At 43.2% G+C, this 263,137-nt stretch overlaps 1 protein-coding gene across 1 annotated transcript; it reads right to left on the bottom strand.

Moving 5' to 3' along the window:
* Window positions 1-21,606: 21,606 nt before the first annotated feature.
* Window positions 21,607-243,254, bottom strand: LOC144492887 (disks large homolog 3-like). Its single transcript, XM_078211466.1, is given in 26 exon segments — window positions 21,607-27,430; window positions 31,648-31,739; window positions 37,023-37,132; window positions 38,399-38,571; window positions 44,662-44,763; window positions 46,539-46,589; window positions 47,322-47,363; window positions 49,416-49,518; window positions 56,155-56,230; window positions 68,220-68,396; window positions 70,447-70,561; window positions 113,612-113,714; window positions 117,259-117,415; window positions 125,076-125,096; window positions 137,626-137,660; window positions 144,783-144,823; window positions 151,460-151,510; window positions 152,244-152,320; window positions 170,959-170,961; window positions 178,864-179,014; window positions 180,069-180,213; window positions 181,543-181,679; window positions 204,136-204,305; window positions 208,384-208,508; window positions 221,223-221,273; window positions 243,238-243,254. Coding segments are annotated over 25 exon segments (2,397 nt in total). The 5' UTR covers window positions 221,256-221,273; window positions 243,238-243,254; the 3' UTR covers window positions 21,607-27,323.
* Between the last annotated feature and the right edge of the window lie 19,883 nt (window positions 243,255-263,137).

Genomic DNA, 263,137 nt, shown 5'->3' with positions numbered 1-263,137 from the left:
TCGTCTCCATCCTAAGTGGCCTATCCTGTATCCTGAGACTATGACTCCTTGTCCCCTCCAACCAGAGGAAAGAACATCCCTGCATCCAGTCTGTCCAGCTCCATCAGAACTTTATACAATTCAATTAGATCCTCTCTTGTTTTTCTAAATTCCAGTCAATACAGGCCCAATCGACCCAATCTTTCTTCATACAACAAGCCATCTCAGGAGTCAGCCTGGTAAGCCTTCACTGCACTCCCCCTCTGGCAGATATATCCTTTCCTAGGTAAGGAGACCAAACTGCACAGAACACTCCAGATGTGATCTCAGCTGGATCTCCGCAGTAAGACATCATTGCTCGTACTCAAGTCCTCTTGCAGTGAATCATGGAATCCCTACAGTGCAGAAGGAAGCCATTCGGTCCATCGTGTCTGCACCGACCACAATCCCACCCACGTCCTATTCCCATAACCCTTCATATTTACCATGCTAATCCCCCTAATACTCGGGTCAATTTAGCATAGCCAATCAACCTAGCCCGCACATCTTTGGAGTGTGGGAGGAAACCAGAGCACCCAGAGGAAACCCACGCAGACACAGGGAGAATGTGCAAACGCCACACAGTCAGTGACCCGAGGCCGGAATTGAACCTGGATCCCTGGCGCTGTGAGGCAGCAGTGCTAACCACTGTGCCACCGTGCCGCCAACCCCATTTGCTTTCCTAACTGCTTGCTGTACCTGCTTGTTTGTGTTCAGTGACTGGTGTACCAGGACACCAGGTCCCTTTGTATGTCAATATTTCCCAATCTATCACAATTTAAATAATAATCTGCCATTCCATTTCTCTGTCCAAAGTGGATAACATCACTTTTATCCACATTATACTGCATCTGCCATGTATTTGCCCACTCACTCAACTTGTCTCAATCACCTTGAAACCTCTTAACATCCTCCTCGCCACTCATTTCCACCAAGTTTTGTGTTGTCAGCAAACTTGGAAATGTTACGTTTGATTCCCTCATCCAAATTATTGATGTCTACCAAGATGGCCACAGGAGGACACATGACAGATTGATGAGGAATCAGTGCAAGCAAGGATCAGCTGTGCAGTCTTATCAGACTATATAAGCAGAGTGCTGAGTTCTGCTAAGAAAGGAAGCCTTACGGTGAAAGCCAGGAAGACTCCTGTGTGAGTTACCTACTGCGTGCAAATTCACATTGTGATTTATGGCAATGAACCCAATTGACTAAGGACTGGATGCGGACCACCTCGGGAACTAGAACCTTTTCTCCTTTCACAACTTGGCTATATGCCCTCATGGTTAATTAATAAATTGGTTATTAATTGGACTCAGACGTCTGGGCATTTATAAGAACATAAGAAATAGGAGCAGGAGTAGGCCATCTAGCCCCTCGAGCCTGCCCCGCCATTCAATAAGATCATGGCTGATCTGACGTGGATCAGTACCACTTACCCGCCTGATACCCATAACCCTTAATTCCCTTACCGATCAGGAATCCATCCATCCGCGCTTTAAACATATTCAGCGAGGTAGCCTCCACCACCTCAGTGGGCAGAGAATTCCAGAGATTCACCACCCTCTGGGAGAAGAAGTTCCTCCTCAACTCTGTCTTAAACCGACCCCCCTTTATTTTGAGGCTGTGTCCTCTAGTTTTAACTTCCTTACTAAGTGGAAAGAATCTCTCCGCCTCCACCCTATCCAGCCCCCGCATTATCTTATAAGTCTCCATAAGATCCCCCCTCATCCTTCTAAACTCCAACGAGTACAAACCCAATCTCCTCAGCCTCTCCTCATAATCCAAACCCCTCATCTCCGGTATCAACCTGGTGAACCTTCTCTGCACTCCCTCCAATGCCAATATATCCTTCCTCATATAAGGGGACCAATACTGCACACAGTATTCCAGCTGCGGCCTCACCAATGCCCTGTACAGGTGCATCAAGACATCCCTGCTTTTATATTCTATCCCCTTCGCAATATAGGCCAACATCCCATTTGCCTTCTTGATCACCTGTTGTACCTGCAGACTGGGCTTTTGCGTCTCATGCACAAGGACCCCCAGGTCCCTTTGCACGGTAGCATGTTTTAATTTGTTTCCATTGAGATAGTAATCCCATTTGTTATTATTTCCTCCAAAGTGTATAACCTCGCATTTCTCAACGTTATACTCCATTTGCCATATCCTCGCCCACTCACTCAGCCTGTCCAAATCTCTCTGCAGATCTTCTCCGTCCTCCACACGATTCACTTTTCCACTTATCTTTGTGTCGTCTGCAAACTTCGTTACCCTACACTCCGTCCCCTCCTCCAGATCATCTATATAAATGGTAAATAGTTGCGGCCCGAGTACCGATCCCTGCGGCACGCCACTAGTTACCTTCCTCCAACCGGAAAAACACCCATTTATTCCGACTCTTTGCTTCCTGTCGGATAGCCAGTCCCCAATCCACTTTAACACACTACCCCCAACTCCGTGTGCCCTAATCTTCTTCAGTAGCCTTTTATGGGGCACCTTATCAAACGCCTTTTGGAAATCCAAAAACACCGCATCCACCGGTTCTCCTCCATCAACCGCCCTAGTCACATCTTCATAAAAATCCAACATGTTCGTCAAGCACGACTTTCCCCTCATGAATCCATTCTGCGTCTGATTGATCGAACCATTTCTATCCAGATGCCCTGCTATCTCCTCTTTAATAATGGATTCCAGCATTTTCCCTACTACAGACGTTAAGCTGACCGGCCTATAGTTACCCGCCTTTTGTCTCCTTCCTTTTTTAAACAGCGGCGTAACATTAGCCGTTTTCCAATCAACCGGCACTACCCCAGAATGCAACGAGTTTTGATAAATAATCACTAACGCATCCACTATTACCTCTGACATTTCTTTCAATACCCTGGGATGCATTCCATCCGGACCCGGGGACTTATCCACCTTCAGTCCCATTAGTCTACCCAGCACTGCCTCTCTGGTAACATTAATTGTATTAAGTATTTCTCCTGCTGCCAACCCTCTATCGTTAATATTTGGCAAACTATTTGTGTCCTCCACCGTGAAGACCGACACAAAAAACTTATTTAAAGACTCAGCCATATCCTCATTTCCCACTATTAACTCCCCCCTCTCGTCCTCCAAGGGTCCAACATTCACTCTAGCCACTCTATTCCTTTTTATATATTTATAAAAACTTTTACTATCATTTTTTATATTAATTGCTAGCCTAGCTTCATAGTCTATCCTTCCTTTCTTTATCGCTTTCTTAGTCTCTCTTTGTTGTTTCTTAAATTTTTCCCAATCACTTGTTTCTCCACTATTTTTGGCCACTCTGTACGCAGCTGTTTTTATTTTAATACTCTCCTTTATTTCCTTCGTTATCCACGGCTGGTTCTCCCTTTTCTTACAATCCTTGTTTTTTGCTGGAATATATTTTTGCTGAGAACTGAAAAGGATCTCCTTAAAAATCCTCCACTGTTCCTCAGCTATCCTACCTGCCAGCCTGCTCTCCCAGTCTACCTTAGCCAATTCATCCCTCATCCTATCATATTTCCCTCTGTTCAAACAGAGGACACTGGTTTGGGACCAAACTTTCTCCTCTTCCATCTGAATCAGAAATTCGACCATATTGTGGTCACTAGACCCAAGAGGGTCCTTCACAATAAGATCCTTAATTCTACCTACCTCGTTACACAATACCAGATCCAAAATAGCTCGTTCCCTCGTCGGTTCCGTAACATGCTGTTCAAGGAAACTATCCCGACAGCATTCTAAGAACTCTTCCTCCATTCCACCCTTACCGACTTGAGTCTGCCAGTCAATGTGCATGTTGAAGTCCCCCATGATTATTGCCGTTCCGTTTTTACACGCATCCCTTATCTGCTTGTTTATAGCCCTCCCTACCTCAACATTATTATTTGGGGGCCTATATACCACACCTACTAGTGTCTTTCTCCCTCTACTATTCCTCATCTCTACCCATAATGATTCCACGTTTTGTTCCTCAGAGCCTATGTCATCCCTCAGTACTACCCTGATATTATCTCTTATTAATAGCGCGACCCCACCACCTTTTCCTTCCTGTCTATTCTTCCTAAACGCCTGATACCCCTGGATATTCATCTCCCAGTCCTGGTCACCTTTCAGCCACGTTTCTGTAATGGCCACTAGATCGTACCCACTCGTGCTGATTTGCACCATCAACTCATTTACCTTGTTCCAAATGCTTCGTGCATTCAGGCAAAGTGTCCTTATTCCAGCTTTTATCTGGACCCGCTTTGATGAGTCGCGAACACCCTCTCCCTCTACTCCCTTATCTAAATTACCACCTTCATTCACTTGCACCCTCTCCTCTACCATTAATTTTGTAATTCCCCTTACCCCTGCATCCTCCACCCCATCAATTAGTTCCTTGATCCTAGTCAACTCTTCTAGCTCCCCTCCCCCCAACCTATCTAGTTTAAATTCTCCCCAGTAACCTTAGCCAACCTACCGGCCAGGATATTGGTCCCCGTGTGATTCAAGTTCCACCCGTTTTTTGTATACAGATCACCCCTGCCCCTAAAGAGGTCCCAATGGTCCAGGAACCTGAATCCCTGCCCCCTGCACCAGTCCCTCAGCCACACATTCATCTTCCACCTCACTCCATTCCTGCCCTCACCTTCCCGTGGCACAGGCAGTAATCCTGAGATTACTACCTTTGCTTTCCTCTTTCTCAGCTGTCTCCCTAATTCCCTGTACTCCCTTTTCATGACCCCTTCTCCCTTCCTACCCACATCAGTGGTACCAATATGTACCGCTACCTCAGGCTCCTCTCCCTCCCACCTCAGGATTTCCGGGACGCGACTAGCGACATCCTGGATCCCGGCCCCAGGGAGGCAGACCACCATGCGAGAATCCCGCCTACCTCCGCAGAAACGCCTGTCTGTCCCCTTCACCATCGAGTCCCCGATTAATACCGCCTTCCTCCTCTTTTCCTTAGCCCTCTGAGTTACAGGGCTGGACTCCACTGCGGAGACACGGCCACTGCTGCTTCCCCCAGGCGGGCTGTCCCCCCCAGCAGTACTCAAGCAGGAGTACTTGTTGTGCAGGGGCAAATCCACTGGGGTGCTCTCAACCACCCTAGCCTTACCCTTCCTGGCCATCACCCACTTGGCCTCCTCCCGTTGCCCTGGTGTGACCACCTGATGATAGCTCTTGTCTATCACCTCCTCATTCTCCCTCATCAGCCTAAGATCCTCGAGCTGCAGTTCCAGCTCCCTAACACGGTCCCTCAGGAACCGCAGCTCGACACACCCCTCACAGATGTGGATGTCCGGGAGGCCAGATGCCTCCAGGACCTCCCACATCCTACACTGGGAACAACACACTGGTTTCACACTCATACTGGACACTTTATGTCAAGTAAGACAGTGAAAAGTTAATAAGAGTGTAAGGAAACAAAAACTCACCCCTGCTCGTCCAAGCCCTGTGAGCCAAAGCCCTGACAGCTCACTCAACTTCCCACTCACTCTGCTGCCCGCTACGATGCTGTCCGCTGTATACTTTGGTGCGCTTTTAAACCCTCCAAAAACTTCCCCAGGCCTCTCCTGGCCCGACTTCCGGTTTTGAAAAAAACCTCCGATTTTAAACCCAAAATTAACTGAAAAAATAAATAATTAATTAAAGTCAGAAAACCCACTCTCTTACCCTCAGCCTGCTCCTGGGAACAAATCCCTGATATTAACAACTGATATTAAACCCAGAACAACTGATATTAAACCCAAAACAACTGAGATTAAACCTAAACAACTGATATTAAACCCAAACAACTGAGATTAAACCCAGAACAACTGATATTAAACCCAAACAACTGATATTAAACCCAAACAACTGATATTAAATCCAAACAACTGATATTAAACCCAAACAACTGAGATTAAACCCAAACAACTGAGATTAAACCCAAACAACTGAGATTAAACCCAAACAACTGAGATTAAACCCAAACAACTGAGATTAAACCCAAACAACTGAGATTAAACCCAAACAACTGAGATTCAACCCAAACAACTGAGATTAAATCCAAACAACTGAGATTAAATCCACAACAACTGGGATTAAACCCGAACAACTGAGATTAAACCCAAACAACTGAGATTAAACCCAAACAACTGAGATTAAACCCAAACAACTGAGATTAAATCCAAACAACTGAGATTAAATCCAAACAACTGAGATTAAATCCAAACAACTGAGATTAAACCCAAACCACTGAGATTAAACCCAAATAACGGAGAGTAAACCCAAACAACTGAGATTAAATCCAAACAACTGAGATTAAATCCAAACAACTGAGATTAAACCCACAACAACTGGGTTTAAACCCAAACAACTGAGATTAAATCCAAACAACTGAGATTAAACCCACAACAACTGGGATTAAACCCAAACAACTGAGATTCAATCCAAACAACTCAGATTGGGACACCCTTTAAAAAGGGCCCCCCAATCTCTGTGTAGCCGGCTCTATCAACCTAACGTTGTAGCTAAATTCATCCCTGGAACAATTCTGGTAAATCATCTCTACACACTTTTTTATGTTATGTCTCGGAACCCCGCCTATATTGTTGTCCAAACTCTTGCAATATCACAATTCCTACTCTGTTTCCTGTCTGTTACAGTAAGAAGTTTAACAACACCAGGTTAAAGTCCAACAGGTTTATTTGGTAGCAAAAGCCACACAAGCTTTCGGAGCTGCAAGCCCCTTCTTCAGGTGAGTGGGAATTCTGTTCACAAACAGAGCATATAAAGACACAAACTCAATTTACATGAACAATGGTTGGAATGCGAATACTTACAACTAATCAAGTCTTTAAGAAACAAAACAACATGAGTGGAGAGAGCATCAAGACAGGCTAAAAAGATGTGTCTTGTCTCCAGACAAGACAGCCAGTGAAACTCTGTGGGGGTTACAAATAGTGGGACATGAACCCAGTATCCCGGTTGAGGCCGTCCTCGTGTGTGCGGAACTTGGCTATCAGTTTCTGCTCAGCGACTCTGCGCTATCGTGTGTCGCGAAGGCCGCCTTGGAAAACGCTTACCCGAATATCAGAGGCCGAATGCCCGTGACCGCTGAAGTGCTCCCCAACAGGAAGAGAACAGTCTTGCCTGGTGATTGTCGAGCGGTGTTCATTCATCCGTTGTCGCAGCGTCTGCATAGTTTCCCCAATGTACCATACCTCGGGACATCCTTTCTTGCAGCGTATCAGGTAGACAACGTTGGCCGAGTTGCAAGAGTATGTACCGTGTACCTGGTGGATGGTGTTCTCACGTGAGATGATGGCATCTGTGTCTTGCCGTGCCGGATCATCGACACAGATGCCATCATCTCACGTGAGAACACCATCCACCAGGTACACGGTACATACTCTTGCAACTCGGCCAACGTTGTCTACCTGATACGCTGCAAGAAAGGATGTCCCGAGGCATGGTACATTGGGGAAACTATGCAGACGCTGCGACAACGGATGAATGAACACCGCTCGACAATCACCAGGCAAGACTGTTCTCTTCCTGTTGGGGAGCACTTCAGCGGTCACGGGCATTCGGCCTCTGATATTCGGGTAAGTGTTCTCCAAGGCGGCCTTCGCGACACACGACGGCGCAGAGTCGCTGAGCAGAAACTGATAGCCAAGTTCCGCACACACGAGGACGGCCTCAACCGGGATATTGGGTTCATGTCCCACTATTTGTAACCCCCACAGAGTTTCACTGGCTGTCTTGTCTGGAGACAAGACACATCTTTTTAGCCTGTCTTGATGCTCTCTCCACTCATGTTGTTTTGTTTCTTAAAGACTTGATTAGTTGTAAGTATTCGCATTCCAACCATTATTCATGTAAATTGAGTTTGTGTCTTTATATGCTCTGTTTGTGAACAGAATTCCCACTCACCTGAAGAAGGGGCTTGCAGCTCCGAAAGCTTGTGTGGCTTTTGCTACCAAATAAACCTGTTGGACTTTAACCTGGTGTTGTTAAACTTCTTACTGTGTTTACCCCAGTCCAACACCGGCATCTCCACATCCTGTCTGTTAACCAGCTTTCACTCCATGCCAATCTCATGTGTTTTACTTTTGCACACTAATCTCTTATTTGGGTCTTTATCAAAAGCTTTCTGAAAATCTAATACACAACATCCACTGGTTCACCCTTATCTGTTCTACTTGTCTTCAAAAAACTTAAGTAGGTTTATCAAACACGATTTCCCTTTCATAAATCCATGTTGACTTTGTCTAATCCCATTGATGTTTTCTAAGTGTCCTGCTATTGTATCCTTTATAAATATACCCTAGCATTTTCCCTACTATTGATGATAGGTCAGTGGTCTGTAATTCCCATGTTTTCTTCCTCTTTTTAAATAGTGGGGCTACATTTTGTCACTCTCCAATTTGCCATGACTGTTCCAGAATCTACAGAATTTTGTAAGATGACAACCAGTGCATCCAATATTTCCATGGCTACCTTATTTAGTACCCTGGGATGTAGATTATCAGGCCTTGGGGAGTAATCAGCTTTCAGTCCCATTAATTTCTCTTCACACTATTTTTCTAGTAGTAATTTCCTTCAATTCCTCCTCAGTAGACCCTTGATTTCTTAGCATTTCTGGGAAGTTATTGTGAACCGTCTGTGAGGACAGAACTAAAGTAGTTGTTTAATTGCTCTGCCATTCCCTTGTTCTCTGTTAAAAATTCTCCTGTTTCAGACAGCAAGGGACAGACATTTGTCTTCACTAATCACTTGCAAGTTTACTCTCATACTATTACCCCCCTCAATCAATTTCTATGTCCTTTGCTGAATTTTGAACTGCTCCCAAACCTCAGGTTTGCTTCTTTTTCTTTTATATGACTCCTCTTTGGATCTCATACTATCCTTAATTTCTTTTGTAAGCCATAATTGAACTACTTTCCTTCTATTTTTGCGCCAGAAAGGAATGTAGAACTATTTCAATGCATACGTTAGTTCCTTAATTATTAGCCATTCCCTAACAAGCCATCTCTATAGCCATGTATTCATCTGGTCTATTCTCCTATTCCTGCTCTCTCTAGCATGTGGCACTGGGAATAATCCTGAGATTGCAACTGTTTTGTGATTCATTTCCTGGCTCCCTACATTCAGCTTTCAGGACGTCATCTGTCGTCTTACCTATACCGTAGGTATCAGTATGGATCGTAACCTCTGACTTTTCACCCCTCAGAATGTCTTGCAGCCACTCAGTGACATAAGAACAAAGAGCAAAGAAAAGTATAGCACAGGAACAGGCCCTTCGGCCCACCAAGCCTGCGCCAATCATGATGCCTGCTTAAACTAAAACCGTATGCACTTATGGAGTCCATATCTTTCCATTCCCATCCTATTCATGTACTCGTCTAGTTGCCCCTTAAATGCCGCTATCGTACCTTCTCCCACCACCTCCCCAGGCAGCACGTTCCAGACTTTCACCACCCTCTGTGTAAAAAAAAACTTGCCTCGCACATCTTCTCTAAACAATTCCCCATGCACCTTAAACTTATGTTCCCTAGTACTTGACTTTTCTACCCTAGGAAAGAGCACCTGACTATCCACTCTGTCCATGCCACTCATAATCTTGTAAACCTCTATCACGCCACCCTTCAACCTCCGTTGTTCCAGTGAGAACAAACTGAGTTTATCCAACTTCTTATAGCTAAAACCCTCCAGACCAGAAAACATCCTGGTAAACCTCTTCCATGCCCTCTCCAAAGCATCCACATAATTCTTGTTGTATGGCGATCAGAATTGTACACAATATTCTAAATGAGGCCCAACTAAGGTTCTGTACAGCTGCAGCATGACCTGCCAATTTTTATACTCAATGCCCTGACCGATGAAGGCAAACATGCTGTATGCTTTCTTGACTACCTTATCCACCTGCGTTGTCACTTTCAGTGATTGGTGGATATGTACGCCCAGATCTCTCTGCCTATCAATACTCCTAAGGGATCTACCATTTATTGTATAATTCCTACATGCATTGGACCTTCCAAAATGCATTATCTCACACTTGTCTGGATTAAACTCCATCTGCCATTTCTCTGTCCAAGTCTCTATATCTTGCTGCATCCTCTGAAAATCCTCTTCACTATCCGCAACTTCACCAATTTTTGTGTCGTCTGCGAACTTACTAATCAGACCAGCTACATTTCCCTCCAAATCATTTATATATGCTATGAACAACAAAGGTCCCAGAACTGATCCCTGTGGAACACCGCTAGTCACAGCCTTTCATTCAGAAAAGTACCCCTCTAGTCTTCTATGGCCAAGCCAGTTCTGTATCCATCTTGCCAGCTCTCCTCTGATCCCGTGTGACTTCACCTTTCGTACCAGTCTACCATGAGGTACTTTATCAAAGGCTTTACTGAAGTCCATGTATACAACATCCACTGCCTTTCCCTCATCTATCATCATTGTCACTTCCTCAAAAATCTTGATCAAGTTAGTGAGGCATGACCTCCCCTTCACAAAACCATGCAGTCTATCAGTCTACCACTAATAAGTCCATTTGTTTCCAAATGAGTAAATCCTGTCCCTAATAATCTTTTCCAATAATTTCCTACCACTGACGTAAAGCTCACCAGCCTATAATTTCCTGGATTATCCTTGCTACCCTTCTTAAACAATGGAACAACATTGGCTATCCTCCAGTCATCTGGAACTTCACCTGTAGCCAATGAGGATACAAAGATTTCTGTCAAGGCCCCAGCAATTTCCGCCCTTGCCTCCCTCAGTATTCTGGGATAGATCCCATCGGGCCCTGGGAACTTATCTACTTTAATGCTTTTTAAGACGCCCAATACCACTTCCTTTTTGATATTGACATGACCCAGAATATCTACACACCCTACCCTAGGCCCCTCATCCGTCAAGTCCCTCTCTTTGGCGCATACTGAGGCAAAAGATTCATTTAGTATCTCTGGTTCCATGCATAGATTCCGCCCATTATCCTTGAGTGGACCAACCCTTTCCCATGCTCTTTACATACGTATAAAATGCTTTAGGATTTTCCTTAATCCTGTTTGACAAGGAGTTTTCATAACATACTTGACCCTAGCACCAGGAAGCCAACATAGCACCACCGTGTCACGTCTGTGGCTGCAGAAATATCTACCTGTTCTCTTTACAATAGAATCCCCTATCACTATTGCTCTCTCGCTCTATTTTCTCCTTCACCCACCCCACCCCATGGAGATGAACCACTCATGGTGCCATGAAACACACTCTTGCTGTATTCTCCAAGAAATCATCTCTCCCAACAGTATCCAAAATGGAAAACCTGTTAGAGAAGGAGATGGACCCAGGGGCCTCCTGCACTACCTGCCTAGTGCATTTGCTCTGTCTGCTGGTCAGCCTTTCCCTTTCTCCCTGTGCACTCTTTACTTCCAGTGTGACCACCTCACTATGCGTTCCACGGAAATCTCATCCCTGTGGATGCTCCACAGTGACAGCAAATGCAGCTCCAGCTCCCAAACATGGATTTCAAGTAGCTGCACCTGGAGACACTCCCTGGACACTGGATGTGTCCCTGACTTCCCACATTGCACAAACAAAGCATTCCACATGGCCGAACTGCCCTGACATGACTTAGCCTTAAATTACTCTTTACCTTTACTTCCTGTAGTTTAGTTTGTTAAGGATAGTAGAAATACTCACCAAGTCCTATTTATCAAAGCAGCCGCTCTATTTCTGAGGGAAGATAGAAAAGGGAAGGATCGCCTGGCTCTCCCCCTCACCGACCTTTGGGCATCCAATTCCAACTGTCACACTGTATTGCATTCCAGTGCAGACAAAGAATGAAAGCTCTTCCAATTCTGGCATTGAAGTCTCTGAGAAGAATAAACCTCTTCTTTGGACCACCATAGAAAACTTGATCAACTTCAGCGTAGAAACATTCTTTGGTTTTATCATCAGCACCCAGAATTGCAGCATATGCACTGACCGCAATAGCAGATTGACTCCTTGCCAATTTGAGGCGAAGAATCATGAAGTGCTTATTTCTTCCAAGAGTGAACTCGTGAAGCTGGTTTATAATTCATTCTCAATGGAAAATCAAACTGTGTGAAATCTTCTGACTTCCCTTTTCTGAAGAAAGTTTAAACACCTTGGGCTGTCTGTCTCAGAGCGGTGATGTTGATGTCATATTACAGGAATTCTCGAGCAACAAATGCAGTGCAACACTCTGAGCATTCACTCCCGAGTCCATGAATGTCCTGATGCTCCAAGACCCAAACTTTACTACTCGTGTCTTTTGTGTGTTTCTTTCGCAGAAAGTGATCTGTCTGGACGCAACAGTCCAGTCAAGAGAGATGAGAGAGACTATGTTTGGGGCACTTTATCTAGCCCCCTAAATAAAGGATGAGCAGAATGGATGCTAAAAAGGGATGCTCAGTCACAGTTTTAGCTGCTAAAAGGCAACCCTGCCTCGTCCAAGTGCTGGATAACCATTTTGTAACTTGTGTCTCCGTACCAGATTATTAAAAAAATTATTCTTTCATGGGATATATGTGTCGTTGGCAAGGCCAGCCTTTGTTGCCAATGTCTAATTGTCCTTCAACTGAGTGGCTTGGTAAGCTATTTGAGAGAGTCACCTACATTACTGTGGGTCTGGAGTTGCATGTAGACCAGACCCAGGTAAGGATAGCAGATTTCCTTTCCTAAAAGGTATCAGTGAACCAGATGGGTTTTTATGACAATTGTCACTAATGTCATGAGCACCAGAAATGAGACTAGCTTTCAGTTCCAGATTTTATAGTTAAATTTAAATTCCACCAGGTGCCATTGGTTAATTTGAAGCTCGGTCTCCAGATCATTAAGATAAAGGCAAAATACTGTGGATATTGGAAACAAAAACAGAAAATGCTGGAAAATCTCATCAGGCCTGACATTATCTGCTGTGGCGAGAGAATAGAACCAATATTTCGAATCAGGATGACCTTTCTTTAGAGCTGAAGACAAGGCTCCCAATGCGGTCTACTCTATATCGGAGAGACCAAACACAGACTGGGTGTCCGCTTTGCAGAACACCTTCGGTCCGTCCGCAAGCAGGACCCAGACCTTCCTGTCGCTTGCCATTTCAGCACACTACCCTGCTCTCCTGCGCATATGTCCGTCCTTGGCCTTTTGCAAGCCCAACGTAAACTAGAGGAACTTCACCTCATCTTCTGATTGGGCACTTTACAGCCTTCCTGACTGAACATTGAGTTCAACAACTTCAGAGCACGTACTCTCTACTCCACCTTCACCCCATTTCCATTTATTTTATTTCGTTTCATTTCTTTTCATCTTATTCATCCATTTTTATTATTTCATATTTTTATTTTTCCACTTCTAAAATCTCGCTTTTCATCTTGTTTCTCAACCCACCCCACTAGGGCCAACTGCCACATTCCTCTGATTATCCTTTGACACTCTGCATCTTTGTTCTGCCATTTACACATTCCGATCTCTTAATGACAGCTCTTAGCACCATTCTCAGCCTTTATCATCACCATTTACATTCCCTTTCTCTTTTTGTCTGTGCAATCCCTATCAATTACAACCACCACCCCCAGCCTCCGGCGGCATGGTAGCTTAGTGGTTAGCATTGCTGCTTCACTGCGCCAGGGAATTGGGTTCAATTCTGGCCTTGGGTCACTGTCTGTGGAGTTTGCACCTTCTCCCCATGTCTGCATGGGTTTTCTCCGGGTGCTCTGGTTTTCTCCCACAATCCCAAGATTTCCGGGTTAGGTTGATTAGCCATGCTAAATTGACCCTAGTGTCAGGGGATTAGGGTAAACATGAGGGGTTACGGGAATAGGGCCTGGGTGGGATTGTGGACGGTGCAGACTCAATGGGCCGAATGGCCTCCTTCTGCACTGTAGGGATTCTATGATTGAACCTCACACTATAAATCTTGTCTGATTTTCCTTGTCTTCAGCTCTGACGAAGGATCATCCTAATTCGAAACATTGATTCTGTTCTCTCTCCACAGATGCTGAGAGTTTGCAGCATTTTCTGTTTTTGTCTCCAGACCATTAACCTGGGTCTGTGGATTACTCGTCCAGTCTCCCGTCGGTCATGGTTAGAACGTGCCAGACAACAGAATCTTGCTCCTGTTGCCATTTGCTGATTGCTGAAGGGCTTAGGAGATATACTCAGAAATAAAGACACCGGCATGACATTTTTCGCGTGGATAAACCATTGCACACCAGCTTCCATAGGATCTTGACAATGGCTGTTTTGTCGTTACAGTCTTGTTTGCCAGAGCCTCGTCTGCTGACTATTTCTAGGATTCCTAACAGGCCTTCATAGTAACCAAAGTGGCCCAGGACATAAGGAGTCCCACCATTCTTCAACAGAAACAGAAAATGCTGGAAAATCTCAGCAGGTCTAACAGCATCTGTGGAGAGCGAATAGAGCTAATGTTTCGAGTCTGGGTGCCCTTCATCAGAGCTTCAACGTTCTTCACCCTGTAGTGATAGACCTTTTCTTACTTTGCCCAGGGTTCCACTGTGAAAACAAGAGGGTAAACTTTGGAATCCAGCAACTTTGGAGTTGGCAGTCCGTTTCTGACAAGATGTGGAGATACCGGAGTTGGACTGGGATGGGCACAGTAAGAAGTCTCACAACGCCAGGTTAAAGTCCAACAGGTGTGTTTGGTATAACAAACTTTTGGAGCATTGTTCCTTCATCAGGTGAGTGACTCACCTGATAAAGGAGCAGCGCTCCGAAAGCTCATGATACCAAACACACCTGTTGGACTTTAACCTGGTGTTGTGAGACTACTTATGGTATCTGACAAACATATGGGAGGGTAGTAATGACCACAGCTTTGTAAACAGATTTGTTGTAAGTTTGGTACCTTGCTTCCTGCACAGTCTCTTGTGTAAATTGGCAGATGTGCTAAGCTTGCTCTGGCAAATCTATTTGCCACTTGACTGTCAATACGGACATTCCTAGTGATTGTACTTCTGAGTTAGGTGAAGTTAGCTACAGCTTTCAGCATAGTGTCATTGATAGTTATAGTAGTTGGGGTACAGTCAGAATTTGATGGTACAAAATCAGAAAATGCTGGAATATCTCAGCAGGTCTGGCAACAACTGTGGAGAGAGAGCAGAGCTAACGGTTCAAGTCTGGATGACCCTTCATCAGAGCTGAAGACAATGATAGATTTGGCACTGCATGGTGGAGATCTGTCTTTCTTAAGCTGATGATTAGCCCATTGTCTTCAGCTGCTTTTAAATAAAAGCATCCATGATCCTTTGAAGGTCATGCTTGCAAAGTTGCACAAGAGCACACTCCTCATCAGCAAAGAACAATTCCTGTGAAATTATCTTAGTTGGATTTCGACTCATGTTGAAAAGGTTGCCATCTGTTCTGAATCGGATGTATGTTCCATTGGCATTTCCAGAAATCATGGCCGCAAAGAATACACTAAAGAGCACAGGGAGGGACCATTTAATCCTTTGGCTTCACACCACTCGTTTGTCAAAGGGTCACCACAGTCAGCAACTTTGGTCGTAGTTCCGTTGCAAAACTGCTGTATCCGATTTACAACTGTATCCAAAGATTCCAGTTTGGCTAAGGGTTTCCACAAGGCCTATTTACTGTGTCAAAAACCTTCATCAGGTCAACAAAGGTATAGTAGAGTCCCAACTGTGGTTCATGGTATTTCTCTTGCATTACTGAAAAGTGAAGATCATGTCGCAAGTATCTTTCCCTCCCTTTCCTGAACTTACTTTGACTCTCTGGCAGTACACACTCTTCTCTGTGGTTTACCAGTCTCTTGAGTAAAACAGACACTAGAATCTTTTACATATCGCAAGCAGCATGATTACTCTGGTTGTCAAAGATTTTTGTCCTTTCCCTTTTTTTCGATGAACAATCGTGACATCTTTGAGGAATGATTTGTTCATCCCATGTTGTGTGTTATGATTGTGTGAGTTTAGTGGCTACTGGGGTCCCTGAGATTTGTAAATTTCTCCCAGAATCTCATCTGTGCCTGGAACTTTCATTCTAATAGCTTTGCCAGTGTCCAACAGGGAGGGTTTGAGGTCCAAGCTTTCATATTTGTGGCCAGTCTGGAAGCTTAAGATTGTAATTTTTAGATGTAGGATAAATGAAAGAACACCTGACCTGAGGGCTGGCAGACAGCCTGAAGTAACTACATATCAAAAGGGGGCTAGTGAAGCCATGATGTGAGCTGTTAGAAGTTTAACAATGGGAATCTCGTTAATGATCTCTTGAGGTCTGTCTTTGAGAAATCTACAGAGGGTTAAGTTATTCATGTAATTTCCCAGATCAGGTAAGGTTTGAAGGCCATTTGTAAATATGGGAAGGTTTTAAAGTATCCATATATTTTTCAAGTCAAAGTAAATGTTTTAAAGATAATTAATTTGTATTTTTAGCTGAAGACCAGCCATGTGTGTGACATTGCCATGGAGATGGGTTGAGGAGCAAGGTTTCTTTTTTTAATATATATCTGCTGTTTTCACGATTTGTGATTCAGACAGCCTGAGAGCAGTCAATAAGAAGTAGTCTGGGTCTGTCAAGAGCTTGGAGAATGCAGAGTCTGCCAGGAGCTGTAGGTAAGAGTAACAGCAACAAGGAGTGTTTCTGGGGAACGGTATGCGCGGAATGCAGTTGAGGCTCATGTTCAGAGTGAAAAGTCCAAAGCTATGAGAACGATTACCTAGTAAAGCTAGTGGAAGAGATCAGTGGAATTCTCTGAGAGAATGAATTCTGGGCATCTAAAGCCAAACTGAGAAATTAAGGAAAATCCGGCTTAGCTAAGACACAAACTTAATTCCAGGAGAATTAAATGGCTAGTCAAGAAACTGCAATGTAGAGTGGAGTTTGAGTAAAATTAAAAAGTAGAACAGAGAGAGTTCGGTTTGGAATTTTGGTTTAAAGTATAAGCATTTATGTGTACAGTGTTAGACTAATAATGTCTTTCACGTTTGTCAGTGAAGGTTTTTACATTTAAAATGTGAAATTTTGTTGCATGGTCTTATCAATTAAAAACAGAATCCAAATTTCTTTTTTAAAGTTACAGGCCTCTGAAGAGATCATAATAGCTGCCTCATTTATGGTAGATGGATGGTTAAACACATCCTTAAAGTACTCAGTGCAGCACTCTTTCATGAGAGAGATTCCCTGTCAGCGCTGAGAACAGATGAATAGCAGTGCGAGGGATGACCTTGCACAGTCTTAAGACTATTAGATTTGAAGCTCTCCGACTTGTCTGTCCAATCAGGTACCTGCATCCTATGCAGATTCTGTTGGTGGTTCCTTTAGCTTTTCTGAAGTTGTTTGTTAGCAATGGATGTATCCTTGTTTCCCAACCATGCTCTATATGCAACGTTTTCCTCTTGTAGCAGGTCCTTAATTTGATCATCATTTTCATCAAACAAATCTCGGTTATTTCTTTTCTGATATTCCAAGATATTATTGGCAGCTTCCAGAACTGTTTTTTGAAGGATGCCCATGCCACCTCACTATAATCACTTGCGTTTTCTTCAGAGGACAATCGTTCCTCAAGTCTGAGCCTGAATTATTAGCAGCACATTGTGGGTGCCAGTTTCTGCACATCTAACTTCCTTGGGGAATTGAGCATTTTGTCTTCTTTCTGGTAAGATAGTAAATATCATTTTGGAGTGTAGTACCCTCTGGCTGATAGAGCACTCTGCCCTTCTAACCCTGGTGACCATATTTTATGTTGCTCTATCAGCTGATGGTAAAGTCAATCTGATGTCTGTGATCTTGGGTACATCCAAGAGTTTTTGTATTTTGCCTTCTGTCAAAAGATGGTGTTGGTGATTCATACACCTAAGAAAAACCATGCCTTAATGTCTATTGGTCGGTGGCTCTGACATTCATCATTGTGAAGTGCTCTGAATGGCTAGTCATGGCACGAATCAATTCCAGCCTCCAGACTACCTGGATCCACTACAGTTTGCGTACCGCCGCAATAGATCCACAGCAGACGCCATCTCCCTGGCCCTGCACTCAGCCTTGGAACACCTAGATAACAAAGACACCTATGTCAGACTATTTATTGACTACAGCTCAGCTTTCAACACCATTATTTCCATGAAACTCATCTCCAAACTCCATGGCTGGGCCTCGGTTCCTCCCTCTGCAACTGGATCCTGAACTTCCTAACTCACAGACCACAATCAGTAAGGATAGGCAACAACACCTCCTCCACGATCATCCTCAACACTGCCCCACAGACTGTGTTCTCAGCCCCCTACTATACTCCTTATACACCTATGACTGTGTGGCCAAATTCCCCATCAACTCGATTTTCAAGTTTGCTGACAACCCCACCGTAGTGGGTCGGATCTCAAACAATGATGAGACAGAGTACAGGATTGAGATAGAGAATCTTGTGAACTGGTGCGGCCAATGTTCCTCAATGTTAACAAAATGAAGGAGATTGTCATCGACTTCAGGAAAATAAAGGAGAACATGCCCCTGTCTACATCAACGGGGACGAAGTAGAAAGGGTTGAAAGCTTCAAGTTTTTAAGTGTCCAGATCACCAACAACCTGTCCTGGTTCCCCGATGCCAACACTATAGTTAAGAAAGCTCACCAATGCCTCTACTTTCTCAGAAGACTAAGGAAATTTGGCATGTCAGCTACGACTCTCTCCAACTTTTACAGATGCACTATAGAAAGCATTCCTTCTGGTTGTATCATAGCTCCTGCTCTGCCCAAGACCGCAAGGAACTACAAAAGGTCGTGAATGTAGCCCAATCCATCACGCAAACCAGCCTTCCATCCATTGACTCTGTCTACACTTTCCGCTGCCTCGGCAAAGCAGCCAGCATAATTAAGGACCCTACGCACCCGGACATTCTCTCTTCCACCTTCTTTCATCGGGAAAAAGATACAAAAGTCTGAGGTCACGTACCAACCGACTCAAGAAAAGTTTCTTTCCTGCTGCTGTCAGACTTTTGAATGGACCTACCTCGCACTAAGTTGATCTTTCTCTGCACCCTAGCTATGACTGTAACACTACATTCTGCACTCTCTCGTTTCCTCCTTTATGAATGGTATGCTTTGTATAGTGCGCAAGAAACAATATTTTTCACTGTATACTAAAAAAATGTGGCAATAATAAATCAAATCCAAAATCCCAGCAGGTACAAAGAGAAACATGCTATTGATGCTGAATTTCCCCCACCTTGATTCCCAAGATACTATTCCAAGCCTGATAGTCAGATCCTTCCCTTGCATGAGCAATAATTAGTCAGATTGGATTTGTCCTGCTTTTTGTGGTAGGACATACCTCATAAGTTTTCTATTGAGTTCATGAGTGTTGTAGCTTGGCTGTGGTTGCGACTACTTCTGAAGGGCACATCCTCAGTAGCACAAGACTCAGACTTGGTGATAACAATTGGCTTCAGCCATTTTCATATACCACATGGAATGGATCAAATTGGTTGAAGACTCATTTCTGTGCTGCTGGGAATCATGGGAGAAGGCCAAGCCTGATCATCACTCGGCACTTCTGGCAGAAGATGGTTGCAAATGTATCAGTCTTTCTTTTGCACTTATGTTCTGGGAACCCCCCCCCAAACATTGAGGATGGGGCTGATAGTGAAACCTTTCCCTCCAATTAATTCTTTAATTGTCCAACCACCATCCATTACTTGATGCACAGGATTGTAGCGCTTTAATCTGATCTGTTGGTTATAGGATTGCATGCTAGAAGTGCTGTGGACGTGCACTTTTTTAACCTTCAAGTTAATGCCTCATTTTTAAATATTGGCATGTTTTCTTGAACTATTCATCGAATGTTGACATTTATCCCAAGATTTTTCTCCAACACATTCAGTAAATACTGTTTCATAAAGCACATGAAAAGCAGCCACACCACATTGATCATTGTATTATTAGTGGCCTATCGACTAGAAAATATTTTGAGCTTTAAAAATATTTCCAGTTGAGATATGAACAAGCTATTGGGCAGGTAGGACACATTACATCTCAATGTGTGGTGATTTTCCCTTTAAGGACAACTCAGCAGAAAACTGGTCAGCTAGCCTGAGTGACCAATTGGGATCAGAGTGGGGAAGTACCCCAGGGGGAGGACTTCTCTTAGAGGCATTCCAGAACTAGCTGCAGATGTGCTGCTGCTCTTGTAGATCCTTGTAAATAAATCGATTGTTGTTCACGAATGAAGTCTTTGAAAGTGCATTATTACACAATGGATAACCCAGTTTGTTCTTGTTACATAATAGCAATTTGTATTTTAGCAATATCAACTCAACTCAAAAGCACAATGTATCTTGCCCTGGAGGCCAGGATGATGGTTCACTCTCTTTGCAGTTTTCTCCTGCTTTACTGACTCTGTTAAAGAGCCAATCCCAGGCTCCCAGAGATCAAACTTCTGAATGGAGACAAACTGGCTTTGTGTTTACCTGTCCGCAATTCAAAATGGGGTATCTTGATAAGTTAACTTTTTTTAGGCAAATATTTGCTGAAAGACACTGCTTCGTAGTTCATGTCTAAGTTCTTAAACAGGAAAAAGAAAGTCTTGTGTTTAAACTACACCATCGATGACCATGAGACCCAAAGCCCTTTATAGCCAATTAAGTACTTTAAAAAAAAATTATTGTAATATAGAAAAGGCAGGATCCAACTTGCTGCCATAAATATGATAAAGACTAGATGATGTTTATGTGAGGCTGATTGAGGGATAAATACAGAGATAAAATCCCCCTGTTCCTCATTGAAATAGTGCCATTGGACTTTTGTGTCCATCTGAGAGGGCAAATGATTTTGATGTCTAATTCAAGTGGTGGTTCCTCTGACAGCACTGCCTCAGTACTGTGCTGGAGTGTCAACTTTTATTTTTATGCTGAACTTCTGACGTCGGACTTGAACTTACAACCTTCTGACGCACAAGTCAAGAATTTTCTGAACCACAGCTAGCGATAAGAGTGTTGTTGAACTTTAGAAAGTTCAGACTTATCTACTGCTAGAGTTTGGACAATTGATCAGCACAGTGATAATTGTAGATTCAGTGGTAGCAGAGGTAAAATTGGATATTGTAGCTGATATATGAAAGCTAAACGTAAAACTGGGTGTTACTGAAGGGCTGCTAGTAAATAGGGAGTTATGGCCACGAAAGATGGAACCCTGGAATACACTGGAGGTGACTGTGTTGGTATGGAAGGAGAAGCTCTTGGCATTTTGGTTGGCCACATAACGGCAATGGAGGAAAGTAGTGATCAGCTTCATTGAAGTTGATGGCAATGTCAGCAAATTACATTTTTATAGAATCTTAATAGGATATTAAATGAATAGTCTATGAGACAACCAAATCCCCATACCTACTCTATAAAACTCATGAATAGCATGCAAGTGATTGAGAATTTAGTGACAACATATGTGATCTGTGGCCTTCAATACATAATACAAAGTGCAATAGACCTTTCATTTTTATTCTGTAAATCAAGGAAACCTTCATCTTGCAACTTATAGTAATTACTTGTCAACTGATTTTTAAAATAATTGTGCAATCTATTTATGCTTTTATTTTAATTGTCTGCAACAATGTTATGAATAATGATTATTTGTTTTATTTATACCATCGTCACAATTTGGCACCTACAGCCAAAATGATTTTTCAATAATTCAATTATCCATTTATTATCTATCTATCTTTATAAAACATCCCAAGCTATATTACATAGGCAAGTAGTAATAGAACAGAGACACTGAGAACCTTGCAGAAGATGAGGTACATTGACCTCAGGTTGCTGATACTAACAGCACTTGAGACTTGCAGGATTTATCCACCAATTAGACAACAGCACTAAGATGGCATTTCATAAAATTCAAAGGTTCACAAAATTCAAATAGGATTAGCCAGTGAACAAGAAATAAAAGCCCATACAACATTGAATCGTCAGGGCACTGAGAGTTGGGTTGCCTATAGCCCACAGACAGGTTGTACACTCCATACGATTGATTGTTTCTTTTTATTCAGCAAGGGACTTGTGACTTGGGTGGAGGAGATGAGGAAAGATTGCTTTTATATTTTAAAACAACCCATAAGTAAACGCTGCATTCAGTTAATTTTGGGAGGTTTTGAAAGTAGAGACAGCAACAATTTAAATTGATTTTAATTAAATTAAACAGATTTTATTCTTGTATCCAGAGCCAATATTTTTTTAAATAAACAGGAATAAAACTTATTCCTTTGTTTTGCCATTTTCCAACATTTGGAACCCCCAAGGAAATGTTATGCATTAAAGGTGTATAGCAAACTCTTTCACATCTGTAACCAGAAGGCTTCGCACTTCCTGGATTGCAAAAGACCAATCCCAAAATGTAAAGTTTTTTTAAAAAAAGAAAAAAAAATCAATTATTTTACATATAACTGCTGAACTGCAGGAAAGGATGGCTACATCAGGACAACTAATCTACCACAGGAAATTCCCAACCACAGCGATATTTCCTTAAACAGAATATTCAATGCTGGCCCAAGATTGTAGTCTACTTTTTTTTTGGCAGCCTTTACTCTGCTAGGCACAAAAATGAACACGACAGTAATGTGATCCCACAGCAACTCACAGGTATGATATTTTAATGTAGCTATCTTCCATAGTTCTGATCTGAACATAGCAAACAAATGTATATGGAACTCATCTGAATGTGTTGTAAACCAATCCATTATTGGCCTATTCGTATACCAATAAAAAAGCTAATCATGTATTTGCACCTGAATGGTAAGTGGATTTTCCTTACAACAGTAACAAAAGATAAGTAAAATATCACAGTTACTGAGAAAAGAAGTGTTACTAATATAGGTACTATGTTTTTTACATTGTACTTTCAGGCCCTTGGTGATCCCTGCACACTTGATCTTGGTCTGCACACAATAATGAAAATGCATTGAATAAAGCTTGCAACGGTGTGTTTTTCCTCTTCTATTATTCCCAGTAGCGTGAGAGCCTACATTCAATGAATTTTCATGCTCACTGTTTGCCAATTTCAGTTGGACCTGAATTACCCTGGTACAGAATTCAACAGTTTATATAACAATTCCAGAACAATATTCCACACAATTTACAACCTGAACAACAACATTGCTGCACACAGATCAGAGCAACAAAAATGTGTCATTTAGGGGTGTTCTGTGTAGGTTATATTTCCAAATGATCAAAAATCAGGCTTTCATATTCTTAAGCATTTCATCATTAATAATTCAATTATTACATTTATTTCAAAATCTCCATCTTTTATATTTGAAAATCCAGCCTCATAGATGCTGTGACTGCAGAATTTAGCCCTTTGAATCACTTGTATTTAATATTAGCTGGCTAGAACTACTGAGCAAATATGATGGAAATTAGATGAATGTCCAGCCATTTTTTTAAAAAAGCTACAGACTATGAAAATAGTTTTTAATGGAAGTTTTCCAAATATACTCTGGTCCCAATGTATTCATGGTCTAATGATAATTAAATGTTAAAATTTCCTCAATTTAAAAGAGAAACACAGTGCTTAAGCAAGACAGTTAAAACATTTTAAAATATCGCTTTGAATACTTACAACTGCCTCAAACCTAAAATAGATTCTCTACAGATTGTATTTTTAGTGTGTGAGTCACATAAAAATGTCAGATGATGTCAGTTAGAAAACATTTTCTTTACCCTTTAATTTTTTTTAATACATAGTGCTCTGTAATAAGAATGCTCTAGTATAGAAATTCTAGCCTAAAAATGATTTGCTCTTTTAAAGACTGAATTTCCTTCCCGTCTGTCACTATGTACTGTAGATATTGCTCAAAGTAAAATAAACTGAAAAGGCCTCCCATTATCCTAATGCTTCATTTAGTTTAAATTTTGCGGCTCTACTAATTATTTAATTTCCTTGTGTTTTTTAAGACTGCTCTATCCTACATGTTCAAATGCATTCCTGGCCTGATAGGTGAAGTTCATGATGTTCTTCCTTTATGCATTTATATCTTTGCTTGTACAAGAAAATAATCCTCATCATGTGGAGGAGGTCATCAGTTATACAGCATGTTTTACCTTAGAAGTAATGTTGCAGTGTAAAATGGGACAAAGTAAGTTCAAACGAACACTTAAGCACAGTATATTTTCTAGGCCTTGGTGAACCATTAGCAGACTAGGTTACACATTGCAGATGTGGATGGGAGGGTTGTAGGAGAAGCAAATGCCACTGAAATTACTAACTGGAATTGTAGACAATTCATTGAAATCAAGTCAACAGTGTAACTTCCACCTGACCTGTAATAAATATGCAGATAAACATGATGTGTTTGGAACACTTAATGATAGGTGTAAATAGCATTTAATAGGACTAAAAAATAAACAAATGGGTAAGCCTCGGTTCTTTAAAAAATAACATTATGGCTTCAATGGCACACGGAAAATAGAGAAACTAAAAAAAAAACAAATTTGTCAAAATCACTGGGAGGAATCAATGGAAATCCAACAGGTCATCATGGAGGGAAATATAGAGGGATGATGAATGGAGCTCATTTTTACTAACTATTGGATGGAATTACCTTTTGTTTAGAGAGCACAAATTGAGGATCCTTTCTGACTTATTTTCAAAACCTTATGTTGTGCCATCAAACACTGTCAATTTACTTTTCTCTGTGCAAAATGGAAAATACTTCACTGCAGTGCTGCAATCATCTTAAGTATGCGTCAACATTTCACTATGTTAGGACTTCATTGATGGGCAGAAATGATCAGTTAGTAATACTAAGCAAGTATGAAGGCAACCATTATGGATCAAAATGTTGGTCCATTTCAGTGTTGCTGCGTGGTTGCTAGTTTACTTTGGAGAAAGTTGTAAAAAAAAGACTAGTTTTTGTGATGGATGAAAATTAAATATTTACTTTACAAAAATATTGCAGGGAAATGATTAGGAGTATAGACCATCGGCAGTATGTTGCCAAGCATAATCCTTCCACTCATGAAATGGAAATCAATTTTCTAATTTGACCTCCCTGCTATTTACCAAATGTACAGTGACTTGGCTGAGTTAAGAACAGGCAGACGGGCCCCACCCTACCAGTGGAATTATTTACTGTGCTTGGGCCAATTATCACAGTTACTCCATTGGAAACCCTGAGTTTAAAAAAAAGCTTAATTGAAAAATCACAGCGTGAAATATAAAGTCCATCTCCTCTAATTTGCATATCTGAGAGGAAGTAAAACCCAATCACAAAGTGGAGCATTGAAAAGGTACTGCTGTGCCACAGTACAAAGGGAAAATGAACCAATGCAAGAATGACCTTCAGTGTTACAACATAGGCACTTGATCTCCCTTTCTGCCCAAAATGATAGATGCATGAATCACTTACTACGCATTAGTCTCTGAATCAATATCTTTAAGACTGTCATTAAATGAGAGTTTGACTAAATAAATAGGAAGATGGGAAAGGCTTCCTGTCTAACCCTTGATCCATTCAGCAATGTTTCCTATCTATCTTCATTTTGTTGTTATTCTATACTCTCCCAATTAGCATTAGAAAATAACATTTTGCAATGTAGTGTAATAGGTAACAGCTTTATATAATACAGTAGTCCATATAAAAAGGCCAGGGATAACTGCACTTATGTGTTGACACAGTCATCTTGTGGGGAATACCTACTCGATAACTTCCTTGTTGATCAAAGTTGCAGCTTGACTATTTACACTAAAAATATGTATAAATTGATTTTACATGCAACGGTCTTTAGGATTGCAGCAATGATCACTGATTTAAATTAATAAACCAGGGTCAATGACAGATAGGAGCAGGTAATGAAAATTATGCCCCAAAGATGAACAAAGGGGAACTGTAGTAGCTATAGAGCTCTCTCTTTTCATATTTATGCATCTATTTAAAAGCAGTGATCACTTGTGTCTAAAAATGCACCATATCCATGTGGTTTGGATACATTTCAAAATTTACATCCTGCATCTCAAACATCCATGGCATATCTTTACCACTAACAAATAAACCCCTATTTTCTGTCCTGCTACCTGTTTCCCCACATAAAAGACCCAGACCTCTTTGTAAAAGAGTAAAAAATTGTCACATCACTACATAGGTTTGCACTCATTCAGTTCAATTTAGATATCAATTCAAGAAAACATGAATACTGCCTTTTAAGGAAGTCAAACCATTCCAGTGCCTCATGCTTTGTAGGTAAAACAACTGGCTCAGTTGGTAATAGTTTCAAGGATACAACATACATCTTCCTCATTCTATTAGGTTGCTTTACTTCCATTGAGGGAACTTAAACAGAAAATGCAGCTACTATCTTGGCTCCTTAATTAAGGGGGAGATATTGCGCAACAATGATTTATTTAAATACATGAAAGGAGCTAATTGTGTATCAACAAGCTAGATAGAGCTGATTTGTGATTTTCTACACAAAAGCATTTTTGTTGTGTAGTGATATAAAGCAGGTTTCCTGACCACTACAAATTCAAATTAAATCCAATTGTTCAAAAGAGAATGGTTGATTTCACTAAAAGAAATGGGCCATTTAGGCAAAGACATAAAATACATTTCTAACATTTCATTCATACAAAGCCTCATGTGAACAGCATCAATCTGAGCAATTTACACATCCTTTACCATTCACCTGCTCGGTTCTTACTGGAATCACTTTTGTTTTAAAAACAGCAAAAAAAACGTAAAATGTCCATGCAGACAACCATGTTTTCAATGTGTAAAACAATGTGCAATTTAATACATTGAAAATTGTTTTTATATTTTCATCTACAGTACCATAATCATGATTTTTTTTCTGATGTTCATTCTCTTCATCCTCCTCCTGAGACGAGGAATTGTGTACATGTCTTTAAAAGCACTGCTATGTGTAATCACAGAAGAATAGTGGTTTTCTCTTCTCCTTTCAAACCCACCTGCATTAGGAAATTTCAGAAAGATCCTTTTAAGGAATGGTACCGACAGAATCCCCCTGTGAATACTGGTTCTTTAAAACCACCGTTAAGTCGATATGAAACTCTCCAAGCTGATCTTCAGGTAATACAAATGTACAAAGTCATTACCAATCCTGGTCCTGTTTCCTGAAGATGTTCTGTAAAATACTGGGGTGTGCATTTCCATGTCTTTGATGGAATTCCATAAAAACCATGCAGAATGGAAACAGCCACAGCGACGGTGAGGATTCATAACATAATGAGAAAGATAAAACTTGATATGCAACATATCTTAAAAGGAGGATTCCCCGCCCCCCCCCCAACCCCCAGGAATATCTTCTTTCTAAACATCGGGCTATGTTTAGAGTTTTTCAGATGAAGGGATCCAGATGTAGGGGCCAGATTGTTCTTCAATGACCTGTTTAATTTTATTATAGATCTCCTCTAATGAATCTCCCTGTACAATGGCTGTGGAAAAGAAAAAAAACATTACTACTTAATAAAAAGCAAATGTAGAAATTGCATAACACCGCAAGTCAATTCAGCAGTGGAGAGAACAGTTGACCTTTGACATTAAGTAAGCAAAGAAATGGATAAGCATATTAATAGGAAGTGGGCGTGAACAAAGAATCGAGCAACAGATCAAATAGAATTAAAGAAATAAACAAAAGGGAGGCAGACAAGAATTGCATTAGCAATGCTAAAACAGGTATTTAAGTCTGACTAGTCTATTTTAGTGTCTATCCTTTACAGGTGGATAGTGGCACAAAAAGTATGAGAGCAGAGTGTGTTAATAGGAGAACAATGCCACCATCAACATCTTCTTTAGTCCTTAATGCAACCATTAACACTCCCTTTGAAATGTTAAAGAAACAGATGTCATTGTACACATTGGTGCAAATGACATAGATAGGAAGAGCAGGGGGATCCTACGAGAGCAATTCAGGGAGTTGGGAAATAGGCTAAAAAGTAGGGCCTCCAGGGTGGCAATCTCTGGGTTGCTCCCAATGCCTAGGGCCAGTGAGGCTAGGAATAGGGAGATAGTACAGTTGAACGCTTGGCTAAAGATCTGGTCCAGGAGGGAGGGCTTCATATTCCTGGATCACTGGGAAGTTTTCAAGAGAGGAGGGCACCTGTACAAGAGGGACGGGTCACAACTAAATTGGAAGGGCACGAATATCCTGGCTGGGAGTTTTGCTAGTGCAGTTCGGGTGGGTTTAAACTAATATGGCAGAGGGGTGGGAATCAAAAAATTATGTCTACAAGTGTAGAGGCTGGGGACGAGCTTGGGGCCAGGACAAGGCTGGCAAAGAAGAAGAGCACTCTGGGGGAGGATGACCTCACTGGGCCTGGAGGTCTGGAGTGCATCTACTTCAATGCAAGGAGCGTAGCAGGTAAGACAGACAAACTTAGGGCCTTAATGCTTACGAGGAATTTGGATGTGGTTGCGGTGACAGAGACTTGGTTGAAAGAGGGACAGGACTGGCAACTGAATATTCCGGGGTACAAGTGTTTTAGGCGAGACAGAGGAGGGGCCAAAAGAGGTGGGGGAGTAGCAGTATTAGTTAGGGAGCATATTACAGCGGTGCAGAGGGAGGACAATTCAGAGGGGTCGTGTAACGAGTCACTGTGGGTGGAGCTCAGAAACAGGAAGGGCGCAGTCACTATGTTGGGGGTATACTACAGGCCCCCCAACAGCCCAAGGGAAGTGGAAGAACGGATATGTCAGGAGATAATGGATAGGTGCAGGAAAAATAGGGTTGTTGTAGTGGAAGACTTCAATTTCCCTGGTATAGACTGGAAATCGCGTAGGGCTGGGAGTCTGAATGGGGAGAAATTTGTAAAATGCGTACAGGAAGGTTCTTTGGAACAATATGTAGATAGCCCGACTAGAGAGGGGGCTATACTGGACCTACTACTGGGGAATGAGCCCGGTCAGGTCTTCAAAGTTTCGGTAGGGGAACATGTGGCAAATAGTGACCACAATTCTGTTAGCTTTAGGATAGTAATGGAAAAGGATGAGTGGTGTCCCAAGGGTAAGGTGTTGGATTGGGGGAAGGCTAACTTTAGTGGGATTAGGCAGAAATTGGCAGCTGTTGATTGGGAGAGGCTGTTTGAGGGTAAATCCACATCTGGCATGTGGGAGTCTTTTAAGGGACAGTTGTTAGGGCTGCAGGATAGGCATGTGCCTGTAAAAAAAAGGATAGGAAGGGTAGGATTCGAGAACCGTGGATAACCAGGGAAATTGAAGTATTGGTCAAAAAGAAAAGAGAGGCATACGTTAGGTCCAGGCAGCTAAAAATGGAGGGAGCTCTGGAGGAATACAAAGGAAGTAGGAAAGAACTCAAACAAGGAATGAGAAGGGCAAAAAGGGGTCACGAAATGTCCTTTGCAGACAGGATTAAGGAGAATCCCAAGGCATTTTATTCATACGTTAGGAACAAAAGGGTTGTCAGGGAAAAAATCGGACATCTCGGGGACAAAAGTGGGGAATTATGCTTAGAGCCCAAAGAAGTAGGGGAGATCCTAAATGAATACTTTGCGTCGGTATTCACAAAGGAGAGGGATGTGTTGACTGGGAGTGTCTCGGAGGGGAGTGTTGACCCGTTAGCGAAAATCTCCATTACAAGGGAGGAAGTGTTAGGTTTTTTAGGGAATATAAAGACTGACAAATCCCCAGGGCCTGATGGATTCTATCCAAGGTTGCTCAGGGAGACGAGAGATGAAATCGCTGGGCCTCTGACGCAAATCTTTGTCTCGTCACTGGACACAGGTGAGGTCCCAGAGGATTGGAGGATAGCTAATGTGGTCCCATTATTTAAGAAGGGTAGGAAGGATAATCCCCCCTCTGAATAGCCTCGCCCACTTGGCAGTGCCCGGTGTGCACTACCAGTGTGCTAGGCTGTTAGCGCCAGGGTGACTGTGTGCACTACCTACCCAAGGGGCAGGATAGATAAAAGGAACCAGTCAATGCAGTGTATTTGAATCTCCAAAAGACATTCAATAAGGTGCTGCATTTAAGGTTACTTTTGGGTGTATTTTAGAATGGATAGAGGATTGGCTAACAGGAAACAGATCCAAGATAAATGAATCATTTTCACGTTGGCAAATTAGTAGGTGGAGTGCCATAGGGATCAGGGCTGGGCTTCAACTATTCACAATCTATATTAGTGACTTAAGATTAATAGAATAAACAACCCAATTTGCTGACAGCCCATTGAGAAAGAAAGCAAGTTGTGAGGAGGGTACAAAGGAATATAGATTGGTTAAATGAGTAGGCAAAAATTTAGCAGATGTGCAGTAGACCATGCAAAGGTCCATTGACCTTGGGTGGGATTTTCCAGTTTTGGGGTGAGTGCAGCCGCAAAATCCACCCATTATCTCTCCCACTCCCTAATTCCAAATCATTGAGCTCAAGGGAGAGATGTCCAAATTTGCAGACAATACCAAAATAAGAGCTATAATAAAAAGAATATTGATGAGATGGTAAAATAAGAATGATGGCCAAACAGCTGTCTTGCAATTCTGATAAATATATTTCCTCTAATTTTCACAGCTAAGTAATGGCAGGCTCTCTCTTTGCAACAGAAATTCTACTGAAAGCCTGCCTTGAATGGATATGGCTGAGCCTCAATGATTCACAATCTATATTAATGACTTAAGATGAATAGAATAAATAGCAAAATTTGCTGACAGCACATTAAGTAAGAAAGCAAGTTGTGAGGAGGGTACAAAGTGAAAATGAGTGGGCAAAAATTTAGCAGATGGAAGTATGATCTAGAAAAGTGTGAGGTTGTCCACTCTGGCAGAAGAATAGAAAAGCAGAAATATCTAAATGGAGAAAGACTGCAGAATGCTGCAATACAGAGGGATATGGCATCCTTGAACATGAATTACAAAATGGATACATTTCCCATGGTGGGCAGGATGGGAAAACTCCGCCCCCCCCCCAACATTTTCAAACCCGAACCCCAAATTAAGTTAAATAAGAAATTTAAATTTAAAATATAGGCAAAATAAATCAGGTCCATGAATTACAATAGGTAAAAAAGGTTGATGTACCACTTGCATTTTATTCTGACTTAAATCTAAACCATTTAATTTCAAACTCACCCATGTTTTAAATTTCTCATATAGATTTTCCCTTCCCTCACCCTTTTTCTGAACCTAGTAATATACTTGGCTGTATAATCTTCCTGTTACTTGTTTTCTTTATTACTGCTGTACTTCAAACATGAACTTCAGTTACGACTAGACTTACTGGCACATGCAATTAATTGAGCAAATATAAAAGCCTTTAAAAGAATGTTACAATTCTCCTAAAATGTCTTCAGACTCCAAGTTGCCTCTTGCATCTAACCTACATCTATTTGTTAGGATCCTTATGATTATAACATTTTTGATGGTCAAACAGCTGTCTTGCATTTCTGATAAATACATTTCCTCTGATTTCACAGCTAAGTAATGGCGTGCTCTCTCTGCAACAGCCTGCCTTGAATGGATTAAAGGCTCAATTCTGAAACTGCTGGGAGGATATTCCAGCTGTACTTTCTTATTAGTATTCCAAAATCATCCAGATTAATAAATTAAAAGTATTCCTCCAGTCATTCAGTTAAACCTTCTAAAATGCAGGAATGTGATCTCCAATGATCTTAGGTAGCAAATTACAATGTGAATACACCTACCTGTGAAAAATTCTCCAAATTCCTGCTCTAGCTTCAATGCTTTATCAAAGGTTTTAGCTGCTTGTTCTTCAGTTTGTCTTTTATTCATCTCCCTGTTTGAGAAAAATCCAAAGCTTGTATCACTCTTTTAGATGTGTTATGCTTGATTAAAACAAGGAATAGTTACTTGAATGGTTTTATAATGTGAGACTCCAAACAGTTTGCTGTTTTTATTGCTTTTAATAAGACATCACCTGGGAAATTTGATTGCCCTTAAACAGACATAAGGATGGAACCCTGTCTATCTATGAGGGTCATGACGTGGAGATGCCGGCGTTGGACTGGGGTAAGCACAGTAAGAAGTCTCACAACACCAGGTTAAAGTCCAACAGGTTTATTTGGTAGCAAATACCATAAGTTATGGTATTTGCTACCAAATAAACCTGTTGGACTTTAACCTGGTGTTGTGAGACTTCTTACTATCTATGAGGGCCCAGGAACAATGTGAAATTGATGCTTGAAGTTCATTATATTTTGCATGCATAGCTAATGCTACACACAGTATTTGTTGACTACAATCAGTTTTGGGGGGGGGGGGGAATGCAGTGGTGAAACAGCAAAGTGGGCTGCATCAAAGTCAGCCTGTACCTCTTTGAAGAGGAGATGGGTTCTCGCTGCAGTCAACACAAACACATCTGGACACAGAAATAGTTGGATGTTACGATCTCCGTCGAGACAAATAATTAAAAAGAAATCCGAACTTCTGGTTAATAGCTAAAAGAGATATCAAGATTTTTCCCATCTAGGGACTAAGTCCCATGGCAGGGGTGACAAATTAAAGTGTTCCCTGCTGCAGTGGTGGGTGGGAAAACATGCTGCATCTTCTGGGCCCAACCTTATTAATTATACAACTGGGTGTTTGCACCGTATGCAGTGGTGGGGCAAGCCAATGGCACATAATCTGCCATCCCATCTCAACACCACTCGACACCTATCACATACACATTCCCCTCGCAGACGGTCATACAAAACCTGTGGCAGGATGATAAAACTAACATCTCACTGGCAGTCTCTTGAGAAAAAAAACAAGACACCACCCCCCTCACCCCTACCCCGGACACATCTGAAAAGTTGGGGGTGATTCTCCCAGCCCGCTGCACTGCTTTTGCAGCACAGGGGGCCAGGAGTCTCAAGCAAAGGCCGTTTCGCGGGCTTCCTGCAGAGTGCCACAGCCTCTGCGAATCTCCCGAGTGCCAGATTTCCGACATCATCGACTCCATGCCAGAAATCAGCGCAGAGCTGAATAAAATATTTTAATTCTAATTTACATTGAATTAGCGGGCCCGGGACTGAAACCTCTGGGCCTGCTAACCTATTCCTGCCGCCTCCCACGCCCCCCCACCCCCACCCCTCCTGGCCAGGAGTGTTTCACTCCAGTGGGGTGTACAAAAACTCCACACTTGCGGGGGAGCTGGCGGCTCGACCCCACAGGAGTGAAGGGGGAGGGCCATCAAGGCCCCCAAGATAGTCGTGGATAAGGGGCAGTGCCCCCTGGGCATTGCCAGCCTGGGCCCCTGGCACTGCCCAAGGGGCAAAGTGGCCATGTCCATTGGGCATCGGGGCAGGGCCTAATGGAGGTCCTGGTACCACTCTGCAGTGGGATAGGTGACAGAGGGAGGGAGGCCAGGGATCGGCACCGGGGGGGCGGGAATGTTGGGACCGGGACTGCTGGGGGAGGGGAGGAGAGGGGGCTGTGAAGCTGGCCTGCACATGAACTGGGGGGGGGGGGGAGGGGCATGGGGGGGGTTCGCTGTGCTGGCCAGTGATCGGGAGGCCGACAGTGCGGGGCTACTGCGCATGCGCCAATCTTGGCTCTGACAGATTGGCCACATGTGCAGTGGTCCGCTCAGCCTATGCCGCCGGCTTCTCCAGCAGGAATAGGCTCCGCCCACTGATTTTTATCGTGATTCACGCCAGTGCACAGTCTGGGAAATTCATTTTGAAATTCCTGCTGAAAAAGCCAGCGGGATTTACTGCAGTTTTTAGGTGAATTCGACACTTTGAAGTTTTTTGGGGGAGAATTGCGCCCCCCCCCTTAACTCTGTTTAGTTGTCCACAGATGTTGCCTGTACAACCAAGTATTTCATGCATTGATTTTATTTAATAAACAGGTTGGACTGAAGGTTGATAGTTAAATGTTGATTGTAAGGATGTGGCAAAAAGAGTTAGTGCATTATGAATTGGAGGGATGGTTCATGTAAAACCTCTTGGAAGAACTGCTCACAGAGCACTCTAGCACCTAGGAGTACTAATGGTATGCGCTCCTTTTGTTCATGCTGTTACTGATCTACCTGCTGCTCATGGTCTTTGTTCTGCTACACTCCAGATGGCAAGAGCTACCTCGTAACAGAAAAGCTGCACAATATGCAGTAGATGACCAAACATTTGCACACCGCCTCAAGGCTGCATTGTAAAACTCATCCCTAATAGTTTAGGCAGCATTTTGTAGCCAGAGTCCCAAGCCAAGTTTTAAAAGTAGTAGGCACTTCTAGCTCCTTCCACTACATGAGTAAGGAAACAGAAACTGGCTTCCAGCAGAGCTGTGTGCTTCTTTTGGGTAACCAAATAAACTAAATCAACAAATTGAGGGATAAATTATAAGGCAGCCCCTGAAAGAAATACTGCATCAAAGTGCAAGGAATCTCAAAGGAAACTTAAAACATCAAAACAAAATGTGATTGAAGTAATTTTTGTTTCAATCCACTGACTGTTTGCTCGTTTACACCAGTTGTCTGATTGATGATGTTCTGATGACAGCATGGGACTCGTAAGCTAGCTCTGCCTAGATTCGTGACAGGAGTCATAAAAAATTAAATTTAGCACCTGGCCGCTGTGTAAGCCAGACACAGAAACGCATAATATATTGCCATTGCAAAAACATTGGACACTGAAAGTTTGGAATCCATTTCTGTCCAGAAGGATGCCAAGCTAGTGATGAGAACATGCATTGGATGTGCAACCTATGGTAACTTCCACTCTGGGGAAGACTGACAATGTGAACACAACCTAGTTTTTGCTTGTCCTTGAGGTACAGGTCTCCGGACATACGTCATCTTGCTGTCCTGCTGATATATTGGTGAACTGAATTTGGAGAGTTGCTGCCTCAACCAAGGAGTACTGAATAAAAGTTAAGGGCATCAGTAGCTTTGACAGTGATAGGCAGTGCTGTCCATGGTCTGATTTGAGGCTCAAGTGCTTGCAGCAAGCAACGTAGTTCAGGACACCCTCCTTTATGAAGCAAAGGTGCCTGAGGCGTTGCTCTTCTGAGGTTTTCTTGTAGAATAATTGCTCCCTGAAGACCTGTATGTGTGACCTGCTGCAGAGTGCTCTTCTCCACAAGTTTTTTATTCTTTACTGTTCCTCTTCATCCTCCAGCATCAAAGGCTAGCTATCCTTAACTACAGTCAAACTATTTCGAAACCAGCAAATAGTCCACACAACCCCCAAAAATGTCTCTGTGGAAGTCATAATTAAGTTTTATGTCACAAAGGAGACCAAAATATACCAGAAAATAACACAGCTGTAAAAGATAAAACAATTAACCTCAGTGAGTCCTTCAATTAGCATAGCTGAAGGATCTTTCTTAGTGGCAAGAGTTGCTCAGTGGGTCAGACCAATGTCCAATGCATTGGAGCCTTATTTAAATATTTTAAAAATAATTGAACTACTTCCAGCACATACTCTGGAACAATTCAATATAACAGGTGGTGAACGTACGGCACAGATTGAGCATGCACTTACAATCAGACATATTTGACTGTTGTATGTCTATTTTGCAACTGAAAAACTAGTTTGACGACATTGAATTTCTAGGCCATTTATTTGTTTTGAATTTAAGGAGAACTATTCTTGCAGGAGAACATATAGGAATTTTTCCTTCACAGCAAGTTGATGGAAGCATCACATGAGATGTTTGGAGAGGTAGTCAGTGACATCCAAAGTTCTGGTTATTGTTCACAGTTTTAAAGTAATTGAAAATATTGAGCAGTGCAGACTCAATGTATTCTGTCAGTGGCAGTTCCCAGTGGACACCACAATGTCTTTTGGCAAATAACTAAATTTTCCACTGGGGAAAAAAAATGGAGAATGCTGATATAATATTTCTTTTAAATACAAAGGAGCGAGTGAGGAATATTTCACACCAAGGTTTAAAAAATCACAGGAAATCTTTTAAGAACCGAAAAGCATAACTCATTCCCACCCCAACAGCATCCAAGTGGAAACACAGAATCCCTACAGTGCAGAAGGAGGCCATTCAGCCCATCAAGTCTCACCGACCCTCTGACAGAATATCATACCCAGGTCTTCCTCCCCAGCCATACCCCCGTAACCCCACACATTTGCCATGGCTAATCCATTAACCTACACATCTTGGGACATTAAGGGGCAATTTAGCATGGCCAATCCACTTAACCAGTGCATCTTTGTACTGTGGGGAATAAACTGGCGCACCAGGAGGAAACATATGCAGACACAGAGAGAATGTGCAAACTCCACACAGTCACAAGAACGGAATTGAACCAAGGTCATTGGCTCTGACGCAATAGTGCTAACTACTGTGCTCCCTGTTGATGATGATAATACAGTAAGAGTTTTAACAACAGGTTAAAGTCTACCAGGTTTATTTGGTAGCAAATGCCATTAGCTTTCAGAGCGCTGCTCCTTTGTCAGATGGAGTGGATATCTGCTCTCAAACAGGGCATACAGAGACACAAAATCAAGTTACAGAATACTGATTAGAATGCGAATCTTTATAGCTGATCAAGTCTTAAAAATACAGACAATGTGAGTGGAGGGAGCATTAGGCACAGGTTAAAGAAATGTGTATTGTTTCCAAACAGGACAGCCAGTGAGATTCTGCAAGTCCAGGAGGCAAGCTGTGGGGGTTACTGATAGTGTGACATGAACCCAAGATCCCGGTTTAGGCTGTCCTCATGGGTGCGGAACTTGGCTATCAGTTTCTGCTCAGTGACTCTGCGCTGTCGTGTGTCATGAAGGCTGCCTTGTGTCTCTGTGTGCCTTGTTTGTGAGCAGATATCCACTCCATCTTACGAAGGAGCAGGGCTCCGAAAGCTAATGGCATTTGCTGCCAAATAAACCTGTTGGACTTTAACCTGGTGTTGTTAAAACTCTTACTGTGTTTACCCCAGTCCAACGCCGGCATCTCCACATGATGATGATAATAAGCAGTCGATCACTCAATAGAACAATATTCAGTCAACCTACCTATTTTCTGATAAGTTTAAATCCAAGCAGCTAGATTAATTTTACATTAGAAAACAAGATAAATAGATTTACAATCACTTGCACCCAGACAGAGAGAATCTCATACTTACATGAGGGATTGCACAGATCTGGGTTTGATGAAAATGGCAATGGAATATAGTAGCGCAAGTTGTAACCTCTTGATAGCATTCCCAGACACATCAAGTATGCAGTGTTTTCCCTATAAGGATGGAAGCAACAACCTCAATAACATAAATCCGTTAAAATGAATTGCAGTTCTAAAATTAAGAGCACCATATATTGCAAAAAAGGAAAGATCAGGATCTGAAGAAATATATTGTTCTATCTTCCCCTATAACCATGCTGGGTTAAGGGCCCATGTACATCCTGACGATAGGCATTGAAAGGTTATTTGATTATGTAGGCCAACAAGGTGAGTGGTGCCCCCACACGTAAGACACACACCAGTGATCACTGGCTAGCATTTAAAAACTGACTTCCAAACTGACAATCTTCACCCTTCCCCACTCCAATCAAAGATTTGAAGCACCCTCAATACTGTGTCTCAGCTAAGATCAACTAATTGCAGTTATTGGATAAAACCTAGGTCTTTATTGGGTCTGCATACATGTCAACCTACAAAACTAACAAGATGTCAAACAGGCAAATAGCCTCAATATCATTGTATGGAGTGTATTAACCCTTGGCGTGATGAGACGCCATATTTTCAGAGAGTAGAGTAAACTCAAATTTTCCATCCATTCAGCCTCACGTACCATAAAATACTGCCCATTATTCATAGCACCATAGAATCCCTACAGTGCAGAATGAGGCCACGTGGCTCATGGAGTTTGCACCAACTCTCCAAAAGAGCATCCCACCCAGGCCCTCCCCTCTGCCCTATTCCCTTAACCCTGTGCATTTACCATGGCTAATCCACCCACACGACTTTAGACTGTGGGAGGAAACCGAAGCACCCAGAGGAAACCCATGCAGACTCAGGGAGAACATGCAAATTTCACCCAGAGTTACTGAAGGCCGGAAATGAACCCTGGTCCCTAGTGTTTGCCACCATGCCGCCCAGACCAGGAAAATTCCCTTGGGGTAATTCATTTCAGTAAGTATATATTTTACAGTTCAATTATAAATTAAAACTTGCAATTCCTCCATTGTTATCAGAAAATACTCAACTCGATTTGCTTGGTAGAAAATATTTGGCTGTATCTTGAATGCAATTTGTTTTTCTCATCACCCAGTGTTACAGTGAATCTGTATTTCTGCACTGAAGAGTTTAAAAGGGGACCTTATGGGGACTATTGCATGGTGATGGGCAATATCCTACAGTGTGCCCATGAACTGTCGAAAACTGTCCATCACCTTAAGAATAAGGCATAGTGCATATACCTACTGAAGGCACAAGAGTAGCAGTTAGTCTTCCTTTTAACCTGATATAAACTTTATTTTTGTAACACTTAACTGTACTCACCCTCTCAGCTACAGCTCTAACAGATTGAATGCTGGTCCCGTAAAGGTTGTCATTATATTGGCCAGCTTCAATGAATTTATTGTCCTGAATGTCTTTCTCCATTTGCTCCCGGGAAGTTACAAAATGATAATCCTGCCCATCAATTTCATTCTCGCGTCTTGACCGGGTGGTGTCTGCAAGGCAAAGGAACAGCAGCGGATTAAATTATATTGTATTGGTGCTTTGCGAATTACAGAGAATATGCAGCATTGAAACAGGCTATTTCACTACACACTAGCATTAATGCACTATTCAAGCCTTCTCCAATCCTTATTCATCTATCATCATAACTCTCTATTTCCTTCTCCCTCATTTGGGATCTGAATATTCAAAGATATTTGAAATGCCAAAAGGTCAGGAAGCTAATAAAATATGACGAGGTAGCTCTGTTAATCAAGGGTGACATTAGCACAGTAGCGAGAGATGACCTTAGTTCAAAAGGTCAAGATATAGAATCAGTTTGGACAGCGGTAAGAAATAGTAAAAGAAAGAAGTCACTTGTGGAAGTGTAGGCTGCCTAATAGATGCAACACATTGTAGGACAAAATATACAGGAAGAAATAATAAAAAAATAGTAAGAAAGGTACTGCAGTAACCATGGACAATTTTAATCTACAGATAGATTGGATAAATGAGATTGGCAAAGGTAGTCTGAAAGATCCACTCAAAAGTGTATTTGGGACACTATATTCCAGTACCAACCAGGGGAGCAATCTGATAATATTCAATGAGACAGGGTTAATCAATGACGTCAAAATAAAGATGCCTCCGTGCAACAGCGATCTTAAAACATAAGAGTTTCACTCAGTTTTCACACCCACATGAAATCATGATTCTTTTTCTCTGATCTTTTTTCTAAATCCTTTTTACTATCCATTTGCCTGTATCAGTCCACAGGAGGCAACATGGCAACTGTCCCGTGATTTGAGACTATACAAATAAACCAGCTCTTTGAGTTCATAATTTTTAAAATTTTCTGTGGGGTTATTGATAGGAAATTGGATCACACCAAAACTGAGGGATTGGGAAGTACATCCCCACTTATAAAGGGGAAGTCAATCAAAATACCTTTTTGTTTATGAACCGGTGGCAAGAGGAGAAATCAAGACTGTTAACATAAGGGAGCAAAGTATGGGAACAAACAGGAAACAAGAAATAGGCTGCATTCAGATCGGAATAAGAGTTTTAACAACACCAGGTTAAAGTCCAACAGGTTTATTTGGTAGCAAATACCATTAGCTTTCGGAGCGCTGCTCCTTCGTCAGATGGAGTGGAAATCTGCTGAAATAAACCTGATTAAATAAATAAACCGGAAATAAATAAACAAATAAACCTGTTGGACTTTAACCTGGTGTTGTTAAAACTCTTACTGTGTTCACCCCAGTTCAATGCCGGCATCTCCACATCATGACTTCAGATCAGAATAGCAGAGCAGGTTCGAGGGGCCACCAGCACACATGTATTAAGTTTGAATACTCCAATCACAAGAAAGAATCTTAAAACCAATTATACAGCTACGAGGGGAGCTCACTAATGTTAATTGGGTAAATAGACTAAATATAGCGATAAATAAACAAATGAGAAACATTTAAAAAAACAACACAAAATGTTTAACAAAAATACATTCCATTGAAGAAGAAAAACTCAACAGGAAAGATCCACTAGATCTTTCAGATTAAGAGGGGCTTATAATATGCAAACTAACTGTGGTGTTTTAGAAACCATCAGATGCCACCAAAAATTGATTAAAAAGGAAAAAATTGAGAGTAAACGAGACAAGAATATAAAAACATCGCAAGAGCTTTTATAAGTACATAAAAAGGAAGAGACTAACTTTTAAGTAAACATTGGTCCCTTAAAAGCAGAGATAGTAGAAATCACTGAGAAATAAGGAAATAACAAGAGACGTTGAACAAATATTTTGTGTCATAGAAGATCCAAATTACATTCCAGAAACGGAGAGTATCCAGGGGGCTAATAAGAGTAAGGAAATTAAATTAATTAATATCAGAGAAAAAATACTGGAGAAATTTAAGTGACTAAAGTTCAAACATCTCCAAGACTTGATGGCCTATGTCCTAGGGTTCTAAAGGAGATTGCTGCCAATGCAAAGCTTGATGTGAATACAAGTTGTGAGGACACAGAAAGAAATATCAGCAGGGCAAGTGAGTGAGCAACAAGGTGCAAGAGTATAAGCAGAATACTTTTTAGAAGGCATGAAACATAAATGTTGATATTCAGAGAATCTTGGAGGTAATCATTCAAGGAATACAATAGTTAGCATGTAGGTACAGCATGCAATTAGGAAGGTAAATGGTATGTTGGCCTTTATTGCAAGAGGATTGGAGTACAGAAATTTGCTGCAATTATACTGGGCTTCGGTGAGACCATACCTGGAGTACTGTGTGAAATTTTGGTCTCCATATTTAAGGAAAGATATACCTGCATTGGAGGCAGTACAGCGAAAGTATACTAGATTGATCCTTGAAAGAGAGGGTTCTCTTTATGAGAAACTAAGTAAATTGGGTCTACATTATCTGGAGTTTAGAAATATTCACGATTTGGAGTGGCATGGTGGCACATTGGTTTGCCCTGCTGCTTCACAGTGCCAGGGACCTGGGTTCAATTCCAGCCTCGGGTGACTGTCTGTGTGGAGTTTGCACATTCTCCCAGTGTCTGCGTGCATTTCCCCCGAGTGCTCCAGTTTCCTCCCACAGTCCAAAGATGTGCGGGGTAGGTTGATTGGCCATGTCAAATTGCTCCCTAGTGTCAGGGGGTTAGCAGGGAAAATACTTGGGGTTAAGAGGTTAGGGCCTGGGTGGGATTGTTGTCAGTGCAGACTCGATGGGCCAAGTGGTCTCCTCTTGCACTGTAGGGATTCTTTGATTCTATGATGAAGTGGCTTTACAGAGTAGAAACAGACATTGTTTCCCTGGTCTGGAACAAGAAGTGGAGATGCCGGCGTTGGACTGGGGTAAACACAGTAAGAAGTCTAACAACACCAGGTTAAAGTCCAACAGGTTTATTTGGTAGCAAAAGCCACACAAGCTTTCGAGGCTCTAAGCCCCTTCTTCAGGTGAGTGGGAATTCTGTTCACAAACAGAACTTATAAAGACACAGACTCAATTTACATGAATAATGGTTGGAATGCGAATACTTACAACTAATCCAGTCTTTAAGAAACAAAACAATGGGAGTGGAGAGAGCATCAAGACAGGCTAAAAAGATGTGTATTGTCTCCAGACAAGACAGCCAGTGAAACTCTGCAGGTCCACGCAACTGTGGGAGTTACAAATAGTGTGACATAAACCCAATATCCCGGTTGAGGCCGTCCTTGTGTGTGCGGAACTTGGCTATCAGTTTCTGCTCAGCTGTTTCTTAAAGACTGGATTAGTTGTAAGTATTCGCATTCCAACCATTATTCATGTAAATTGAGTCTGTGTCTTTATAAGTTCTGTTTGTGAACAGAATTCCCACTCACCTGAAGAAGGGGCTTAGAGCCTCGAAAGCTTGTGTGGCTTTTGCTACCAAATAAACCTGTTGGACTTTAACCTGGTGTTGTTAAACTTCTTACTGGAACAAGAATACAGTTTCAGAATAAAAGGACTTAATTTGGGACTGAGATGAGGATAGCTTTCTTCACTCAAAGGGTTGTGTATTTTTGGAATTCTGTATCCCAGAAGGTTATGAAGATGTTGCCATTGAGTCTATTTATTGCTGAGATGGACAGATTTTGGAATCTCAGGGAATCAAGAAATATAGGGAGTGGATGGGAAAGTAAAGTTGAAGCCCAAGATAATCTAGGATCATATTGAATAGCAGAGGCAGGTTCAATGGCTCATATGGTCCTCTATTTCTTATGAACCCTACTAGAAAGTGGATATCAAACGAAGACAAGGTAACCTTGTGATAGATACACTTAAGCTCACACTTAAACGAATGGCAATTTGAGAAAAATGCCAGAGGGTTGATCATGCCCATAAAACTAAATATTCAACACACTGTGGGATGGATTCTCCAGTTTAGAGATAAGGATTAAACACACATTAAGACCAGTGAGTGGGCCACATGCAGTTACTTAACTATCAGTGCTTCATACAAGAAACACAAGTTCCAAATAAAAAAGGTACAGACCTCATATACAGAAAAGCAATTCCATTCCCCTACACAAGAACCAGGATCCTTTGATTCCAGATGAAGTCAAAGCCTCAATCCTGGTCTGGACACAAAAATGCAAGGAGGTGGTGGCATAGTGGTTTTGTCACTGGACTAGTAATCCAGAGACCTAGTGTTATGCTCTGGGGACTCAGGTTCAAATCCCACCACAGCAGATAGTGGAATTTAAGTTCAATGAAAAAAAACCTGGAATTAAAAATCTAAAAACGTATCTGGTTCGCTAATGTCCCTTTAGGGAAGGAAATCTGCCATCCTAACTTGGTCTGGCCTACATGTGACTCCAGACCCTCAGCAAAGTGTTAACTCTTAAATGCCCTCCAAAATGACCTAGCGAGCTGCTCAGTTGAAGGGCAATTTAGGGATAGGCCCTAAATGCCGGCCCAACCAGTGATGCCAACATGCCATGAAAGAATTTTAAAAAGCTGTCCTTCTCATCAGGCAACATACACTTGAACATCCTTCCACCAAAATAATGACCACAGAGGTGAGGAAAATGTCTTTTCAGTATAGGTTCATTAAGATATTAAATTCCCTATTTTTAAAACAGGTATGGAGACAGTCTGGGGAGCTGCAGCAGGTACAAAGTCTTTATGCTGTCAAGCTCTATAAAGGCTCTGTAAATGAGATTTTGGCCACTAGATGTCCTCTGTTAGACAGCATTCAGTTTCTGGGACAATTCTCATTGTCTTTCGCCAGGAATTCTCTGACAGCTAGAACGGCAACATAACTTAATCATAAATATGATGGAATCTCTACTGAGAGCTTTTCTCTGCACTTGAGTAGAGAAATTATGCTTCTGTCTCAGATCTAGGTTTTCCTACTCATCCATAATGATAGATAGAAAATTAACAGTCCTGTTTAGCACTGTCAGGTTTTTGCTGAGAATTACATAGCTTTCAAATTGGGCGGGTGCCCCAGCTGGTATCTGATGTCATTGTATTTCCATGTATATGTATTTACCGGCACAATATTCAATTAACAGATGCTAATAATACATATTCATTTTTAAAAAATCATCTAATGCAATGATACTTTGTGTAGCTGACACTTTTACATAGTAAGACTCCTGGGAGAGTACCAATATTTGTAGGGATCTCTGTGATTATCTACAATGTTTTGAAGAGGACTTGTAACAGAATGTCTATTATATGAGGGCAACCCTATGTACCTATGTATTCTAGAAGAGTGTCATTCCTGAATATTTTTTTGGGGGGGTGGAGAGGAGGGAAAACATTGCTCCCCCTACCCCCGCACCAGAAAAAAGTAGTTTACAAACCAACTTTTAAATGAAGGTCACCCACAGCAAGAATAGCCAGAGGGTTGGACTTCTATCTCAGTAAAAGAAGGTCCACAAGAGCTGTCGGACAATCTGATTAGCCAGCAATTATTGCAGACACAGCAGTGTCAGAAGAGTGCACTTAGGTGATGCTGGGCCTGCAAAAGAAGTGTCACGGACACTGAACCCAGGACAGTTCCAGATTTTTTGGATGAGAAAGGGTCAATCACCCTAAGAAGGGAGGTGGGTTTTGGGGCAAGGCAGAGTGACAGAAAGGGGATACCCTCAAAGTGCACAGGGCACCCCCCCCCCCCCCCCCCAAAGCAGGTATCTACTGTCCCACCTTACCACCAACAGCACTGACTAACATATTATGGCACTGGCAGAGGAGGTCCTAAATGGCCATTAATTTAAGGGTCTCAATAGGCCTTAGGGAGTGGGTTTTATCCAACCCCTCAACTATCCCCCGCCCCACCTTATAGCTTGAGGATAGGTGGAAAGTTTTACATGTGCCTCATCCCAATATTTTCATATGTTTCACATTCAGTAAAGCTTGAAAATAACACTTTTTTGTGGCCGATGACCCAACCTCCCGTAGATTTTAGGGCATTTCTTATGTTTCTGAAAAATCGGTTTGGGGACCCAAATAAAGGAAGAACAATGTATTTTGGATGAGTTTAAGGTTAAGTATCCAAAAGTTAATGTTTCTAGGATATCGGACTTCAAAAAACTATTAGCTAAATGTACAAAATGATATTTCAGAACTACTTACGTGGTACACATGAACCAAACTTATTTGGAAACTCCGAGATCAAATCATCATTGATTCTGTCCTTCATTGGCCCCAGAATTATAATTGGCCGAGCATAGTGAACTGAAATTTACACAGACAGCCTCGAATGAAACATCATAGAGAACTATTCATACTAAATAACTTAAATATCCACCTCTCAACTACTTCAGCAGCACCCCACAAACATGCAGCCTCCACCACAGGATGGGCAACAGGTGCATGGGAGTATCATCACCGCCAAGTCTTTCTCCCATGTTACTCATCCTGGATTGAATACAATCATCACACCTTCATTACCGCTGGATCAAAATTCTGGAAACCACTACCTAAAAAGTGTTAGCCTTCATCATATGGACAGCAGTGGTGCAAGGAAAAGCCTCCACCAGCTTTCTCAGGACAACCAATGATGAGCAACAAATGCTGACTTTGCCAGTAATGCTCACATCATGAGAATGTTCTTTTTTGAAACGAGTGCTTCCTTGGCAGGAAGCCATCAATTGAAATCCCATGAACAGCACTGTGCAATCTTCAGCAGGACTTGATGAATTTTACATTTTAAGTCAACTGTATAACATACACCAAAGAACCAATTTTTTCAATGGGTATCTCTCAAAACAAGAAATTCTTTTTTTAATAAAGTTGCTTTCCTTTCCCCCTTTTATGAGAACATTAGGATATTTTGGGGAAAAACCCCTTACACTCAACAAAGTGGTCCCTTTTGAAAAATGAACTCACCCACTTGATAGCCTAGAAATTTCTACTTTTAAATTGAGTCTGGGGAATTGCTCCTTTTCTTGCTCTGTACTTGCACTAATTTCCATGTCTGTAGCAGCATGGCCTCTCACTCAGATTACCTGAGAATCTTATTTTGTATTCAAGTATGATCCAATCAGACATTAATTAAAAATACCCGTGAAATTGTTCATTTTTTTGTTTGCACCTAATGTGGTAAGTTCATCAAATTGCTATTTAACAATGTGCATTAAATAAGTCAGTTGTTCATATGTGGGGAAGGGATTGCTTCAAGCTGCACTATTTGTTTACTTTTGCTACCATCAATTGTTAGTCATGTGGTTGATTTTCAGTGCTTTTGGCCAGAATTTTCCAGCCCCACCCATCATCGGAATCTGCAGATCCCACTGAAAACCAATAGATGTTTGGCTAGGCCAGCACATTCCCCACAGTGGGGAAGGAAAATTCTGGCCCCATATCTCAGAAGAGGATAAAGAACAAGAAAGAATTGATGTGAGAGATAGCAAATCTACATTATTCTATCAACCAATACATAACTATCTGTCAATGGCAGAACTGTACCCACAGGTTATAGACAGTGCTATCTGCTTCAAGTATTCTTGGAGTTATAGGGATAGGATTACAAACGGATACAGAGCTCGATGCTTATGCATCCAGGCTAATATAGAGGATTTCTAAAGGAAACCTATAATGATGTGTGTTGCCAGCAAGATCAGCCTTAATCACCCATACGTAGTTTCCTTCAAGAAGATAGAGATGAATCATTGCCTTAAACTGCTGTAGTCTATATGATGAAGATACTCACAATGCTGTTAGGGAGTTCCAGAATTTTGAAACTAGCCATGAAGAAACAGTCAGGATGGTGGGTGGAGAGAAACTTGAACTGGTGGTTTCCCATGCACCTCCACACAATAACTTTCAAATTACTATAAAATATCAGATCTAAATCTGGATTTAATAAAATGACACAGCAGAGAAAGAAGCCAATTAGCCCATCTTGCCATTACTGGCTCTTTTGTAGAGCTACCCAATTAATCCCATTCCACTTTCAAATGTAATACAACTTTCTATAAAGGGAGATCGATCTGAAAAATTCTACTTACTCTCCAAGCGTGTCACTGCTTCATAAGATAGAACAGTATCATCCTGACCCTCTATGAAGGAAGAAAATAGAAAAACATCACCAGTTGAAATCATCCTCATCAATTAGACATCATCTTCCCTTCCCCATCTTGCTGCTTCTGTACTTCCAAATGCTCTTCATCTATTTCTGGACAGTCTGCCAGAACTTGCTAAATCCTCCAGGTATTCATCTCGAGAAGCAATTGGAATACAAAAGGGAATTATATGTCAAGTCAGTCAGTGTTAGTGAAAATTCATCATATGAATGAAGGTATTAGTTTTACAGGTGAGTATCTGGTGAGTGTCCCATGTTATGGCAGACTGAGGCTGGAGCAAATAAAAAGCAACAATGAGCTGCGTATTTGTGAAGTTAGGCACCAGAATGTCAATCCGAGCACAAAATATGTGGGGATGAGCAGTCCAGACTGTCCTGCTCACTGCTAGGTAAATGCAACAAAGCAAATGGTCCAAGTCAACTGTTCCACCCACCCTGAGGAGACTGAAGCTGAGGCTCTGACTCTGACCTGCTCTGGTGACAGCAAGTAGAGCTTGGGTTCCAATTTTTTCTTTAGCCCTAAATACAGCTGGGATCCTGATTGTCTATCCAACCAAAAAACTGTTAAATAGGGTGATGGCCTAATTAAGGCTATGCAGGTGGTCAGTGTTCCCAACTGTTTGTCCCACCTGAGGACAGGACCTGTGGAGACAAATGACCTGCAAAGGGAGAAGAAAAATGAATGAAGGAACCCAAAGGGGTTACTTACTGGAGCTGCTTTCACTGTCACTGGTGTTGGACGTCATACACTCTGCAAAAAAGCAAGGTGCCAGAGTTTCAGGTTATAAAAGGAGTATACAACAGATGGGCTGACTGTCCTTTGTAACGTGTTTCTGATTACAATGTACTGGCACAGTAACTTCCTCCACATTGCTAACACTGAATATTTTCAACTAGGTTTGGAGAAACATGCTGATCATTAATCTTACACTGATTCTTGTCATATCTATTGCCCCCTGTGGGATGTGATGCTGCTGTCAGTAACAGGTCTGTATATAAAAAGCTCTTGGGCATTCCCAACCACAATCTTTTATTGTGAAGGTGAGCACACTCACATAGGTTGGTAATCTAATGCAGAATGCTGAACTTGTTCTGCAGTGCCCTCCACTCTGATTAACTTTCCTCCTGCACATATTTCCTACAGCAACATGTAAGGTGTTGGCAAGTGCAGTAATGACTGTTCTTTATATGAAACTAAAGTTCACTTTCAGCCACCTGTACATTGCCTGACTCATCCAGCACCTTCACCAGCTTGGTCCATCTGTTCTGCCAGAGAAAACCTGGCAGAAGTGAATCAAGAAACTAAGGGAAAGGATCTAAAATGATGGTTTATTACATGTTAATAGATTAGGAGTGAGTAATCGGTTAGTTATACGCAGTGTGTGAGTGATGCAACAACCTACAGCAGCACAGCACAGGTGGTTAAAATCTGCCAAAACAAGAGATTTAAGCAGTTATTTTTATGGGCAAGCTGATATCAAATGGTATGACTGTAAATATCCCTAACATTCATTGATCCAAGAACATTCCCTCCTTGGAATATTGGAACAAAGAGCAGTGATTTGATAAAGATCAGATGGATAATTATAAACCCAACTATTTGTTATCTGGTTTGTAGCTCTGATCCCCTGAACTGCAGCATCCAATGGGCCACTCTGCCATGTAACTTATGATAGCCAGGAACCTGTCAACAAGGATATCTGTAAAACTAAAAACATATACTAAAACTGATCTCTTTCCAATTCTTATTTTATAAACCACACACATTATAAACTTGCAGCAAACCTCTTAACTTAGAAACAAATCTTTCACACATTTAAAGTCAATAAAACCAAGGACCTTATAATTTAGTCATAACTGCAGGTTATCAATTGTCATTTAGATTGTATTAAGCCACTATAAGTGTTAATTCTGAATTTATTGTACAACTGCAAAACAAAAACATTAACTTGTAAACTGGTTTAATTTGCGTCACTAGGTCGACATACTGGAAATATGTGAGAGGAAGCCCTTAATAACTGGTCTAAAGATGGTGTGTGAAACTGGAAGAGTTAATAAGGTTTCCTGAGATGACAGTGAAAGTGAAGAAAAGAAAGGGTTGTATTAGAACAGATGTTCAAATGCAGATGTTTGTGATTTTTACATTCACAAATGTTGGTCTCTCACTTACTCAGGTTCTTCATCCCGTAATAGTCATCACTCAATCCAGGGAACTCCTGGATCCAATCACCGGACAGCAAAAAATTAGAAATAACACAGAAACAAAAGGAGATATAGAAACAGAGGAAAGCAGTGAGTTAGCAGCTGGACTCCTGCACAGTGATGGAGCAGAATAGAAGCAGCTATTGAGGCCACTGCAGCTGGTAATGAAGATTCCAGTGGTTTTAGCTGCTCCACAACATTGAGACCATGGTATACTGAACCAGAATTGTAATGCTAAAATTGAAATCACTTTAAATATATTTGATGCCAATTCAGATTGAGCAGGCATAATGTTGCACACATATTGATAAATTCCGGCAACATTATTTAAAGAATTACAGTCTAAAACTGTTAATTCTGCGAACATTGACACCATTATCAGGTCTCACTCTGCTCGCTGTCATATGCAGCAAAATTTATGTTATTTTGCTGCATATGACAGTCTGGAACTGCTGAGGCCCCATTTGGTACAGTTCATTGAAAGGTGTCTGGAATATTGGAACCATAGTGCAAGCATGTTAGTGTTGGCACCACACTGAGTTAGTTTATATAGAATGCTGTTCCTTCTGACCAAACTTCATGTAAGCCTACAGTTACTTACGGTCATGATCACCTGTGTGCTCCTGTACAATATTCTCTTTGCTCTTGTAGAAGGTAAATTTTCGAGACAAGAGGATGCTCTTTTTACGCTTGGCCCTGGATGACTGTGAAGGAAAAGAGGATGGATGGAGGGTATAGGAGGATGAATGGATGTTTAATTCATGCAAAACACATTGTAAATGTGGATCAGCAGTAACATGGTGAGCAAAACCAGATAAACAAGGTATTTTGACTTTTGTATTTTGTGTGGCATCATTTTTAAATTGCCAATCTTTTCAGCCAGCCAAGTTTTACCCATATTCACCGTTACTTGTTGGCATTTTAGGTTCTCCAACAGCACTGAGGCAGTGAGTAACTCTTAAATTTCATGTTGAAAGCTTGGACTACAGCAAAACTATTGTTTTGCATGTACTTCTTAGGGCATTTGTACTTAACAACAATCCAGGGACTGTGTAGTGAATATCTACATCCTGACTGTGATTTAGATGCTTGTATGTCTATGAGGAGCAGGATTTATGGGAATTGGGATTAATAGATCATTTTACAAATTCACGCTGGTAATAGATAGCTTTGCCAACTGGTAGCACGTACCAGAAATTACAGTACATACCTACCAGGGTTTTTCAACTAGTCAGAAAATTAGCATTGTACACACTCAAATTGTTATGTATGCCTAAATGTACTTAAGGTAGGTAGCATTACTGCCACCAGTGCTGAATAGTAGCCTTCATAGTAACAAGATTTAATACTAGTATGGATCTGGTGTAATGTCAAATAAATCACAATACCAGGAAGTAGATAGTCACCTGAATGTTGTCTCAAAGCTGTTAACACTCACTTCCCAAAGTAGAGTGGGCAGAGGTCAGGTTCTTTACGAACATGCTGAAATTGATTGCATTGAGCTTATCCCTCATTGTGTCTGTTTGTGCAAAGATCCCCGATTAGGACACCACTAACTGAATCTAGAGGCTCCCCCTCCCATGCAATGTTAGATAATTGAAGCAGATATTTGAAGGTGACGTTAATTGATGGATGTGTTTTCACCTTTCAGTCATTGCATCACCATGTTTACAAAATTTAAAAGAAAATGTTTGAAATGATAATATTGCAGGAAAAAAGTAACACATGAAACAAACTCAGACCAACCACACATTTCACCCATTGAGGTGACATTTATTGGACATGCTGATATCTCTAAAAATGTTTAACTGGAGCACATGAAGGCCAATTTCAATCTTTCCCTTTCTGTTTAGTCTGAATCACACTTTCTAGTTCCCACTAAAACTGCAATAGAAACTTCAGCAGGGGGAATGACAGAGGGGATCATTCAGTCTTTTTCTCTCTCCCCCCCCACTCCCTTTGTTAAATACTGCAGTAACAACAGCATACCTGGGTTTGGAATGCTGGAACCTAGCAAGCAGGAACATCAGGAAATCCAGTGCACATCCCAAGTAACTATGAATTACCATGCCTTGAAGGGCATGAGATGTCTCAGTCATTTCTCCCAACCCCAGTGGTGACACCTACTGGAAATACAGCTGCCCAGATAATACTAATGCAACCGAAGGAGCCCACTCCCTTTACTTGGAAAGTTAATTCCCTAGATAGCACAAATGTGATCTGAGAACTACAATCCTAACTCAACCCCCAACACCACCCAAAAACTATCAACACTCATGAGGAATACAGCCATACCAACATCTAAGGAATGCATCACCCCTCTGCCCCCATTGATAGTAACATTCCCTGGATCAATCCACTCTAATACCCAACCAACAACCCCATAATGGTATATTCCCCTATTAAAACTAAACTCCACTAAGCAGCATATGTCACAGAGAGTACTGGCAGTCCATGATATACCAAACCACTTCTAACCCTTCCTTTTATGGTCTTGACATAATTCATCTATGTAACCTCCTCTAACCCTAGAATTTCTCCATCCCACCCCCCCAGTCTGGGATAAACAAGAAATCCACTCTGGCAGGGTCTACTTTCCTTTACTCATTTAGTGAAAACGTTATGTTGAGCTGGTCTGGAGTGAAACAAAATCTTTGCATTTTAAAATCAGAACATTCAGATATACCAAATGATAAATAAAATTGAATATAAGAATATTGAAATGACATGATCTGGTAGCAGATGGATGGGAATGCAAAGGCAGCAATTGTAGTTCTGTGATTTCGCTCTTTTAAAGGAACTCCCTTATTAGCAATAAATATTGTAAAACATTAGCATTACCCCACTACTGTTGTCAACAACTTGCATTTATATACCATCTCTAATTGTGGAAAAACACTCAAAGACATTTCATAGGCTTCATCAGACAAAAATAAGTGCTAAAATAAGGAAAAAGGTTATTTACAAGGTTGATCAAAAAAAAACTTGGTCAAAGAGATATGCCCAAGATGAGGAGAGGGACAGGCATTTAGAGAGGGATTACTGAGAATGGAGCTGTGGAGAGTAGACCCTCAGCCACCAATGGTGGGGGAGGGGTTGCAGACGAAACCAGAATTAAGGAAACAGAGATTCCTGGAAAGATTGTGGCGGGGAGGGAGAGTAGAATTCTAGGGCACAAAAAAGTTACAGGACAGATTGGCCAAATCATAAAGGCCATCAATATATGATGAGGATATAAAATTTTAAATACGAGGTTTTGACAAGGGGAACCAGTACAACTTTCAGTGAATGCAACGACAATCTTTACACCACTTCCTGGGTGTAAACCTAACCTATTTTCGTTGACAAAGGTCACAATAACCTATGTTTGCTAAACCACACGTACAAGCTTAGAATTAGTGCATTAGTGCAGTCACTACCACCCTATTAGCGGCCAGCTCTGCACAAACACACAGCTCTATCCTTGCTAATTATTCATACGGACCTGAGAAATGAATACTGAAGCATTACGCAGGACTAATTTTGCAATCCATGCATGCCAGGAACTGAGTTTCACTATTTTAACCACAGCACATGAATACTTCAAATGTTGGTACCTTGCAGACAGTTAACCAGCAAACATGCAAGTGGGGGGCTGTAAAATTCTTCCCATGGCAATTAAAATATGTCTAAATTTCTTATAAGCTCAAAATACTTTAATCAAGTCAATAGCCTTTGCAAAGACTACATAAGGATGAAAAAGCCCAAGAACAAAAGTACTAAAAAGCCAATATGGAGAAACTGTACCAGATGGCAGAGGAATAGTGCTATCTGACCCCTGTTTGATGGCTGGTGAAGTTGTTGTGCTGTTATACGAGGTGTGTGAGAGGAAGAATGCCCTTTTGGAACTCTGGGGCACCCTCAACTGATAACAGGCGGCTATATTTGGCAGGAGGTGGAGTACACGCTGAATACTGACTATATAGTACTGTATTGCATGGGAACAGATACAATAGTAAAAGTTTTTAAAGTATATTTATTAGTCACAAGTAAGGCTTACATTAACACTGCAATGAAGTTACTGTGAAATTCCCCTGGTCGCCACATTCCGGCTCCTGTTCGAGTCAATGCACCTAACCAGCACGTCTTTCAGACTGTGGGAGGAAACTGGAGCACCCGGAGGAACCCACGCAGACACAGGGAGAACATGCAGACTCCTCACAGACAGTGACCCAAGCCAGGAATCGAACCCAGGTCCCTGGCGCTGGGAGGCAGCAGTACTCATCACTGTGCCATCGTGCTGCCCAATAAGGAGTCGAACAAGATATACAATACCTTGCAAGGTCCAAGACTCCAGGGTACAAGCTGTTGCCTGTCTGCTGTCCACATCAACTGCCCATCCACACCAAACACTGAAGCTCAACACATTCATACCTCAGCCAGATATATAGTCAACTTGCAATGTACAACTAAAATCCTTATCACAACCAATCTTCAAAAGGTCTCTGTATATTACAGCATTGTAACATTGTAGAACAATCTAGCTACATTTTCACTTACTGACACGCAGGTTTAGTATTTCTGTCACAAAGCACGTGTACCTTCAATTTACAAGATATGTAAACAAATCTTGTGCCTGCATCACAAGATGGCACAAAATCCAAACAATAGGTCCCAATTTGAGAAACCACAGCATTCTTACCCCAACAACCTCAAACTTCAGCTCATCCAGAACTGCTGCCATTTTGCAATAAATAGAAATCATAGAAACCCTACAGTGCAGAAGGAGGCCATTCGGCCCACTGAGTCTGCCCTGACAATCCCACCCAGGCCCAATTCCCATCACCCCTCTATACTAACCCTGCTAATCCCCCTGACACTAGGGTCAATTTAGCATGGCCAATCAACCTAACCCGCAAATCTTTGGACTGTGGGAGGAAGCCGGAGCACCTGGAGGAAACCTGCGCAAACACGGGGAGAATGTGCAAACTCCACACAGACGGTGAGCTGAACTGGAATCGAACCTGGGTCTCTGGAGCTGTGAGGCAGCAGTGCTAACCACTGTGCCACCCTAATAAACCACATGAAGGTCCACACCTGGATCTATAACAGCTGCTGGGTCATCCTCTGGAAGGGTTGCCCTGATGCCGGCGTTGGACTGGGGTAAACACATTAAGAAGTCTAACAACACCAGATTAACGTCCAACAGGTTTATTTGGTAGCAAAAGCTACTAGCTTTCGGAACAGGCTGTTCCTCCGTCAGGTGGGTGGGAGTTCTGATCACAAACAGGGCACAAAGACACAAACTTAATTTACATGAATAATGATTGGAATGTGAGTCTTTACAGCTGATCAAGTCTTAAAGGTACAGACAATGTGAGTGGAGGGAGCATTAAGCACAGGTTAAAGAGATGTGTATTGTCTCCAGACAGGAGAACTAGTGAGATTTTGCACATCCAGGCAAGTTGTGGGGGTTACAGATAGTGTGACATGAACCCAATATCCCGGTTGAGGCCGTCCTCATGTATGTGGAACCTGGCTATCAGTCTCTGCTCAGCGACTCTGCGCTGTCGTGTGTCGTGAAGGTCACCTTGGAGAACGCTTACCTGGAGATCAGAGGCTGAATACCCGTGATCTCTGGGTAAACGTTCTCCAAGGCGGCCTCCACGACACACGACAGCGCAGAGTCGCTGAGCAGAGACTGATAGCCAGGTTCCGCACACATGAGGATGGCCTCAACCGGGATATTGGGTTCATGTCACACTATCTGTAACCCCCACAACTTGCCTGGATGTGCAAAATCTCACGAGCTGTCCTGTCTGGGGACAATACACATCTCTTTAACCTGTGCTTAATGCTCCCTCCACTCATATTGTCTGTACCTTTAAGACTTGATCAGCTGTAAAGACTCACATTCCAATCATTATTCATGTAAATTAAGTTTGTGTCTTTGTGCCCTGTTTGTGATCAGAACTCCCACCCATCTGACGGAGGAACAGCCTGTTCCGAAAGCTAGTGGCTTTTGCTACCAAATAAACCTGTTGGACTTTAACCTGGTATTGTTAGACTTCTTACAGGATTGCCCTGCCAGAGAACTGTAGTATGGGAATCCGCCCACCACTCTAATTGAACAGCAGGCCTGCTCTCTGCCCTTTATTTGGCTAGAGTATTGAAGATTGTAGTGGGTGTGCCTAAAGCATGCCTTGCCTGATCGGGACCCAGAACTAGCCCTCCATTTCCCAATCCCTGATTAAAAATCCAACCCTTAAAAATCTACATACGAGTGTGAAATTTAAGTGGGTGAATATAAGAATATGAGTGAATAAGTCATAGTGTCAGAAAAGAAATATATTTGGAGTTCATTTGCATGAGAGAGTGACTTTGAGAATGTGAATAAATGTGAGCACCAGCTGTTAGAGTCACCCATTTCACTGATGTAGTATTATTGATTTCTTGTATCACTGGCCTGAAATTCCAAAACATTGAAAAAGCACATTGTTTTTTGTCTGATTTGTTATCTGAGTCCAGAGAGGTTTCGGGTCTCAGGCTCATTAATAAATGCCCAAACAGTTCAAACACGTGTTGGAGGTAAATTGTCCTATTTTTGTTGTGGAAATGTTACAGAATGATGCAGCAGCCCGTATACTGAATCCAATCTGGGCAATTGTCAGTAGCATCGGAATAACTCAATGGAAGATACACAGATGCACAGTTACTCTGCTAAAATGGAAAATTACGGCTTTTATATTTCTATTGTGATAGGAGAGCACTGTCGGACCTTAAACCGTACAGGACTAGTTGATGTCATGCTCACCGCCCCACAGAATCATTAGCCAGATAGGATTAGACACAAGGTCACCTAACAGAGACAAACCCTTTTAATTGTATTTGTGATGACTTTAACTTCTGCTCATTGCATCCTATAATGTTCAATGTGTCACACTGAGATCCCTTCTTACATACATAAAATGCAAGATAAACGCTGGAAATCTCTGACCTCGCCCATGGCTGGGATTCTCTGGTGCCACTGCAGTGAATTGAGTTATGGCTGAGTGCCAAATTCTCCATTCTCACTAGCAGTGGGAATTAAATCAGGGAATCCCACCCAAAATAAATAGAGCTTTCAAGATCATGCAGGATTTCTCTCATGACACCCTCATCAAAATCAATTGCCTCCTGTCACTGGTTGATGCCACTACGCCAAACAGAACAAGAACAGGAGAAAAGTGGATGATGAGGTTCATAATTCTGCAGACCACAACTAGGGGGAACAGGACCATAGAGAAAGAGGTGAGGGTCAATAATCTTGTTATAGTTCTTAAATATTAGATTTTCCCCAGCAGTTTGATTTCCATACTTACCCCTTTCATTTCAATTACTCCAGGCCTGGCATGGAATTTTACGGTTTTTAATCTTGCCCGCTCTTTCTTCTCAACTCTGAGAAATAAAAACAGAAAATAAAATGTCATATACCAGTAACTGGAAACTGACTGTACATGAGTTTATTTATTAGTGTCACAAGTAGGCTTACATTAAGACTGCAATGAAGTTACTGTGAAAATCCCCTAGTGGCCACACTCCGGCGCCTGTTCGGGTACACTGAGGGAGAATTTAGCATGGTCAATGCACCTAACCAGCACATCTTTCGGACTGTGGGAGGAAACCGGAGCACCCGGAGGAAATCCATGTAGACAAGAGGAGAACGTGCAGACTCCGCACAGATAGTGATCCAAGCCGGGAATCGAACACGGGTCCCTGGCACTGTGGGCAGACCACTATGTCACTGTGCCACCCTTAAGCCAAGGGCCACTCCATATGCACTATCAGAAGATTACACAGAAAGATATGCAATGCAGTGGGTGATCTTTGTATCATGCATTATTTGCCCATTTAATATTCTTGACAGTGAAGGCCAGTCTATCCTAAGAGATCAACCTACCAAACAGGAAAACAGTATCTCGCCTTGCAATATAATTAGCTACAATGGCAGCCCTTTTAAGCAGTCCAAAAGAGGAGCGGGTTAGGTTCATTGGCTATGCTAAATTGTCCCTTAGTGTCAGAGGACTTGCAGGGTAAATATGTGGGCTTACAGGCATAGACCCTGGGTGGGATTGTGGTCGGTGCAGACCCGATGGGCCGAATGGCCTCCTTTTGCACTGTAAGGATTCTATGAAAATCACATCTAAGAATTTGACATTAACCCCACAGGGTTAATGTAGCTTATACCACATGCCTCAAGAATAAACATAGCACAGTTATAGCATTATTACATTTGGATTCAAACCTCATGCAGGAAATAAGCATGTAAGAATACATTATCTAGGCTGATTAAACATTGCAGTATTAAGTTCAAATACAGAAAATGCTGGAAAATCTCAGCATGTCTGACAGCATCTGTGAAGAGAGAATAGATGTGGAGATGCCGGCGTTGGACTGGGGTAAACACAGTAAGAAGTTTAACAACACCAGGTTAAAGTCCAACAGGTTTATTTGGTAGCAAAAGCTACACAAGCTTTCGAGGCTCTGAGCCCCTTCTTCAGGTGAGTGGGAATTCTGTTCACAAACAGAACTTATAAGACACAGACTCAATTTACATGAATAATGGTTGGAATGCGAATACTTACAACTAATCCAGTCTTTAAGAAACAAAACAATGGGAGTGGAGAGAGCATCAAGACAGGCTAAAAAGATGTGTATTGTCTCCAGACAAGACAGCCAGTGAAACTCTGCAGGTCCACGCAACTGTGGGAGTTACAAATAGTGTGACATAAATTCTGATTCTAGGATCGCATGATAAAGACTCAGGAGGAAAAAAGCAGAAATATTTATGTGAAATAGTGTGACATAAACCCAATATCCCGGTTGAGGCCGTCCTTGTGTGTGCGGAACCTGGCTATCAGTTTCTGCTCCGCGACTCTGCGCTGTCGTGTGTCGCGAAGGCCGCCTTGGAGAACGCTTACCCGAATATCAGAGGCCGAATGCCCGTGACCGCTGAAGTGCTCCCCAACAGGAAGAGAACAGTCTTGCCTGGTGATTGTCGAGCGGTGTTCATTCATCCGTTGTCGCAGCGTCTGCATAGTTTCCCCAATGTACCATGCCTCGGGACATCCTTTCTTGCAGCGTATCAGGTAGACAACGTTGGCCGAGTTGCAAGAGTATGTACCGTGTACCTGGTGGATGGTGTTCTCACGTGAGATGATGGCATCTGTGTCGATGATCCGGCACGTCTTGCAGAGGTTGCTGTGGCAGGGTTGTGTGGTGTCTTGGTCACTGTTCTCCTGAAGGCTGGGTAGTTTGCTGCGGACAATGGTCTGTTTGAGGTTGTGCGGTTGTTTGAAGGCAAGAAGTGGGGGTGTGGGGATGGCCTTGGTGAGATGTTCGTCTTCATCAATGACATGTTGAAGGCTCCGGAGGAGATGCCGTAGCTTCTCCGCTCCGGGGAAGTACTGGACAACGAAGGGTACTCTGTCCACTGTGTCCCGTGTTTGTCTTCTGAGGAGGTCGGTGCGGTTTTTCGCTGTGGCGCGTTGGAACTGTTGATCAATGAGTCTAGCGCCATATCCTGTTCTTATGAGGGCATCTTTCAGCGTCTGGAGGTGTCTGTTGCGATCCTCCTCATCCGAGCAGATCCTGTGTATACGGAGGGCTTGTCCGTAGGGGATGGCTTCTTTAACGTGTTTAGGGTGGAAGCTGGAGAAGTGGAGCATCGTGAGGTTATCCGTGGGCTTGCGGTACAGTGAGGTGCTGAGGTGACCGTCCTTAATGGAGATGCGCGTGTCCAAGAATGCAACCGATTCCAGAGAGTAGTCTATGGTGAGCCTGATGGTGGGATGGAACTTGTTGATGTCATCATAGAGTTGTTTCAGTGATTGTTCACCATGAGTCCAAAGGAAGAAAATGTCATCGATGTATCTAGTGTATAGCTAGTGTATGTATCTAGTGTATACGCTGCAAGAAAGGATGTCCCGAGGCATGGTACATTGGGGAAACTATGCAGACGCTGCGACAACGGATGAATGAACACCGCTCGACAATCACCAGGCAAGACTGTTCTCTTCCTGTTGGGGAGCACTTCAGCGGTCACGGGCATTCGGCCTCTGATATTCGGGTAAGCGTTCTCCAAGGCGGCCTTCGCGACACACGACAGCGCAGAGTCGCGGAGCAGAAACTGATAGCCAGGTTCCGCACACACAAGGACGGCCTCAACCGGGATATTGGGTTTATGTCACACTATTTCACATAAATATTTCTGCTTTTTTCCTCCTGAGTCTTTATCATGCGATCCTAGAATCAGAATTTATGTCACACTATTTGTAACTCCCACAGTTGCGTGGACCTGCAGAGTTTCACTGGCTGTCTTGTCTGGAGACAATACACATCTTTTTAGCCTGTCTTGATGCTCTCTCCACTCCCATTGTTTTGTTTCTTAAAGACTGGATTAGTTGTAAGTATTCGCATTCCAACCATTATTCATGTAAATTGAGTCTGTGTCTTATAAGTTCTGTTTGTGAACAGAATTCCCACTCACCTGAAGAAGGGGCTCAGAGCCTCGAAAGCTTGTGTGGCTTTTGCTACCAAATAAACCTGTTGGACTTTAACCTGGTGTTGTTAAACTTCTTACAGAGAGAATAGAGCCAATGTTTTGAGTCAGGATAACCCTTCATCACAGTATTAAGTACATTGTTGGAGATTAAATATTAAATTATGATGCTGAGTGCCTGTTCAGGTGGATGTTGGAGATCTCATACCACCATTAAATGTAGACCATGGAGTTCATTTTCTGCAACAAATACCAGCTATACCTAATGAACTAGACATACATCACATTCCTGGGACCTAGCCTTTGACAAAATAGTGATCATATTTGTCTACATGACAGTAGTTGGAGTACCAGTGTCACTGCACTGACTGTTGTCATGTAGACAATTGTGCTAACCATTTTATCAATAGCTGGTCCCAGGAATGGAGTATAGGGTCAGTGTGACCGAGCACAGAAGGAAACTAATTGATAGCCTTCCCACTTAGTAGGTTATACTATTAACTTGCTTTAATAAATGTAAACCACTCCCATTACTTTGTCCGTCTTAAAATTTACACAAAATATTATAAAATGGCAACAAATAATTAGGACCAGTAAAGTGCAAGTTGAAATAAACAAGGAAGATAGAGACAAGGAAAACGAAAAACACAGCGACTTAAATGATTAGTCTACAACAATTTAACTAGAAAAGTGTTATTAGAAAAAAACATTTCATCACACATTGCAGAAATATCTTCAAACTCCTCACATACTATTCGCGCTGGCAGGATTTTCCCATTCTGCTGCAGTGAACGGAGATTTGGCTGGCCACCAAATTCTCCGATCTCACCGCAGCGGGAGTGTGGCATCAATGACAGGTAAGATCGCACCCAATGGATTTACAAGGAAGTGACTGAATGTCGATAAATATTAGAACCCTTTCGGCAATAGCTAGGCCCCAAGAACAGCAATGAAAGGTGTGTCTCATTCCTTAGTTTTAGGTGGCATATGAGTGCAAAAAATAAATTCAATGCTCTTCATTCAACAGTGGCATAAAGATCTCTAAGATCCACCACAACAGGCAGATAGTATTTTAGTTTCACATTTCACCTCCAACAATGTAGCACTACCTTAAAGCAGCCTTGACAATATCTTCTCATCTTAGATTATGTGCTTAATTTCTGGCATGAAGCTTGAATCTACAATGTAGTGATGTATTATTAACTGAACTAAGCTGACCCTGGAGGCCTAATTTTCAAGGTAAAATTTTTTGATAGGGTGCTTTCTTGGGTTGATTGAATGCAGATTAATCTTTTTATGTTAATACCAGTACTTTACCACAAAATATCAAACCATTATCCTCCATGGCCATTCCACCACCAGTATTCAAAGGAAAGGCTAAGTTTAACAATTTTATCACTAGCAATAATATTTGAACTATGATAAGCAATAACCTAAAGTTTGGTGAACATCTTCAAATCAAGGTCTGTAGCTTTGCTACTGACAGGTTGGCACATTGTGATGCCAGTACCTCATCAATCCAAGATCCCATTATTTTAATCCTAATGTGATTTGTGTCATGTAGTAATAGCACTGGAGGCATGAATTCCAGGTAGAAATAATAAAGTGGAACTTATTGAAGCAGCGTGATCATCACACAGAAGATATATTAAATTGAGTTCTCACATCAGTTTTCACAAAAGAGTTTTCACAAGCTCCAATTATATAATAAATGGGTAAATAATCTCGAACACCTAAAAGTTAGCAAATGCTACTACTGTGCAGAAACTGAGGTTTAAATATCAAAGTTATAAGGGATACATTTTAAAGTTCTCAGGGAATTAAAAAGAGAAAATAAGTGAAGCTTGTTTGATAATTTTCAGAACTGCTTTAATTATGGTGTGATAAAAAATGGAAGAAAGCAAATATAGTTGTAATATTCAAAGGAGTAAGATACTGATGCACAGACAAAGGAGTTAGCAGTTGCATGAGTCAACTTGACCATAACTATTGCTCTGTATGTTCATCTTATTGTTGAGTAAAGCTGCTTGATGATTTGAAGCATGCCTTGCCCTTGAAGATTGAAGAAATGCACTTGCGAAAGATAGGTTCTCTTATTCAGACTACATTTTTACATTTGCAGATTTAGCTATAATACCCGTAGATAGGGATAGTGTAAGCCAGCTCTTAGTAAAACCAAAGGTTCATGCTGGTTACCGGAGCAACTGGCACTACTAAATCCAACTTGGTTTTTACTGCAGACCAGAATTTATAACACAGCCTCAAGTCTGAGGTCAACCCAGTGCTGAACTGTTGTACGTAGAGTCAGGGAATGCATTAAGAAGCATAGAAGGATACAGGTCAGTTATAACTGGACTGTGTTATGATCATGGACCTGACCCCCAAATTCTTGGTAGAATCCAGTTAGGAACCAGTAACCTTTTGTTTAAAGTAGACAAAGCTTGAAATTCAAGATTTTTTAAAGTTCTTTCACGTGATATGGGCAGTGGTGGCTAGACCTAATAGCTCTAGACAAGGTGGTGGTGAGCCACCTTCATGAACTGCTACAGTCAATGTGGTGCAAGAACACACACCTTGCTAAGAGAATAAAGCCGCAAGAATCCACTGGTTTTGAACAAACAAAAATAAACTATGATACAAGGTCAGAAAGATAATATCTATCTTGTACTCTGATCTGAGGTACATGTGAATTAATAGGCAAACTGGTCAAACACATCACACTGCACGATAAATGGCAGATGCGACCAAGATATATTTCACGGATTTCTCAACAACCCACTCAGACATCTGTACACATTGAGTCAACCAATCAGACTAAAGCTCTGTCTCTTTCATGAGGGATTCCAGTCTTTACCTTCAACGATCTAACCTTGGAATTCTCTCCAAAACTTACTCCAACTTGGATTGCCTCAACAACGGCCAACCTCACGAGGTTTCAATCTTGTCTTCCAAGACTCCATTCCCTTGGTTTCCCAATTCTGCATTCTAGCACCAATGCACAACAAGCTTTTTGGCTGTGCCAAGCAGAATTCTACTGCTCCAAAGGATTCCTTCACCCAAACAGCTCACAGCACTGAGTCACTAATCTTTGGCTGCCTCCTCGGTCTCTAGGGCTTTTCCAAAATGCCCACTACTTAAAGTCTGCCAACCACAGCCCTTTTGCTGCTTGGAGCCTTTTTCTCTCCCTCACTCTCTTTTCTGTTAACTTGGACCTCTTCCTGCCCAGGACATTTTTCAACTGTGGTGCTCTTTCAAGTAATCAAGGTTTTCATTCCATTTTCTTTTTGCACAAGTCCTCAATCCAAAAAACTACAAAAATGCCAAATTGTGTCTGCGCCTTCTGCTCCAGTAAGGAGTCTAACAACAGCAGGTTAAAGTCCAACAGGTTTATTTGGTAGCAAACGCCACTAGCTTTTGGAGCGCTGCTCCTTTGTCACCTGACGAAGGAGCAGCACTCCGAAAGCTAGTGGCGTTTGCTACCAAATAAACCTGTTGGACTTTAACCTGCTGTTGTTAGACTCCTTACTGTGTTTACCCCAGTCCAACGCCGGCATCTCCACATCATGTCCTCCTGCTCCACACATGCTTGGAACTATCGAGGCATGTTGGAGTTGCAGTTCCCAGTTTCCACTCTCGAGCTAAGTTTGGATCACACAACAGTAGGCTACTAGTAAACGGGATGAGGAGACAAAAGGGGTATGGGATTAGGGGGTAATTTTAATTTTAATCCGAAAATCGCTAGACCTGATCAACTGTAAAGATTCGCATTCTAATCAGTATTCTGTAACTTGATTTTGTGTCTCTGTATGCCGTTTGAGAGCAGATATCCACTCCATCTGACGAAGGGGCAGCGCTCCGAAAGCTAATGGCATTTGCTACCAAATAAACCTGTTGGACTTTAACCTGGTGTTGTTTAAACTCTTAATGAGTTATAGATAAAGCAGCACCAGTAAATAGAATTGACTCCTAAAAGGAATCTTGCACAACAAACGTGACGCAAATACATTTCTTAAAGGCACAATATTGTCACACAGGTGATTAAAATGCTCTCTACCCTCTCCAATTATTGTCTCTTTTCCAATAGGGAAGAATCAAAAGGTCCTTTGCATAGCAAACATTTGTTAGCCATTTGCTCTACACAGGTATAAATCACAAATTAGCTTAATTCACTATTGTTTTGCCTGGAAGGAAAATGTTGCATGAAAATCAAATGTTGTGGCCTTCACAACTAAGTTTATTTATTAGTGTCACAAGTCGGCTTGCATTAACACAGCAATGAAGTTACTGTGAATTTCCTCTAGTCGCCACAGTCTGGTGCCTGTTCGGATACACTGACGGAGAATTTAGCAAGGCCAATGCACCTAACCTGCACATCTTTTGGACTGTGGGAGGAAACCGGAGCACCCGGTGGAAACCCATGCAGACACGGGAAGAACATGCAAACTCTACACAGTGACCCAAGCCGGGAACTGAACACGGGTCCCTGGCGCTGTGAGGCAGCAGTATCTATGAGAGGACCCTTAGGGTTATTGCTAAACCAATGTGCAGCAGTTGACATAGTTCTGTCACTAAGTGAAGCAGCATTGGAAAAGACAGCTCTCCGCTGTAGAAATGCTATTGTCTGTAAAGACAGGTGCTTCGGTATTGATAAGTTTTTTTTCTGGCTGTGAGCAACTCATCGTCTGATTTCTTAATGCAGTAGAAACAGCCAAACAGATTCCTATCCTCTCAGCTTTATTAGATGCAACTTGTAATTCAACAGCAATTGAAAATATTCCACAAAATTAACGCTTAGCATAATGTATAAGTACGCAGAAGAAAAAGTTCAGACCTGAAGTAGATAAGCATATAAAAATACATTTATACACATATCTGAAACGCAATAGCTGTGCTTTAATAATTAGGCCATATTCGGTCATACCAATTGAGCAGACATGTGCCTATTTTGTATGAATGAGATGTGTACTGGTCATAGAGCCTCAACCAAATTCATTAAATTTAGAGTGCAACTTAATTTGAATAATTTTACTATTTAAAATGGGTTATATACTACCTTAAGGTGCTTTTTCCTTCCTACCCTACATGTTTATACCAGATTTTACACCCTACACATGTCACTAGAGAGGTTCTGCCAGTGATGGCTCAAATGGTCGAACTCTCACCTGAGTTAATAGGCTCTGAACTCAAGTCTCATCCAGACCTCAAGTACAAATATCAAGGTTGATACTCCATTGCATCACTGAGAAGTCCTGCACTGTTGGAGGTGCCATCTTTTGAACAAGACATTAAACAAGGCCCCATTTGCCGATTCAAATGGATGTAAAAGATCCTAGGATCACAAAGTGCAAAAGAGGCCATTCGGCCTATCGACACCAACCCTTCAAAAGAGCACCCCACCTAGGCCCTATCCTCTGCCCTAACCCCATAACCCTCTGCATTGATCATGACCAGTCCACCTAACCTGCACATCTTGGGACTGTGGGAGGAAACTGGAGAACCCAGAGGAAACCCCGCAGACACGGGGAGAACATGCAAACTCCACACAGACAGTGACTCAACCCTGGAGTCGAACCCAGGTCCCTGTTGCTGTGAGGCAACTGTGCTAAGCACTGTGTCACTGAGCTGCCCAACAGCGCTATTTTGAAAATGAGCAGTTAAGTTATCCCTGCTGTCCTGAGGCACAGTGGTTAGCACTGCTGCCTCACAGTGCCAGGGACCCGGGTTCGATTCCCGGTTTGGGTCACTGTCTGTGTGGAGTTTGCACATTCTCCCCGTATCTGTATGGGTTTCCTCCGGGTGGTCCGGTTTCCTCCCACAGTCTGAAAGACATGCTAGTTAGGTGCATTGACCCGAGCGGGCGCCAGAGTGTGGCAACTAGGGGAATTTCACAGTAACTTCATTGCAGTGTTAATGTAAGCCTTACTTGTGACTAATAAATAAACTTTATTACTTTTAACGTCACAGTGTAACTTACTCCATTGAGTTCAGAATGGCTTCCCAATGAGCAATCCAGCCAGTCCCACACCCCAACTCGGTCCCCATAGCCCTGCAAGTTTATTTCCTTCAAGTGTCAATCCAATTTCCTTTCAAAATCATTTCCAGTCCACCACCCTCATGGTCACCAAGTTCCTGCTCATTAGCATTGCTGTGTAAAAAAGTTCTTCCTCTCATTGTCCTTCACTTTTTATCCAAAGTCGTAAATTTGCTTCCACCAGTCCTTTCGCAATTTGCTAATGGGAAGAGTTTTTACTGGTCATCCTTATTTAAGCCTGTCATAATCTTACCCAAATCAAATTTCCCTCAGAGTTTCCTTGACTCCAAGGAGAAAAACCCCAGCTTTTCCAACTTAAACTTGTAACTAAAAAGGCGCATTCTAGAACCATTCCGGTAAATCTCCTCTGCACCCTCTCAAGGGTCTTCACATCTTTCCTGAAGTGTGGTGACCAGAACTGTTTGTAATACTCTTGTTGGGGCCCAACCAGACCGCATAGGTTCAGATTTTCCTGCTTTTGAACTCAATACCTCTATTTATGAAACCCAAGATCCCATATACTTTGCTAAGCACTTCCTCAATATGTCCTGCCACCTTCAAATGCACATGTACCCCCAGGACCATCCTTTCATGCACATATTAAACCTACATTACCTCTCCCCATCCTTTCTGCCAAAATTCATCATCTCTCACTTCTCTGTATTAAATTTTATCTGCCAGTTCTGCAAGCCTATTGCTATCCTGTTGCAGACAATTTGTACCATCCAGTTTGCCATTCTCCAAGTTTGCTATAGTTCTATTCCATATTCCAAGATCTAAGTCATTTATGTATAGCAAAAATGTGGTGACCCTTTGGAACACTGTCTCCCACCCTCAATTCCAAAAAGCAACCATCTACCACAGCTCACTGCTTTCTGTCCTTAAGCCAATATATCCAATTGTACGCTGGCACTCCTAAACCATAGGCCTCAATTTTGTTAACCATGCCAAACATTTTCTTAAAATCCATTAGATAAGATCCACCGCATTCCCTGCATCAATTTTCTCTGCTACTTCATCAGAAACTTCAATTAGATTAGTCAACCACAATCTGCCTATAAATCTATGTGGGTTTTCCTTAATTAACTCAAACCTCTCCAAATGCCTGTTGTTTTTTTCCCTGATTAAGGATTCCAAAACCTGACCCACCACTGATGTTAGACTAACTGGCCTGTAGTTGTTAAATAAGGGTGCCACAGTGCCCTGGCTGATATGTATCCCCCCCAATCGACATCACAAAAACAGATTAACTGGCTATTATCACATTGCTGTTTGCATGAGTTAGCTTTTCACACGTTGGCTGCCGCCCTTCTTACAATACGTCAATAAAGTACTTCATTTCCTATAAAGCACTTTGAGATGTCCGGTGGTCATGAGAAGTACTACCTAAATGCAAGTCTTTATTTTCTTTGTTTCTGTGGCAACAGCAGGACAACAGTATATAAATTTACTTCCTTTCACAAAGGTAATTGTAATATCTTGAACTCATCATTGGGAAAGTTTTTCTAATATAAAGAGTAGTTCATTACAGAATTTTCAAGCGAGGATTGAAATGGTACAATTTAAGTAAAAGGGAATTTGCTTCAAGTTAATACTGAAATTCTAACTCCATCATAGGATAAATAGTGCAATATCAATGTTTAGAGAGATGGAGAAACCCTATATTTTTTCAATTAAGTCACTGGAAGAATAGGAAAATTCACTTCATAACTTCATAAAAATAACGAATTTTGCACTGAACTAGAAAAAAAACTTGCATTTATATAGCAACTTTATAGAATCATAGAATCCTACAGTGCAGAAGGAAGCCATTCGGCCCATAGTGTCTGCACCAACCACAATCCCACCCAGGCCCTATCCCCATAACCTTATGCATTTACCCTAGCTAGTCCCCCTGTCCTGTCACTAAGGGGCAATTTAGCATGGCCAATCCTCCTAACCCACACATCTTTGGACTGTGGGAGGAAACCAGAGCAACTGGAGGAAACCCACGCAGACATGGGGAGAATGTGCAAACTCCACACAGGCAGTGACCCAAGCTGGGTTTCGAGCCCGGGTCCCTGGCGCTGTGAGGAAACAGTGCTAACCATTGTGCCACCGTGCTGCCCCTATGTCTTATCATAGGAAAACATTTCAAAACACATCATTTGAGTAAATAACCAGACAAAAATTGACACTGAGCTAAAAGAGGGAGATATTTGGAGGGTGTAACTAAAAGTTTGGTTAAAGATGTAGGTTTTAAGGAGTGGCTTAAAGCAGTAAAGATGAAGAGATCTAGGATCAGAATTGTAGAGCTTAGGGCCTAGAAAGCTCAAGGCACAGCAACCAAGGATCAGGTGAAGGGAGTGCGGGTCCAGAAGAGTTCAAAGTTGGAGGAATGCAGAGTTCTTAAGATTGGAAGAGGGTACAGAGATGGAAGAGTGGAGGAATTTAAAAGTGAGGATGCGAATTTTAAACTCAAAACATTGCTGTACTACAGAGAGCACAGGAGCAATAGGTGAGCAGGACCTCACGCAAGTTCGAATATAGAAAGCAGAGTTTTGAATGTGCTCCAGTTTATGGAGTGTGAAAGATGAGAGACGTGACAAAGAATATTGGAATAGTCGAGACTGGAGGTACTAAAAGCATGAATGAGCGTTTCAACAGCGGAAAGACCTGGAAAGGGGCAGAGATGGTAAGGTTATGGAGGCAGAGGTATGAGGACCTTTGTGACAAAGAGGATATGGAATTGGATGTTCACTTTAGGATCAAATAGAATGCTAAAGTTGTGAACAATCTGGTTCAGCCCAAATAAGTATCGGGGGTTTGATGGATTTGCTGGCTAGGGCATGAAGTTTTTGTCAAAAATCACTTACCGTTTCTTGCTGGGTATGACACCAATCTGCTCACTTTCACCATGCGGTGTAACAAGTCGTGCTTGCCACCATTCATCGTCAGAGGCATTAATAACATGTAAAATATCACCATACAAGAAACTCAACCCTTGACTTGGCAGACAACTGTCCTTGGTTCTATCATAGTCAAAGAGAGCACTGAAAAACAAACAGTAAAAGAAATACAGTGAGCTCAGAACAGATACTGAGTATTTAGGCAACAACTACAAGGCAATGAAACAGTAGCTGCTAGATCTGGGAATTCTCATGTTAATGTCAATTACTGATGAACAGATGCACAACTAAGCACAGGATTTATAGAGTCTATTCCACTATTCAAATAAATCGGGGTTGATCAGTTTATTAGCTGTATTTATCCATCTTATTCTGTACCTCTTAAAGTCCCTGCCTAACAAAAATCAATTTCACACTCATTAGCCTATTTTTCCTTCAGTGGTGGGTTGAAAGCTCCAGATTTCCACTATCCTTTTTGTGGCAAAGTGATTTCTGACACAACCCCTAATTTGTTAAAAATGGTTAAGGTTATGTCCCCTTGTTTTGGACTTCCCCACCAGAGGAAATAGTTTCTGTCTACCCTATCAACTCATTTGGTCATTTTAACACCTCAAGTGGTTCACCCCCTTTATCTTCTTTATTTAAGAGAATATAAGCCACATCTAAACAACCTGTCCTGAAAGGTCAACACTGTTGGCCCTGATATAATTCTGGTGAATCTGCATTACACCACTCTTCTTTAGATGGGATGCCCAGAACTCACTCGAGATGGCTCTAACCACATCATTGGATAACTTCCACTCTTTTTTTGTATTCAAACCCTACTGAGTTAAATGATGGTATTCCATTAGCCTGTTTGATTATTTTTGTTTCTGTCCACCAGGTTTAGTGATTTCCATACTTGGACACCTAAATCTCTCTGTTCACAGTTCCCAGCTTCTTGTCTATTAGGAAATACTCTCATCTATCTTTCTTAGGTCTACTTACCAACACTGAACTCATCTACCACAGTCTTGTCTACTCAGTCTATCAATATCCCTTTGCAAATTTCTGCTCCTTTCGATATTATTTATTTTGCCACCTAACATAGTTAGCAAACTTAGATGGACATCACTCTATTCCTTTTTCCTTCCTAGTAGTTTATAAATAGTGAAATATTGAGGCCCCAGTACAGATTCCTAGGGAACACCACTAGTTACATCCTGCCAATTTGTGTATGTACCCATTTACTGTCTCCTTCCTTCTAACTAAATTCTCTATCCAAGCCAATAGTTTGCCTCCACTTATGTGCAGAGTGGAGGCAGTGAGAGGAACATGCTCGTTGAATCAACTGATTGCAATAGCATTAAAAACCCCACTGATGTTAGACACAAGGGTATCCCATAACCCAGAAGGGTAACTTGGAATGCTGGTTCTCAAGAGTGTATTTTTTCAATTTTATATAACGTGAGGACAGCGAGGGAAGGGTCCAGTCTTGTTGTAACCACTCGAAAACATGTTTAACATGTAAAAACACCACAATAAGAAAGGCCACAATATGAAGCAAACCACTTAACCACACTAATGGCCATGCATACCATATTCTGGAATTAACCCCATTCCCATTTACCTATGTTCCTGAACTCCTTGAGAAATGTCTTTTGTCCCAAAACAATCACCTCATACAATATAATTCTACGACCTAAATTCAACAAACAGTTACCATCCACGAGTTATCTTTACATTTAGGAAGCCTTCTTCGGTTCAGTGTAGTTTCTCTCTGAGATTTTAAAATCAGCAGCCTCTAGCTCAGAATTCTGCTTTCTGAGAGAGTTCCACTTTCCAGTGGGGCATGACTGTGATAATAATTGTTTTCCAGCTGCTTCTCTTCCATCTCCTTTCCACCTCTCATGTCAATACAGGGCTATCAGCTACTGATCTGCCATATTTCCCTTTTGATCGCCTATCTAAACGACTCACTTTAGAAGCCAAGCTGTTGGCACATAGAGGATGTGCCAACCTCTGTATTCTCAGAGTAGTATAGTGCCCAGTAACATCACAGTATGTAGCAGCATCAAATTAAACGGGAGATAAATGACAAGTTGGCCAGATTTTTTGATTAAATTACTGGTTACTGTGTCACCTCTTTCTAATTGAAATCCTTGGGTATATCCAAGGAAAATGAACTTTCTCCTCACTTGAATAACAAACTTACCGGACATAAAGCGAGCGTTTCTCACTGGTCCGGAGAGAGCCAGATCCAGAGCTCATACTGCTATTCATCATCTGTTCCCGAAGGTCATGAATTTTAGACTCAAAGCGGCTGTACTCTGTAGGAAAAAATATATAAATTTGTAGCAGAATTTATGAATTGATTAACATTGTGGACCAGGGAATGAATTACGAAACAGGTTACCTATTATTCCTATACTGGGATTTGGTTCCCAATCTTAGCTATGTAGGAACTTGCATCATTACTACAGGAGAGAAATAGAAAATAATGCTTTGATATTGTACAAGAATTGCACCGCAGATGCAAACTTGTGATAAGCTGGCTATATTCCAAAAGCAAACGTGTTGGTATTTACTAAAGCTAGCACTTTTGATCTCGAATGGTCAGCAAATCACTGCAAGTTGACTTTTGGATTGTGGTGTCTCCTGCTTCTACATCATTACCTCTAGGATCTCCAAGGACCTGTCCTTGGCCCCAGATCGTCCCCATTTCTCATCTACACGTTACTCCTTGATTACACTATTCAAAAACACATTAGGTTCCACATGACCACACTCAGTTCTACTTCACCACTACCTCTACCACTCCACTGTCTTTGACTTATCACACTGTTTGCCCATCATCCTGTATCAGACAAGCAGAGATTTCCTCCAAATGAGTATTGGGAAAACCCACGCTATTGTCTTCAATCCAGAACAGCTGGGACTGGGTAATCACATCATTCTGGTTAAGAGAACACCGATTCCGACCCTCCAAACTCTCATCACACTTCACACCAATAAATCTAGTGCCTTGTTTGATCAGTGATAATATGCAAGGGTAGATTTTATGAATTCATGTTCCGGTGTGAAGCATAATTTATCAGAAGTGCACAAGGAATTTGGGCACAAAGGTCAACCACTTCTGCAGCATTGTTTATAAAATCTACTTTCACTGTCAGTCAGATTTTATTAGACTGAATCAAACTATCTTATCACTGTGAGGTGGTGGGTTATAGTGCACTGGTGAGCATAGATTGGGAGATATCATACAGTCACTTGGTTCTTTGGCAACATGGTTACATTTTAAAATCATTTCTAAAAGCTCGTGATGATCACCAAGTAGCTAAAATAGCCCTAACTCTGCTCCCAGGAAACTGCCTAAACAAACAGATACTTCTGTAGCCACCAGTCACTGGCCAGAAAGGAAGAGGCAACAAACAAGTCTTAACACAAGGGATTTGTTTTTATATACAAAATCTGGTTTTCTTTTAATTCCTTCAAGGAATATACTCATCACTAGTAAGGCCATAATTTGTTGCCTTTCCCTGTCTGCCCATGAACTGAGTTGCTTGCTATTCTGTCTCAGCAGGCAGTTAAGAATCAAGCACATTGTTGAGAATCTGAGTTGCACATAGTTCAGACGAAGTAAGGCTGGCAGATTCCTTCCCTGAATAAATTAATGAACCCGATGATTCACTAATTTGTACAACAATCGATGATAGTTCTGTGATCACCATTTCAGAATCCTACAGTGCAGGGGGAGGCCATTTGGCCCATCAAGTCTGCACCAACCACAATCCCACCCAGGCCCTATTTCCATAACCCCATGCATTTACCCTAGCTACTCCCCCCTGACACTCATGGCCAATCCATCTAACCTGCACATTTTTCGACTGTGGGAGGAAACCGGGGCACCCGGAGGAAACCCACGCAGACACGGGGAGAACGTGCAAACTCCACACAGTGACGCAAGCCGGGAATCGAACCCGAGTTCCTGGCACTGTGAAGCAGCAGTGCTAACCACTGTGCCACCGTGCCATCTAGAGTTTGATAATACTCCATGATGTGAATCATGAACTGAACCCAGCTTCCAACTGGAGATTTCTTTAAAGAATTTAAAATCTACCACTGGCCCTGGTAGGATTTGAACCCATGTCCCCAAAACAGCTTGAGCTTTGGGATTAATAGTCCAGTGACATTACCAGTACACCACCATCTCCCCTGAAACTGTTGTGTGGTAGGGAAGTTGCAGTTAACTTTTAAGAGAATCTCAATGGTTTCGTGCAGAGCCAATGTTACTTTGCTTATTTGAGGGAATTGAAGTATTTTCTTTTTTTTGTATTGGTCTCTTCATACCCCAAGCACATAGACCTACAACACCTCTTGGCAATAAACCACAGATCTCTAATTCAAGGCCACTCCTCTTCCAATGCAAAACTTGTTACCCTCTTCAGGCCTCAAACTCCCCCCTCCAGGAAAGTTTCATTTTGCTACTCATTAATCTCAAGTACATTTGTTTGAATGTCAGTTGCGTTGCACCTCAAAGAAAATAATTATATGTGAAGGACTTTTAAGATCTATTTGGCAAACATTCAAGGTGCTATATGAATGCAAATCTTTCTGCTTTTTGCACCATGCCCACCTTCTTAGGTCTGGATGTTGCTTCTATGAAAAAAATCCACAAAAGAATATAATTCAGTAATATATGAAAAAACAACTTGTAACTTCAGCACCCTTAATGTGATAAAAAGATTCCAAACAATATCACGGAGTATTATTAAACTCTAGGTGGCATGGTGGCACAGTGGTTAGCACTGCTGCCTCAACAGTGCCAGGGACCCGGGTTCGATTCCCAGCTTACGTCACTGCCTGTGTGGAGTTTGCACATTCTCCCCGTGTCTGCGTGGGTTTCCTCTGGGTGCTCTGGTTTCCTCCCACAGTCAGAAGAAGTGTGGGTTAGGTGGATTGGCCATGAGTTCAGGGGGTAATTAGCTAGGGTAAATGCATGGAGTTATGGAGATAAGGCCTGTGTGGATTGTGGCCAAATGGCCTCCTTCTGCACTGCAGTAGGATTTTGTGATTCCAAATGTGATATAGAGCAACACAAGGAGACATTACGACAAAGAGATGAGGTTGATGTAGCAACTTTAAAAGGAGAGATGAAGAAATTTAGTGAGGAAATTCCAGAGAATAGAGCTGAGGCAGCTGAAGGCATGGTCACCAAAGAAACATCACATGAACAAAGCCAACTGCTGAACAATCAGCTCCACCACCAGAGTTAGTCAAAGCTCTTAATGATCAGCCCCAGCAACACAACTAGTCAAACTGTAACCAGTCCCACACTGGCCAAGTCTTGTAGAGAATGAGCAATCAGCATTGGCACCACAGTTAAGCAAACAGCCTCACATCAGAGCAAGCAGTGTTTTCTAGAGGTTGAATATTTGTTATTATTAGTGTTAATCTAATCTTCTAAGCAATAAACTTTTATTTTCTTTGTACATTGATGTTAAAATTAACCAAAGACAGAAGATGGCCTTGCTATGGGTTAATAATATGGAAGAATCAGTGTAGCATACAAAATTATTTTTATTTTGGTATGAGAAAGAGGACTTTGGATTTCAAACTTTATTATGACCAGCTGTGAGAAGAGTTTTCACGAGCCATCTGCCCAAGATCATTTGAGAATGCTTACCAGACACATTTGTCTCAATTTCTGGGATAGTAAGAAGATACAAATATGTTAATATTTAATTGGGAATACAATTTTTTTTACAGTTAGCCTTTGAACTAACTCAAGCTCTCCCAATACATGTTTACCACTGAGGTGAAGTTTAAATGTGCTCATGCAAAGGAAAGTTTCCATGTTAGGTTCTGGAAACTGAAGTAGCTAAACACTGTTGCTGGTATTGCATGGAGCTACTGTTATTACATCAGTGATTACATCTTTCAGCACACTGACTTTGCATTGTCCCGAATGTTCTCCCTGGCTGATTAATATAATAATAAGATGCAATATGTGTATGACAGCAAAGTGTGTTATTGTAAATATCCAAGACATCAAGAAGAAAATCAAAAAGTCACCAAAAGAATCCTTGCATCCTACCCTCTAAAATCAGCAGTAAAAAAAGAATATGCATTTATACAGTGCCTTTAAGAACCTAAATGTTTTACAGCCAATGCAGTACTTTTGAAGTTACTGTTGTGATACAGGCAAATGCAACAGGCAATTTGTGCACAGTAAAGTTCCACAAATAGCAATAGATCAAATTACCAGATAACCTGTTTTAGTCCTGTTCATTAAAAGGCAAATAATTGCAGCAGACAGCTTCTGTTCTTCATAGTGCTATGGGACTTTTTATGTCCATATGAACAAATATGTCTATGACAGTGTAGCAATTCCACAGTACTACAGTCAAGTGAATTATAACTCAAATCATTATACAATATAGTCAAGAAACTTATAAACACAGCAAGGAAAATAACTGAAAGCATAACACAGCACGCATTACAATCAAGAACATTATAACACAGCAAGTGTTATAGCTCAAAGCCTTATAACACAGCAAGAGTTACAGCTGAAAGATTTATCACACAGCAAGAGTTATAACTAAGCCTTATAATAAAACTAAATACAATGGAGAACATTATAACAGAGTGAAGATCATAGTGGAGCCTCATAATATGCAGTATCTACCATAGCAAGTTATACCTAGGAGTCATATAGTACAAAGGATTGTAACACAGGAGGAGTGTCTTGTCATGAGATTGCTGGCTTTTTACAAGGAGGATTTGGAAACACTATACATAACAAAACTATACAATGTTGGAATTTTATGCAAATTTTATTCACACTGTATTTACTTTTATTATTTGCAGTACAAGAAGCCATTTGGTCCATCATGTCTATGCTAGCTTTTTGAAAGAGCTTTTCAATATAGTCCCACATTCCAACTTTTTTTGTCAAAATCCTTCAAATTAGTCCTCTTCAATTACATGCCCAATTTTCTTCCAAGCCATCTGTTTTCAAAAACCTTTCTAGTGGTGCACTCCAGATTTTAACAACCCTCTTATGAAGAAATTTTTAATATCCCTACAACTCTTTTGCCCATTGTTTTAAATCTATGACCTTTGGCTACAAACCCATATTCCAGAGAAACATTATCTCCCTACTTTTTCTGCCAAAATCCCTTACAATTTTGAACACCTCAATCAGGTTTCCCCTTCACTAAGAGCAATCTCCAATCTCTCTACATAACTGAAAGCCCCTCAACCCTGGTATCCTGATAAAACCTCCACAGTACGCTTTTCTTGACTTTTTGTTCTTCCTAAAGTGTGATATCCATAATTGTACACAGTCCCCAATTGAGGCCTAATCAGTAATTTGCATGGTTAAGTATGACTTTGTCTTACTATTCAATATCTCTATTTACAAAATCAAGAATCAAGTGAATCTTTTTCACTATCTTATCAGCTTGCCTTGTCACATCCAAAGACTTGTAAATATGCACTCCCTGGTCCCACTCTGGTTCCACTCACTCAAAAATACCCTTTAGATTGCATTGATTCTTCAAGTTGTTTCTATAAAAGTGCATCACATCACACTCATCTGCATTAAACCACATCTGCTACATGTCTGCCCATTTCACCAATTTATGTCATCCTGACGTCAGCTACCAACCTGCTCATAAATTACGATGTTGACAAGTTTCACATCAACTGCAAACTTTGAAATTGTAATTCACTTACTCAAGTCCGGGTTATTCACGAACACAAGCAGCAATAGTTCTAATATTGATTCCCAGATCAACCACATGCTTCTCTCTAGTCAGAAAAAGCATCCATTCACCACTACACTCTGCATTCTATCTGTTAGCTAACTACATACTTTTCTAACTAAGTCTCTTCTGTCATAATTCTTCAAATGCCTTTTGAAAGCCAGACAGGACTTACCTTTACCAAATCCATGCTGAATTTACAGAATTTACAGCTGCCCAAGTACGAATTAATTTTGTTCTTGACAAGAGCCTCTAGTAGTTTTCCCACCACTTACATTAGGCCTGTGGTTACGAAGTTTCTCCCTCTCCTTTTTTTGGTGTAAAAAACTTGGGAGAACCCCTTCCTCCCCCCACGGACATCGGGACTCCCCACCCACCCTCCCCTCACTGACAGCATGTTCCCCACCCCCACTCCGACGCTCTAGCCTCTAGCCCTGTGCTATTATTCCTATGTCCAACTACAGTATGAAAAAAGTTATCAAAGATTGTGGTCATTGCTTCTGCTATCTCCACCCTTGCTGTCCTCAGAAACCTAGTACACATCCATTTGAATTGAGTGACTGGCTGAAAGATTGTGATTATAATTAACTTGGTTTTGAAGTTATTTTCTAAGACTGAAAAGAATAAGCATTTTCTTAGACTGCCTCAGTGATCAACAAATGTCCCACATGCCAGGCACTACACCTCTCAAGATTAACAGGGAAAGATACAAACAGAAACATTCAATAAATCAATTTTTTTCATGAAAAGAGGCGAGGGCAGACTTCTGGCAAATTAGAAAGGTTAAAATGTAGAAGTGTTTAGAAGTTAATTGAAGTCCAGCTAGACAACTCACTGATGTATTCCATGTATCATTGTCTACCCACATCCCTCTTCCCCCTTCTGTGTCCACCTTTAGAAACTAAATCTCAAGTTCACCATTATCTGACATTTGGCCCTCCATTTAGCATGACAACTACTGATCTGCTCAACCGCACCCTCATCTCCACGTTTGGTCCTGATTATAGCTCATCCCTTGGCCATAGCTAGGTAAAGCCCTCATCTCCCCTGCCATAGGCCTGAGACACAAATGTGAACAGGCAGACAACTGGTTTACCCATTCACTGCCAGATCTGGTTGCACCACACAAAGTACTGTAGCGTGCTGCAGTCATCTGTGAAAACTACTCAAAAACCCAGGATCATTCTGGAATGCAGAGGTAACATTTAGCTTCTTTTCTCCACTGCAAGCTTTCTTCTTACGCCCCTCTCCCCAAATCCTCTGCTCTCACCTCCAACGACAAGTGCGAGAAGCTCATGAGTTCTTTGTCAATAAATTTGAGACTGTTCAATCAGCTGTCTCTGTTACCTCCCTCCCTTCTCAAAATATTCTCTCAGGCTCCCTCCTGCTCTAGACCTGTATCTTTCTTCAGTTTCTTTCCTATCTCTCCTCATGCCCTTTTCATGTTCATCTTCTCCAAGACCCATCTCCTGTTCTCTTAACCCTATTCCTACTAAACCACTGACCACACAACTTTCCTCTTGACTCCCATATTAGCTGATGTAATGGTATTCTATCTCAAGGATCTGTCTCTCTCTCTCTCTTACAAATCTACTGTAACTTCCCACTCAAAAAAAGACTTGATCCTTCTGCCTTCTGTCCTTTCAAACTACCACCCCATCTTTAACCTGCCATTTCTCTCCAAAACCCTTGAACGTGTTATCCCAGCCCCCAAAGTCATGCCCGTACTTTCTGGAACCCAGGGGGAGATCTTTCCGGCACCGGATATCTGGCGAGATCAGCCTCATGCCAGAAAAGGGTGCAAGGCTGATCTCAATATTTAAATACTATTTAAAGTAGCGTTTAGATATTACAAGTGAGCCCAGGGTGGAATCGTCTGGGCTCACTTGCCTCTGTGGCCTCGCCAGTGGAGGTTCTCTCCAGTGAGGATCACGTATCATGAGAGAGGGGGGGACCAATGCACACTCTGCAACAGCAATCAGGAGGTGGGGGACCGCTGCACACTCCGCAACAGCAAGCGTTTGGGGAGGATGTGGTTTTGGCTGCGATCGGTTCGGGCAGGGGCATGAATGCCGGCTATAGCTGGGAGAGGCAGTAACTGATCTCTGTGCTCATAGAGCACAGAAATCTGCACAAATGCAATTGCATCCTCTGCTGCTCTTGGGCAATTTAGGCCCCACCCACTCCCCTGATGGCAGGTAAGATTCGATTTTTAAGCTGCCCAAAAAAACGCCGTGAATTTCTTCTGCTTGCACGCTCAGTCGGGACTTAGAATTTGTTTGGGTGAGATCGCCCCCTAAATGTTTAAATCCCTCCAATCAGTTTTCCACCCATTACAATATTGAAACAGTTCTTCCCAAACTCACAAATCACACCCTATGTGACTGACAAAGATAAACTATCCCTTCACTACGTTTTTGACCCGTTTGCAGCCTTTGACACAGTTGATCATAACATCCTCCTCCATTGCCTCTCGACCCTCATCCAGTTGGGTAGGACAGTGCTTGCCCGGTTCTATTCTTATCTATCTAACTGTAGCCAGAGAATTGTCACCAACAGTTTCTGTTGCCACTCCTGCACCATTACTTCTGGTATCCCCCAAGGATCCTTTCTCCCTCCTATTTCTGATCTACGCGGTGTCCCTCAGTGGCATCATCTGAAAACACTGTAACTTTCCACAGCTAATACCACCAGGCTCTACTTCACCACCACTTCACCCATGCTTTTGTAATCTCCAGACTTGACTATTCTAATGCACTCTTGGCCAGCCTTCCTAGCCTCCCTCCTTAAACTGAGGACACCCAAAACTCTGCTGCCCATGTTCTGACTCTCACCAAATGCTACTCATTCATTACCCCTGTGCTGGCTCACTTACACTGGCTTTCCCAGTGAAACAATACCTCAATTTTAAAATCCTCATCCTTGATTTCAAATCCCTCCATGGCCTGTCCCTCCTCTAGCCCTACAACCCTCAGAGATATCGGCACTCTTTTGAATTCTAGCCTCAAGCATCCCTGGTTTAAAATTGCTCTACTATCTATGTCCTTGCCTTCAGCTACGAAGGCCCTAAGCTCTGCAATTCGCTCCCTTCAAGAAGGAAAGGAAGGTAGAAAAGTTAAGACACTACTTAAAAATTACCTCTTTGACCAAGCTTTTGGTCACTAACCTAACATCTTTTTATGGCACATATTTTGTTTATAGTACTCCAATGAAATGCTTTGGGGCCATTTTTTTGAAATACAATAAATACAAATTGTAGTTGATGTGACAAGGCATTGTGGGTTCATTAGTTTGTCTTATTACATGAAGATTGTTGCAATATTGAATGATGTGATTCAGATTATAATATGTTCACTTGCTGCAAGGTCATAATCTTGATTTTGTCTCGTTTTTCCAATGATTTTGAAGTTTAATTGAGAAAACATTTGTTGAGAAGCATTTGGGGGCACGTGCAAAAGATTCCAATATCCATTTTAGTTCACAGAGAGGTTTTGTTTACACACCTGGATTACACCACCCTAAAAGTAATTTTGGGCAGTGAGAGCACAACCTTAAATACAAGATGAGAGGTCACACGACACCAGGTTATAGGCCAACAGGTTTATTTGAAATCTCAAGCTTTCAGAGCACTGCTCCTTCGTCAGGTGAAGTAAATATAAGACAACATTCACAGCAGTGGCTAGCACCACTTTATCCAAGAAAACAGCCATGGAACAATCTGAATTTGGGATGGCAGGGCAGTCTTAAGGTTTTTACGTAAACTACCTTATAGCATCTCATGTGTCTTAACAGCCTGTAGGTATAAAGCACAGTAAAGATAACAGAGCGTGAAAACAAAATGAGGGTTGCAACGGGTTGTATCATGAAGGCTTTAACTGAGAATCTCAACATTGTGAGGTTAAACAGACATTTTTTTCATTGTCCATTTAAAATTGGGCACAAGACTTTTATATTACTTCTGGAAGAAATACAAAATAAAGTACAATGGTCTGAAGATAAAAATCTAGGCCTGAACTCACACCTAGGGAGAAAGCATGAAAAATGTGTTCACACAAATGCCTTCCTCCACAATTTCAGCAATGTCGTTTAAACTATTTAAAATGCATTCTTAATATCACTGCTAAAAAAGGGGAATTTAAGTTGCATTTGTAAATTGGTATCCTATTATATAATTTCACTATCCTAGTTTTTAATGAACTATTCCCACACTGACTAGACTATAATCTCTTGTAAATAATTAGTCACAATTCATGATCAAGAGTAAATCAACATTGTGAGAAAATGGCAACATGTGAACCGCAAGACTCATATATCGTGTCTACCCGCTTTACTTCTCCAGTGACCACCCACTCACTCTGCGTCATCTTTCTCTCACAAGACGACAATACTTATTTTCTGTGGGAGTGATTGAGGACTTATTATTTTCACACCAGATCGCACAACAGGATCACAGGTATGCGCTGCTGTCCTTCAACAACAAGGCTGGCCTCAGCCAGGTACAAGGAGCACGCGAGAGCCCCGAGCGACTCTCCCTGTGCCCTTCCTGCACTGTGCTCTGAGTCACTGCCATCAACGAGATAAGGAGTGAAAACGGTGGTGAAAGTTATCGGATTTGAGGTTCATGGTCCCACCGTGCAAGGAGAAACACTACCACACGGTACCCATGGAACGGAGTTACGAATGAAATTTAAAGAGGCTTGACTAAAATCGGATGAAAAATACAAAATGATTTGCGGTTCAGTTGAGCCATTCATTGAAGACAGACTGGTTAAACATTACGTATTCATATCATGTAATAATTTTGGAGTAAATGGCACGTCTCCAAGTCCCGTCTGTGATATGTCAAGTCTAGTATCACCGACACTTCCGAACGTGTGGTGGTGTTCAGTCCCTTTCTTGGAGGTAAATCCGTAAAACAAAGGCCCCAACAGCTGCTGGAGGATTCATGTGTCTGAAGAAAAGGATCTTCACCCTCCAAAGTGCACCTCCCCCACAGGATTAATGAAAAAAGTACCCACCTTTTACAGTGTCATCAAAGCTGCGGTTATTGTGGAACTGTGCAAGTTTGAATTGCAATGATGCAGCAGCATGGGATAATGAAGAGACTCCCACATCCACGCACACATCAGCCCAGATTGGGCTCTCAGGTTCTGCGATCACTTCCTCTTTCCTCCCTCCCCCCTCCCGCCTGCAGGCTGATGGAATTTGAGCTGCTCGAAGAAGGATAAAAGCTTGCTGTTTGCGACTTTGCACTGGCTCAGCTTTGACCTGCCCTTCCTAAGCCTACAGTGACGCAAACAGTTCTCAGAAAAAGAGCTTAAAGACTTCGCCTGATCGCGGCTGAAAATCTGTGCAAGCCCTTGCTCAGGAACAGGCAAGAAGCTCGGCTGGTGTTAAGTTTCTGCCCTCTCCCAGGGTGATCAGTTTGGAAGTGAAGCAGTTTCTCTACGTAATCTGCCTGTCTCGTTAAAATCCGCTTCAGTGTGTAGGTGAGGTGAACAAGGCGAGGTCACAAGAGTGAATCATTAACCTTGCTGTTCGGCAAGGTCTAAACCGGTTTGTGAAAAATCAAAGAGTGAAACACAACCTGGGTTGACACAACCAGCCAATGGAGTGCCATGTGTTTTTTTTAAATATTATTAAATAACTCCTCCTCCTCTCAGCATGAGTCAGTCTCTTGTCTCCCCATGTCTCAAAGCTAACTGTTCACTGTTGCCACACATCAAATTGATGTTAAATATTCCAGTGGATCCCTCTTTCTTGTGCCCTGAGAACACAAAGGAGTACTCAGATGGCTCTTTCGAATTATTTTGAGAATGCAGATGGTAAAGACTATATATAGGGGTGAATTTTGCCATTCCTGCCCACCAAGGAAATCAGAGCAGGCGTGGAGTTGGCCATGGAAAGGTCCGTTGACCTCGGGCAGGATTTTCTGGTTTCAGGGCGAGCAAAACTGGAAAATCCCACCCTATATTTTGAAACATTTAAACGAGATTTGTTTCAGTTTATGAAGAATCCAGAAAACCTAATTTCTCAAACATATTTTGACATTGCACCAAAGTTATATTCTGTGCAGATTCAAGCTGAAATGGTGTGAAACCGTAGCTTTCCCGGAACACCTGCATGCATTATGGCTGAAGAAAAGAAAGTACAAGCCTCCAAGAAGGGCGCCAAGAAAGCCCAGAAAAAGCCAGCAACAAAACCCGGCAAGAAGAGGAGGTCCAGGAAGGAGAATTACTCCATCTACGTCTACAAAGTGATGAAGCATGTTCACCCCGACACCAGCATCTCCTCCAAGGCCATGAGCATTAGGAATACTACATTTCAATATTACATATCAAAGACACCTGCACAGTCCTCACTGAGCAGGAACTATCATGTTTCATAGCATATTTGATCATCTCTGTGCATAGAATCAATAAGTAGTCTCACAACACCAGATTAAAGTCCAACAGGTGTTTTTGGTAGCATGAACTTTTGGAGTGCCTCTCCACATCATACATAGAATCATAGAATCCCCACAGTGCAAAAGAGGCTATTTGGCCCATTGAGCTGTACTGACTCTGATAGAGTATCTTACCCAGGTCCTTCCTATCCTCATAACCCCACATATTTCCCATGGCTAATCCCCCTAAACTACACATCTTGGGACACTGAGGGGCAATTTAGCATGGCCAACCCACCTAACCTGCACGTCTTTGGCCTGTGGGAGGAAACCAAAGCATCTTGCATTTCTCACACCCTAATCAAGTGTATTCCATTCTTTATAAATATACTGATATTTAATTAATTATTAGGTGCTTTAACTGAGTACTTGCTTGTTCCATGCCTTCACTATTTCTTGAGTGAACGTAATTCATTTCAAGATTATAATTTCTGATCAGTGAAATTCATTTTTATGCAGAACTTAACCAATTTCAAATAAATATTAGCGTGAAAACATAAAGTCGTTTATTTATTAGTGACAAGTAGGCATACATTAACACTGCAATGAAGTTACTGTGAAAATCCCCTAGTCGCCACACTCTGATGCCTGTTCAGGTACACTGAGGGAGAGTTTAGCTTGGCCAATGCACCCAGCATGCACATCTTTGGACTGCAGGAGGAAAACGGAGCACCCAGAGGAAACCCACGCAGACACAGGGAGAATGTGCAAACTCCACACAGTGACCCAAGCCAGGAATTGAACCCAGTCCTTGGCGCTGTGAGGCAGCAGTGCTAACAACTGTGCCATCGTGCCGCCCCACTATGCACTATGTGAAAATAGTGCACACAGGAATATTGTACAAATGCAATCAGCAAACTTTGCTGACTGAATGTTCTGTTTCTCAAGAGACACAATGCAGCCCAGGTGTAACTGCACCCAAACCATTGTATATCCACAATGGTACCGCATGCCATTATGCCAGGTCAATTTATTTAAGTAACAATCGAGCACTTATGGCACACATTGGGAGAATCAGAAGGTCAGGAGATGTATTTTCAGTGCCATGAGCATAGGTAAAAAGAGGGACAAGGTTCTTCAGGAAGATTTTAGGAGTAAGAAAAGTAACTAGTCAGCAGGACCTCAACAGTACTAATTTTCAGATTACTCCCAGTGCTACGAGCTAATGAGTATGAAAGTAGGGAGATGGAGAAGATGAATGGGTGGCTGGAGAGGTGGTGCAGGAGGGATGAGATTATGTTCCTGGGAGATTGGGACCAAGTCTGAATGGGATGGGACAGACACAGGCTAGATTAGCTGTATCAAAACTGAGCTGGTTGTTAGTGCAGTTGTTGGGCGGGGGCGGGGGGGGGGGGGGGGGTGGTTTAAGCAACTCGGCAGGGGGATGATAACCAGGACATTAGGGAGGAAAACCAAGGTGCTCAAAGTATTTGGAGAGACAGCACTAAAATAAGAAATGTTCAGGTATGCAGTGGGATCAGAGTACGAGGGAATACAAAAAGGTCTAAATTAGGTTTACTGTGCATCTATGTGAATGCATGGAGTGTTGTAAATAAGGTTGGTTTGTGGCAGGTGCAGTTAGTCACATGGGAAAATGATGTTGTGACAAAAACAGATCTGGCTCAGAAAATTGGGTATGAAATATCCCTGGATACAAGGTGTTCAAGAAAGATGGAAAAAGAAAGGCAAAGGGATGGCAGTAATAATTAAAGGGAAAATTTCAGTGCTGGAGAGAATGTCCTTGAAGAGTCAAGGACAGAATCTATTTGTTTAGAGCTAAGAAACAATTACACTACAGTATATTACATAGGCCACCAATTAATGGGAGAGGCATAGAGGAACACATTTTCAAAAAAAATACAGAGATACAAAAACAAAAGAGTTAAAATGGGAGACTTTAATTATCATAATATAGACTAAGGTAGAAATAGTGTAAACAGCAGAGGGGGGAAGATTTCCAAGAGTTTGGTCAGGAAAAATTCTAGATCAGTATGTTCCAGCCCAGTGAGGAAGGAGGCATTGCTGAATTTGATTCTCGGGGACAATGTTGGTCAACTGAATCAAGTGTCAATCAGGGAACATTCAAGGGACAGTGATCATAGTATCATAAGGTTCAGTTACAGAAAAGGACAAGCAACAATAATTCATTAGGGGTGGGTTAATTTCAATAGGATGTGAACAGATTTGGCCCTAGTAAACTGGAATCAAAGATTGGCAATCTAAACAATGACTGAACAATGGGCTGCCTTTAAAGAAAAGATGGTTTGGGTATAGTCAAAGTGCATTTCCACAAAAAGAAAAGGTAGGGCAAACAAACCAGAGCCCCCTGGATGTCAGAAGAGATAAAAGTAGGATGAAGCAGGAAAAAGGATAATAGATGACAGATTGATGATACAAGTAAGAACAAACTGAAATTGAAAGTTTAGAGAGTAAAAGAAAAAAGGAATAAGAGTAGCAAAGAGATAATCACCATAACGTCCGACCTTACCTGCAGCTGGGATTCTCCGATGTCACTGCAATGAACGGAGCTTTGATTGAGCGTCAAATTCTCCATTCTCGCAGGCAGCAGGGGTAAGGCGAATGAGATCGGAGAATCCCACCCATTATGAGAAGAAACTGTCAGCTATTATAAAAGGGAATCCAAAAGTTTTCCATAGGGATATAAATACTAAAAGGATTGAGGAGTTGAACCAATTATGGACCAAAAAGAAAATCTATGCATTGACATGAGGGCATGGATGAAGTACTAACCAAGTACTGTGCACCTGTCTTTACTAAGGAAGATGCTTCCAAGTCATAATGACAGAAAAGATAGTTGAAACACAGTCTAAAAATTAATAAAGATGAGGAATTAGAAAGGTTGGTGTTACTCAAATTTGATAAGTCATCAAGACCAGATTAGATTCTTCCAAGGATACTGAAGGAATTAAGCATGGAAATTGCAGAAGCACTGGCCATAATCTTTCAATCCTCCTTAGATACAGAGGTCATGCCAGAAGATTGGAGAATTGCAAGTGTTACACCACTGATCAAAAAATGGTGTAGAGATAAGACAAGCAACTACAGACTACAGTTTAACACCGGTGATGGGAAAAACTTGAGAAATGATCATTTAGTTCAAAATTCAGCATAGACCTTACCAGGGAAAATCATGTTTAACTAATTTGATTGAGTTTTTTTGATGAGATAACAGAGGATAATGCAGTTGATGTTATGTACATGGGCTTCCAAAAGGCATGTGAATAAATGTCATACAACATATATGTCAGCAAAACTAAAGCCCATGGAATAAAAGGGACAGTGGCAGTATGGTATGAAGTTGGCTGAGCGACAGAAAGTGAGAACTGGTGAACAATTGTTTTTTGGACAAAACAATGGTGTTTCCCAGGGGTCAGTGTTCGGACCCTGGCTTTCACAATATATATTAATGAACTAGACTTGAGTGTCCTTGGCAGAATTTCAAAACTTTAATGTGACACAAACCTTGGAAGTATTGTGAAGACAATAATGATAGATTTAAAGAGGAAATAAGGGAGGCAGACAGGTGGCAGAAGGAATTTAATGCAGAGGAGTGTGTAGTGATATATTTTAGCAGGAAGAATGAAAAGAGAAAGTATAAAATCAAGGAAATCAAGTATACAATTCTAAAGGGACAGCAAGAGCAGAGGGATCAGGAGATATATGTGCACAAATCATTGAAGGTGGCAGGGCAGACTGAGAGTGTGGTTAATACAGCATACAAGATCTTGAGCTTTCTAAACAAAGGCATGGAGTACAAAAGCAGTAAGTCAAGATGAACCTATACAAAACACCAATTTGACCTCAAATGGAGTATAGTGTACAATCCAAATCACAAAACTTTGAGCAGGAGGCAAAACATTAGAAAGGGTGCAGAGAAGATTTGTGAGAATTATTCCAAGTAACAGAGATGTCAGGTAAGTGGATAGATTGAAGAAGCTGGAGTTGTTTTTCTTAGAGAAGAGAAGGTTGAGAGGGTATTTGATAGATGTGGCCAAAGTCACAATGGGTCTGGATAAAGTAGAGGGGAGATTGGTAAAAGGATCATGAACCAAAGGGTATTGATTGCATTGACTATGCTTGTACTCCTTTGAATGTCACAAATTAAGGGATGATCTAACTGTGGTGTTTAAGATGATTAAAGGACTTATTAGCGTAGGGAGGGAGAAAAAGTATTTCTTCTAGCAAAGGGACTCCAGGATAAAGGGGCATTGCCTTAAAATTACATCTAGTCCATTCAGGAATTATGTCAGAAATCACTTCTTTACGCAAAGAGTCGTGGAAATCTGTCATTCTTCCCTCCAAAAAGCTGTTGATGCAAAGTCAATTGAAAATTTCGAAGCTGTGAGTGATAAATTTTTGTTAGGGAAGGACATTAAGGCTCAGGGCAGGTAAATGGAATTAAGATACAATCCAGAACGATTGGATTCCCAAACTGGGATTCTTGGGCCCCCCGGGGGTCTGTGATGGATGTCCAGAGTGTCAGTGAAGCTGGTGGCTGCCACGTGACTAGCAAACGCCAATTTGAATGCACAAATTTAAAAAATAATCAGAGAAATCAAATAGGCCAATCAGAGCAAGGCCTCTATGAGCAGTGGATGCTGTGCTCCACGAGGCCTTGCTCTGATTGGTCAATTTGATTCATTCAATCTTGCTGTTGCTGGGCAGCCCATGGTCAAAAGCCAAGATCGAAGGTGAATCAGGATCTGACAGGAGACGAGTCAGCCAGAAGCGATGAAGAGGCAACAAGAAGTAAATGAGAGGTGGAGGCAGCGGCAGCAGCAAGGAGAGGGCTGAGTGTGAGAGAGATGTGTGTGTGTGAGAGAGAGAAGGATGGGTGTGTGTGAGAGAGTGTGTGAGAGAGGATGTGTGTGTGTGATATATTCAACCCAATGAGGGCCGAAGTCAGCACAGGTGGCTCCTCTCCACAGCCCCATCATTTGGGTATGTGCTCTGACACAAGGAAGATCTCGACCGTGCCTCTCCACCCCCTTCATTAGCTCCTATTTGATAAATTATTGACTGTTGCTGTCGGGTCAATAACAGCTGTTGTTGATGACCTGTCCTTGGCAAGATCACCCTGAGGTGTCATCCAAACAACCAAATGCCATTACTTCCACTTTTGCTCCCAGTTCCACCCTCACACCCGCTTCTGCAGGACTGGGAACATTCTGCCAATTAAGTGCAAAAAATAAATGGCATACTGGATTTTATGGCTAGAATGTTAAATGTTAAGAGTGAATCTGTATAAAGCTATATAAAGACCACAGCTGTGGTGTGTGCAATTCCACTCTATAGGCAGTATGTTGAGGCAATAGATAAAGAGCTACAGAAGTAGAAGGAAAGATTTGGTAATTTAGCATTGTTTTCTTCAGAACAGAAGAGGAGATTAAGGGGAATAAAAGCAGAAAATTCTGGAAACATTCAGCAGGTCTGGTAGTGTTTGTGGAGAAACCGTATGACTCTTCTTCAGATTTAAAAAGAGGGGTGTGATAGATTTTATACTTTAAGGGGTAGAGCAGATGGAGCAAAATAGATGATCAGGGATAGTTGAGATCTCAGGAGATATTTGACAAAGATGTTGTTTCCACAAGGTAAAGGGAGTATTAAGTAGTGTTAAAGACTAAGTAGTGTTAATTGTGATATAAAGGTAAGATAGCAGAATGTGTTAATAGCAGGAAAGAGTAGTCACTGATTAAAAGGAACTTTGGTTAAGGTGTTTACGATGATGAAGGGATGTGGCTAAAGGGATAGGTAAAAACAGAGTCTATTGAGTGATTGATAAAATCAAATGTAAGAGTCGTAGGACAAAAAGCAGGAGAACTATTTTAACAAAGGACTGTGATGGTACAGAATTCACTGCCAAAATTAGTGATCAAAGCAGAAACCATGTGAAGATTTAAGAATTGGATAGAAAAGTGATTAAAAAACAGGGATTAAAAGAATAGGGAAACAGAGTGGTCAACATGGGGTTGGGAAATTTGTACATGTGAAGAATAAACACCAGGGAGTGAATTTTATACCAAACAACACTGGCCTATTTGAAGGGGAAGCTGCTAAAATAAAACGGATGGCCTGCCTGCCTCATAGAGTCTTGGAGGTTTACAGCATGGAAACAGGCCCTTTGGCCCAAATTGTCCACGCCATCTAGTTTTTACCACTAAGCTAGTCCCAATTGCCAGTGTTTGGCCCATATCCCTCTATACCCATCTTACCCATGTAACTGTCTAAATGCTTTTTAAAAGACAAAATTGTGCCCGCCTCTACTACTGCCTCTGGCAGCTCGTTCCAGACACTCACCACCCTCTGAATGAAATTGGCCCTCTGAACCTTTTTGTATCTCTCCCCTCTCACCTTAAACCTGTGTCCTCTAGTTTTAGACTCCCCTACCTTTGGGAAAAGATGTTGACTATCTACCTTATCTATGCCCCTCATTATTTTATAGACCTCTATAAGATCACCTCTAAGCCGCTTACGTTCCAGGGAAAAAAGTCCCAGTCTATCCAGCCTCTCCTTATAACTCAAACCATCAAGTCCTGGTAGCATCCTAGTAAATCTTTTCTGCACTCTTTCTAGTTTAATAATATCCTTTCTGTGTAGCCTTACTAATGTCTTGTACAACTTCAACAAGACACCCCAACTCCTTTATTCAGTGTTTTCTGACCAATGAAACCAAGAATGCCAAAAGCCTTCTTCATCACTCTGTCCACCTGTGACTCCTTCCTGTCCACCTGTGACTCCTTCCTGCCCACCTCTGAACTGTCTCCCATATTACACTGGGTGGGTAAAACACAGGCAGCTCGTCTGTGTTTGAACCTACTGACGCCCTCAAGCAACAAATAAAAACCTGCCTAAGGGCATAGTTCCAGCTTTGCCACTATAACAGGAATGGCAGGATGAGGCGGAAGCAAGGCAGGCAGCCCAGCAGCTTTCACTGCCTGGGCTGCTGGCAGGTAAGAAAGGAGGGACCCTTTTGGGGGAGGGGTTCCCCTGTGCCCATCAGAGGCACCACTCCTCCATAAAGATCATACCCTCATTTAACCGTTCCTCCAAGTCTCCCCTCACCCCTCTCCAGGCCAGGTAGGCTCACCCAAAATCTCCAGACTTAATTGCAGTCCAGCATTCGAGACACTTCTTGTCTGAGGATTATTTCTAGTCCTAGCAGTGACCACCACTCGATTGTGGAACTACAGAGCTGTTGGTCAGATTGTTTGGCAGCTCTCTTGGGTAGGACCTCTTTCCAGATGGGGCCAGAAGTTCCACTCTGCATCATTTAAGGCAGCTACCAGGGTATTATCATTGTGGGGCAGCTGTATTTCTGTTTGGCACACTGCTCTCGGACATTTCCAACAGGGATGTGAGTAATTCATCTCCCTTTAAAATCTACCCCACGAAGTTTGTGGGTCCTCAGTCCAAACAACTTTAGCTTTGGTGTTGATACTGGAATCAAATCTGAGGGGCATTATTATTGAGACATGTTTGTCTCTGCTTGTACTTATTTGACATACGGGTGGAATGAATGGCCTGTTCATGTGTCACCATTCCTGTGTTAACTTCAGTATGAAAATCATTGTGCCTCAGAAATTGTTTCAAAGACAGACTACAGGAGTAGGTACAAAGGGGATGTCAGGGGTAAGTTTTTCACTCAGAGGGTGGTGGGTGCGTGGAATGGGCTGCCAGCAACGGTGGTGGAGGCGGATTCGATAGGGTCTTTTAAGAGACTTTTAGATAAGTACATGGAACTTAGTAAGATAGAGGGTTATCGGTAAGCCTAGTAATCGCTAAGGTAGGGTGTGGGCTGAAGGGCCTGTAATGTGCTGTAGTTTTTCTATGTTTCTATTTAACTGAATCTCTACTTCCAAAATAATGTGACTTTGATTAATTAAACAAGTTGATTGTCAATGAACAATGGGTTAAATCTGCCTGTTAACAGATATGGGGATCATGAGGTTTGATTCTCTCAAGTGGAAATGATGCAGGCAGCATGCAAACTTCATGCTTCTTTTCCATGATTGTGGTATGCATCCCAGTGCTAAACATGCTGCTGAGTGGCTGCATGCTCAGCAGGTGGCCCGTATTTGTGCAAGGCTAGCACTACTTAAAGCTATTCTGTATCTCTTAAAAGGGAGGAAGTTTATTCTGTCTGCAGGTGCTGGAAGCCAATGGAAGAGAAGTCTCTGCATTGGACACCAGTGCGATGGAGAAGCAGATCAGAGTTAAAGTAAAGTTTATTTATTAGTCACAAGTAAGGCTTACATTAACACTGCAATGAAGTTACTGTGAAATTCCCCTAGTCGCCACACTCCGGCACCTGTTCGGGTCAATGCACCTAACCAGCATGTCTTTCAGACTGTGGGAGCAAACCGGAGCACCTGGAGGAAACCTACGCAGACACAGGGAGAATGTGCAAACTCCACACAGACAGTGACCCAAGCCAGGAACTGAACCCGGGTCTCTGGCTCTATGAGGCAGCAGTGCTAACCTCTGTGCCACCGTGCCGTTCTCAGGTCAAAATCAGGGCTCACAGGTTTTCAGATACAACTTGGGAGACCTTGGTACAGGAAGTAGAAAGGAGGTAAGAGTTGATCTTTTCAGAAGGTATCAGGAGGCCCTCCAGACAATTATTAGAAGGAAATCAGAGCAGACAGCCCCCCAAATGCAATGCCAGAGGTTTTGTCACCAGGACCTGGTTTTAGTGTTGGGAAAAAAAGGTCAATGGCCTCACACAAGTGATCAAGCTCAGTGAATGCGTCTTAAATTGCTGTCTCCTACAATAACCTCTCCGGCTGCTCAATGAGCCACGCCTCCCATCACTCACCCATCAACAATCTCTAGCAACCAGGACTCATGCCTAACATTCACAAACTCCACTGAACCTTCACAAACCTTCCACTGCTGCAAGCCTCACACCCACATCTCACATCTTCCACATACTTCCACCTACAGGCACATCATCCAAATCTATTGCACCACAGTCACTGACACGCTTCCCTCTGTTTTGCATGAAAAGGCAGCATGTAACTGGAGGCAGCTGCAAAGAACCGGCATGTCCTCACTGTATTAATGGTGTGGCGATCACTGTGGTTGTGACAACAGGCATTGCTCAAGACATCCATGATGACAGTATGTTCCTGTCTCACCATCCAAAATTCCAATAACCTTATCTCACATTCTGGAATGAAGAACAAGCTGCAGAGAGTGTGCCCATGAAACTCCAGCTTTCCCCTCTTTCCCCCTTTACTGCCCCAATTCTCCCCCTCTTACTTTTATGTTTTCAGGTACTAAAGACCAATCGATGGTGTCTGAGGATGAAGGCCCAGTGGAGGAGCACACCTCTGAGAAAGAAGATACTGGCCAGGTCAGTATCTTCTTCCCAGATGGTTGATTGCTGTGGATATCCATCTCTGTCTGTCCTTACACATTCCACATAGGTCAACTGCGTAAAGTCAATTTTATCAATAATCCATTTTCTCCTACTTTTTCCATCAGCCTTTCCTTACAATTGTCTGCTCCAATGATGTGACCAATATATTTTATCTTTCTCTTTGATGCTATGCACTAATTTCCTCTTTTCTCAGCCATTTCCAGCACTTCCTCATAAGTCTGTCTGCCTGTGTAGGACATGCAGAACATCCTCCTATAGGTCCACATCTTGGCTTCAGTCAGCTTCTCAGTAGCCTCTTTTGTTTGATGTCCATGTCTCCGAGGCGTATCACATAGATGACAAAATGTAGCATTTCAGCATTGTTTTTCTAAGATTCAAATTCAGTTTCTTTGACGTCAATAGGTCCTTCATTCTGACAAAGCTGATCTTTCGGATCTCATAATCACAGCTCCCGTCATCTGTGATAAATTGCACAAGCTTTGTGAATCTTTTTGCTTCTTCCAGGACTTGTCCATTTACTTCAATTTCAACTTTCTGGGTTAGGTCTCTGCTTATCACCACTGTCTTTATCTACTTCACATTCATTTTTAAAACCATAATCCACACTCCTTCTTTTCAGTTTGTTTACAATTTCCTGTAGTGTCTCTCCTGACTCTACAATCAGTGCAATGTCTTTTGCGTATCTCAAATTGTTGACATTCAACCCACCAATGCTGCAACCTGGTAGATCTTCTATGGACGGGATCTGATGACCTCATCCACCCGACGCTTGGCGAGGCAAGATGGTAAGGTCAGGCAAGAGGGAAGAAACGAGAAATGTGCCAGGTTTCTCGCCTCCCCTGATTGTACAGGCCCCGTTTTGTTGGCGAAATTGGCTTCATGCCCACTCTCACAAACATATATGCCTTGTCTCTCTCTCTCACACACACTCTCAGACATATAAACACACGTGCACACACACACTCTCACACAAGGGATTTTAAGTACTTGAAGGTACTGTTTGTTTTATAATGGATTAAGTCCTGAGGGCTGTCCATGAGGACTGGTGGACACTGAGAGTTGGAACTGAGGATGTAAGGGCGAAAGGTTTGGGAAGGGTAGGGGTATGATTATTCTTTTCCTGAGAACACCATGGTGGGCCTTTCACACAACCTGCCTCTGCACCCAGCAGCTTATGTGTCTCCTTTGCACCGTTTCTAGGGCAGCAGACCTGACTCCCATTAACACTCACTCCCTGGAACCAAAATATGAACATCTGGGGCAGTTTTTCAGATGTTGGAGTTGCAGAGATGGGAATTTTCCCCACTTGGTGTTCCCAACACAAGAGATAAAATTCACATCCAGATCTGTTGGTTATGGAATCTCTCAGCACCCAGCATACCACTGTAGTGAAACTAAAGAGTCAGCTTTAAATTAAGGCATTCAGGATTCTATGGACTGCCCTTTGAAAATTGAACTGAAGCAGTTGTTCACAAATTTGGTAACTTCCTCAGTGCAGGCAGCAGCAAACTGGAACTTCATCATGAAACTCAATGTCAAAGCTGATATAATTTCCAGGTGGTATGACACACTATTTATAAAAGTTATGACCATACACATTCCTGATCCTGTTTGATATTTCCTCTGTTTCATGTTTCACACATGTATTTCATTTCTAGTCCTCATGGTTTGGGATTTTATAGGACCCTGAAGGAAGCATGTCAAAATTGTTAACAGTTGCAGATGGTACTAAATTGGGAGCAGTGGCAAATGATGAATATCAATGTGCACAAACTCAAAAAATCTTCTCAAGCTTGATAAGTAGACAAAGAGATGGCAGCTTAGTATAGGGAAACGTAAGGTTATGAGATTTAGTAGAGAGATGGTTTATTTGGAATAAATTGAAAATATCAGCATTGGAGAGCCACCTTGGGGTTTTAGTGGATAAGCCAGTAATGTTATTGACACAATGCTCTCAGGCTGTTAAAAATAGCAAACATAATGTTGGGATACATGGCAAAATTGTTTCATATAAATCCAAAGAGCAATCCTTCTAAAACTATATTTTTCCCCAATGTGACCGCACGTGGAGTACTGTATTCTGTTTTTGTTTCCTCATTTCATTATATATTAAGTTCTTGGAGAGCATACAGAGAAGGGCTACATGATTTATCCTGGAACTTATCAATGAGGAAAGGTTGACTGCACTGAGGACGGGATTTTATGGCTGCGCTCGCCCCAAGACCGGAAAATCCCACCCAAGGTCAACCAACCTTTGCATGGTCCACCCCTGCCTGCTATAATTCCTGTGGCAGGTGGATGGGAAAATTCCACCCTGGGTCTTTTGTTTATGTTCTGTGAAGGCATTTCCTAGCCATCACTTTAATTGTGGATTCTGTGTTCATATAGCTCTTGAACTATAGTTCTTTTGAGCTGCATTTTTCTGAAGAGAGAGTGTGTGTGTGTGTGTGTTGAATAACTGATGTGGCTTTTAGACGTTCAGGGTGAATGCATGAATAAATAGTCCTCTTTATTTGAACTGCCAAAAGCTTGCTGCTGTTCTTCAAGTTGACTACATACTCAAGAGGTCTAAGAGATGCACACACACCTCTCTTTCCTAAAACCACACTGATAATGAAAGATAAAAGAAAGGAGTTAGGGTTTCAATTCGTCACTCCTCCCCTGTCCATAATGCTCTCTTGAAAAGAGGAGACCGATGACTGGTAGGGTAAAAACATTTCAAATGAAGAGTGATTTAAATAAACAGGATCAGTGAATTTTTCTGCTATGTACAGAACTTGAATACAAGAGGCCATATTCAAAAGTAAGGACAATGGAAAGAAATAGGGAAAAAGGATGGTAAGTGTGTGGAACAGATTGCAAGCAGTGGTGATGGAACAAAATACCTTGGTAGGTTTCAAGAAGCAACTAAATAAGTTCTTGTAAACAAATACGATTCAGGGATTAAAGGCACCTGGGAAATACTGAGGAAAGATGGGCTGGAGTTCTTTATCTGCCTGAAATTGTAATATAGAACTGCTCTTTAATTAACTGTCACCCTTTCTCTGTTCTTGGCTCTCTGTGCAGTAACATGTTTTCATTCGGAATGCACGCCACTTATCACACACTGAGTATTACAAGGCTTTCAAGAATCTTGTTTTTGTCTTCAGCTTACCAACACAACAATCAGCAATGTTGCAGCAGTAAAAAAAACAGCATTAATCTTTTCAGTACATAACACCACTGCACATTTCTCACACAAATGCAAGATACACGTCTGTGGCATGCATGCACACTTCTGGTATGAAATATGCGTGATACGATCTTGGTAAAGGTGTTAGAGCTCATGCAGTTAATGTCTGCAGCAGGCAAATCATAATGTCAATCAGCATCCAAAACTGATTTGGCACTAACATTGCCATTTTGGACCTCAAAAATCTGGCTGCATCCTCTTTTAAGATTACATTGAGTTGTCATGGCAATGGAGGTTGAACTTCTGATTTGAAGAAAATTGCAGGGAGACTTAGCCTACTTAACTGGAGCAGGCTTGATGGGTCGAATGGCTCACTCCTGCTCCTATTTCTTATGTTCCTATGCATCTCTGAGCAATCAGCTGAAGAGTTGGAAGCTCTTCACAGGCATCCAACTCTCCACTGTAGATACTAAGAACATAAGAACATAAGAAATAGGAGCAGGAGTAGGCCATCTAGCCCCTCGAGCCTGCCCCGCCATTCAATAAGATCATGGCTGATCTGACGTGGATCAGTACCACTTACCCGCCTGATCCCCATAACCCTTAATTCCCTTACCGATCAGGAATCCATCCATCCGCGCTTTAAACATATTCAGCGAGGTAGCCTCCACCACCTCAGTGGGCAGAGAATTCCAGAGATTCACCACCCTCTGGGAGAAGAAGTTCCTCCTCAACTCTGTCTTAAACCGACCCCCCTTTATTTTGAGGCTGTGTCCTCTAGTTTTAACTTCCTTACTAAGTGGAAAGAATCTCTCCGCCTCCACCCTATCCAGCCCCCGCATTATCTTATAAGTCTCCATAAGATCCCCCCTCATCCTTCTAAACTCCAACGAGTACAAACCCAATCTCCTCAGATACTATATGGCTTAGGAACAGCAGGCGGATTGAGGAGAAAAATAAAGGAAATCAGATACCGAGCGGTGTTCCTTTTCAAAGAGTAATGGTGACATAAGAGAGATATGAGGGTTCAAAATGTTTGTTCAATGCTGTGTCATGCGATGTAGTACCCTGAAGCTTTTACTTACATTATGGAATGTGGATGAATTTTCTGCAGTTTTCCCCTCTGAAATTGGCACAGGCTTTTTCTTTGAGTTAGTACTACTCCTATCTAAGAGTTAGTACTACTCCTAATTTGATAGAATAGTGTACAAGGTTGCATTAGCTAGTACATGGGGTAAATATTTATATATCCTTATAATATTTACTTTTCTTCATATGTTCATAACTTAAATGCATAACTTTGGGTGAGAATTGGGCTCAATAGCATCCATATGTTTTGGTGCTATGAATGGCATTCAGGATCTAAAATGGAGCCCATAACATAAATTCACAGTTCTAACTTGAAACACACGAGATGCAATCTTAATAAAGGCCTTATGTTATCACTTTAGAGCTCACAGCTCCAGCTGCATTCTCGACATGCACAGCTGAACATCCACTAAGTAACGGAACCCCTCCTCCCCCACCCCACAGCCTTCCACACATACAAAAGGTATTTAAAAGAATCAGTAACAAGCCACAGGTTGGTCACTGAATAATTTCTCCTGGCTGTTTCCACAATTCTATCTCCAGCCCACATTTTTCTTTTATAATAGTAGCAAATACTGAGAAGTTCACAGCTAATGAACAGGGAAACACGATCACAACTTCTGGCAGGCTCACTTCTGCTGAAATCCAGAAGTTGCCATACTCCTCAATACGCTCTGGAGGAGCTCAGGCTGGTGGTCTCATAGTTTCTATTCTTAAAGCAGCAGGGACCATTAATTTGAAAATCTTGCTGGCCAATTACTCAATTGTGTGGTGGGTAGAACATCTTTATGGACTCATAGCAGAATCCTGTTAGTGGAAAATGTGGCCACTGCATAGTAGTAGTGTGAAATCGCTTGATTAACCTGTTACTCAAATTTTTGAGATATTTTATTTGGCCAGAATAACTTGAGGTAGACTGGGCACTATTCAGACCGAAACTGGTGGCCTTTGGCCAATTTGCAAGTTTGCGCAACAGACAGCAAACAATGATCTGATCAGGATAGCCATTATCCATGCAAAATATTAGGGCTGATGAAACCTTTCTCCCCTCCATCAAGTGCTACTTCACACATCGGCGAGACTGAGGAGCAAGGGGAGTTAAGTTGGAGTAGAATAAGGTAGGGAAGAGGAGTTGGGGGGGGAGAGGAGTGGCGGGTGCCTCAGCACAAGGTGAGCCTGATGGTATTAATCTCAAAGGGACAGACCTTGGCATGCTTTTAAAAACTGTTATAAACATTTAAATGCTCCTAAAAATTATAACAGTTTTGAATCGTGTCATAACTGTTTGAAAATACTAAAAAATCATTTTTTTAAATCCTTTGACCTGAAGATTAACCTAAAGGGCTTCCGTTCATGATGAGAAATGATTCACTGACAGTATGCTATGTTGGAAGCCATCCCTGCTTGTCTCAATGCTAGGCTCTGCTCCAAGAGAAAGAGGATGTTTTAGTTGCAGGTAGGAACAAGTTAAGGATGGACTTTTTGGGGCAGTTCAGGGTGAATGGCTGAGTTTCAGCACTAAGAAGAAAATCCAGGTCTAGATGTCCTTGATCTTGTCCATGGTTGTTTGGGTTGTACAAGTCTACTGGGAATGGTGTGGCAGGATCATAAGGATTTCTTGTTGACCCTCAAAGCTTCTGGTCAAACCAGTTGCTCACAGACATGGGTGCACCAGAAGGCCATTCTTTGGGAATTGAGTATAACTGGGAGAATGAACAGACAGTGACCACGAGTATGCACTTTTATGCACCCAGTTCCCTCCGAGGATGCTGCTGGAAATATTGGTAACATCTTGCAGCTTGCAGTCCAGAATTGCAAAAGAAATGTCACTGAGGCTCTCTATTCAAAGAGGAATCACTTAATTTCTTCTTGCCAGAGATAAGCAGGTGGAGCTGAGCACAGGAGTTTGCAAGGTTGGCCAACTTCCCCATGGTGCAGGATGATGGCACACACATTGCTTTGTGAGCAGCACTGTATACCAACCTGCTCTTCAACAGATCCAAAAAGGATTCCACTCCTTCAACATACAGCTTTTGTTTAACCACAGACAATGAAGTCGTCATCATAGAATCCCTACAGTGCAGAAAGAGGCAACTCGGTCCATCAAGTCTGCACCAACCACAATCCCACCCAGGCCCTATTCCCATAACCCCACATATTTACTTTGCTAACCTCCTGACACTAGGGTCAATTTAGTATGGCCTATCAACTTAACCCGCACATCTTTGGATTGTGGGAGGAAACTGGAGCAGCGGAGGAAATCCATGCAGACACGGATAGAATGTGCAAACTCCACACAGACAGTGACCCGAGGCCGGAATTGAACCTGGGTTCCTGGCACTGTGAGGCAGCAGTGCTAACCACTGTGCCACCGTGCCACCCCAAATCATGGTGGATACATTTTAAGACAGTCACTGTATGAGCTGCATTTTGGCCACCACAGCAAATCAAAGGATGGCTACTGGATGACAGGGGCTATTCATTTACCACATGGTTCATCACTCTGGTTTGCAATCCTTACGCACAAGCACAGCAAACATACAATGAAAGCCATGCTGTCACAAGAAATATGCATGCTGTAAAAACATTTCCACTGCCTGGACCACTCTGGATGAGTCTTGCAAAACTTGGCTGAACTGGTCTTAAGATTTGTGGTGGTGTGCTGCATGTTGCACAAACACCAGTCTGCAGAAGTAGTCTGTGCCATCCCTATCGGATGAAAAGCTGAGAAGAGGGAGAAGCAGGAAAGAAGCTACAACCAAGACATCCCCTTTCTGGTTGGGTTGTACGTGAAGAATTAATTCAAACGCAGTACCAGTAACTGCAACTCCAAGTCCCTATTTGCTAACAATCCAATATTCCTTCTGTTCCTCTGTCACTGACACTGTCCTCTTGGCTCCAATACAAAATTAAAAGCCAACACAAAACATATATTCCAAATCCAATTTATAAATTAAACCATGTCATATTGCTTACAAAATGAAATTAATGAATTTTGTACATTCTGCACCATGGTCACAGAAAATTTCATTTTTTGACTTTGATTGGTATTTTAGAAATCTGAGGGAAAGATGGGCAGCAACATGTTTAAGGACTTTGAAAAGGAAAGGGAGATTGAAGGTGGTGTGATTGTTTACCAGGTAGAGAGGTTATGAATAGGTTTTTTTGAGATGGTCGTAATGAAGATGATTTTGATAAAAGGTGCCCACATCTGAGGAAGTAACTATTTTTAGTGAGAAGCATGGAGGCTATGAGGGAATTTGGATGGACAGCTGTTCAGTGTCAATGGGGTCAAGAGGAAGTGGGCCACTTGGTTGATATGAGCTCAGAGAGGACACACAAAATGATGGATGAGAAATTATAAAAAATGAGGGACAGAGAAAGTGTAACTGCAGAGGCAATTCAATGAATAATCTCAATCGTGGTGATGGAAAAATCCATGAGCTGCTTGCACTTGTTATTGGAGAAGAGTGGAAAAGGGACAGGAAAGGAGGTCAAGGAGTATGCTGTATTGGGGAAAAGAAGTTGTGTGTTCCTTTTGCTTCCAGGATGATCCTAGAATAGTATACTACTCAGTGTGGTCCAGCTACATCTGGGAATGGATTACTAAACCAGTACAGGTGTTGAAGTCTGCACTGTTTGGGCTTTGGTGCCATATCAGAGGCAATGACTAGGATGGGAGAGACTAAGGGGATTATAGATAATATGGGTATCAAAGGTTAAGGTGACAGAATGGTTCAGCAGATGAATAACTGCATAAGTATCAAAATGGAAAGGCCAAAGGCTAAAGAATTGGAAGTTTGAAATTACATTTGTAGGTGATTTGAAGAAGAGTTTCTCTCTCAGAGATGGACAGAGAAGAATAGGGTTGGGAGGGAGTAGAAGCATACATTTGGTATGGGGTACAAGGAAGAGATCTTATCACTGGCCTATATCATGGGAGCAAAGAGGCAACAGGGGATTATGAGGTTGATGGAGTAGCCATAAATTTGAGTAGAAAAATGTATATGGAAAGAACAATTTAGAAAGGGCAAGAGTGAAGTGAATTCAAAGGAGACAGCTTGGCGAGATAATTTGTTGATATGATGTGTAATCACTAAGAATGGGGAGTTAATTGCTGCTGAGGCTGAAGGGAAAAGAGAGAGAATGGTAAGAATAAAGATTTTTGATGGGGTTGGAGAACATTTAAAAAGTACAGATTTTTGAAGGAGAAGTGAGAACGGTAGGACAAGGTAAGGTGTTGAAGCAGTGAAAGGTTACAGAAAAGTAGGGAGAGAAAACAATTTGAGACTGTATAATAAAGTAACATATTTTGGATGTGCAGTTGATATAAAGTTGCCATATTCCCAGATGACCATTGGCAGCAACTCAGGTGAGGGGCAAGGTTGAGAAGGTGAATCTTCATGAGTAACCTCAGCTGGTTTGGGAATTGAACGCACGCTTTTGGCATCGCTCTGTATCACTCAGCCAACTGAACTAAACCAGCGTATAGCCAGGATGAAGAGCTTTGGTGAGGGATAAAAGTTATCACCTGTAAACTATATTATCAGTCAAAAGCAGCAATTCAAAGAAATGATACATAATAAGGTCAAGGATGGGAAGGGCTTTGCATAACCATTCTGCAGAAAAATATGGAAAGGGGCTGTGATTAATTTACTGGGCAATATCTAAGGAGATAAAATGGGTTGTAAAGAAAGCTAAGATGGTTGTCCCCCAACAAGTTCTTTGGAGAGGGACATAGGTGAATTATTCAAGGAGGGCAGTTTAAACCTGGAACAGTGGGAAAGTTGGAATAGAGAGTAGTAGTGATGGATTAGGGGTTGCTCTTGTGGGATGTGGGGAAAGTACCCAAGAATTGGAAGGTAATATGACTAGGTAAGAGAAACAAGGAAGTAAGATAGAAGGAATAGGATCTTATCTGCAACTTGATCTTCAAGTTGTTTTACCTATTACTTCAATAATGGAGCATGCCTAAATCTTATTTAACCTGTTATAAAGTTCATGCCTTATTTGATAAAACATCTTACATATCCTTGATTTATTGTGTATCAAGAGAAATTTGTATAAATTGAGCATTAAATGTTACAATATTAACTTCATTATAAAACAATATTTTATTTGATTTGCCATGAATAAGGATATAAGAGATCTGCTACACACCAGGAAGGTAAGAAGAATTGGGCAGCGGTTCTGATGTGTATTCAGAAACAGTGAAGCAATCATTTTTGATTTGATCCTGAGAAATTTGAGGCAATCTGGATTTTTCTGTGATGAATATCCTACATGCATGATAAACATGTGCTAATGCAAAATTTTACATGTGAGCACACATATCTCAGACTGTTCTTATTCCTTAATTGTTTCTTAGTTGCTTAATTCAAATTATATTAAAATTAATTTTTTGAGCTGAAATATATTTTAATTAACAGGAGTAGGTATTCATGGAGCCCCCAATACTTAGTTTATAGATAAAATAAAAATACAGTGAGATTGAATCTCTCCAGGATATTTTCCAACTGTCCGTTGCAACTTCATATAAACTGTGTTTCTCTGAGGTATCCGGGGAACTGCCAACTAAATGTACAGTAAGAAGTTTAACAACACCAGGTTAAAGTCCAACAGGTTTATTTGGTAGCAAAAGCCACACAAGCTTTCGAGGCTCTACCTGAAGAAGGGGCTTAGAGCCTCGAAAGCTTGTGTGGCTTTTGCTACCAAATAAACCTGTTGGACTTTAACCTGGTGTTGTTAAACTTCTTACTGTGTTTACCCCAGTCCAACGCCGGCATCTCCACATCATAACTAAATGTACAGCAGTTGATTTGTAGAACCCTCATGGAAATTCAACCCCAAAGTGTGCAAGTTCCCCTCACATACCACAGTGAAAATAAAACTGCATATTTGCATTCCGCACTGAATAATTAACTCTTGAATATAGTTAATTACATTGTTTTTCAATCAAGATTACTTCAGATAAAGTTTGATTAATGCTGCACAATTTGACATTTTAGTTCAAAAGTAAAAGATCACAATTACCTTAGACCGAATAATGGCTTCTTGGCATTTTGAACGGTCAGATCTCAAACCTTTTCCATCGCCCTATATGATCCAATCGGACTTATAAACAACTGGTCCTGAAACACACTGAACTGTCACCTTGCTGTGAATCTGAAAAGTCTTCCTGTTTTGTATGCTCCCAACTTCAAAATGTGCTAGTGTTTGATTAACTGAGAAGGATGATGATTTCTAATTGTCAGTGGAACAATCTGGGAATCCTAATTCATAGGAAGTATTTTGAATAATTCTATTGGTTCACCTTTGGCTGCTTGCTAGGTAAATTAGTAGTGGTTAATTATTGACTGTCTGTTCTTAATTGGTATTTTTCATTCCTGTTTGCTACTGCACCGTCATTATGTTCCAGATATGCTATTTTGTAAATGTGACGTACTGGCCAATCAACTGTAAATCTGACACATGCTTTACACATTTAGGTGTGATACAAGATTGTGGTGCCTGAGGTGTACTAAACACATGCAAAACTGTATTTGAAAATAGATTTAGATAACTTGAAGTATCTAAACACCATGGAGCATTTCTAGGCATCTTTTCCCATTCTATTATTCAAAATACTTCTTACAGATTACAAACACCAAATTGTGCCACTGTCAGTTAGAAAATGCAACACTTCTGAGATAATCAAGAGAATGACTGCCACTCACCGTGGCCTGAATCATTAGGATGGCGGGGGCTAGGCCTTCGCCATCTGGAGAGTCAGCTGGGAACCCACATCCCCACCGATTCCGAGAAACCTGCTGCCACTTTAAGCTCCAACAAGTGTTGATTGGTATAAAGTAGAACTTCTGCCCCTCATTTAGGAGGAAGTCTCGCCTTGGATAGCTACTGGCCAAGCAGATTGGCCGGCAGCTCATCAGTCCCTCCAGCAACAGTGACTGGAAGGAACATTGCACAAGCTACAAATACTCATCCGGAGGTAACAGGCCCCACTAACACAGCAGTTTTGGGTGTTCATGTTGTTTGGCCAAACAAAATAGGTGGAACTTTACCAAAATAGATCTATACAGAGGGTGGGGCCGGTAGTAAGAGGTCAGAACCCTATATGTTTTGTCAGTAGACTTTACCAGGTCTTTGAGTCTTTTCTGGAAGCCCTGCCAGAGGATCTGAGGAACTGTTACCTCCAGACAGAAAAGAAAAGCCTAACCTCTCAAGCAGGTATGGCTAGGGAAGTGAGCAGGACCATGGTCCCTCAAACCTAGATACAGTGCGCTGAGAGGTTCAATGACCCCATAAGGATAGGAAAGCGGAATCATATAAGAACGTAAGAAATAGAAGTAGGAGCAGATTTGTCAAGCCATTCAATACCATCACAATTGATCTTTGACATCAACTCCACTTTTTGCCTTCTTCCGCCAGATCTTTTCATGCTCCGAAATACCAAAGATGTGTCAATCTCAGTCCTAAGTATGTTCAACAATGGGGTATCCACAATCCTCTGGAGTAGACAACTTCCAGAGATTCACAACTCTTTGAGTGAAGAAATTTCTCTTTGTTTCAGTCCTAAATTATGGTCCCTTACCCAGATTCTAGATTCCCCAGTCAGAGGAAACAGCCTCTCAGTATCTACTTCATAGAGGCCCAATCAAAAATAATGGATACCATACCAAAGGAGGCAATGTTAGGAGAGTTAGCGAAAGCTTAGTCAGAAATGGATTTTAAGGAGGAGAGGAAGATAGAGAGAATTAGGAAAGGAATGAAGGCTACCGACCACACTATAACCTTCTTCCACATAATTACTCTATGTAAAGTTAAAAGTTTATTTATTAGTCACAAGTAGGCTTCCATTAATGCTGCAATGAAGTTACTGTGAAAATCTCCTAGTCGCCACACTCCAGCGCCTGTTCGAGTACACTTAGTATGGCCAATTCACCTAACCAGCACGTCTTTTGGACTGTGGGAGAAAACTGGAGCACCCGGAGGACACCCACGCTGACACGGGGAGAACATGCAAACTCCGCACAGTGACCCAAGCCAGGAATCGAACCTGGGTCTCTGGCACTGTGAGGCAGCTGTGGTAACCACTGTGCCACCGTGCCGCCCTATGTATTTAACAAATACATCATATCTGTAGACACGACAAAGTACACTTCTTCTCATCCTGATGAATAAACTATAGAAACTGTAAATAAATACATTTGGACTTTCAGATCCATCCACAAGTTTGGAATCATGGGATTTATCCAAAAAGACCAAGGCCGAACAAACTGTCCAATGATATTAGGATTGCTGGATCCATCTGAAAAGACAGTGATTGTGGAGATCACTTCTAAGAGACTAGGACAGTGGGCTACATTCAGAGACACTGGAACAGTGCAAAACATCCCAGGAAAATGAATCTGTGGGTTCCGTCTAAAAATGCAATCATCTAAATATGCCTGGGATGTGGAATCTAACTAAAGAGACTGGGACTGAAAAAGTGAAAACCAACACTGTGACTGAAAACTACGCACAGAGATTAAGATTTTTGAATCTGTCAAGAGAGATGAGAAATTGGGCTACAAAAGAAATTGGATGTGTGGATTGGCCCAAAGAGAGTGGGATTGTTGGCTCTCCCAGACTAATGCAAAAAGACTGGGACCAACCATTTGCTCTGAGACAGTACAACTCATTGCATTGAACCTTCTCCTTCTCCTTACATTATTTCCACAGATAGGGTTTGACCTTGTATCTAACATTTTGGAAGATGTTTCTGGTTCTGAGGTCCAGTAATTCTGGCATCAATGAATAATTAAATTCCAAGCCAGTGAGTTTGACATAAACTATGAGAGAAGATAATTTCAGTCCCGAAAATAAAGTAATTAAAAGGAATTATATAAATGTTGACTGGAATATGATGCAATTCCAAACCAAAAGTCATTTTTAATTAATACAATGACCTTAAGGTTAATCTTCCATCAATCAGATGGTGAATAAGTAGCTTGCAATGTCTTGATTACAAAATTAAATCCGCGCCATAAAACCACATGTGGAAATAACCTTTATCTCCACCCCTGCCTGCCACACAGCTGTTTGGCTGTTTTTAAAACTCCTTCCCACAGGGGTGGAGCTGAAAGAATGAATGATTACATCTTCAAATAATTCTGAACTTTGCCACTGAATAAGTGAAAACATTTTGCTTTGTGACAGAATTTAGTTTGAGAAAAATCAAAAGAAAAACTTTAGCATTCTACATTGATTATACATTAAGTTATGAGGCCTTTATTTAAGTTGCATAGTGACCCACTGAATAATCAGCATTTAAAGTGCACGTAGCAATTATGTATATATTATTAGACAGCAACAGATTAGTCATCTGCTTCCCAGTAACATATTCTCCATAGTCTGTCATTGCTCACAAAACTATCCTTTGCATTTAGGCTAACCAAAAACTCCATACTTCCTCCGCTGTAGTCCTGTAATATTTTATTCCCACTCTACATTCCAACTCACACTGCCTTCTTCCCTCAAACACACGGTAGACTGTTAACTTCCATTCCATTGCCCAGCATTCAGTATTAATTCAGCTTAATGCTTTTCCCACCAGGTGCTTCAGCTCTTCTCTTCCTCCAGTCTCCCCTGTTAATGTTGGCCCCAATGATTATATCCTAACCCACCTTCCTTCCGGCAGATCAATAGTTACCTCTGCCATCCTGTCACTGTAAGAAGTATCACACTATATATATTCTTTATCTCTACAGATTTACTAAAGTTTGATTTATTTGCAATGAGCAGAAGTTTTAAAAAGTAAGGTATCAATTTAACAGTTTTCATAAAAGGATTATCCTTGATCATAGAGAATGCTTGGAAATTATATTGTAATAAGCCTATGAACGAATGGCTTTTGTTGTTATGTTTAACAACATTGGAAGCTCATTTGTGAAAAGTTCTTCTGGTGTATTTCTAGCAAAACTGTAAAACAGCTTGAAAAGAAATGGCTTAAAATTTTACCAGAGTCACAAACCAGAGCAGATATTTGTGAATGCATTTGTCAAGTTGAATTTAGTTGGTAGAAATCTAGCCTCTAAGTCAGAGGGCTGTGGGTTCAAAAATCATGGTAATGTAATGGTTAAAATATTGGGCTGACATAACACATTCAAAATTCAAACTGAATTCAATTAATCTGGTGATCGGTGAAAGATGTCAGTAATTTTTTTCAGGGAAATGAAAATCCCGCCCATTGCGACCAAATCTCGTCTACGTTCGACTCCATTCCACATAGGTAACTCTGAATGCCATTTTCCTCCATTTCTCAGGACAACAAAAGATGTAATGATAAATGCAAATGCCGGGCCATATAAATAATAAAGTTGCCCTCCAGTATACTGCATCTGCCAGATACCAGGAGAGGCACATTAGTTGTCAGTGCTCTATTGCAGCTCTTGTTGCCTAATGTGATTGAATTGTTGGGAGGCAAGTAACTGCTGTTGAAGCTACATAACTGATTGGTATTCATTTTTTTGGAGCATAGTCACTGTTCACAATGAGTTTTTGGTCAGCTGTGCTGCTCACTGTGCTACCTGGTGAGGAACCTCTGGTACCTACTGTCTGAACCTGTACCCTTCAGTTGGATTAACAAGCAGCAACTGATTAATGTAAATGATAATGCAAATATAACCCTACTATTTAAGAAGGGAGGGAGAGAGAAAACAGAGTACCACAAACATGTTAGTTTGATACCAGTAGCAGGGAAAATCTATTAAAAGGACGTGATAACTAGATACTTGGAAAATAATGATATGGTTGGTCACCATCAACATGGATTTATGAAAAGGAAATCATGGGGGCGATTCTCCCATCGCGACCCCCAAATTTTCTGGCGGGTCGGGTTGGGAGATGCACGTGTTGGCCATTTCGTGGGATTCATGCATGTGTTCCCAATGCATGCGCGTCTGCCAGAGCTGGAGAACAGTCACAGTCAGGACCGCGCTGGAAACCGGCAGGAAGAGAGGTAAGTGATTTAAATCTTTTAAAAATGTATTTTAAATCTATTTTAAATGTCATTATCGGGCCCGGCATAGAACTTGCCAGGCCCGATAGCATCGCTCACCCCGCCAGGAATATTTCACTTCGGCGGGGTTTAGAGTAGCTCCCCATGTTCGGGGAACTAGTGGGAGACCCCGTTGGAGTGAAGGGGGGGGCAATCGGGGGGCCCCCCAGGGGGTCGGGCGGCGGGGAGATGGTGCCCGCTGGGCATGGCCACCCTGACAGTGCCAGCCTGTGCCCCCGGCACTGCCCAAGGGGCAACGTTCCCATGCCCAGGGGGCATCTTGGCACTGCCCAGCGGGCATTGGGCAGTGCCAAGGGGCAGGGCCTATTGTGGGGGGCCTGGGGAGATTGGGGGGGGGGGGGGGGGTGGGGGGTCCCGCTGCCACTCTGCAGACAGGATCGGTTGGGGCTGGAGGGAGGCTAGCGATTGGGGCGGGCTGGGGGGTGTGGTCTGCCGCGGGGGGGGTGGTCTGCTTCCCGTCCGGGGGGGTGGTGGGTCTGCCACCGGTGGGGGGGAAGGGGAGTCAGCAGGAGGGGTCTGCTAGGATGAGGGGGGGGGGGTGGGTGGGGGGACCGCCACTGCTGGGTGCGGCGGGCTGGACATTGGGTGCTCCGGGACGAAGGCAGGGGTCGGGGCTGGCCCGGGAATGCTTGTGGGGGCCATGATCGGGCCGTAGTGAGGGGCTGGAGGGGTAGCACTGCGGGGGTCCTGGGCTGGCTAGTGATCAAACTGGCCAGCAAATGGGGAGTCTGACAGATTGGGGCCACTGCGCATGCACAGAGTTCTGGAGCTGTCAGCCCCCAGCGTGAATAGGCCCCCCTCCCCCTGGGTTTTTAATGATATTCATGATTGTGACCTCTGCAGTGCGCAGAGTGGGGAGATTCAGGTCTGAAGTTTCACTGAAAAAACAGTCATCATCTAGAACAGTTTTCTCACCAATTCAGCACTTTTGGGAGAATCGCCCCACCCGTCCCTCCCCCCAATGTTTGATAAATCGGTTGAGAGTTTTTGAGGATGTTACTTGCAGCAAAGGGAAACCTTTGGATGTGGTGCATTTGAGCTTTCAGAAGGCCTTTGACAAGGTCCCACACAGGTGGTTAATAAACAATATTACAGCACATGGGAATATACCGGTATAGATGGAGAATTGGTTAATAGACAGAAAACAGAGAGTAGGAATAAATAGATCTTCTCAGGATGGCAGGCTGTTACTAGTGGGGTACTGGAAGGATCAGTGCTGATGCCACAGCTGTTCATAATCTATATAAATTTGGATGAGAATATAGGGGGCATGGTTAGAAAGTTTGCAGATGACACCAAGATTGGTGGCATGGTGGACAGTGAGGAAGGTTATCTCCATTGCAGCGGGATCTTGATCAATTGGGCCAATGGGCTGATGAATGGCAGATGGAGTTTAATTTAGACAAATGCGAGGTAATGCATTTTGGTAGATTGAACCAGGGCAGGACTTACTCAGTTAATGGTAGGGCGTTGGGGAGAGTTACAGAACAAAGAGATCTAGGGGTACATGTTCATAGCTCCTTGAAAGTGGAGTCACAGGTGGACAGAGTGGTGAAGAAGGCATTCGGCATGCTTGGTTTCATCGGTCAGAACATTGAATACAGGAGTTGGGATGTCTTGTTGAAGTTGTACAAGACCTTGGTAAGGCCACACTTGGAATACTGTATGCAATTCTGGTCACCCTATTATATAGAAAGGATATTATTAAACTAGAAAGAGTGCAGAAAAGATTTACTAGGATGCTACTGGGGCTTGATGGATTGAGTTATAAGGAGAGGCTGAATAGACTGGGACTTTTTTCTCTGGAGCGTAGGAAGCTGAGGGGTGACCTTATAGAGGTCTATAAAATAATGAGGGGCATAGACAAGGTAGATAGTCAATATCTTTTCCCAAAGGTAGGGGAGTCTAAAACTAGAGGGCATAGGTTTAAGGTGAGAGGGGAGAGATACAAAAGTGTCCAGAAGGGCAATTATTTCACACAGAGGGTGGTGAGTGTCTGGAACAAGCTGCCAGAGGTAGTAGTAGAGGCGGGTACAATTTTATCTTTTAAAAAGCATTTAGATAGTTACATGGGTACGATGGGTATAGAGGGATATGGGCCAAATGGGGGCAATTGGGATTAGCTTAGGGGTTTTTAAAAAAAAAATAAGGGCGGCATGGACAAGTTGGGCCAAAGGGCCTGTTTCCATGCTGTAAACCTCCATGACTCTATAAATGATTTGCATATATAGATCAAATGTGATATTTCCAAATTTGCTGATAACACAGAAACAGGAAATGCTGGAAAGACTCAGTAGGTCTGACAGCATCTGTGGAAAGAGAAACAAAGTTAACGTGTCGAGCCCACATAACTCCTCTTCTGTGACAAAGTAGGGTAAAATGTGATTGATTTAGAAAGGTGGGGTGGGGGTAGGGGTGGAGATGGTGGAGCAGAAGAGGTCAGGGATAAGTGGGAGCTCAGGAGAAATTGACAAAGATGAACCAAAGGCAAAGGGAGTGTTAATGGTCATGTTAAAGACTAAGGAATGTGCTAATAATGGCTTAAAGGTGATAGCCAGAATGATACGGCCTTTCATGCCTGCGAGATTTTCCCACCCCACTGCAGTGAATGAAGATTTGACTGGGCACTAAATTCTCTGATCTCACTGCAGCAGGAGCGTGGCATGAACGGCCACTAAGATCACACCCTACGTGTTAATAGCAGAACAAGGGTCAGCACTCCGTGAAAGCAAAACAAGTTACAGATAATTCTATGGGGGAGGCTCAGGAAAAAAAAATCAAAATGACAGAGAGAGTTCACGGTCTACAGTTGTTAAACTCCATTTTAAGTCCAGAAGGCCTAAGGAGAAGATGAGGTGTTGTTCCTCCAGTTTGTGTTGGGCTTCACTGGAACAGTACAGCAGGCCAAGGACAGAAATGTGGGCAAGATGGTGAGTTACTTGTATAGTCTTGGTGAGAGCACAGCTGAAGTAATTTTTGGTCTCCTTATTTAAATAAGGATTTATTTGCCATAGAGAGAGTTCAACAGAGATTCAGCAGATTAATCCCTGGGATGACAGGATTTTTTTATGAGCAGAGATTGAGAATATAAGACCTGTATTCTCTCAAGTTTCAAAGAATGAGAGGTGATCTCACTGAAACTTACAAAATTCTTACAGGGCATGACAGGGTAAATGTAGATAAGATGTTTCCTCTGGCTGGTGAATCAAGATGTGGAGATGCCGGCGTTGGACTGGGGTAAACACAGTAAGAAGTTTAACAACACCAGGTTAAAGTCCAACAGGTTTATTTGGTAGCAAATAAGTTTATTTGGTAGTTTATTTGGTGTGGCTTTTGCTACCAAATAAACCTGTTGGACTTTAACCTGGTGTTGTTAAACTTCTTACGGTGAATCAAGAACCAGGGGACATAGTCTCAAATTAAAGTACTGGCCAATTAAGACATGAGGGCAGACCTTTGGAACTCTCTACCCCAGAGGGCTGTGGAAGTTCAATCATTGAGCATGTTCAAGACAGAAATCAATAGATTTCTGGATACTAAAGATATTAAGGGATATGGGGATAATACAGGAAAGTGTTGTTGAGGTAGATGATCAGTCATGATCTAATTAAATGGTGGGATAGATGCGATAGGCCAAATGGCCTACTTCTGCTCCTAGATTCCTATGATCATGTTCTTTGATCCCTTTTGGGGTCAAAATACCTCAAAATGATAAACCTGTTGATGGAAGTTCAGAATTAATTCAACTTAAGATGGCAAATTCAGTCAGTGCCTGAACCAGACAGATCTACAGTACTCCAGGGTTGATGGTTTATCGGTGAGATTAGCTCATTAACAGAAACTACAAAGATAGATCTGTCATTGTGAGCTAAGACCCTCCCACTTGCTTTACATAATCTGTAAATTTAAAGCCCTAGCTGGACAGAGTAAAGGCTTACTAGTGCTTGTATAAGTAAATTACACAGTTTAGTACTGTTACTCTCGGCATTTGAGAAGTTCCTAAACCTTGACTCTGACAACATATGTGCAATCTTGCTGGATTTGGACAAAGTTGGGTGCACCTCGGTGGAAGGATATTATGCGCATTTAGGTAGAAGTACTTAGGTAGAAGCAAGGTTGGAATAGAGAAGGAAAGATGGAAGGAAAAGATTGGAAGCCAGGAATGGTATTTTGCACTGAGGCACTGGAAGTAGCATTAACTTGAGGGAAGCAAGGGAGAAAAGCACTCACAATAACTGAGAGGGATGGAAAAAGAGTGACAGCTTCAAATGACAATTATAGGACTAAATCAATGACTTGAATTAAAAAGGAAGAGGGAAAACTGCACAAGGAGGATTGACAAAGGAGTGCATGTCTCTATGAAAAGGTGGGCAGCTGGATGTGATACAGGATCTCTGTGAATTGGGTCCAGAGAGGGAGAACTCTTTTGTGAATTGAGGTGGTGTGGTTTGCATGTGTGGGAAAATGAGCTTTGATGTTAGTTTTGTGGAAGCAATAGTCTGGTTGACCTGTTAGAAATTGAAATGTCACATTCCTTTCTTTTTAAATCAAAAATCTGTCCATTCTGAAGGATCAAAGTTATTAAGATCGAAGATTAACCAGAAAGATCCACTTTGAATGGAAAGTTAAAAAATGTCCTAGGGGAATATATCCCAGATAACTCTAAGTAAATACCAATTTTGTGTTAACATTTGAATTTTTATTGCAGGCTTTCATGTCTAAGGAAATACCGTTATGTAGAGCTATTGCTTAAGTTACAGCAGTTAATTGAACTACCTTTTCAAATCATTGAAAAATCAACCCTGTTCTTGACCAGTCACCTTTTGAGGCTTGTGCCAGTTTTTATTTGAAGCCGCTGATAAGTTTTTACTAGTTCGCCACCCTATTCAACAGACACAAATTCCGCAGGTGCGATTTTCTTAATAGCTTAGTCAAGACATTCAAACATGATGATGAGTTTCTGCATGTATCAAATACCAAGCTAATTAAACAGAAACAATCTTCAGATAAGAAGTTAAACTGAAACCATGTCTGTGTGTTAAGGATTCCATGCCATTATCTAACAGAATGAAAATGCAATGAACATGGAATGCTCTACATGTCCCAATCAAAATTTCATTGCTAACCTACACCACGGGCAGAATTTTACGCTCCCCAGAGCGAGTTCCAAGACCTGGGCTGGGGCATAAAATTGAATGAATGTGATTCTTCCCACGGAACAGCTTGCCCAAACCCAGATGCAATTTTTTAAAGTCAAGTAAAGTTTATTTATTAGTCACAAGTAAGGCTTACATTAACACTGCAATTAAGTTACTGTGAAATTCCCCTAGTCGCCACACTCTGGTGCCTGTTCGGGTCAATGCACCTAACCAGCACGTCTTTCAGAATGTGGGAGGAAACTGGAGCACTCGGAGGAAACCCACGCAGACACAGGGAGAACGTGCAAACTCCAAACAGACAATGACGCAAGCCGGGAATCCAACCGCGGACTGTGGAGCAGCAGTGCTAACCACTGTGCCAATTTCATATTTGAGCAGGCATGGCCTTGGACAAGAAACCAGCCTATTCACCTTAATGGCCACTTAAGGGCCTTTACCCGCCCAGCCTTAAATTTTAGGTGGGCAGTCGCGCATCTGGGTAGGGTGGGAAAGTGACATTAACACTTTTCCCCATCTCAGGCAGGAGGTGGGAACACCTCACTCTGAAGGCTCCCTGAGAGTTGGACTGCCACCCCCGCCACCCTTCCCCCCAAAGACTTTGATACTCCAGCACCACCTCCCTTCCTGGCCTACTCCTTGACACCACAATTATTTTTTCCCTGTTTAATCAAAGATTGAATTGTCCTTCTCTTGAATCTCATCTCAATGGCTCCAGCAGTTTATGTTTCCATAGATCACTGAGGCCCCCCTGAGGCAGAAACTGTTTAATGTAATTAAAAATGAGTCTCACGTGACATGATATCCCAAAATACTCTCAACCCAGTAAGTGCTTTGGATGTGAAGTCATTGTTGTTATGTATATGCAAAGGACACAAAAGTTCAACAAAGTTAGGACTGCTACAATTTTCAATTTCCTTTCCTGGATGCAAAGGCAAATTAAGACTACCCTGAAGAGGGCACTGCACTGACAGAGATTAAACATATGTCAATTGAAATAGCCTCTGAAGGCTGAACTTTAGCAATCATGTTTAACTAAATATGGTACTCAAAGTTATTTTTCTAATCAAGTACAGCAACTGGATTGCATTGCGTATGTGGCTTTGTTTAAGCACCAAAGCGGACAAATTCAAGTGTAGGGCAAGTTGACTGACTTTCTGAGGTGGAGGAATTGAATTAAAACAGTCAGACATCCTTAGGAAAATAGAGAGGAGCTTTATCTGGTGTCATAGCTGGATTTGCCCAATCATCACCAGTAAAATACTGATTGCCACCACACATGCTTACCTTCTGGTCTGTACTGGGCAACAATGGTTACAGTCTGACCGGCTCTTTTGAGTGCTGCTGCTGCCTGCTCATGGGTAGCACTCCGAAGGTTTACACCATTCACCTGAAACAAAGGGATATGATTACTTAAAACACGATCAGGTTCCCACTCAATTGATGGTGGTTTTAGTGACGATGCAGACTTAGAACATTTGTGAAGTACTTACTGACTGACACATGGGCTTACATATTAGATTGAGCTACTTGCTTTCTGACAACCTATCCAGAAACAACTACATTAAATGCGTAGAAATCTTCCTAAAAAAATTGGGATTCTGTACATGAGTAATTGAAAGAAAATGAAATGTGCTAAGTGTAACATCACTGGAAGGAACATATGACTTTTAGTTTCCGGAGCATTTCCGCCAGTGGTGTCTTGCTTGTGTCAGGTCTGGTTTTGTTGTAGACTAATTGATAGAGATTGATCAGTATGATCACAGGCAGCATGGTGGCACAGTGGTTAGCTCTGCTGTCTCACAGCTCCAGGGACCTGGGTTGGATTCCCTGCTTGGGTCACTGTCTGTGTGGAGCCTGCACATTCTCCTCGTGTCTACGTGGGTTTCCTCCGGGTGCTCTGGTTTCCTCCCACAGTCCAAAAACGTACGGGTTATGTGCATTGGCCATGCTAATTTGCCTCTTAGTGTCCCAGGATGAATAGATTAGAGGGATTAGTGGGGTAAATATGTGGGGTTACGGGGAAAGGGCCTGGGTGGGATTGTTGTCAGTGCAGACTCGATGGGCTGAATGGCCTCCTTCTGCACTGTAGGGATTCTATGATTAGTCAACAACTTCATTCTATCATGTGACTACCAGGATGGTGGAAGATTAAGGTGGTCTTTTTATGTCTAGGATTTTTAATATCAACAAGGGCAAAAGGCAGATGGAATATAGTAGTAAGGAAGATTAAAAGACATAGAGGGTGATCTTACTGGCTCATCACACCAGTCGATCGGGGTGGCGAGCCAGTAAGATCGTGAGAGAGGCAAAAAACTGGGTTTGCACCTGGTAACTTGCATCTTACCGGCCCCGATCTGGCGGCATGATCAGCTGCCCACCCAGGAAGGGTGCGAGGCTGATCTTAATATTTAAAATCCAATTTTAATATTATTAGTGAGACCTGGGTGCAATCGTCCGGGTCACTTGCCTTAATGGCCTTGCAGGTGGAGGTCCTCACCAGTGAGGACCAGACTTGATGGCCTCTCTGGTGGGACTGAGGCCACTGGGTCCCCTGGGTGGTCGGCTGTGCCAGTCTAACACACCCTGGAACGGCCCACCAGGCACCCTGGTATTGCTCGCCAGTCACCCTGGCACTTTCCACCGGACAGTGCCATTGGACGGGGCCTAAAGGGAGGAGGAAGGGCCCAATGGGAGGCAGTGCATGGGGAGCTGCACACTCTGCTTCGGGGGATCGCCGGGTTGGTGATCGATCAAGGAGAGGTGAATGGGGGAGGGTGTTCAATGGGGGGGGGCCATGATCGGGGTGGTGGGAGTGCAATGTCCGGGAGGGTGGGCGAGTGAGATATCTCCCAGTGCACTAGTGGGAGATCAGACGTATGTGCAATGGCGCAATCTAGCAGTCATCAGCCAGCTTCCCAACATGAATGGACTCTGTTCACCCCCCCTACTGGTGAGAATCACACTTTGCCTCATTTATTTTCTCTAAGATTTGAATTTTTTTCTCACCGAAAAAATGGGTCTGAAACTCTCCCGTTTTCACACTCATTCGGCACTTAGAATTTTTCTGTAAGTTTGCCCCCAAAGAGTTATATGAAAATATAATGATTTTATTCTTTGGAAATGATTAACCATTCTTCTGCAATTTATCTTTGCTATTGACTGCAAGGTTGTCACCAATCTCCTGGTGCCTCAGGATAAGGATGTTACTCATGAACTGCACCTCTGGAATGAAAACACCTTGGCAAGCAGGAGCCTGGAACGTTAATGTGATTATAAGCATGTATTCTGGCATACAAATATCCAGGTGGGCACTAATCTAATTTCTATCTGGCAAATGCTGCTGTTTTACTCCAGAGCAATCTACATGAGCCAGTGTTGGAGGAAAAACTGAGTCATGCAGCTACCATCTTAAATCACTTTAAAAGTATGAGCCATTAAAGCAGAATTTATGATTAATGTAAGACATGTAAACAGACTAAATGTCTATTACTACAGTCAAGAAATATAAGCAGCCAGTATCATGTTCATCAAGTTAAGGTACAATGTTGCAGCATATTTTTTGAAAACCCATCTTATGTACATGCACCATAAAAGTAAACAAATCTGAGGAAAATGCGTTACATAAATAAGTTAACAATGTGTAATTCCAAATATATAAATGAGATAGGTTAAATGATAAGCACAGAGTTCCATTGCTTCATGAAGATTTCCTTCCCTATTTGCAGCAATTTAGATCTGATTATTCTATGTGGATTTTCTGTTCCTGCTTTCTCTGCACTTGCAACAGCAAAAAATTCATTACTATTCATTACAAATACCTACATTTCCAAAAGAATATTGTGAAATTTTGTTTTCATAAAGGTGGAGACCATCAACAAAAAGAAATGAAACATTATCCATTTAACATTGTTAGTACCATATGTACTCAGGTCACGTATCTTACAAGCTAGATGGAAAGTAAATCTCAATCCAGAGCCTGCTCAGGTCAAATATGGCATGGGCAAAGAGATGCATCAGATACTGCCCCAACAAACATTCCAGGGTTACAGGATAGAAGAAGCATAAAGATCTCTTCACTCCGTGTCATCCTTCTATATTGCCTCAACAAGTATTCATTGTGCAATTGTTATCTGGGTTATAAATTGAGTAAAGTTCTCTCCACATTGCCCCATTAAGGATTCTCAGGTCAGATATATCAAGGATTAGGCACAGAATAAAAACATTCTGCCCATTCCACTTCCCCTTAATTGCAGCACTGTCATTTTCGTTTTGCACATCAGCTATCTCCATGTCCTCATTAAATAAAATATTTCCTCTATGAAGCTGAGTTGATTTGAGACTAACATGTTTTATTCAGGACACTTAAAGCAGCATTCTGCCTCAGGCTCCACTTGCATAAGTGTGCTTCCCTCAACTCATGTAACCATACCTCTGTTGTATATGTAAGTACTTTGGTTGTGTGAAGGTACTTCCCATCATACAAAAACGTCTCTGCATCCCTTCAATTACAGAAAACTGCCGATGGCCACCCTGCCCCCTGCTCTCCCTCTATCATGTAATGATACATCCGAACGTGTATAAAGCTATCTCCACCATATGAAAAGGTAGCTCCAGATCGGCAAGAACTTCTTGTGTAAAGATGCTTCCCTCAAAATTGGTGTTTTTCCCTAGTAGTGCGTGTAAAACAGGTAATGGAGATGAGTGTGAGATTGAAATTTCATCAGTCATTTTGTGATGCTGTACACTGCTACAATCTGCACAGCAAAACCTTGCCGATTAACTTCTCTTCACCTTGTGAGATACAGAATGTAGTTTACTAAGCCAGTTACATTCAAAATGGAGCTTGCTGTAAGCATAAATGCTACAATTGATATCAATTTACAGATGTTAAGGGAATTTTCATATCTTCAGCAAATATCCTGATCACTCACGGATAAAATCCGATCTCCTCTTCGTAACTCTCCACTGAGGTCTGCTGGTCCGCCTGCCAGAATGAATGATACAAAAATCCCTTCACCATCTTCTCCACCGACAATGTTAAAGCCTAACCCTGTTGATCCTTTGTGGAGGACAATCTTTCTTGGTTCTCTGAAATAAAATAGGAACAACATTAGAAAGAAACCAATCAACCAAATTGTTGGAAAAATCCATATCCCAGTCAAAGGAAGCTGACTCCACTCAATTCTCTGTCATTGAGATGAATAAGACCACATAAAAATATATTTTAAATTGTTAGCCACGTTGAATGACTATATATCAGAATTTGGGACTGAGTGAAATTCTCAATTAAATTGATAAAAGGCCCAAGGTTAGCACTATAGCTAAAGAAAAGGAAAAAAATCAGCCCACAGGAAAGGAAGGGTCCATTATATCATCAGTAAGTTCACTCTGTAATTCTTCTTTTAGATGAAGTATAAAGTTTCTGTACCTTTTGTTTAATTTAGTTCTGTGAAACTAAGGAATGGTAGTAAGACTGTCCCTTTTAGGTGGTTCTGGCTATCTGACCCAGAAACTAGTCTCACAGTACTTGTGCATCTTACTTTGTTGAGTTCTCTTTTCTAGAGCATTGCCATGAAGGGCTGGGAAAATCCAAAGATTCAAAGTTGGCTGAAAATAATCCATTACAGACAACGTTGCAACAGGTAAATCAGGAAAGTAGGAAATATAAGCAGCCAGTATCATGTTCATCAAGTTAAGGTACAATGTTGCAGCATATTTTTTGAAAACCCATCTTATGTACATGCACCATAAAAGTAAACAAATCTGAGGAAAATGCGTTACATAAATAAGTTAACAATGTGTAATTCCAAATATATAAATGAGATAGGTTAAATGATAAGCACAGAGTTCCATTGCTTCATGAAGATTTCCTTCCCTATATGCAGCAACTTAGATTCACGAAGTTTTAACACAGGGGCATATCCCAAAGCACTTCAGAAACGCAAGACAAAAAAATCCCTTTGCCTTCTTGAAGTTTGACGTTCGATCAGCATACTTTGGGAAACTCGGAAAATGCTAATGAAGAGATGTTTGTTAGTCAGTTTTTAAAAATTAAACTTGCTGAACTTACCAAGCTAGGAGACTAAAACAAATGCTATCAAGGGCAGCAACAGAGATAATACAGCCCAACCAGAGACACTGGTGTTTTAGTTAAGAAGACTAAGCCTTGAATTGAGATAAGGTGTTCCAGTAAAGTATAAACTTGTCTTCCTGGAAAATTAACTACAAGGGACTTCACATAATGGAAAATTACTGGAGAAGGCAAAAGATAGGTAGACAGCTTTCTGCATGGATGCAAACCAAAAGCCACAAACATAACTGTGTATTGTGTTTTGAAGGAAACTTCATAGGACAGGGGTGGTGGTGTGTTACTGATCACTCAGGGAGGCTGAGTTGCTATGGCAACATGCACTTTTTATACAGGCGTTTTAGTCTGGAGCTATGAATAATGATGGTAGAGACTCCAACTTTCTTTCCATTACATGACTGACCAGGAATCTCCCCCACATTTACTGCCTGCCAGTGGCATTTGCTAGAAGAATTTGCAGGTTGGTAATCAACCTGTAGGCCACATTATGAACACATCTTCCTTGGAGATCAAATCCTTTGGTGGGACCTGAACCTGGAGCTGCTAGCTCAGAGACAGGGACAGTATCCACTGCACCACAAGACGCCTAATTAATAGGACAGCATGGCTTGTCGGCATAGTAAACTAATCCCATCCCCTGAAAAAGGGTATAAAGACTGAACATGTCAGAGACTTAGTACTACAGTTAAAGAAAGGAGTTCCTGCAAATTGGCAAAAGGGGATCTCAAAGAGAGAGAGAGAGAGAGACTCTGATCAATGGAAGAAGAATATACAACCACAGAAAGCTGGCCACTTCTGGTGTTCGGCCGGGGTTTTCCAACCTCATCATGGTGGAACCTGTTGTGGAAGATTTGGCAGCTCAGCCAAAAGTCCATTAACCAGACAGTCCCAGCGGCAGGCAGGGCCAGAAAATCCTGCCCTTCATATTTGAGCTAGACATTGATGAAGTATTTAGTTGCTGGAAGTGAAGAAACATATTTAAGCATTCTGATGCGAGATATCAGCAAAGATTGCTGGGAGTAATGTCACAAAAGCAGCTGCACTTTTTAAATTATATTCTTTTTTCTTATTTTCTCAACCTGCTAAATCTGCAATCATTTTCTGTAACCATTTTGATTTTTCCCATATTGCCCATGTTAAGTATGGAAACCAGGAAACTACCCCATGAAGTATTACAGTCCTTTGGGTGATGCAACTTGTTTTCTTACCATCTGTCGATCGAAAGAACTATAAGTTTGGTGTTTCATTAAAAAATCTACAGAAAGAAAGATCAGGCAGGGAGCAGCAGAAGAATTAGGCAAGGAAGCCAAAAGAATGGTTGCAATATAAGCTTTGAACAGGCTTTAAAAGATAAGAGAACATGGTGGACAGCTTTAAGAACATAAGAAATAGGAGCAAGAGTAGGCCATCTAGTCCCTCGAGCCTGCCCCGCCATTCAATAAGATCATGGCTGATCTGAAGTGGATCAGTTCCACTTATCTTTAGAGACACAGTTCCAAAGATAGGGCCAACATGGCTGAGGAGTCTGTCAACCATAATGTGGTAAGGAGACAGTAGAATTCACAGTGTCAAGAAGCATGAATATAAATAAAGATTTATGGATTGGGTAAAACAAAGATTAAAGAAGCTTGGATAAAATAAAGTTCAAAGAACTGGATAAAAGAGAATTGATAAGAGTGTAGCTGCCTGGAGGGATTTTGAATTAGCTTAGCAGCAGGGTAAACATATATTTACTTAAGCGAAGTTGAGAACAATAGATTTGATTTGATTTATTATTGTCACATGTATTAGCATACAGTGAAAAGTATTGTTTCTTGCGCACTCTAAAAAACAAAGCATACCGTTCATAGGGAAGGAAATGACAGAGTGCAGAATGTAGTGTTACAGTCATAGCTAGGGTGTAGAGAAAGATCAACTTAATGCAGGGTAGGTCCATTCAAATGTCTGACAGCAGCCGGGAAGAAGCTGTTCTTGTGTTGGTTGGTACGTGACCTCAGACTTTTGTATCTTTTTCCCGGCGAAAGAAGGTAGAAGAGAGAATGTCCGTAGTGCGTGGGGTCCTTAATTATGCTGGCTGCTTTGCTGAGGCAGTGGGAAGTGAAGACAGAGTCAATGGATGGGAGGCTGGTTTGCCTGATGGATTGGGCTACATTCACGACCTGGGAAATTCAGCAGTAAAGCCGATGGTCCTTTTTAGGAACTGACTTTAGGAACCATTTGCTAGCACACATGATCACCAGCCCTCCTGAACAAGGCTTCTGTCATCTCCTTAATGCAGCGGTGGGTTGTTGCCTGGGAGATTTCATATATGCCACCATTTGATCTCTGAAAATTTCTGGATGCGTAAAAGTGAAGTATAATGGTGATTTTCAGGGCCTTGGGTGTCCACCAAAGCCTTTGGGTCTCAGCTCATCCTGAAGCATGGCACATAAGTTGGTGGCACCAACCTGGGAGGGTCACAGTCATCACTGAACTGGTACCTTAAAGATGGTTAAGGTGAGTCCAGTATACTCTTTATTATGGATATATCCTTTTGTTGCTGACAACTGTTATCGCTCCCATGGTATAGGGTCATTGGCTTCCCCAGATGGCCCCTGGACATGCCTTCCTTTGAGTCACTGCTGTGCAGCGCAGCACAGGATTCTGCAAAGACTGAGTGTACAGGTCACATGCCCTCTGGTCTTTCCCCCTCCCTTCTGATGACCCTTGAGAGAGGACTCTGCCTTAGCTATCTTTGCCTTGTGATTGTGAGACCACTCTGATGCCTTCTCTCCACTGCAAGAAAGGATGTCCCGAGGCATGGTACATTGGGGAAACTATGCAGACGCTGCGACAACGGATGAATGAACACCGCTCGACAATCACCAGGCAAGACTGTTCTCTTCCTGTTGGGGAGCACTTCAGCGGTCACGGGCATTCGGCCTCTGATATTCGGGTAAGCGTTCTCCAAGGCGGCCTTCGCGACACACGACAGCGCAGAGTCGCGGAGCAGAAACTGATAGCCAGGTTCCGCACACACAAGGACGGCCTCAACCGGGATATTGGGTTTATGTCACACTATTTCACATAAATATTTCTGCTTTTTTCCTCCTGAGTCTTTATCATGCGATCCTAGAATCAGAATTTATGTCACACTATTTGTAACTCCCACAGTTGCGTGGACCTGCAGAGTTTCACTGGCTGTCTTGTCTGGAGACAATACACATCTTTTTAGCCTGTCTTGATGCTCTCTCCACTCCCATTGTTTTGTTTCTTAAAGACTGGATTAGTTGTAAGTATTCGCATTCCAACCATTATTCATGTAAATTGAGTCTGTGTCTTATAAGTTCTGTTTGTGAACAGAATTCCCACTCACCTGAAGAAGGGGCTCAGAGCCTCGAAAGCTTGTGTGGCTTTTGCTACCAAATAAACCTGTTGGACTTTAACCTGGTGTTGTTAAACTTCTTACTGTGTTTACCCCAGTCCAACGCCGGCATCTCCACATCATTCTCTCCACTTACCATTGAAGTAATCTGCCACATTGTGCATATGCAGCAACTCCCCAGCACTCAGCCTTGTTGTGAATGCAGCCAAACCCTTTTACCCGCCCTTGTCCTGTATGTATGTAGCATCTCCTTGGAGTAACCAGCCTTGTTAAAGAGCACTGCTGTTGAACCATGTCTGTTAGCTCTCTGCTCCCCTTTTTGCTTTCACCCACAACTTTCTATGACTGCCTTTCGAGAGTGATAGTTATGTCTTGCCTTCAAACAGGTGCGGATCAGAAGGTGTGCCATGTGTGCCACTGATAAAATGTGTGCCACTGTTAAATCTGAAACCCTCATTAAATTACAGTGACCACCAGGCAGGTTCATGGTAAGTCATAGAGTCATAGAGGTTTACAGCATGGAAACAGGCCCTTCGGCCCAACTTGTCCATGCCGCCCTTTTTGTAAAAAACCCTAAACTAATCCCAATTGCCCGCATTTGGCCCATATCCCTCTATACCCATCGTACCCATGTAACTATCTAAATGCTTTTTAAAAGATAAAATTGTACCTGCCTCTACTACTACCTCTGGCAGTTTGTTCCAGACACTCCCCACCCTGTGTGTGAAAAAATTGCCCCTCTGGACACTTTTGTATCTCTCCCCTCTCACCTTAAACCTATGCCTTCTAGTTTTAGACTCCCCTACCTTTGGGAAAAGATATTGACTATCTACCTTGTCTATGCCCCTAATTATTTTATAGACCTCTATAAGGTCACCGCTCAGCCCCCTGCGCTCCAGATAAAAAAGTCCCAGTCTATTCAGCCTCTCCTTATAACTCAATCCATCAAGTCCCGGTAGCATCCTAGTAAATCTTTTCTGCGCTCTTTCTAGTTTAATAATATCCTTTCTATAATAGTGTGACCAGAATTGCACACAGTATTCCAAGTGTGGCCTTACCAATGTCTTGTACAACTTCAACAAAACGTCCCAACTCCTGTATTCAATGTTCTGACCAATGAAACCAAGCATGCCGAATGCATTCTTCACCACTCTGTTCACCTGTGACTCCACTTTCAAGGAGCTATGAACATGTACCCATGGATCTCTTTGTTCTGTAACTCTCCCCAACGCCTTACCATTAACTGAGTAAGTCCTGCTCTGTTTCAATCTGCCAAAATGCATTACCTCGCATTTGTCTAAATTAAACTCCGTCTGCCATTCGTCAGCCCACTGGCCAATTGATCAAGATCCCGCTGCAATTGGAGATAACCTTCCCAACTGTCCACCATGCCACCAATCTTGGTGTCATCTGCAAACTTATTAACCATGCCCCCTATATTCTCATCCAAATCATTAATATAAATGACAAATAACAGTGGGCCCAGCACTGATGCCTGAGGCACACCGCTGGTCACAGGCCTCCAGTTTGAAAAACAACTCTCTACAACCACCCGACAAAAGCCAATTTTGTATCCATTTAGATACCTCACCCTGGATCCCGTGAAATTTAACTTTATGCGACAGCCTACCATGCGGTACCTTGTCAAAGGCCTTGTTAAAGTCCATGTAGACAACATCAACTGCACTGCCCTCATCTACCTTCTTGGTTACCCCTTCAAAAAACTCAATCAAATTTGTGAGACATGATTTTCCACTCACAAAGCCATGCATGCTGACTGTCCCTAATCAGTCCTTGCACCTCTAAATGCCTGTAGATCCTGTCTCTCAAAATACCTTCCAACAATTTACCCACCACAGATGTGAGGCTAACTGGCCTGTAATTCCCAGGCTTTTCTCTACAGCCCTTTTTAAACAAAGGCACAACATTTGCCACTCTCCAATCTTCAGGCCCCTCACCCGTGACTATCAATGATTCAAATATCTCGGCTAGGGGACCCGCAATTTCCTCCCTAGCCTCCCACAACGTCCTGGGATATACCTCATCAGGTCCTGCAGATTTATCTACCTTGATGCGCTTTAAGACTTCCAGCACCTCCTTCTCTGTAATATGTACACTCCTCAAGACATCAATATTTAATTCCCCAAGTTCCCTAACATCCATGCTTTTCTCAACAGTAAATACTGATGAGAAATATTCATTTAGGATCTCACCCATCTCTTGTGGATCCGCACACAGATGACCTTGTTGATCCTTAACAGGCCCTACTCTCTCCCTTGTTACTCTTTTGCCCTTTATGTATTTGTAGAAGCTCTTTGGATTCTCCTTTGCCTTATCTGCCAAAACAATTTCGTGTCCCTTTTTGCCCTCCTGATTTCTCTCTTAACTCTACTCCTACACCCCCTATACTCTTCAAGAGATTCACTTGATCCCAGCTGCCTATGAACGTCATGTGCCTCTTTCTTCTTCTTGGCCAGGGCCTCAATATCCCGAGTCATCCAGGGTTCCCAACTTCTGCCAGCCTTGCCCTTCACTCTAAGAGGAATGTGTTTACCCTGAACACTGGTTAACACACTTTTGAAAGCCTGCCACTTACCAGACGTCGCTTTTCCTTCCCACAGACTTCCCCAATTAACTTTTGAAAGTTCGTGCCCGATACCATCAAAATTGGCCTTGCCCCAATTTAGAATATTAACTTTTGGGCCGACCTATCATTCTCCATAGCTATCTTAAAACTAATAGTGCCTGCTTAGTGATTCTAATTGTAGGTCTGTTGCAAAACTGGTTTGGAGTTTTCCTGCTGCTGATAAAACCTGGAACCAATATCAGGATGCCGGGCTTTCAATTGAGATCATCCCACCACAATTCTTTCTCTCCCACAAATCCCCAACTCTTTGGGCTGCACAAAATTCAGCCCACAGGCCAAAAAGTCCAAACGTTTGCACTTCCCTAATCTCATTATAATTTTTGTAGGCTTGAGAATAAGCAGCAAGAAGAAAGTATGTGGGCCCTATTTTACCATTTTGATTCGAAATGCTGGGCGGACTTGAAACTGGAGTGTTTCAGATCCGAATTTTAGACCCGTTCTCAGGCACCCAATATGTACTCTGCCTGAAAAGATATCAGCAATTCCGAATCACACTCAGAAGCCTGTGGGTGGGGCTTAAATCCTGCAGTTCCAATCAGCGCCTCCAACTGCGCATGCATAGAAAAAAATGATAAGAATGCAGCTCCCCTGCCACATCGCTCCTGGGCTGGATAGTGTCTCCCCCAGGCCCCCACAGACATTGTCTCACCCCCCCAACATTACTGACCTCCTTATCCCCCTCCGTCATCGAGACCGATCGCGGGCCCCTTCCCCCCACTGATCTCAGGCAGAGTGGCAGCAGAGCCCCCTGCCCCCCACTTATCTAAGGCAGAATGGCAGCGGACGCCACCATTCCCCCCCCCCACCCCCCCCAACTGATCTCAAGCAGAGAGCCATTGGGCGCTTGGCACTTACCTCCTCAGTAGTTGGAACACCCAAATCGGACTTTTGGGGAGCATGTCTGTTTCGCGCCGATTCTGGATGGGCGAACACGGTGGTAAAGGAGGAAGTACCGGTAAGGTTGGGCGTGCAGCCTATTAAGTCAATTTAAATGCATGCAAATGCATTTAAGGCAGGTGCGGATCATGCCCGATTTTACCGAGTTTTCGCGCCCGAAAACGGGTGCAACTTGATGATAAAACTGGGTCTGTGTATCAGATTTAAAGTTTTTAAAGTTTAGTTATTATTGTAACAAGTAGGCTTACATTAACAATGCAATGATGTTACTGTGAAAATCCCCTAGATGCCACACTCTGGTACCTGTTCGGGTACCCTGAGGGAGAATTTAGCATGGCCAATGCACCTAACCAGCAAGTCTTTCAGACTGTGAGAGGAAACCGAAGAACTCAGAGGAAACCCACGCAGACACGGGGAGAACATGCAGTCTCCACACAGACAGTGACCCGAGCCGCGAATTGAACCCAGGTCTGTGGCGCTGTGAGGCAGTGCTAACCACTATGCCATCGTGCCGCCCCTCATTGCATGGGAGTAGAATGAGAACAAGCAGTGGGCAGAATTTAGAAATATCACTGTGCAGTGTAACCAGATTGGGAAAGAGCATGCAGAATGCAATACATGGTAAGCAAGTGTGGCAAATGAACTGTACCATAGCCTGAGTATAGGAGCATCATAGTGCAGAATCATGCTGCAGTGGTACAAGTTGCAATTTTTAATAAAGTTTCTCTACCTTCTTCCCATGGTCAATAATGCAATCTGCTTCATTTTTTGCAAGTGTCAGTAACAAAAAAGGACTGTTTGCAATGGTCAATGTGACAACTAGGGAAATAAAGCTGTTAAATACCAGAAAGCTAACATTGAAATTTATGCTCATCTTTGCACAACTGCCAAGCCTTGCTCGCCTGGAAGGTTTTGTTTATGCTCCTTTTACTAGGTTGTTAGCCTTGGCACAGTGATAATGATTTCATCTCTGCACACATAACCTTACCGGCACTTCCCCCGTTACCACTGCATTTGCCCATCCAGATTCGGCACGAAACAGATATGCTCTACAAAAGTCCGATTTGGGCGCTCCAGTTAGTGAGGCAGTAAGTGCCGAGCATCTGACGGCTCTCTGCCTGAGATCGGTTGGTGGGGTTGGGGGGAGGTCCGATAGCTCTCTGCTTGAGACCGGTGGGGGGGGAGGGGGGGTCCGCTGCCACTCTGCCTGTTATCAGTGACGGGGGAGGGGGGTCCATTGCCACTCTGCCTGAGATCACTGGGAGGAAGGGGGATCCGCTGCCATTCTGCCTGTGATCAGTGGGGGGGGGGGGGGGGGGGGGGGGGTGAATGGGGGTCCGCTGCCACTCTGCTTGAGATCTATGAGAGAGAAGGGGCTCACGATCAGTCCGGGTGGCGGAGGGAGTGGGGGATAAGGGGGTCAGTAATGTTGTGGGAGGGTGGGTCAATGTCTGTGGGGGCCAGGAGGAGGCATTATCCGACCCGTGAGCGATGTGGCAGGGGGGTTACATTCTATCATTTTTTGTCTGCGCATGTGCAGTTGGAGGCGCCAATCGGAACTGCAGGATTTTGGGTACGTTAAGCCCCGCCCACAGGCTTCTGCAGCGCGATTCGGAATTGCTGATATTTTTTCAGGCAGAGTGCGTATGAGGGCATCTGAAAACGGGTCCAAAAGTCAGATCTGAAACACTCCCAGGGCCCTATTTTACCATTGCGTCGCCCCCATTTTCAGGCACAAAAACGTGGTAAAGTCGGGTGTGAGGCCATTAATGCGATCTGCACCCGCGTCTGCGCGGATGGCCACTTTACTGAGACCCGGGAATGGCCGCGATCCGATTTGCGCCGAAAAGGGGCGCAACGGCGATTTAAATGCATTTGCATGCATTTAAAGTGAATTAATGAACTGCCCGCCCAACTTTATCAGCATTTCCCCCTTTACCACTGCGTTCGCCGATCTGGGATCGCGCCAAAATGAACATGCTGAATAAAAGTCTGAATCGGGTGCTCCAGCTGCTGAAGAGGCGAGCTCAGAGCTTCCAACGGCTCTCTGACTCAGATCGGTGGCGGCGGGGAGGAGGGAGGCGGGCCAGATCATTCTCTTGTTGGGGGGGGAAGGGGAGTGAGGCCAGATCATTCTCTGGGGTGGGGGGGAGGGCCGATCGTTGTCTGGTGGTTGGGGGGGATGGGGGGTGGGCCGATCGTTGTCTGGTGGGGGGGAGGTGGGACAGATCATTCTCTGATGAGGGGGTGGAGAGGGAGGAGGAGGTGGGTCATATGTTCCTCGGGGGGGGGAGGCGGCAGGGAGAGTGAGGGCCAGAACATTCTCTGCGGGAGGGGGGGGTGGGGGCTAAGGCCAGACCATTCTCTGGGTGGGGGGGGGGGGGGGGGGGAGGAGGGAGGCAGGTAAGATATATCTCTGGTGGGGGGGTAGGCCCGATCGCTCACTGGTTGAGGGCTCAGATGGATCTCTGGTGGGGGGGGGGGGGGTAGGGGGGTCCGCTGCCACTCTGCGGGCGATCGGTGGGGGAGGAAGGGGGCAGGGGGTCGTGATTGGTCTGGGTGGTGGGGGGGGGGGGACAGTGATGCCTGTGGGGCCCATCGCTCCCACTTTTCGCTCCCGGGCCGCTTGCTCCGCTTTCTGCGGCCCGCGAGTGACCTGACACGGGTGCGCTTTTTCAAATTTGTTTCTAAATGTGCATGCGCTGTTCAGAGCTCTGATCATTTATGGGCGCCATGAGCCCCACCCACAGCACGAATGGGACCCTCGATTTTTTTTTTCAGGCTAAGTGCTAACGGGGGCGCCTGAAAGCAGATTTCCAAGTCGGATCTGAATTGCGCCCAGATTCAGCACTTAGAATGAAAATGGTAAAAATCAGGCCCCCAATTTCAAGTCCGCCCAGCACTTGGAATCAAAATGGTAAAATAGGGCCCATAATAATGTTTAGTTTTGTTTTGCTTTGCTCAAGTTTTAAAGGAAAATCCCATAGGACTATTCAAAGAAGAGCAGCTCATCATAGAATCATACAGCACAGAAGAGGCCCTTCAGCCCATCGAGTCCGCACCGACACGTCGGAAACACTTGAACTCCCACCTAATCCCATCTGCCAGCACTTGGCTCATAGCCCTGAATGTTAATGATGTGCCAAGTGCTCATCCAGATACTTCTAAAAGGATATGAGGCAACCTGCCTCTACCACCCTCCCAGGCAGCATGTTCCAGACCATCACCACCCTCTGGGTAAAAAGGTTTTTCCTCATACGCTCCCTAAACCTTCTGCCCCTCACCTTGAATCTATGTCCCATTGTGACTGACCCTTCAACTAAGGGGAACAGCTGCCCCTTAGCCACTCTGTCCACGTCTCTCAGAATCTTGTACACCTCGATCAGGTCGCCACTCAGTCTTCTCTGCTCCAATGAAAACAACTCAAGCCTACACAACCTCTCTTCATAACTTAAATGTTCCAACCCAGATCCTGGTGAATCTCCTCTGCATCTCCTCCAGTGCAACCACATCCTTTCGATAATGTGGCAACCAGAACTGCACACAGTACTCTAGCCGTAGCCTCACCAACGTTCTGTGCAACTCCAACATGACTTTCCTGCCTCAATCTATGCCTCAATTGATAAGCCCCATTTGCCTTTTTCTCCACCCTCCCAAAATGCCCTTCTGCTTTCAGTGATCTGTAGACAAACATGCCAAGGTCCCTTAGTCCTCCCACGGCTGGACAAACATTTATCCTTCAACCAATACATTTAAAACATGGCTGGAATTCTCCAACCTCGTCCACAGCTGGGAATCTCCAGTCCCGCCGTAGTGAATGCGCACCAAATTCTCATACGTGATTGGAGAATTCCGGCCATTATCTCATCAGTATAACGTTGACAAATGCGAGGTTATTCACTTTGGAGGAAATAATGGCAAATTGGATTATTATCTAAATGGAAAAAAATTACAACATGCTACTGTGCAAAGGGACCTGGGGGTCCTTGTGCATGAGATGCAAAAACCCAGTCTGCAGGTGCAACAGGTGATCAAGAAGGCAAATGGGATGTTGGCCTATATCACAAGGGGGATAGAATATAAAAGCAGAGATGTCTTGCTGCATCTGTACAGAGTACTGGTGAGGCCGCAGCTGGAATACTGTGTGCAGTATTGGTCCCCTTATTTGCGGAAGGATATATTGGCCTTGGAGGGAGTGCAGAGAAAGTTCACCAGGTTGATACCAGAGATGAGGGGTGTTGATTATGAGGAGAGACTGAGCAGATTGGGTTTGTACTCGTTGGAATTTAGAAGGCTGAGGGGGGACCTTATAGAGACCTATAAGATAATGAAGGGGCTGGATAGGGTAGAGGTGGAGAGATTCTTTCCACTTAGAAAGGAAGCTAGAACTAGAGGGCACAGCCTCAAAATAAAGGGGGGTCAGTTTAGGACAGAGTTGAGGAGGGTGGTGAATCTCTGGAATTCTCGGCCCACTGAAGTGGTGGAGACTACCTTGTTGAATATGTTTAAATCACGGATAGATGGATTCCTGATCGGTAAGGGAATTAGGGGTTATAGGGATCAGGCGGGTAAGTGGAACTGATCCACTTCAGATCAGCCATGATCTTATTGAATGGCGGGGCAAGCTCGAGGGGCTAGCTTCTAACTACTCCTGCTCCGATTTCTTATGTTCTTATATATCTCATGGTTGTATGGGGAACCCTGATTTGCAGAAAGTAACTGTAACGTCCACCAATATTACACAGCAACTACACTTCAAGTGTTTAAATTGGCTGTGAAAGGGTTTGGAATGCTTGAGGGCATAAAAACACTATATAAATGTATGTTTATTTTCTCTTTCACACCAGATATAGTTAGAAGCTACCTTACACTGATTTTGTACTTAGTGTTTCTGGAGTCAGCGTAGAGTAAGCATTTTCATAGGTTTTATAGGTGACAGTTCTGTAGAAACAGGATCACTTAATGACATTAACGCTTATATGGCCCAATTTTAACTTACTCAAGTTCTATTCACTTGCACAGAATTGTACTGTGATTCAACAGAGTACTATTTTTGGAAATTGTGGGACTCAAGCTCCGTTCACACGCATTCCATTATTTATCAATCTGTCCTTGAAGAACTACTTTCCAGAGTAACATCTAGGAACAAAATTCATTTAATCCTGTTTTGAGGTGAGATGGGCAGTTGTGGCTGAAGGTATTCTATGAAAATAAAAGCTTTTCCTGTTGCCACTATCAATCACAATTATTGGTCTGAGATTGGAGGAAACAGGAAACTAGGCATTAGGTTTCCATCCTGACATTGGTATAATAAATATACCTGTTTCATTCTGGTGTCTTTGAGTTGATTGCAGTATAGATCAATCTGGTAGGATTTCTGTAACTTCCTCTGAGCAGCAATCAATGTTGGATTACCACTCTGTGCCCAGTCACATATGTGGATTTTCTCCCCTATCTGTCTCGCCCAACATTTCGACTCAAGCCAGGTGAGATCCAGGCAGCACTGCTGTCCTTGAGGCCCACAGTTGAAGTCCAACTCCAGCGGACTGAAGAAGGTCATGCCCCTTTTTTTACGTTATTAGCTGCTGTAAACAAGATAAGGTAAAGGTCCCATGGGAATTGACAGGTCAGGAAGAAGGTATGTCTCTAAGGTCAGTGGATAGGATTGGGGGGTGGGGGGGTGGAGGGATCAGAGGTCAGGAGTGGTGGTGGGAGTCTCATGCGGGAGTCAATCTGGGTCTTTACATTAGTTACCCAGAAGTTAGAAGAGGTCTTAATTCTTTTTCTGGGTAAAAATTTATGTAACACAGCCAGAACCATTCAAAGTTTGCAATTCAAACTGCATTCTCAGATAGTTCCACAGGCAGAGGAAGTTTGCACTTCTGGGCAATTGCTATGCAAACTCTTACCTATGAAGTTCCGAAAAAGATTTCCCAGTGCATCTCTGGGGTAAGTGACCCGCAGATCTGAATCTGGGAGCTCAGATGTTACAGACCTATATCTATCAGTCCATCAATCTAGCCTCCTTTGAGATATGACTGGATTAACGTTGACCAAGATTGAGAATTGTGTAGAAAACTGCTGATCACCCTGTCACAAATAAATTTAGAAGAGAAAATGACTTTGCCTTTGAAAATTCAATCCAAAATGAGGAAGTGATGACACTGGTCCATCTTGCTTCTGTTGGGATCTGACTGAAATTCAAACATTACTCATGCACCGGAATTCTACTGCCCCGCCCACCACAAAATCAGAGCCGGCAAGGGGCAGGCATCGGAAATGTCCGTTGTCCTCAGACGGGAATTTCCAGTCTCGCTCGAGCATGGCCGTAAAATCCCACCCATTTTGTTTTAGTGTATTGCATGAAGAATGTTAATCTCATCACCTCACCGAATATGTTAATCCAAACTTGTTTGCACTAGTAGATTAGTACATGGAAGTCTGCTGATAAATTGATTTTTCCTTTCTTCCTCTGGCTTGTGTATTGAAAAACAGATGATTTGTCAGGCTTCACTCCATAAACTACGCACAAATGTTTACGGGCTTTAGAATTCACAGAAAAAAAGTCAAACGAACTCACTAACATATGGATGGGATTTACCTTGCATGTTTCATGGCGGTGGGTGGCGGCCTGCCATTGGCTGGCGGTGGGATCTTCTGGTCCCTCCGTGTCACCGGGGCTTCCTGGTGAATGCACCCTCGCCACCGGGAAACCCGCAGCAGGGATGCGCCATTGGCGGATCCCGTCAGTGTGGACGGCCCGGAAGCTCCGGCCATTGATTTTCCTTGCTAAATAACCTTTCTCCAAAAAAGTCTTGACCCTTTCTATACCTTATCAGAAACCTGACCATTTATTTCTGTAAATTTCAGCATGTGGTGAGCAAATTTGTGTCAAGGAGTTTTTTCCAAACAGCCAGTGAATACAATATCTAGTGGGGAGCATGCCAAAATAGGTGAGTAAAATGAAAAACAAATATATTCAAATGTTGTTGCTGAAGATCTGAAAGAGGAAAACGTGTTAATCTGCAGTTTGGCACATCCATAGAAAATCTGCTGATGGACTGCTACATAAAACATTAACATAACTGTTCATTTTGTAGATACTGACAGATCTTGTGCATAACTTCAACATTTTATTCATCTATTTCAGATTTCTATCACAGGTTTTGCATTTTCTTTTTACTGGATGAGTGTTCAGATGTTACTACTGATGTGTTTAATTTCAGTGGAATAAATTTAGTTTTTGCATCGAAACTCCTGTCGTGGCAGTTTAGCTGATAACAGTCACCGTAATGAAATGGGATTCATGTTGCAACGATGCCCTTGTATTAGGGTGGCATCCTGACTGCTTACAATCACTGCTATCAAATTGGATCCTTGCAACTTGTCTAGCTACTTCAAAAATGGCAAACAAACCTACTTTGCTAGGTATTTGCTGATGATCCACTCACATAAGCAATTTATGTGATTGCACTTTTAATTATGGTGATGCCAATATATATTTTTTAAAGTTCTTTCATGGAATGTGGGCATCACTGTCAAGGCCAGCATTTGTTGTCCATCCCTAATTGGCTTTGAACTGAATGGCTTAGTAGGCCACTTCAGAGGGCAGTTAAGGGCCAACCAAATTGCTGTGGGTCTGGAGCCACATGTTGGTCGTGCCGAGTAAGGATGGCAGATTTCCTTCTCTAAAGGACATTAGTAAACCAGATGGTTTTTGCAACAATCAGTGATGGTTCCATGGTCATCGATCACTGATGACTAGCTTTACATTCAGGACTTATGAACGGAATTTAAATTCCACCAGCTGCTGTGATGGGATTTGAAGCCATTTCTCTAGAGTGTCGGCTAGACATCTAGATTACTAGTCTACTGACATTATCACTACACCATCATCTCCCACAATCAGCTGATTATGAAACATCCATATACACTGCAACAATGTAGGAAAAAAATCACATGTTGATATTGTGTTATTATAAAGATATCAAAGCTCTTAAGAGATTGGGTAAACATGTTGTGAGTTCATTTATTTTAAACTAGAAGGCACATGAGAACAGTTATACACAGGGAGTATGAAGTTTGAGGACATCAGAGCTGTGAAGTGTGCTCTGTTCAAAGCACAAGTGAAACTAAGATGGATCACACGACATACCTCCCTTCTGTTGCTGTCATGCTGATATACCTTGAAGGCATATCACAACAGCCAAGGCAGTCAGCTCGAGTGAAGAAGTGTTTGTTGAAGAATGGCCTCTGTTACAGGGTGGGTGATTTACTTTCTTATTGGGATGTGTTACAGCATATTGAAGAACAATTTCAAAAGTAGAAACAAGTCTGGATAATTTTGAAGTTTTTAGTTGAGACGGGAATGAAAGCAGAGAAGAGGTTGTTTCAAGACCATTTCCCTCCATAAGCGAGCCCAAAGTTATTAACATGCTTTCTATATGCTGGCTATAGGAAGTGATAATAAGTGAGACAGATGGAGGGAAATTTGCTTGGGACTTAGGCAATTTTTATATGGTGGACCATAAAGAAGAATTCAACAATGGTCTTATTAGGGTGGGGCAACTGGAAAAATTCAGCTGGGACAGTGAAGATTTTGTAGGCCCCATCGCCTAAATATTCCATTATTCTCTGTTATAATTCCATGAAAAAAGTGGAATTATGATGGGAAATCCAACTATTGTATCCATGCAGTTTGCCAGTTGGCTATCTAGCCAGCATGGTGCATTTACTAGTCGAACCATCCTTTTTTCTAATTGTTCTAACAGAAAAAACTGTATGTGAATTTTGTGTATGGATGCTTTCAGATAGTACACTTTTCAAAGGTTCCTATTTTCAGTTTAAAGGCAGTTAAAGGTACACATATCTTTGTTTAAATCAAATTGTTGATGGCTGACCTGCATATCCTCCACATTCTTGACAAGTTGTAAAACCAGTCATGGGCTTGGGTGGAGGAGGGGCTGGTGATCCTGAAGTGGAAATTGTAAGTATGCTCAAGTGACAATTTAATGCATTCTTGGAGATTGAGAAAAAGACAGACTGGTGGTTTAATTATTGAAAAAGATTCAGGTTTGTTGTTCCCAGTGACCTTTTCCTGTTCCAAAGCTTCATACATTATTGCATATTTAAATCAGAGATTGATAGATTTTTGGATACTAAGGTAATGAAGGGATATGGGGGTTGTGCGGGAAGATGTAACTAAGGTTGGCAATCTGATTGAAAAAGGGTCAACTGACCAAAGCCTGCTCTTATTCGTACGTTCTAACAGCTAATTACAGGCATATTATTGAAGTAAGCTACAAATAACTTCCACTGGTCACAACTTAAAAGAAACAAATCCAAAATCTGATAAAAGTTCTTAAACTTGTTCTGGTACTGAATTATTGCACCTAGGGTGTTCTTTGGCACTGATTACCCAATCTACCTCCTTCCATTGCTCCTGTCCTGCCCTGCTTGAAGCTTTCATCATGCTGCTCAAAAGCAATTCCCTTTAGTACTCCAAATTAAACTTACACACTACACTTAGTAGCTTATAAAACTCTAAAGTTCCTTTTCAGTTTAAGGCAGAAGAGCAAAATTTTCTAGCCTTTCCTCATAACACAGTCCTCCACAAAGCATTAAACTTGTGGCCTTACTCTGCATTGATTCCATAACATGGATCTGTAGTTTCATAGGTTTATGTTGACACTGTTTATTCATTAGTGTCACAAATAGGCTTACATTAACTATGCAATGAAGTTACTGTGAAAATCCCTTAGTTGCCACATTCCAGCACCTGTTGGAGAATTCAGCATGGCCAATGTACCCAACCAGCACATCTTTTGGACTGTGGGAGGAAACCAGAGCACCCAGAGGAAACCCATGCAGATACGGGGAGAACGTGCAAATACTGCACAGACAATGACCCAAGCCGTAAATCGAACCCGGGTCCCTGATGCTGTGAGGCAGCAGTGCTAACCACTGTGCCACCGTGCCATCCATTGGGAATGATGACATCTACATTATAGGGAGCATTAGATCTTTTTGGACAACTTTCCTTGAGGTCAGCAGCAAGTGTCATCACTTTGCTGGTGATCCAAAAATTTGGGCTATCAATTTACTACTTTTGTACAAATAAGGTTGCACTCAGTAATACTGCTCAGCACTTCCCTAACATATCGCTTTATTAGATGTGCAGTACCCAGTTGCCATGTGATTTAAATGACTGTCATGTGGTTGAAAGCATTTTTATTCTTTGATCAGGACAATCCTGAAGGATTTGTATCCACTACTTCCTATAGTGGTAGTAGTAAATAGAACCTTCCATGATATGGCTAATCAAGCATAAATCCTATTGTCATATCCCTCCTAATCGCCTCCAGAATCTATGGCTTAGGATGGTACACAGAGCTCTGGGAGGATAGCTGCTCACCTTCTGTGTGAGGTTCCTTTCTCTCATTATATAATTTGAACAAAAGAAAGGATAGAAGAGCGTTGCAAAACAAAATGGACAATTAGGACTGTGGGAGACATAGTCCATAGAATGCAATATGGTACCCTTAAATACCTAACGTATACCTGTAAATTAACGTACTATTGATTCTAGTAGTACCATTTCAGAACATCGTACCTTTCACATTATTGAGCAAGTGAATCCCACAGTATTGCAATTAAAAAATGCTAAAATCTGCCAAACCTTCCCAGCTTGTGTATGTAACATATGCACTGATTGTTTGGATAAGCAGCATAACAGAGAATTAACAGAACCAATTTACTGTTTAAATATTTCACAGCACTTTGTCATTCTCTTACTTACATCACACAATCCTGCATAACATTCAAGCCCCTGGATGGCTATATTTGTACGTATGAAATTTGTTTGTGCAACATATGGGATATGATGGAAGCACAGAATCTTTGCCGGAGACCTGAGTCTAGGCCATTGTGGTCATATTCAGTTTCCTTAGTTTTGCTGTGTAAGTGCATCAGATTAACCTCTGTGCTGCACTCAGGAAAAGAAGAAAACCTATCATACCAAACAGAAAGGCATCAGCAGGTCTTACACTGGGCATGATACTGATCATTAAACACTAGTTTACACAGCTGAAAGATTTTCTTATCTAAACCCTACTATAATGCAGCAAATAGTGACACAAGGATAAAAACTAAGGATCTCTCCAAAATATGTTTCCCCTATGCCCACAGTTACATTGTTAGTGCACAACAACATTTAAACCACAATCCTGAGGAAAGGGTTGCCTGTTAGTCAGCATTGAAGGGAAGGGAAGGGAAGGGAATTCAAGTTTATTTAAACAGAATAAAGAGCAAAGTGCAGATATATATATATATGTGTGTGTGTGTGTGTGTGTATACACAAAATGAAATAGATAAATAGGCAGTATTTGCAAAAACCTAACCCAATAAGCATTGAATGGATTTGGATATTGTTCAAAAATCATTCCAATTGAAGAAGACAAACAACCACTTGACTGAGAAAAATATTTGATGGAGAATATCATTATTAACAAGTTTGCAAAGGCTGCTTGAGAAGCAGAACACGGAGGATACTCGAAATCTAAATCAGAAATAGAAAATGCTGAAAATACTCAGCAGGTCAGACAACTTTGATTTTCACCTAAGTGTTGACATGCACAGCCCGACTCACCTTTCATGTTCTCATTTTCAACAAAAACTTCATTATTTCCATCATGGTTGAAAAATACTTGCAGAACAGGAATGGCTCACTTAGCCCAGCAAGTCTATTCTGGTGTTTAAGCTTCCCACAAGCCCATCCCCCATCTCTCTTCATCTAACTCCATCAATATATTCTTCTATTCCCTTCTCCCTTATATTATCCAATTTCGGCTTAAACACATCTATGCTATTCGCCTCAACTGCTCCTAGAAGTGTAGTCACTGTTGCCAAGTGTGAAGCAGCAGTCAATTTGTGCACAGCAAGGTCCCACAAAAGGCAATGTGATAATGACTAGGTAGGTAATCTGTTTTACTGAGGTTGGTTGAGGGGTAACCATTGGCCAGGACACCAAACTCCTGTGCATTTCTCTGAAATTGTAACATGGAACCTTTTTATGTCCATTTAAGGGTAAATGGGACCTCGGTTTAACATCTTATCTGAAAGACAAAAGTCCCAAAGGAGCATCAGTCAAGAGTGGGACTTGAACCCACAGTCACTCTGAGGCAAGAGTGTTACCCCATTGAACCACACAGTAACAAATTAAAAACATTTTCTGATTGCTGCATTTACAACTCAAAATATTTTTATTAAATTCATTAATGCAAGTTTAGCCTGGAGTAAAGTACTCAAGATTTCGATTGGACTGTGATGCTGTTGAATGCTGCACTGGTTCCTCAGTAATTCAAATAATACATTCTTAACACATAAGAAACAGCCTTTACTCTTTTTTTGACCAACACTTGTTAATCTAATTTTGCATGGATATTAATATGCAGAGTAACCCTAAAAAATGATAAATCTATTAGCGCCTGATTGCTTGGTGTCTCACTTATTGGTAACCCAGAATTATATACATCTCCAAGGTATAGCCCTGCATGGGTGCAGTCTCCATGCTGGCTTCTGCTAGACACCTCTACACTGTCTACCATCATATGACTCTGTACATCATGACTGTTTCCAGTCCCACATTAACCCTTGCTCTGCCTGAAAAGCCTTGCACTATACCTCCCCTATATCTTTACCCAAGTATATTTACAATAAAATCTGCTTTATTTCCATGCTACCCATTCTCCCCCACTCCCACTGCCAGGTCTCTGATATTATAAATTCAGATGGTCTGGTGACCTGACAACTCTTTCAGATCTCATTCTTGTCACATTTGGAGGAGTGGAAATTTCAGTTGTTTTGGGTTGACTCTATCAGTTTGGTGTTGAAATTGTAATACTCTATCGCTGGTACTTGAATGTCTCCACTTGATTCGCTCCTTAGAGTTATGTTTCTCTTTATCAACAACCCGCCTGCTTTGTTTGGACTCTGTGGGTTTCTCCCATTGCTTCCAGAGGGAATATTTATTCCGTTCATCTTGAAAGTGAGATCAGATTTTCTTTTCCATGGGGTCTGCCATGATTTTGCTGGATGTTGACATTTCAAAATTGGAACGTTCATTTTCACTTGTTTCACAATTTCAGCCATAAATTTGTTTACTCTCTTATTTTCTCATCCTCTCTCAAGTTTATGAATATTTTCATTCAGGCTAGCAACTAATCTAGTGAGATCATTTGTCTTTGTTTCAGAGTTATCTGTGAAATCCTAAAACAAGCTTAACAACTTCACTTGGGCATTCAGTTCCTCTCGGAATCTCTCTTCCACGGTCACTGAATGTACCTTAGACTCATTCAATCATGCGTTAGATCATCAATCTCAATTCTCCTTTCCTGCTTTTAAGGTCTGGATTCTATACTGTGCACTGGACCTTTCATATTCTTCAGATTGGATTAAAGTTTAAGAATTTCATTGTTTTTTTCATGATGAAGCTCCAACATTTCATTAGTTTTGGTTGTTAATTCCTTCAACCAACTGTTCTGATTCAACAGTAATTCCTGTTTCAAGCATTTTTCAGAATGCGTAATAGATGCTTCTAAGTTGATCCAGTTCTAATTTTTTATCAGCAAACTCATCTTCCATATGTGAAAGTTGGTTTTCTCTAGGCTGAACAGTTTACCTTAGCAGAGCCTAATCCTGAGTGCTATCCTTCAAGCTCACATTCTTTAATTTTATTTCTGCTAGTTGTTTCTGAGACTCTTCATGCATCTTTGAGAACTTCTACTTTCTCTTGCAGCTGTTCAACATTTTCTTGACATTCTAGGTTTTCGATTTTTATTTTGGTCATTTCAATTTTCAACAACTCAATGGTTTTCAGTACACTTAAGGCATCCAGTGCTTTTTCTTCTAGTTCCTTGAGTTTTAGCATCAGATTTACCTTTTCCGATCTTATTTCTATCTATTCCCGGTGACGTCTTAACTTGTTTCAGTTCTGTAATTGTGTTACTCATGGCTTCATTATCTGCTCACATCTTGGAAAGTTCTAGGGTCTTTCTATTCAATGCCTCCTCTTTTCCATTCATCTCTTTAGTCTCTTCCTTTTCCCTCTTGGCTTTTTCCTGGAATATAGAACACTGTTGAGTCTACTGTGTCAACTAGTTCTTCAGTTTGTACATAAATTTATTTTGCTTTTCTTTGTAATTTTCCAGAGAAACAAGCTTTAACTTGAGAGATCTTTGTAGTGAAAGTGCTTCAACAGGTGTTCCTTTGCTTTGGTTGGGATTTTCCAGCCACCCTGTGGCATGTTTTCCAGTGGTAGAGGCAGCCTGTCGTTGCGAACCAGTGGAATCCTCCAGTCCCGTTGGTGTCTATGGCATTTTGCGTGACTCATCTATTCTGCTATTGGGGGGGGGGGGGGTGGGGGGGAGTCACTTTCAGCTGAACTGGAAGATGCAACCAGTGGCAAAGAATGGGTCTTGAGTTTACTTATAATTGAATAGAATCTCCTCCTTGACTTTGTTCTGCTGTTCGTCCGTTCTGCTGTTCAAGACAGCCTTCATTTCTTCTTGCTGCTAAAGTGTTAGTATTTCTTTTGCATTTGATCTTGAAGGATGGTTGGATTTTTTTTCAACTATTTATTGTTGGCCACTTGCCAACTTATGCTGTGATTTAATGCATTGTTTTGTCATTACTGTTAGTTGCAACACAACTTTTGCTGAAATAGCATTCAACATCGAGTCTTTTAGGGCAGGAACTTCTTTGTGTACTTTTTCTGTCTGCTTTTGTGCCTGGCTATACTTCTGCCTACTTGTGCCTACTTTTTCTGCCTACTTGTGCCTTCCACCTGCTGTTGCAGATTGTTTACTGTGTCAGATTTTTTAAAAAAGCTCTAACTTTAGACCTTTCAGCTGCTTTTCAGACTCTTCCTTCTTCTGCACTAAAGAACAAAGAACAAAGAAAATTACAGCACAGAAACAGGCCCTTCGGTCCTCCAAGTCTGCACCGACCATGCTGCCCAACTGAACTGAAACCCCCTACCCTTCCAGGGACCACATTCCTCTATTCCCATCCTATTCATGTATTTGTCAAGATGCCTCTTAAAAGTCACTACCATATCCGCTTCCACTACCTCCCCCAATGAGTTCCAGGCACCCACCACTCTGTGTAAAAAATCTGCCTCGTACATCTCCTTTAAACCTTGCCCCTCGCACCTAAAACCTGTGCCCCTGGTAATTGACTCTTCCACCCTGGGAAAAAGCTTCTGACTATCCACTCTGTCCATGCCTCTCATAATCTTGTAGACTTCTATCAGGTCGCCCCTCAACCTCCGTCGTTCCAGTGAGAACAAACCAAGTTTGTCCAACCTCTCCTCATAGCTAATGCCCTCCATACCAGGCAACATCCTGATAAATCTTTTCTGTACCCTCTCCAAAGCCTCCACATCCTTCTGGTAGTGTGGCGACCAGAATTGAACACTATATTCCAAGTGCGGCCTAACTAAGGTTCTATAAAGCTGCAATATTGCCAATTTTTAAACTCAATGCTCCGGCCAATGAAGGCAAGCATGCCATATGCCTTCTTGACTACCTTCTCCACCTGCATTGCCACTTTCAGTGACCTGAGTACCTGTACACCCAGATCCCTTTGCCTATCAATACTCTTAAGGGTTCTGTCATTTACTGTGTATTTCCTATCTGTATTAGACCTTCCAAAATGCATTACCTCACATTTGTCCGGATTAACCTCCATCTGCCATCTCTCCGCCCAAGTCTCCAACTGATCTATATCCTGCTGTATCCTCTGATGGTCCTCATCGCTATCCGCAAATCCACCAATCTTTGTGTCGTCCGATACAAGAGTTAAACTCTTCAACTCAGGCACATCATTGCATTTAATTGATCTGTGACCACCTTGTGGATTATTTAGGCATATCTGCCTCAGCCTGAGGTCTACTGTCTCCCTTGCCTGGATCTCCTTGTCCCTTTGGCGCTTTATTCAGGATGTTATAGACCTTTTTTAAGCTCTGTGTTCTCCACAATTTAGGATTTCTTCATCCGCAAATAAGCCAAACAAGTATAAAAAGCATTAACTTGTACTTTTTCTAACTTCTGACTTGATCCTAATATACATCAGTAATCTAAAACCTTTCTTCTCTATGATGCCCAAATTTGTGTCTGGTTTGGCCCTTGAATGAACTCACATTGGTCTGATAGTTTCAATTTACTATCAATGGTCCACTTTTATATAACAAGGGAGTACCTCTTTTTTTTCTTTCAAGATGGTGCCACAGCAATTATTTCTTTTTCTTCTCTTTGTTCTTCCCACACTTGTTGGATTTTGGCAAGCTCTCATTTCTCTGATGAGGCTGTTTTTTAAACTGATTAATCACGAGAGCAAGAAGTCGGAGCCATCCAGTGATTTTTAAATCAGATAAAATATACTAGGAGGCGATTTTTCAGCTCTGCCTTCAGTTTTAAAACATTTTTTTAAGCAGTTGAGCTTTACCACCACATGTGGATCCTGCTGCAGCTTTCTTTCAGCTGTGCTCTGTTATGCCAGTGCTGCTGATGTTAAAAGGTAATTTTACTGTACTTTGCTCACCCTTTTTGTGAGCTGGCTAGGTCCCTTGATGCTGCATTTATTTATGGTCTTCTTTTCATCTGCAAATGGATTCATCTTCTGGCTTTTTGTCTTTTCTCCTTTTTTGAAATTTACTCAGGTTTTTGTGATCTTGCTAGGTCCTATGAGCCTGTGTTCACTCAGGTCGGGCTTTCCATCTGCACAGCGGATTATTTTGCTGCCTTTCAGCCTTTTCTTCTTGTTTGAATTTTGCTCAGCCTTTGTTGATCTTGAATCTGCCTTTGTATTCAATCAGGTCTGGTAATGGAATTTTTCTAAACTATCTCCAGCTGTGTCTTTGATTTAGGAACACTTCTCGCAGGTCAAATTGTAGTTTCTTTATTTTTTTGTGTTTTTGGGAATTTGTGGCCCATCCTTCACTGCCACCATGGCTTGTATAGTTGAATGTAAACAAAATATTGGTAACCCATAACAATATATATATATATATATCTGCACTGTAGTGATTCTATGATATTCTATCCAAGGTACAACCCAGTATAAGTGCTGCCTCCAGGCTGGCTTCTGCTAGACTCCTCTACAAACAGTCTACTATCATGTCACTCTTCTACATCATACTGTGGGCGATACTGTTCTCCAGTCCCATATTAATCCCTGCTCTGCCTGAACACCCTCATACTACACATTCAACCAACATTTTCTTCTTTTTATTTTCACCTTTTTCAAAAAAATTAGCGAGGCCAGGAATGCCAAATACTTTGCTGATGCAAGATGTACTGACACTACATAAATCAGTTTTCTTGTTTAACTCCCTTCAGCATTTTATCAAACAGAGGTTCTGAGGATATTTTAACATTTTCACATCGGGTGACCACCTTATAGGGTTTCAATTTAGTAGCTGCAGCTGACATGAAATGAATGGCATTTTCTGAATCTCATAATCAGAACAATTCTCACAGAACGAATAGTCTGGAGCTTTTATTCAGTTTAAAATGTGCCATTTGTGGAGAAAGAAGCCCCAGAGTCCTTTATCTGAACCAATGAGCCTTTGTCATAGTGTTCCACACTCTGGGCAAAACTCATTGAGTGTCCTAGGATTGTTTCACAACTTTTGTAGATTTAGAATGAGCAAAATTCACAGAATTAGAATTAGCAGGATTAGGGAGGCTTCTCTGCATAAAAACAAGTATTGGATTTGCTTTAGACTTCGAGTATCCTGTGCCTCGGTTCTCAAAACTTGCAGGTCATCAGAACTGTAGCCATCACTTGTTAGCCCCAACTCCTTCTACTGCTCATTATTTTCATGCTGTCTCATACAGTAATTTTCCCTGATTAACTTCGGATAATTAATGCACTTAAAAAAACACCCATTTGTGAGCACCCTTTTGCCTGTGTAGATATCTTTGACATACAGCTGAACATGATTTATTGCTGAAAACAATCTCAGACTTAAAGCTGATACATTAGCAATCAAGGTGTTTTTTCACAATTTATACAAATATTGCATGTTCAAATCTCGTGAAAATTATAACTGACCCACTCTATAATTAGTCAATCCTTTAAATAGAACAAAGCACTTCAAGTGTATGAAAAATCTCACAGTAAGTCTGGTAGTATTTTGATTTATTTAACAAAAATATCAGTGCTTTTAAACAATGCAAATTCTCCCACAGTACGTGTGTACGCATATGTACAAGCAAATCTTGTGCTTAAGGGAAATAAATCAAATAAATCAAACCTTCTTTTGAAAGTTAGCCAGTTGAAAAAAAAAGTTTCAAATTCACAATACCTTTCATAATGTACTTTCCTTTGTGCTTTCTGATATCCTTGCCTTTTCACTGTTCGATTTTGTGGAATTGTTATGGATGAAGAAACATTGACGGTGAACATGGCTATTAACTGAAACTGCTGTCTGGTACTCTGGTTCTTTTCCCTGTCTTTCTCTGCTGCTTGTATGGTATGTTATGAATGTGTTACAGGCTCCGCACATAGCAGCCTTATCCAAGCTCATGTTTAGAAAAGCGTCATGACATTTAATTGCCCCATAATTCGGTTCATCTCCAACAACCTCTCAAAGCCTGAGCTATAATAAACTTTGCTTTGGGCAGCAACACAAGTGCATTAGTAATCACAAATCTCAATGACTAGATTTGAAAAATATTGGGAATATGTATCAAAAAAATTCCTTCCATTCAATATTTGGTAATGTTGAAGGCAGGTCAGCTATCAGGAACTAGGTTATAAAACAAATTGATCCCATGATTTTAGCAAATTAAGGTTTGAGATTACTGTCAGACATTCACAAAATAGGAATTGAAATTGTGAACACTATGGCATACTTATAACTCCAGCAGAGGTGGAGTGTAAGGGCCAGAAAATTCAACTAGAAGTTACTGTGAGGTATTGTAAAGGCTGAAATCCCCCATCCATTCCTTAGAAACCCATTGTCATGGAGGGTGCAAGTCTCCTTGATCATAGCCTGGGAGGAGTTTGTCACATTTTCAGATTAGGTATACCCAGTGGGAAGTGGTATTCCAGCCTCTTCAATGATGGCTGTGGAGTTCAGGTTGCAGTTGTGGCCGAGATTTTAAAAGATATGGGCTAATTGTCTGACGTTTATCACCAAGTGTGGCTTAGTAGAACCACTACTGATCGAGCTGGTTGGGTCTTAAAGGACATTGCTGCTAGGCTGGTTCTGTAGCATGTGGTGAGGGAACGCTTGACCTAATCTTTCCTTTCACAGATGCATGTCTGTGATAGGAGTGACTACCGCACGGTCCTTATGGAGACCATGTAAATGGATGGATTTCAAACAAATCTAGCAGCTTAAAACTGGGTATTCATAAGGCACAGTGGACTATCAGCAGCAGCAGAATTATACTTGACCATGATCTGTAACCTTATGGCCTGACATATCCCCCACTCTACCAATACCATTAAGATGGGGGATCAACCCTGGTTCAATGAAGAGTGCAGAAGGGCATGCCAGGAGCAGCATCAGGCATACATAAAAATAAAGTGTCAACCTGGTGAAGCTCCAACACAGGACTACTTGCGTGCCAAATAGCCAAAGCAGCATGCAATACATAGAGTTAAGCAATCCCACAATGTCTGCAGTCCTGTTACATCTAGTTATGGCATTTGAACAATGAACAGGAGGTGGTGACTATGCAAATATCCCATCCTTAATGAAGGGGGAGCATAGTACATCAGTATAAAAGACAAGGCTGAAGCATTTGCAAACATCTTTAGCCCGAAGTGCCGAGTGGATGATCCTTCTTGGTCTCCTCTTGAGGTCCCCAGCATCACAAATGCCAATCTTCAGTCAATTCACTCCATAATGGTTTCAAGAATCAACTGAAGACATTGGATACTGCAAAGACTATGGACCCTGGCAACATTCTGGCAATTGTATTGAAGACTTGTGCTCCACAACTAGCTGCACCCCTAGTTAAACAGTTCCAGTACAGCTACAACACTGGTATCTATCGGATGATATGGAAAATTATCCAAGTATGTCCTGCCCGCAACAAGCAGGGCAAATCCAACCCGACCAATTACTGCCACATCAGTCTACTCTTGATATCAGTGAAGTGATAGAAGATGTTAACAGTGCTATCATGCAGTACTTACACAGCAATAACATACTCACTGATGCTCAGTTTGTTTTCCACCAGACTCACTGAACTCCCACCCTCATTACAACCTTAGTTTAAACATAAAAAGAGTTGAACTTAAGAGGTGAGGTGAGAGTGACTGCCCTTGATATCAAGACAGGTTGACTGAGTGTTGCATATCAGAGCCCTAGAGAAACTGAAGTCAATGGGAATCAGTGGAAAAACTGTCCACTGGCTGGTATCCTACCTGGCACAAAGGACGATGGTTGTGGTTGAGGGAGGTCAATCATCTCAGCCTTGGGACATCACTGCAGGAGCTCCTCAGGGTAGTGTTCTAGGTCCAGCCATTTTTAGCTGCTTCATTAATGACCTTCCCTTCATCATAAGGTCAGAAGTGGGGACGTTCACTGCTGATTGCACAATGTTAATCATCACTGACATTCCCCCAACACTGAAGCAGTCTATGCCCATATGTAGCAAGACCTGGACAATATTCGGGCTTAGGCTGATAAGTAGTAAATAACATTCATGTCACACAAGTGCCAGGCAATGACCATCTCCAATAAGAAAGAATCTAGGTCATTGCTCCTTGAGTTTGAATGGCATTACCATTGCTAAATCTCCTACTGTCAACATCCCGAGGGTTACCATTGACCAGAAAGTGAACTGGACCAGCCATATACATACTAAGGCTAATAAGCAGGTCAGAGGCTGAGAATTCTACGGTGAATAGCACATTCCCCGACTCCCTGATGCCTGTCCAACCATCTACAAGGCACAAGTCAGGAGTGTGATGGATTACTTTCTACTTGTCTTGAAGAGTGTAGCTCCACCAACATTCAAGAAGCTGGACATCATCCAGGACAAAGTAGCTCACTTAACTGGCACCCCATCCACTATCTTCAACGTTCATTCTCTCCACCACCAGAGCACAATGGCAGCAGTGCATTCCATCTGCAAGATGCACTGCAGTAATTCATCAAGTGTTTATGACAGCATTTTCCAAAACCACAACCTCTTCAATCTGGAAGAACAAGGGCAGCAGATGTAGGGAGCATTACCATTTTCCAGTTCTCCCCCAAGCCGCACACCATCCTGACTTGGAACAATCACTCAGTGAAAATTCTGGAACTCACTTTCTAATAGCGCTCTGGGTGTTACACAGGGACTGTAGCGGTTCTAGAAAGCAGCTCACCACTACCTTCTCAAACACAATTAGGGATGGAATGCTGACGTAGCCAATGATGTCCACACCTCATGAATGGAAAAAAGAAAATTCAAACCAAAATCCTAATAGTTTTATCATGTCATAAATATAGCAGATCTACCAAGGCCTGGTTCAGGATTTGGGACTTAAACTGATGAAAAGAGAGTGTGATGCATTTATGCAAGTGATGGGGTAAGGCCAAGATAACATCATGTCTAAAGCATATCTTTTATGCCCCAAGAACCACCAGTCCAGCTTATACCACTACAAAATACCCTGACAACTGAATAGTCTGCTTCATTGGCAAAGGTGATTTTCTATGTTACATTATGCTCTTACAGAAAATTAAATTTACTTTTGCATGGTCTTTTGTCAATATCTTTTGCTTTTCATTTTTGAAAATCTGAGCTTTATTTGGAAGTCTTCCTTTAAAGATGTTTTGTTTGCGAAATATTTCCAAACTACATTCTAAATGCTTCTCAATTGGATTGTTCTCTTTGTGATATGTATGTTGTAGGAGAAAGAGGTTGTGGGTAAAAATCCCACCAAAACAACCTCATACAGCAGGAGATCCAAATCCTCTCTCAAATACACAACCACCGTGTGCATTGACTCAGAAAATCTTACTTCCACAAATTGATTGGGATATACACTTGGACACTGTGCAGAAACTTGGCAAGAATTTTTCCACACCCCAGGAAAATATGCAAACATTTTCAAGCCCAAGACAGCCTTGACAAGTGATGAGAAAATTACTACAGCACTTAATTTCCTGGCCAGTGGATTATTACACATAAATCCCTCAGATCAGCTGGTTAGCTGACCATTTATGCATAAGGCAAGATTGCCAGTGCAATCAAATTGATTATATACGATGAAGGGGCAAAACAAATGATGGAGCAGGCCATTTTGATCACATCTGTAAGTGCTTGGAGTTATAGATGGCACTCAAATGTCCAAACGAGTCCCAACTAGACCAATATGTGAATTAAAGGGGATTTTATTCCCTCAATGCCCAGCTAGTGCTCAACTGCAAGACACAGGTGTCTGCATATTAACACTAGTACATGAAAGCTGCCATGATCATTTCATCCTGTAACATTCCAGCGTTACTTACATGCTTTCAAACTCAAGGGTAAGATGCTGGCTGGCTTCTTGGTGACAAAAATTATTCAAATAATATTGTAACTATTCAAACCATTGATGGTTTGAACAATCCACAAAGTGAGGAAACATTGCACTTGGAATAACATCAGCTCTCAAAGTTACAAATGAACATACTATGGAACCTTTCAGATCCTCAGAATTCCCCAGAGCACTTTACAGACAATTAATTACTTTTAAGTGCTAGTCATTGTTCTTATGTGGGGAAATGTGGAAGCCAATTTGTACACAGCAAGATCTCACAAAAAAAAAATTACTGGTGTTGGTTGTGATTAACCAGGACATTAAGAAAATTGTTTTGCCTTTTTTTAAAAAATAGCTCCATTGAATCTTTTACATCCTTTGGAATAGGCTGATCCAACCTCAATTTAACATTTCACCTGCATTTGGTGGCTTTGGCAGTGCAGCATTCATTCAGTGCTGTGTTTGTTGAGTCACAATTGTTGTAAAATCACTTGTGTTACTGTTAATTCGGATTATTGGGATTCATCTGGCTTGCAAGCTATCCAAAATGCAAATCGTCTGAATCAAATAATTAGTGTGATACAATTGTGAAACATCTCCAACATAGCATCAAAAAACCAACAACACATTTACCATTATTTCAGAGGCATAGCCATACTCACACCCAGAGATTTAGAGCTATTCAAGCTCTCATTGAATCTCAAGAACTCATTGAGATTCTCAGCATGAACAATTTGGATCATAAGTAGACATGTTTGGATGGAATTTTCTTTTCATGCTTTTCACTGTTTCAAAGGCAATATCTTCCCTATGATCTGACAATTAGATTATATACAGTATTCCAAATGGATGTGCTGACATTTTACACAGTAACAATACAACTGCTTCTCATTTGAATTTTAATCCAATAGTTCATTTGCTTACATCTTAACATCATTTTCATTATTGAAAGAGGAAAATCTATCAACAGATGAGCTAGTCACACTGACTGAGAATTCCTCATGGAGTAGCTTGAACTGATTACTGAAAACCGTTAAAAATATAACTATTCTGCTCAATTTGCACTAGGAATGATCATGCTGGAAAGTGCCTTTTTTGTGCAAAGCATTATGCAAATTGCACATTTTGCCATAGTTCTTTTAGCAATATTGCTTTGTGCTTAGTCAACAGTAGGCATTTTCGTTGTTAGGCTATACAACACCGGTAGAACTCCACCCACACCCCCCAGGAATACGGTGAAACTGGTGACAAAATTCATCACATGCATGATCAATGGAATCCAGTGCAAGTTGTTTAGAACCACATCACAGGCATCTGAAGTGTTCCAAGCTTGAATGTTTAATAAAATGGCTGAAGTGGTGCATTCTTCATGGTTTGACACATGCAGTATTGGTCATTCAGACTCAACTTCCAGTCACCTGTTTTCACTGCCATTTTATCACTTTAGGTAAGCAGGTAATTGCTCCTGGATATCTCAAAAGCAATTTTCAGACCAACTCAACTTGCACTGATAATAGATCTTCTGGTTTTCTGAAGCATTCCTTTCTGAACAATGCCACCAAAAACTTATTGGCTGACCATTTATTTCATTTGTTGTTTATGATGTAATTTTGTGTGTGTCTTTGCGCTATCACATTTGCATACATTGACATCACTTCAAAAGTATTTCGCTGCATTTGAAAACATTTTGCTTTGCCCTGAAGAAATGAAAAGCTGGTAAGGTAATGTATTTTTTAAAAATACACTGTAAGAGGATATGTAGATCCTGAAACTGGATGCCTGTAACAAACGTAAAGCGCATGCTCAAAGCACAACAGGTCTTGACCATCCTCATAATATGAAAAGAAAAAAAGCTATTTTGGGATCAGGAGTTAACATTTGGAATTTGATAACATTTTAAAACCTGTGAACCCGTATTAAAAGAGAAAATGAGGATTTGATAAGAAACACGTTACACTGTGAATGTAATCTTTTCCTAGTACATTAATAACAATGAATTAAAAAAGTGAAGTTTTAAAGTTTATTTATCAGTCACAAGTAAGGCTTACATTAACACTGCAATGAAGTTACTGTGAAAATTCCCCTAGTCGCCACACTCCGGCGCCTGTTCGGGTCAATGCACCTAACCAGCATGTGTCTTTCAGACTGTAGGAGGAAACCGGAGTACCCGGAGGAAACCCACGCCGACACAAGGAGAACGTGCAAACTCCACACAGACAGTGACCCAGGCCAGGAATTGAACCCGGGTCTCTAGTGCTGTGAGGCAGCAGTGCTAACCACTGTGCCACCATGCCGCCCATTCTATTCAATTGCTATTAATAAGAAGAAAACACTTATATATCACCTTTCACAACCTCAGGACATTCTAGTCAACAAAATACTTTTGAAGTATAGTCATGCAGAAAGGAAGTCTAAATGGTTGATGTCGCTCTTGTATGATAATAATTTGTTGAAGGGCTCCTATCATTTTCCCAATGCCTTATTCAGATGTACACTAAAGTTCACTGAAAAATACGGAATTCATTACCAGTTCTATACGGGTGCAAATTATTATTTCTTTCATAAGCTTATCTTAGGGTTTGAAAGGATCGGAGCTTGCAAACACTTTGGTTCAGCTTGGGTCATGGTGTTGGTCTCAAGGATATAGATTTTAAGGCGACTGCTGAAGATTATGGCTTTGGTTATCCTGATATTTAGCTGGAGAAAACTAAACCTCATCCAAAATTGAAGACAACATAGAGGCAATGGGAGAACTGAGCTGGGTGCCACTAGTGTAAAACAGGAAGTTAGCTCCACATATGTGGTTAATGATCCCTAGGGATAGTATGTAGATTATAGAATCTCTACAGTGCAGAAGGAAGCCACTTGGCCCATCGAGTCTGCACTGACTCTCTGACAGAGCATCCCACCCAGGCCTTAATCCCATAACCCCACATATTTACCCTGCTAATCCCCCTAACCTGCACATCTTGAGACACTAAGGGACAATTTAGCATGGCCAATCCACCTAACCTACACATCTTTGGATTCTGGAAGGAAACCGGATAACTCAGAGGAAATCCATGCTGACATGGGGAGAACATGCAAATTCCACACAGGGAGTCACCCAAGGTCAGAATTGAACCTGGGTCCCTGGTGCTGTGAGGCAGCAGTGCTAACCACTGTGCCACTGAGTTGCCTTAAGGAAGAGAAAAAAAGGATAGATCTTTGAAGGAACTCTTCAAGTTACGTGACGGTGTCAGGGTGGAAAGAGACACCATTGTTAGAGATAATCTGGATAGGATTAAATTGGTAAGAGTCTGATGCTGCATTTGAGTGAAATATTCAAAAGTAACAGAAATCAAACAATATTAAAATTAATAATAATTCTGAAGACTGAGAAGACTTTTTCTTTACAATGGGTACTCATGGTATGGTTTCCTCTTTAAAAAGTTAACATTAGCTCTGTTAGAAATTAAAATCAATTATTGCGGGTCATTGAGCAAGCTAGAAAAATGGCATTGATTTTATGTTCTCACTTTACTATCCTCTTTTTCTTTTTTGCTATTCAAAACCAGTCTGGCAATGGGATTTGCCTGTGTTTCCTCATGATCTTCATTACTGAACAGTGAAAGCAGGAGTATGGTACAGTGGCTGTATTAACTTAGCATTCAAGCACTACTAAGTTTTAATAAAGAGCTTTCATTACCATGATGGATACTGGGAGAGCCCCCTCTTCCATAGGATTCTCTTTCGTTCTCTCTCTCCAGTGGAAGAAAGTAAAAGAAATCTGAGATTTACCACACAATCCATACACAGGTGAGATCACATGCGATGTGTGACAATGAATTGAACAAATTAATTTCATATGATCAGTATAAGTCCTATTTTATCATTACATTATGACTAATATTTTCTAAATATATATTCCCTTGCAGTAGGAGGTGGGTGAGAAAAAAAACTTAATTCAAATGTCCAGATGCTACTCCCAATGCAGCTTTCTTCTTAATCAATTCTCTGAATCAGTTGGGAGATGGTTTTTGTGCTGCACCCACTTTACAAATTGCAAGGGAAGTGTTGAGTTGAAATGTGCTAATTTCCTGCACATCAAGGAAGAGAAAGGACTGGGAACTACATTTCTGTAATTCTCATCTCTGTATTTTAAAATTATTTTTACTCCATTGTTCAGAACTTGAAATGTGAAAGCATGCTAGCTGGTAACATTAGGCTAGACTGCAGCCATGGCGCAGGTATTAATCAGCACACCAATCTGTGTTAGGCACAAGCGGGTTGCATATGCTGAAGCTTTTGAAGCGGTGTTAGTACCTGCTGGAGATTATATCAACTCCCTGGCTGACAGCGTTGCGAGTGGGACCGGATGAGAGACAAGGATGCATGTTACGAGTTATACTGGTATACCCCTTAGGAGATGAAGGTGGCTCAGGTTGGCCACTCTGTTTGATCACCGTGCTGTAAACAGGTTCAGGCCTAGTAAATACAGAAAGAATCACTGAGATAAGATTGTGATGCACAAGTAAGAGTGAACATGATGATGGATACTCCCACAGCTGATACCAAATCCACAGAGGTCACTGCATTCAAGCACCGATAATAAAATCATTGAACTTTTGTCATGGAAGGAAGGCATGTGCCTCTTCCAGAACAAACTCTGTGTCAGAATTACCTGTTCTTATTCCATTTCCCTTAACTTTCCCCATATACCATTAAATATCTTCCCTTCTTCTAATGTTTATCTCAGTTCCTCTTAAATACTGTGATTAATGTCATTTTAATGGGCATCTGTGGTTATGCATTCTATACTGCAATGATCTCTTATGTGAAAAATTACATCTAGCCTCACAATCATGTTAATCCTAGATTTATGCTGTGTTGTTGATTCACTAAATATTGGAAATAATCTTTTATCACTTACCATCAAGATTTTGAAAACTTCAATCGATTCTCCAATTAATACAATTTTAGTTTTCAGGTCCTTCAGCCCTGGTATCATTCTGGCAAATTGCCATTACATCTGTTCCAATGATACCAATATACTCTATAAATTGGTGCTCAGAACTCTAAAAAGTACTCCAATTCAGGCCTAATCAATATCTTAATTATCATTTCCTCATTTTTGCACTTAAAGACCATTTATTCAAATTATCAAGTTCCTTTTCCCTTTCATGATTAGCAATCACATTTTTAAAAATCTGTATAATTTCAACTATAAATCCCTCTATTCCTCCAATCCATTAAGAACGTAACTATTTCGGGTACATTTCTAATTACCTGATCATATTCCCCAAATGTACTTTACTGTTTTCTATATTTGCCACTCAGCTGAAAGGGGAGGTGGTGGCATAGTGGTAATGTCATTGGATTAGTAATTCAGAGACCCATGCTAATGCTCTGGGGACCCAGGTTCGAATCCAATCTTGGCAGATGGTGAAATTTGAATTCAATAAAAATCTGGAATTAAAAGTCCCATGAAACCATTGTCGATCATGGTAAAAATCGATCTTATTCACCAATGTCCTCCAGGGAAGGAAATCTGCCACTCTTACCCAGTCTGGTCTACATGTGACTCCAGATCCACAGCAATGTGATTGACTCATAAATGCCCTCAGGGCTGGGCAATAAATGCTGACCCAGTCAGTGATGCCCACATCACATGAACAAATTTTTAAAAAATCCTTATGCAGTCTCCCTTGCCTTGCCTCTAGTTTGGCATTACCAACTAAAGTTTATATTCATGTCCAAATCACATTAATGTGGAAAACAGGACAGGTCACAAGAGAATCCTGGTGCGGAATTTAATATCCTCCCCTATGGCAGGACTGGGGAGGGTGGCATCTAATCAGACGGAAAATGTCATGTGGAGACCCCAATTGAATCCATTGTGGAAAGACCTATTCACCAGAAATGCCGAGTGGATGGTCCATCTTTACTTTTTCCTGAGGTCCTCATGATCACAGATGCCAATCTTTAGCCAATTTGATTCACCCCATGTTATATTAAGAAATGGCCGAATGGACTGGATATTGCAAAGACTATGGGCCCTAACAACATTTCGGCAATAGTGCCGAAGACTTGTCCTCCAGAACTTTCCGCACCTCTAGTAAGCTGTTCCAGTATAGCTACACCAGGCAGCTACTCGATAACATGGGAAATTGCCCAGGTATGTCCTGTACACAAAAGGCAGGACAAATTAAAACCCCGCAAATTACCACTCCGTCAGTCTTGATCATCAGAAAAGTGATAGGATATGTTGTCGACAGTGCTATTGGCACTTCCTCAGCAATAACCTGCTCACTGGCACTCATTTTTGGTTCTGCCAGGGCCACCCAGCTCCTGACCTTATAACAGAATTATTCCAAACATGGACCAAACATGCTGAGGTAAGAGTGACTGTATGTGGCATCAAGAAGCCCTAGAAAAGCTTAAGGCAATACTCATACTTGGTGGAAAAGAAGATGGTTATGATTGTTGGAGGTCAATCATCTCTGTCCCTGGATAACTGCAGGAGATCCTCAGGGTAGTGTCTTAGGCCTAAAACACCTTCAGCTGCATCTTCAATGACCTTCCCGCCATCGTAATGTCAGAGGTGATGAATGTTAGCTGATGATTGTACAAATATTCAGTGTCATTTGTGACTCATCAGATGCTGAAACATTCCGTGTCAATATGCAGAAAGAGCTTGGCAACATTCAAACTTGTGCTGGTAAGTGGCAAGTAACATTGATGCAACACAAGTGCGAGACAATGACCATCTCCAAAAATGAAGAGTCCAACCACCCCCGAATCCCTCACTATCAACACCTTGGGAGTTACCACTGACTAGAAACATAACTGGAACAGCCACATAAATATTGTGGCTAAAAGATCAGGTCAGAGGATAGAAATTCTGTGGTGAGTAACTCACCACCTGACTCTCAAAGCCCGTCCACCATCTACAAGGCACAAGTCATGAGTGATGTGGAATACTTTCCATTTGCCTGGATGAGTGCAGCTCCAACAACTCACGAAGTTTGACACCATCCAGGCAAAGTAGACTGCTTGACTGGCGCCCTATTCACCAGCTTAAACATTTGCTCTCTCCACAATCCACATAGCAATGTGTACCATCTACAAGATGCATAGCAGCAACTTGTCAAGCCTTCTTTGACAGTAGTTTCCAAATCTATGACTTCTGCCAACTAGAAGGACAATTGCAAAGAGAACAAGTTCCCCTCCAAGCCACACAGTCCTGACTTGGAGCTATATCAATATTCTTTCAGTGTTGCTGGGTCAAAAACTTGGAATTCCCTTCCTAATAGCAGAGTGGGCATACTTATACCACATGGACTGCAGTTCGTTCAGAGGGCAGCTCATCACCAGCTTTTCAATGGTAATCAGGGATAGGCTACACATGTTGGCATAGTCAGTCCCCATGAAAGGATTAACAAAAAATCCCAGGATATCCTGGGGATTGATTCCCTGATGTAACCAAGGTGTTGAGGGATGTGAAAAATCCAGCTGCTCTTCCTGATGATCACAATATTTTACATGGAGCAGCAACTGGAGGATGTGGATTTTACTCTAAGATCTGGCTGCCAACCTGTCACCACCTTCTTTGGAATTTTAAAGCCATGTTCTTTTGTCCATCATTTATAGCATCCTACATCTCACTGCCTTGCTCATCTTACACCTTGGGACTTTGTATTACATTAAAGGCGTTATTCAAATACAGGTCGTTGTTGTTCCTGCTGAGAATTGAACTGAGCAGCTGCCTAAAAACAATGATTTCTGAATAACTCCGCAAAGGTGCAATAATAACACTTTGTGGCTTTAAAACACAATACCAATACATCAGGATCATGATAGTGCACTGTGCACTGCAAAATAATGCTCTTATTCTTAAGAAATAACATATCTTTGCAGTGTTAATGTAAGCCTACTTGTGACAATAATAAATAAACTTTAAAAATTTTTACCTTAAAAAAATCTTCCAACCTACTCGTAACAGTGTCATGAATGATGCTTGTATGTATTGCAAATTGCAAAGATTCTCAACAGTGACTATCACATTTCATTTGTTTTCTACTTCCAACTCTGAAAATATGTTCTTTATGGCACTCTATATTTGAGCTGTTAAGATAATTTTCTATTCAGCACTTATTGTGACCCCTTAGCCTATTCATTAATCCACTACACTGCAGAATCTTGCCAAGAATTTTCTAAAAATCTTAACAATTCCAAATTCAGATTTGCAGTTGTGCGTGTGTCACAGAGTTGTAACATTGGGAGATGGAGATATCTTAGCAGAAGTAAACTGCTCTCAGATTACTGACAATATATGAACACATGCACCACAACACGTAGACAAAAAGCAATAGACAATGTGCAGCAAAACATAGACAAAGGAGGTAACAAACTAGCAGTTGGACACTGAAGTCTTGCAGAATGACAGTCAGAGGAGGTAATTCTGCAACCTTTGCAGCTCTGCTCTTGAATCATACTCAGCCCTGTTAAATGCATGCCTGAAAAAATAAGTATGTTTGGAACAAAAAAGGACATTCAATCCTCAGACCAATTCCAAAAAGAATCAGGAACTCTATTCCATATATTCATGTTTTTGAAAGTTCTAGATAAATATGATGAGTTAGCATTTGGGCTACCCTGGCTTTTGGGTGCACAGTTCTTTATTCGGAAGCAGCCCGCAACACCTGAAGCCAAAGTGGGCAGGAGATCATTTTCATCTACCCACCTCATTTGACTCAAATTGCAATGGGCATAAGTGAGTACCACACCACTCCTTTGCTCTCCGAGCTATCTTCAAGCATTGCTTGGCAAATGCTTGCTTCAGCCAATTCCAGCTCTTTAAAGACAGGTTGTACGTTAAAGGGAAGCTGCACAGAAATACTGCTGTAATGCAAATTATCGAAAATCGAAAATCGAACACTAAGGCAGGCACAATGGCCGGTATTTTACGACCTTGCCTGCCTGAGACTCAAAGGATCCCGCCCGAGGCCAATGGACAATGCCGTTCTGCGAGCCTCGCCCACCCCAATTCTGGGGCGGGTGAGGTGGTAAAACTCCAGCTACTGGGCAGGATTTTATGGCCCCGCTTGAGCGAGATTGGAAATTCCCACCCAAGGTTAACGGACATTCCCGTTGTCCGCCCCTCGTCCACTCTGATTCCGTGGCGGGCAAGACAGTAGAATTCTGGCGAATGTTCCAGTGATGAATGCAGGCTGGATGCAATGGTGGTGTATATAGGCAGGAAGAGAAATGCCACATGAATGCGGGGGCCAGGAGGCTCTCAAGGACCACCGTCAGAAGGGAGTGGCGGTAGCTGGTTAATATCCTGATACTCATCCTTGCATATCTGCCAATACTGTCTTTCTGTTTACCAGTAAGAGGTCTCACAATACCAGGTTAGTTGGACTTTAACCTGGTGTTGTGAGACTTCTTACTGTGCTCACCCCAGTCCAACGCCAGCATCTCCACATCATTTCTGTTGACCATACAGACATTCTCAGGGCGATTCTCCCAAAAAAATTCTAAGTGTCGAATTCATGAAAAAACTGGAGTAAATCCCACTTGTTTTTTCAGCGGGATTTTCAAACTGAATCTCCCACACTCTGTGTACTGCAGAGTGCATTAGCACTCTTGCAAAAATTTAGTGGGCGGGGCCTATTCCCACTGGAGAGGCCGGCAGCAGAGTATTGAGCGCGCCACTGCACGTGCACCGATCTGTCAGTGTCAAGATCGGCGCATGCGCAGTAGCTCCACACTGCCAGCCTCCCGATCAGGCCAGCAATGGGGGGGTCGCAGGGCTGGACAGCTTGATTGCTGGCCAGCCCTGCGACTCCCCCATTGCTGGCCTTGCAACCCCCCCCCCACCACAGCCCGACTGCTGGCCCCCCGAACATGTCCAGGCCAGCCTCAACCCACTCCCCCCCACCCCCCGGCACGCCTCGATCTCCCCTTCCCACCCCCTCCAACGGCAGCCCCATCCACCACCCTTCCAGCAAACCCGATTGCACCTCACCCCTCCCACCCGCAGACCTGAGAACCCCGGCAGGCTGACCCACTCCCCACCCGATGCCCAGCCCTGATCGCTGGCCTCCCTCCCTCTGTCGCTACCCCTCTGCAGAGTGGCAGCGGGGCCCCCACCCCCACCGATCGCCCCTACAGGCCCCACTCCAAAAGACCCCACCCCATTAGGCCCCGCCCCTTGTCACTGCCTGATACTGGGTAGGCAGTGCCACTTTGCTCCTTGAGCTATGCCAGGGGGCCAGGCTGTCACTGCCAAGCTGGCAGTGCGCATGGGGCACGCCCCCCCACCTCCGACCCTCTGAGGGGCCTTGATTGCCCCCCTCCACTCCAGCAGGGTCGGCCCACTAGCTCCTCGCAAGTAGGGACCTATAGTGAACCCCGCTGGAGTGAAACACTCCTGGCAGTGGCGGGGGGAGATGCTAGCGGGCCTGGAGATTTCAATCCTGGGCCCGCTAATGATATTAAAAATACATTTAAATGACCACTAACCTAGATTATTGCAGCTCCGTACCGATTTCTGGCGTGGAACTGATGATGCCAGAAATCCAGTGCCTGGAGAAACGTGAAGGCCATGGCGCCCATTGGGGAGCCCGCAAAACGGCCTCTGTTTGAGTCTCGCAGCCCACTGCACTACAAAAGCAGGTCTGGGAGAATTGCCCCCCTCCCCCAGCCCCCGCCCCCCTCTCTGTCTGTGATATTCACTGATTGTATGGAAGTCTTAACCTAATCTCAAAAATGGCTTCCTCTGCCTTCTTCTCCGGGACAACATGAAACAGATCTACCTTCTATCTCGTTAGAAATGCTAATTAGCTCTCCTTGATCCAAAGTCCCTTTCAACTTTGAGGTATATGGACAGTTTATAGCACAACTGTTTATAATGTGATACAACATCTTTATGGAACTTTGGGGACACAGGGTGGGAGCTTCTGGTCCCGCCCACCACCAGCATCATTCGTTCTTGCTGAAAATCAATGGACTTTTGGATGGGCCACCGAATCTCTCGTGGTGTGTCCCACTATGACATGGCTGGAAAAGCCTGGCCTCAGAGTCTATTCATTATGAATGAAAAGACTGCTGCCAATGTTTCCAAGCATAAATAGTTAGCACTGCTGCCTCACAGTGCCAGGGACCTGGATTTGATTCCCTGCTTGGGTCGCTGCTTGTGTGGAGCTTAATGTTCTCCCCATGTCTGCGTGGGTTTCCTCCAGATGCTCTGGTTTCTCCCACAATCCAAAAGATGTGCTGGTTAGGTGCATTGGCCATGCTAAATTCTCCCTCAGTGTACCCAAACAGGTGCCAGAGTGTGGCGACGAGAAGATTTTCATTACAGCACACAAGTGAGCCCACTTGTGACAATAATAAATAAACTTTAAACCTTAAATATCTTGCACCCTAGAAAATAATCTAAGCCTTCCTTTGATCTCTAACAATCAATCAGGGAAGGAAATCTGCCATCCTTACCCAGTCTGGCCTACACGTGACTCCAGAGCCACAGCAATGTGGTTGACACTCAACAGCCCTCGGGCAACTAGGGATGGGCAATAAATGTTGGCCAGCCAGCGATACCCATGTCCCTCGAATGAATAAAAAATTCATCAGGCAGTATTCACAATGATCACATGACCCCATTCATTTACCCTAAATTTAAAGATACTGTCCCAAAACATAATAATCTCATAAACCTCACAATTGTAACACAGGACAAGATGGCACCCTATAGAAGGGAGCAGAGCAGTACTGGTGAGGGACAAGGATTCCTGCATCTCCTGAGTACTAACATCACTAAGAACATTAAGGATGACGGCCTGTTCCTGTCATACGCTTCTTCTGAACTCAGAGCACATTTTCATACTGTTAGGTGCACGATGAGCAAGTCTCTGATGGTGAGACCTTGGATCTCTTGCTTTTCACCCAATCCTCTTCCCTTACGGCAACCTTCTCCTTTCGAGTTCCTGTTTTCAGACGTTCAAGAACTGCAGCCTTCCCAGCCATAGGAACCCCAAAAGCAAGAAAAAAGTAACAGCACAGCGCTAAATAAGAGGCCCCATCATTTGATCTGGTACTTGCAGCCACCAGCTCAGATACTGGCACGGTACTTGATGGAAAGTACAAAAATGGGATCTGCATGTGTTGAGTCATTTAGGCATGAGTGGCCCGTTGAAGGCTTTATGTGGACAGGTAACCTAATCCGCTGGTTTCTTCCTGCAGAGTGCAGCCACACTTTCTGACAAATCGAGAAACTCACAACAGCTTCAACAACACTACAGAGGATTTCCAGACACTGTTATAGACAAAGTTCAGGAAAATGACTTTATCCACAATTAAGATGCTTGACCCTTTGAAAAATGTGGGTGCAAGGCCCATTTTGCAGCATTACACCTGTTTTTTCTTGAATAAATAACAAATCTTCAGCCTGCACTTACATTGCACAATTTGGGATCATAGCATCGCATCAGCCAGTTGGACTGTGTAATGTTGGGATAGTGGCCAGGATTTTCTAGCCCCATCGTGGCAGGACCAGACGATGCAGGTAGCGAATGGAGCTGAACAATTACCATACAGTAGGGGTGGTATTTAATGGACAAAATGACTAAGGCCCTGCTAAACTTCAGGAAATCTTTTAGGAAAGGCCCACTGTATTAAGTGCCACTCAGGTGGTCATTACTTGGGGATGAGAGGAGTGCACAATTTATCTAGCCCCACTACTCCAGGGGTTGCACTGTTAATTTTAAAGTTTAATTCATTCTCCAAAATCACCAATTATTTATCTTTGTTACTGTTAGAAGTCTGATTAAAGACCTTTAATCAGTCTATCAATAAACTCATATTGATTGATTTATTATAAAACAAAACTTTTTTTGCAAAACAAGTTGCGAGAACTTTATTTAAAAAAGGATAAAATTTGCAGGGTTTGGATGCTGTCAATCTGGTATTCACTCATGTGAATACAGGTTGCTAGTCCCAGTAGGTGTCTGGAAGTTCACACCAATGTAGTTTTGGCATGCAATAGAATAGAACTGGATCAATCCTTCTTGTCTCAGCCTCTTGGTTTTCCAAATTCAGACAAGTTTCACTGAGATGAGAGCTCCACAATCTCTGTGGGATTTTGGAAGCCTCTGCACACAAATGCATCCAGGAGGTGACAGACACAATTTGTGTAAGGGCACAGAACTTTGTCCATTTTGATTGGGATCAGGCAAGCCAGGATACAAGAGTGATGAGCTCGGCGCAAATCTCTGGCAAATCTCAGGTGCAGGATGCTGTCGACTCACACGGCACTCAGATCTCTAGGGCACCAAGCTGTGAACTATGTGAACAGCAAGGGTTTCCAATCACTGAATGTTCAGCAACCCATCCTCCAGGCGTGTGTTCGACTCCCAGGGAGTGTGCATGACTCCTACATTCTCAGTTGCTCTCAGATCTCTGACATGTTTCAAGGACTGCAGAAGCTGCAAGGTTGCTCCTCGGAGACAAGGGCTACCTACTGAGAAGATGGCTGATGATACCTGTGCAGAGGCCACAGAATGCAGTTGAGACAAGGTACAGTGAGGCTCATGCTGCAACTCGCACTTTGATGGAGCAGACCATAGGGGTGCTCAAGAGGAGATTCCGGTGCCTGCACCAGTCTGATGGAGCCCTGCAACACAATCCACAGAGGGTTTCTCGCAGTTGCCTGCTGCACCGTGCATAACCTGTGCTTCAACAGGAAAAGGATCTGCCTGAGGAGGAGATGGAGGAGTAATACATTTCCCCTAATAAGGAGGATGTCAAAGAGGATGAGGATGAGGAGGTCCTCAAGGGAGAGGATGTTGGCCATGAGGCAATGATGCCCAAACATTGCAAACAAGTTCAGGAGCATTCATTGCTGCTAGATTCATGTAAGGTGATGAGGAGATCCAGTGAGGATATCCCATTATCTTCACATGGCTTCTATGAGCATTGCTCTCCTGTCTGACTGATGGCAGCTCACACCCTCTGTGATCAGGCTCCGGTCATGGGGACACAGTAGTTGCCCATAGTTCCTACATTGCAGGAGGATGATGACTTGCAGTCGGGACAGTGCATTGATCCTCACAGGACCTCTATGAATGTCTGACTTCTACCTGTGTGGTGGCAGTTCGCTTACTGTAAATGACAAGGGTCATAACATGGTGATGCAGCAGGGAAAATTTCACCTCTTCTGATCTTTCGGCATCCTTCATGAGTTGTACCCTTGAGGAACAGTGACACTGAAGGCAGAAGTGGATGAGATGGGGGGGGCGGCCACATCTCAAAGGGGCAGACAGGACACATGGACGATGATTGGAATGAGTGATACTAGTCCTGTACGTTGTGGAAGACATCCTCATTCCCTACAAGTTACAGGCAGCACTGATGTGTTCAGTCACTGTGAAGGATTTTGTCATTGTGCAGGGAAGTTTGCACAAAATACAGAGGAAGCTGTGGACTGAGCATCTTTATCTTGTGCGGGGATCAGGTTTTCACTTCAAAATTACAGGAAGACAGCCCATCAGAACAAGGAGCCAGTAGAAAGGGTGCAATTAGTGGGAGTCTATCTGCAAAGGTGTATGTTTTTTTCCAAGTGATTAACACCCGTGCCCACAGTGTGCAACTAGAGCTTCTTAACCTTTCTAACCCTGCTGCTATTTCCACTCCATCTGACGAAGGAGCAGTGCTCCGAAAGCTTATGGTATTTGCTACCAAATAAACCTGTTGGACTTTAACCTGGTGTTTACTGTGTTTACCCTAGTCCAACGCCGGCATCTCCACACTATGTCTTGATGCATCCCTAACATCCACAGCAGAAGTGGAGACAGCTTGCTGACTGATACAGCCTGTTGTTTGTGATGACCTTGGTGGGCATCCTCTGGAGGGCTGAGACCTTGAGAGTCGTGGCCTGCTTTTGGGTCCTGCTGTACAGCAGTGCACCTTTGTCCTCTGTGGAGCTGGAGCTGAAGTGGTCACAGGAAGAGGGGATTCAGATGGGTGGGACACTCCTGGGAGTCACTTGGGTGAATGGCCCAAGGGTGTGTACCAGCTGATCCTCTCCCCTGCGGATGCCAGAGGGCCCTGGGCTTCCACCTTGGGATAGAGGGACTGCTGGCGTGAGCTCAAGAAGCCTCACAGTCCACTGGAGTTGGCACTGATGGATACTAACAAGTGCCTGCACCATGGAATGAATGTCCTGCATCAGTAGAGGACAAAGATCTTGCACCAAGGTATCCATAGTGGCCGTCAACCTAGCTGTGTTCACCTCATTGCTCCAGCAACTAAGGCATAACCAGGTCCACAGTCAAGTCACCTGACGAGTCTCAGCAGATTTCCGGCCTCCAGCAATCCTCTGAGTGCCAGAAACCTGAGACATCCCTGCATCTGCCTGCTGTGGATCTGGAAGTGTGATGTGCTCAACAGATTGTGACCTCCAAGGCTGCTCTGAACCTAGATCATGTTGAGGTGTGTAACTCCATGCTGGTGGAGGGTGTGAGTGAGTGCTGTGGTGGGTCTTCAATTTCGGGGTTTGTGAATTCCTCTTCTGCACTGCTCTCGGGACTGGAGTTAAGTTCTGGACTCCCTTACCTGCTTCCCAGATGAGCCTGTGACAGAAAGGAGAGGTCATTAGTGCATAGCAGGGGCCTTTATAAGGGCCATTAATAAGGGGATCAGAGGTTATGGGGGAAAGGCAGGAGAATGGGGATGAGAAAAATATCAGCCATGGTTGAATGGCGGAACAGACTTGATGGGCCGAGTGGCCTAATTCTGTTCCAATGCCTTATGGTCTTATGGCCTTTAGAAACAGGAGAGATGACCACAGCATTGTTATCTGATGGATGATGCAGCGCTGGATTCTCACTTGGGTTATTGTCGCTGACCTCACCATCCACACAGGGACAGTTGATGTCCTCTCTGACCAGCAGGATTGCTCTGTCCTCAATGTCTGTGAGGACCTTCAGTTCTGGCATCCCTGCCCATCTGTGGTCTCTCGTTTTTGTTGTGTGCCAACATTTCCTGCATGAATACAGAAGGAATGTAAGCAGGATGCATACAGAGCAGTTGATAAGGACGTCTAGCATGTGTGGATGGTGAGTGGGACCAGCGAGGTAATGAGGACATAACACGCAGGGTAGATGAAGATGTATGTGGGAGAGTGAGTGGTGATGTCCTTTGAGCTGGAGAGTGAGGGAGATCCCTGTGGATGTGTGATGGGTGTGTGAGTGCGTGAGCTAAGAGTGATCTACCCTGGCAGAACAGAGATCATTCACCCTCTTCCTGCACTGGATGGCTATCCTCTTGTTCAGGATATTGTCACTCATGACCTGCCACCACCTCCCATGTTGAGTTGGTGACCCTGATGACTGTTTTTCTTTTTGAGCATGGGTACAGGATGTCACTATGGGCCTCTACTGCATCCAGGAGTCTCTCCAAGGAGGCGTCCAAAAACTTGGGGGTGGATTTCTTTGCAGCCATCACTTCCCAGCGAACTACGAAGTGTGCTTGGTGACTGCTGGGGCAGCCATTAAATGTGGTGCCCCGATAATGGCAGCGAGGTGAGGCAATATGGCTTGGAACCCGTGGCTGAAAGTTTTTTGGCACTAAGTGCCACACTATAAAACGTGAGAAATTGCCATTGCCGCTTTTCCCACCTGCCATCAGCCCTTGCCGATTTCTAGGAAAATATCACCTCTAGATACCTGTAACTCAGTTAATTTGACTATGCATATTCATCTTTTATATTGCTGCTGTGAAATATGTTGTGTAAATCAATGTTGGACATTTTCCAACTTTTAAGAAAGAAGAGGGGGGGGCCAAGGTGACATTTGCTTGTACCACAGAGTGTTTCATTAACAAGAAGAATGAACAATACACAATCTATGAACAGCATCAGAGGATAATAAAGATGGACTTTTGTTTGTAATTTTGTTTAGAAGTCGCTGAATTTGCATGCAGAACTTCTAAACACAGCTGAATAGGAATATCCTGGCGACTAACTGGTCCCGCTTCATCTGCTGCATTAACTTTGCATGAGTGCAGCTGGATCGGGCTTTGTGATGAAACTGGATCAGCTACCAAGAAATTGCAGTCCATTTTATTTAACATGGCAGGTAGGGAAGGCTGGGAACCTAAGACAGACAGCTACATCCGAAGTCTCGAGAACGCTAGAAATAGGTTCCAGGTGAGGGTGCAAAGCTGGAAGGATTTCCATTTCCATTCTGGCTTCTCTCAAGCGAGATTTATATCAAACAGATTGCAGATGTTTCTCAGATTGCTGGAAACACTACCATGGTGATCAAGTTTCTATTCTGTGAGACCCTTGGACCATCAGGGACGACTGGCAATACTAAGCATAACTGTTAGTGAAACTTCGGAAATTGTCGCAGCAATATCTCAGGAAATTGATGCACTTTCTTTTGCTAAATATTATGGAGACAAGATCTTGGAGTGTAATGGGGGAGCGTATCTTCCTTGTAGCCAAAAGCTTCAGGTTAGAGCCCCACCCGAGGACCTGATGACCGCGGAAGGTGCATTCATAATCAGGCCAAACAGGTTGATTTTCAAATCCTACCATTATATGGCAGGTGGTAGTTGTCCTGGTGAACCATCTACAGAAGGCAACAGTAAACCACTGAAGTTCCTTGCCATGGATCCCATGGTCACCAACACTCTCTTTTAGGGCAAAGTACTTGAAGAGAAAGAGATTATTGAGGTGGGGAAGGCAAGTTTTTGTTTTCCCGCAAGTAACAAGTATCATTTCAAACAATGAACCTCTTTTCTCTCAGGACTATAGCCTGAGATAAAGTAAGGCCAATATGCTTGAGGAAAACACTTGACACAGAAGATCATAGCTGCATACATACACATAATATATTCATCTCATTCATTCAACTGGTGACATCGATTTCCATAATATTAGGTATAATGTTTTAGATATTAAAATCTTTTCACATATCACAGTTCAGAACATACATTCCACCAAAGGCAGAGAAATATTTATGAAGGACACATGGATTTGCACCTTAATACCCTTTAAACATTGGGTCTAATTAAAAAATTATGCATGTTCTTTAATTAGTGATAATTAAGATTCAGGACAATACTGGACAGGCAGATAGAAGGAACATGATTCCAGTCCCAATGCAGAAGCACTGAGAAAGAAAACATCAATGTAGATTGTTTCAAAGGCTGCTTCCTTGGCACTAACTGCAATTCTTCTCAGGAGTGATACTGTTATCCTATCTTGTCCTTCTCGTGCGCTTGTGCCTAATTGGCCATTGGTGAACTATATACTGACAACCCCATCAAAGACTGTGTTTTACAACATGCAGGACACCAATAATTTTCTGGCCACTTGGTTTGGAAAATACATAGCATAGTGCCAACTTGTTCCAGGCAACTGGGGCTTCATTGTATCATATTCCAACCCTTGTGTACAGGTCAAGGGTTGCTACACAAAGCCTGTATCTTCCAACGGCTAGTTGTCAATCCAGTCTTTCCTTTGAAAGAGCTCCAATGTATTGGATTGGCAGAGGATTAGTTAACCAAATGACAATGATGCATCATGGAAAAGTGGAAAAGGCTCTGCATAGTACTGAGTGAAATTGAGAGAAAAAAAATGCAGAATGTAAGAAAGGCGATGGCTGCGGAAATAATGGTAGAGAACACTTAAAATTTATTTTTTTAAAAGGAAACTACTACTATGAACTAATCTGATTGCTAAATCATACAAGATGGTGTGACCTTGAACTTGAGCAATAGGATTGGCTGGAATATCAGCTGCAGCACGCTGCCAATATTATATTGTGTCGTTTCAGCTAACATTGGATATGATTTCAAATAATACAGTATATTTCCGTTACATAAACGCCAACCTGGAGAACTTGCAAAAGCTGAACAACAACTTCAAACCAAAAGCTACCACAACTCCCAAATGACTGACAATTCACAAATAGCTCTGGCAAGTTCATTCTATCATGAAAGTCTGAGAGGGAAATTCAAATGCTCAAAGCACAAAATTGGCAGTGCATATCTAGGGAGGGACATCCAGGTCTATGCTATTCTGGAAAGTTCAAAATGATGCATTTTGGTTCCTTTGAAGCGCTTTATATAATTCATATTTTAAAAACTACTTCTTGGGAACCTATTCAAGTCACAAACTGTAACATTGAACAATGTCCAATTACAGTCCCAATCATTTAAGGTAACCTGCTCCCTTGCCTTTAACACCAGTGTCTTAAACTCCTTCACCCTTTGGGTTTCCTATTTTCTTATAAGTGCAGCTCATCTTCTGCACAGTTCAGAACCAGGGATCACGCCCTTCCCCATTGTAAATTGGAAAACTACCATGGTGTGCCTGTGGCTATAAAAATACTTCACTTCGATCAAGTCATAGAGGGTTGCAAACTCATAGAAACCTGTAAAACAAACCAAAAGGTTATAATTTTAACAAAGGAGGCACTGAATGGAGAATATGAAAAGAACTTTTATTAGTAGGCCTAGAAATTAAAGGAAACACAAGGAGCTTCTTGTTATTGGGTAATGAAAAGTTCCTCTCGTGTACCAAAGCTAACAAAATGAACAGGGAAACGAGTGGGAGAAGCATTTTTAAATATATCCTTTCACACCAAACACAGAGAACTGTTGCATCAGCTATACTCAAACTATAGGTAGAACAATAAACAGTACTGTTCCATCCTAGTTCCAGGCAACTGTGAAGAGTTAGATACAGCATCATATAGCAAATTTATAAATGAGGATGCTAAGGGTTTTTACTCTCTCTGTTTTTCAGAACCCTCTAGGCCTTGCTATACGTGCCAATGATATTCCAGCTTCATGAGTTCAGAAAGAGTTACATCTTCCTTCATCCAAATCTATCAGGATTTGACACATCACAATGAGAAACAGCATAATAATTATCAAAGTTCGTTTCCTCCCAACTCTCTCAAGAAAGAGAAGTTATTTGATTTCTGAATCTCACCCAGCGAGTTTCAGCTGGCAGTGAAAGACTTTCAGAGTGGGATTCTCTGGCCTTCCTATGGCTTGAGGTGGCCCACCATTGGCTGGTGGCTGGATCTTCTGGTCCCGTGGCTGTCAATGGAGTTTTTCATTAACTTTCACTCCACGCCACCAGGAAACCCATGGCAGGGGTGCGCCGTTGGCGAGATCAGAAGATCCTGCTGATGTGAACAGCCGGAAAGTTCCAGCCTCAATCTCGAGCAACCTTGTACCTTACAAATACTCTGCTAATTTTACAAAACCAAGTTTTTTTTTGCCTTACCAACATCAGTTGCAACTTCAACACAAAGTACAGGAGACAGAAGGAGTTAGATATAGCTCTTTGAGTAAAGGGATCAAAGGGTATGGGGGAAAGCAGGAACAGGTTACTAAATTGGATGATCAGCCATGATCATAACAAATGGTACAGTAGGCTCAAAAGGACCAAATGACCTACTCCTGCTCCTATTTTCTATGTTTCTACAACAGTGATATTTAGTTGCCACTTCCTTGTTCCACTTGTCCTAGTCCCCCCATGCCAACACTATAGTTAAGAAAGCCCACCGACACCTCTACTTTCTCAGAAGACTAAGGAAATTTGGCATGTCAGCTACGATTCCCACCAACTTTTACAGATGCACCATAGAAAACATTCTTTCTGGTTGTATCACAGCTTGGTATGGCTCCTGTTCTGCCCAAGAGAGCAAGAAACTACAAAAGGTCATGAATGTAGCCCAATCCATCATGCAAACCGGCCACTCATCCATTGATTCTGTCTGCACTTCCCGCTGCCTCGGCAAAGCAGCCAGCATAATTAAGCACTCCACACACTCCGGACATTCTCTCTTCCAACTTCTTCCGTCAGGAAAAAGACACAAGTCTGAAGTCACGTATCAATTGACTCAAGAACAGCTTCTTCCCCACTGCCATCAGACTTTTGAATGGACCTACCTTTCATTAAGTTGATCTTTTTCTACACCCTAGCTATGACTGTAACACTACATTCTGTACTCTCTCATTTCCTTCTCTATGAACAGTATGCTTTGTTTGTAAAGTGCACAAGAAACAATACATTTCACTGTATGCTAATACATGTGACAATAATAAATCAAATCAAATCTTCCCTTCTTTTACTTAGTGCAACCTATACTTTACATAGACATTCAATTTCTCAAGAATCAGTCCAAAGTGATTCTCAGCTCCTGGGGGTTTATTCCTGTTTTTGTTTTCTTTTAGCCTGGTAACCTTCAATCTTAGGTCTCCCTCAAGACCAAGCTAGGCAACTGTTCCAGCCTCATTTTAACTCTCTGCTAATTTCGTCTTTTCAATCCATGGAACTGGAATGAGGTGAACCACAATCATTTTTTGACCTCTAGCTCCTTCCCCACTTCCAAATCCAGGAAAATTAAAAATATTGTCTGTGATATTTAGCGATATTCCAGGAAAACCTGTAACAACATCTTTAGAATGGTTTCCTCTGTTACCGTCCCCATAGCAATGTAAATCACATGTATCTTGTATCTAGGCAGAAATGCAAATAACCTATTCTTCAAAGCCCAAATCTCTTTCATCCTGCAAATAAATGAACATTTTACAGCAAAACTATTTACAACCCAATACTTTCAACACCTTTCTGGAACTTTGGGGACTGAATCCACTCAATGTGATTCAGAGACTGTTGCCATTGTCTGCGGCCATGAACGCCTTATTAATATTGAAATTGTGCTGCAATAGAATGTAAGCTTTAAGTTGACAATTAAACACAGCTGTCTCTAACAACACCAGGTTAAAGTCCAACAGGTTTATTTGGTAGCACGAACTTTCGGAGAGCGCTGCTCCTTCATCAGGTGATGAAGGAGCGGTGATCCGAAAGCTCGTGCTACCAAATAAACCTGTTGGACTTTAACCTGGTGTTGTGAGACTACTTACTGTGCCTACCCCAGTCCAATGTCGGCAACTCCACATCCTGTCCTAACTGGGGAAGGATTAAGGAACAAAATATTCCTTTATAGGATGTGGGCATCTGTGGCTAGGCCAACATTGATTGTCCATCCCTAACTGCCTTTGTGAAGGTGGTGGTAAGCACTCTGCTTGAACTGCTGCAGTCCCTGTAGTGTAGGTACACCCACAGTGCTATTAGGGAGGGAATTCCAGGATTTTGACCCAACAGATGTAGGTTTTGAAGATGCTGCCTAAGGAGCCTTGTTGGATTCAAGCAGTATATCTTGTAGATGGTGCACACTGCTGCCACTATTCATCACTGGTGGTGGAGCAAGTGAATGTCTGTGGAAGGGGTGCCAATCAAGTGGGCTGTTTTGTTCTGGATGATGTTGAACTTCTTGTGTATTGTTGAAGTCGCACCCATCCAGGCAAGTGGAGAGCATTCCATCACACTTCTGACTTGTGCCTTGTAGGTGGTGGACAGGCTTTGGGGAGTCAACTGGTGAGTTACTTACCACAGGATACCTTGCCTCTGACCTGCTTTTGTAGCAACAATATTTATATGGCTAGCCCAGTTCAGTTTCTGATCAATTAGCAACATTTAAGAGGCATCTGGACATGAATAGGGAGGGAATAGAGGGATACGGACTGAGTAAGGGCAGAAGGTTTTCTTTCTAGTTAGGGCCTCATGATTGGCACAGACTTGAAGGGCCAATGGGCCGGTTCCTATGCTGTAGTTTTCTTTGTTCCTTGTTCTTTTGTTCTAATTGCAATCCTTAGGGGTTGTTAGTGGGGGATTCAGTGATGGGAATGCCATGGAATGTCAAGAGGCAATGGTTAGATTCTCTCTTGTTGGAGGTTACCTGACATTAATGTGACACGAATGTTAATTGCTTTCTGTCAGCCCAAGCTTGGATTTGGTCCTGGTCTTACTGCATTTGGACAGGAACTGCTTCAGTATCTGAGGAATCACAAATAGTGTTGAACGTTGTGCAGTTATCAGCGAACAGCCCAACTTCTGACATAATATGAATGGAAGGCCATTGATAAAGCAGCTGAAGATGTTTCGGTTTAGGACAATGCTGAAAGGACTGGAGGAGCTCCAGAGCTCAGTATGCTGACCTGACCTTCACCAAAGTCTGCACTTGTGCAAGAACGGCCTCTTCCAAGCTCCAGGACTCTGAGCTCACCCTTGTTGTGCTCAAGCTCACCCAGGTATTTCCAGAACCCATCCTGGTTCTTCCTTCAATAACCATGATCAGCCCTGTAGTGACACCTGTACTCCCCTCAGTGATCTTCGACCTCCATCCAATGACTCTCGACCTCTCATGTGATGCTTCTTGGTCTCCTCTCTCCATTCTTCCAGCAAAATTGTCAAGTGGTCACAGGCAGTTCCAACTAGCTCACATTTCAGCTTCAGGATTGCTTCACCTGCTCACCACAAACTGTTACCAGTCAGGAAAGGGAAGCGCACCTCTGCACCTCCAACTTAATTGTAAAGGTAGCTCTGAATTACTGACGGTTGTGGTTTAATAAGTATTCATCATATGCAAAAATCCCCACTGTGTGACATTGGTATCACCATCTCGCTCCCTCTCCACCACCAGGATAATTTAATACTTTCCTCCTGACATCAGGAACTTGACATGGCATTCCTGGTACATTTCCCCTAGCCTTGTTCACTGCTCACTCTTCCTGTATCAAGTTCCAACCAATGGGTTAACCCTTGTCTTTTCCAGGTAGACAAAACAGATCTGGTGATTTTCAATGCGATGCATCCTTGTAAAAGAACAAATATGTGCGCTGGCATGCTGAACTCAGAAAATATATTTCACTGGGTGAAGGTTCAGTTCATCCCAAGACTTGAGAAAATGGTTTCCCTTGATCTACTTGGGAGATGGGTTAAAATCCTGTGTTAACAGCCCACATTCACATTAGGCACTGTCATTATCCTTGTTGGAGTAAGAATTCAGGGCACAAGTTATTGGATTATGTCCAGTGCCTGAATTTTCTCTCCATCAAGAAACTAAACAGGGATATCCACTTCCTCTCAGCCCTCGCCATAGAACTCCTGGCACTGTGCATCAGAATAAACTGAGGAGTACAGAATGGAGAAACTAAGCAAGAAAGATCCTTGTATGCCAGTAGCTCTCTTTACCTAGAATATTGTTAAAATGTGGAACTTGCTACTATATTGATTAGCTGAGGCAACTAGCATGGAAATACTTAAGGAAAAAACTAGATGAGTACACAATGGAGAAAGAAATAAAGGCATCTGTTCATAGGGTTAGATGAATTAGGAAGGGAAGAGACTTGTGTAAAACATAAAAACCAGCAAGGAGCAGTCAGGCCGAAAGGCATTTTTCTGTTGCGTAAATTCTATGGTGTACTACTACAGAAAAGAAATCCAAAACATATCCAGCATATTTTGAATCATCAGAGAATTTGGACTATTTTCAGAGATTATATTCAATTATTATTGAATATTGATGAAGTATCTGCCATATCATTCCGATGTGGAGATGCCGGCGTTGGACCGGGGTAAACACAGTAAGAAGTTTAACAACACCAGGTTAAAGTCCAACAGGTTTATTTGGTAGCAAAAGTGGCTTTTGCTACCAAATAAACCTGTTGGACTTTAACCTGGCGTTGTTAAACTTCTTACTATATCATTCCGAGCCAGGGTAAAGGGCAATAAGCACCAACATGCTTTCCTTACCAATCTGAATCACACCTGAATTTGAGATTGCTAAGGCTAACAGGGAGCAACATTCCATTTGTACTTAAGAGGCGTTGAATAATTTAAAAGTCACTGTACATTAACAAGCCTGGGATTCTTATGTTAAAATTGTAAGAACGATAACCATAGGGTGCAATTACAGGTAATTCTGTGACCTTACCATGGATCCTTTATAAGCCACAGGCTATTACCTCAGCATTGACACCAACTCCTTAGGGCTCCTCAGAATGAAATGTGTTAAAAATCATTGAGAACATCTCCTCCTCACAGGACACTTTAAACTTAAGTATTAAATGCTTTCATGATGGCACAACTGATGTGCTTCTCAGGACTGGTATAATGCTAACTAGGGGTTGAATTTCATGTTCCACCCCCTCCTCCTTCCCTGGGCATGTCTTTGGCCAGGGTGGCAGGGGGCGGGCGGCGGGGGGAATGTAAATTACAAAGGCCCACCCCATGACCTTCCTACCTGCCCCAAAACTGTCCCCATAACATGATAGGTGGGCGGGCAATAAGATTGGCAGCCTGCCTGCCATATTTAAATAAATAATTGAAGGTTAATTGAGCTTTCTGCCAAACCAGTTGACTGGGATGTTATGCTACCCATGCCCCAACATTTGGGCATGGTTTGAAAGGTGGGATTGAGCAGTCTATATTTTGTTGGCAAGTTGAAGAACAGTAGGAAGAAGGGACACATCATTCGGGGGAGGGCTGCCCAGTGCACAACAGGGGCACAATCCAAGATGTCACATCCCATGTTGTTCCTTACCACCTGCCCTCCATAACTCCAGTCCCCCACTTCCCCCTCCGTGGGATCCCAGATTCCTTCCTGTCCTAAAAGTCCAGGGCTTACCTGTCTCTGGCAGCCATCATTCCCCTTCCTACTCCTCTTGCAGTCCTGGAAATGTCCACAACTGCCAGGACTGCTAGAGCTGCTGACCAATCTCGAGAGTGGGGGTCTTCCTGGCCACTGAGGGATGGAAGTCCCACTGTGAGCATATGTAGTCTTCCGGCTGTGGGTTCTGGCTGTGTGGTGGACCTCTTTCAAATATGTCTCCTGCTGGCCAACATTCCCCACCCCCAACACCCTGCCCTAGTTTCCAATAGTAGTACTGAATAGGAAGTTGTTCTATCTCACTAATGGATCTCTCTTTAAAGCAACTGTCATCTCCCTGCATGCTGCTAACTTGATTCCAATCATAATGCTCTTGCTTCAGAATCAGAAGTTTGAGGATTTGTGTACCGAATCAGGACTCAATTTGGTCACCTCGGAGTAACTTTCATATACGGCTAGTGGATATTAAAAATGACATGGGTGTAACTATAAAACAGGAAAGTATAACCAACATGGCAGCAATCTTCCAATATTTCCTGGCTGTGTCCAAGGCCCCACTGTTGGTGCAGAACCTTGAAAAAGCTACCCTATCTAAGTTTCAGTGAAGTGCTGAGGCACAATGTTGGGACTTCTAATAGTCCCTCTTCTCAATTTATGGTTTTAAATTGTGCACTTCCTGGTCATTTTTCAGGCATTCTACTATGCACCGATGTGATTTTCAAGATTGGGTGCCTGAAATTCCATATAATACTGCAAATGCAGACTTTCAAGTTCTGCAGGATTAAATCAACAAGTTTCAACCTATAATGCACTTCCTCAATTTGCGTCTCAGCCTCTAGAAGTTTAAATGCTGCACAGTGCAGTTGTGTCTGACACACAGGGCCTGTGGGAAAGTTGTGCTAAATAAAAATGAATGATATGTCGGCTTTGTGCTTTACTGCTTTCTCTACAGGGTACAGTCCAAAACACTCAGGGACTTGCAGCTTGCTGCACGACCAGGAAGTACTTTCCTAAAGGTGCAAATGAGCAGTTTTCGGAGTAAGTGTACTTCACCTTTAAAACATGTCTCAGCACCATGTAATTTATCATTGTTCTGAAGTCTATCATAGAATATCCCAATACTCACTCAGCCACTCGGTGTTGAATATCTTGAGCCATGATAGCTCCGGTTTTCAGTCCCCACCCTGTACTCCTTGATTGTAACTTTTACAATACAATTGGCTGCTGCATAATCAGTCACTCCGCCTACAGGCGGGCTAAATCCAATCCTACAGCACACGATAACAATGCTCAAATGCACTGATCCAGCGATTAAAACTATTCAAGTACGACAGCAGAAATGGAGAGAGAAATATATCAGGATACAGAAATATATCACCACATACACAGATGATGACTTAGGGTTAATTTTAACTACCTCCAGCAGGTGTGAATAGGGCTGTAGGCCTCCAAAAATATTCAGGTTGCAAAATTTAATAATGTGTGAAAATAAATGCAGGATTGTGATGTGTGATTAATACGAATTCTGTGCGACTTGGTCATTTACAAGATTGGGGAGTGCAACCAGTGCTAAGCGCACTGTTGAGAGAATACACACCTGAGAAGGCGATGTAAATTGTGAAAGGCTAGCATGAGTTTAAATTAGCTGGCATACTGTTGGTGAGATATGCCATTTGAAAATGCAGTCACTGACTTTGACTACTCATTATACTTCTTGCGGCATACATTCAGGTTCTTGGATATGTACTGAAATAACCACAACAATTGGGTGGGATTAGCCCAAAAATATTCTAAGTGTCGAAGTTGCATAAAAACTGGAGTAAATCCTGCTGTTTTTTTTCAGCGGGAGTTTCAAAATGAATCTCCCACACTCTGTGCACTGCAGAGAGCCCTAGCGTGAATCACGATGAAAGTCTGGGGGCAGGGCCTATTCCCGCTGGAGAGGCCAGCAGCATAGCGCTGAGCGGGCCACTGCGCATGTGCCTATCTGTCATAGCAGAGATCGGAGCATGCGCAGTAGCGCCGCACTGCTGGCCAGTCTTCATGTCACAAAGGGAAGTGCATTTTGACTGGAGTAGATGCTAGAAAATATTCTAAAAATGAATTTGACCTGCTAAAGATAGAAGAATGGCACATCATGGCAGAGAGCTTCTCCTGCAACATAGGCAGACTTGGTGCAAAAAGTGGTCAGGAGTAAAAAGGGTCTCCATCCACAAGAGATCAGAAGAACCTCCAGAGAGATATAAAAGCACAGTCAGAACAGATAATGGGGACGATTCTCCTAGCCTGCTCCGAGGGGCCAGCAATCATGGCATGGGGGTTCACATGGCCAATAATGGGGAGTTGCGGGGCTGGCCAGCGATTGAGCTGACCAGCAATCAGGGGGGCCAGCAGTGCGGGGCTACTGCGCATGCTCCAATCTCCACTATGACAGATCAGCACATGCGCAGTGGCCTGCTCAGCGCTATGCTACTGGCCTCTCCAACGGGAATTGGCCCCGTCCCCAGATTTTCATTGTGATTCACGCTAGAGTTCTCTGCAGTGCTCAGAGTGTGGGAGGTTCATTTTGAAAGTCCCGATTTACTCCAGTTTTTATGCGACACTTAGAATTTTTGGGGGGCTAATCCCACCTAATTATTGTGGTTATTGCAGTGTATATCCAAGTACCTGAATGTATGCCGCAAGAAGTATAATGAGTAGTCAAAGTCAATGACTGCATTTTCAAATGCCATATCTCACCAACAATATCACTAGCTCCACACAGTCTAAATTCACCACCACCCCTTCACGCATCTCCCAACAATTTCTCTTGGGGTGGCACGGTGGTTAGCACTGCTGCCTCATAGCTCCAGGGACCTGGGTTTGAATCCCGGCTTGGGTCACTGTCTGTGTGGAGTTCTCCCCGTGTCTGCATGAGTTTCCTCCAGGTGCTCCGATTTCCTCCCACACTCGAAAGATGTGCGGGTTAGGTGGATTGGCCATACTAAATTGACCCTACTGTCAGGGGATTAACAGGGTAAATAGGAGGGGGTTACGGGAATAGGGCCTGAATGGGATTGTGGTCAGTGCAGACTTGATGGGCCGAATGGCCTCCTTCTGCACAGTAGGGTTTCTATGATTCTATGATCTCACCAACAATATCACTAGCCCCACTCACTCTCAATTCACCACCACCCCTTCACACACCTCCCAACAATTTCTCTTAACCATGACTCACATTTCACATTCGTAGTTTCACCTCACCCTCCCACACTTGGCATTGCTACAAATCTCACACCCACATCTCACAGCTTGCACACATTGTCAGCTATTCTTCCATGAAGGCTGCACCATTGCAACACTGCACCACATTCAGTGACACGATTCCCTCTTTCTTGCAGGACCAGGTATCACACAATTGCAGGTGGCAGGTGCTAATGGGTGGGGGACAGACACGATTGCATGTCTTCACTCTGATGGAAGAAACAATGTTCATCATCATTGTGGTGGCCATGCATGAGCCTGTGATCAACGGCAGAGCAGATGGAGATTATGCTATGCTCAGACTTAACACTTCTTGTCACATACACTTCCACTTCATCCCACCGCCTATAATAATAATAGTTTTCATCTGTCCACAAGGGTTGAATTGGTGGGCGGAGCCTGGCGATCTCACTGTTCTCTGACCTCATTTTCTAAGCTCCTGCACCATCCCCACGGACCCCCACTGCTCTGCGTTCTCAGTTATTAGTTCAGGGAGGGTGGGGAAGGCATGGGAGGAAGGTAGTGGGGTCAGCTTTGGAGAGTGGGCAGAGGGAGAGAGAGAGTGAGAATGGACAACAAAGATGGAATGCATGGGATTCAGGGGAAGGTGTGAGGGGTGAATGGCATGGAAAGAGTAGGGAGGGGGTGGGGAGAATGGCATGGAGGTGTGGAATGGGAAATGGGGATGGTGTAGGAAGATAGAGTAGGATGAAGGATGGAATGGGAATGATACATGGGATTAATAGAATTGGTATTGCATGATAGAAATAACATGGGAAGGATGGAATGACATGCAATACAGATTTAAAGAAGCACTGTTGCAATAAAGATATAAATTTCACTGCAAATATTTTGCAGGTCTCTGCTCCTCTCTGACTTACAAACTGCAAGTGTTCTAAGCATGCATCCCTTGCTTTTCCCCTTTTCACTCCCTGCAACTTTACATTTGTGTTTTTCTTCTTTTTGATACTCAAGAACTGGCCAGACAGTGGTGAAGGTGCAAGAAGTGGAAGAGAAAGAGACTGATGTTGAAACACTGTCACTTGCTCAGACTCACTCAGCAACCTTCTCAGATGCTGACACCATGGCTGGAATTTGCTCGCAGAACATAATTCTCCGTTGGTCTCGGGCGGGATTTTACGAGCCTCGCCCGAGCGAGGTTGTAAAATTCCACACAAAGTGTACTTTAAAGGTAGAAATTCAATCTTTACATAATGAGACAAATGGGCAAAAGTGATCTGTAGCCAGAACAGTGTCAAAAGAGCAGGTGCCAGCTTGCCAGAGGGCAATGTCTTGGCAGAGGACTTGGACAAGGTATTCAATGGGGTGGGCTACAGAAAAAGTCTGGTGTGTATTCACCCTGAAATGCTTGGTGCATTGGCAGGCATGCTAGAAAGCCTGTTGTCACTGTTAAGGAGCATGGAGGAGTCTAACATTATCCTTACACTTGGCTTTGCACAGAGCTTGAAGCAACGTGGAAGTGGTGGCTAACTCCATCAGCGTACTTGTGGACCCAACCATGACATAGCATCTGAAGACTGTTGACTCAACTCCCACTACAGCTCAAGTCGAAGCTACTCAATGTTTGAGTGTTGCAAAGGAAGTTCAGACAGAAGTCGTGTAAATTCAGATTACTGTAGACACAAGAGCTTAAAGGGGCTTGCAGCGTTCCATAGCAGTCCAGAAATCTATTCTCCAACACATTGCTAGAATTGTTGAGGAACTGCCTTGGGGAAAAGGCAGTGGCACAGTAAAACACCCCTCTCTTCACATGACAGCATTCATCCTCCAACTACTGCTATTCCACCAGTACCCTGGCTGTCCCCTGCCAGCCAGTCACCAAATTTAATGGATCAATTCGTAAGTGCTGAACTCCGAAACAACCTGCTAATCATTTTCCACGCTAATAATCCAAGTGCAGCAACTACCCTATTTCCTCTGATTTAGCTGAGTTCTCCACTTCATTCCATTTCATTTATTTCAATCTTGAGAACCAGTTGTTTTATGTGATATCTTGTGTAAAAAGCTGAAATGTAAATAAATAACTTCCACTTAGTTCCCATTGTCCAAGCTCCTTATTTCTTCAGAGATCGACAATAGATTTTGTCCACTGTGAGAGCTGCCAAACAACTAAAACCTCCCATATACTTTCTGCTCAGGAGGTTTTATAGCTGACATGTACAACTTTTGCCATCCCAAAGTTACAGCCCAGCATTCTGTTGCAATGTACCAGCGGAAACCGACCTTGTGAAGTCTTCGTCTCCCATCACGTGCCGAGGGACTGGAGAATATCGCCCTGAAGTGATTGCTGGCAGTGGATACGAGGGCTTATTCTCAACTCCACTCATGTAACCCATTCCAGAGTTTACGTGATTATCAGTCAGGGCAGAAAATGCTGTATCAAAATGATAAATGCAATGAGTTTTGGAGAAGCTTCTCAAATTGAAATGCTGCATATTAGCCAGAATAAATATGACTTTTCTAAGATGCCCAGTACTACAATATATTGGAACATTAAAATGTTGTTTCTTGAGAACTTGGAAATGGGTTTACCCTCATTATCTCCTGACATAAACTCACTTGTTGTCTTGTAAAGAACAAACATTTCCTGCCAAGAGGAGAATTATGAGGTTCCAGGCTGATCATAGTAAGATTCATAGGCTGTGGATATGTCAGGCCAGAGGATGGGCCAGCTCAGTATGTGGTCCAAACCAAGCAGTAAATCAGGCAGAAGTATATCAGATGTGGAGCACGTTAGAATGAAAAGTATGTCAGGTTGGGGAATACATCTGGCTGTAGTCTGTGGCTGGAATGTGTGAGAACAGGGAGTGCAACATGCTGTCTATAGGGCCAAGCTGCAGAAAATGCCTAGGTGGGTCATGGATAAAGTTATGAAAAGTTTTGTGGTAGTGGCAACAAGGCACAAACTCTGAGCCTGATGTTAAATTTGGTCTTGCTTTGGACTATTTGATAGCAATGTGCAATGTGAAATAGATGCTCACCTCTACTCCAATTGTGAGCCTCAGAGTATTTTAACACCTAGGTCTCATTTTAATCCCATGACCTGACTTCTTACTTATGATGGCAAATTACAGAGACTGCGTGTAGAGATCAGATAAGTGGTAGCATTGACTGTTGGGGCCACTGGCAATTGAGGTGAACTCAGTTTCATTTATCTTTCCCATTAACTCAGGGTGATGAAAATAATTCTCATGCCTGTTCCATACAGCAGCTGAGATGAACGAACCAAGTACACACTTGCAATCAAAATTGGAATTTTCTTGGTCAGTATGCCTCAATTTCAAAAAAGGAATAAACTGAACCTACTGAATCATTGCTCACAGAATTACCACGCAAATCCTGTTCTGCACAAATTTTCATTCCTCATAATAATAATATTGCCAGTGAGTAAGGTAACATTGTACAATTGGCAGACTGTAAATACTTACTGCTTGCATAGTCAGGAGGCGCATATACGTCATTGAGGTGGTTGCCACCAGGTTTAGCAACTTTCAAATAAACCATATCCGAGGTGTTCTTGAGAGCAGCCACCGCTTCTTCATGCCGTACCTCCTGCAGACTGATGTTATTGACCTGTCCAGCACAAACAGCAAAGCTTTCATATTTACACAGGAGAAGGCCATTCAGCCCATAATGCCTGGAAAGGCTGTTTGAAAGAATAGCCCCACTCCCCAGCTCTTTCCTCACAGTTTAACAATTCTTTCCATTTGAAGTATTTATCCCATTCCATTTTTTAAAAAGTTATTATTGAATCTATTTCCACCACCCTTCCAGGCAATGTATTCCAGATTATAACATCTCGCCATGTAAAATAAATTGTCATTTCCCCTGTTTTTTTTTCCAATTTATCTTATCTGTGTCCTCTGGTTATTGATTCTCCTGGCAGTGGAAACAATTTCTGCCTATGTATTCGATTAAAATCCCATAAAATTGTGGACATCTTTATTAAAATCCCTCTTAATCTTCTCTGCTCTAAAGAGGACAATCCCACCTTCTCCAGTTTCCTCAAATAACTAAAGTCCCTCTTCCCTGTGGCATCACTGTAATAAATCTCTCCTGCCCGCTCATCATCCTCCTAAACAGTGCTGCACAGAATTGGGCACAAAGTTCCAGCTGAGGCCTAATCAGTGATTTATAAAGGTTTGGCATAACTTCCTTGTTTCTGCTATATTTATAAAGCCAAAGATGCATTTTTTAAAAAATGGGTCAACTTGTCTTGGCACCTTCAAACATTTGTGTATGTAAAACCCCAGGCCCGCTGTCCCTGGATTCCCATTAAAATTGCGTCATTTAGTTCATAGCGCCTTTCCTTATTCTTCCTCCTCAAATGCGATACTCTGTACTCCACATTAAGCTTAATCTGCCATGTATCTTCCCATTTCACCAATCTGTCTATGTCCTTCTCAAGTCTCCTACGATTCCCCGCACTGTTGAATAGAGTTTTGTGTTATCTGCAAACTGTGAAATTATGCCCTGTCCAAGATTATTAATGTATGTCAAAAAGAGCACTGGTCCTAAAGCCAACCTCTGTGGGAAACCACTCTTGTTTCCTTCAGTTTAAAATAAAAACAGCTACCCATCACGACTCGCTGCTTTCTATCCCTTAGCCAATGTCAGATTCACACTGTTCCCTTTAATCAAATGGGCTTTAGTTTTACTAATAAGTCTATCCTGTGGTATTTTACCAAATACCTTTTGAAAGACTAGATACATAATATCAACCACCTCCCAGTTAGTTACTTAACTGAGCTTGTGGAGTAACTGCACACTTAAATGCAGGCACTTCCTCTGAATTTGTTTGGTTCATTTGCAATTTGCTATAAAAATACATTTTAGCTTCACATTCAAAAACAACAAGGTAACTAAACAGATTGAAGTGTATAAATGTAAAAGAATGCTTACAGCAAGCAGCCGATCCCCTGTTTGCAGTCTACCATCTTTCTGGGCAGCACCACCTTCAATGATTTTGGTAATATAGATACTGTTATCTCCAGGAATGTGCTGATTTCCAATTCCTCCAGCAATGCTGAACCCTAGGCCTGAGATAGAGTATGAGAAACAATGTTATTTCATTGCGACACTGCAATTCGAAAGCAATAGTCAGGTTCTGATGAATGCGAAGTGCCTACTTATATGGGCTTTAAGCACTAAAGAACATGTCAGAATTCTGGAACAGAGAATGGTCGAAAAATTCAGCAGATCTGGCAGCATCTGCAGAGGGAATAATCAGAGTTAACGTTTCACGTCCATTTGACTCTTCATCAGACCTAATGAGAGGGAAAACACGTTGGAAATGAATCTGTAGCTGGGAGAGACTGCAACAAGATGTAGCAACCTTAGGAATAAAGGCAGATGGCCTGGCATGGGGGGTAAGGGCAAGAGGGAGGCATTTCGAATTGAGACAATAAATGTAAAGGATATTAAAATAAAGGATTTAAGATGGAGGAGAAAGGTCATAGGTTTCAACATTGAGTTTGACAACTTTAGACTCGTGCAGAGTACATGCAGTTCATGCCTAATAGAATGGGAGACTAAAATTACATTGGATCCGTAAATATAATGGCAGATTACAATTTAAATAAATCAGTGAGGGCCTCTGCCTGCTTTAGGCAGGAGTAGTGAAGGTCTAAAAGGAGACTCACTTGAAACTGCATCAGCTGAGTTTCTAACAGCAAGTCAAATGTAACTTTGAAAAAATACATGTTGTTATTTCACCACTCATTGATAAAAAGAGTAAAATAAAAATTGCCCCTAATGAGTGAGAAGTTCATTCTCTTCAGAGATCAAACTTATTTAGTTATCTGTGGCAATGAGGTTTTAAAGCTATTACAACTTCCCCAGGGCCTCATTACATGGATTATGGGTAGAATTTTACAAGATTTTTTCCAAGTGTCCAGTTAGTGTGAAAACGGGAGAGTTGCTAATCCATTTTTTGGGTAAGTTTTCACGTCCAAGTTTATGCGCTCAGTCTTTGAAAAAATGGGCTAGACTGTTTTTAGCTGCGAGAGGCAGTGGGCAGGGCCTAAATCACTAGACAGCCAGCAGTTGAGATCGGAGCCGCAAACTGCGCATGTGCAAGAAAAGCGGAAAAAACAGCTCTGCTAACAGAACCCTCCCAGGCCAGATAGAGCTTCCCCCTCCCCCTCACGGGCATTGGACATCCCCTCCCCCACAACATTGCTGACCCCCCCTACCCCCTAGCCTGAGAGGCGGTGGCAGCATGCGTTAGTGCCTGGGCACTGGCCAGGAGAATGAAGAAGCAGTGCCGCAAGAAACTGAATGACCTCATCCGGGCAGCAAGGGTAAGTGTGTTACTTCATCTAGCATCTTCACCTTAAATGACTCCCATATCCCCTCACCCCCTGCATCCTGCATGCTTTCAGCCCCTGACCCCCAAGCACCTCCCTTCTCCCACCCAAGAGTATCACAACTCTTGCCCTCCGAAGGCCAGCCCCTGAAACCCTGCAGGATTCGTGCCATCAGATTTTACATGGCTCCTTCTGTCCCCACAGGAAAAGAATAATCGCTGGGAGCGGGCGAAGACAGAGCGTGGTGTTCCTGAGATCCGGTTCCTCACCTGCTTTGAGGTGCAGGCATTGGAGCCTGTGGGAGAGGAGGACATGCAGACCATTAGTGACAGCATGGTCGGGCTGGAGCATAGAAGTGCGCAGCTGCCAATCCTCCACTTGTTGGAGGAATCTCGTTGCATGCAGCCCAGATTCCTCTCCCTCCCTTGCACTTATCCTTGTGTCCTGCGTTGCAGGAAGGGACACTGAAGCGCCTAGGCCATCTGGCATTGAGGCCCCCACTGCTGCTCCCACCCATCCTGTGCCTGATAGCTCAGAAGACTCTTTGGAGAAAGCGGATGAAGGGACCCCCGAGACCGGCACCAGTTTTGCTTCCACCTCTCAACTCACCATCCCAGAGACTCTCACATCGGTCGGTCAAGTCAGTGGCAAGACATCTGAGACACTCTCTGGTGCGCTCAGTACATCTGCTGATGTACATCGAGTGGATAAGGGAATGTCCAAGACCTCTGGCATGCGGGGACCTGCTGGAGGCATCGACTCAGCTGGCTCCAGGCTACATGCTGGGCCTCTGCGATCACTTCTCCCTCAGCTTCTGGAGATGCAGCAACAGAGCCAGGGAATGCAGGAGGGGCTGACAGCAACACTGGACTGACTCCGAGGCTGTTGGGGGGAGTTCCAAATCTCTTAGGCGGATCAGCTATCACCTGTCTTGCGTGGTTCCCAGGCCAACACTGCAAGGGTGGTGTCCGAGGTGGAAAGCCTGGGGCAGGAAATCCTCACCATGAGTGGCAGGCTCCAAGCGATGGCTGAGTCACAGTAGGCCACAGCTGAGGGACTGAACAGGCTTCTCGAGATTCTGCGGCCCGTGGCTGAGGGACTTGAGAGCTTGCAGGAGACCCAGCGGGACAGCGCTGAGACACAGCGGGCTATGTTGCAGCCCTCAAGAAAATGGCGCACTCACAGAGGGTCATGGCTGAGGGGCTGCAGAGCTTATAGGAGACCCAGCAGGACAGCGCTGAGACACGCCGGGCTACAGCAGCAACCCGTGAGAACGAGGCCCAGTCATAGAGGGCCATGGCTGAGGAGCTGCAGAGCGTCATCCAGTCTCAGGGGACACTTGTGTCTGCTATTGACAGGTGGCCCCCGACTCTGAGGGCCATCACAGAGGGCTCAGCCACCATGGCAGGTCCTCCAGGCAGGGCCAGGTGACGCCGGAGCTTCTGGGGCTCACTGCAGAAGCACCGGCATCCCATGGAGTGACCTGGGACCTACATGAACCCCGAGGGAGGAGGTATGGCTTGAGTCCATGCCAGGCCTTCCACGCAGGAGACTGTGGCTGTGGCTACACCTTCTGACTCCCCATTTCCTGACACTGGCATATCTCAGGGGCAGTGGGATGAAGAGGATGCCATGGATACGTCCCTGACTCCTGGAAGCTGGTCAGAGCCCTCAAAGTCCAGGGCCTCCACAGGACTATCGCCAAAGGCATTACAGGCCACGGGGCATGGTAGGCAGTTGGCCACCTCCATCTCCGATGTACATCCTGGGGAGACACCGAGATGTCGTGGTAGGATATGTCAGGTTAAGAAGTTGTAGCGGCACTAAAATGGCACAGGTGAAGGGCAATACTAGGTAGATAGAATATTTAGGCACTTTAAAGTCTCAGGTTCACATGTTTTTATAGTAACACTTATTTTGAAAGCACTAATATTGACAACAATTAATATTATTTCACCATGGACTGATGGGCTGAAGTGGAAGTGCAGAAGGTTGCAAGGTGAAAACAAGTAGGCAGTTCATATCATGGAGAGAATCATGGGGTTGTGAATTCTGGTTTAGGGTTGAATCGGACGCCAAGGTTGCAAACAGTCAGGTTCAGCCTAGAATCAATAGCAAGGAAATTGGGTTTGTGGCAGATGGAAGAAACTGTAGCTGATCTAAGACTGACAAGCAGTCTGACAACACAGAGATCATGGAAGGGTCAAGGGAGAGTCTGTGGAAAGGCAGATCTGAGTATAACCAGCAGATATGTTGCAGATGATCCTATGTCTGCAGATGATATCATCAAGGGCCGCATTCAGATGAGAAAGGAAATAGCCAAGGATACACCTTTGGGGATTCTACAGGAACATTGCTGGGCTTGAAGAGAAGCCATTGCTGGAGGTACTGTAGCTAAGATAAGGTGATTACAAATGAAACCGAGTGAGGGTTGTCCCATTTGAGATGGACAATAGAGGAGGTTTCTGTGGTCAACTATATTAAACACTGCAGAGAAGTTGAGGAGAATAAGGAAGGATAATACATCACAGTCACAGTGATAAAGGATTTATGTAATCTGAGACTTTGGTTAGTGCTGTTATGGTGTTGTGGCAGGACAGAAACCTGTTTGGAAAGACTCAAACAAGGGCCGGGATTCTCCGGTTCTATGGGATATGTGGCAGGCCAACCAAAGTCCACTGACTTTCGGATGGAATGGACATTCCAGGTGGTGGGCAGGACCAGAAAATCCCACCCAAGGAGTTCTAGAAAGATGGGAAGAAGTTTGGAGGTGACAACATGTTCAAGAACTTTGGAGAGGAAGTAATGATTTGAGATGAGGTAGAAGTGTTTGAAGGACAGATGGGTCAAGGGTCATTTTTTTTCTGGAAAGGTGAATACAGTAGTCTTGAAAAAGAGGAATACTGTACCTGACGATGGAGAGATAGTACAACTGGGTGGTCAGTAGTTTAGTGGGAATGGAGGTGGATTTCATGCATTAAGTGATTTCAGAGAGGACATGAAGGCAGATGAAAAAGGAACTGGACAGAGAGGTATATTTAGGGTTAAAGTGGTAGAAATCTGGGAAAGGTTTGGTGAGAAAGTGTAGTGAATGCAGTTCAATCATAGTGGTGATGAAGTCCACAATGGCCACTTGGTCCACTTGATCCTACCCTTTCACCCTTTCATAAGTTTCAACTACTCGACCAGACATTCTGGGTGGGATTTTCCGGCCGTGCTCGCCCCAAAACCAGAAAATCCTGCCCAAGGTCAATGGACCTTTGCATGGTCCATGCCGCGCCCGCTATGATTCCTGTGGTGGGTGGGATGGGAAAACTCCCCCCTCTGTTTGTTAATCACCCTTTGATGCAAATAAATATCTCCTGACTTCAGTTCTAATGTTGCCCTCTATTACCATGAACCTGTGTTCTCTTCTCCTACTACTGTTTCATATCTGTTATAAATTAGAAGAGAAAATGCTGTAAAACCTCAGCAGGTCTGGCAGCAACTGTAAGGAGAGAAAAGAGTTGACATTTTGAGTCCAGATGACCCTTTGTCAAAGCTCAGCTTTGACAAAGGGTCATCTGGACTCGGAACATCAGCTTTTTTCTCTCCTTACAGTTGCCAGACCTGTTGAGATTTTCCAGCATTTTCTCTTTTGGTTTCAGATTCCAGTATCCGCAGTAATTTGCTTTTATCCTGATATAGTTTTGGTTACCTTCTCTGTCTTAGAAACCTCCCAAAGCTTTGTTCTGAGGTACTTGTCTTTAAGACTGAGGAGCCACAACATATCAAATTGCTCAGCTCATTACTCATCTAACACCAGAAGTCAACCTTATTCCCCTCTTCTGCATTGTTGCCTCTCGGGTCCCCTAACCATCTGAACAGTATACAGTATTCCATATGCAGCCTGACCAGACAATTGCAGAGCTGGTGATTTCAACTCAACTAAATTTGGCAATTTAAAAATACATATTTTTGTTTAATGCTAAATAAGTATCAGAAGAAATGAGCCAACTAACGCTCCTAAGCCCTTTCAATTTTCTCTTTGCAAGATCTATTTTATATACTTGTTATTTTTAATATACGTAATTTTGTACTTTTCCATAATGAACTTCATTTACCACCAAATGTCCCACGTCCTTTTGTCAGAAACTGCCCTATGCTTGGTGCCTTCGATGAATTTGACTTCTTTGTAATAAGTCTGTAACTGCAGGATCAGTTATGTGGAAATAGGGAGGCAGTGGAAGGGGACCTGGCTTTGAATCCCACCATGGCAGATGGTAGAATTTAAACTCAATAAACTATCTGGAATTAAAAGTCTAAATGATGGCCATGAATCCATTGTCGATTGTCGTAAAAACCCATCTGGTTCACTAAGGATACCTGCTGTCCTTATCTGGTCTGGCCTATATGTGACTCCAGACCCACAGCAATGTTGTTGACTTTTAAATGCCCTCTGAAATGGCCAAGCAAGCCACTCATAGAATCCCTATAGTGCAGAAGGAGGTCATTCGGCCCATCGGGTCTGCACCAACTCTCTGAAAGAACATCTAACCCAGGCCCAACCCCAGCCCTATCCCTGAAATCCAACACATTTACCATGGTTAATCCATCTAACCTACACATTTTTGGACTGGGGGAGGAAACTGGAGCACTCAGAGAAAACCCATGTAGACACGGGGAGAATGTACAAACTCCACACACTCACCCAAGGCCGAAATCAAACCCGGGTGCCTGGTGCTGTAAGGCAGTAGTGCTAACCACTGTGCCGCCCAGTTGCACTCAGTTGCAATCAACCACGACAAAGAAAACACAAAAGAATGAAAACGGACGGAACACCCGGCATCGACCTCGGCACTGGAAATGACAACGGCAAACCCAGCCCTGTCTACTCTGCAAAATCCTCATTACTAACATTTGGGGGCTTGTGCCAAAATTGGGAGAGCTGCCTCACAGACTAGTCAAGCAACAGCTTGACATAATCATACTCACAGATGATGTTCCAGACACCACCATCATTATTCCTAGGTATATTCCAGTCTCACCGGCAGGACAGACCCAGCAAAAGTGGTCCGGCTACACAGTGGTATACAGTCAGGAGGGAGTTGGAGTTCTCAGCATTGCCTCTGGACCCCATGAAGTCTCATAGCACCAGATCAAACATGTGCAAGGGAATCTCCTGCTGATTACCATGTACCACATGTTACCACAGTCACGCAAAAGTTAAGTCAAAGTCTAGTATTGGACTTGAACTTTAGTATTCTGTAAGATAACTTATTATTGATTGGGAGGGTGATTAATAATTGTGTGTGAATAAATATTGTACTAACATAAAGTCTACTCGCAGTTCTTTGTCCAGCAACACCCCCAAGCCAGGGGATCAACCCTGGTTCAATGAAGAGTACAAGACGACATGTCAGGTGCAACACCGAGCACATCTAAAAATTAGAGGGGCGATTCTCCCAGCCCGCTGTGTTGCTTTTGTAGTGCGGCAGACTGGGAGACTCTAGCAGAGGCCATTTTGCCCGCTCCCCAATGGGCACCATGGCCTCTGCGTGTCTCCGGCAGCAGGATTTCTGACACCATCAGCTCCATAAGTTATGCAAATCCTCATTTGAATCTGTTTTAAATGCCGTTAGTGGGCCCAGGACTGAAATCTCCAGGCCCGCTAGCCTCTCCCTCCCCGCCAGGAGTGTTTCACTCCAGCTTCATTTAGCATAGCTCCCCACTTACGGGCCAACCCCACTGGAGTGAAGGGGGTGGGGCAATTGAGGCCCCCAGAGGATTGGGCACTGGAGGACGCCCTGGACATTGTCACCTTGGCAGTGCCAGCCTGGGCTCAGGGGACATCTTGGCATTGCCCACCAGGCATGGGGCAGTGGGAAGGGGTGGGGCCTGATGGAGGGGCAGGGCCTCTGGGGGGAGCGATCAGTGGGGGTGGGGGGGTTTCGCTGTCACTCTGCATTTGGGGTGAGTGACAGAGGGAGGGAGGCCAATGATCAGGGCTGGTGATTGGGGTAGGCGGGTCAGCCTGTTGGGGGGAGGGTCGGGGCTGTCGGGCAGGGTGGAGGTTGGGACTGCCGGTGGAGGGGGGAAATCAGGGAGGTGGGGGGATTGGGAGATCGGGGCTGTGGGGGGGGCATCGAGGTGGGCTGAGCCGGGGGGAGTCGAGGCTGGCTCAGGCATGTCTGGCGGTCAGCGTTTAGGCTGTAGTGGGAGGAGTTGCATGTCTGGAGATGCGGGGGTCACAGGGCTGGCCAGCGATCGAGCTGGCCAGCAATCAGGAGGCCAGCAGACAGGGGCCACTGCGCATGCTCTTATCTCGGCGCTGACAGATTGGCACATGCACAGTGGCCTGCTCAGTGCTATGCTTCCGGCCTCTCCTGCCCCACCCACTGATTTTCAGTGTGATTTACACTAGTGCCCTCTGTGATGCACAGAGTGTGGGAGAGTCATTTTGAAACCCCCACTGAAAAAACCAGCATGATTTACTCCAGTTTTCACACAAATTTGACACTTAGAATTTTTGGGGGGAGAATCGCCCTCTAGGTGTCAACTTGGTGAAGTTACAAAACAGGACTAATTGCATGCCAAACAGCAGAAGCATCAAGTCAGAGGCAGAGCTAAACAACTCCACAACCAATGAGTCAGACCTAAGCTCTGCAGTCTTGCCCAATTACAGCCGTGAATGGTTGTGGACAGTTATACAATTCCCTGGAGCAGGAGGCTCCTCAAAGATAGAGGAGCCCAGCACATCAGTGCAAAAGATAAGGCTGAAGCATTCATAACAACCTTCAGTCGGAAGTGCTGAGTGCATGATCCATCTCGGCTTCCTCTTGAAGTTCCCCAGCATCACTGATATAAATCATCAGCCAATTGAATTCACTCCATGCGATACCAAGGAATGGCTGAAGGCACACGGTATAGCGAAGGCTATGGGCCCTGACAATATTCCGGCAATAGTCCGGAAGACTTGTGCTAGAACTTCAACAGCATTACTATCGCTGAATCAACACCTTGTCAGGAAGCTGAACTGGACTAGCCATATGAATACTATGGGTCAAAAGCTCGGAATCCTGCTGCGAGTATCTCACCTCCCGACAACACAACACCCCCCTCCCCCTGCCACAAGCCAGGAGTGTGATTGAACACTTTCCACTTGCCTGGATTAGTGCAGCTCCAACAATACTCAAGAAGCTCAAAATCATCCTGGATAAAGTAGCTTCCTTGATTGCTACCCCTCCCATAAACATTACATCCCTGCACCACTGATGAACAGAGACAGCTGTGTGTACCATCTACAAGATGCACAGCAGGAACTCACCAAGCTTCCATAGACAGCACCTTCCAAACCTGATGCACGTCAATCGAGCACAAGACACAAGGCTTCGGTAACTGAAGGCTTTTATTGCCTAACAATGGAACTATTAGAACATAAGTACACCACTCCAGACTGAAGGGGTCCCGCCCGAGCAGGGGGTCTTATACCTCTCCCAGGAGGCGGGGCCCAACTGGGATGTGCCACAACAGCAACAACCACAGGTGTATTAATCCCACAGTGTAAACACCCTAGCCCAACAACAACATTAGAACAACCCCACAGTGGGAACCAACGATGGTTCACCACATTCACCCCTCCTTTGAGAACAAAGGCCGGCGTTGTGCGAAAACAGACTATATAAAAAAAAATCAACAATCTACAAGTCCAGACGGTCTGGAGGACCGCACCGTCGTTGTGACCTCCTCAATACCGGCGGTGACACCGGAGCAGGTGCTTGCGGTGGCGTTCTCTCCAAAACAGCGTCCGGCTGTCCTCTCGCGGACTCACGGGCCGGTTGACCCTGATGAAGCGGTAGTGCAGGGGATCCCGGTACATTCTGCGATGGCGCCGATCTCCGAGTCTCAGGCAAGCTGTACAGTGGAGTATAACTGTTATGCACTGGTCCCGGTGCTGACCGCGCCACGTCCGGGGGAGAAATAAGAGATAGGGGATTCGTGACTGGGGGTATGGGAGCGACAGGAGTTGCTACGTCCCCTGCGGGCGCCAGGTCTCGGATCGAGACTGTGTCCTCTCGCCCGTCAGGATATGCCACATAGGCATACTGAGGGTTGGCGTGGAGGAGTTGGACCGGTTCGACCAAGGGGTCGGACTTGCGGGCCCTTACATGTTGCCGCAGAAGGACGGGTCCTGGGTACGTCAACCAGGCTGGTAAAGATATCCCCGAGGACGACTTCCGAGGGAATGAGAACATCCTCTCGTGGGGAGTAGCATTGGTTGCCGTACACAGGAGGGAGCGAATGGAGTGAAGCGCATTTGGGAGGACCTCCTGCCAATGGGAGACTGGAAGGCCTTTGGACTTCAGCGCCAATAGGACAGCCTTCCAGACTGTAGCATTCTCTCTCTCCACCTGTCCATTGCCCCTAGGGTTGTAACTCGTGGTCCTACTAGAGGCAATCCCGTATGAGAGCAGGAATTGCCTCAAGTCATTACTCATGAACGACGAGCCCCTGTCGCTATGTATATAGCTGGGGTACCCGAACAGGGTAAAAAGATCACGGAATGCCTTGATCACCGTGGCAGTCGACGTATCCGCACAGGGGACAACAAACGGAAACCGGGAGTACTCATCTATGATGTTAAGAAAGTACACGTTCCGATCTGTTGAGGGAAGGGGGCCCTTAAAATCCACACTCAGCCTCTCGAAGGGGCGAGTGGCCTTGACCAAATGTGCCCGGTCAGGTCGGTAAAAGTGCGGTTTGCATTCCGCGCAAATCCGACAGCTCCTTGTCACTGACCTGACGTCCTCCACCGAGTAAGGCAGGTTGCGGGCTTTGATGAAGTGGTAGAGCCGAGTGACCCCAGGATGGCACAGGTCATTATGGAGGGCGTTCAAGCGGTCCTCCTGCATAGTAGCGCATGTTCCGCGCGAGAGGGCATCCGAGGGCTCATTGAGTTTCCCTGGACGATACATGATATCGTAATTATAGGTGGAGAGCTCAATTCTCCACCGCAAGATCTTGTCATTCTTGATCTTGCCCCTCTGCGTGTTATTGAACATAAACGCCACGGACCGCTGGTCCGTGATCAGGGTGAACCGCTTCCCCGCCAGGTAATGGCGCCAGTGTCTGACGGCCTCCACAATGGCCTGGGCCTCCTTTTCCACCGCTGAATGCCGAATTTCGGGACCTTGAAGGGTGCGGGAAAAAAACGCGACGGGCCTGCCTGTCTGGTTTAGTGTGGCGGCCAGGGCGAAATCAGATGCATCACTTTCCACCTGAAAAGGGATGGATTCGTCCACCGCGTGCATCGTGGCTTTCGCAATGTCGTGTTTCAATGCCTTGAAGGCCAATTGGGCCTCTGGCGTGAGTGGAAAAGTCGTGGACTTAATAAGCGGACGGGCTTTGTCCGCGTAGTTGGGGACCCACTGCGCATAATAGGAGAAGAAGCCTAGGCATCTCCTCAGTGCTTTTGCGCTAGCGGGCAAAGGAAGTTCAGCAAGGGGGCGCATACGGTCGGGATCAGGGCCAATGACCCCGTTTTCCACTACGTATCCCAGGATGGCTAACCGGCGCGTACGGAATACACACTTCTCCCTGTTGTAGGTCAGATTCAGGCGAGATGCAGTGCACAAAAAGTTCTGGAGATTTGTGTCATGGTCCTGCTGATCATGGCCACAGATGGTGACATTATCCAGGTACGGGAAGGTAGCCCGCAGCCCGTTCTGGTCCACCATTCGGTCCATAGCACGCTGGAAGACCGAGACCCCATTGGTGACACCAAATGGAACCCTAAGAAACTGATACAGACGACCATCCGCCTCAAAAGCCGTGTAATGTCGGTCCTCTGGGCGGATGGGGAGTTGGCGGTAGGCGGACTTAAGGTCTATGGTGGAGAACACCCGGTACTGCGCAATCTGATGGACCATATCAGATATGCGCGGGAGAGGATACGCATCCAGCTGCGTATATCGATTAATGGTCTGACTGTAATCAATGACCATCCGGGGTTTGTTCCCGCTCTTAACCACCACGACCTGTGCTCTCCACGGACTAATACTGGGCTGTATGATCCCTTCTTTGAGGAGCCGCTGAACCTCAGATCTGATGAAGATCCGATCTTCAGCGCTGTAACGCCTACTTTTAGTAGCGATGGGCTTGCAGCCTGGTACCAGATTCTTAAATAAAGAGGGTGTGGTGATCTTTAATGTGGAAAGATTGCATGCGGGGCGCTTTGGACAATTTGGAGGCTGCAGCTGGTCCCCTACTGTCAGCGAAGGGAGTGGCCCACCGTACTGTAGGATCACACTCTTCATGTGGACCATAAAGTTTAGTCCGAGGAGAATTGGTGCGCAAAGATGCGGCAACACAAGGAGCCTGTATCGCTCGTAAATTGTGCCCTGCACTTTCAGAGTTACCACACAACGTCCTTGAACCGGTACAGATCGGGACCGTGATGCCATAGAAATTGTCTGTTTGGCAGGTAGAACCCGGAGTCCACACCTCTTTACAGTGTCAGGGTGAATAAAGCTCTCAGTGCTCCCGCTGTCAAACAGACAATAAACTGTACGACCATTTACCTTAATGTTCTACATTGAACAGTCAAGCCTGTGGTGCTTAGCCTGGTCCAGGGTGATCGACGCCACCGTTGGCCCTTGGACGTCACTGCAGGCAGCTGAGGTCGATGCTGAGGACCCCTGCTGGTCGCTCCTGGTCGTCGTCGACCAAAATGGCCACCCCCATGAATCGCACATGGTTGAGGGCGCCAAGCGTAGCGACTCCTGGTGGTCATCCTCCTCCGACCACAATGGCGTCGTCCTGGACTCGCACGTGGACGGACCTCGTGGGTACTTCGACGTCGATGGTGATGATCCCCGTTCTGGAGGGTCACAGGCTGCACTGCCGTTCTTGGGCTTCGATCTGCAGACCTTCGCGTAGTGCCCCTTTTTACCGCATTGATTACAGACCACCGCTTTAGCAGGACACTTTTGCCGTGGATGCTTGGCTCCTCCGCAGAAGTAGCACCGCGGGCCGCCTGGGGCTGCCGCCGTCGTCGGGTCTATATGGGAGCACGCCATAATACTGCACTTCGAGCCCGTGGGGCGAGGAGGGATTTGTGACTGCTCCTGCCACGTTGTCTCCACGTGGTCCTCCGGATACAGGACCAAGCTCTTCGAAGCCGCCTCAAGCATTTCAGCCGTCTCCATAGCTTGGGTCAGGTTGAGATTCCCCTTTTCCAGCAGCTTGAGACGGATGTACGAAGACCCTACCCCTGCCACAAACGCATCTCGGGCGAGGTCGTACATGTACTGCTCAGCCGACACAGCTTTGCAGTCGCAGCCCCTGGCAAGCTGCAAGAGCTCATTGGCGTAATCCTCCATGGTTTCGCCCGACTGCCGACGTCGTGTAGCGAGGAGGTAACGAGCGTGGATCTCGTTGGGAGGTCTCGTGTAGCGCTTTTTTAAAAGCTCGAGGGCCCTCGGGTAAGTGGTGGCCGCACGGATCGCGAGGTAGACAGTGTCGCTTACCCTCGCATGGAGGACCCGGAGTCTGTCGTCATCTGTGATGACCGCTGCAGAGGCTGCCAGGTAGTCCTCGAAACACTTCAGCCAGTGGTCGAAGGTGTTAGAGGCGCCGACCGCACGTGGATCCAGCGTCAGACGCTCTGGCTTTAGTATTTGTTCCATACTCTCCTTTCCGTCGAGAGCTTAGTGTTAGGCAATAAAATTGATGCACGTCAATCGAGCACAAGACACAAGGCTTCGGTAACTGAAGGCTTTTATTGCCTAACAATGGAACTATTAGAACATAAGTACACCACTCCAGACTGAAGAGGTCCCGCCCGAGCAGGGGGTCTTATACCTCTCCCAGGAGGCGGGGCCCAACTGGGATGTGCCACAACAGCAACAACCACAGGTGTATTAATCCCACAGTGTAAACACCCTAGCCCAACAACAACATTAGAACAATCCCACAGTGTGAACACCCTAGCCCAACAACAACATTAGAACAACCCCACAGTGGGAACCAACGATGGTTCACCACAAAACCCATGATCACTACTATCCAGAAGGATATGAGCAGCAGATATCTAGGAAGAGCACCACCTGGAGGTTCCCCTCCAAGTCACTCACTGTCCTGACTTGGAAATATATTTGCCATTCCTTCACTGTTGATGGGTCAAATCCTTGGAAGTCCCTTTCTAACAGCATTGTGAGTGTACTATACCACAGGGACTGCAGCAGTTTAAGAAGGTAGCTCACCACCACTTTCTAAAGGACAATAAAGGCTGGCCTAGCCACATGCTGCAAAAGTAATAAAAAAAACAAGGCTAAGAACAAAGAACAAAGTACAACACAGGAACAGGCCCTTTGGTCCTCCAAGCCTGTGCCAATCATGATGCCCTAACTAAAAAAAAACCTTCTGCTCTTACTCGGGTCGCTATCCATGTATCCATCCACATACCTTTTAAATGCTGCTTCCACCACCTCCTCTAGCAGTGTGTTCCAGGCACCCACCACTCTGCGTGAAAAACTTCCCCCACATATCTCCCATAAACTTCCTCCCTCTCATCTTGAGCCTGTGCCTCCTTGTAATTGATACATCCACCCTTGGAAAAAGCCTCTAACTATCCACCCTGTCTATGCCTCTCATAATTTTGTAGACCTCTATCAGGTCTACCTTCAGCCTCTGTCTTTCCAGTGAAAACAATTCTAGTTTATTCAGCCTCTCCTCATAGTCAACATCCTCGAGACCAGGCAACATCCTGGTGAACCTTCTTTGCACTCTCTCCAAAGTTTCCACGTCCTTCTGATAGTGTGGTGACCAGAGCTGCACGCAATACTCCACATGCGGTCTCACCAAGGTTTTGTATAACCGCAATTTTATTTCCCATATGCTTTCTTAACCACCTTGGCTGGCTGTGTTGCCACTTTTAGGGAACTGTGGACCTCCACGCCCAGATCCCTCTGTATGTTAATGTTCCTAAGGGCTCTGCCATTTACAGTATCATTCACACTTAAATTTGGTCCTCCAAAATGCATCATCTTACATTTGTCCGGGTTAAATTCCATCTGCCATTTCTGTGCCCAAGTCTCCAATCTATCTATATCCTGTTGTATCCTCTGAAAATCCCTGGCACTATCACAACTCCACCAATCTCTGTGTCATCTGCAAACTTACTAATCAGACCACCCACATTTTACTCCAGAAAATTTATATAGACTACAAACAACAGAGGTTCTAGCACTGATCCCTGCGGAATACCACTAGTTACAGATTTCCATTCTGAAAAACACTCTTCCACTCTCTGTCTTCTTTAACCAAGATGTGGAGATGCCGACGTTGGACTGGGGTAAACACAGTAAGAGTTTTAACAACACCAGGTTAAATCTGACGAAGGAGCAGCGCTCCGAAAGCTAATGGTATTTGCTACCAAATAAACCTGTTGTTCTTTAACCAAGCCAGTTCTGTATCCATCAAGCCAGCCCATCCCGAATCCCATGTGATTTTAGTTTTCAACCTCTGGATGTTCACTGATTGCTGATACTAAACATTCCACATAGCATTTCCAGCATATCCTGCTGGGAACATCACTGAAATTTGTTCAGGCAGTGATTGTATAATATTGTGCAAGCGCAGGCAACACCTCCTATTGACTGCCATTTGTTCACCTAGGGATATATGTCGGTTCATCTAGGGATATAAGTCGGTGCTTTATGAACACAACAACTGGCTGATGATAACTGCAAAAAGAAGGAAAATGTTTCTCATGAATCTGGTTAAACACAAGGCATACTATATGGTACTTGACAATGACAGGCTCTATAGCATAACAAAATTACATCGTTAGCATATGTCCTGCTCTCTCTAATGCTATTGCAGAGGTTTAAATGACTGTCTTGTTCAATTAACTTATAATGGCTGACATATCTATTCTTAGTAAGAAGTCTCACAACACCAGGTTAAAGTCCAACAGGTTTATTTGGTAGCACAAGCCACAAGTTTTCAGAGCGCTGCTCCTTCATCAAGTGAGTGGGAGTTCTGTTCACAAACAGGGCACATAAAGACACAGACTCAATTTACAAAATAATGGTTGGAATGTAAGTCTTTACAGGCAATCAAGTCTTAAGGATACAGACAATGTGAGTGGAGAGAGGGTTAAGCACAGGTTAAAGAGATGTGTATTGTCCCCAGCCAGGACAGTTAGTGAGATTTTGCAAGCCCAGGCAAGTTGTGGGGGTTACAGATAGTGTGACATGACCTCAAGATCCTGGTTGAGGCCATCCCTCATGTGTGCGGAACTTGGCTATCAGTCTCTGCTCAGCGATTCTGCGTTGTCGTGTGTCATGAAGGCCGCCTTGGAGAACGCTTACCCGAAGATCAGAGGCTGAATGCCCGTGACTGCTGAAGTGCTCCCCAACAGGAAGAGAACACTCCTGCCTGGTAATTGTCGAGTGGTGTTCATTCATCCGTTGTCATAGTGTCTGCATGACACGGATGCCATCATCTCACGTGACAACACCATCCATCAGGTACACGGTACATACTCTTGCAATTCGGCCAACATTGCCTACCTGATACGCTGCAGGAAAGGATGTCCCGAGGCATGGTACATTGGGGAGACCTTGCAGACGCTATGACAATGGATGAATGAACACCGCTCGACAATCACCAGGCAGGAGTGTTCTCTTCCTGTTGGGGAACACTTCAGCAGTCACAGGCATTCAGCCTCTGATCTTCGGGTAAGCATTCTCCAAGGCGGCCTTCACGAAACACGACAATGCAGAGCCGCTGAGCAGAGACTGATAGCCAAGTTCTGCACACATGAGGACGGCCTCAACCAGGATCTTGGGTTCATGTCACACTATCTGTAACCCCCACGACTTGTCTGGGCTTGCAAAATCTCACTAACTGTCCTGTCTGGAGACAATACACATCTCTTTAACCTGTGCTTAACGCTCTCTCTACTCACATTGTCTGTACCTTTAAGACTTGATTACCCATAAAGACTCGCATTCCAAGCATTATTTTGTAAATTGAGTTTGTGTCTTTATATGCCCTGTTTGTGAACAGAACTCCCACTCACCTGATGAAGGAGCAGCGCTCTGAAAGCTTGTGGTTTGTGCTACCAAATAAACCTGTTGGACTTTAACCTGGTAGTGTGAGACTTCTTACTGTGTTTACCCCAGTCCAACGCTGGCATCTCCACATCATATCTATTCTTGCCATTTCATAGGGCAGTATGCTCACCATGTTCTTTCCACTAAAATAGGGATAATAGATGTGCTTTGTAGCACTCAAAAACGTAAAGCAACACTTAGTTAACTGTTGATTATCACACCAACAGCTACCTCTTAATTTATATTTTATGCTGTTTCCTTTCTATGATTTTCTTATTTATTTTTTGTCATGCTACAATATGTTCTTATACTGGGTCAATAGGCCAGTCTTTGTAAACTTTTATTCTTACTTCACTCCTAATTTAATCTCTTAGAGATTTTATCCATCTGAAACTGAACGCAATGATTTGGTTATGGCTATGAACTAGGTCCAAAGTCCAATTGCAAGTTATGACGCTTAAAACAAAATTTCCCAGTTTTATTGGCAGATTTTAAGCCCCCATCTCCACCTACTGGGGACAGAGTGGGCAGCAAGGATTTGAGGACAAAATTTTCCCAGCCAAGTAGATGCAGGTTCCAGTGCACGCAGGTTTGAAAAGAACATGCCCAGGCTGTACCCTGGTGTTGCCTCCAAGCACCGCCTGTGGCACCCAGGCACTGCACGTGGCACCCTGACAGTGCCCTTTGACATTACCAAGGGGCAGTGCCAGGGAGGTTCCCTCTGGGTGAGGTTTCCAAGTCCGTGAGGGGGCTGCTAGCTTTTTATGGCCCCATCCTGCCAGCGTGATGGAGTGGGCCACACCTCCATTTTGTTGCATCAAGTGCTGAATTACCTGGCGAGGAATGCCGATTATGCAGCCAGCGAGCTGCACATCATCTGAGTCAGCACTTGGTGCAAAAATGATAAAATCCATCCTTTGTCTGCATCTTCTCATCACTGAAGCAATTACACAATGAGAAGAGATTCTTCAGTGAAACTGACAAGCTGAGAAAGCTTTGAGCATTAAACTGAAGAAATCCAGCTGTGGTTGTTGTTCAAAGCACTCCTTCTCTCACACCATGCTATTACTGCTTGACAGATCATTTTCAACCTCTTGCCTGGTCTTCACCTGTCTGGCATTTCACTCACCTTCAGCTGCATTTCCCTATTCCCAAACTTCACCATGGCATAGGAGTGCCTTGTGTAGTTCCAGCTTCCACCTCCGTTGAGGGATAATAACAGAAGCCACATCACTACTGATAGTTACACCATCAACACGATCAGCTGCCTTCTTCTCAGTCACATGCCCCTTTCACAGGACCTATGTGATAGATACTGATATCCAGCTGGAAGGAGCCGCTGCCCCCGAGCTAAACCTGCTTGCTTGGTGTCAGAGCCCTTGAAGCAGTATCAAAGGGCTTTCAGCTGCAGCTCACTAGGTCACAACATACTTAGCTGCTTGGATTGTCATGAGCATTTTTAACTTTAAGATCACAGCTTCTATACTTTGCTACCCAACAATGCTTCAGGTCAGGACTCTCTCTCTCTCTACAGGCCGAGGATAATCTCTCTGGATATGCCTGAGCACTAGTGCCTCAGGAGGCTTAGCTGTCATGGCAGGCCACTGCTGACAGCTACAAACTCCTGAAAGAAGATCTCCTTCCCAGTGGACTTGGTGGGCATACATTGCGAATGGCTGACGAAGTGCCTGGCTACCCTTCTGACCCCTCAGGTCTCTCTGTCTCTAGTCAAGCTGTGTGCTCTCTTTTCCTGAAAGAAAAGAAAACAGTGAGGTTTGGGAGTTTGGCAAGGCTTCTACAGAGAGGCAGGAAGGCCACCATTTATCAAGTGTCACTGTGAAACATGGATGTCAGGGCAATAGGCTAAGACAGTGAGTGTTAGCTGTTTGAATGGGGATGAGAGGTGCTTACAGACAGATGAATGTATGTAGCTCCACACAGTTCATGCCTGCTTCATTAGAGAGGTTGTTCTTTTCTTTCAATCATTGGGGTTCACTGCAGCCCTTCAGACCACACCGTAGGACCTCCAGAATAGAGTAAAAGACCTGCAGAGAAGCCTTGCCAGGTCTCTTCTCTATTCCTGTGGTTGCAGCAGCCTCAAAAAATCTAAATGCTGGTGAGCACTTGTAACCCATGCCACATTACTCTGAATTTGTACACTATTTTCTCCATTAGGTCGGCAACAGGGAACATCAGCTGATTAAGGTGATGACCAAAGTTCTAATTGCCAGGGACAGGCAATACATCACATTCCCTGCCAACCTCAGCAGTCAAGAGTGGAAAGTTTGTAATTGGTCCTGTAAATTAGAAATCTACTTAACAGAATGGACATTTCATCTCATCCACCTGCCGGATTGGTTGGGGTGTGTGGAGGTGGGGTAATTCTGGTAAAGAGCTTAGGCAAACACCACCCATTAGGAAATCAGGTTCTCGTCCAGTCAATGAGTCTCTGCCAGAAGAGTAGGAACAAGTGGAGAAGATTCCGCCCAAAGGTTGTGGCCATCACGAGTCTACACAATTACTGCATCCAACATTTTAACTGATCTGCTTCAGGCTACGTGTTCGGTACCCATTTGAGGCAAGTGGAATCCTAACTAAAAGGTTAAAAATCACACTCCAGTGATATCATATTCACCCTCAGTACATTTTAACTTGAATTTACATATCGTCCTCCCAATCTTGGACCTGCCAGCTAAACCTGCTTGTTTGGTGTCAGAGCACTTGAAGCAGTATCAAAGGGCTTTCAGCTGCAGCTCTCTAGATCACAACATACTTAGCTGTGTGGATTGTCATGAGCATTTTTAACTTTAAGATCACAACTTCTATACTTTGCTACCCAACAATGCTTCAGATCAGGACTCTCTACTTATTATGGGATCCATTCTCCTGAATGTAGCTAAACTAGGATGAGAAACAGCAGCTCCAGCAACAACCATCGCAATCAGAATAGATTTGGGTTTGGGGGCAGTGGTGGACTGGGGGAGGGTGGCAGGCGGATGGGGACGGGGTGGAAGGCTGAATAGAGGAGGCTACATCTAATACAGTGGATCCACAGGCCAAGATTCACCTTGATGGGTTTAGCTGAGAAACAGTGCTGGAGGAGGCCGTGTTTCTCCAGGCAGGCTTTTGTAAACTTCTGCAGACCTCTTGCAACAGGACAAGCTACCTGTTGGATAGGAGGCCCTCAAAGTCCCTCCAGTTCTGAGTCTGCATGCTACCATCTCCTTTAAGATTCTAACAGGGGATCTTAGCTACATTAAGGAGGTGACCAATGCTCTAATTGAGTAACGCATCATATTCACCACCAACCTCAGCAGTCAAGAGGGAGAGAGTTTGGTGCTGGCTTCCTTTATTCGCATTTCCATAGGTCACCATTCGGAATGTGAGCTGGCAATATTCACCACCAGAAAAGGATACCACTCTATCAATGTATAACTAGTAGTTGATTGCAGGAGCACCATCACACAGGTCCCTGTAATTTAAGTGAGGCTTGAAGCTGGATTTAGTTTGGCCCTCACACTGGCACAGATGGACCAACTGCTTCACTGAGTTCACAGCAGTTGAATTTCTCTGCTTCTGAGTCTGCGAAAGCCCAGGCAGTGTGTAATACTGAGACTGGGAAGACTACGATATAGTGGATTATTGAAATTTGGAATACGCAGACATGGGCCGCAATTTTACCAGTTCGCCCTGCCCATTGATGGGCGGGGTGAGCCAGTAAAATCGCACCAGAGCTGAGAAATCAGGTTCAGGCCTGATTACTCGCCTCTCGCAATCTTATTGGCTCCAGATATCTGGAGCATTCAGCCTCCCGCCCATTTCTGCTGAGGGGCTGAATAATTTATTTAAATTTATTAAAATCTTTATTTACATGTGTTCAGCGAGCCCGAGGCGCAATTATCTGGGCTCACTTGCCTTTGTGACCTCGCTGGGAGAGGTTCTCTCTGGCAAGGAAAGCACGTGGTCCCCAGCAACGAGGAACAGTCATGTTGTCCTCGCCGGTTGAACTGGAGGCCATTGGGACCCCTGTGGAGGTCGAGGGTAAGGGTGGGGATACCAGCCGCAGGTCCTGTGATAACTGGGGAGTGGCACCAGGGTGAGGCTGGTTGCAGCAGCAAAGGCCTGACAGATGTCTGTCTCTCTCTCTCTCTGTCAAGCCTCTGCTGTTGCAATTGCACATGTGCAGCCACAGAGGTCTGCACAAGCGCAATAGCTCCCTCTGTTGATAGAGTAAGCTGGCTGGTGCGTTAAGCCTCACCCACTGCCTCTAGTAGCTGGAAATGGTCTAGCCCATTTTTTCATTGTCTAAGTGCATAAAATTGGGAGTAAAGACTCACCCAAAAACTGGATCTGAAACTCTCCCATGTTCACATTAGTTGGACACTTAGAATTTTTCTTGTAAAATCTCTCTCATGGTGTATAACTGAGACTGGGAATAGTCAGATACTATGTATTAATGAGACTGAGAATACTCAGGCATGGCATATTCCTGAGACTGGAAATACTCAGAAACTGTGTATTACTGAGACTGGAAATATTCTAATACTGTGTATTACTGAGACTGGGAATATCTAAAACTGTGTATTACTGAGACTGGGAATATCTAATACTGTGTATTCCTGAGACTGGAAATATTCAGAAACTGTGTATTACTGAGACTGGGAATATTCTAATACTGTGTATTACTGAGACTGGGAATATCTAAAACTGTGTATTACTGAGACTGGGAATATTCTAATACTGTGTATTACTGAGACTGGGAATATTCAGAAACTGTGTATTACTGAGACTGGGAATATTCTAATACTGTGTATTACTGAGACTGGGAATATCTAAAACTGTGTATTACTGAGACTGGGAATATTCTAATACTGTGTATTACTGAGACTGGGAATATCTAAAACTGTGTATTACTGAGACTGGGAATATCTAATACTGTGTATTATTGAGACGGGGAAAACTCAGAAACTGTGTGCTGGAGTTTCCTGTGCCCATTTGGATTGATGTGGAGGAGGGCAGCCAAACAAATTGGTGCCAATGTTGTGTGTCACAACGTCCCACCTCTGTTCCCGACCTGACCAATGTTCATGAAGCTGGGGATGGGGGCAGGAAAGTGAAGTTGCCTGCATTGTTAATGAGTGCATTTAGGTGATTAAGTAGTTCCTTAACAGCTTCATTCTAAGGTCTGGAAATTTTTGCAGAGGTGGGCGGCCTTTGGGAGCTGAGTAAAGCTGAACAGCTCCAACTAGCCAGGCAGTGTGGAGAAAGTTTTATTTGTTTGGAGAATAGTGGAAGTTTTCACGAAAATCTTTTCCACAGAAATGCAATTTTAATAACATTAACATTTCTCTCGTCTTTTCTGGGTTCCAACCCTCTATCTGTCCTGGCCAATTTGAAGACTCAGTTTTTCATTTTTAAAATCATGCACAGAGGCCAGATGCAGCAATGACTGCAGAATTGGGCCAGAATGTGGTCACCTCCCTGGAGTACTAACTCTAATCACCCCTGCCCCCTGCCTCCCACTCCAGCCACTTAATTGGCCACCAACTCTGACCCCTCACTAATTAGCACATCACCTTTGGCAAAATGGAAAGTTTTATATACTTATCATTGGTTGCAGGTTCGCAATCTGGAAACAAACCCACCTCCAAAATCCTCAGCAAAACCCCAGCCCTCTATTACTGAGTTGGGGAATATTCAGGCACTGTGTATTACTGAGACAGGGAAAGTGCAGGTTTTGTTATTGAGATTGAGAATGTTTATGTTATTAAAAACACAAACAGTCCAGCTGCTGTTTGCATTACTGAGCCAAGGAATGCAAAGGTACTGTCTGTGTTGTGTATCCAGAAGTTATTGTTCATATCCATATTTTGAAAAGAAACACTTTAATGTCACTACTTTGACTTTGGAAGAAGAGAAACCAACACATCTTTTCAAGAGTTGTTACTACATCTCTCCAAGGAAATGAGGTTTAAATAACAAGGCAACCAAGGGTTGATTCTGGAATGGAATGGTGGTTCTTTCTTGCATATGTGCCAATATCACTGATCAAATCAGCACTATCAACTTGGACATTAAAAGGTTACCTTTAGGTCCTTTTAAAAGATTCACTTCTAATATAGCTTCTGTGGCTGGCTGTCTTCTACGGACTAACAGTCGAACAACAGGTCCTGCCTCCTTCAGCGCCTCCACTGCCTTACTGTGAACGACTTCTGAAACATCCACATCATTGACTCGTAGCACACAGTCATTGACTCTGAAAAAAACACCAACAGCAATCAAGGATGAGGTTTCCAGCAATAGGCAGAATTAATATCTCCTACAATGTGAACATGCTTCATCCAATCCTGAAAAGAACTTGATTCTGAAGTTATTCACCAGTATTGAATATGTCACAGGGCGCAAATGGTGATACAAAAGGTGAGGCTGAGATGGTGAAAATTAAAATGCAGAGAATCAAGGTTCATTGAGATGCAACAAAATGTTACAGGTTACAGCATTGAGAAACAACAGTTATCATGCAGAATTTAAGAGCATCATCTCGCTAACTTTGGTATTCGACTATCTGCAGAGCAGAGGAATGGAGAGGGCAAAAGACATAAACCACATGTGGGGTGGGGGGCAGAATTTTCAGGCCCCGTTGCAGGGGAGATGGGGCTGTAAAATTCGGTGAACCATTCAAAAGTCGACTGACTGTGACAGGATTGGTAAATCCTGCCGGAAGGATCTTCTAAAGAAGGATCATTTAGATCCAAAGCATTAACTCTGTTACTCTCCATAGATGCTGCCAGACCTGCTGAGTTTGACCAGCATTTTCTGTCTTTATTTTATAATAGTTTAAGTTCAGTGGTGGGCAAGCTTCTAGAAATAATTATTCGAGATAGAATTAATAGTCATTTGGAAAAAGGTGGGTAGATTAGGAGGAGGCAGCATGGATTTCTAAAGGGCCAATCATGGTTAACTAACTTGATGGAATTTTTTGAAGAGGTAACAGAAAGGGCTGATGAAAGTAATGATCTTGATATGGTATACTTGGACTTTCAGAAGACATTTGGTTCAGTGCCACACAACAGACTTGTGAGAAAAGTTATAGCTCATAGAATAAAAGGGACAATAGCAACATGGATACGAAATTGGCTGATTAATAGGAAGCAGAGAGTAATAGTCAATAGTATTTTAAACTGTGAAGAGGACAGTATAGAACTTCAAAAAGGCATAGATGTGTTGATGGAGTGGGCAGATAGGTGGCAGATGAAGTTCAATGCAGAGAAGTGTGAGATGATGCATTTTGACAGGAAGAGCAAAGAGGGGCAATCTAAAATTAGGGGTAAAATTCTAAAAAGGATGCAGGAGCAGAGGGATCTGGATGTATATATGAAAGACAGGTGGAGTGGGCAGTTAATAAGGTATATAGTATTATGGGCTTTATTAATAAGTGCATAGAATGTGGGAGCAAGGAGGTTTAACTCAGTTGGCAGCATGGTGATTTGTGATGCAGAACGATGCCAACAGCATGGATTTAATTCAGCCTTTTGGCTAAGATCAAGCGTCATCGGATCAAGCCCAAGTTGGGGTGCAATAACTCACTTACCTTGTCGCCCTTGTGGGGACCATGAATTGGATTTTGAATTTGGTTTTTGGAGCAAGCAAGGAATGGATTTGGATCTTCTCATCCATTCTGAGCATTGGCTTTGTAACTTTAAGGATGGAGTAAAAATTTTAAAAAATAATTCTCGTACTGGATGTGGTTATTCATGAAGGCCCGACTTCTCAAACTTGCCCCTCTCCTGATGTGTGGTGATCTTCAGGTTTAATCACCACCAGTCAGCTCTCCTCCTCAAAGGGAACAGCAGCCTGAGACTATGGCAACTTTACTTTTACTCTAAAGGCAGGTTCAACTGGGACATTTAAGAGGGCATTAGACAGATTGAATAGAAACAATGTGCAAGGTACTGGGGAAAATGCAGGATAATGGTACTAAGCCATAATTTAGAGAACCAGTGGGCCAAACAGCCTCCTTCGGCACCATAGCAATTCTGTGATTCTGTAAGTTCCAGCACTAGCTGTTTACATTCCTGAATAAATCTTCATATCCTGTAATACTTTTATTTCCTAAATAAGTATCCACTTTTTACATAGCTCAATTGAATTTATATCTACAACCTTCTGGGGCACATTCTCACAACCTCATGTAGGTAAAGTTTTCTTGGAATCACTTTTAACCAGCTTAGCTCAATTTTCATGATTATGTCTCCTTGCCCTTGATCCACAAACTAAAGAGAAGCACCTGTCAATAGCTAGCTTGTCTGTTCCTGAGGATTCCTTTAAACAACTTAATCAGATCATCCTTTAACCTTCTCATCTCTAGGGAATATAACTTGAATTTATCTAGTCTCTCATCACAGCTAATTCCATTATCTCAAATATTGTTTTCCCAAGGCCAATATATTTTCCTAAAATGTACACCTAAAATTAAACACTACCAATTGAGGTAGTATTTCCTTTACTTTATGTTCTGATGATGCTTTTGAAAAAAACAAGGCTGGTAGATTCCACATGTGTGCTGCCTTTTGGCTTCAGTGACGTATCTCAACAAAGAGAATGGTAAAGAGAATCATCTGCTTGTGAACTGTTAATGCAGCTATGCTGGGAGTTTCACAAATGACCCAAACGTTCAGTGGTTTCAGATTTGTAATGATCAAATTCAATTAAAACTAAAGAGGCAAATTCAGCATGAGCTACATTCCCAGGATAGAGCACCAGAAAATTAAGAGTACTGTGAATCTGGCATTCTGACTTCTGTATTTTATTCTTTAATGTATTGTCCTGTTCAATGAGACGCTGCAATGGACATGTTTATAAATTTACTTGAGGGCTTTCTTTTCGATGACAGACGTTAAGATATACATGTGTAGATGTATCTAATTTTCTCTTCCCTTCCAATGAGAGAAGGCATGAAAAGATATTCATAAATCATATAGGGTATGAAAAGTGAAATAGAAGTACAGAAAAAGATAAAAGAATCTTTGAGATAATATGTTAATACTCTTGACTGTCTCTTGCAACCCAGGTAACACATGCTGCTTTTCACCATCTTATACTTCTGATGCAAAAAGGAGTTAATGCTACAAGTATATGTTTCCTGTCTGCAGATTTACAATGTTGTCAGCTTTGCACGAATAAATGCAAGAATCTCACATCCTATGATAAACCAGGCCGATATGTTAACATGTACTGTAACCAAAGGCTTTGTAACATGCTTCTGCAGATTCTATTGAAGTATGGTGCCTCCACACTGCTGCTGTGCAAAATCAATCTTGCTCCTGGCCAAAAGGGCTAAAAAGCTTCAGGCACCCATTACAGGGTCAGGAGGATAGGAATAATAGGTTTCCCCTCTTTCAAGAGATCACAGTATTTGTCCTTATTGAGCACTTGATAGGTTGCACAGGTAAAAAAAAACTTCCACTGTGTGATCTTAAAAAGGGTAAAAAAATTAATCAAATTTTAAGATGTTGGAAACAAGACCCTCAGCAACTTGGCAAAACAAATAAATGCACAGAATTTCTGAAGTCCTTGGAGCTAAACCTTATCGTATTTAAAAACAGTGCTACACACATGTGGGACAAATGGCACAGATTCATTTTCCAGCGTGCAAGTCTAAGGTCTTGTGTGTTCAAGGGTATCTACCAAATTTTCCAATATATACATGGGACAAAAAGGAATGCGAATGGTTCATGCAATGCACCAAGGGGACAGAGTCAGATTGCTCATGAAACAAAGCCAAGGCTAATCCAGTAATAAAAGAATATCAAGAACAGCACGGTTCACTTCAAAAATTCAGACTGGGAATATTAACCTGCTCATGTGCTCAAAATTGATCATTAAGGAGTAATTATCTGACAAACAAGAAGCCTTGTGCCACATGATCTCCTAGAAAACTTAGTGTTTTAGAATATATGGAGGGAAGGAGAACTCATGTGGAGTGAAGATGAAGCAATTCCGGTGTGGTAATTATCAAAACTGATGAAGGGTGTTCTCCAATCTGATTAAATCAGGAATTAACAACTTTCTGTGTTCTGACAGATTGAGGGATTTGATTGCCCCACCACTTCAACTGGGTCATCAACAGCACTCCAATGAACATCACAGCTAAGCCCTGCCACAATCCACATCCAGCTCCAACCATCAACAGCCTCCTGCTTGAGAGCACGGAGGGTGTAGAAGGCTAGTCACCAGCAGTGAGCAAATCTCTCAACACAGGAACACATGCAACTTCTTACTGTACAATAGCTCTTATTAAACAGTGTCTTTTCTGCAAGTTACTGGTTAGTTACCCAAGTCGTCCATCCATCGCAGCGGCCCCACCAGGGATAATTTTGGTAATAAAAATCCCAGGATCATCTGGAACATGAGGATTGTCGATTCCTCCAGCAATGCTAAACCCCAGGCCTGAATTACCCTGTAAGGACAGAATTCATCAATTATTGATTTAACCAAAACTCCAGACATCCATTATTTTGCAACATACCAATCCTTCAGTTAAAATTAAATCAGGTCTTGATTACTATAGACAACAGGCTTCAATGACAGCCTGCACACTGAGGCCCAGGGCTTACTCCCAACTACTGCAAATTAACAGAGGCCTATGCCTTACTACTCAAAAGGTGAGGCTGAAACTTCATTCTAACCTTACTGAAACCTCAGCCTTCCTTTAGATACATTGAGCCAGAACATCCATGGAGTAGCAATCTTCACTGGATTGCCACTGCGCTCCTCTTTACCCAGGTCGGGTGCTGCATATTTCTCACTCGGTCTTCTGAACCAGGCCTGCTGAGAAATGTGCAGTGTAGTAGTCTTGGAGCCCTTCCAGTGCAGGGCAGCAGTGTTGGGGGAAGCGAAGCCACATCTCCCTTTTGCAGCACTAGCTGCCACAAACTAAGTAACTCTAAATGTCCCAGCCACTTTGAGAAGCCAGGGGGAAGGTGTAACATAAGTGGGTGAGGGGTTAGGGTGTTGGGGGAGGGGGTGATTGGCTGGTCGGGGGTGGGTTGGATGGTGGGGGGGGTCAGGTAGTCGGGTGGCCGAGAGGGTAGTCAAGAAGTGTGGATCATCAGGAGGGTAGTTTGGGAGTGAAGTGTCAAGGGGCAAGACTTAGTTGGGGTGGAGGTTGTTGGGTAGGAGTTATCAGGAGGTGGGGCTAGTAGGTAGTTGGGTGGTCAGGAGAGTGGTCAAGAGGGCAGTTGGAAGGATGGAGGGTAGTCTGGGCGGTGGAGGAAGTAGTCAATTTAGCAGTGTAATTGGGGGCTTGGAGTGGATAGTCAGGTAGTCATGGGGTGTGTGGGTGATCGGGTGGGTAGTCGGATGGTTCTGTGGGGGGGGGGGTCAGGAGGTTAGGACCATTGTTACCCAAATTAGAAGTGACCTTGTTCCTTCTAACTTTTCCTGGGCAACTATGTTGCTGAGAGAGTTGGAACCATCCAAAGTCTCTGATTTAAATCTGATTATCGGATAATTCCAGGGGTAGGGTAATTGAGTAATGGAAGTTTAACCTTCCCAAATAAGTCCTTTCGTGAGGATTTTCAGGTGGATCTCCTGGGATACCTCTGGGGTATAACTCCCGGACAACAGAAATTCTGGGCCATTAAGGCATCAACCTTGATTTGTTTTTTACCCCAATCTTCCATTATTGCTGATTCACTCCAAAAAAGACATTCAGACTTTCATTCATTTAGAGACACTTGTACTCACATAACCTGCACTCAGCCAGAAACAAACTCAAACACTCAAGCTCATAGAAGCCGAGTTAGATACAAAAGATTTCACTGTTGGCATATGTTTAATTCTGTAATTTTGAATTTGAGATATATGGGACCGTTGAACATGATTTAATTAAAATCTACTCTGGAAAAAGTCAATGGATACATAAAAACAAATGTTTTAAACTGGCTACACAGTCTTCATTTGTTAGAAATATAAGTGAGAGTGTTTTGGCTTTCTTTGTACAAAGAAAGTATAATTCGGCAATTTATTATTATTCTGCTACTCACAAACTGTTCTAAGCCCTTTCATTGATCTCTGTAGCGGTCAGTAATAGGGGTGCCTGAGCAAGTATCTGCTGAGCACAGACCTGTTGATATACTATTGAAGTTGTTACACAAAGCAACATCATTGATATCAAAGAACTGCAGGTTAAAGTGAAGGGTGACAGAATCAACACAAACTGTAACTTTTATGCCAGTAACCACACTGAAACCAGACAAATAGCTTATGCATGAGCGGACTTTGAGAAGCAAACTTTCGACTCATTGATTGCCACTGGTTCAAGGACACTTCTATGTACAATGCGACAGAAGTACTGCTTTATATTTAAACGTCTTCATTTTTTTTCATACATGCAGCCTCAGAAGTTGTTCACTCACTTTCTGTAGAAATAAGCTCTTGTTCGGTCATAGCTGCAGACCTTGCTGGTTTGTAGAGTGCCACCACAATATTGTAAGGGAATCTGTACATTTAAATTTAACTTGTATTTTGTTAGGCAGACCCTAACTAGAACAGAAACTGAACTGCAAAGGGGAAAGAAAGGGAAACAGAATATTGGATTATCACAGGTTGGCCTGGGAAACCTTTAAAAATGGTGGGTGAGCCCCAATTCGAGGAATCCTAACTGCATTCCTGGGATTTCTAATATTTGGGAGTGCCTTATAAGGGTAGGCTGTTTCAGGTCACGAGCCAGAACGCTGCACTCCTGATCTAGCCAGATTCATTGCAGGGATAGACATGTCCTAGTCCTCTGCAATTTTCATGGAGTCAAGCCAGCTTTCCAAAGAATCATAGTTCAGAGGTGTCATGAATCATAGTCTGCATGAGGGGACCATTTAAAAGGTAAATTCAAAATGTCCTCCTCATGTCAAGATATATCCCCACCCATCCTCTATGATCCCTCATGCTCCCATGGCAAGGTATGGTACTTGTATACCCATTCACCCACTGTGCACTGTATGGAAGCCATGAACATTATGGGGGGAGTAGGATGTGTAAAAAGGCTTTAAAATATCATTGTTAAATTTCTAGTTTCTTAAAAAGAATTTATTCCAGCTCAATAAAAGTGTCAATCATTCAGACCCTTTAAAATATCAATAGCTGTAAGTGCCAAGTGCTTGAAACCCATTTATCTTGTGAAATTGACAGCACAGATCACAGAGCCACACTTTTCAATCATGCTATATTGACCCTAGGGCTCAGGTGTTTCAACAGATTAATGGATTTCTGGGCTCTCAGCCTAACCTCACTATGTATTCTTGGCTGAGATGCCGAACATTCCACATGTTTGGCATTTCGGGTGGATGGAGCTATTACAAGGGGGCATAACTATAGGGTTCATGGTGGGAGATATAGGAAGGATATCAGAGGTAGGTTCTTTACGCAGAGAGTGGTTGGGGTGTGGAATGGACTGCCTGAAGTGATAGTAGAGTCAGACACTTTAGGAACATTTAAGCGGTTATTGGATAGGCACATGGAGCACACCAGGATGATAGGGAGTGGGATAGCTTGATCTTGGTTTCAGATAAAGCTCGGCACAACATCGTGGGCCGAAGGGCCTGTTCTGTGCTGTACTGTTCTATGCTGTACTGTTCTATGCTCTATGTTTGATAAACATCACCCAGGTGTATCCTTCATACCCTTTCAAGGTTCCTCAGTCCTCTAACCATAATGATAACCATGAAATCAGAAGAAATTTCAATGTTCTCTTGTTAGATATTTGTACCACTGGAATGTTTGCAATAAGACCACACGACATATCTGACTTCTTTTGATCAATTTATTGCCTATATCCTATCTTAAGGTTAAGAACATAAGAACTAGGAGCAGGAGTAGGCCATCTGGTCCTTCGAGCCTGCTCTGCCATTCAATAAGATCATGGCTGATCTTTTTGTGGACTCAGCTCCACTTACGCGCCCGCTCACCATAACCCTTAATTCCTTTACTGTTCAAAAATGTATCTATCCTTGCCTTAAAAACATTCAATGAGGTAGCCTCAACTGCTTCACTGGGCAGGGAATTCCACAGATTCACATCCCTTTGGGTGAAGAAGTTCCTCCTCAACTCAATCTCAAACCTGCTCCCCCTTATTTTGAGGCCATGTTCTAGTTTCACCTGCAAGTGGAAACAACTTCCCTGCTTCTATGTTATCTAATCCCTTCATAATCTTATATGTTTTTATAAGATCTCCCCTCATTCTTCTGAATTCCAATGAGTATAGCCCCAGTCTACTCAGCTCTCCTCATAAGCCAACCCTCTCAACTCCGGAATCAACCAAGTGAGTCTCCTCTATACCCCCTCCAGTGCTAGTATATCCTTTCTCAAGTACGGAGACCAAAACAGTACACAGTACTCCATGTGTGGCCTCACCAGCACCTTATGCAGCTGCAACATAATCTCGCTGTTTTTAAATTCCGTCCCTCTTACAATGAAGGACAAAATTCCATTTGCCTTCTGAATTACCTGTAAACCAACTTTTTGTGGGTTGCAATACCCAGGACACTGGAAATTCTATACTGAGTGAATTACCCAGGTTTTCATCATCTTAACCCTTGTGTTCCCACAAAGATCATTCTATCAAATTCCACAGTGTTCAATTCAACTTATTTTATCATGCCTTATGCATATTCTTATAGCATACCAGGTATAACAGTAGTCATGGTATTCAGTCAAAAAAAATTCAGTTACATCATCATTTCCATTCATTTTACAGTGCCTCAAATCTGTCCATCCTGTCTCCAGTCACCCTATGATACACCAGTTGGTATGGTTCCAGGGACAGGAACCCAAGTTCTAGTTATCTACAGATACTAGAAGTACCTAGAAAGTAGTCAAAAGAAAATGAGACCTCTCTCACTGCATTAAAATACCTTCACTGGAAATGCATTCTCTGGGAAAGCCCCAGGAAATCCTAGAATGACAAATTTGAGTGTGATGTAAGAGGCCTCTTACACTGGCTTTTTTGTCTATTGTGTACCTGGAGAACACCTATATGGACATTTATACGAAGTATGGAGGAGGAATTGAGGTGTGCCAACGCTGAGGAATCAAATGTAGTGTCAAGTCCAGCTGGTTTGTTTCAGGAAATATACTCATTTCTAAGATCTCTGTTTTCCATTCCTAATCACATGTAAAACAAATCAAACTTCTTTGTCTCGTTAACCCCCAATCCATAACAGATTTTGAATCCATATACTTTTAAAGATATAAACTGATCTGGAATTTATTACATATCCTCGGAGTTTTTTCATATAGCCAGCATTACTTGCTTTGAATCTTGCTTGAGGCATGTTAATTTTCTAATTTCTTTTCATTTGATCAGGGGGTGTGGGCATAATTGACTAGGGCGACATTTATTGCCCATCTCTAATTGCCCTTGTACTTGCTGGGTCATTTCATGGGACATTTTAAGAGATGACAGCGTGGCAGATTTCCTTCCGTAAAGAACATTTGTGAACCAGATGGTTTTTATGACAATTGACAATGGTTTCACAATCACTGAGGAACTTTTAATTCCAGATTTTTAAAAAATTCAGTTCAAATTTCACCATTTGTCATGGTGGGATTTGAACCCGCGTCCCGAGAGCATTACCCTGATTCTCTGGAGGACAAGTCCAGTGACAATCCCCTCAATTGATCAATTGGGCCAGTGGGCTGATGAATGGCAGGTGGAGTTTAATTTAGATAAATGCGAGGTGATGCATTTTGGTAGATTGAACCAGGGCAGGACTTACTCAGTTAATGGTAGGGGGTTGGGGAGAGTTACAGAACAAAGAGATCTAGGGGTACATGTTCATAGCTCCTTGAAAGTGGAGTCACAGGTGGACAGAGTGGTGAAGAAGGCATTCGGCATGCTTGGTTTCATCGGTCAGAACATTGAATACAGGAGTTGGGACATCTTGTTGAAGTTGTACAAGACATTGATAAGACCACACTTGGAATACTGTGTGCAATTCTGGTCACCCTATTATAGACAGGATATTATTAAACTAGAAAGAATGCAGAAAAGATTTACTAGGATGCTACCGGGACTTGATGGATTGAGTTATAAGGAGAGACTGGGTAGACTGGGACTTTCTTCTCTGGAGTGTAGGAGGCTGAGGGGTGATCTTATAGAGGTCTATAAAATAATGAGGGGCACAGATCAGCTAGATAGTCAATATCTTTTCCCAAAGGTAGGTGAGTCTAAAACTGGAGGGCATAGGTTTAAGGTGAGAGGGGAGAGATACAAAAGTGTCCAGAGGGGCAATTTTTTCACACAGAGGGTGATGAGTGTGTGGAACAAGCTGCCAGAGGTAGTAGTAGAAGCGGGTACAATTTTTTTTTTAATAAAGCATTTAGATAGTTGCATGGGTATGATGGGTATAGAGGAATATGGGCCAAATGTGGGCAATTGGGATTAGCTTAGGGGTTTTTTTAAAAAAAGGGCAGCATGGACAAGTTGGGCCGAAGGGCCTGTTTCCATGCTGTAAACCTCTATGACTCTATGACAATCCCCTCAATTGTGTCTTCAGGTTTTGTGTCCATACGTTGAGGCAGAATTGCCTGCTTCTCTCTACCCAGCTATGATTTACTTTAAAGATCTGTATCATGCAAGAGGCAAATCATGGTATTAGTGTGAAAGTTGCACTTTTTGAATGAGGAAATTATATTGGCCCATAACTTACTGGTTTGCCATCACCTTATTTGGGGGATAGCTCAATGATGCACTGGGGAATCCCACCAGGAAGTTCCTGCATATTGGACACCTGGCAATTGTCCAGAACTACTAACTTCTCCTGAACAATTGCGCTGGGCTGAGAACCATCCAATAAAGCGATTTATATCACAAACTTCAGATGATGCTGCCAGTTTTACCCCCATGGTTACTTTGAAAAAGTTTAAAAAAGCACTTCTAACTCCAGAGTAACTGTTTAAAAAACCCAGACTGGCCCCGCACAAGACAACCTGCACATTCACAACCCCCCAAAGGGAAACCTCCACACCACCCCCACTCCTAACCTCCCCAGTGGAACCCCACACCATCCCAACCAATCACCTGCCACTGGATAGCCCTCTCCATTGGTGCCACCCTTTCAAACCACCCTCCTGCTTCTCTCCCAATCTGACCCCCCCTTCCTGGTTCGACCCCCCCCCCCCCCCCCCCCCCCACCCTCTTCCCGGACTGACCTCCTGCCCTACTCTCTCCTGGTCCCACACTTCCCATCCCCTCTCCCGGTATGATCCCTCTTCCTTGCCTGGTCTGACCACTCTCCTGGTCAGACACCCCCTGAGCACCTCCCCCCACCTTCGCCCGGTTCGAAACCCCTCCCCACCACTAGGCGTCTCCCATCTTTCTGCCTCCCCCCTCAATGGGTCTCCCTTGCCCTTCCCACCGAGTCTCCTTTGCCTTCACCACCCAACTGAGGCTCCCTCAGCCACACCCCCAACTGGGTTTCCCTCGTCCCCACCGAGTCTTCCCCGTACTTCTCCCCCCCCCCCTATATGTCTGAGTCACCACTAACCTTTTCCTTTTAAACTGTCCCTTTAAACACCTCCTTTATGGCAGCTAGTGCTGTAAAAAGGCGTGTGTCGTTCTTCTCTGCACCCCAGTTATTCTGTGCTGATAGAGCCGTGGGTGCCCACTTCACTGCTCCTGTCTCACCTCGCCTGAGGGAGGGAGGTTGGGTGAGTCAGGGGCTTTGGAATTTCAACGTGGGTAAGTCCATCCAGAATGTCAATCTGCTGGAGGTTGCCATTCTGTGAAAGTCCGGGTCAATGTTTTATTTAACTTAGTCTGCATGAATCTTACTTACTACATGCCTGTGATGTTAGTGTACCTTTAAGAAAGTTTTTTTAAAAATCATGATCTCTGCAGCTCTCACAGTCGGTGTTTATCAGCTCACAGCCTTAGTTGATGTCGTTATGTTGCCGGGCTGACTACGATGAGTCCTTTTATTGCTACTTACATGGTTTAAATGGGGTTGTTTTTGTTTACTCTGGGGTTAGCTTTACGATCCTGCATTGGGAGGAGGAGGGTCATGTGTTTTTGGACAGGTTTTTACCCAGTGAGTTTAAGGTTTCATTTTCAGTTCCGAGCTGCTGTTGGGTTTTAACATGGATAGCAAGCTGAATAGAAGTCTCTCTCTCCCTGTTTTATTTGGAAATTCTGCTGATGATCTTAAGGCAAAGTTTTGCCTTCCTGAAAGAAAGAATCTGCTGTTAGTAGTCTGCCTAAAGTCCCTGATGTTCTGGGAAGGTGTTCTCACTTCAACCTCTTCTGAGTGTATCAAGACTGAGAGTTTTCAATTCTCCAACCAAATAACTCAATTTCCAGTATCACATGAGTGTTAGTCTTTGCTATGTTGAACCTATTTAAAGGGTTTTGTCCAATGGAAGCTTGGTTTTGATTGGAACATCTTAGAGATATTTGTTAAGGGTTATACATTATTGTGGGTGTTTTGTTTTTGTTTGTTATTGATAAAAGTTATTGCTGGTTTTCTTTCCATGAATGTTAGCTCTCTTCTTAAATAAACTTCACTGATAAAAGCTCCCTAGTGGGTCATCTGAATCATACCTGAAGTGAAATATATCATGCTTATCCTAGCCATATTCAAGATGTAAAACTTATGATCCATGCAGGCTCCAAAAAACACTTTGGAATTTCTGACCAGAACCATAACATGCTTTAATTAGGAATGATGCATTTCACCACTGAGAATCTGAGAACGGAAGCTGTGCTTCCAAAACTATGGGTGAAATCTTATAAGCTTAATCCCTGGCACGGTGATGGGATACACGGTGATGGGATAAATTTTTGAGTTTGGAATCTGACTCCAGGCCCAACAGTTGCTATTTATTAAAGCAAACCAATTAAAATCCCACCTCAGGCTCTCTGAAAGATTAGGAAGGGGAGGGAGGTAGATGTATCCATCTGGTAAAGGAAGGATTTCTAATTATAAGGTTCACAACATGTTCCAGAAAAACTCACCAACAGGCTTTAGAAGCCACAGGAATGGCGAGCAGACTTGAGTATTTTTTTCTTGCATAGAGGTCTTTCTAACGGATCTGAAGGGCTGCAGTAAGGTAATCCAACCCAAGGATGGGAGGGAAGAGGACAACCTCTCCAATGTACAGGTGTGCATGTAAATAGCCAAAGAAATCAACAGCAGAATTGTGATCATACTAACCCAGAGAGAGTGTACCAAAAGGATCTAGGACCTCAGGAGGGCATGGAAGGTAGGTGGAATAGCAATTTCAGATGCCAAGTCCCATATTCTGACTCGCACAGCACTCTCCTACACAGTACCCTTTGGGACAACGCATCTTACAGTTGCATTCATGACCTCTGCAGGCATCTCATATCCCTTTCTGAAGAGCCAAAACTCACACTCATCCTCAGCCTGTTGGCCTCCCTCACCCAAACTTCACAGTCTTCCTCCACACAAGCACTCACACTTTTGTACTTCCTCTCCTGCAGTGACAGACACCTTGTCAACCAGTGACAATACGTGCCCTCCAAGTGCACTGGGAAGGAGGTCTTGTTCCAGAAGGCCACAGGTGTCAAAAGCAACCTGATGTGACAGCCTGAGCTTACTGAGGCGCTGGTGCTCAGAAATGTCACCCAATCTGCCTTGTAGAGGGACATGTAGCTGAGGAGAAGGCAACTTGTGCTGCTGATGGAATTGCTCCTGCTACTGCTGGAGCTGTTGTGGTCATGTAATCTCTGCTCTTGACCTTCATCAGACATGGAAGGTGAAACTGCTGCAGATGCTTTCAAGCTATGTTGAATGCTGGCACTAGGGAAGTGCATCTGAAGGTGAATGAAGTGCTAGACAGGTAAAGTGCCATCCAAGAAGTTAGTAATTGCCTGTCAAGCAGTAAAAAGCACCTGAGAGAAGTGCTTTGCACAGCAGTATTTCAATGGCTATGGCCAGAGCACTTAGGTCTCACTGATCAAGGCTTTCCCAGCTTATCAGCTTTACTAAAATGTACTTCCTGACATGCATTTGCCTCAGTGATGCTGTGAGTTGCTGACAAGTCGCAATCAGGTCTTATGGCTGGGAATACAAGATTCAGGGCTGAAGAATCACATAATTGCATTCAGAAAAACCTCAACAAGCTGTTAATTGCTTATCCGACAGAACCAAGGGAGTTCCTGCTCAGCTTCCATATTGAACTGGGGAAATCTGGAAAAGGGTGACATCATGATCCTTACCAAGCGTAATTTTTCAGGACTTTCTAACCCTGCTTTGTCCCAAACCCACCTCCAAAGGCCTGGGAAAATTCTGCCTCATTATTCAAGAAGGGAAGAAGTAATAAACCAGGAAACTGCAGGCCAGTCAGTCTCACCTAATTGGTGTGGAAACTATTGGAAGCAATTGAGAGAAACAAAATTAATTTGCATTTGGAGCGACAGAGATTAATCAAAAACAGTTGGCATGGTTTTGTTAAGGAGAGGTCTTGTCTGACCAACTTGACTGAATTTTTTGAAGAGGTGACCATGTGTGTAGATGAGGCCAAAGCATTTGACGTAGTTTACTTGGACTTTAACAAAGCTTTTGATAAGGTCCCACATGGAAGACTGACAGCAATGGCAAGAGTTGTCAGAAAATTTGGCAACATTGTCAGAAAATGTGGCAAACTAGATCCAGAGTTGGTTGAATGGCAGGAAGCAGAGGGTGATGGTCGAGGGGTGTTTTTCTGAGTGAAGATCTGCGTCCAGTGAGGTCTTGCAGGGATCAGTTTTGGGGCCCTGGTTGTTTGTGGTTTTGGTAAATGATTTAGACTTGAAGGAGGGTTGGACAGTAAGTTTTTGGATTATACGAAAATTGGTGGGGTGGTAAATAGTGAGGATAGCCTTAGATTAAAGGAGGATATAGATGGACTGGTCAGATGGGCTAATCAGTGGCAAACGGAATTCAATCTGGATAAGTATGCAGTGATGCACTTGAGCAGGACAAACAAGGCAAGATAATACGTGATGAATGGCAGGACCCTGGGAAGCACCAAGGATCAGAGTGACCTTGATGTGCATGTACAGTCCTTTAAGGTAGCAGGCTTAGATGGATTAAGCAGCTATGAAAGCATATGGTACACTTGCCTTTCTGAGCCAAAGCATAGAGTTTAAGAGTAGGGAGGTTATGCTGGAACTGCATAAAACATTGGTTAGGCCACACCTCGAGTATTGTGTGCAGTTCTGGAATCCACAGTATGGGAGGGATGTGATAGCATTGGAAAGGGTGCAGAGGAGATTTACCAGGATGTTGCCTGGGCTGAAGAAATTTTAGTTATGAAGAGAGATTGGATAGACTGAGGTTGTTTTCCTTGGAGCAGAGGATATTGGGGGGATGGGAGGGGTGGGGGGGACATGATTCAGATGTATAAAGTTATGAGCGGTATAGATAGAGTAGGCAGGAAGAAACTTTACCCCTTGGTGGAGGGATCAATGACTAGGGGGCATAAATTAAGGTAAGAGGCAGGAGGTTTAGAGGGGATTTGAGGAAAATCTTTTTCACCCAGAGGATGGTGGGAGTCTGGAACTCACTGCCTGAAAGGGTGGTGGAGTCAGAGACCCCCATAACATATAAGAAGTATTTAGATGTGCACTTGCAATGCCAAGGCATGCAAGGCGATGGACCAAGTGCGGGGAAGTGCGGAGATTAGAATAGTTAGGTGGTTTGTCTTCGACTGGCACAGATGCGATGGGCTGAAGGGTCTTTTTCTGTGCTGTATACCTCAATGACTCTATGGGTGGGATTTTATGGTCCCACTCGTCTACAAACCATAAAATCCTGCCCGAGGTCAACGGACCTTCCCATTGTCCGCCCTTCGCCACTCCGATTCCCGTGTCGGGTCGGCGGTAAAATTCCAGCCTATGACTCCACGAGTCCAGTCATGATGTGGAAGACACTGTGGGTAAAATTTAATATCGAACTGTGTTGAAATTAATTAATTAATTATTAATTAATTATTGTAAGTATATGGGGAGCCATGATATGAAGGACAGTAGAGAAATATAATAAATACAGCTGATGCCTCTGCCTCTCCATTGTAATTGTGAGCATTAAAGATGTGAGGGCCCTTTCTGAGATGTAACATTCCCCTGAATCTTGGAAATTATTCCATTAATCTCTCCAGGTGAGTGATTCCAGATGTAAAGGCTTTTAGACAATTTTAAAAGATGCAGTGTGAATCCACCTGAGGGGTCTGCTTCAGTTTTCATTGACAAAATTGTAAATCCGCAGCATATACCCAGACGTGAGGACACTCTCTGAATACTAATCACCAGGGGGAGGAGTCCAGAATTTAGTCACGTTTGCTGCTAAATTCTGACCTTTAAGAATGGAACAATAGATCTTGTCCCCTCTAGACTATCATTACTCTCCTTTGGGTGCATGATGAAGGGGGGTGGGGCCAAAGGGTTTGCTTCCCTTTTCAAAATCAATAAGTTGGTAAGTGAATTCACGAGTTATATTGATTAAATCTCAGAGCCAGTAATATGCTCCTATCAATCAATAGAGACATGCATTAATGGTCACTATATCCTAAAACTCGCATGCTTTCATTTACTGGAGAACCAATAATGAACTAAGCTGATCCAGAGCCAAAATAGTTGGCTATAGATCTCATATCTGAGCAGAGCTCTGCACCAGACAGTATCAGCTTTCATAAATCCCATTAATTATAATAATATTATTGGTCTAGGATGATTCTCTGATACAGGGATATACGCTATTCAAATAATCAGTAAATAGGCTACTGAAACTGAGGGATCGCTTTTAAACTGGAGTGGGGTTGCTAGTGAAACACACATGCTAGGCTGATTATCATAGTATTTTAATCCTTTTGCTTCATTTAAATGGTTCCCTCCAGAATAGGCATGAAGAGATTCCAGAGAGACTGCTGGTAGGCAAAGATTGAGCAGCCAGTTGCCAGTAAACAGGAGGACTGGTGCTGTATCTGCCTGAAAAGCCCTGCATTTAAAATCAGAAGTGGCTGGGATCTTCTTATTTTTAACTGCCTATCTGCCTGGTTTCTGCCAGATGGATAGGGTTTAAAAAAAACAACCCCTGTGGATAAAATACTACTATTAATAATCCAATTGGATTACACAATTACACAATAACATGGACAGACAAACCATACTACTCACACGCTCCAGGATTATTTCTTCATATTTGTACATTCCATCACTTCCATTCGCCTAGGAAATAAATCAACATGTAAATTTATTATTTCAAATATCCTGAACTGCTTATAGTTTTATCTATTCACTAACATCATGTTTCTTAAAAACAAGCAATGCATCTAACATGAGCTTCCTGTCCAGTTCAAAAGCACTGTTAAAAAGCTACTGAGAATGAATATTTCCTCAAAGGAGATACTTTACAATCTGTCCAGCGATAGAGATTTGGCAAATAAAATTTCAAATACGGGGCAGTGCTGAATCTTACAGCTATATATGAACATTGAAGGTAGAATTCGAAGCAGGGAAATATGCTTGTCCACATGTGGCTGATCTGACAAGGATATGGGACACATTACCAAAATCTGTTTTTTTTTTACTAAATGTCCGTTCTGCATAGAGGGACTAATTGTATTCATTCCACAAATTAAGAGTTTCCTCTTAATTTCTGGACCATAATCTAAAAGAAAGACTGTCCTTAACTTAGTACTTATACTGTTACCCTCACAGCAAACAAACATTTAGGACGGAATTTTATGAAAAAAACTGAGTGCCAAATGAACGTGAAAGCGGGAGACAATCGTGGCGATTTTTTCAGCGAGTCCCAGCTGCAATCTTAGGGCAATTAGTTAAAAGAAATGCCAGTATGTGATTCTTTCCAACAGGGAACATGGAGCCTTAGCTTGCAGATGAAGCCGGCTGTTGAGCTCCAGGGGCACCATTGTACAAGTGCCCTGATCTCCCAGTGTACTGGACATCAGGACCCACTGCCAAGCGCTTCCTGTGCTGGTCTCTCCCCCACCACCCCCACCCCAACCTAGACATCTCCCCCTGCCCCCATGATCACCACCCCAGCAGAGTTCCCCCAAACCCCCGATCACCACCCCTGCAGAGATCCCCCCCCCACCACCACCACCCTGATCAGCGCCCACTAATCAACCTCCCTAAGCTGTCATTAATATTTAAATCGGTTTCGCATCCTTTCTTGGCGCAATGCCGATTTCACTGCCAAATCAGTGCCGCTAAGATCATGAGAGGCAAAAAGCCGGGCACGATCCTGATTTTTCACCTCTTGCCCTATCTTACCAGCTCACCTCACCGATCGACCGGCAGGACGAGGTGGTAAGATTGCAGCCATAAAATCTAGTCAACGAGTGGGTAAAGAGTATGGTACTGAACCACTGAGCTTTCCAGCCCAGAAAGATCTCAGGCTTGAATATTAGTCCATGTTGAGTTAACCACCTCAATATTGCAGGATTCAGGAGATAAATATGTTAGCCAGTGTTGATACCCCGATTGAAATGCTGCTGGAAAAAGTGCATATACAGAAATTTAGGAAGGACAGATTGGATTTAGCTTTCAAATCCTACATGGTCAAGTTAACTAATAGTCATTGCCTGATGATGAAGGATGGTCCTAACATTCTCAGAAAAAGTGGCCAGCTGAATCATTGAAAAGTCAGCCCCCTCACTTATGAAACATAATTGAGAAGGGGGACATCAATGAGGAGAGTAATAGTCCTTGTCAATATGATGCTGGAATAGGTGAAGGAGAGCTGGTTGCTCTTACACCATTCCCACCTTATCCTGCCAGAAAAGAGAGATCACAATTCTCATGAGGTGCCTTATATGGGTGAGTAGTGAGGTTGACATGAACAAGCTGACATTGACGGAGATGACGCCACTGGACATGTGAGGGTGCCATTGTGGCAAGTTGTGGTTGGGAGTTTGTGAAGCACAGAGTTATCTTATTGGTCTTTCTTCATGTGAAGGACATGGATTTGAATGTCCCATTGCTGGTCTCTTCAGTGGAGGTTGATTTCACACAGCCAGCACTTTCCATCAGTGCAGACTCATTCTCCTCAGTTGAGTTAAGATTAGAATGGGGAACAAAGGGTGAGTTCCAATCACCAATGGGCCAGAGGAGGAGAGAGGGAGGCAGTCCCCTTTTGAGAACAGAAGACAGACGCAGTGGTACTTTGCTGGGGAATGAAAATGGACCTCAGGTGTCATAAACAAGGAACGTCTATCTTGAACATCAGAGACAGGTGAGTTTCCAAATGTTGGAGATTCCTGAGGCATTGCAGAGCCATGGAAAGATAATAGAGGAATCCTTGCAGCACATGTGCACTGTTTCAGTAGAGAGTCAGCTGTGGCTGACTTGGTAGCACTCTCGCTTCTAAGTTACAAAGTTTTGGGTTCATTTTGACTTCAAGAGTTAAAAACAAAAATCAAGGGTGATCCACTGCATTACTGAGGGAGCATTGCACTGTCTAATGTGCCACCTTTTGGATGGGATATTAAACTGAGACCCCGTCAGCCGACTTGGTTGGATGCAAAAGATTCCATAGCACTATTTTGAAGAGCAGAGCCATTATCCATGATATCTTGGCCAGTATTTAGCCCGTGATCAACATCACAAAAAAACCCAAACTATCTTGTCTGAACTACTGCAGACCATCGGGTGTAGGTACCCCCACAGTGCTGTTACAAAGGGAATTTGAGGATTTTGGTACAGTGACAGTATGGTGTGCAGCTTGCAGGGCAACTTGCAAGGTTATGTTCCTATGGGTGGGATTTTCCGTGCAACATGCCACGTGTTTCACGGCGGCAAAGCCAGCCTGCATTGGTCGGTGGTGGGATCTTCTGGCCCTGCCATTGGAAAAAGGTTTCTTACTGAATGCACCCCTTTCCATCGTGAAACCTGTGACAGGAGTGTCGGGATTGGAAGATCACGCTGGTGTGAACGGCCAGAAAATTCCGGCCTCTGTATCTTCTTGGGTGGTAGAGGTTGTGGTTTGGAAGATGCTGTCAAAGAAGCCTTGGTGAGTTGTTCATCTTGAATATGCTACACACTGTTGCCCCTGTGCCTTGGTGGCAGAGGGAATGAATGTTTATGGTACTGGATGGGGTGCCAATCAAGTAGGTTGTTTTGTCCTGGATGGTGTCAAGCTACTTCAGTGGTTTTGGGGCTGCACTGTAGGGGAGAATATTCCATCACACTGATGACTTGTGCCTTAGAGATGGTGGACAGGAGGTGAGTTACTCATTGCAGAATTCCAAGCCTCTGCCCTATTCTTGTCACCATAGTATTTATCTGGTGGGCCCAGTTCAGTTTCTGGTTAATTGTAACCCACAGGATATGGATGGTGGGATATTCAGGAATGGCATTGCTGTCGAATGTCAAGAGGAGATCATTAGATTCTCTTGTCGGAGATGGTCTTTGTCTGGCACTTGTGTGGTCTGAATGTTACTTGCTGTTTATTATCCAGGCCTGGATATTGTTGTATTTGGACATGGAATGCTTCAGTATCCAAGGAGCTGTGAATTGTACTGAACACTGTGCAATGACCAGTGAATATCCACAATCTGACTTTCTGATGGAGGGAAAGTCACCGATGAAACAACGAAGATGGCTGGGCTTATGCTACTATCTTGGGGAAGAACGCTTATAGTGATGTCATTTGCCTCCAACAACCTTTCTTGAGAGAGTCAAACAAAGTAATTTTGACTGGTGGATGAGGGCATTAAAAATAGAGATAACATATGAAGTTCTTAGAGAAGCAATGCTTCTGGAAGAATTTAAAGATTCACTTCCCTCAGTATTAAGAACCCATGTGGAAGAACAGAAGGTTAAAACAGCTAGGCAGAGCACTAGATAGTGCAGATAGCAGATGATTATGAGTTGGTCCATAGACCAAAATCTTTTTCTTTTGTCACCCTTTTAAGTTTGAGAAGGATAGAAAATGGGAAGGTGAAAGGAAGGCAGGTGGTCAAGGAAGAGAAGAGAAAGTTGGAGATTCCAAAAAAAATTCACCTCAGACTAGAAAGGAAGGTGGAAGTGATATGAGAAAGTTTAAATGTTTTCATTGTAATCAGGTTGGGCACACAAAGTCAACGTACTGGCAGTTACATGGAAGACCTATTGGAGAAATAGGAACTAGGAAAAATACTGTAAAGTCAGAGGCTTTAGGGCAAGACAAATTTTGCGCTAGTGGAAAGAAAGCACAAATATTAGCTGACGGTGTGATCCTACCAAAAGGAATGTTCAAAGCCAGGTTACAGAAATACTTAAAGATTTCATATGTGAGGAAAATTATTTCCATGTATACAGGGTGGAATTGGAAAATAAGGGATATGGGGATAGTATTTCCTTAATATTATGTGTTAGTGCTATTTGCTGTTCGGGGGTATTTCAGGAAAAAGTATTAATTGGTAGAATTCATGGTGAGAAAAAAAATTCCATCATGCAGGGCAAATTTTAAAAGTAGTTTGAAAACAGGTGATTGTAGGGATAGTGGACAAATTGCCTATTGCAATTTACTTGAGGAAATGATATAGCTGGGTCATAAATGTTGGTGATGTTTACTGTGGTTAAACTGCCTGTGGAAATGCAATCAACAGAGGTGTTGCAGAAAGAGCATCCTGGTTTGTTTCCAGACTGTGCGCAGGCTCACAAGTTGAGACAGGAGGTGGCGGAGTCTAGAAGAAAAATTAGCTGAGACTATCTTTGACCAGATTGTTCAGGAAGAGAAAATTGAGGAGGATGAGGTTGAGGTGTTTAGCTTAGTGAAATTGGTAGAGTTATAGCAGGAAGATCCAAAAATAAAGCAATTATACCAGACAGCTTATTCCGAGATGGAGGGAGAGTGTATTCCAGAGTGTTATTACCCTCAGAATAATGTATTAATGAGGAAGTGGAGACCTTCTCATATTCTAGCAGATGAGAAGTGGGCAGTAATACATCAGTTACTAATACCATCTGGATACAGAAAGAAAATTGCGAACAGCTCGTGAAGTTCCAGGCTAAAATATAAAAACAATTCTACTGGCCTGGGCTGCATGTAGTCAAGTTCTGTCAAACATGTCATTCATGTCAAGTCATAGAGAAACCTCAAGCAGTAATTAAACCCGCACCTTTAATTCCTACTCCAGCATTGGAGGAATCTTTTATTAGGATCCTAATTGAATGTGTCAGACAAAAAAAGTGGAAATCGGTACTTGCTGAAAATCATAGAACATAGAACATAGAAAGCCACAGCACAAACAGGCCCTTCGGCCCACAAGTTGCGCCGATCACATCCCCACCTCTAGGCCTACCTATAGCCCTCAATCCCATTAAATCCCATGTACTCATCCAGAAGTCTCTTAAAAGACCCCAACGAGTTTGCCTCCACCACCACCGACGTCAGCCGATTCCACTCACCCACCACCCTCTGAGTGAAAAACTTACCCCTGACATCTCCTCTGTACCTACCCCCCAGCACCTTAAACTTGTGTCCTCTCGTAGCAACCATTTCAGCCCTTGGAAATAGCCTCTGAGAGTCTACCCTATCCAGACCTCTCAACATCTTGTAAACCTCTATCAGGTCACCTCTCATCCTTCGTCTCTCCAGGGAGAAGAGACCAAGCTCCCTCAGCCTATCCTCATCAGGCATGCCCCCCAATCCAGGCAACATCCTTGTAAATCTCCTCTGCACCCTTTCAATGGCTTCAACATCTTTCCTGTAATGAGGTGACCAGAACTGCGCGCAGTACTCCAAGTGGGGTCTAACCAGGGTCCTATAAAGCTGCAGCATTATCTCCCGACTCCTAAACTCAATCCCTCGATTAATGAAGGCCAGTACGCCGTACGCCTTCATGGATCATGGATCTATCCATTTGATTCCCGGCAGATATATTGTTAAGAAATATCACAGCCAAGGGGATTGTAGAAGAATTGACCAAATTCTTTACAAGATATGGTTTACCAAAGAAATTACAGTTGGACCAGGGTTTGAAATGTTCAGGGAAGTCATGAATGGCTTGGAGATAAAGCAGTTTAAATTGTCAGCTTATTATCCTGAATCTCAAGGCGTGTTAGAGAGATGGCATCAAACTCAAAAGACTGTGATGAGGGCATATAGTCACAAAGCTGGGGTAGAGGGATTCCATTCTTACTATTTGCTATTAGGGATGCTTCCAATGATTTAACAGGGTTTCATTCTTTTGAATCAGTCTATGGTCATGAAGTGAGAGGACTACTCAAACTAATTCAAGAAAAGCCAGTGAGTCAGAATTCAGAAAGTACAGCCCTGGATTATGAGACAGGTTTCAGGGAAAGGTTGATCAGAGTATGTCAGTTAGCTAAAGAACACTTAAAGATATCATAGCAGTTGATGAAGACAGGAACAGACAAGAGGGCAAAGGTTCATAGTTTGATTGCTGGGGAAAAGGTGTTAGTTATATTGCCAGTATCGGGTGAACCATTAAAGGCAAGGTTTAGTGGGCCTTACAAGATTGAAAAGAAACTAAGTGCTCCAGCACATGACCGGCCTGATGGTGCATTGAGCTGCCAACTGTGAGATGCCAACAAGGACTTCAGCTGATACTTGGAATGACTTGGAAGCATAAAAATTCAGTGCCATGCTGGCCTTGACAGCTGCAGGTAGGGGACTGCACAGAGGCCTCAAGGCATCAGGTAATTGTAGACTAGAGTGCCATTGTCCAAGATCAGCTTTGTGAAGAGCTGTAACCTCGTACAGCACTCATTCTCTTTCATCTGCAGTAAATGACACTTGGGTAGCCTGCTCCTCTGGTTTTCTCCTGACCAGCAGGTTGCATCTGCTGAAGTTCTTATCACTACTCGGTCCAATATCATAGCAACCTGCCTCCATTCCCATTCCCTCAGCTGATGCTCATTTGGTCACCCGGGCTTCCTCTAACAACCTCTGCTGCTTACGTGATTTCAGTAGCCTCATGTCCTCTCAGGGGTCACACCACTCGCTACTAAAAAGTACAAACTTCTCAGCATGAGCAATGGCAATTCTGTATCCTCGTTCATCAGTTGAGCATTATTCTGCAGTTCTTGTATGTTCACCACTACACCCATTAGCCCCCATTGCTTTTGATTCAATTTGATTTGTCACATGTATTGGTATACAGTAAAAAGTATTGTTTCTTGTGTGCTATACAGTACATTCATAGAGTACATAGGGGAAAAGGAAAGGAGAGGGTGCAGAATGTAATGTTTCAGTCATAGTTAGGGTGTAGAGAAAGATCAACTTAAAATAAGGTAGGTCCATTTAAAAGTCTGAAGGCAGCAGGGAAGAAGCTGTTCTTGAGTCTGTTGGTACTCAGACTTTTACATCTTTTTCCCGACGAGAGAAGGTGGAAGAGAGGATGTCTGGAATGTGTGGAGTCCTTGATAATGCTGACTGCTTTTCCGAGGCAGCAGGAAGTGTCGACAGAGTCGATGAATGGGAGGCTGGTTTGTGTGGTGGACTGGGCTATGTTTACAACCCCTTGTAGTTTCTTGCGGTCTTGGTTGGAGCTGGAGCCATACCAAGCTGTGATACATCCAGAAAGGATGTTTTCTATGGTGCATCTGTGAAAATTGGTGAGAATTGTAGCAGATACCCCTTCCTTAACCTTCTGAGAAAGTAGAGGCGTTGGTGGGCTTTCTTATCTACAGTGTTGGCGTGGAGGGATCAGGACAGGTTTTTGGTGATCTCGACATCTGGTTTATCTTTGTGTTCATGACTGCTCACTGAAGTGTCCCGGATACTGCATCTTTTTGGTGTGGGCTGATGAAAATTTCAAACTGCTCTTCCGAGACCTGTTAATGAGCTGGTCAACGAACTCAAAAATTTGTTAATGGGAGATGCGTGGATTTCCAGATCCCCCGCACCTTTCAAAATTTGTACCATTTTCCAGAGGCATCAAAATCCACTGTTGGCCTCAAGGATTGCAATTTTCAATGTGCGCCCACCCTGTGCTTGCCCCCACTGAAAACTCACCCATGACATTTCTCCTCCTGTCTACTCTCATTATTCATTGCTCCAGCACTGTATTCATTACTATGTATTCCTTTATCTACCCTGGTGTTCAATTTACCATAATTTACTTTGCAGCAATATTGTTGAGTATAGCTTCCCATCATGATAAAGCCTTCCTATAAAGAAGAGCAGGCTGGTGCTATCATGCGGTCCTCACATGACACTGCTGGGTCCTCTTGCTGTGGACAGTGGCAGAGGTAGTGAATCATGACCCAGCAGCCAAAAATGGGACTAAATGATTTCTAGCCCTCTAATATTGCATTCTGCATTATGTATCAATGACCAATTAAATTTCGTAGTAAGAAGTTTAACAACACCAGGTTAAAGTCCAACAGGTTTATTTGGTAGCAAAAGCCACACAAGCTTTCGAGGCTCTGAGCCCCTTCTTCAGGTGAGTGGGAATTCTGTTCACAAACAGAACTTATAAGACACAGACTCAATTTACATGAATAATGGTTGGAATGCGAATACTTACAACTAATCCAGTCTTTAAGAAACAAAACAATGGGAGTGGAGAGAGCATCAAGACAGGCTAAAAAGATGTGTATTGTCTCCAGACAAGACAGCCAGTGAAACTCTGCAGGTTCTGTTTATAAGTTCTGTTTGTGAACAGAATTCCCACTCACCTGAAGAAGGGGCTCAGAGCCTCGAAAGCTTGTGTGGCTTTTGCTACCAAATAAACCTGTTGGACTTTAACCTGGTGTTGTTAAACTTCTTACTGTGTTTACCCCAGTCCAACGCCGGCATCTCCACATCATGACTACCAATTAAATTTCTACAGTTCTAACATCTCAGGAACAATGATACTCCATGAAGCAATTGATTATTTCAATCTGTGTACACTCCTGCATTCCATAATTCCATTCATAACCAGATATCAATGCAGCCTTTTTAAAGGTTCTACTGACATGGCAACAAATGTTTTAGATCAGAATGCATTCAAAATATTCACTTTTTTTTGGAGTTGATGGAAATTTCCTTCTAATCTCTCAAATGATACCTGATGCCTTTTTATTTTTTTTCTTGCGTTCTTCAGTTTTGTGCGGCAAATTTGATTCAATCTGTCTACAGCACGTTACCTAATGATCCCCAGTATTATGTCAAAGAACAAAGAACAAAGAACAATACAGCACAGGAACAGGCCCTTCGGCCCTCCAAGGCTGCACCGATCATGTGTTCCTAACTAGACCATCCGTTTGTATCCCTCTATTCCCAGTCTGTTCATGTGGCTATCTAGATAAGTCTTAAATGATCCTAGCGTGTTTGCCTCAACCACTTTGCTTGGTAGTGCATTCCAGGCCCCCACCACCCTCTGTGTAAAAAACGTCCCCAGCATATCTGTATTGAACCTTGCCCCCCTTACCTTGAACTTGTGACCCCTTGTGTTTGTCATTTCTGACCTGGGAAAAAGCTTCCAACTGTTCATCCTATCTATGCCCTTCATCATTTTATAAACTTCTACTAGGTCGCCGCTCAACCTCCGTCTTTCCAGGGAGAACAACCCTAGTTTACTTAATCTCACCTCATAGCTCGTACTCTCCATACCAAGCAACATCTTGGTAAACCTTTTCTGCACTCTCTCCAAAGCCTCCACGTCCTTCTGGTAGTGTGGCGACCAGAACTGGGCGCAGTATTCCAAATGTGGCCTAACCAACATTCTATATAACTGCAACATCATATGCCAACTTTTATACTCTATGCCCCATCCAATAAAGGCAAGCATGCCATATGCCTTCTTCACCATCTTTTCCACCTGTGCTGCCACCTTTAAGGATCTGTGGACTTGCACACCCAGATCCCTCTGTGTGTCTATACTCCTGATGGTTCTGCCATTTATTGTATAGCTCCCCCCTGCATTAGATCTGCCAAAATGCATTACTTCGCATTTATCTGGATTCAATTCCATCTGCCATTTCTCTGCCCAATTTTCCAGCCTATCTATATCCTGTTGTATTCTCTGACAATGTTCATCACTATCCGCAACTCCAGCAATTTTTGTGTCATCCGCAAATTTACTAATCAGACCAGCTACATCTCCTTCCAAATCATTTATATATATCACAAACAGCAGAGGTCCCAGTACAGAGCCCTGCGGAACACCACTAGTCACAGACCTCCAATCAGAAAAAGACCCCTCCACTGCTACCCTCTGTCTTCTTTGGCCAAGCCAGTTCTGTACCCATCTAGCTAGTTCACCTTTGATCCCATGAGATTTAACCTTTTGCATCAGCCTGCCATGAGGGCCCTTGTCAAATGTTTTACTAAAATCCATGTAGACGACAATCATTTTTGTCACCTCCTCAAAAAACTCAACCAAATTTGTGAGGCATGACCTCCCTCGTACAAAACCATGTTGTCTATCGCTAATGCGACTATTCAGTTGTAAATGTGTATAGATCCTATCTCTAAGAATCTTCTCCAACAATTTCTCTACCATGGACGTCAAGCTCACTGGCCTATAATTACCCGGGTTATCCTTGCTACCCTTCTTAAATAACAGGACCACATTTGCTATCCTCCAATCCTTTATACCTCACCTGTGTCCAATGAAGAAACAAAGATTTCTGTTAGAGGCCCAGCAATTTCATCTCTTGTCTCTCTCAGTAATCTAGGACAGATGCCATCTGGCCCTGGGGATTTGTCTACCTTAATGCTTCCTAAAACACCTAACACTTCCTCCCTTGTAATTGCGATTTGTTCTAACAGGTCTACACATCCCTCTGAGACACTACCAATCAATGTGTCCCTCTCATTTGTGAATACTGATACAAAGTATTCACCTACCTCCTTGGGTTCTAAGCATAATTCCCCTCCTTTGTTCTTGAGAGGTCCGACTCTTTCCCTGACAACCCTCTTGTTCCTAACGTATGTATAAAATGCTTTGGGATTCTCCTTAACCCTGTCTGCCAAGGACATTTCGTGACCCCTTTTTGCCCTTCTAACTCCCTGTTTGAGTTCTTTTCTACTTTCTCTGTATTCCTCCAGTGCTTCATCTGTTTTTAGCTGCCTGTACCTTATGTATGCCTCTTTTTTCTTTCTGATTATACCCACAATTTCTCTGGTTATCCACGGCTCTTGAATCCTACCTTTCCTGTCCTTCCTTTTGACAGGCACATGCCTGTCCTGCACTCCTATCAACTGCTCCTTAAAAGACTCCCACATGCCAGATGTGGATTTACCCTCGAACAGCCTCTCCCAATCGACAGCCACCAAATCCTGCCTAATCCCGCTGTAGTTAGCCTTCCCCCAATTCAGCACCTTACCCATAGGACAACACTCATCCTTTTCCATGGCTATCCGAAAGTTTACAGAATTGTGGTCACTGTTCGCCACATGTTCCCCCACTGAAACTTTGATGACCTGACCGGGCTCATTCCCCAGTACTAGGTCCAGTATAGCCCCCTCTCTAGTTGGACTATCAACATATTGTTCCAAAGAACCTTCCTGGACACATTTTACAAATTCCTCCCCGTCCCGACCCCCAGCCCTAAGGGATTTCCAGTCTACATGAGGGAAATTAAAGTCTCCCACTACAACAACCCTATTTTTTCTACACCTGTCCAGAATCTCCTTACATATCCGTTCCTCAACTTCCCGTGGGCAGTTGGGAGGCCTGTAGTATACCCCCAGCAAAGTGACTGCGCCCTTCCTGTTTCTGAGCTCTACCCACAGTGTCTCGTTACATGATCCTTCCAAATTGTCCACCCTCTGTACCACTGTAATATGCTCCTTAACCAGTATTGCTACTCCCCCACCTCTTCTCGCCCCTCCTCTGTCTCGCCTAAAACACTTATACCCCTAAGGAGAAGGAAGTACATTACTGACAGCATCCTAAAAGGTATAGCACTAATTATCTAGGAACAGGGGTTAGCCAAAAGGGAGGAAGTAGAGTTCAAAACCCCTGATTTTAATTTTTTTCCATAGAGGTTTCATTATTCAAAATAAGGCAAAGGAGGAAACACAAATTGGGGAGTGAAAGAAGGAGGCCTGTCAAAGGCATGCTGCCGGCCCACACCAGCAGGAAATTGGACACAGCAATGACAGCACCTACAGCAGCCCTAGCTGGCTACCTAGTAGTTCAATGCATGAGGCACAAGGAGACAGCCACACCTTGCAAAAATGCAATGGAATAACCACGTCCGTGGTACGGAAGTTGTTGGAGAGGATCCTTAGAGACAGGATGTATGTGCATTTAGAACGGAACAATTTCATTAGTGACAGACAGCATGGTTTTGTAAGAGGGAGGTCGTGCCTTACAAATTTGGTGGAGTTTTTTGAGGAAGTGACAAAAGCGGTCGACGAAGGAAGGGCCGTGGATGTCGTCCATATGGATTTCAGTAAGGCATTTGACAAAGTCCCACATGGCAGGTTGGTTAAGAAGGTTAAGGCTCATGGGATACAAGGAGAACTGGCTTGGCCATAGGAGACAGAGGGTAGTGGTCGAAGGGTCTTTTTCCGGCTGGAAGTCTGTGACCAGTGGTGTTCCGCAGGGCTCTGTAGTGGGACCTCTGCTATTTGTGATATATATAAATGATTTGGAAGAAGGTGTAACTGGTGTTATCAGCAAATTTGCGGATGACACGAAAATGGCTGGACTTACGGATAGCGATGAGCATTGTCGGGCAATGGAGCAGGGTATAGATAGGCTGGAAAACTGGGCGGAGAGGTGGCAGATGGAATTTAATCCGGATAAATGCGAAGTAATGCATTTTGGAAGAAATAATGTAGGGAGGAGTTAGACAATAAATGGCAGAGTCATCAAGAGGAAAGAAACACAGAGGGACCTAGATGTGCAAGTCCACGAATCCTTGAAGGTGGCAACACAGGTGGAGAAGGTGGTGAAGAAGGCATATGGTATGCTTGCCTTTATAAGACGGGGTATAGAGTATAAAAGCTGGAGTCTGATGATGCAGCTGTATAGAACACTGGTTAGGCCACATTTGGAGTACTGCGTCCAGTTCTGGTCGCCGCACTACCAGAAGGACGTGGAGGCGTTAGAGAGAGGGGGCAGAGAAGGTTTACCAGGATGTTGCCTGGTATGGAGGGTCTTAGCTATGAGGAGAGATTGGATAAACGGGGCTTGTTCTCCCTGGAAAGATGGAGAATGAGGGGAGATCTAATAGAGGTGTACAAGATTATGAAGGGGATAGATAGGGTGAACGGTGGGAAGCTTTTTCCCAGATCAGAAGTGACGATCACGAGGGGTCACGGGCTCAAGGTGAGAGGGGCGAAGTATAACTCAGATATTAGAGGGATGTTTTTTACACGGAGGGTGGTGGGGGCCTGGATTGCGCTGCCAAGTAGGGTGGTGGAGGCAGACACGTTGACATCGTTTAAGACTTACCTGGATAGTCACATGAGCAGCCTGGGAATGGAGGGATACAAACACTTGGTCTAGTTGGACCAAGGAGCGGCACAGGCTTGGAGGGCCGAAGGGCCTGTTTCCTGTGCTGTACTGTTCTTTGTTCTTTATTTCCATTCACCTTGTCCAATTTGTGATTAACACTACATATATCTTCCCTGTAATATTTACAAGGACAATTTTCACATCTTTTTCCATCCACTGCAAGTATTCATTTGCTCATAGCCCACTAATGAATGGCACACAAGATTTATTTGTTTCCTGTACTGATTATTACCCATATTAAGGAGTGTTTTTTCCAGCCCTCGGTTGTATTTTATAAGATGGCAAGCAAAGAAAGCTACCACTCTCTACTTTCATCTTGAAGTATCCCAGAAAGGAAATGGCATAGAAGGTGGAGGCCCTGGCTTTGAACTCTTACCCCTTAAAGAAAGAAGCGTTGAGTAGGTAGAAGAGAAAAACAGCAGAAGATAGCAAAAGCTGGACAAGAAATTCCTCTTCTCATGTTTGCTTAGCTCCTATTACTCAAGTGCAATCAGTCACTACAATATATTATGAATGTGTCACTTCAAAACTTGGCCGAATGTGCCAAGACAATGTGCACCAGCAGTAGCACCTTGAGAAGAGCATCAAGAGTAATCTCAATTCCTTCACCATGGTCAGGATTTTTAGGATGGAAGGGTTTCTTTTCCTGCCACCTGAAGATTACCAGCCAACACATTATTTAAATGAGGCGGGTCTTCTGCCTCTTAGTCGGTAGTAAGTTCTGTCTCATGGAGCTGCCAGCCAATCTAATTGGCCAGCAGCTCTCTAATCCAAGTAGCTCTAGGAGCTGCAGTGAACAGGATTGGAATTGCAAGAACTGAAGTCCAAGTAAGTATGGAGGGCTCAGAACAGTGGACCAGGGGACAGGGGGAGGTGAAGCCATAGAGGGCGAGGGTGGGCTTAGGTGATTGGGGATGTTGGAATAGAGTCTATTTGAGGAGAGTTTGGGGAGAGAGAGCACCTGTTGGGGCCTAGACCTTCTGACCTTGTGGTGGTGGTGGTTGGGGGGAAGCTGTGGCCTCTGAAGTTGAAGAGAGGCTGTTGATGGAGGTGTCCCCCTTCCCTCCTGAGGTCTAACCTCAGTCACGCTCCGGCCTTCCTCCCTGTTTCTGAAGTCCTACCAGCCTGAAAGTTGAGGCTGTCCAGGAAATGGCCCTTTAAATGGTCATTAATCGGCCATTAAGGGCCTTAGTTTGGAAAGGATGGGTGGGAGTGGGGGTGGGAGAACAGGTTCGCTCATCCTACTTTACCATTGTGCAGAGATTGGGGCAAGTGGGGGCCTGGTAGAAAGGCCATCCTAGGAATTTTACATAACCCCCTAATTACAAACCCACAAGGGAATGTAAAATTCTGTCCATCTTTCCATTACCTTTTCCAGAGATCTCTCACTCCCAAGTACAATCCCATACACATCTGCCTGGCTTATAGAGGGGCTAAATGTAATTCATAATATGATGTCCTGGGCAAGAGGGACCAAGGTGATCTAGGGGTCAAAGCTAGGAGGCATTTTGCTAGCTTGAAAGTCAGGACATAACAATCAAGGGAGGACCATCCTGAACTAGACCAGAGGTGTGGTATTTCAAAAGGTGTTGTAACTCATCAAACATATGTTCTCTGCACTGGGGAGATTGCTTTTGTGGCACTAAGATGGATGTGTCCAATCAATTTTGAAATGCATGTTATCTGTAAAATGATATGCAGCTGAGTTCCCTCAACCAGTGGAACTAAGGTCAACTAAGTAGCATTTGATCCGCAGCAAAGATGTCTCCTGACATGGCAACTGGCAACGGAATATCTCTGATCCAGTTAAGCTCTGGATCCAAGGCAAACAGTTGGCATAACTCCCATTACTTTGTGAGGAAAGTGAATCCTTTTAAAGCAATATTGGTTGGTGAAATTGAGATGTAACTATCTTTGTCTATAAAGAATGAGGCATGAACACTTTTGTTACTCTTATGGTGCTTGATCAGTTAGGCCTCATAGTGTCTCCAACCATCTCCTCATAAAAAAGTAAAGAGAATCCCTAAGGAAGAAACGATTGCCTCCTCTGGTAAATGTATAAAGGTGAAAACAATTAAGGAGGGGAGCATATGAGTGAAATGAAGCAGCCAAAGAATGAGAGAAGAACAAAATTTGAAAATGGTCAGAATTATAACAATAAAATTCATTGCAGATATGAGGCTCTACAATGAAAAGAATGGGCCATACTTGATACATGGTGCTCTCGGGGAAGAAGTTGAGAGAGACCTGGCAAAAAAGGAAGAACTTACAATTATGTACCACCATTCAGATCCAGCAAATATCCCCAACTGCTTTGTTAAAGAACTCATTTTGAAATGTAGGGCCCGATTCTCCCATCGCGACCCACAACTTTTCTGGCGTGTCCGGTGCGGAGAATCACGTGCTGGCCATTCCGCGGGATTAGCGCACGCACCAGGAATGCATGCGCGCCTCCCAGAACTGGAGAACAGTCGCAGTCGAGACCGCGCTGGAAACCGATGGGAAAAGAGGTAAGTAATTTGAATCTTTTTAAAATGTATTTTAAATGTATTTTAAATCTCATTATTGGGCCCACAGAATTCTCCGGCCCCGATCGCATCTTCCACCCCGTCAGGAGTACTTCATTCAGGCGGGGTTTAGAGTAGCTCCCCACATTTGGGCAACTAGTGGGAGACCCCGTCGGAATGAACGGGAGCAATCGGGGCCCCCCAGGGGCCAGGCGGTGGGGGTGGTGCCCCTGGGTTTGGGCACCCTGGCAGTGCCAGCCTGTGCCCCCAACACTGCCCAAAGGGCAAAGTGCCAATGCCCAGGGGGCACCTTGGCACTGCCCATTGGGCATCAGGCAGTGCCAAGGAGGTGGGGCCTATTGTAGGCAGGGCCTATGGGCGACTGGTGAGGGTGAGGGGGGTTCCGCTGCCATTCTGCATTGGGATCGATCTGGGCTGGGAGGAGGGCAGCAATTGGGATGGGGGTTTGGGTGCGCTGCCTTGTTTGGGGGTGGGGGGGGGGCAGTGCCTGCCTCCCGGGGTGGGGAGTTCTGACCCGGGGGGGGTGAGCAGGGGTAGGGGTCTTCTGGGGTGAGGGGTTGGGGATCACCACTGCTGAAGGGGTGGGCTGAACATCAGGGCGCTCCGGGGTGGTGGGGAGGGGGCGGGAATTGTTGTGGGGGCCGTGATCGGGCCTTGGCGGAGGGCTAGAGAGGTAGCCCTGTGGGGGCCTGGGCTGGCCAGCGATTGAGCTGGCCAGCAAATGGGGAGATTGACAGATCGAGACCACTGCGCGTGCGCAAAGTTCCAGAACTGTCAGACTCTGGTGCGAATAGGCCTCGCCCCCCCCCACCCCCTTTGGGTTTTAATGAGATTCAGGATTGTGACCTCTGCATTGCACAGAGGGGAGAGATTCAGGTCTGAAGCTGCACTGAAAAAACAGTCGTGATCTAGAACAGTTTTCCCACCAATCCAGCACTTTGAGAGAATCGCCCGCTTAATCACTGTCGTTGTGATGGTAAATATACCAGTCAGTTTAAAATTGTGATATGAGATCTATATTCATTCACCTGAGCAGACAGAGCCTCAGTTGAATATCTGAAAAAAAAGGGTATAATTCCCCCAGTGCCTCACTTAAGCACCTGATTGGTTTAGGCTTTTGGGATGCATCTAAATCACACAATCTCCTGCGTCTGACATGGGAATAATGACCATGACACCAAGACTGACACTGGGCATGGTATCAATCAACAAAACAACTAAAATGCTGAATATTATTGCCAAGTAAATAAAGTATAATTCTGAGGCTGTCATTCTGACATTGCACAGTGGTTTGCTCCAGTAGCACTTTGAATACTGAATGAATAATCAGCTCCGATTACCAAAGCACAAAAGAAACATCCAAGTTCTGGAAAGGCTGCTTAGAATCCTTACAAGATCGATGTCTTGTGCCAAGGATGAGTTGTGAGGAAAACTTAACCTTCTCAGAGTGGAAGGAGATGAGCAAGATGGGATTGTACAGGGGTCGACCTTGTGTCAGCCATGGCTCATTCTTGCCTCCTTCCAAAGCTCTGAGTTCAAATCCCACCCCAGGCTTCATCATAAGAGTCAAGCTTGCAAATCTAGTGCAGTACCGAAGGAGTACTGCACTGTCAAAGGTGCCTTTCAGATGAAATGTTAAACTGAAGCCCTAACCACTTCCCAGGTGGATGTAAAGGATTTTATGGCACTATTTCAAGGAAGAACAAGGAGCTTATTCTTGGTGTGCTGGTCAATATTTATCGCTGAATCAACATTGCAAAAAGAGATTATCTGGTCATTATCACATTGCTATTTATGGGAACTTGCTCTTCACAAATGACTGCCATGTTTCCTACATTACAACAATGAATACACTTCACAAAAGACTTATTTGGTTGCACAGCGCTTTGAGACATGCAGTGGTTGTGAAAAGCACTATATAAATGCAAGTTTTTCTTTTTTAGCTCTGTATGATATTAAGTGAAATACAAAAGATTAATCGTGAATATTATTTCAAATGAACCCAAGACTGTACAACAATGAGACATAGGAATGCATTGGTAAAAGAAAGGATAAGATTTATGAAATAAGCACTTCTTTACACAAACAGTTATTAATAGCTGGAATTTTCATCCGGGTTAAACAAGTGACAACAGAGGTCCCAATCATAACCCTCTGTGCCTGACAAAACAGGACCTGCAAAAGGTTGAATTCAGCACAGTGTTGTACTCAAGCGATCCTCAATGACAATGCATCTATTTTCAGAGGTGCTTTTTGGGCAATGTGTGAGGCTCTTCCCACATGCAGGCAAAGGGTCTCTATGAAAGACAAAATCTGGCTCAGGTGATATCATTCAGGCCCCAAGAAGATTTTAATGTGAAATTGCACTTTCACTGTTCAGGTAATTTATTAAATGTGTTTGATTGTGAGATTCCCACAATTGCAGGTCGCTACTGCTTCTTGGATGATCATGCAAAATGTCTGATAAGCGCATTGCCACTGACTTCTATAGTGCTGTGGAAAATACAATTATGCAGAGTGCAAAACAGGTTGCCTGTATGTATGCTGGTACCTGGAGCCTTGTGTCCAGTTCCAGTCACCGGCACACAGCGGAGACATTCAAGTGTTGTAGATGGTACAGAGAAAAGCTACAAGACAGATATATAGGTTGCAATTTTAGTCCAACCTTCTTGTTAGGAAACTGACAGAGTGAAATGATCTAGGAGTCTACAGGGAGTACTATTGGACAGGGTGAAAAATGTGCATTTCCTTTCCAGTGAGTGAAGTTAAAATCACTTTAGCACCACAGTACTGTGTTAGATGGTAAGTCAGTGAGGCTTGACATTTTCAGCCTTGAAGGAGGTACTGAGAGATGAACTTAACAGGTTATATAAGGAAATAAATGGTACAGAAAAAGGTAGATCCAGGAAACTATTTCATTTTAAACTGCAAGAGAGCTAAAGGCCACAGGTTAAAAGATTGAAATTTAGGACTGGTGTCACGAGGAATAGCAAATACATGGAATGATTTGGTTTGCAAAGGTAAAACCCTGGAATCAATTAAAGACATAATCATACGCTGTGCTATTTGTCTATATCTGGATATTTTTTTTAAAATTCTTTCATGGGATGTGGGTGTTACTGGCAATGCCAACATTTGTTGCCCAATACAAACTGGCCTTGATATGAGTTGCTTGCTAGGCAATTTCAGATTAGAGCAGTTAAGATCTATACAACTGTGGAGATGGAATCACATGTAGTCCAGACCAAGTAAGGATGGTAGATTCATTTCCCTAAAGGTCATTGGTGAATCAAATGGGCTTTTAGTTCACTTAAAGTTTTAAAGTTTCTTTATTAGTCACAAGTAGGCTTACATTCACACGGCAATGAAGTTACTGTGAAAATCCCCTAGGTATCCCCTTGATAGCACAGAACTTGAGTATTGCTGAAAAAAAACACATGCTGTCGAAGAGTTTTGTCTTGCACTCATCAGGACAGATTTGCAAGAATGCCAAATCTCAAAGGGGACAACAATTCATACCGCATGAGAAGAGGATGCCAATTGGTTGACAAGTGGAGGCACTGCCATGAAGAATGCACAAGGGAACAGTTAACTGCCAACCTTTTGCTTAAATTCACACCAGGCAAGTCGATTCTGATTGGTCAAGGCATTGCCATGGGGAATGAACCAGGGAATTGCTGTCCTGTCCCCCAAGCTTTTGTGTAGGTGAAAAAGGCACAATGCATGGACATGTTCTTTCTGTTCGCAAAGGATAGGGCCCTGTAATTATCTGGCATGCATAAGTGAACCACACTGCAAGACTGATTCATAATATTAAATTTGTTGTCAGTGTAATGTTTCGCACAATCAAAATTGTTTAGCAAGTGTTGTCCAATTGCAGAATCACATCTAATGTTGGACACATTGTTCTGCGTTTTGCAAGCATGGGTGTGTTGACTACAGCCAGTACTTTGCCTGTTGTGAACAGCCAAAGGGATATGCTACTTCTTACGATTCACCAGGTGTTGGGACATATGGCCTACATATCTGCCATCACACCACCACTGAAATTCACTTATTCATTTGTGTGGTATGCAAAACCTCTTTTTGGCTTGATGGCAGCATCCTGTTAGTGGATAATACTCATGTTGCTGCTGCACAGCTGCTGCAAGAAATGATTCACCTGTTGCTTGAGTTTTTGATATGGCTTACCCTTACAGATTAATCTGAGGAAGACTGAGGATTTTTCAGGACACTTAGGCCCATGAATAAGTTTGCATGATATACAGCGAGCAATGATCTGATCAGGGTAATCATTATCCTGCAGGATAGCTTTGATGCTCCATATTTCAGCATCAGCTCGCCTGGTGAGCAAGTGATTTAGGTGTTATTTATGAGGTTGCCAATAAGGCCAATCTTAAAAGCGTGTGAAACTGTAGGAATCCCAATGCATGTATTAACCAGTGAAGGTGGGTTTCTGGTAGGCAGTAGATTTCTCAACTAGTACATTGAGGAAAGTGATCTAATTTGGCTGCTCCATTTCAAAGGTGAATTTGAGTGCAGGTTGGAGCTCATTAAAGTGGGGGAACAACCATTTCGTGGTCTATTCCCCACGGCAGTACATTGATCCATCAGAGTCAATTCGCTTGGTTTGAATTTAAACAAAACCTTTCCAGTTAACCATTCCCTGCTGCATTCTCTGTAGCAACAACTCTACCAATCAGAGTCCATTTGCCAACCAATCAGCACCCTCTTCTCATGCAGCATACATAGCTGCTCCCTTTGAGATTTGGTGTTCTTGCAAATCTGTCCTGACGAATGCAAGACAAAAAGCTTCAACAGCGTGCCTCTTTTTTCAAGCAATACTCAAGAATGGTTTTACAACAATTGATGATAGTTTCATGGTCACCATTACTTTTTTTTTCAATTTTCAATTCTGGCTCAAGGGACCAAATGGCTTACCCCAAATTGAAATTAAACTCCACCAGTTGCAATGATAGGATTTGAACCTGTATCCCCAGAGCATTAGTCTGTGCCTTTGGATTGCTAATCCAGTAACATTTTCACTATACCTCCATCTCTTCAACTCCTGAGCTAAGAGTAGGTCATAGAAACCCTACAGTGCAGAAGGAGGCCATTCGGCCCATCGAGTCTGCACCGACCACAATCCCACCCAGGCCCTACCCCCACATATTTTACCCGCTAATCCCTCTAACCTACGCATCCCAGGACTCTAAGGGGCAATTTTTAACCTGGCCAATCAACCTAACCCGCACATCTTTGGACTGTGGGAGGAAACCGGAGCACCCGGAGTAAACCCACGCAGACACGAGGAGAATGTGCAAACTCCACACAGACAGTGACCCGAGCCGGGAATCGAACCCGGGACCCTGGAGCTGTGAAGCAGCAGTGCTAACCACTGTGCTACCGTGCCGCCCAGTAGTTGAATGGCTATCCTTATTTACTAATTTGTAGTCCTATAAATGATACACACTTACCTTATTCCCCATTTCCCCTGTTGTTAACCTGAATTATGATCCGTGTTTGCATAACAACATGCAGAATAGGTAGACATTTTCCCAGTGTTCTCATATGCACAAAAGCATTAGTGTAACTAAAATTCTCAACTGCACTGGACCTATCAGGAGATTCATCAAGGACCTCTCACACATTTGTGACCTGCTTTATTAAATAATATTCAGTTTTAAAATGGGACTAAACTCAATAGAAGAGCCAACCTAACACAGATGTTGAATGTGAACATCATTTGGAGAACCTGACCACATCAAAATCAGTCGAACTGAATCTTTACTCAGAATGCTTAATCATTGCCACAAAATTTATACCCAGAAAGATCAGCACTCCTTATTCTTAATGGATTCTGGTGCTTTTTTCTCTGAAGCTTAGAGCAGAAGTTTAAAATCTTCTATTCATGTATTAGGAATATTAAAAATGAGGCATTGAACAAAATACAGATTTGGGCCAGCAATAGATCCACAGCTTCTGATTCAATTACTTCAGTTAGCAACAAGAAGCAGCCCATTACAATTATAAGGCGGCTTTGTACAGCAGCAGATATATTCACCCAGTTTTAACATAATTCAGTGGTTAGACAAAGAGGCCACTTCAGGGAAACCAATCCAGTGACAGAAGACTATGAAACAAAGTCACCCCCTCAATCTGTCTGTGAGGTAGTCACTCCATCTCCTTCACAGTGAATTATAATTAGCAAAATAATGTAAAAGTACTTACATAAGGCCCAGAATCCAGAGAATCAGCATTCACAATAATGGGAGGAGGGTTTGCCTGTAAAAATACAAAACACAACAATTTTACTGACCTCTGCTCTACAGTAGTTGACTGTCAATACATAGGGCTAGATTTTCACTCCTTCTGCGCTTGCAAAATTTAGGGCACTGCGAGTGGGGGTGGAAATCTCAGAATCTGGTTCACAGTGTTTCAACAGCACCATGAAAATCCAGCCCATAGAACAGTTGTCCAAGTAAATGACTACATTGTCAGAGTGTTTCCTGCTGAATTGTAGAGCAAATGAGACACCAAACTAACCAGTGTTGTTTTCAAGCATTGACAATCAATCATTTGCAAAGACCTGCTGGGAAACATCTGCCAACAGTTTGCAGTTCAAATTTTCACATAGAAATGGTTCTGACAAACAATTCGAGTAAACAACTTGTCAAGCACAATGTTACCATCCTATACATGTAAAATAATGATAAACTTTACTTTTCGGTAATAGAAGCTGCAGGTGGTTAGGTTTTTTTTGAATTCTTACATGGGATGTGGGCATCATTGGCAAAACCAGCTTTTGTTGCCCACCCTTAATTGCCCTTGAGAAAGTGAGGATGAGCTACCTCCTTGAACTGTTGCACCAGTTACTCTTGGAATATCAAACTATCCCCAAACTGATGGGATGAAAGCTTCTTCTGTCTGCTGGTTGTAATGACCAAAATGGATATACGCTTGAGCAATCCTAATCCATTACTTATTGCGTATGAACCTACAATACCAAACTACTCATAATTTGGGACTACATTGCCAGTTTCACTCCTGGAGAGGTGATGGCCTAGTGGTATTATCGCCACACTATTAATCCAGAAACTCAGCTAATCTTCAGGGGACCTGGGTTCGAATCCCACCTAGGCAGTTGGTGGAATTTGAATTCAATAAAAAAGATCTGGAATTAAGAATCTATAGATGACCATGAAACCATTGTTGATTGTCGGAAAAGCCCATCTGGCTCGCTAATGTCCTTTAGGGGGGGAAATCTGCCGTCTTTACCTGGTCTGGCCTACATGTGATTCTAAGAGCCACAGCAATGTGGTTGGCTCTTAACTGTCCTCTGAAATGGCCTAGCAAGCCACTCAGTTCAAGGGCAACAAGGATGGGCAATAAATGCTGGCGATCCAGCAATGCCCATGTCCCACAAATGAATTCTGATTGGCGCAGAAAATGGAAATTGTCACACTGGTACAGCAGCAAATGTTTCTGTAGAGTGGAAATTTGAGTATATTGTTGGGATAGAGTCGAGTCAGTTTAGCCACTCATTAAACTGTGCTATACTGACATGCAAATGTTTGATACTAAAACATAGTGATCAAAATCTAGTATTTATTTTTCATCAGTGGTACTTGTTTTTAATGTGTATTTTACTGTTAGCTTCTGTAATGTTTTCATTTTCTGCAGGGGATTTTTACAGTAACTTCATTGCAGTATTAATGTAAGCCTACTTGTGACACTAATAAATAAACTTTAAATTTTATGTTATCTTTTGAGCTTTCTGTACTCTTAGACTTGAGGAAATCTTGCCAGCTTGTGAAAGCTCTGTACTTTGTTCAAGTGATGCCTCCTTTCCATCAGGACAAGGTTTAAGGTTTTTTACATGCAAACATAGAGATAGCTTTAGTCCAGGGATTAGCAAGCTCTCCGGAGCCTGGGGTACTCAGCTGATTTTACTGACAATCTTATTAACATGTTGCTTGCCAGTTTCCCAACCAAAATTGCTGGGAAACTGGTGGAAGTCTGCCTTCAGGTTATTAAATCAGGCAGCCCTGAATCTACCTTTGAACCTTCTGAGAGTCGACCCAGGAGGCAAACTAAGTGCATTGAGTGTGCTTGGCAAGCGAGCACTCAGGACACCGATAAGATCATCATTGCCTGATCTTCCAATTTAAAGACTTTGACCAGTCTACATGTTACCCGGAATTTTAAATTCCAGTTGGCCCGACCAGCACAGAAACAGACGGTCTAAGCCGTTTCTCCATTTTAAATGCCCCCTCTCAGTTTCCACCAACCAGGAGGAGTTAAAGTCAATCACATGGCTTTGAGAAATGGCTTGATGGATATCATGATGTGGAGATGCCGGCGTTGGACTGGGGTGAACACAGTAAGAAGTCTCACAACACCAGGTTAAAGTCCAACAGGTTTGTTTGGTAGCAAATACCATAAGCTTTAGGAGCACTGTTCCTTCGTCAGATGGAGTGGAAATGTGCTCTCAAATAGTGCACAGAGACACAAAATCAAGTTGCAGAATACTGATTAGAATGCGAATCCCTACAACCAGCCAGGTCTTAAAAGGTACAGACAATGTGGGTGGAGGGAACATTAAACACAGGTTAAAGAGATGTGTATTGTCTCCAGACAGAACAGCTAGTGAGATTCTGCAAGCCCAGGAGGCAAGCTGTGGGGATTACTGATAATGTGACATAAATCCAACATCCCGGTTTAGGCCGTCCTCATGTGTGCGGAACTTGACTATCAGTTTCTGCTCAGCGACTCTGCGCTGTCGTGTGTCGTGAAGGCCGCCTTGGAGAACGCTTACCTGAAGATCCAAGGCTGAATGCCCGTGACTGCTGAAGTGCTCCCCCACAGGAAGAGAACAGTCTTGCCTGGTGATTGTCGAGCGGCGTTCATTCATCCGTTGTTGTAGCGTCTGTATGGTTTCCCCATGGATATCTGTAGTGATATGCCAAACATCTTCTCTGTCGTTTGACAGAACCGATACAAAAAAAGCTTCATGTTGTGGGTGGCATGGTGGCATGGCTGCTGCCTCACAGTGCCAGGGACCCAGGTTCAATTCCCAACTTGGGTCACACTCTGTGCGGAGTCTACACGTTCTCCCCATGTCTGCATGGCTTTCTCTGGGTGCTCCGGTTTCCTCCCACAGTCCAAAGATGTGCGGGTTAGTTGGATTGGCATGCTAACTTTCCCTTTAGTGTCAGGGGGACTATCTAGGGTAAATACATGGTGTTATGGGGATAGGGCCTGGGTGGGATTGTGGTTAGTGCAGACTTGATGGGCTGAATGGCCTCCTTCTGCACTGTAGGATTCTATGACTCTGCGATTCTGTGGTAACCTTCACTTTTTTGAGAAAACCTATCTCTGTTCCAGATGTTGCCTTCAGGAAGTGTTTGTTACTGACACTGAATCTTGCAGCCTCAAAATATTCCTGGAGATCCATCTTCCTTCTCAGGAGATCCATCATCTGGTCTCAGAGTGCTCCTGCAGGTCTATCTTCAATTTCAGAAGATCCACTTTATTTCTTCAACCCTGGGTCAGTGATGTTAGACATCTTTTCAATCTAGCATCTGAACATGATGGCAGACTACACGCCATCCTGGCCTTTGCCGCCACCACATACAGCAATAAAACACCCAGGTGCATAATTAATGAGATCAGGGCCAGAAGATTTGGCATGTTTTCATGCCAGCCATTGCAGTGGGAAACACATCACGTTCCATGGCCTGCTGTGGCACTTAGTTTCAACATGGGAGAATTCTTCCCATTGTCTTTCTGTGGAATTAGTTCAAAATTAACTTATTTTTCTCTCATCCTTCTGCTGCTGAGGCCATTCTTTTATAAGGGCTGCACTGCTTGACAATGCTTCTCCCTTGAATTTGAGCCTAGCTTCCTCTTTGACTGACGTTTTGTGTATTTCTAGCGTTCTGTGTTCCATTATTTAAGAACTGGAAACTGTTGCATTCCCAAGCACAGAGCTCTTACTCTGACGAGCAAAAAAAAATACACAAAAATATAGGCTGAATTCTAAAAAGACTCATCACACTGCACAGAATTCCCAGCTGAGAAGATGTGTGACCTAATACATTGCCGCTGTCAATGTCTCTCTGTAAAGCTCCCAATGGAGGGTGAGAAAACAGTCAAAGCAACTTTAACATTGAAATTCTTCATTTCCCACCAGATTTCACTTAATATTTCCCTTTAGAGCTCTAATCTGGAATACAGCATCTGAGAAATGACAGTCATAATTCAGGGTCTTTCGACTGGCCTGTATGCATGGTAGAGCAATATTATCCTGCTATGTATTAACCATACCTTTATAATATTCTGTCACACACATTAACAACACTAATACTTTGTCTGATCATTCTTGTTAGCAATCTGTTTGTAACAATCTATATTAGTACATTCATTAAAAGTCAGTTTATAACCTTCTGCACTGAAACACTTGTTAATAATTGTTTTCAAATACAATGTACTATCACATTCATTAACAACAATTTTCTACCACCTTGCACCAGTAGATTTATTAAAAACAGTTTTTTTGATAACCTGTACAATGAACTGTCATTAACAATAGCTTTATAATGTCCTTTGTCACATCCACATCCATTAACTATATTTTTCTGCCATACTGTCCTGACACATTTATTGTCAATAGCTTTCATCTATCAACAATAATTTTCGAATTTCATAGTGCAGCTCATATATTTTCTTTCTCTTCAGACATGAGCAGGAATAGGTTTTGTTTGGACCCAATTGTTTTTCTTGATGTAAAAGGAAAGATCTTGTGTTACCATTTGCAAAATATTGATTACGCAACCCTGAATCTGACTTTCATTTACCTGTCATTTAACTGGCCCAACATTTTCCTCACACTTCAAAACCATTCACCAAAAGAACCTGTCCCAAAAGAAAGCGTTAAGGTAAGATATGTTTGTGAAAACTATAAAATAAATCTGTGGCATTAATTTTGTCTTTGTCTCTAAATCCCTCTATGACTTTGCTCCAAACTATCTCCACAATTTGTTACTTTTCTAAATGTCCGTTCAAATGTTTGCTTCTTCTGCTATTGGTCTTTGGTGCACCCCAGCTTCCTTTGTCTCACCATTGATATAAGTGCATTCAGTAGTTGTAATTTTGGAACTCTCTCCCTAAACCTCCCACCTTTCAAGGACCTCCTCAGGACCTACCTTGTCAACTAAAACTTTAGACCACCTTCCTAAACTCTCATCTCCAGCCTGGCATCTGTTCTCCTGATACGTATCTTAGCACATTTACTTACATTAAAGGTGCTATACAAATAAAAGTATTATCAGTGTTATTATTAAAAGACTGGTATTGGATGTGCTTCAGGATCTGGAATCCTGCTCCTAATATTCCCCTTAATATTTCTCAGCAGAGTTGAGAGCAAATAGATAGGATTCAAAAACAAGCTGTCAAATATGGAACTAAAAGAAACTGTAGAATAAATATACGTTGCAAACATTTCTGATGTTATATAATCATTGCAAACTATCAATGGTTTCTGTAGCCTTCAGCTCTGGCTATTGAGCTATGAGAGTCTTTGTATCTGGGAATTACTCTTCAGATATGTTCACTACAGAGCTGGAGTTGATAAGACTGTCTGCTTTACAATGTAATGGTAATTGCTCAGGGAGTGTGGGTATGAACATTCCAAACCTCAGAGATTACTGCATCACAAATGCAAATTCACATCATTTTTTGACGGTCACAGGGTCGCGTAATTATAGCTTCCGCTTTTCTTTCCAGATTCTCCTGTCATTATATGCTTTTAAAAAGACAGCCAGAGCCTCCCACATCCAAACTTACGTGACGTGGGATGCCAACAGAATGAATTTATTCCGAAACGCTAGAGCTACTTAACCCATCCAGCACTAAATTCCTTTTGCGTTCCATGCCCGATGTTCCTCCCAGACTGCACTTGCCACATACAAAGAAGCAAAAATGTTTGACAGGCTCAGAAACAGGAAAATTTCGGCCCCTGTACCACAGCAATGTCTGTCCAGTGCAAGGAATGAAGTTCTAAATATTCTCTGCAATTCAGATTTTTAATGATAGAAGTGTGCAGATTTTAGAAAGCAGGAAGCCTGCTGCCTGCATCAACAGCTGCTAATGGAGGCTTTGACGTGCAGGCCATCCCTGGGAGTAATCACAACATGTAATTTCCAAACAGTATCTCATTATTGAGAAAAGATCTTATTGAAAAAAATAATTTCAAAGATCATTCCATATGTTAGTATTTTTGCTTTAATGCAGCATATTCTATTGACTGAATAAGACCTTAAAATTACATTGTGCCACCGGGTCTGCAATCCTACATTCATCCACTCAATCCAGGACTGAAATTCCTGGTATCACAGCCTAAAGGTCTCAGAATTTCAGAAATTATATAATTATTAGAATTAAGTTCACCCAGTCACTGGGAACAATTTTGTATATGGTGAATCTAGTAACTAGTAATTTGAGAGAAGCTGGAACCAGAGGGTGGTAAAAGTGAGCGACTAAAGAATCTACGATCGAAGAAAACAGTAAATGAAAGAGAGAAATAAAGAGCTAATTGTGACCTGACCTGAGCAGTAATGTAAAACAAGTGATGGCGATGCTTGGCCCATTTTATATTCCAGCTGATTTTCATTTTGATTGGCTACAATTTAATACCAATCAGGAGGGATGTAAAAGGATCTGTCAACATGCTACCTCACTTTGTACACCCCAGCAAGAGGCAGAGATTGGGCGGGGGGATCAGTTATGGCGTGACATTTGTTGGATCAAGTGGAGAAAGTAATAGAAGCCTACATACTGATGCCCGGAAGCTGATAAGCAATGAAGGAGAGCAGATGGGAGGAGCTTCAGTTTGATCACCTTATACCCATTGGTGAATGCAGGGTATCAGAAGCAAAAAAGTTATAATTCGAACAACTGGTTTGAGTACTTATGGTACTTAAACACATGAAAGCAGTGTTATATAGCAATTTAAATCCCTGTCCAGGATCCTGACTTTTATGAGTTTGAAAAAATAAATCTGGAACTCATAATAAACAACTGGGATTGCAAACTTCAGTGCAAATACTAGATTGGTGGAATTTTACGACATTTTTTTAAAGTATCCAGCTAGCATGAAAATAGGAGAGTTCCTGTTCCGTTTTTTGGGCGAGTATTCATGCCCAATCATATGCACTCAAGTCTTTGAAGATATGGGCTAGATCGTTTCTAGCCATAGAGGCAGTGGGCAGGGCCTATATCGCCAAACGGCCTGTAACTCAGATCAGAGCCACAAACTGCGCATGCGCAGGAAAAGTGGAAAAAAAATCAGCTCTGCTGACAGAACCCCCCCACCCCGCCAGGCCAGATACAACCTCCCCCTCTCCCCCATGGTCACCGGAGACTCCCTCAACATTACTGACCCCCTTAGCCCCCAACCCAACCCCCACCCCCGGATCCTCTTGCACAAGGCCCCCTCATCAACCCCCCCCGGCCCCGATGGCTGACTGACATGACCATTTCTCTCTCCTGCCCCTGATCATCACAGAGGCACAAATCCTTCCCCACCTCCATCAGCACACCTGCAAGTGCTGACTTGGCTTCCCCTCCATGGTAACAAGGCAAACTGCCTTAAACTCGCTGGAATACTCTAATGGGCACACGATTCGCCCAAACTGCCTGCAGCTGATCTGCCCTAACAAAGGACAGCTCCATAAAAATTCCAAGGATGGACAGACAGGCAGGCAGTTCAGGAAGACATGGCCTCCAGGAAGACAGCTTCCCATTTTTCAGATGCTGATCTGGCCAGGTTGCTGGAGGCGGTGGAGGCAAAGTGGGACACCTTCCTCCCCCCAGCAGGATGCCATCCCAGAAGAAGGGATGGAAACGCAACCTGGGAGGTGGTGGGAGCATGCATTAGTGCCAGAGCACTAGCCAGGAGAACCAGGAAGCGTCATAAAAAACTGGATAACCTTGGCTGGGCAGCAAATGTGAGTGTTTTACCTCATCTAGCATCTTCCCCCTAAATGACTCCCAGATGCCCCCACCCCCTCCATCCTGCAGGCTTTCAGCTCCTGACCCCCAAGCACCTCCCTTCTTCCCCCCCCAAGAGTATCACAGCGATTGCCCTCTGAGGGCCACCCCCTACAGGACTAGTGGCATCAGATTTTACATGGCTCCTTCTGACCCCACAGAAGAAGAATCGCCGGGAGAGAGCAAAGACAGGGGATGGTGTGCCTGAGATCCGCGTCCTCACCTCCTTTGAGCAGTAGGCATTGGAGCTTGTGGGAGAGGAGGACATGCGGACCATGAGCGACACCCTGGTCGGGCTGGAGCACAGAAGTGAGCACCTACCAATCCTCCACTTGCTGGAGAAATCTCAAGTAAGTTGCATGCAATCCAGATTCCTCTCCCTCTCTTGCACTTACCCTTGTATCCTGTGTTGCAAGAAGGGACCCTGATGCACCTGGGCATCTGGCATCACTGCCCCCACTGCTGCTCCCACCCATCCTGCCCGTGATAGCTTGGAAGGCTCCTCAGAGGAAGCGGATGATGGGACCTCCGAGGCTGGCACCAGTTTTGCGTCAGCTTCCATCTCGCAACTCACCATCCTAGAGACCCTCACATTGGTGGGTCAAGTTAGTGGCGAGGCATTTGGGTTACTCGCTGGTGTGCACAGCACATCTGCTGATGTACATCAGGTCGAGGAGGGAACCTGGAGGCCTCTGGCATGCGGGGGCCTGCTAGAGGCAAGACCTCAACAGGCCCCAGGCTACATGTTGGGCCTCTGCAATCATTTCTCCCTCAGCTGCCAGAGATGCAGCAACAGAGCCGCGGAATGCAGGAGGGGCTGACAGCAACACTGGATTGACTGTTGGGAGGAGTCCCAAAGCTTTCAGGCAGACGAGCTTGTCTTGCGTGGTTCCCAGGCCAACACTGCAAAGGTGACATCCGCAGTGGAAAGCCTGAGGCAGGAAATTCTCACCATGAGTGACAGGGTCCAAGTGATGGCTGGGTCACAGCAGGACATGGCGGATCCCAAAGGGCCACGGCGAGTCACAGCAGGACACAGCTGAGGGCCTCAACAGGCTTCTTGAGATTCTGTGACCCATGGCTGAGAGGCTGGAGAGCTTGCAGGATTCCCAGCGGGACAGTGCCAAGACATTGCGGGCTATGGCAGTAGCCCTTGAGAGCGTGGCCCAGTCCCGGAGGGTCATGGCTGAGAGGCTGCAGAGCATGGCCCTGTCTCAGAGGGCACTTGCTGCTACCATTGACAGGCGGCTCCTGATGCAGAGGGCCATCGCAGAGGGCTCAACCACCATGGCAAGAACGGAGGTGGTCCCCCAGGACTAGCAAGGCCAAGTGACGTTGGAGCTTCTGGAGCTCACTGCAGAAGGACTGCCATCCCACGGAGTGACCCAGGGCTCCACAGGAACCCCGAGGAAGGAAGAAGGGCTTGAGCCTTCCACCCAGAGATTGTGGCTGTGGCTACACCTTCTGACTCCCCCTTCCAAGGCAACACTAGGCAAATAGAATATTTAGGCACTTGAAAGTCTCACGTTCACATGTTTTTATATTACCAATTATTTTGAAAGCACTATTATTGGCAACAATAAATGTCATTTCACCCCACACCTGTGACTAACATGTCTCTAATTAGCCTCTAACAGGGATGTACTTACCCCGACAGTCGCCGAGGGACCCTGCGCATTGATGTCAGTGGGGGAGGCCCCTCAACGCACTGCTATTGAGAAAATCAAGGTGCACAAATAATTCACTGGCTAGAGCGATCCGGGCACCTGAACCGCATTTTGAGGAGCCCTATGCACTACTCCATTATTGAATGTTTGGCAACGTGGGCCTCATTATGTTGGATCTCTGCATCGGTCTCAGATCTCTGCACAGGCGTCATCAGCCATCACCTGAAGTGGGTACCCCATGTCCCCTATGAGCCATCCCTGCACCTGGGCTCCACCTCAAAGACCTCCGGGATATCAGAACTCCTCATACATGCTGCCGGGGTGTCTAGCGCAGATGTGCATGATGTTCAGTTGAGGGTCACACATCAATTGCACATTTATTGAATGGAAGCCCTTTCTGTTCATGAATTTTGCTGGATTCTTCATCGGGGCCTTGAGGGCGACATGGGCGCAGTCTATAGCCCCCTGCACATTTGGCATCCCCGTGGTGGCTGTGAATTCTGCAGCTCGGGCTTTCTGCTGGGGCCGGTCCAGATCAAAGTCAATATACTGGCCAGCCTAGGCATACAAGACATCCATGACCTCGTTGACACACTTGTGGACGGATGGTTGGGAAATGCCACAAAGATCTCCACGGCGGTCTGGAAGGACCCAGTGGTGTGGCGTAAAGGTTTAAGGCGGCTGTCAATTTCATAGCCAGTGGGAATGGGTTCCCCCCATGCGCCGAGGTGCCAGGTCCTGCAATAAATGGCACAGGTGCCGCACTGTCTCCTTTCGGAGTCGGAGCCGTCGGTGGCAAGGGATGTTCGACAGTTGTTCAAAGGACACTCATGTGTGGAACTGCCAGGGCTCTGCTCCTCCCTCTCCTGTCTTCCTCCTCGGGGCGAATGGTGGCCACGTCCTGCCTCAGACAGCCATCTCCCTTTGCTCCTGCGAGTGGTAATGACTGGGCCTCCTGTGTCCACAATTCATCCTACTGCTCCTCCTCCTCACCTCCAGCAGCAACCAAAAGAACAGCAAGATCAATGGGTTGCACTGCAAAAGCCATCTCATCCATCTGAAGAGATGGGGGGATGGGATTTTGGGAAGGAGAGAGAGAGAGATGGAGAGGTTAAGGAACTCTGCTTGCCCTCAGCCCAGCAACACACACTCCCCATACCCCACCCACCACAGACCCCCAGCAACACACACATGATGAGGTCGTAAAATTCCACCCAACGTGTTCAACTGAAATTCCTTTTTTCATTTATTTCCAGTGGGTTATTTTCAATGGGCTAGCATCTCCACTAGCATGGTGAAGAATAGATTTTCAGACAGCATATTAAATATTGATTATGCTGTTCTCCCACTTGTAACTTCAGAGCCTAAGAGTTTCTTTCAGTATTTTGTGCAATATTAACACGATTTAATAAGCCTGTAATGCAGTATTGCTACTAAACACTGTTTGCAAATAGGCGTTTTGCAGCTTGCTTCTCACCAGATCATGTTTGCTCTCAGAAATCAATCTTATGCTGTATGATACACTATAATTTCTCTGAAATTCATCTTGGTTTGTGAGACAGGACAGATGCAGTCTCATAGGCAACCAGGGTAGATATCTGCACATGCGCTGGAGGCACAAGAACCCTATCTATCAAAATGCATTTTGTTGGTGAATAATGACATGTCCTTACTGTTTTTCTCCCCTTTGCCATCATTTCCATTGTTTCACTCCTTCCTGCTAAGGGAATCAACTCTTGCAAAGGGTAGGCTCACTAAGAACCAGAGTGCTATACTTGCCCATTCTTCTCCAGCCATTCTTCATGTATTATATGAAAATCGACAGGCTGTTCAAGCATGGGGGTCATCACTGTTGTCCCTGCTTCTAACCTCAATTGACATGCACCAAGGCCAACTGCAATGGCCCTACAAATGTCCTAGCATTGTCCATTAACTCAATACAGACCAGGAATCAAATTTAAGACTTTCCTGGTTCAGGTGCTAACTAGTGTGACCATCAAGAGGTGTGGTTGCCTAAGTTCCTGGTTCTCACTCATTTGCTGTAAGTAGGTCCTGACCCCACAGAATATCTAAAGTCAGGGCAGGGACAGTTAATCTTAATTTTAGTAGGAACCCATGACAAAACAGCACAAGTCAAGGGCTGTGACCATAAGACCATAAGAATTAGGCCACTCGGCCCATCATGTCTGCTCCGCCATTCAATCATGGCTGATATTTTTTTCATCCCCATCCTCCTTCCCAGCTGTGCATTTCAAAGAAGCAACTTTGGTGACAGGGAAGCCAAGTGCTCTTTTGATACCGGCATATATTACCCGAAGATTACCACTGTCAATAGCAGTTTGTATTTCTTCACATTATTTGATCGAATACTTATTGGCACAATATCTTGCTGTCTCCTGCATAACTGCCTTGGCTATCATAAGATCAGCAAGAAGTCTCACAACACCAGGTTAAAGTCCAACAGGTTTATTTGGTAGCAAAAGCCACTAGCTTTCGGAGCGCTGCCCCTTCGTCAGGACTGACCTGACGAAGGGGCAGCGCTCCGAAAGCTCGTGGCTTTTGCTACCAAATAAACCTGTTGGACTTTAACCTTGTGTTGTGAGACTTCTTACTGTGTTTACCCCAGTCCAACGCCGGCATCTCCACATCATGTCATAAGATCATCAGACTATAAGATATAGGAGCAGAATTAGGCCACTCGGCTCGTCGCGTCTACTCCGCCATTCAAACATGGCTGATTTTTTTTCTCATCCTCATCCTTCTGCCTTTTCCCCATAACCCCTGATCTCCCTATTAATCAAGAACCTATCTATCTCTGTCTTAAGGACACTCAATGACCTGGCCTCCACAGCCTTCAGTGGCAAAGAGTTCCACAGATTCACCACTCTCGGGCTGAAGAAATTCCTCATCTCTGTTTTAAAGGATCGTCCCTTTAGCCTGAGGTTGTGTCCTCTGGTTCTAGTTTTTCCTACTAGTGGAAACATCCTCTCCACGTCCACTCTATCCAGGTCTCGCAGTATCCTGTAAGTTTCAATAAGATCCCCCCCTTGTTCTTCTAAACTCCAACGAGTACAGACCCAGAGTCCTCAACCGTTTCTCATACGACAAGCTCTTCATTCCAGGGATCATTTTTGTGAACCTTCTCCGGGCCCTTTCCAAGGCCAGCACATCCTTCCTTAGATATAGGGTCAAAAACTGCTCATGATACTCCAAATGGGGTCTGTGGCTCCTTTATAGATGCTCAGGGAGTAAGCAGCACATCTGCCAGAAGTTTGTTGGATGAGTCACAATAATTATCTTTTATTATTTTGTTTCACTACCAGTCCAGTTCAGATGAACCTCATGCTCATAATTATGCCTTTATTGACCTAGGAACTGGCATCTTTTCAGCAGCATCTGGATAATTTGGAATTTGGAAGCCGAGGTTTCATGAGAAATCTAGCAAATGATGGCTTCCTGCCTCCAATGGAAATTCCCTTTTGTACTCTCCAAGGTAACCAGCACCTGCAGCCGGCACAAGCTAATCAGACTTATGCTAATGAGAATGGAGGAATATTCTTTGGCTTTCACTTCATTTCTTACTCTATTTGCTGGGCACCTCAGGGTAGGGGTGCCTGAAGAAAACTACTGTGGCCTGTTCCTTGCTCTTATTCACTACAGGGTCCATGATGGTAATAGGGAAAGGCATGAAGGGTTCCTTTATGAGCCAGAGATCCCAGTGTCTGAGGCCTGAAGCTTGGTCTGTTTGCAACACAGCTTCATTCTGTGCTGTTCTTACTAGTGAATGAACTTACACTGGGGTTAAATCTTTCAGTGTAGGACACCCTGTTGATCCTGAAACAGGACTAGAGCTTTACTTTTAACTTTGGGAAATTATGCCGTTTTGTTCCCAAGTGGTGGCACAGTGGTTAGCACTGTTGCCTCCCAGTGTCAGAAACCTGGGTTTGATTCTGGCCTTGGGTGACTGTGTGTGTGGAATTTGCACTTTCTCCCATGTCTGTGTGGATTGCCTCCAGGTGCTCCGGTTTCCTCCCACAGTCCAAAGATGTGTAGGTTAGGTGGATTAGCCATGGTAAAATGTGTGGGGTTACAGGGGATAGGATGGGGTGGGCCTGGGTATGACGCTCTTTCGGAGAGTAGGTGCAGATCTGATGGCCTAAATGGCCTCCTTCTGCACTGTAGGGATTCTATGGAACTCTACCAATGAAACCTTTCCAGATGCTAGTCATTCTACTTGAAGAATTGTTTAGTGATACCAATCCCATTTTTTAAAAACTTTGCATCTATGTCATGGTTTAAATTTAAATATTACTTGCAATTAACCTTTTCTATTCCATTTGGTATCTTATGTATCCCTGTAAGATTGCCAGTTGCTCATTGCCTTCCAAATTTGAAGTTCTGATTTTTTCTAGACTTTCCTCACAAACAAGTCCTTTGACACGAGGAATCAATCCTTCTCTGCTGGTATATTTATTTTTTGCCTCAGTGGACAACTAAAATTCCACTGTGTGTGGAGTGGGGGTGGAAGTGGTGTGGGGGGGGGGCGGGGGGCGGATTGCAGGTGATAGTTTGCATTGTGCAGGATACCATCACTTTCTGGATGCAGGGAGGGTTCTCGCTGGGTTTTGCTGAGACCCTCTCATTTACATGACGGTAGAGCGCTCCGACAGAACATTAGCATGGAGCTGTGACTATGGAGACTGGACTGTACCTGTAACGAGGCACCTACAGTTCCTGTGGGGGGTGGAAATTAAACACAATCTAAAATAAAGAAACATCACCTCATTGCCCCAGGGCTTTTGCTACTAATGACTTGTATGCCACTCTAGAATGAGTAGAAGCTTAGGCTTGGCAGGATAACATTAGGCACCAAAGGGAGGTATGATAGTTTACAGCAGTAGAAAAGTTCTCAAATTTGTTTTACACTGGAACATTTTTTTCAGTGACATGAAATGTGCTGACATTTTTAGGGAATTGCAGATCTAAGATCGTAAGAAGGTGTAGCAGAATATTTCTCAAATGGAAGCCCTGGTCGTTATGGACAACATCAAATTGGGAATGATTTGAGAAAGCCACTGATGGCAGGATGCATTTGGCAGTGGCCTTGGAATTTCCAGCATTGCCTGGTATTGAAGTGTCCCTCTGCAGGCATGGAGGCATGTGGTCAGAGTCACAGATACCTGTGGTTCATGATTAACCTAGCCTTTCTTCAGTGATGTTCCTGCTCTTTACATTTTTCATTCTTAAAACAGAGGACATAGGAGGTCGTAAAGGCCAGTTGGAATGCACCAACAAAGTAATTTGTAAAATTATAGCTCCCTGAATGTAGAACCAGAAGGATGAGGTGTTGTCCTTTTGACCCACCCCAGTAAAAGAAAGCAGCTTGTTGCCAACTGTTACCTGCCCTCCAGTGGTCCCAATCATACCCCACCTCCGTTCAGGGATTTCTAGTTTAAAACAAGCAAGCCATACTTGCAGCTTTGACTGGATTACAAACTGTAGAGCAGTGCTCACTGTTTTGATTCCTTACTCAGATTTGCTCAGGTCTTTATACAAATTTGTAAAGCAAAATCATTGCCAAGATGAGTCTCATGAGTCGTGTAGAACAGCATACAACACTGACAGTTGAATTTAAATGGTAGGCACTTCTAAACACATGGGGACTATCTGATTTCAGCTTTGACAGGATCTCAAAGTTTCACCACTGGAAAGGTAAATTTTGAGCCAATCAGATGTTCAATGCTGAAAATCAAGCTGCGTTTACCAAGGCAAGATATGGCTATTGTAATTACTCAAAAAATATATTCACCAGATCCCCTCATGATGTTAGAAATTACTGCTGGCAATCTTGATAGACAAACACCTAACACATGGTTTTATAACATTCCATTTGAGGTAAACAGGTTAACAACTGTTAAATAAATGGCAGAATAAAGTCCTTAGAATGAATTAAGCGCTTGTTAATATAACAACAGTCATGCCTAGGCTGCAGACTTTAAACTGAAATTAGCATCACTGCTGTGCTCTTACTGTGTAACAGAAACAAACAGAAAAATACAGTTTCAAGCGGACAGATGGGCCATGAAATTCCATGTGGTGAGTTGTGCCCCGTTACTCCCAATGCAGTAACAGATGTGCCCACCGACTGCACAACTATTTGTACCAGCATTTTGCGGGCCAGCTCATTTGCATAACATTGGAGAAGTCATTGGCCTAAACCTTGTGCAAAACAGGAATAATTTGCAGGAACGCTTGTAAATTAGGTGACAATCTTTAAAAAGATAGTTTTGGCTAAAGATTCCATCAGCAGGTTGGAGAACAAGAGATAAATGGCAAAGCACTTGGCTTAGTAAGTTAAGTCAGCTACCTTGAATAGATGTCTCATGAGTATTGTTGTGTCACTTTTCAAGAACATCAGGAGCAGCTAGCAGAGGCAGACGAGGAAAAGACAAGGGCATGGTAGAAAAGCATACAAGTGCCCAGAATTTCAATAAGTCAGATCTACAAATCCCTCTCAATCAAATAGAGCAGACCCAAGACTGATTGCTGTAAAGTGACCTCCAAAAAACACCTCCCATGCCACGTGGAGAGGGGTGTCACTGAGTGATAATTCTTTCATCCAAATGGTAGACCAATGTTACAATTAATTCAATGACCCAATCAGGACAGGCAAATTAATATCCTGGGCAATTACACCTTTCTTCCTGAGGCTTTCTGTATAGCAGCACATTGGTCATACTCAACATTTACCAGCTGTTGTTGAATGCCTCACAGAAAGGGGAGTGTTTGAGGATGTGCTATGTTCCCAGCAAAAGCTGAAGAGAGGGATGCCCATGGCTTTGCACATTTCATGTTTCCTATTCCTGGCTCACAGAACTCAGTAAGAAGTTTAACAACACCAGGTTAAAGTCCAACAGGTTTATTTGGTAGCAAAAGCCACACAAGCTTTCGGAGCTCCAAGCCCCTTCTTCAGGTGAGTCACCTGAAATTCTCACCTGAAGAAGGGACTTGGAGCTCCGAAAGCTTGTGTGGCTTTTGCTACCAAATAAACCTGTTGGACTTTAACCTGGTGTTGTTAAACTTCTTACTGTGTTTACCCCAGTCCAACACCGGCATCTCCACATCATCACAGAACTCAAACATGACTGGTGGCATCTGCAGTTTATATGGGCAGCGGCCACCCCAAAACATGCACAGGCAAATCCTGACCCAAGTCCATTCCTGCTTGACACTAATAGTAAGTGGTGGGATCTTTGTATTTTGGTCTCTTCCACCATCTTCAGAGAGGCTCCCCGTCATTGCAAAACTTCAGGCCACTGTTATGCATGTGCACTAAAAGGCATTTAATTAAAATTTGATTGATTAGACTCTGATGAATGTCTCATGCAGAAAAGCTCAATATTGCAATGGGGGCAGTGGTTGGTCTTGCTTTCCAATTCTGTTTGATTCGGCTTTTCTCCTCCTGTCTACGCTATTGTTAGGCCCATGCCATGGAAAATTCTGCAGCATATTGAAGGCAACAAAAGGCTTCACTAGATTCTACAGTTGCACTCCTCTACTTTATCCAAACACTGGAAACACAGAATGCTGAAGCTGTGTTCCACTGTGATCTGTGCGGAAATATGGCTTAATTGCATCTTTCCTCAACTATTAGTCTTCTTACATATTGTAGCAGAGTGAGAAAAGGGCAATATGTGAGCCTGAAGCTTTTGACAGCTCTGTCAATAGGAATTCAGCTTTAAGAAATTTAATAAAATGTCAGAATGACGAAAACAAGATAGCATAGACTTTAAAAAATGTTGCAATTAGCTACCTTTAATCAGGAACTATGCCCAACCTAGAAGGATAAAAGACATGGAAATGGTTCAGTTGAAAGGAAGAGGTGGGAGAGGAGGATAATGAGAATGAAGGAAAGTAATCTCTGTTACTGTTTTCTTCATTAGTGCCTTAAAAGACGTAACTGTGGGTGAATAAATTTCACGTTTTAAGCTCTCGTCCTGTATTTGGACCATTGGGCCCCAGGGCATTTTTAGCTTGTTATAGGAGTTACACAGTCCCCAGCACATACACCAGCCATTTAGCTCAACTGTTTTATGCTGGAGTTTATGCTCCATTTACGTCTCCTCTGACCCCCTTTATTGAATCTATCAGTATATCTTCCCACGTCTTTCTCTCGCATGTGCGTAACTACCCATAAATGCCTCAACTAATCCTTGTGGTGGCTCCACATTTTGACCACCAACTTGAACTTGGGGAGGGGGGGGGGGGGGGGGGGGGGGGGGCGAGGAGGGGGAGGGGGAAGGGAGGGTTGGAGATTCTTCTGATTTCTCTTTGGATTTATTAACAACTGTCTTAATATTTATGGCCACTAGTTTTGCATTTCCTCACAAGTGGAAACATTTTCTCTCCATCTGCTCTTTAAAACTCTTTGACAAGTTTAAAGACCTCTGTCAGGTCACCCTTCTTTTCTGAAGTAAAAGACTTCCAGCTTGATCAGCTTTTCCTGGTAAGCATATCGTCTTAATCTAGTATCATTCTGCGAATCTCTTTTGTACCTTCTCCAGTGTCTCCAAATATTTTTCATGATATGGAAACTAGAACTATGCATTAAACTCCATGTGTGGCCTAATCAAAGTTCTCTGTTTTTCAATTCTATTTTTCTATAAATTAATCCCGGTTGTAGGTTTGTCTTTTTATGGCCATATTAACGTGCTTCACCAATTTTAATGATTTGTATACTTGTATCCCTAGATTTCTTTACTTGCTTAACACATCTGGACTCTTATTTATCAAGCAGCGTGTAGGGGCACTGTTCTTCATAAAACCTTTTGCTCACACTAATCTCCTTTGAAATTAATTTGCCAACTACATCACCATTATACAAGTTTATTAATTGTCTGCAAAGTTTGAAATTGTACTTTTGAATCGCACATCCAAATCATTAATATAAATCGTGAACAATGATGATCTCAGCACCGATCCTTGTTGAATAATGTTTCCCATCTTTCGTCAATTTATTTATTAAATATCCCCTTAATCCCTAATGTTTTTTCTTTTGCAGCCAGTAGTCAGTCATTCTGCTACTTACTTCAAGATTCCACATGCTCTGGCTTTAGTCCACTATGATACTTTATTGGAAGCCTTTGGAAAATCCATCTGTAATACGTCTACTGCATTATTGTTGCCTACTCTTTCTGTATCTTCTTCAAGAAATTTAGTAAGATTGATCAAGCATGACCTTCCCTTTTAAAATCCATGCTGACTATTCATTATTATTTTTGGGTTGTAGAAGTTTTTCAATTATATTCTTTAGTAAAGATTACATTATTGTTCCTTAACTGATGTTAAGTTAACTGGTCTGCAGTTCACTGGACTTGCTCTAGCTCCATCTTAAATGCAAAAACATCTAGTTGTTTCCCAGTCCTCTAGCTCTGTTCACTTTTCTAATCTAAAATAAAATGTAATATTGCCTCTTCTCTAACTTTAATATGCTTGAATGAAATTCACCCACATCAGAGATTTTATCCTCTCTATGTTTGATTAGTTTGTAAATTAGTTCACCCCTATCTATCTTAAATGTTGCTATATCTTTTCGATCTCTTCTAATCCTTTACTTGGATGTTGCAGTATGAGTTAAGGCTGGAAATATATATACTTGGTTCTCCAACAGTCACCCACGGAGATAAGTAATGATGGCACTATTGACTGCCGCAGGATGAAGGAATTGTGCAGCTGCTATGGTAATGAGCACTGATGTACATGATTCTATTCCTATGGTTCCAGACCATCTGCATGTTCATGGAATGGTTTTCCTTTCTATTCATAAATTGAGATGCATTTGCAGTGGGAGTACGTATGGACACAAAGGTGCAGCCAATTATACCCTGCAATTGTGGCCACAGATATTGGACTCATTGACCTCTACTAATCCCCTGAAATAATGTTCTGTCACACAGTGTGAATGAATGGATCTTTTTCGTTGCTGCTTACTTTCCGGGATAACAAAATCCCTGGAACTGAGATCTGTTCAATGCAGATATGATATACGGTTTTTAAAATGAAGAAGATTTCCGCATTTGGTCAATGCATAAATATTTGATGATAGTTACAAACAAAGCTGCCATTGTGATGGAATCAGTGACGTCCAGTTGAGGTTTCACCAGGGTCACTCAGCTCCTGACTTCATTATACATGGACAGAAGAGCTGATTCCAGAGGTGAGGTGAGAGTGACAGCCCTTGACATCAAGCCCGCATTTGACTGAGTAACATTTGTGGCATCAAGGAGCCCTAGCAAAACTGGAATCAATGGGTATCATGCGGGGCAAAGTCTCTGCTGGTTGGAGTCATACCTGGCAAATAGGAAAATGGTTGTGGTTGTGGGAGGGTGAGTCATCTCAGCTCCAGGACCTCT

The sequence above is a fragment of the Mustelus asterias genome, chromosome 4 (assembly GCF_964213995.1).
Source record: "Mustelus asterias chromosome 4, sMusAst1.hap1.1, whole genome shotgun sequence".
NCBI classification, from domain to species: domain Eukaryota; kingdom Metazoa; phylum Chordata; class Chondrichthyes; order Carcharhiniformes; family Triakidae; genus Mustelus; species Mustelus asterias.
Note: the sequence above shows the minus strand (reverse complement) of the source record. Positions and strands in the feature narration are given on the sequence as shown.